Source organism: Taudactylus pleione, unplaced genomic scaffold (assembly GCF_031769625.1).
Source record: "Taudactylus pleione unplaced genomic scaffold, aTauple2 ptg000097l, whole genome shotgun sequence".
NCBI classification, from domain to species: domain Eukaryota; kingdom Metazoa; phylum Chordata; class Amphibia; order Anura; family Myobatrachidae; genus Taudactylus; species Taudactylus pleione.
This window is the reverse complement of record NW_028284499.1, coordinates 247,559-535,916: the sequence shown is the minus strand read 5'-3', so window position 1 is coordinate 535,916 and position 288,358 is coordinate 247,559. Positions and strand designations below refer to the sequence as shown.

The window sequence follows — 288,358 nt, the reverse complement described above, 5'->3', positions numbered from 1 at the left end:
CATACGAATTGACCTATGAACTATACTGTAACAGAAGAACCAGGAAGAAGAACCAATGGAATCATGCCAAACTGTTCTATAGTATTGCCTATCTCTGCTAGAGTATATATGTGGGCTCTCTAAACCTGGATGCCAGTCTTCTTTTTGTTTTGCTGTTGACAGAGGTTTCATCTTTGATGTCGAGATCTGGGTCCAGAGCGCGTGCGTATGTAACGACTGTACCTTGGGTCTGTATAATTTATTTGCGCTAATTGTATTTAGATCACAGCGTGTAATCATCTGTTTTTATATTGCATAATAACTTTTTGTGTTTTGGAACCACACTCAAAGTCTGAAAGCAATTATTTCTTGTGCGACTCATAATGCTAAATAGCGACAGTTTTAGAAGGTATAGACAGGTAGGAATCGATAGTTGGGAGCTCGCAGTGTGAAATCACGCTACTGGTCACTCGGTAAAACTAGGTCAGCGATCTCTCAGCAAAAGGGTGGAAGCGCCATAGCAGGAAAGAACGCATTGCGCCTTTGAAAATCTGCTACCACTTTGTTGCTGAGAGTCCGCTACCCGTTATTGTGGCTTAAGGAGCGCTGATTAGAATCCAGGGACAAGGGAGGAAAAAGTTTGTTTTCCTTCATTGATAGATTTTTATGTTAAAAAGGGGAAGTCGCACAATAGCGTAAGGGTAATAATACATTTTGTGTAGTAGTCGTATTATTGTGTATGCGCAGGGCCGCCATCGGGGGGGACTGTCGGGACTTGAGTCCCAGGCCCGGATCCTGGCAGAACGGGGGGGGCCCGTCGGCTTCTACCACTCAGGCACAGCCAGCAGCAGCCCCGCACTGCCCCTTGAACAAAAGGAGGCCCAGTCGCTGCTACTGACCGCAGACCTGGTCCTCATTAAGTAAATGGTGGAGCGCCCGCTCGGAAGATGGAAGTACTCGGAGCCTTTTTCAAGGAAAAAGGTAAGTAAGTCAGAAAATGATGAGCATTGTAATTGAACCGCACAGTTTTGGCTAAATTGTGATTGTGAACTGAGCAGACGGTGGACGAAATCACTGAAAAGGGTAGGTGTTATTGGAATGCCTACATGCTAGCAGTTGAAAGGTAGTCAAAAAGGGATTAGGTGCGTGGAAGCAGCCTGGTTATTCTTCCATAGGTGTGTGGGCGCATCCTGTTAATATCATCCACAGGTAAGTGAAAGTATCTTGACTTTCTTTCACCAGTCTAAATCTCTATTGAAAAGCTTAGGGTTCTCCCAAGATCAGAGCCAAGCAAACGGTAGAGATGTTAGATGATGTGCTGCTGTTGGAAGCGCCGCTTGGGTCGGCACGGCATATTATGCATACTAGGTACGGTGCTTATGCAACTAAGTTCTGTGATGTATGGTTTAAAATGACGATGAAGAATTTTAGACCTTTCCCCAGAATTGGCAGCTTTGATAAGGAGGTATTGAATAATGTCCGAGATAGCATCTGTAGGGTGCATTCTCGAATGAAAAAGGTAAAATATAACGAGTGTTTAAAGTTGTGGCAGCATGAGGGGATGCGTGGCTTAAAGGTGTGCATGCGACGCAAACTAGTGTCACGAGCACGTTGCAGGAGAGTGCGCATGCAGCGCTAAACTATGGTGCATACGTGCCGCGAAATAGCGTGCACGTGCAGCAAGGTAGCGTTGCAGAAGGTATTGCCAGTGGTTCACGCGCACCACCACCGCCCTATGCGGATGGGGGTGGAGGTACAGTCGATGTAAAAACCCATAAAAATGTAACAAGTAACTTGTACCCTCTCTTGAGTAATCACAAAGAAAATGTTTATGATGCGGATGATGAACCTGTCGTTATGTCTGCCATTTCCCATGCTGTACACATGTTAGATGCTCCATCACAACAAGCACAAGTGGTGGCCCCATCTTCATCAGTGATAGTACAGGAAGAGTTAACATCCACTGCACCCGTAGAGGAAGTTGTTAACCAAATACATAGCAGTAATAGACTAAACCCCCAGCCAGGTAACAAGGTCAAAAGTAGCAGTGCAGCCGGTCTGCATCCCATCCGGACAATAACTGTTCCGAATGGGAATGCGGATGCGAACGGTGTAGTGCCCACAAGGGAGGTAGCAATGCATTGTCCTTGGACAAGAGCGGAGCTAAATTCCATAATGAGTGATTTCCCTGATCCAAAAAAGGAATTAGCCAAATGCTCACGAGCCAACCAATAAAGATTGGCGAGTGGTGTTAAGGGCTTGTCTTCCACACAATACCGACGTGAAAAAGTTTATCACGGATTGTGTATTGGATGGAGATGGTCCCTTAACAGACGAGAGTAACCAAGGTAACATTACCCGCATAATAACTCAATTGGGTGTATATTTTCCAGTAGTAGTTAACTGGAGTAACATTTTCACCATAAAACAAAAAGAGAGTGAATCTGCAGAGGATTATTGTACCCGAGCTCAGCAGGCTATCACCCAGTACACTGGGATAGAGGATATTAAAGATAGCACTCATCACAGGGGAATGATCATCATGGTACTTATGTATGGTCTAAAAGACAATCTAAAGACCCGAGTTCAAACCTCACTACCTGGCTGGAGAGGAGTTACTGTAGACACACTCTTAGAATCCGCTATTGAACATGATAAAAACATCCTCAAAAATAGAGAGACCCAGAGCAAGAAGCTAATGGCTGTTAGTATTCAAGCTCTAGAAGGAATGACTGTAACATCACAGCCACCAGACACACATGCACCTGCACAGCTACATGTCCTCACCAATCCTGCACCACCGCAAACACAACCCTTCCCCACTTATCACACACAGCCACAAAACACATACTATCCACAGCCACCATATTACCCTCAAAATCCTTATCCACGCCCACAATCTTTCCCTACCGCTCAACCCACACAGCAACCCTTTCACCCACCCCACTCACAAAAGTGTTTTAACTTTAACTGCAACCAAGTGGGACATGGAAGTAGGAACTGTAAGGTGAAGAAGGTAGGACCCCCTAACCAGGGAGTACCTGGATATCCACATAAGGGATATACACAGAGTACAGGAAATTTCCAATAGTCACCAGCTCCAATTGTGGCCTTAAATGCTGTATTGGAGAGTGAGAGTCAACGCTAGGGGTCAGGTCATACCTATAGTCAGGTAGGTCAGGTTAATGGGAAGTACTAGGGAAGAACCGGTGATGATGGTTGATGTAGCTAGTACTAAATATCCTTTTCTTGTAGACACAGGGGTGACCAGATCAGTGATAAAATCTCCAGCTAATTTACAGGTGACCAGTGAGACAGTACCAGCAATGGGTGTAACGGGTAAAGTGCAACATTATTCTTTAACCAAATCCACAGAGGTCACTATCGGGCCATTGCATACCAGGCATTCTTTCCTCCTGGCAGCAGCGGCTCCTACTAACCTACTGGGAAGGGATTTGTTATGTAAGATGGGATGTGTCATATATTGTACCCCTGATGGTATATTTCTAGATATCCCAGAGAGAGTTGCGCATGAGGTGAGGGATATGTTGGACACTCCCCATAGGATAATGTATCACTCTACTGGTACAGGTAAAAATCCATCTCAGATAGATCAAATGTTATCCCAAATTCCAGATTCACTTTGGACCAAGGATGGACAGGACACTGGATTAATGGCAAATGTAGCTCCCGTAATGGTAAATCTAAAAAGCGGTAGGCAAGCTCCAAAAATTCCCCAGTACCCATTAAAACAGGAGGTAGAGTTAGGGGTGTATCCCATAATTGAGCGATTATTACAGCAGGGAATTTTAGTCCGTACAGCAAGTGTAGCCAACAGTCCCATCTTTCCTGTGAAGAAGAGTGGTGGGAGGGGTTATAGGCTGGTACAAGACCGTAGAGGGGTTAATAAGGTAGTAGAGAGCCAATTTCCCGTAGTGCCAAATCCAGCTGTCATTCTTATGCAGATCCCACCAAATGCAACCCATTTCACTGTCACTGACCTCTGTTCTGCTTTCTTCTCTGTACCTCTTCATCCTGACTGTCAGTACCTATTCACTTTTACATACAGGGGTGTACAATACACATGGACACGATTGCCCCAGGGTATCATAGACAGTCCCAGTATCTTCTCCCAGGCCTTACACGACTGTTTACATACTTTTCAACCTGCCAATGGATCTGTTCTAATACAATACGTGAACGATTTATTGTTATGTTCTGATTCGTTTATGTCATGTTTAAATGTTACTAAACTTTTATTGCTTCATCTCTCGCAAACAGGACACAAGGTTGCTAAGGACAAACTACAGCCATGCCAGTCCAGGGTTAAATACTTGGGACATTGCCTAACCCAGGGGTTATGACATCTGACAAATTACAGAATCCAAGCCATACAGACCATGACACTGCCGCAGAATCAACAGCAAATTCATACCTTCTTGGGAATGTGTGGATACTGCAGAATGTGGATCCAAGGTTTTTCTATTTTGGCCTTGCCATTACAGGACTTAGGACCTCATTCAGAGTCGGTCGTTGCGGCTGCTCGGTCGTACGCCACCGATGTTCGCTAAACTGTGCATGCATAAAATTCGCAATGCGCGTGCACAAACTAGCTATTACGATCAGAAATTGCTCTCTCCTTGAACACAGCCAGGTCGTTAGTTTGAGTGACAGGATGAGGCGTTTGTGGGTGGTAACAAGGGAAGGTGCTTGTGAACAGGGGAGTGGAGATCCGAATGCAGGCATGCCTGACTATGCAAATGGCGTTTTATGGGAGTGCATAATTAACTAAGTAGTGTCGTGGCACATGTGACATGGGAGGTTTTTACACTGACTTGATCGTAGTGCTTAAGAGAGGGTATGGTCAACCTTAAGCTCTACGAACAGCTCCGATGGTTCCCGATGGTCTCGATTAATGCCCAGAGATGACGTGTAATGCGAATGAAAAGGGGGCATATTTTTAGTCTTACGGCCGCATCCTCCCCTCGCTCTTCCAGCTAACGATCCTATCTTAACGATGCAACTTGCGAGCGCTTCATTTGCATATCCGGCCCCTTTTACCTTACGACCGAGCGGCCGCAACGACCGACTCTGAATGAGGTCCTTAGTCTCTTCCTCAAAGCCCGATCGCATCATACACACAATCAGAGCAGGCTTTCCATAACCTTAAGGATAGTCTGACAAGAGCACCTGCATTGGGAATACCTGATTATGAAAAACCTTTTGAATTATATTGTATGGAGGCTGATGGTTGTGCAGCAGGTGTCCTCACACAAAAACATGGTGATGCCAGTAGGCCAGTAGCATACTACAGTGCACAATTTGACACTGTGGCAAGATCACTCCCAACGTGTTTAAGAAGTGTAGCAGCAACTGCTCTATTGGTCAGTAAGAGTGAGGATGTGGTTTTAGGCCATGATATGATTGTCTATACTCCCCATGTTGTATCTACTTTTGCTAAACTCTGCACAAACCAGACATGTCTCCTCAGCTAGATTCACAAAATGGGAACTAGCCTTAATAGCACCTGCAAACATCACCATCAAAAGGTGCAATAAGTTAAATCCAGCTAAGTATTTACCATATGTGCAATATGATGCACAAAGGGTGGAGAGAGGTGAGTCGCTGGCGAAAGGTGAGTTCTGCAGGTATACTGATGCACATGATTGTATGGAATATCTGAATCAAACTTTTACTGCAAGACCTGACATACGGGACATTTTACACGGATGGGAGTTGTCATAGACAAACTGACACTGGAGAGTTATGTACAGGTTATGCTGTGGTAAATGACAAGGACATTATAGAAGCCGAACCTTTAGGCCCACCACACTCAGCCCAAGTGGTGGAACTGGTGGCACTAAAGAGAGTGTGTGCATTAGCGGAAGGTAAATCTGCTAATATCTACACTGACTCTAGGTACGCCTTCGGGGTAGTACACGATTTTGTCGCTCTATGGCGTCTGAGAAAGTTTATGACAGCAGCAGGCACACCAAGCACATTCCAGACATATAATAGGACTATTGACAGCAATCCAATTGCCTAAGACAGTGGCGGTAATTAAGTGTAAAGCCCATACATGTGAGGATGATCCGGTGTCACTGGGCAACAACAGGGCAGATGAAGCTGCAAAATGGGCAGCAGGGTTAACAATGAATGTACCAATTGAACAAATGATGACTTTCCAAATGATTGACATGCTGAAATTAATTGAGATGCAAAATTTGTGTTCCATTCAGGAAAAGGCAGTCTGGAAGTCCAAGGGATGTGGGCAAGGGTCCTCTGGACTCTGGAGAGATGGACAAGGTAAGCCAGTGGCTCCCAAGGCATACTACCCAAGCCTGGCTGAGGCAGCGCACAGTCTGACTCACTTGGGAAAGCAAGGTATGTGCAAATTGGTGAGAGCATACTGGTGTGCACCGGGTTTTTCTTCTCAAGCGGAAAAGAGAGCAATGTCCTGTCTGACCTGCTTGAGGAAAAACATTGGGAAAACGATACCTACCGAGCCATCCCACATTCCTCCGACTGACGGACCTTTTCAGGTAATACATATTGATTTCATCCAATTACCACCCTGCAGGAATCTCAAGTATGTATTAGTGTGCACTGATGTGTTTTCTAATTGGGTTGAGGCATACCCAGCTGCCACTAATACTGCTGTGTTTACTGCCAAGAAAATTGTTCAGGAGTTTGTATGCAGATACGGTATCCCTAGAATTATTGAGAGTGATAGGGGTACCCATTTCACAGGTGATGTTTTCCAAAGTATGTGTAAGCTGATGGGTATTAATAGTAAACTTCATACCCCCTACCGACCGCAAGCCAGTGCCAAAGTGGAGAGGATGAACAGGACTATTAAAAACAAATTAAGTAAAATCATGTAGGACACTGGACTGGATTGGCCAGAAGCACTACCACTTGTCCTTCATAGTATCAGGACAACTCCTAGACCCCCTCTCAATCTGTCCCCCTTTGAAATACTGTTTGGTAGAAAACCCCATTTGATTATAAGTCCGCAGGAAGATTTGAAAAGTAACAATGAGGTTACTGTAAGGTATGTTATAACAATGAGTAAACAGTTAAAACAGCAACAGCAGAAGCTGAAATTGTTGTCACATGATATGCCTGAAACAAACTGTCATGATGTTGACCCTGGAGAATTTATTATGATCAGAAATTTCTTGCGTTCAGGTTGTTGGACTGATCGGTGGGAAGGTCCGTATCAGGTGTTGCTGATGAGTACAACTTCATTGAAGGTGGCGGAAAGAGATACCTGGGTCCATTCCACTCACTGGTAGAAGGTTAACCAACCAGTGGAGAAACAAGGCGGAATCGAGACAGATAACGCAGACCTGTCAATTTTGAGTCTGTTCCCGGGAAGGTTAAAGATTACAGTGAGATACCTGAGCTAAAGAAATTTGTAGATCAGTGTTTTCAGCACTGGATTAGTCTGCTGTGGTTATCTTTGTGTTTTTTTCCCAGAGTCCTCATTATCTTGGGTTGTTTCAGGATCTCTGGTTTCTGTGATGGAGGACAGAGCACGGAGAGGGGAGCTGATGTTGATATCAATGAAATGGAGACAGGAGAAGGAGTGCTAAACCTACCGGGAGAGTATCTGACCAAACCCAGTACACTAATTGTTAAGAGATCTGCTATTCTGGATACTCGGAGACAGTGTGAAGGTCTATCGTCTGAGGAATATTGTATGTGTGAGTTCTGTGGGTCCATAGTCAACGAGAGATGCATCCAAAAATGCCAACCTATGTATAACCAGTATTGGGGTTGGTATCCTTTAGAGGATTATCACACCATGGTGGGCACAATTTTAAACCAAACTGACTGTTGGGTGTGCTCTCACGTGTCCCAAGGACAGCATAATGTAGGATTAGTGCCATTCCCATTAAATGTCTCTGACATTTTAGAATTACAAAAAGGGAAGACACTGGATGGAAAATTTCTTAACGCCAAACCTCCCCATTTTAAACTCCACCAGTACCAGGTAGATAAAACACTTTTATGTTTAAACATCACCAACTCCAATGAACCAGGAAGTTGGTAGGTGACTGGGAATAACCAGATGATGACCTTCTCACTAAGAGCTGATCGTGAGCCTATGAATTATGAACTTTTATGCACAATTAGGTCAGGTGGAAGACACTTCCGGTATAAATATACACTAAGTAACACCAAAGAAATGGTTGGCAGAATACCAGAAGGGTACTGTGCTAGGGTTATACAACCAGAAAAATGTATTAGCCATATGGGAGGACCTGAGATAGGATCATTTGTGAGGGAAATGTGTTGGATGATCATGATGCATTCTATTCCTTATGTTCTCCCCGATGATGTATATTTTATATGTGGAAGTAAAGCGTATAAGTGGCTCTCTCCAAGTTCCGAAGGTTTGTGTTACTTAGGAAGAGTACTTCCAGAAATTATGACCCTTACACATGATGAAATGCTTGGTATTCATAAAAACACACCATCACCATATCTTCACACTGTCACCATATCTTCACACACAGTATGAACACAGAGACAAAAGAAATATGATACCTGGTGATGTGTATAAAGCTACACAGTTAATTAGTGAGACAATTGACTTTCAAGTTTTGGTAGCATTGGATCCCACCAGGATCGCTCGGGGTACACTAAATTTTAGATATATCCAAGATCTTGCTAAATTAATAGATAATATCACCGAGATGTATGATGACACATTCAGGTATACAGGTAGGGAGTTGCAAGCTTACAAGAAAGAACTCATGCAACATAGATTAGTCTTAAATTATTTAACAGCTGTCACTGGAGGGTATTGCGTAACTTTGGCAACCCAATTTGGAGTAAAGTGTTGCACTTACATTACAAACGATACAAGTGACCCCAAGGAGGTGATAGACCGGAAGATGGATGAAATTCTGTAGCTGAATGGGAATTTCGAAAGAACCATAATGCTTCAGTGGCTGAAGTAGAGGAAAAGGTAAAGGAATGGGTTTCTTGGTTGAACCCAGTGAAATGGTTCTCAGGTCTAGGAGAGTGGGTCCAGGAAATAATTGCGAGTATAGGTAAAGTCCTGATCCTCATACTGGTTGTCATCATAGTAAATGGCTTATGTGTCAGGTGTGTTCCTACTGTGTTAAAATGTGGAAAATGTAAAGATAAGGTAAACCGAAAGAATGAAATTATCATGGTGGTCAGTAGTAACTATATGAATACTGAGGTAAATTTAGGACTGCATTACAACCCTGAACTAGAAGGTACCATCATATGATGTATAAGATTTAGACATGCATAAAATGTGTTATTAAAATGTTATTTTAAAACATCTTAAATAATGTAATTCCCTATTCCCCCTCAAAACTTCCTTTATAGGATTGGTGCATCCCCACATCTTTCCCATGATCTCCCAAGATCCGCGGTGTGCGTATAAGAGTAGTTTTATGTCCCCTCCTAGAGACACATTATTGATGGTTTAAGAACCACCTTGTGCCATCCCATAAATTAACATTAAATGATATGTCATAATGTAAGCCTATAATAATTTTAAAATCAGAATATGATAGCATGTTGTTTGCTATCAAAGGGTGGACTATCGAAGCCGGATAATTTGCTGAGACAGGATCGGTTTAAAATTAAATCTGCACAATGCCATTTTTGCGAATGGCAGTGAGACGCCATTTTGCGACTGGCCGCCCAGCGCCATTTTAGTGAATCTCGTCCATTATAAGTACATACGGCGATGCTACTATTTAGCGTCGTGCGATTCCCACGCAATAGAAAGAAGTTAAAAGTCCTCGTCATAAAAATACAGACAATCACTAAAACATATAAAATTATCAACCCTGCAAAACACGTACCGTGGTGTACTCCACAAACATGTAGTCGCACAACCCCAATACTTACACACTGCACACTTACATAAAAAGGTTCCCTAGCATTAAAGTGTAATATTCAAGGTTTATTCAGTAGTATTAATGTTGTGAAATAAATGTAATTTGATATCTAAGGTTTAGTACATGGTAAGCAGACCGTGTTTAGTGTTGTACTGATCCACTGTGTCTTTGCAGATTTCCGGTACCGTCGGTGAGGAGATCGCAACGTGTGTCTGCAAACTATGGACCATAGAGAGTTAAACATTAAAATGTACTCTGTAATGTAACCAGCTTAGATTTATTATGCAGCGGGAAACAGGACACAAAGAGCTGTTAGAGGCTGGATTGTGTCCATATGTATTGACCTATGAACTATACTGTAACAGAAGAACCAGGAAGAAGAACCAATGGAATCATGCCAAACCGTTCTATAGTATTGCCTATCTCTGCTAGAGTATATATGTGGGCTCTCTAAACCTGGATGCCAGTCTTCTTGCTTTGCTGTTGACAGAGGTTTCATCTTTGATGTCGAGATCTGGGTCCAGAGCGCGTGCGTATGTAACGACTGTACCTTGGGTCTGTATAATTTATTTGCACTAATTGTATTTAGATCACAGCATGTAACCATCTGTTTTTATATTGAATAATAACTTTTTGTGTTTTGGAACCACACTCAAAGTTTGAAAGAATTTATTTCTTGTGCGACTCATAATGCTAAATAGCGACAATTTTAGAAGGTATAGACAGGTAGGAATCGATACACTCTATAGTTAATATACATTTTTAAGAAAGGGCGGGTGTAATATATTGTTTATATGCAGGGCCGGTGCAAGGTTTCTTGGCACCCTAGGCATTTCTTCAACCTTACGCCCCCCCGCCCCTTGGATTGCTACACAAGCCCTAATGCAGTGCCCCCAGTAGTGCCCCTTATACAGTGCCCCTAGTAGTGGTCCCCCTATGCAGTGCCCCCAGTAGTGGTCCCCCTATGCAGTGCCCCTTATATAGTGCCCCAGGTAGTGGTCTCCCTATGCAGTGCTCCTTATATAGTGCCCCAGGTTGTGGTCCCCCTATTCAGTGCCCCTTATATAATACCCTCAGTAGTAGTCCCCCTTATATAGTGCCCCCAGTACTAACCCCCCGGTGCAGTACCCACAGTAGTGGCCCCCCGGATGCAGTGCTCCCAGTAGTAGTCCCCCCAACAGTGCCCCCAGTAGTAGTCCTCCCCCAGGAATGCCCCCAGTAGTAGTCTCCCACCTATGCAGTGCCCCCAGCAGTAATCCCCACCTATGCAGTGCCCTCAGTAGTGGTACCACCAGTGCAGTGCCCCCAGTAGTGGCCCCACCAGTGCAGTGTCTCCAGTAGTAGTCCCCCCAGCAGTGCCTCCAGTAGTAGTCCTCCCCAGCAGTGCCCCCAGTAGTAGTCCACCCAGCAGTGATCCCACGGCCAGACAGACACACGTAAAAAACCCCAAAAAACTCCACTTACCTTAATTCCCGCTCCAGCATCCGCTCTGGCGTCCCCCCAGGCCGGCCCGCTCTGCATGAGTGAGCTCCAGCCCGGCTCCGACAGGGGGCGCAGCAGCCGATGAGAGTCTGTGTGACTCTCTTCAGCTGCTAAAACAAACACACAGCTGCCAGCGACGGCTGCTGTGTGGTTGTTACTAGTAGTGTAGTGCGGACTGCACTTATGTGTGGTCCACACTACACATCAATCCAGCGGTGCCCTGCAGTGGCTGGCGCTCTTAGGCAGCTGCCTAAGTTTGCCTAGTGGCAGCGCCAGCCCTGTTTATATGGTTACTCTTCAATCTCTGTGGTGTCTGAAAAACGAATTAAGGAAAGATATACAGCAGAGCAGCAGCGCTATATACATAAAAATTGGAAAGCTGTTTAAAAGACAACTTATGTATTACAAATCAATAAAATTATAAACATAGTGTTGCAAACACAACTAGAAAAAGAGTGGCATGTCTAAGGGGGGTCGAGCAGGGCCCTGGGTGCCATCGGACCTGTGGCGCGTGGGGGGGGGATAGTGCCGCCAGCTGTGGTCCAGTACACTGGTCAGTCCGCACTACACAGTAACAAACACCGCTGCCAGCTAGTACACTTGTACTACCCAGTGGGAGTGTGTTTGTTTTGGCAGCCAATGAGAGTCAGACAGACTCTCATTGACTGTTGCGCCCACTGCCAGAGCCGGGCTGGAGCTTACTCATGAGCTCCATCTTCTGGCTACCGCAGTGGGTGATGGGAGAGACGTCACGGCATCTCTCCCTTGGTGCAGAGCGAGCCTGCCCGGGAGGACAGAGGAGTGGTAAGTGTTATGTTTTGTTTGTGTGTGTGTCTTTGTCCTTATATATATAAGGGGCACTACTGGGGCACTGCTGGGAGGGGGCACTGCATAGGGGGGATACTACTGGGGGCACTATATAAGGGGCACTACTGGGGGCACTGCATAGGGGGACCACTACTGGGGACACTGCATAGGGGCACTACTACTGGGGAAACTATATAAGGGGCACTACTGGGGGCACTGCATAGGGGGGACTGGGGGCATTATATAAGGGGCACTACTGGGGGCACTGCATAGGAAGGACTATAAAGGGCACTGCATAGGGGAAACCAATACTGGGGACACTGTATAGGGAGGACAACTACTGGGGCACTGTATAAGGGGCACTGCATAGGGGGGACCACTACTGGGGGCACTGTATAAGGGGCACTATATAGCGGGGACCACTATTGGGGCACTGTATAAGGGGCATTACTGGGAGCACTGCATAAGGGAGACCACTACTGGGGCACTGTATAAGGGGCACTACTGGGAGCACTGCATAAGGAGTACCACTACTGGAGACATTGCATAAGGGGCACTACTACAGTGGGCACTGCAAGAGAGACACTACTACTTGGGGCATAAAGGTGTATATGGAATGGAAAGGAATGTTCCCAGAGTGATGAGAAATGGTGGTGTGTCATGTTGCCATGCCTCCATTTTCCAGTGACCACGCCCCTTGAGGCATGTGACCATGCCCACTTTTTTGGCTGCGCACCTACTTGGGGGGGTAGGGGGGGGCTTAGTTTTTTAACTTGCCCTGGGGTCCAAATACCCTAGTTACACCACTGTAGAAAAATATACAGCAACAAACAGAATATAAATGATAAAAACGAGATTCATGCATGGCTGTCTTTAAAAGTCACTTGTAAATAATACCACTCATAGGGTAAATTTATTAAGCAGTGGGTTTGCTGTCTATTGCAATCCACTGGACATCTCTGGTGGATTTTAGCCTAAAAAAACAGTATTTACTAAGCATCTGTTTTCCGAGGGCTTGAATCAGCAAGGAACGCAGTTGCTAATAAGGGGTGTATCTAGGGATCCGAGCACCCCTGGCAAGGTAATGGACTGGCGCCCCCCTCCCCCCATAATTTCAGGAAGTGCCCCCAGTAGTAGTGCCCCCTATGCAGTGCCCCCAGTAGTAGTCCCCTCTATGCAGTGCCCCCAGTAGTAGTCCACCCTATGCAGTGCCCCCAGTAGTAGTCCTCCCTATGCAGTGCCCCCAGTAGTAGTTCACCCTATGCAGTGCCCCCAGTAGTAGTCCCCTATATGCAGTGCCCCCAGTAGTAGTCCTCCCTATGGAGTGCCCCCAGTAGAAGTCCCCCTTATGCATTGCCTCCAGTAGTAGTCCCCCTATACAGTGCCCCCAGTAGTAGTCCTCCTATACAGTGCCCCCAGCAGTAGTCCTCCTATACAATGCCCCCAGTAGTAGTCCCCCTATACAGTGCCCCCAGTAGTAGTCTCCCTTATGCATTACCCCCAGTAGTAGTCCCCCCTATAGAGTGCCCCCAGTAGTAGTCCCCCCTATACAGTGTCCCCAGTAGCGGCCATTTACCCCCCATAACATGCCCCCAGTAGCGGCCCCCACAATACAGTGCCCCAGTAGTGGCCATCCCCCCCAACATTCCCCCAGTAGCAGCCCCCATAATACAGTGTCCCCAGTAGCATCCATCCCCTTATAACGTGCCCCCAGTAGCGGCCACTCCCTATACAGTGCCCCCTAGTAGCCACACCCCCCCCTGAGCTGTGCCAGAAAACAAAAACAAACACACAAAATAAAGAAAAAAAAAGCAACTTACCTGATTCGCGCTCCTGCCGACGACAGCCGCTGTCCACTCCTCCGGGCCCGCTCTCACTCTGCACTATGGGATGAGAGAGATGTCATGACGTCTCTCCCATCACCCGCTGCGGAAGGAGCCGGAAGACGGACGATGCAGCAGCCAATGAGAGTCCATCCATTGGCTGCTGGTGGCACTGCCGGAAGGCGCCCCCCCTGTGGCCGGCACCCCTGGCGAGTGCCATCCTGGCCAATGAGTAGATACGCCCCTGTAATGCTAATACGCACACAATCGGCCGATTGTTGCATACTGTGCATATGTATGCATTGCAATGCGCGTACATGAATTAGCCATTGTGATCAGGACTGCGATCGCAGTGCCTACAAAGATTGAAGAGGAAGTGCCATTTGTGGGTGGTAACGGGGGGTGATCGGCCGAACCCAGGCGTGCCAGTGCATTTGAATGCTGTGCGTAATCGCTATTGCATTCGCAGTTGCGTTCCTTGCTGAATCAGGCCTTGAGTCAACTGAAATCCGACCATCTAAAGTACTAAACCTTGTTGGATTAGGCATTTCTAATGGAAACCACTGTGAAATCCAATGGCAAACCTGGCCAAATAACATGCCTGCCTTTGGCAGGCGCATTGATGTGAAGCACTGCACAGGTCACTATGATTTGTGCAGGCTTTGTTGGTTAAAACATTTTTAAAACTGTAAAAAAATATTTTTTAAAAAATGACTTGGGTTCCACAATGATAACCAGCCCCAGTCCTCTAAACCTAGGCTGGTATTGAAAAATAGGGTGGAAAAAATGTGGGGCAGCTGACACTATAGCAGGAGGGACACACAGCATGGGAGCCCACTGCAATAAAGACAAACAGCCCTCGACTGGTCAGCCCAGGGCTGGAATCCCTTGGCAAGTACCAAGGCTCTTTTCTGCACCCCCAGGGCTTTGAGTGCAGAGGTAATCGTTAAAATAATTTTATTCTTTACAGGTAGACTACTGGTCCCAGCAAGCCTGTCCATGTATGATGGCACTTGTGCCAGCATAATGGAACAGGGCTCAATGGCACCTGTTCTGAACCTGTAAAAAAAAATCTTAAACAATAGACAGGACTCACACACCAACTGCTGTAAAATCAAATTACACCACACAGTAGCACAATCTTGATTCACCCCTGATTCACAGTACACCACAAAGTAGTGTCCCTTATTCATGTGTGACACACAGCAGTGCCCTTTTTACACAATGCCCACATTTGTGTCCCTTATACTTAATGCCTACAGTAGTAGTGCCCTTTATACAATGCCCACAGCAGTAGTGTCCCTTACACATAATGCCCACAGCAGTAGTGCCCCTTATGCAAATGCAATGCCCATTGCAGTGGTACCCCTGATGCAGTGCTCCAGTAGTGGTGCCCCTTATGCAGTGCCCCCAGTAGTGGTAGTGCCCCTTATGCAGTGGCCCCAGTAGTTGTATTGCCCCTTATGCAGTGCCCTCAGTAGCGGTGCCCCTTATGCAGTGTCCCCAGTAGTGGTAGTTTCCCTTATGCAGTGCCCCCAGTAGTGGTGTACCTTATGCAGTGCTCACAGTAGTGGTAGTGCTCCTTATGCAGTTCCCACAGTGGTAGTGCCCCTTTAGCAGTGCCCACAGTGGTTGTGCCCCTTATGCAGTGCCTCCAGTGATAGTGCCCCTTATTCAGTGCCCCCAATAGTGGTGACCTTATACAGCACCCCCAGTAGTGGTGCCCCTTATGCAGTGCCCCTAGTAGTGGTAGTGCACCTTATGAAGTGCCCACAGTGGTATTATCCCTTATTCAGTGACCCCAGTAGTGGTGCCCCTTATGCAGTGCCCCCAGTAGTGGTGGCCCTTATTCAGTGCCCCCACTAGTGGTGCCCTTTATGCAGAGCCTACAGTAGTGGTAGTACCCCTTATGCAGTGCCCCCAGTAGTTGTATTGCCTCTTATGCAGTGCCCTCAGTAGCGGTGCCCCTTATGCAGTGTCCCCAGTAGTGGTAGTTTCCCTTATGCAGTGCCCCCAGTAGTGGTGCACCTTATGCAGTGCTCACAGTAGTGATAGTGCCCCTTATGCAGTGCCCACAGCGGTAGTACCCCTTATTCAGTGCCCCCAATAGTGGTGACCCATATACAGTGCCCCCAGTAGTGGTGCCCCTTATGCAGTGACCCTAGTAGTGGTAGTACACCTTATGAAGTGCCCACAGTGGTAGTGTCCCTTATTCAGTGACCCCAGTAGGGGTGCCCCTTATGCAGTGCCCCCAGTAGTGATGCCCCTTATGCAGTGCCCCTAGTAGTGGTAGTGCACCTTATGAAGTGCCCACAGTGGTAGTGTCCCTTATTCAGTGACCCCAGTAGTGGTGCCCCTTATGCAGTGCCCCCAGTAGTGGTGCCCTTTATACAGAGCCCACAGTAGTGGTAGTGTCCCTTATGCAGTGCCTCCAGTAGTGGTGCCCCTTATTCAGTGCCCCTAGTAGTGGTGCCCCTTATGCAGAGCCCACAGTAGTGATAGTGCCCCTTATGCAGTGCCCCCAGGAGTGGTGCCCCTTGTAGTAATGCCCCCTATAGTAGTGCCCCCAATAGCAATGCCCCCTGTAGTAATGTCCCCAGTAGTAGTGCTCCCTGTGTAATGCCCCCAGTAGTAATGCCCCCAGTAGTTATGCCCCCTATAGTGCCGCTACACAAAAAAAAAATACTTACCTTAAGCCCCGCTCCTGCGTGCCTCCGGTCCGCCTGGCTGCTCCAAGTCCTCTGAACTACATCATGACGTCTCTCCCATAGTGCCCATAGAAACATAGAATTTGACGGCAGATAAAAACCACTTGGCCCAACTAGTCTGCCCCATTGTTACCTCAAACCTTATTGATCCTTACTTCTTCTGAAGGATATATTTATGTCTATCCCATGCATGTTTAAATTGCTCTACTGTCTTAGCCTCTACCACCTCTGATGGGAGGCTATTCCACTTGTCCACTACCCTTTCTGTGAAGTAATTTTTCCTCAAATTTCCCCTGAACCTACCACCCTCCAGTTTCAGAACATGTCCTCTTGTTCTAATACTTCTCTTTCTTTGAAGAATGTCTACTTCCTTTACCTTGTTAAAACCCTTTATATACTGTATTTGAATGTTTTTATCATGTCCCCCCTTTCACTTCTCAGCTCCAAAGTATACATATTAAAATCTTTTAGTCTTTCCTGGTTACGTTTTGTGGTGAAGACCTTGCACCTTTTTAGTTGCCCTTCTTTGTACAGTCTCTAATGTATTAATATCCTTCTGGAGATATGGCCTCCAGAAATGAACACAGTATTCGAGATGAGGACGTACCAATGACCTATACAGTGGTATTATCACTTCTTTCTGTCTGCTACTGATTCCTCTCCCTATGCAACCAAGCATCTGACTTGTCTTCCTCATTGCTTTGTTACAATGTTTGCTTGCCTTTAAGTCACCTGAAATAGTGACTCCTAGATCCCTTTCCTCTTCAGTAGTTTCCAGTATAGTGCCATTAATACTATATTTAGCCTTTGTATTTTTGAGACCCAAGTGCATGATCTTGCATTTTTTGGCATTAAACTGTAGTTGCCATGTTCTTGACCAGTCCTTCCCCCCTCCCCGCGGCTGCCGCTGTGTGTGTAAGGGCGGACTGCAGACAGCCCGTACACACTTGCCGATGGACAGATATGTCTGCAGACATATATGTCCATTGGCTGTGCAGATATGCAATATGTCGGTGAACGCTGACGTTCACTGACATATCGCGGTATGCAATCGGGAAGCCGACTGGACTTAGGGTTAGGCACCCCCCCCGGGAGGGTTAGGGTTAGGCTAGGGGGAGGGAGGGTTGGGGTTAGGTACCTCTGGGGGACTTAGGTTTATGGAAGTGGGGGAGGGGGTGGTTAGGGTTAGGCACTTAGAGGGGGGATTAGGGTTAGGCACTTGGGGGGGAAGTTAGGGTTAGGCACCCCTAAGGAGGGTTAGGGCTAGGGGGGTTAGGTTAGTAGATACTTACCTATCCACGATCGGGATTTCCAGCGCAGTAAGGCTTCTGCTGCTTCGAACTCTGCTCATGTCGGGCTGCCGCTGACGGGAATCGAACCGCTGCCCATGCGGCCGGCGGTATTTCATACCCATTCCCATATCGCAGGTACACACTGGCCGACGGGCAACAGAAATATTGTCTGATCAATTGTATCTGTCAGTGTGCACCCAGCATTAGCCTGCTTCTGTTTTACAAGATACACCTCTTTGTCTTCATTGTTTTGCGTCTGCTTGTATTTCCTAAAGGCCATGTTTTTTGCTTTCACAATACTTGTTACCATAGTTGCCGACTTTCTGGCTGCTCCTTCCGGGAGAGTGCAGCCAGATCGGCAGGGCAGCGGGGGGCATGGCCGAAAAAGGGGACTTGTCCGGATGGGTGCCTGACGTTTGTAGGCGTCACGGGGGCGGGGTCACGCGATCGCGTCATTTTGGCCCCGCCCCCGCTACACAATGCCGATAATACAGGCATTGTGAGGCAGGGGGCGGGGCCAAAATGACGCAAATTGCGTCACTGGCTGCCCTCGCAGCATGGGTTAGGAGTAAATTGCGGGGGATGTCGGGGGGATTGGCGGCCAAATCGGGAGGGTAGGCAACCCTGCTTGCTACCTCTTTCCCAAACCACACTGGCTTCCTTTTCCTTGTGCTTTTCCTAACCCTTTTGAAGTTTTGATACAAAGGTATTTTGAATTTAATATTGCACTTTTTCAATTTTCCCACCTCTCCTGCACTCCTTTCAAGTTTCTCCACTCTGCCAAAGATTCCCTTACACATCTTCTCATCCCTGCAAAATCAGCCTTCCTAAAATCTAACACCTTTGTTTTTGTATGGGGTGAGTCAGTATCTGTCTTTATTCTGAACCATACTGCTTGATGATCACTGGATCCCAGGTTTTCACCCACTTTTACATCAGATGTTCTGTCTCCATTTGTAAGTATCAAGTCTAATATTGCATCTTATCGAGTGGGCTCCCTCACCAATTGCTGGAGGGAGTCTCCCTGCAATGAATTCAGGATGTCCCTACTTCTAGTGGAACTTTCCACAGACACCTCCCAGTTTATATCGGGTAGATTAAAATCTTCCATGATTATAACCTCTCCTTTTAATGCCATTTTAATGATGTCCTGCAATAGTTTATTGTCCAGTTCCTCTTCCTGACCTGGTGGTCTGTAGATCACCCCAATACAAAGAATAACTTGCTCCCCTGTTTTTATAGTCACCCAAAGGGACTTGTTTTTTTTCTTCAATACTATGTATTAACGTAGTATTTATGCTTTCCTTGACATACATTGCTACTCCTCCTCGTATTCTTCACATTCTGTCCTTCCTAAATAAAGTATATCCCGGTATAGCTATGTTACAGTCATGATTTTCATTGCACCATAACTCCGTAATAGCCACAATATCCAGATCATCACTTGTCATTATTGCAATTAGTTCGGGGATTTTATTTCCTAAGCTCCTAGCATTTGCACACATTGCTCTTATAGTTTTATTTGTTTGCTTATTTCTCCTGTTCCTAGGTATGTTCATCTCTCTGCCTATGTTTATTTGGTTTTGTTCTGAATTATCTTCTGTTGCTGTGGATATACTTCCTGTTCCATTTGCCAACAGAAATAATACCTCTTTATTGGGGGAGCAGATTTATTTTTTCTTGTTTGGTTCACTGTCCCCCTCTTCTAGTTTAAATAGTTCTTGGTTAAGCTTTCAAACTGTTCACTCAGTATTCTAGTTCCTTTTGAAGATGGGTGCAGGCCATCATATTTGTATAAGCTTCTATCTTGCCAGATGGCATGGCTATGGACTATCAATCCAAATCCCTCCTCATAACACCACTTCTGTAGCCAAACATTGAAGTTTCTGATGCAGTGATTTCCATCTTCCCCTCTGTGTACTGGCAATACTTCTGAAAAAGTTACAGTGCTTGCCACCTGCTTTAGAGCAGTCCCTAACTTCCTGAATACATCTTTTACTGCCATGACTTCAGCATTGGCCAGGTCATTTGTCCGTAGGTGGACAATGACATCTCCATCTTTTTTTGCTGCCTTCACAATTCTCAGCATGTGCTCTTTATCCCTTGGAGCTGTGGCTCCAGGTAAACACCTTACTTGTCTCTCTACTTCAGCTGTGTTTCCCATATGTAGTCCTCTAATAATGGAATCTCCCAAGAGAAGTGTAGCCCTGTGGGGGGAGTGGATTCGGAAGCTGGAGCTCAAGAGTGAGCTCCAGCCTCCGGCTGCCGCTGGTGCTTTGGCGAGGGTGCTGGGCACCTGCTGGTAATAAAATCTCAGTGGGCTTGTGGAAAACGGAGCCTCCCTGCGGTGCCGGGCTAAGGTGGGTGGGAGGAGGCGGAACTGGTTCTGTCTCCAAACAGAAATGATGGAACGCAGTTCTTCCCTGTTCTGGCCCACTTTAACCACAGCTCACACCTGATCTACTTCTTATTGTTATCTGAACCTCATCACAAAGCCACAACTATATAACTCCAATAACATAAAATAAACAATAACATCTCTCACAAAGACACTGCTTACAGAAAAGCAGCACATCACTGACAGAGATACACATCACTGCCTAACTCAGAGACATACACATTTCTGACAGAAAGATTTCAAGAAATATCAAAATGACAAAATAACTCAAAGAACTTGGGTCCTGATTAAGCAAGGATCGCAACTGCGATTGCACGAACACTCCACTGCGATCGCAGTCCTGATGCAGGTGTGCCAGGGTGTTTGAACGCCATTGCAGGGGCATGCATAAATTATCCACTGCGATACCATAAGCAGTCTAAGCTCTCACTGCATACCGGGAGGTTAGCAATTTCTGAGTAAGGTCTGACATTGTGCAAATGTGTATGAGGCTGCGATGGTACTCAATGTTACCGATGGGTTCGCAGTCTTGCTAAGCATTACGGATATGTGTATGGTAAGGTGGGCGTCCTTATGTTGTGCTGCAACTGCATAGCAATTGCAATAAATTAGCATACAGTGTCTCAAGATTTTTTATGAATAAGAAAAGAATAACACACTGCACTACCATTTGCAGTGTCACAAGATTTTTTATAAATAAGAAAAGAATAACACACTGTGCTGCCACTTACAGTGATGTCATTATGTTTTATATATTATGCATGTTATTTAGCACTTTGTTGTGGTCTTGTAGTCGTCGTGTAGACCAATCATTTATTCACGATTGAGGAAAGAAGTGAAAAGTTGAATATTACACTGCGCTACCCCTTACAGTGCGACAGGATTTTTTATGAGTAACACACTGCGCTACCACTTACAATATTTTTATGAATAAGAATAACACACTGTGCTCTGGCCAGAAGTGTCACCGAACAATAACAGCGCAGCTAAGTTGCTAACACACACACGAGCAAAAAAAAAAGGATCTTTTTATTTTTGAGGAATGATAACTTTATTTCACTTTTATTTTTTTAAAACTCTGGAAAAGCACCCCTGGACGAGGCAGCAGCCCCTTGATGAACAACACAGCACCCCTCTATGGACAACAAAGCACCCCTGTGGAGCACGGATGGACCACCTGTAGAGGCACATATACGTGGATGATAAACTGCGGTCCGGGCGGCAGTGTCACTGAGCAATAATAGCATAGCTACTATCTACATTAGCACACACACACAAAAAAAATTAATGATAATTTTATTTAACTTTTATTTTTTTAACACTGGAGAAGAGCACTCCTGTACAAGGCAGCAGCCCCTTGATGAACAACACAGCACCGCTCTATGGACAACAAAGCATCTCTACGGAGCAGCAGAGTGCGGACGTACCACCTGCAGAGATACAAATACGTGGATGATAAACTGCGGTCTGGCCGGCAGTGTCACCGAACAATAATAGCTTAACTAGTTACTAACTAGTAACTACCTAGAACACACACAAAAAAAAAAAGAAAAAAAAAAGATTTTAATTTTAACGTTTATTTTTTTTACACTGGGGAAGAGCACCCTCTGGATTGACAGAGCACCAACAGTGAGTGACACAGCAGCACCCCCCACTTTATGTACTGAGGCACTACTATGGCATGTGTATAAGGGGCACTACTGTGGCATAATGTAAATAAGGGGCACGATTGTTAAGCATAATGTGAATAAGGGGCACTAGTGTGGCATAATGTGAACTATGGACATTACTGTGGCATAATATGAACTGTGGGGACTACTATGTAGCATAATGTGACAAAATAGTAAAAACTGTGGCATAACGTGAATTAATGGGCACTAATGTGTGGCATAACGTGCATTGTGGCCATTATTGTGTAACATAAAGTAAATAAGGGGCACTTCTGTGGCGTAGCATGAATAAAAGACAATACTGTGTGGCGTAATGTAAATAAGGGACACTAATGTGTGGCATAACGTACATTGTGGCCATTATTGTGTAACATAAAGTGAATAAGGGGCACTTCTGTGGCGTAGCATGAATAAAAGACATTACTGTGTGGCGTAATGTGAATAAGGGACACTAATGTGTGGCTTATTTTTAGTTGGTGGATTTACTTTGGTGGGTTGGAATATATCTAGCCCTCCATGTCTCAGTTTGATACTGCCCCTAAAGTTTATTTTTATTTTCCTTTAATTTGCCTCTAAATGCTGGACACGCCCCCTACCTGGCACACTTGGGGGGCGCCATGGCTACAGCTACACCCCTGCTAGTACATTCTATAAAATTATAGATATAAGCTGTTTGATTGTTATGGGAAACTTCTATACTTCTCTACTGTTTAGAAAGTTTATTCCATCTTTCCAATGTTTCAAGCAGGAAGCCATGCATCTTCCTTCTCCCTGCACTGACTATTATGCATTATCAGAAATAGTGGATACCCTGTCCCCACCCACAAACGTCTTCTCCTGTCACTCACTCTGCTGGGCTGTCTATGTGCAACTAGCGAACACATTCTGATCTTTTGCAGTGGTCCGCGCACGCGCACTGTAATGCGGACGCATGCGCAGAATGCGAAAATTGGCCAGCTACGAACGCAACCTAGCGAGCGGGTCTGAATTGAATCAGGTTCACAGTTCCCAAAACATGCAATGACTGTTAGTATCTTCTGCCAGAGGTGTCACAATTTGTAGTGACACCCCTTGGATGGCGTTACCTAGTGCGGCCTGTTACCCCCCAGTGACGCCATTGTCTTCTGCAATTAGTAAGTGTTCCTTAATGTGTCCATTTGCTAAATTGTAAAATTGTTTGGCTGTATCATTTATTATTAGTGCAGTGTTCATTTTACATCGTGCAGATAATGACTTGTATTTGACGTGTGTCCTGCAGTGTGAAACCCAACACTTTCACATTGCGACCTAAGGCACACTTTTTCACGCTTGTAAAGTCTGATTATCCACAGCTCTGCACATACATGTTCATTGGGATGAATTAATATCAGTGTGCTTTTGGAGAACTCCTAGTACAGAACCGTGCTGACTGATAACATCAAATATTAAAAAATCCTCAATGCCTTTGGCTACATTTCTTGACGTGAAGTTTTCATCATTCGAATGTGACATGTAAAACTGTTCTGTAGACACATTTTTTGTTTAACTTTAAATTAAAGAAAGTATGATTTTATATATATATATATATATATATATATACAATGTACATATATATATATATATATATATATATAGGTCATGAACAGGACGGCTCTCAGTGGTCTTTAAAATGGCTCTTTATTTTTCCTTTTCCAACGTTTCGGGGTTCCCCCTTTTGTTAGGGACTACAGGTTACAATAACACAATGACAATAACAGACATATATAGCCACAAGTATCAAAAAAATTACCATCAACACTCAAGGTGTAGTCGTTGAAAGATGATGTCATCAATCAGCGCCTGCCTAGGTTCGACACTATGTTTGTGTTGCTTAGCAACAAACAATTCTCATAGTCATAAATAACTAAATACCACCTATATAAAGCTTATTAAAATGCAGTATTACCCATATAATCGCATAGTGTCAATTTATATACATACAAAGCAAATGGCAATCAATTTAAAACGAACCACCATAAATATAAATTTGTAAAACGTACAGATCAAATCACTACACTATGGGCCTGATTCAGAGCCGCTCGTAAGCGGCCGCTCGTTCGTTCCTACCAATGTTCGCACATCTGCAAATGCGTACGGATTTTAATACGCATGTGCGAACCAGTCAGTGCGGCCGAAAATCGTGTGCTCGCTAAATAGCGAATGCCTGCTATTTTGAGTGACAGAATGAGGCGTTTGTGGGTGGTAACAGGGGAAGGTGCTTGAAAACGGGGAGTGGAGATCCGAACGCAGGCGTGCTTAAAGGTCAAAACGGGCGTTTTAAGGGTGTGCATAATTAACAAAGCAGCGTCATTGACCACGTCACTTGGTTGTTTTATAGTCAGAACTGCTCGCATGATTGTGGTAGGAAAAACCAACCACAATAGCGAGCAGTTCAGACGCCTTTCGATGTACTCGATTAATCTAATAAATAGCGGACATGACGTATGATGCGAGCGGCCAGGGGGCGTGTTTTTCAAAATTACGTTCGCATGTTTTGTTCGCTCGTTCAGACATAGAGGCGTGAACAGACCGCAAAGGGCGAACGGTTCATTTAAATAGCCAGCCCCTTTTTCTGAACGAGCGAGCGCAAATAGCGTCCGGCTCTGAATCAGGCCCTATATACCATATGCTATAATGACATCTTTCTACAGTGGTTTTATATTAATGTATATCAAGTTATAAAACATATGATACTACAACATCAATGTTTAGAAAATCGATGTAAACAATCGATGTTGAAAAAAATCGATGTCAGACAATAACAAAAAATAACAACTAAATAAAAAGTCATATTATATTAGAGGAAACATTGAAGACCTAAGGTTTCATTTAAACCTTTAGGAGCAATGGTGTAATGAGAGAAAATCCATTTGCTCTCTCTACGCATTAAGATTTTATTCCTATCTCCCCCCTCGATAATGGAGGAATGTGATCAATAATCAGCGGTCTAATAGAGGCTACCCCATGTTTATATTGGGCACAATGACAAGCTAAAGGTTGATCACTAGTCCCTTTCTCTATGGCTTGACGTATGGCTGTGCGGTGAAGGGCCATCCGCTCTTTAAATTGTCGTTGAGTCTTACCTACATACAACAAGCCACAGGGGCAGGTGAACACATATACCACATATGTAGATGAGCAAGTTAATGCAAAGTTTATTCTATATCGTTTTCCAGTATGGAGTGTGACAAAAAGAGTTTCCTGTCAATAATGTTCTACAGGTCGGGAAACTCTTTTTGTCACCCCCATACTGGAAAACGATATAAATTAAACTTTGCATTAACTTGCTAATCTACATATGTTTTCATTCTTGATACTTGTGGGTATATATGTCTGTTATTGTCATTGTGTTATTGTAACCTGTTGTCCCCGACGAAGGGGGGAACCCCGAAACGTTGGAGAAGGAAAAATAAAGAACCATTTTAAAGACTACTGAGTGCCGTCCCGTTCGTGACTTCTCTGGAATGACTATGAAGGTCTGGAAAGGCACCGTAGCAACTAACTGATCCACCCAATATGTGAGTGCCAGGTTCAATTGTTTGGTTATATATATACAGTCAGGTGCATAAATAGTGGGACATTGACAGAATTTTCATATTTTGGCCTCTATTCACCACCACAATGGCTTTGAAATGAAACAAACAAGATGTGCTTTAACTGCAGACTTTCAGATTTAATTTGAGGGTAATTACATCCAAATCAGGTGAACGGTGTAGGAATTACAACGGTTTCTATATGTGCCTCCCACTTTTTAAGGGGCCAAAAGTAATGGGACAAACTTAACAATCCTAAATCTAACTTTCACTTTTTAATACTTTGTTGTAAATCCTTTGCAGGCAATTACAGCCGGAAGTCTGGAACGCATCGGCATCACCAGACGCTGGGTTTGATCCCTGGTGATGCTCTGCCAGGCCTCTACTGCAAATGTCTTCAGTTCCTGCTTGTTCTTGGGGCATTTTCCCTTCAGTTTTGTCTTCATCAAGTGAAATGCATGCTCAATTGGATTCAGGTCAGGGGATTGACTTGGCCATTGCATAACATTCCACCTTTTAGCCTTAAAAAACTTTTTGGTTGCTTTTGCAGTATGCTTCGGGTCATTGTCCATCTGCACTGTGATGCGCCGTCCAATGAGTTCTGAAGCATTTGACTGAATATGAGCATATAATATTGCCCAAAACACTTCAGAATTCATTCTGCTGCTTTTATCAGCAGTCACATCATCAATAAATACAAGGGAACCAGTTCCATTGGCAGCCATACATGCCCACGCCATGACACTACCACCACCATGCTTCACTGATGAGGTGGTATGTTTTGGATCATGAGCAGTTCCTTTCCTTCTCCACAATCTTCTCTTCCCATCACTCTGGTACAAGTTGATCTTTGTCTCATCTGTCCATAGGATGTTGTTCCAGAACTGTAATGGCTTTCTTAGATGTTTTTTGGAAAACTCTAATTTGGTCTTCCTGTTTTTACATCTTGTGGTGAACCCTCTATGGCCCTGATTCAGACCCACTCGCAATTGGGCGTACGTACGTTCGGCGTACGTAAAAAAATATTTAAATTCAAGCACTCGCTCGTATTTTCGTACGCAGCAAAAAATCCGCCCCAAACTCAGGCGACCCCTCCTCTAACTAACAAGCGTGCCAAATAGCGAGCGTACATCCCCGAAATGGCTTGAAGGGAACGCACGCACAAGTACAAACCGGAAGTGGGACTGTCAGATTCCGATGACCTGCTCGTTTTTTCTGCCTACCTCCCTCAATCGTATCATGCCAATCAATGTATCAATTAGCTTAATTGTTTTTTTTTTTCAACAATGCAATAAACTTTAATCTTGTCCGTGTTTGTATTTGCTCGCAGAATACGTACGGCTGAAACCTTCGCTTTTATTGTTCAAAAGACATGTTAGCCCCAATTAAACAATTGTTCTATTTGTTTGTCTCCCCACAAATTTTCTGTGGTTCATTTCTTTATTTAAATTTGCTTACGCATGTCACTGCATCAAGCCTATCATAACTCTCAAGAGATTTGTGGCCCTGTCGAACACATGACTCATACACTAACCAATAGAATTTGTCCTGTTAATTTCCCAAATACATTAGCCAATCAAATTTTTTTGGGGTGCTTTATTAAAAATATTTAGCCAAAAAAACACCATTGCCATCATGAGATCCGCCGCATTCACCAGGCGCGAACTGCTGGTGCTGACGGAGGTGATGGACAGGCGAATCACCAGTCAGCCTCCACCCATCTCAAATGGGCGAAAGCGTTCCGCATATGCGGAGGTACGTCGCCGCCTGCGCTCCTTCGGCTCACGCCGACATATTGGCCAGCTTGAGCGCAGGTGGTCGGACCTGCACCGGCGTACGCCCCGCTTGCTGGCATGTTTTCGCATGCAGATTGCGTTAAGTAAGTTTTCTGGACTGTGGTTTTCAAGTTTATCTTGTGGGCCCTAACTGCGTGTAAATGTTTTCATGTCTGTCCTATTGAGTCATTGTAGTCATATCTGTATGTGCATGTTTTCATGTCTGTCCTATTGAGTCATTGTAGTCATATCTGCATGTGCATGTTTTCATGTCTGTCCTATTGAGTCATTGTAGTCATATCTGCATGTGCATGTTTTCATGTCTGTCCTATTGAGTCATTGTAGTCATATCTGCATGTGCATGTTTTCATGTCTGTCCTATTGAGTCATTGTAGTCATATCTGCATGTGCATGTTTTCATGTCTGTCCTATTTAGTAATTTTTTATTTTTTATTCTTTTTATTTTGGATTCCTGTTGAAACTAACCACAATATTTATTTCATTTTTTAGGGGCACAGCAAAGACTACGGTGGCATCGCCAGACAAGTCGCCGGTCCCGGCCCCTCTCTCCAACCCCCAATTCCTCAATTACCCCCTCCTCCCCAGACCCTGTGGCCGAGATTTCAGGTCTACTTCCCCTCCAGCCCAATTCCCCCTCTCCTCCATCCGTCCCTCCTCCAAATACCCCCTCCCAGGATTCCTCAAACACCCTGCCCCTAGGTTTGGGGAATGTAGCCACCTCCGAGGTGGTCCAGGGAGTGGCTTCTGGCTCTGGCGTTTTGGAGAACGGTATGTTTTTTAATTTTATTTTGGGCACCACAAACTGTATGTAATCATGTGTCGTCCCCATTTTTGTTGGCTTTCTGTCGCCTTAGGGTATTTTTGGGGGTTGTCTTTACCTGTTCCTGCTGATGTCACCATACACATATCACACCTGTGTGCATTTTTTTAGGGCCCTTGTATTTTTGGCCTACGACATTTTGGGGTGCTGGGTTTTATCTGTGTAATGTTTTTTTTGGCCACAAGCTTTTAAGTTTTGGTTTGCTTGTTTTGTGTTTTTTTAGAATGTTGCTTCATTATCGATTTATTAATCCCCAAACTTTTGTCACCAACAGAGGCGTCGGGCACAAATCTTTCATTGTGTGGCCCGTATGCGGGAGCAGGTCACCGGGCTTCTGCAGGGCCTTGACCATCTGTTGGTCCTCCTTAGGAATTAGTTGTTTTTTTTTTCTAATTGTTTCCTAATAAATCAGTTTTAATTCAAGCTCTGTCTCATGCGTTTTGAGTAAATCCAAGATTCTTTACACTGACATAAGTAGACTCTTCAAGCAAGGATTGCCACAGAATCTCACTGCAGATTGTGTGTTGTATTTTGAATGCAAACAGGCACAAGAAACACCTCCCAGTACCAATGTCATTTTCCTTTTTTGTGGTGGTCAACATGATAGTTTACACCATTTTTCAGGTTCCTATTTGGTGGCCAAACTGCTTAGGACAATCTTACGAAGGCAACTGATTGTACAGGATTCCTTGGTGTGTTGGTTAGTACCCTGAAAACATATTACATTTTAGCTCCACTTGCTTCATTACTGGGTTACCCCTTAGGTAAAATTAACGTTTGGGAGTTTGTTTACACTTGCTTCTAACGTGCCCAAAAAGGAAACAAATTACACTCTCCAAATATTTATTCACAACAGAAATCAAAATACAAAGTGGTCACTCATAAACAAAACACACAGTGATAATCAGAAATACACCACATACCAAAAACACGAAACAAACACACAACAAATCAAGAACTGGTTGACGAAGGTCCATGCCCTCATGATTTCAAAAATATGGCATTGCAATATTGGTGTCAGAATATATTCCAGAAGTTTCCACATAAAGGTTTTTGAAGGGTAGCAGGAAGTAGTCATTGTGGGAGTGCCAAAGATTATGCAAACAAACAGAAGATGGTGCAAGAATTAATATAAAAAAAGATGAATGCTAAAAAACCGTAACACATTGGGTATACACACTGTTGTTTGGTCAATAATTACCTAAAATATCGGGCCACCACATCATCACGTATGGCCCCCCCACATACTGACCTCCGACCAACCTCGGGGGGGCCATCCTCAGGTAAGGCATCCTCTGGCTGCATTGGAACACCACTCCTTATGGCGATGTTGTGAAAGATCCCACACAGGACCACAATTTTCGAAACCATATCCGGCAAATACATGAGCTCGCCACCAGAGCGGTGGAGGCATCTGAATCGGCCTTTTAAAAGGCCGATACAGCGCTCCACCACTTGCCTGGTGGCTGTAAGTGCGGTATTAAACTCACTTTGTGGACCTGGTGTGGGAGCCAAATAAGGAGTGAGCAGCCAGGGCATGCAAGGGTATCCACTGTCTCCTGTGAAAAAGAATAGACAACATCAGGATCACTGTGTATCAAGCTTAACATTGTTATGTACTAAAGGTCTACACTTACCCAGAAGCCACGCATCACCAGCTTGGAGGTTGTTTAATTTGTGCCATATCCCTGATTGCTGGATGACGAAGGAGTCATGTGCACTTCCTGGTAATTTTGCATTCAGGGACAGGATCTGGAGGGAGGCATCACATACCACCATTACATTCAGGGAGTGATAGTGTTTACGGTTGTGAAATATTGCCTCCAGCCGTGCTGGAGGCTGAAGTGGTATGTGAGTACCATCCACAACCCCTATGATGTGTTGGAAGCCAGCTATTTGGTAAAAATTGGCCTTGGCCACACTAAGGGCACCCATATCCAAAGGCATTTTAATAAAATGATGGAGGTGCTTGAAAAGTGCCTCCATCACTGCCCTCAGGATCCTGGAAAAGGAGGATTGTGAGATGCCCGCCACTATTCCCACCGTTGTTTGAAACGATCCTGAGGCACAGAAATGTAACATCGCCATAAATTGCGTAAGTGGTGGTATTGCTGTTGGACTGTCAATTTGCCGCTCAAGATCACTCTCTATTAATGAGAGAGTGTCTATGATGATTTTGGGAGGAAGACGGTAGCGTCTTAAAACCTCATTATCGGGCATTCCAAAAAGGGTGACACGTGTTCGAAATATCTGGGGCCTTGCATGCCTACGATGCCTACGCCTGGGACGAGATTGAGGTTGGTCAGCTTCCGGGAGCATGGCCAGAACAATCCGCCCAAGATCAACCTGAAATGGCAAGATTGGAATGTAAGGCTTTGGACCCACCCCAAAAGAAAATTAAGAACAACTTAGCTTGATGATACCATCCATTGCTGCTTACATGCCGGGGTATTGTCATGATACGTCCAAACTGAAATTAATCCCAAAAATTTTGTGCTAGACAAAACTTAAAATATGCGAAACACACATTTGGCTAAAGAGCAAAACGACATTGCACACAGTACATCAAAATGGGTTGAAATGTAAGCCATAAAAGCGAAAGGGCAACCACAAACAATTTTACAGGATTAATAAGCATTTAAAAATGCGCTAATTAGTTCACCAATACAAGTTAATAAACAAGCAGAGAAAAATGCGCTAATTAGTTCGCCAATACAAGTCACTATACAAACAGAGAAAAATGCGCTAATTAGTTCGCAAATACAAGTCACTATACAAACAGAGAAAAATGCGCTAATTAGTTCGCAAATACAAGTCACTATACAAACAGAGAAAAATGCGCTAATTAGTTCGCAAATACAAGTCACTATACAAACAGAGAAAAATGCGCTAATTAGTTCGCAAATACAAGTCACTATACAAACAGAGAAAAATGCGCTAATTAGTTCGCAAATACAAGTTAATAAACAAACAGAGAAAAATGCGCTAATTAGTTCGCAAATACAAGTTAATAAACAAACAGAGAAAAATGCGCTAATTAGTTCGCAAATACAAGTTAATAAACAAACAGAGAAAAATGCGCTAATTACTTCGCAAATACAAGTTAATAAACAAACAGAGAAAAATGCGCTAATTAGTTCGCAAATACAAGTTAATAAACAAACAGAGAAAAATGCGCTAATTACTTCGCAAATACAAGTTAATAAACAAACAGAGAAAAATGCGCTAATTAGTTCGCAAATACAAGTTAATAAACAGAGAAAAATGCGCTAATTAGTTCGCAAATACAAGATAAAAAATGGACTTACCAAGAGCAAATATATAAGATTCCAAATCAAAAGGTCTTTGGGTCCGAAATAAAAAAAAAGCTAAAAGAGATGAATTATGGATCCAAAAATTTTAAACAAGAAGAAACACAATGAGACACCAATTGAACCAAAGTTAGACTTCACAAAACTTACCAAATCAAGAAACGAGGCCAAAAAAAAAAAAAAAAAAAAAGCGAACGGAAAATAAAAACGCAAATCTAGCAAACAAAATAAACTCCAAACGCCAACTCCTTTATCCGCAAACAAGAAACTCCAACCAAGGTAACCTCCAACAATCCAAAAACGCCACCTCGACTCGAGACACACCAAGCCATAAATAGTGTTTCGTTTCCCGCACAAATTAAGGAGGGATCATAGGAACGCACAATCAATGATGCGGCCGCAAAATAAGGACGCATGTATAAATTAAATACGTCACGAAAACACATTTAAATTCTGGTGTATTTCTTGTTTGGACCTCAGACATGGCTACAGACCAGGGAAACAATGGACAAGAGTCAGGCGGTAAGTCTTTCATGCATTTTGTCTCAATGATTAATTTGAAACATAAGATTGGGCAAGTTGTGAATTTGAGAAATCTGAATATTTACACAAATAGGTGAGGAGGATGACATGGAAGAGGCTGCTGGGTCCAGTATTCCGGCCAAAGCTGCCAAAAAAAAAAGGCAGCCACATTTCACAAGAAAGGAGATGGAGGTTTTGATTCAGAAGTGTGTGGACATCCTGCCACAGGCAGACAGGAATATGAGTACAAGCCAGAAGTGGAGAATGTGGGAAGAGGTAGCCGTTGCTGTCAATAGGGTGGGTGATTATGTCCGTCTAGCCCGGGATGTCAAAGGCGGTAAGTAAACACTTGCCCCCCCTAAAAACAAACACCATTTTAAACAAAAGGATAATGGCTTCCATTTTATCCCACAGATGGGGCGACTTCAAATATCGCCTAAAGCAAAAACTCGCGGATAGGGCTAGGCATGCAAGGGGGACAGGTGGGGGTCCCACCCCTGTGTCATTGGAGTTGACGGATTTAGAAGAGCTGGCACAGGGGTGTGTGCAGCCTGTGGAGGTGTTTGGCGTGTCCAACATGGATACGGACATGCCAGACTTTGCGGCTCCTCATGTTGTCCCAGGTAAATCTTGTGATGTCACCAACTCTGAAATGTTAGTGGGCCAATATGTAGATTCTAATGTGAGTCTTTTCTCATTTTTCCTAACAGAGACACAGGCGGATGAGTCTGCTCCAGAGGGGAGCCTTGGCCGCCGAATTTCTGCTGGCTCTGCAGGGGAGGAACCAGTACATCCGGCTGAGGACCCTGCATAAGCCAGTCCAGGGCAATCCCCCTCGCAGGCAGTGGCCCTCCTCACAGAACTCAATTTCAAATCGGATTTCCATACGGAGATTCTGCAGAGGATGGACGCCAGTCTGCTACGGGTGGCTGAGGCCCTGGAGCAAAATGCTGCGGCCAACGTGACCATTGGTCAGGCCCTGGCGGAAAATACCAGGGCCAACATCCACATCGCCAATGCCCTGGAGCAGCTCGTTCGCCAGCACATGGTGGAGCCGACCTCCCTTCCTGCCGGAACATCAGGATCCTCCACCTCTGGCACAACATCAGCCAATCCTCCAAATGTGCCTAGCCCTGTGCCTAGTCCAGAGGCCACAACATCTGCCTCTGGACAGGCAAGCCCGATGACATCCCGGACCCGGTCTGGCGCCCTCCCTCCCCCAGCCAAACGGGTGAAAAAACGGTGAAAGCAATGGCGACTTTTCCCACACTCCTTCTGTGCTTGGCTCATATTCCTTTCTGGTCAAAACTTCCCTCTCCTTTCTTGTGAATTGTTTTTAATTTTGTGTTCTACATTTCATAAATCTTTTATTTTGGCCCAATTATTGTAACTTTGGAAATGAACCCTGCAAAAAAACTTTGGCCAAAAATTTTAGAATTGTGATTTTTTCTTTGAGCAATAAAAAAAAAATAAAAAACTGACATTGTATTCTCACATTATTGTCACAATGGATTACATTTAATCCTGGGCCAAAAGGCACAAACTGGCAAGAACCACATTTTACATGCCCCCCAAAAAAAGGGCTCTTTAAGGAACGTTTCAAATTTAACATAACGAGGCAAATTCAACAGGCCAAAAGAAAAAGGTAAAAACCCCAAAAACATGATGACATTATTGTTACAATAGGCCCTAACCAACAAATTGAGCCCCAAAGAAACTACCACAAATGTACGTAAATTGATTGTGTAATCATCACATTAGCAGCTATGATTTCCACCTGCGTACGCTTTTGTGCTAACACAAAAAACTACTTTCAAAACACATTCCAAGCCGGTTTTCAATCCACCAGTAATTGCTGTTCAGACCACCCGCGATTAATCGCAGCAACATCGAGGAGTGCCGGGATGGAGGTGAAGGCCATCGCCAATGTGGTCGAGTAATCCAGACCCTAAGCTGTGCGAGCATTTTGAAGGGAAAGAGGATCATCCAGTGACGTATGAGTCGGTCCGTACACATTTTACGCTCGCATCTGCTAATGTATGTACGCCCCAAAAACGCCTCGCCACGCCTGCGTTTTTCCATCTCCACCCCCGTCAACACCCAAAAACGCCCTGTTCTGTCAATCACATTTGACAGGTCACTTTTGACGAACGAGACCAAAAAAACTCGCAATCTGCCGTACGCACATGAGCAGTGTTACACCGACGCATGCGCGGTTAGTCAACATCGGAACGCAACGAGCGTACTGCTGTTTGCGAGTGGCTCTGAATGAGGGCCTATATTCACTCTTGTGAAGTCTTCTCTTGATTGTTGACTTTGACACATATACACCTACCTCCTGGAGAGTGTTCTCGATTTGGCCAACTGTTGTGAAGGGGTTTTCCTTCACCAGGGAAATAATTCTTCTGTCATCCACCACAGTTGTTTTCCGTGGTCTTCCGGGTCTTTTAGTGTTGCTGAGCTCTCCGATGCGTTCTATGTTTTTAAGAATGTTCCAAACAGTTGATTTGGCCACACCTAATGTTTTTGCTATCTCTCTGATGGGTTTGTTTTGATATTTCAGCCTGATGATGGCTTGCTTCACTGATAGTGACAGCTCTTTGGATCTCATATTGAGAGTCGACAGCAACTGATTCCAAATGCAAATGTCACACCTAGGATCAACTCCAGACCTTTTACCGGCTTAATTGATAATGAAATAACAAGGGAATAGCCCACACCTGTCCATGAAATAGCTTTTGAGTTGATAGTCCCATTACTTTTGGCCCCTTAAAAAGTGGGAGGCACATATAGAAACCGTTGTAATTCCTACACCGTTCACCTGATTTGGATGTAATTACCCTCAAATTAAGTCTGAAAGTCTGCAGTTAAAGCACATCTTGTTTGTTTCATTTTAAAGCCATTGTGGTGGTGAATAGAGGCCAAAACATGAAAAGTCTGTCAATGTCCCAATATTTATGCACCTGACTGTATATATATAGTATATATATATACATATATATACTGTATATATATACACACACACTATGTAGACAGAAGTGATTGGACACTGACAGTAATAGATTAACGTCAATACTTTGTAGGTCCACCACGTGCAGTGATTATTGCAGACACCCTTCTTGGCACATTGGCCCTGATTCAGAGCCGGATGCTCTGACCAGAGCGCTCGCTCTGAATCAGGGCCCACCTCCATTAATATGGAGCGTCCTCCTGGACGCTCGTATAGCTGTTGGTCACCACCCACAGCATATACGAGCGTGCAGGATGATGGGAACACCTCCGTCTGGCAGGCACGCCCCCGGCACACCCACCAAAGAGGGCGTGCTGTCAGTCAACATCGACAGCATGCCCCCTTTGATGAGACACTCCGAGCGAAGGAAAGTCCTTTGCTTGTCGCATGCGCAGTGCAGACCATCGACCCACTTGCGAGCGGACAGCCACTCGCAAGTGGGTCTGAATGAGGGCCATTGTCCACTAATTCTTGGGCAACAGCAGGCGGTATGTTTTGCCATTCTGCCTTAAGTACAGTGACCAACTGTGACACTGAAGAAGGTGGAGTCGACATAGAACGCAGCTGTCACTCCAATTTGTCCCAGTAGTTCTCAATAGGGTTAAGAAAGGCTCTGAGCTGGCCAGTCCATCCCGGTTACCAAATTCTCTGTTGCCCTGAAAACATGAGGGGTGGCATTGTAGTCCTGATAAAAACATTTGTTGTTTTCGTAGAACTGCAAGTGCATGGGCCTCCCTACGAAGTGTTCTTGTCGAAACCGCCACATTAGTGGCCATTTGGAACTTGGGTGTAATGGTATGCATGGTATGCATTTCGCTTGCGCGGAGATGTCCAATCACTTTTGTCTACATTGTCATGTCCCACGATATATGTGTTTCATATACTGATTAGTTTCTGTTATGTTATTATCGCAAGGCTTTGCATCTTGTTAATTTTGTCCTTCCTGATTTTCTGTAGCTAGGGTCTGATGTAATCAGCCCTCATTTCTTCCTGTTTGTAGCTCAGTGTGTGTTTGTCTGCCATTTTAGCTTGCAGCTGCACTTGTTGAGTTCTGGCAAATGATCATCTTTTCACCTACTATGTTATGCATAATTACAAGAATATCAGCTTAAAATAAACCCTCATCTAGATTCTTCATACGTGTATTACTAGTTGAGTTGACACTGTCTGGCAAAGTCTCTTGGTGTAAGTACTGGTTCAATACAGATATACACAGAGGAATTATCTCAGAGGCCTTACACTTACAGCCTGGTTAAATGAGTCAGAATATACATATTGTGGCATTGGTGAGCAGCAGATTCTGTGTGGGGTTGGAGAGATCCTACCACACAGGGTATTAATACTGAGTTGTGATACACCTGTGGGTGCCTTGTGGAGAGAGGTCAGGTGTGGGCTGATAAGGAGGCAGACCAGTCAAGCTGCTGTTGGAAACAGTCTATGTGGGACTGTGGCAGTCAGAGAGCCCAGTGAAGCTAAGTGAGCCATTGGGGGCCAGGAGGCCTGTGTCTGAACCTTGCTGGAGGTAAGGAGGGACCATAAACCTCTGAGACTGTATGACATTGAAGCAGCTGGGCTGTAGGCTGAGGAAGCCAGGGCCTACTGTATACCTGGAGGATACAGGGAAGGCCACAAAGACTGATGGTGTTTGTATAGCTGTGCAAGCCAAGCCAGGCTGGAGCCGGCAATAGACCTGCAGAGAAGCAGGCAGAGACTTTATTGGTAGACTAGCTGCACCTTGATAGAGAGGGTTCAAGAAGTGAGCTAGTGCCATAAGAGAGGACTAGGTTGTTTGTTAATTTCTATTTTTGTTTCCTGATTACCATACTGAAGTAAAACACCATTTTCTTTTTTTTACTGGAATGCCATGTTTTCATCCCAATTGGTGCAGGGGTGTATCTTCAAGTTATTACATTTTATTATGTGATGTCATCCAAATCCATCCATTGGAAGGCCAAGACAGACAGGTCCGATCGGGACTCCAACCACTCCATTAGGCATCCGAGACCAATTGCCACCCCTTTGTGAAGTTTTCATTCAAATTTATTCAGTGGAAGGCCCAGAAGAGGTTCCCGAGTCAAAGTTCTGCCCAGCATACACCAATGGGAGGGGACCCTAACCCCTGTAAAACCTGTCCAGGATCCAACTGGACCACTTTGCATTGGCTTCATCCCAATCAGTACAGGAGTGTCCGAATGCATAACCGGACAGACAGACAAACAAACAAACAGACCAATGGATTTTATATATAAGATATAAAGATATATGTGTGTGTAATATGCTTATTTAATATATCTATATGTATCTATGTGTGTGTATATGTATGTATATTTGCGTATATGTACTGTACTGTATTTGTTACGAATACAATGTGAGCAGCCATGCTGTGAATGTAATGGAGATCATTTATTGCATGGCATCCCCTTTTACCAACACATAGCTATAGGACTGTAGTTTGCCTATTTTAAGCTGTGTTTCACTGTTCTCATTCAGGTGGGTTTCCTATGGTCCCTATGTTCAGGCACAGGTATGAACAGTGAACCAGCCAACCGGAGGCATCCCAAGAATCTGTGCCACTGTCTTCAGACTTTGCAGGATACTAGTCTTTGGCCATTTGGTACCATAATTACTGTTCGGTCCAGAACAATAGATAAATACAACATAGGGTTACATTGGGCTGGGCAATGTATGCCCAAGGAACTAATGTGATTATGATCTATTTTTCTGCTAAAGCGGGTGCCCAGGATAGGCCCAGCCTTTACTACAATTATGCAGGTGCGTAGGGCACCAGTCAGAAGAGGTCGCCGTGCTCTCTGCATAGAGCCACCCGGCCAGCACCACCCACCATGTTCCCTGTATGGAGCTGCCTAGCCTGCACCACCTACCAAGTTCCCTGCATGGACTGCCCAGCCAGCACCATCGTGCCTCCAATGAGTAATGGGGGGGGCGGCACTTGAGAGATGCTTATCTGGTTCACGGGTCGCGGACACAATTCCCTCTGCTGTCCTGTAGGCTGCAAAGTTTGATCTAGGTTCTGGTGTTTTCTTTCTGCTTTGCAGCACAGTGAAGCTTACAGCTATACATCAACAAATGACATGGGCCATGCGGCTGGAAGTGACACAGGGGCGATGAGGCTGGAAGTGACACAGGAGACATGCAAGTGGATGTGACACAGGTAGCTTGAGGCTGGAAGTGACACAGGGAGGATGAGGCTGGAAGCGACACAAGGAGTATGAGGTTGGAAGTAACGGGGTATGAGGCTGGAAGTGACACAGGGAGGATGAGGCTGGAAGTGACACAGGGAGGATGAGGCTGGAAGCAACACAAGGAGTATGAGGTTGGAAGTAACACAGGGAGCAAGAGGCTGGAAGTGACACAGGGAGGATGAGGCTGGAAGTGACACAGGGAGGATGAGGCTGGAAGCAACACAAGGAGTATGAGGTTGGAAGTAACGGGGTATGAGGCTGTAAGTGACACAGGGAGTATGAGGCTGGAAGTGACACAAGGAGGATGAGGCTGGTAGTGATACAGAGAGCATGCGGCTGGAAGTGACACAGGGAGGATGAGGCTGGAAATGACACAAGGAGTATGAGGCTGGAAAAGAGGATGAGGCTAGTAGTAACACAGGGAGCATGCAGTTAAAAGTTACACAGGGAGCATAAAGCTGGAAGTGACAAGGGAGTATTAGGCTGGAAATTATACAGATAGTATGAGGCTGGAGGAAGTGATACCAGGGGGCATGATGCTGGAAGTAACACAGGGAGCATGTGACTGGAAGTGACAGGGAGGATGAGGTTGATGAGGACTATAAGGCTGGAAGTAACACAGGGAGCAACAGGGCCGGTGCAAGGTTTCTTGGCACCCTAGGCATTTCTTCAGCCTTACGTCCCCGCCCACCCTCGATAGCTACACAAGCCCTTATACAGTGCCCCCAGTAGTGCCGGCAGTAGTGGTCCCCCCCTATGCAGTGCCCCCAATATAGTGCCTTTTATACAGTGCCCCTCTATGCAGTGTCCCCCAGTAGTGGTCCCACCAGTGTGCATTGCCCCAGCAGTGCCCCTAGTAGTACCCCCAGCAGTGCCCTTAGTAGTAATCCCTGTCTATGCAATGTCCTCCTGTATTGGTCCCACCAGTGTGCAGTGCCCCCAGTAGTAGTCCCCCCCCTCCCCTGGCCAGACACACTCACACACACACGAAAAACAAACAAACCTTCACTTACCTTAATCCCCACTCTGGCATGTGCTCCTCCATCTGGCGTCCTCCCAGGCCGGCCCGCTCTGCATGAAGGGAGAGACATCATAATGTCTCTCCCATCACCCAATGCGGGAGCCGGGAAAATGGAGCTCATGAGTGAGCTCCAGCCCGTCTACGGCAGTGGGCGCAGCAGCTGATGAGAGTCTGTATGCCTCTCATCGGCTGCTAAAGCCAACACACAGCTGCCGGCACCGGCGGCTGTGTGTTTGTTATACTAGTAGTGTAGTGTGGACTGCACTTATGTGCGGTCCACACTACCGCCATGCAGTGGCCGTGGCGCTCTTAGGCAGCTGCCTAAGTTTGCCTAGTGGTAGCGCCGGCCCTGGGGAGCATGAGGCTGGAAGTGACACAGTGAGGATGAGGCTGGAAGTGACACAAGGAGTATGAGGTTGGAAGTAACACGGAGCAAGAGGCTGGAAGTGACACGGAGGATGAGGCTGGAAGCAACACAAGGAGTATGAGGTTGGAAGTAACGGTATGAGGCTGGAAGTGACACAGGGAGGATGAGGCTGGAAGTGACACAAGGAGTATGAGGTTGGAAGTAACACAGGGAGCAAGAGGCTGGAAGTGACACAGGGAGGATGAGGCTGGAAGTTACACAGGGAGGATGAGGCTGGAAGTGACACAGGGAGGATGAGGCTGGAAGCAACACAAGGAGTATGAGGTTGGAAGTAACGGTATGAGGCTGGAAGTGACACAGGGAGGATGAGGCTCTAAGTGACACAAGGAGTATGAGGTTGGAAGTAACACAGGGAGCAAGAGGCTTGAAGTGACACAGGGAGGATGAGGCTGGAAGTGACACAGGGAGGATGAGGCTGGAAGTGACACAGGGAGGATGAGGCTGGAAGCGACACAAGGAGTATGAGGTTGGAAGTAACGGGGTATGAGGCTGTAAGTGACACAGGGAGTATGAGGCTGGAAGTGACACAAGGAGGATGAGGCTGGTAGTGATACAGAGAGCATGCGGCTGGAAGTGACACAGGGAGGATGAGGCTGGAAGAGACACAAGGAGTATGAGGCTGGAAATGACACAAGGAGGATGAGGCTAGTAGTAACACAGGGAGCATGCAGTTAAAAGTTACACAGGGAGCATAAGGCTGGAAGTGACAAGGGAGTATTAGGCTGGAAATTATACAGATAGTATGAGGCTGGAGGAAGTGATACCAGGGGGCATGATGCTGGAAGTAACACGGAGCATGCGACTGGAAGTGACAGGGAGGATGAGGTTGATGAGGACTATAAGGCTGGAAGTAACACAGGGAGCAACAGGGCCCGTGCAAGGTTTCTTCGCACCCTAGGCATTTCCTCAGCCTTACGTCCCCGCCCACCCTCGATAGCTACACAAGCCCTTATACAGGGCCCCCAGTAGTGCCGGCAGTAGTGGTCCCCCCTATGCAGTGCCCCCAATATAGTGCCTTTTATACAGTGCCCTCAGTAGTGCCCCTTATACAGTGCCCTCAGTAGTAGTTCCCCACCTATGCAGTGCCCTTTATATAGTGCCCCCAGTAGTAACCCTCCCTATGCAGTGCCCCCAGTAGTAATCCCCCCAGTAGCAGCCCTCCACCAGCAGTGTCCCTAGTAGTAGTCCTCCCAGCAGTGCCCCAGCAGTAATCCTTCCCTATGCAGTGCTCCCAGTAGTGGTCCCACCAGTTCAGTGCCCCCAGTAGTAGTAGTGCCCCCAGTAGCAGTCCCCCTCCCAGCAGTGCCCCTAGTAGTAGCCCCCCCCAGCAGTAATCCCCCCATACGTAGTGCCCCCAGTAGTAGTCCCCCAAGCAGTGAACCTAGTGGTAGCCCCCCCAGCAGTGTCCCCAGCAGTAATTCCCCCCTTTATAGTGCCCCCAGTAGCAGTCCCCCCCAGCAGTGCCCTCAGTAGCAGTTTCCCCCAGCAGTAGTCTTCCCAGCAGTACCCCTAGTAAAAATCCCCCTCTATGCAGTATCCCCCAATAGTGGTCCCACCAGTGTGCAGTGCCCCCAGTAGTACCCCCAGCAGTGCCCTAGTAGTACCCTCGGCAGTGCCCCTAGTAGTAATCCCCCTCTATGCAGTGTCCCCCAGTAGTGGTCCCACCAGTGTGCATTGCCCCCAGCAGTGCCCCTAGTAGTACCCCCAGCAGTGCCCTTAGTAGTAATCCCTGTCTATGCAATGTCCTCCTGTATTGGTCCCACCAGTGTGCAGTGCCCCCAGTAGTAGTCCCCCCCCTCCCCTGGCCAGACACACTCACACACACGAAAAACAAACAAACCTCCACTTACCTTAATCCCCACTCTGGCATGTGCTCCTCCATCTGGCGTCCTCCCAGGCCGGCCCGCTCTGCATGATGGGAGAGACATCATAATGTCTCTCCCATCACCCAATGCGGGAGCTGGGAAAATGGAGCTCATGAGTGAGCTCCAGCCCGTCTACGGCAGTGGGCACAGCAGCTGATGAGAGTCTGTATGCCTCTCATCGGCTGCTAAAGCAAACACACAGCTGCCGGCACCGGCGGCTGTGTGTTTGTTATACTAGTAGTGTAGTGTGGACTGCACTTATGTGCGGTCCACACTACCACCATGCAGTGGCCGTGGCGCTCTTAGGCAGCTGCCTAAGTTTGCCTAGTGGTAGCGCCGGCCCTGGGGAGCATGAGGCTGGAAGTGACAGAGGGAGCATGAGGCTGGAAGTGACACAGGGAGCATGAGGCTGGAAGTGACACAGGGAGGATGAGGCTGGAAGTGACACAAGGAGTATGAGGCTGGAAGTAACACAGGGCGCATGAGGCTGGAAGTGACACAGGGATCATGAGGCTGGAAGTGACACAGGGAGGATAAGGCTGGAAGTCACACAGAGCATGAGGCTGGAAGTCACACAGGGAGGATGAGGCTGGAAGTCACACAAGGAGGATGAGGCTGGAAGTCACACAGGGAGCATGAGGCTGGAGGTCACACAGGGAGCATGAGGCTGGAAGTGACACAGGGAGGATGAGGCTGGAAGTGACACAGGGAGCATGAAGCTGGAAGTAACACAGGGAGCTTGAGGCTGGAAGTAACACGGGGAGGATGAGGCTGGAAGTGACACGGGGAGGATGAGGCTGGAAGTGACATGGGGAGGATGAGGCTGGGAGTCACACAAGGAGGATGAGGCTGGAAGTGACACAGGGAGGATGAGGCTGGAAGTGACACAAGGAGGATGAGGCTGGAAGTGACACAGGGAGGATGAGGCTGGAAGTGACACAAGGAGGATGAGGCTGGAAGTGACACAGGGAGGATGAGGCTGGAAGTGACACAGGGAGGATGAGTCTGGAAGTGACACAGAGAGCATGAGGCTGGAAGTGACACAAGGAGCATGAGGCTGGAAGTGACACAGGGAGGATGAGGCTGGAAGTGACACAGGAAGGATGAGGCTGGAAATGACACAAGGAGCATGAGGCTGGAAGTCACACAGGGAGCTAGAGGCTGGAAGTCACACAGGGAGCTAGAGGCTGGAAGTCACACAGGGGGCATGAGGCTGGAAGTCACACAGGGAGGATGAGGCTGGAAGTGACACAGGGAGGATGAGGATGGAAGCCACACAAGGAGGATGAGGCTGGAAGTGACACAGGGAGGATGAGGCTGGAAGTGACACAAGGAGGATGAGGCTGGAAGTGACACAGGGAGGATGAGGCTGGAAGTTACACAAGGAGGATGAGGCTGGAAGTGACAGGGAGGATGAGGCTGGAAGTGACACAGGAAGGATGAGGCTGTAAATAACACAGGGAGCATGAGGCTGGAAGTCACACAGGGAGCATGAGGCTGGAAGTCACACAGGGAGCATGAGGCTGGAAGTCACACAGGGAGCATGAGGCTGGAAGTCACACAGGGAGTATGAGGCTGGAAGTGACACTCCTCATATGTCCAAATCATTGTTCCTACTCCTCATACTGCTCCAACACTGCTCCCACTTCTCATACTGCCCCAACAGTGCTCTCACTGAATATAGTGTCCCAACACTGCCCTCACTCCTTATAATGCTTTAACACTTCCCACAATATTGCACCCCATCCAATACTACACCCCTGCCCCACCCATACTTCCCTAACACTGCACTCTCCTCCCTGTTGTGTCCATCAAGGGCAGGGGCTTCTGTGTCCATCCAGGGTCTGCTGTGTCCATCCAGGGGTTGCTGTGTCCATCAAGGGCAGGGGCTTATGTGTCCATCCAGGGTCTGCTGTGTCCATCCAGGGGTTGCTGTGTCCATCCAGGGGTTGTTGTGTCCATCTAGGGAAGGGGCTGCTATGTCCATCCAGGAGTTGTTGTGTCCATCTAGGACAGGGGTTGCTGTATCCATCCAGGGGCTCCTGTGTCCATCCAGGGGTTTCTGTGTCCATCAAGGGCAGGGGCTTATGTGTCCATCCAGGGTCTGCTGTGTCCATCCAGGGATTGCTGTGTCCATCCAGGGGCAGTGGCTGCTGTGTCCAACCAGGGGCTGCTGTGTCCATCCTGGGGTTGTTGCGTACATCTAGGGAAGGGGCTGCTGTGTCCATCCAGGGGCTGCTGTGTCCATCCAGGGGTTGTTTTGTCCATCTAGAACAGGGGCTGCTGTATCCATCCAGGGGCTGCTGTGTTTATCCAGGGGTTGTTGTGTCCATCTACGGCAGGGGCTGCTGTATCCATCCAGGGGCTGCTGTGTCCATCCAGGTGTTTCTGTGTCCATCCAGGGGCAGGGGCTGCTGTGTCCAACCAGGGGTGCTCTGGGCCTGATTCAGAGCTGGACGCTCTTTCAGAGCGCTCGCTCTGAATCAGGGCCCTCCCTCTCTTTTTTTAGAGCGGCCTCCTGGCCACTCGCATAGCTGTGGGTGACCACCCACAGCTATAGCGAGCGGCCTTGATGATGGTCGCGATGGTCAAGACCATCGCGACCATCGGGCTTGCGACGAGACCCTTGTGGTACGGTCTCGGTGCCGCAAGCCCTGGAGTGCTTTTGGCTCTATCAGAACCAAAAGCACTCCCACTGACATCACTTGTGATGTCAGTGGGGCCAGCCCCAGACGGTAGGTGTTCCCATGGGAACGCCTCCGTCTGGGCAGCCATGCCCCCGGCACGCCCACCAAAGGGGGTGTGCTGTCACTCAACATCGACAGCACTCCCCCTTTGGTGCGAGACCCATAGCGACGGCTTGCCCGTCGCTATGCGGGTCTCGCACATGCGCACGATGGAGCCGGTTCCCTCGTGCGCATGCGCACTTGGCCAACATCAGCCCGCTTGCGAGCACTCAGCACTTGCGAGCGGGTCTGAATCAGGCCCTCTGGCCATCCAAGGGTGCCCAGTGTATAAAAAAATAAAAGCTAATAATAATATAATTAATAAAAAAATAAGTAAGTGTAAAACGCAGTGTATTCGTAAAAACTATTGTGACACTGTAAGTGGAAAATGCAGTGTATTCGTAAAATTTTTTAACAAACTGTGTGCTCAGAAAAGTCACAGATCCCCGAGGAGAGTTCAAGTGTGTCCGTGGTTGCCATGTGTGAGCCTGATCTTTCTAATACTGTACTTGAAGATGATCCTGCTTCCACCATTTGTGTGCCCTCTGCAAATGTGGGGATGAATAGCACAAGTCAACATGCTGACGTAGAAATCAAGGATGCTTCTGTGGAATTGCATCAGGAGGATGAGGAGGATATTTCTGTAGTTGGTGCTAAGAAGGATAATAAGGATGTTGATGCCAAGAATGTTGTTCAGGCAACGGTTATTGCCCATGGTAGAAAAACCCTGTTGTCATGCCATGGCAAAAGACAAAAAAATCCACTTCTCATGTGTGGAATCATTTCTACCCAAATCCAGACAACAGTTGTCAAACCATCTGTAATAATTGCCAAGCAAGAGTGAGTAGAGGTAAGGACCTTAACCATCTTGGAACCTCCTCCCTGTTATGTCACTTGCAGCACATTCATTAAATTGAAAAGTGTTTTTCAAATTCAGAAACTTTGGCTAAAAAAAAAACGTATCAATCTATCAGATCACTATATTTTGGCGACCATACTTGATCCTAGGTTTAAGTCACACCTTGTGTCTTTTTTCCGACAGACATAAATCTGAAAAGAAGCAAAGAGCTGTTGGTGAAAAAATTGTCAGCTCAAGCTGCACGTAACACGGCAGCATCTCCTCCTTCAGTTTCTGCAGCTGCCAAGAAAAATCTACATTTTCCTAAGAGACCCACTGCTGCTGGTGATGCAGATTAGTCAGCAAAACCTAATGACATCTGGTTGGGTCTGAAAGAACTGCCTACAATTAGTGACATGTCTACCGTGACTTTGTCTGATACGGTCGGAATCGGTATGAATTACCGCTGGACCCCTGGCCGGCGGTTCAAATCCCGACAGCAGCTGGCCGACAGAGGAGGAAATCCCAATCGTCCCAAAGGTAAGTATAACCTAACCTATTCTACCCCCTAACCCTCCTTTAGGGTGCCTAACCCTAAACTACCCCCCCTGTGCCTAACCCTAATCCCCCCTCTAAGTGCCTTAACCTAACCCCCCCTTCCCTGCCGCCTAAACCTAAGTCCCCCAGGGGATGCCTAACCCTAACCTCCACCCGAGGGTGCCTAACCCTACCTCCCCCTAGCCTAACTCTCCCTCCCCCTAGCCTAACCCTAAGTCCCCCCCGAGAGCCCTAAACCTAACCCTCCCCCCTGCGGCTGTCCGCTGCGGCGCCCGGGATCCGCTCGATCGGGATGCCAGGCGCCGATCTCCCGGCGTCGGTAAAATGACAGGCGTCTAGATTTAGACAAAAACAAGAAGACATCCTGCAACAGGACCACAATATAAATATATAGATATTTGATCAAGAAATCAAAAAATCAAATTACAAAACCAACTTATAGCAGTATAATTAGAACTAAAGAGTTTATGTATATTTGTCAGTTGGTGGTGCTCCCCTGGGTTAACAGCAGTACATATATATATATATATATATATATGTATTTATATATATAAATATATATATACATATATATATATCTATATATATATATATATATATACTAAAGAAGTTTCTGTGTAAACAGACAAGAAATCTGTGAACAAAAGAACAAAAAGGAAAAAAATATTTTTGGGGGCACAACTTATAATGAATATAATAATATTAAAAATTAACCTTTAGTAAATCTAGAGATTTTTTTTTACATAAGGAGCAAAAAGGAAAGGTTATACTTTTTATAGATTTTTCTTCATATACAAATAGATGAATAGGGAACATCAATACACTGAAGGTATTCCTTCATGATTGGTGATTCCTAATAGGGTGAAAATATTCACTTAATAAAAATCCTAATGTGAGTAGGCTGGATTATCAAGGTTTGGAGAAAAATGATAATGAAATTAATAGACAATCTGATATACGAACTATAGTCGTTCAGTATCTTATTGATAACAGATATGATGGCAACAAATGTCAGAATAGATAATGATATTAGGAAATATTCATAAATCTAATATTCATGCGTCTCATATTATCTTATCCAGACACAACAAATAAACAAGAAAATATATACTTTTATAGCAGCAATAATTCTGTAATTACCCTATAGAAAAGAGAGAAACACTAATTTCATGTACCGTGTTTCCCCGATAATAAGACCTACCCCGAAAATAAGCCCTACCCTTACTTTTGTAACCCGGTCCAAAATAAGCCCTACCCTGAAAATAAGACCTACCAAAATCCCCATTTTCAGCTGGGAACGCTTCAGAGGCCAGCGTTCCCAGTCATGCAGTGCACGAGTGACGTCATGATGTCACCCGCGCACTGAGGATCCTGGGCCTGATTCAGAGCCGCTCGTAAGCGGACGCTCATTCGCTCTGAGCGATGTTCGCACAACTGCGCATGCACGTATGGGTCGTAATGCACATGCGCAAACCAGTCATTGCAGTCGGAAATCGTGCGCTCGCAAAACAGTGAGGGGCTGCTAATTTGATTGACAGAATGTACCGTTTGTGGGTGGTAACAGGGGAAGGTGCTTGAAAACGGGGGAGTGGAGATCCGAACGCAGGCATGCCTAACGGTAAAAAGGGCGTTTAATGGGAGTGCATAATTAGTAAGGGAGCGTCATCGACCACGTCACTTGGTTGTCTTTTAGCCTGAACTGCTCGCAGTGATTGCAGTCAGAAAAACCTACCACAAGCACTGCGAGCAGTTCTGACGCCTTTCGATGTTCCCGATTAATCAAATAAATACCGGAGATGACGTGTGATGCGAACGGCAAAGGGGCGTCTTTACAAAACAACATTTTTCGTTCGCTCGTTCAGACATAGAGGCGTCAACAAACCGCAAAGAGCGAGCGCTCAATTTAAATAGCCGGCCCCTTTTTTGGAACGACCGTCCGCAAATAGCATCCGGATCTGAATCAGGCCCCCTGTGCGGCCGCGCCTGCTGGATCATGTTAGATCCAGTCAGCGCGCAAGTGAGAGGGACATCCCGGACGGCGGCGAGTCAGGTAAGTACCGTACTGTACTGGTGGGTGGGGGGATCAATTACAGGGGGGCTTGCACTGCAATAAGGGAGGCTGCATAAGGGACACTGCTACAGGAGGGGGCCTGCATAAGCGGCACTGCTACCGTACAAGGGAGGCTGCATAAGGGACACTGCTACAGGGGGGCCTGCATAAGGGGCGCTTCTACAAGGGGGCCTGCATAAGGGGCACTGCTGTCAATGTTAATTAAAATAAGACCTACCCCGAAAATAAGCCCTTTGGTGTTTCTATGACCAAAAAAAAAATAAGACAGTGTCTTATTATCAGGGAAACACGGTAGTACAAAATTCCGCACAACAATTAAACAGTCAAATTAAGTGATCATAAATAAATTTTTCCCTATTAAAAGAGGAAACACTGATCTCATTTGACGTGGTATATATATACACTCTAGCAACCCAGATTATTATAATCAAAAAATGAATAGTTGATAATCATATGACCAATGTATAAAATACAAGTCAAATAGCCTCAAAGTGTAAATGATCACAGAAGGAATTAACCTTCCTTCTTAATTGCATTCCAACATAAATTCTATTTATACAGTGTAATAATCCATGGCACTGAAATAGATAAAGTAGTCTGATGTAGAATGAGACTGATGTCTCTAATCTCACTTTAATGTATCAGTGTCCCATAGAAAAAAGAAACAGAGTTGCAGTGTTCCATCACAAAAATCCTATCAGTAGCCTGTGTGCACAAAATTGCAGTGACCAAGCACCATATACAGTAGGTATGTAATGTACAGGCACCATATAGGTATGTATTGTACAGGCACCATATACAGTAGGTATGTAATGTACAGGCTTGCAAATACGAAGAAAGAAAGTCACTTCTGCTGTTCATTTAGACAGTTAACCGGCACAGTCCCTGTTGTTCAAATAGCATAGCAGGGTACAGTGGTTGGACCGAATGAGAGAGTGACTAAGCAGGGAGGAAAAGAGAAAATACCTGTGTGTGTCTGAAAATGAGCATGGTTCTCCAAACTAAGAGAGGAAGTCCCCATCGGCGCTGACGGGAGCCCCCGTATAATGCTGTTGACGCGTGTTTCACCCGTAAAGCAAGGGCTTGTTCACCAGTCTAGATTTAGACGCCTGTCATTCGTCCCTCATCGGGATTAAATTGTCTGGAATCCGGCGGTCGGCATTCCGTCCGCCGGCTTCCTAAACGTATACCGATACAGTCACCATTCAGAGAATGGTGGATGATTATTTTAGGGATAGCATCCAAATAGGCATGTCAGATAGTCCGTTTCACTACTGGCAGGAAAAAGAGGTAATTTGGAGTCGCTTACACAAACTGGCTTTGCTGTACTTAAGTTGCCCACATCAGAGGAAAGCAGCCTGTAGTTCTCCGGCTGAATTAGAACTCCCAGCATCTGTGATGTTTGCTGGGCCTGAGTGTACTCTGAAAGATTTTTCAGCGCAGCCGGGAACCTTGTCAGTGATCGGCATAAGAGGTTACTTCCCCAAAATTTGGAAAAGATGATGTTCATCAAAATGAATTACAAATTCCACGAGAAAGACTTTTACCAGCAATTAAGTAAAAAAAATACAGAAGCGCCTGTAGGTGGATTCCTGCGGGGACAAATTAATATTGTGTGAAGAAGAGGATGTACACACTGATGGGGATGATGATGATGATGACAACATCTGATCTTACCTATGTTGTAAAGCCAGTTTGTGTATGGGATCATTGCCACCAATGTCCACTGCGCATTAGCAGCTTATTTTGTGTGGGGTCCAAACAAACCAATCATTTCAGCCACAAGTGGCAGTCCCTGTCGCTGAAGTGATTGGTTTGTCAAATTGTGAATGTCCTATTTCCTAATCCTAGTTTCATATATACAACATAAGGGCCCAAGGACAATTCCATCTTGCACCTCTTTGCATTATGTGCTGTTTGGGGCATTTCCATCTGACATTTTTAATTTGATGGTTTATGAATGTCCAGAAATTGTAATGGCCACAGACAGCATCTCCTGTATGTCCCTTTCATTTTTTGGAAGAAAATTCTGATCCACCAAATTGATGGGGTGGGCAAATATGAGCAACAGCAGCACAGAGCATCTTCCTGCCAGGATATGTGCAATAAAGTGCACTGCAAATACGTTTAATACAAAAATTAGTTGTCTATATTGGTCACATACAAATATATTTACATGGTACATACAGTGCGTAAAGCAAGCTGAGGTAACCTGAAGCACGCCACCTGTTGTTGACAAATAACTTCCAGTAGGCCCAGCAAACATCACAGATGCTGGGAGTTCTAGTTCAGCTGGAGAACTACAGGCTGCTTTCCTCTGATGTAAACAGCAATTTACTAAGATGGGAGTTCTATTTAAGAGTGATGTTGCCCATAGCAACCAATCAGATTCCAGGTATTATCTTCTAGAAGGTGCTAGATAAATGAGAAGTAGAATCTGATTGGTTGCTATATGCAACATCACTTCTTAAATAGAACTCCCATCTTAGTAAATTTACCCCCAAGTCTTGGTCCCATTATCCCTAACAACCTCCCTGAGTACAAACTAGTAAACGTCTGTTTACAGTATGTTCTAGTAGCACCTCCACAAGCAAGGCCACCTCATTTTTTTTTATTAGATCATGATGTCGCTTAGCTTAGTCAGCCAGCTAGCTGGATGCAACCTTTTGGCCCTAAACTATATGAAAAAAATCAATATTGTGAGCTGTGAGGTGGTCAAAATTGACTGGAAATGACTGGAAATAAATATTATTGAGGTTAGTAATACTGTAGGAATAAAAACAGGCCCAAATTATGTGATTTTAGCTGTTTTTATGATGTTTTTAGAAAAAATACAGATCCAAAACCAAAAACAAAACACGCAAGGGGCGGTATTGGCAAAACCAATCCAGATCCAAAACACGAGGAGCTACAGATCCAAAACCAAAACACGTGGGTCGGCGCACATCTCTATATTTAACACGGTTTGAAGCTTACAAGGGGAATTTGGTTGTATTTTGATCCCACTTTTTAGAACCCATGCATATCAGCAGTGAGTAAGTGCACAGAACCATCTGGGTATATGGATTGTTTGGAAATTAATCTACTGTACTGTAAGTGATCAGGAAGCACCAAAGTATTTGCAGTGGCACTAATTATCTCCTAGATTCCATTTCATGAATACTGGTCCATTCCACAAAATGGCTGCCTTGATTATAGGTACCACATACTTGCCGACAATCAGCTCCTTCCTTCCTTCCGGGAGCTGATTTATGTCACATTGGGGGCAGAGCCGGGGGTGGGGGCCGTGTGATCACGTCATCATGGCCCCGCCCCCTCTTCACAATGCCGTTATTTTTGGCATTGTGAAGCAGGGGGTGGGGCCACGATGAGGCAACTCAGCGCGAATCGCGTCACCGCCCCCCCCCCGCTGCGGGGGTTTCAAGTTTATTCTTGGGGAGGTCAGGAGGGTTGGTGGCTTCCGGGAGGCTTGCCTGCATTTCCGGGGGGCCGGGAGCAGCACCCAAAAGTCGGGAGGCTCCTAACCAAATCGGGAGGATGGGCAAGTCTGAGGTACCATTCTCATGAGTATTAATTAGCTTATCTTACAAAATGGCTTCATCAGTGCTAGGTCCATTGTCATTAGTTATTTGTATAGTTCCAAAAATATTTCCCACTTCTGTGGCTCTTACAGCCTAAATTCCCTACCACAGGCACATAAACAATAGGGTCCATTTTGTATTGAAAGAAAACCACACAGAACATACAAATCCTTTAGAAATAAGGCAAAATCAAACCCATAACCACAGCACTGTGCACCAGCAACGCTAACCAATAAACCAATATGCCCATTGTGAGTTGTTGGCGCACTTCTGCCTACACAACAGCTACCACAGTGATCATTTCCATTCTCGTGAACATAAGTTCAGCCTACAAAATGTCTGCATGCTTTTTGTGTAGGGAGCAGGTGCTGTTTATATCAAGCAAGATTAATTAAATGAGAAAATCATTGAAGAAAACGTGAACAGAACATTGTGTACTAGGAGAATTATGTGTTGTTACAAGGTACGTAATTATAGATGTTTATGGTGTGGAAACAAACTTACTCTACATGTTACTGCAAAACAAGAAGATTTCATAAGCAAAATGGTTGCTTTATAGCAGCAAAATAAATGATTCCATTGTATTTCTTGGCATAGATTTGCCCATTATATTGTCTATTAATTTTTGTTTTCAAATCATTTTGTCTAGTTTCATAATTTATAGTTGTTTTCACATCTCCTTCTTCAAGTGCAGTATTGTTCTAGCCCTTTAATTGCCAGTGCCATAAATTCCTGTACAATCTATCCCACTCCTAGGATGCTAACACTATAGAATTTACCTTCTACTCCACTTAAATATTCCTGCAACTGTCTGTACTTGCAAATAAAGTTTGTTATATCTTGGGATTTACCTGTTCTGAGCGGATTTGAGCCCTGTCTCGGATCTCCCCGCCAATTTTAGATTTCATAACGAGGCAAAACATCAGCATCCCAGCGTTGGATCTTGCGTGTTTTGGTCCCTCACTGTTTGAGGGCATAGAGGGTTTAAGTCGGGGCATCTGAAGTCAAAACAATATTTTACATTGTTGAAAAAACATCACCTCTAATAAAGGGAAAGGTTCCTGCAGAAAAACATAACATTGCCAACATGCCAACCACATGCAGTGGCAAGTAAAGGCTCATGCCTTGGCCTTGATTTGTGAGTGGTAGTTCTGCAACTGCTATCAGTCAGGCATCTTCTTCTGCCTCACATGACGACAGGGCCGGCTCTAGGGGTGTTTGACCCGAGCGGTCGAACAGGGGCGCCAACCATAGCATCCCGATTTCAGCGGGACAGTACTGTCCCGCTGTTCCACTCGTGGGCTGAAGTGGCCCGCGGTTGGTCAAATCGGGGGGTCGGGGACCTCCACCGCCGCACAGCTGCCCGGAGTCTGAATATATGCTGTGCGCATGTGCGCGGCATCCATTCAGTGCTGTGAGAGGGCTGGGGGAAGCCCAGCTAGTGAGGCTCCCCACAGCCTGACGTTGTTTGGAGGCGTGCCATGCGGGCATGCGCCTCAGATAACGTCACGTAAGGAGGCATGGCCTATGGTAATTAAGCCATGCCCACAATTTCGGTCGGGCATGACAATGCAAAACTTTTTCACTTATGGACCTATGTATCAAGCTGTTTTTTTACATAAAATTATGCAGAACCTGCAGTTTCTGCATCATTGTATGTATTGTTCCTATGTACTAATGGCACAATGCAGGAGATTTCACAGAAATCTCCAGCAAAGTGATAATTAGCGCTGCAGATCGCAGTCCTCCCTATTTATAAAACTCCAAAAAGTGTCGCTTATCGGAGTTTAGTCCTGGTAGTTTACACCATCTTGCTTTGGCCAAAGTGCTAATTAACGCTAAAGACCGCAGTCCCTCCTACATATTAAACTCCAAAAAGCATAGCTTTTCGGGGTTTAGCCCTGGTAGTTTACACCATCTTCAGATGTTGTAAAGTACTGTAAGCCTTTGGAGGCTCCAGGGACAGGAGGGAGATCTTTCAGCTTCCCTCGTGGAAGACTTCTATAATTTTTGGGGGATATAACTTGCAGGGACAGCGGTTACCGTAACCGATGGCCCTGCGAGTTTCCCTCTGTACATAGCCGGGATATTTTCATTACAAATGAAAATATCCCCAGCGATATGGACAGATAATAATCGCGGCTGATGGAGATCATTCGACAAAACCGATCTGTGGGCCTGATTCAGAGCCGCTCGTAAGCGGCCGCTCGTTCGCTCCGAGCTATGTTCGCACAACTGCGCATGCGTATGGGTCGTAATGCACATGCGCCAACCGGTCATGGCGGTCAGAAATCGTGTGACAGGATGAGGCGTTTGTGGGTGGTAACAGGGGAAGGTGCTTGAAAACGGGGAGTGGAGATCCGAACGCAGGCGTGCCAAATGGTCAAAACGGGCGTTTTAAGGGTGTGCATAATTAACAAAGCAGCGTCATCGACCACGTCACTTGGTTGTCTCTTAGCCTGAACTGTTCGCATGATTGCGGTAGGAAAATCCTACCACAAGCACTGCGAGCAGTTCAGACGCCTTTCGATGTACTCGATTAATCTAATAAATAGCAGAGATGACGTAGGATGCGAGCGGCCAGGGGGCGTTTTTACAAAATAGCGAGCGCATGTTTCGTTCGCTTGCTCAGACATAGAGGCGTCAACAGACCGCAAAGAGCGAGCGCTCAATTTAAATAGCCGGCCCCTTTTTCTGAACGAGCGAGCGCTAATAGCGTCTGGCTCTGAATCAGGCCTTAAATTGCCAAAATGGCAGAAAAAAGTGGTGTTTTTTTTAAATGATATTGCAAGAAAGTGAACTTCACGCAAATGTGTGTATTTTTTCTTTCTAATTACCAACAAGAAATACTTTGCGGTTCTTGCTTTGGCACTAAGCCACCATGTATTGTATTGTAAGTCACTGGTCACCTATTTGTTTATGTACTGTGTAAGGCACTGCGGAACACTTGTGGCACCACATAAATAAATGATAATAATAATAATAATAATAATAATAATAATAATAATGCCAAAACACCAAAAAGCCCAATTCTACATTCTCAGGACTTTATAATCAATTCTGAACTTGAAAATTATGATGTATTTTGAAAAATAAGACAACCAACCGCATGAAATGGTTTGTGTTCAGGGCTGTAACCAGGAGTGTGCGAGCAGTGCCCTCACATAGAGCGCAGGACTCTGCGGGCAGCACTGTTGCTTCCCTACGGCCCTTGCTTCTAGCAGGGTCCTTTGGCTGCTCCATACATGTATACTGCAGCCTGTACAGACTCCCAGAGCGTCCTTGGTGCAATTCCAGTGAGTCTGCCCAATGTTTTAAAGTGGCAATCATTTAAAAGGCAAAAGGTTTTGCCTTTTAAATGATTGCCACATTAAAACATTGAGCAGACTTGCTTGAATCTTGCTGATGTAATGCTTTTACCTCCCGAATTGCTTTGAATGAGTCTCATTCACCTCATCTTCGATTGGGTTACTGGCAGAAGCATATTAAGAGAGGAGGGGGCCTGTGTGCATTCCCTGTCCGGGGTCCCCTCTTCTCTCCCCGGCGGCCAGCAGCAGATTGATGCATCTGACCGTCGACCGCAGCATCAGTAGACTCTGGGCACTAGTCTGTGCCCAGAGTCTACTGCGCATGCACAGGTCGCCGGGGAAATGGCACAGCCGCCATTTTCCCTGTGATTTCTTCACTGCTCATGCGCAAAACACCAGAAAAATGGCCGCGGTGGCCATTTTCCGGCATTTTTTGCAGGGCTAAGACACCCAACGTGGGACCTTGGAGAGGTAAGTATTAGATAATATAGGCGCAGGTTATACGGTGCGGGTGCCCGTACGCACTGCACACCTTGCACCCATTATAGATACGCCCCAAGTTATTGGACAACCTTTTCTTCAGTAGTGCTTTTTAATAGTAGAAAAGCCAATCGTCACTAGGATTTAATTATTTATTTTTTTAGACCCTTTAAGCCTTTTCCAAAGGGCTATGTGGTTTTTATTGGAACAGGAAATAACTATTCTCACATAAGTGGAACAGTTGTATCAATTATTATACAGCTGTCCATGCTGTTTAGCAGCTATCACTGGCTCGGGTGGATACCCTGGGCTTTCACAGTCAATGGAAATCACTTTACTGTTATCACAAGCACAGCTGTTTCCTGATCCAGAGGTCCCCTTATATCATATGTAAGTCTATTACTGTGTGTGGGAGTTTGGAGTAAGCGGCACTGTAAAGTGAGAATATAAAAATAAATTTTCAAATAATTTTATTAAAAAAAAGAAAATAAGAAATAAGAAATGTCCTTGCAGCTCTACTGTGTCACGGCCAGGATTTCCTGGCATGGTGGTCACCGGGTATTACCTGTGAGGTCATTGTGGCGAGGGGTCTCTAGCAGCAGTGCTGGTGTTTGGCGAGGGGCATTGGCTCTTTCCAGCCAGTCACAGTGCAGCACATGGTATTTAGGAAGGTCCAGAGCCTTCATTCATTGCCAGTGCAACATGTTTCACAGCTGCAGCTGAGAGAGTGTAGCTGTGCCTTACCTGTCTGCCTAGAAGTGCTACTAGCCTGTTACTTTGCCTGCTCCAAACCTGCAGGACTCACCCTGCACCCTCTATTTACCTTTCCCCTGCCTGAGTACCTGAACCTGCTGTTTTCCTGCACCTTGCCTCACACTCTAACTCCCAGCTGGACTTCATTACCTCTGCCTGCACTTCGTTACAGCTCACCAAACCTGCATACTGGACATTTCCTCCCTGTCACTATCTGGACATTCTCCCATTTGCTTCACCACAGTTATCAAGTGCAAGTTAGTGCTAAATCTGGACTTTTTCTTTTGCCATTCCCATGTCTGCTAAATCACTTATTAAAAACTCCACCTTTTTATTTAAATCTGCTTCTGTGTCTGCTCCTGTCACCACCCCGGGTCCACAACAAACTCAGACCTTTACAGCTTGCACTGGCCCCATGGATCCGGCCACGGAACAGGAGTCTGGAGTGGATTTATTTCGCTGTATTGCTGGTCGTTTAGAAAACCTGGAAACTATGCAGCATCAAATGGCTCAGTTTCTACAAGAGATGTCTAAGCGACAAGATAATCTGCAAACCTTGTTAACCACCCCTGGGGTATCAGCAACTACACCTCCTCCTGTGCCTGGTAATACAGGGACCAGGATATCCCCTCGTTTACACCTACCTATGCCAAGCAAATTTGACGGCAATCCTAAGCTCTGTCATGGTTTCTTAAATCAGTGTGACATACACTTTAACTTACAGCCTGATAACTTTCCCACCGCTAGAACTAAAGTGGCATACATTGTGTCTTTGTTGTCCGGCTCAGCTTTGGATTGGGCCTCCCCACTCTGCGAGCATTCAGACTCGCTGCTGGATAACTATTAAGGAGGATTTTCGACGAACCTGGACGCACTGTGTCAGCATTGTAGAATATCATGAACCTGAGACAAGGAACCCGTCCTGTCAGCCAATATGCCGTACAGTTTCAAATCTTGGCATCAGAGCTTAAGTGGAATGAGGAGACCCTCACCTCAGCCTTTTGGCATGGCCTTTCGGACCGACTAAAAGATGATCTGATCACCCGTGAGCTTCCCACTAATTTAAATGGGTTGATCTCACTCTGCAATAAAATTGACTTACACTTCAGAGAACGTCAGGCTGAAAAGCACAGTACTGACCGGCAAAAGTCATTCACTTGCCTACCCGTCCACCCCATCCTCCTATAGATGAGGAGCCTAGGCAGGTGAACCAAACCTAACTCTCTAAAGAGGAACGTTAGAGAAGGATGCTAAAGAATCTCTGTCTATACTGTGGAGATTCAGGTCACCTGGTGGCCTCCTGCTCCCGTAAATCGGGAAACGCCCATTCCTAACTGACCCTGGGGACATCAAGTTAAGAGTTATGAGCCCATCCCCTAATACTAAAGATTTCAAAATTTTCCTAGCTTTGGATCTTAAGCCTAAGCCTGTTTTTGTTTCTGCTCTATTGGATTCTGGAGCATCCGGAAACTTCATGACTTCTTGTCTAGTTGATAAACTACAGATTCCTTGTTCATCTCTCCATGACGCAATCTCCCTGACCTCTGTAGATGGACGGCCTCTAGCTAAAGGAGTGGTCACCAAGGAGACTCAACCAGTATTAGTCTATGTTGGGGCACTCCACTCCGAGTCTTTGAAGTTCTTAGTGATACCTGAGGCCTCCCAAGAAATAATTTTAGGACTACCCTGGTTACGCCAGCATAATCCCATGATAGACTGGTGTTCTATGCAGATTCTTTCATGGGGAACTGACTGTCAGAAATCCTGTCTTCCAAGATACGACCTGTAAGAAAGACCTTTTCATCAATATCTCCAGCTATTCCCAAGGAGTACCAGATGTTCTCTGATGTTTTTTCTGAACAACAGGCGAATGTCTTACCTCCCCACAGAGAATGAGATTGTCCAATCGAGCTGATGCCTGATAAGATGCCACCTCATGGTCGCACCTATCCTCTATCCTTGCCTGAAACTCAAGCCATGTCTGAATACATCCAGGACAACCTAGCAAAAGGATTTATTCGTCCTTCCACTTCTCCTGATGGAGCTGGCTTCTTTTTCGTCGGCAAAAAAGATGGTGGCCTGAGGCCTTGTATAGACTACAGGGGCCTTAATGATATAACGGTCAAGAATCGATATCCTCTTCCACTGATCACGGAGTTGTTCAACAGAGTTAAGGGGTCCATCATATTCTCAAAATTGGATCTGAGAGGGGCTTATAATCTCATCCATATTCGTGCTGGTGATGAATGGAAGACCGCCTTTAATACTAGAGATGGACATTTTGAATACCTTGTGATGCCCTTTGGGTTTTGCAATGCCCCTGCCATGTTTCAGGGCTTTGTTAATGAAATTTTCCGGGTTGTTGTATGTCTCAGTTGTAGTTTACCTGGACGATATACTGATTTTTCGTCTTCTATAGAGAAACATCTTGAACATGTGAAGGAAGTATTATCCCATCTAAGAAAGAATCACCTTTACTGCAAATTGGATAAATGTTTCTTTGGAGTACCCAGTGTGCCATTCCTTGGTTACGTCATCTCCGGCTCCAGTCTTAAAATGGATCCCAAGAAGGTGCAGGCAATTTTGGATTGGTCCCGACCTCAAACCTTGAAAGCCATCCAGAGATTGCTTGGGTTCACCAACTACTATAGACATTTTATTAAAGGATTCTCCTCATTATTGGCTCCCATCACCGATCTGACCCGTAAAGACGCTAATCCTGCCCTATGATCACCTGAGGCAGAGACTGCCTTCCAGCTTTTAAAACAGGCTTTTATTTCTGCTCCAGTCTTACGTAAACCAGATTCAGACAGGCCTTTTCTATTGGAAGTGGATGCGTCATCAGAGGCTGTGGGTGCAGTTTTCTCCCAGCGTTATGAGGATAATCGAGTTCATCCCAGTGGGTTTTTCTCCAAGAAATTCTCGCCTGCCGAAAGAAATTATGCCATAGGTGAACAAGAACTCCTGGCAGTGAAATTGGCATTAAAGGAATGGAGATACCTGCTGGAAAGGGCTAAGTTCTCCTTCACTGTTTTCACAGATCATAGAAACCTCATATTTCACAAGAATCTCCAGTGCGTGAATCCTCGTCTGGCCCATCGCAATATTTTTTGCTCGGTTCCAGTTCACCCTGATCTTCCGGTCTGGAGCCCTTAATCAAAAGGCAGATGCTCTGTCCAGATCTCTCCTCTGTGATGACAAAGCGGAGAATCAACAAAATACCCCTGTCTTGGAGTCAAGAGTATTTGCCACCCTACAAGTACAGCCTCCCACTGGAAAGTCCTTTGTGGCCCCAGAGTTAAGGAAGCAGCTCCTCACCTGGGCTCATTCTTTTCACTATGCAGGCCACTCAGGTACCCGGAAGACCCTGGAATTTCTGATGAGAAACTATTGGTGGCCATCCATGAAAGCGGACGTGTCGGAGTTTATTTCTTCATGCTCCTTGTGTGCTCAGCATAAGTCTTCACATCAGGCTCTGGCTGGTGAGTCGTTGCCGCTACCTATTCCATCACGTCCATGGATGCATCTCTCCATGGACTTCGTCATGGATCTGCCGAATTCTCAAGGGTTCACTACCATCTGCGTCATAGTAGACCGATTCTCAAAAATGGTCCATTACATACCACTAAAGAAATTGCATTCTGCTCCTGACCTAGCTCATTTGTTTGTACAACATATATTCCGTCTCCATGGTCTTCCTGCCGAGATAGTCTCTGACCATGGTGTTCAGTTTACAGCAAAATTTTGGAGAGCCTTATGTTTAGTATTGCAAGTAAAGCTAAATTTTTCTACGGCTTATCACCCACAAAGCAATGGTTCCACCGAGAGGGTTAATCAAGACCTTGAGACCTTCCTGAGGATTTTCATGACATCTTCTCAAGACAATTGGTATGTATTGCTGCCATGGGCTGAATTTGCGCATAATGCCTACCACTCTTCCATGAACCAAACCCCATTCCAAGCGGTCTACGGTCTTCATCCTCGGGGTCCTCAATTTCAAAGCCTGCACGTCTTTGATGTACCAGCTGTGAAAGACACTGTATAGAGATTTGCATCAATTTGGACTCAAGTCCGTGCTGACCTGGAGAAGGCGTCCTCCCGATACAAATTTCAAGCTGACAAGAAGCTAGGATAGTACCACGTATGCAAGATGGAGACCAAGTCTGGTTGTCCACCCAGAACCTACAGCTCAGAGTACCATCTATGAAATTTGCTCCACGCTTCATCGGGCCCTTCTCCATTATAGAAATGATTAACCCCATGGCTTATCGCCTTCAGTTGTCCCCTTACCTGAAAATTCCCAACTCCTTTTATATCTCCCTGCTTAAACCCCTAGTGTTGAATAAGTTCCACAGTGTCCTGCCTGCTTCTCCCCATGTCCAGACTGAAAGAGGCGTGGAGTTTGAGGTTTCCCAAGTCTTGGACTCTCATATCCGCAGAGGATATCTGCAGTACCTCTTGGATTGGAGGGGTTATGGTCCAGAGGAGCGTTGTTGGACTGATGCCCATCATATCCATGCTCCTGCACTCATCAAAAGGTTCCATGCTGCCCATCCGGAAATACCTGGTGAGTGTCCTGAGGCCACCCATAAGGGTGTGGGGGTACTGTCACGGCCAGGGTTTCTCGGCATGGTGGTCACTGGGTATTACCTGTGAGGTTATTGTGGCGAGGGGTCTCTGGCAGCAGTGCTGGTGTTTGGCAAGGGGAATTGGCTGCGCGTGGTTCTGTGTGGGCACATTGTCACTGAGGCCTGGTGAGGCCTGGTGGTGTTTCCATTCCTTTTGGCATGGGCGCCGCCATCTTGCCTCAGGTCATGTGATTCAAGCTGTCCAATCCTGGTGGGTCATGTGCTCTTTCCAGCCAGTCACAGCACAGCACCTGGTATTTAGAAAGGTCCAGAGCCTTCATTCATTGCCAGTGCAATGTGTTTCTCAGCTGCGGCTGAGAGAGAGTACCTGTACCTTACCTGTCTGCCTGGAAGTGCTACTAGGCTGTTACCTTGCCTGCTCCAAACCTGGAGGACTCACCCTGCACCCTCTATTTACCTTACCCCTGCCTGAGTACCTGGACCTGCTGTTTCCCTGCACCTTGCCTCACACTCTAACTCCCAGCTGGACTTCATTACCTCTGCCTGCACTTCGTTACAGCTCACCAAACCTGCATACTGGACATTTCCTGCCTGTCACTATCTGGACATTCTCCCATTTGCTTCACCACAGTTATCAAGTGCACGTTAGTGCTAAACCTGCACTTTTTCTTTTGCCATTCCCATGTCTGCTAAATCACTTATTAAAAACTCCACCTTTTTATTTAAATCTGCTTCTGTGTCTTCTCCTATCACCACTCCGTGTCCACAACAAACCCAGACCTTCACATACTGTAGGCAGAAGAGGAGAAGGAGTGGTCAGTTCTGAGCAGGGGGCATGGCTACCCAGCACAGTACCATCCTGCCTCCTGCAATGCACCATGGAAGATAGGAGGAATGGAGCTGCCGCTCTCCACTCTCATTAACAACTTCCATTCTGTAATTTGTATTGCCCCAGTCTGTGTAATTTAATATATGTGTCTATGCAAATATATATGTGTGTCTGCATAACTGCGAATATGTATCTGTGCATGCCTCCCAACTGTCCTGGTTTAGGAGGACTTTATTTTCAGGACTGACCCACATGCGCCCCACCATGTCCTTCAGGGGAGAAAAGTTGGGGGAGAGCATAGCAGAGCAGCGAGTGAATATATGCCGTGCACATTCACAGTGCGGGGAGAGCCTTGGGGAAGCTCAGCATCTCTGGGAGTGTTGGGCACACCCCACAGTGTGATGAAAAAGGAGGCGTGCTGCAAGGTCACGGCCCCCCTTCACCATGAGGCCATGACCCCTTTATGCACACGCTTGCCAAAGGTGCGCAGGGTGGCCCGTTCTATAATCAAGAATTGTTGCCAGATCATCCCTTTAATATGAATTACACAAGTTCTGTGGTTGATTGAAAACCTGGTGAAATGGAGACTTGAAGTCAGCCACAGTCACAGAATCTGTGTAATTCATATGTGTATGTACGTAACTCATATACACAGAGACTGCGCTCAGTGGAATTCTGTGATGATAATTATATCAATATACCTGTGTTCAGAAATAATAGTATATATACTCTTGGCTTTTAGATACAAAATCTTATATATATAATTTGCTTAATCCCTTTGTCCAGAACGCTCTTTGAATTTGAATATCTCAAAGATTAATTGAGATATTAATGAGATTCTTTTGTGACGGATTTCAATCAGCAATAAACTACAGAATTTGGAATAAAACTAAAAAATATGAAGAAAAAAAAATCGACAAAAACCATAATAAATGCTATAGTATACCTAACATGAAAATGTCAAGAAAACTACCGGAGCACAAAGCCAGCACAGTGACCCGGGGGAAGCGGGAGAGGAGTGACTGCCACAGGCTGCTGTTCTCCAGTACTACTGGTGGTCTGTGCTCTCACATGGACCCGGCGCCCTAGCCATATGCGGACACTGTTTATGTTCTGCCCAGTTTGACTCCTGATTGGCCACCTGGCTGCATGATGTAGCTATTACATAATGAGGGAGGGCCCGCGGGCAGCACAACACATGAGGCTGCTGCCATAAGGGGCACTCTTCCTTCACCTATTTTCTCCAACAAGACGATTCCAGGCTGGCAACTCCCAGCCAATCTCTGCTTTCCATGAGAGCTGCCGGCAGCCACTGACTGGCGGGAGGCTGGGAGACAGTGAGGCAGAGTAACAGTGCATTATCATTTGCATCTATAGGGGCTCAGCTTGCAATACCTCTGGAAACGGTCCATTTTGCTTCAGAGTCCATTACCAAATATATCAACACGATAGGATATAGAATTGATTAGCGGTCTGCGCTCCTGAGGGAGGGTTCGTGTTTCACCACTAGCTGCTACCCCAAAGGGTTGTCCTTACTTCCCGAACTTAGACCAGTAAATTTATAAAGGAAGGAAGCGCTCTGTGATGAAAAGAAGAAATAAATTCTATGGAAATATTCCAGTAATACTGGTAAGTGATGTGGTGTACCGATAGAGTCAGTATAGTTTGCAAATTTAAACAGAGTCAATATATAATGTATAAAGGGTGTCAGGTGGGCAATAACTTGAGGCTGGAACTTGTTGATATCGTAAATATGAGTCTTTTGGAAAAGTCTAAATCCAAAACTCCTAGGCAATAGCTGTAGGCAGGGAATTCAGTGTAATTATAGGACAATGATGGACTGGGGTTGTCAGTATTATAATCCACAAATTATGTGAATCATTAGGCAAAAACTTTCGGCTGGGTGTTCTGATTGATTATGAGATTCTTCCTCACGATGGTTGTGAATTTCCTTCTCCTCCCTGCTCATATTACCTCAGAGAACAGGAGCGCAGTATCAGAGTGACATGACACTATGTTGCAGTATGATTGTAGGTAACTTACCCAAATATTGTTGCTGCTGGTCCGACACTTGTCTGCGAGTTCTCCTGATGGATGCATGCATGTGAGTGGGAGGGGGATTTAAGAGTGTGACTTGAATAATACTGAGGCTCCAATGCAAATTGGTCAAAATAAAATAGCCTGGTATAATAGTACTTGAAATACAGCAATCTCAGCTACATGTAAAAAAGCAAGGAAAGGGTCTGTAAATGCTTCCCAACACGTTTCTTCCCATAAAGGGACTTTTTCAAGGGCAAATGTCTGTCACCATCTACTCACCCTGCTTTATAGTGAGGTTCCTCATTACTTAGAACTCCGGTGTGCATAGTTAGTGCTGCACTTCCGGGTTCCGCTGTCCGCGCATGCTCAATTGCATTTCAGTGGGTAAGGGACATTCATTGAAGCCATTAAGCTGTGGTTGTCCCTATGTCTCCCTATGTGTTACAGGCTCCACTTGCTTTGTTTCAGTCTCCGTCTATGGTGGTGGCCATTTTGTGTGAGACTTATTATGTGCAAGCAGCGGCCATTTTGGATATAATTTATTCTAGTGTCCACAATAAAATCTTATACAAGATTAACACAATGTTACCTGACAAACCAGATATAGTCTTCCGTAAAGCCCCCGATATAAAGAAAAAACTGGTTCGCAATCACCACAAAATAGACAAAGGTACAACACAGACCACCTTAGAAGGATCAGCAGTTAAAAGGGTGGTTTCTTTCACTGTGGTAGATGCTACAATAGCAAAAAACTAGGTCTCAAAAGCACAAGACCTACATGTAATTTCAAATCCAACCAAACAACCAGGGAATATAAAATCAGGGCGGCCATTTTTTTCCTTAGTCTAACCTACAGAAAACAGTAATATGACCAATGTCAAACGGGGACTTGTATCTAAATGTCCTGTAGACAATATTCTGTATATTTATAATATTTAGTCAGTTGTTCAATTTAGGTCACTGATGCTGTTAATAAGGGATATCCTGTGAACATGGTTAGTATATTTAGGACATATAAGCAATATGATAACCATTAGCTAAAAGCAATTTAATTTAATATAAAGGTACTGAGCTAACCAGAATGGGGGCTTTTGTAGCCCTAATTATTTAAACCTTAATATAATGATTACCAAGATAGTAGAAAAAAATGTATGTACTAGTAGATCATAACATATTTTGTAACATATTTTAAACCAAATATAGGAAGTGTCTGCATGTGACACCACCTGTAGTGATGGATAGATAGTGTCAATCGAGGTATATAGATGGTTATTAAGACATTTGGGATGTCATGTTCGACTTGTTCGGTGAGATTATTATTGCTATTAGATAATATTAGATATTATTAGGGGTCAATATTTAGACCATTTGGGTGTCGTGTCTGCAGTTCATAAATCCACCTAATTTCTGTGCGATCTATTATCTCAATCTTATCTCCACCTTTTCCAGTTGTAGTGTATTTTGTCTATCGCAGTGAATGTTAAACCCTTGGGATTGCAGTCATCTGATTTTAAAATGCTCCGAGACACTGTGATTCTCAAAACCCTACATGATGTTGTATATGTGTTCTCGAATCTGGACTTTAAGGGATCTTGTTGTCCCCCCTACGTACTGCAATCCACAAGTACACTCTAAAAGATAAATTATATTGTCGCTGTCACATGTCAGGGTCTCCCTGATTTTATATTCCCTGGTTGTTTGGTTGGATTTGAAATTACATGTAGGTCTTGTGCTTTTAAGACCTAGTTTTTTGCAACTGTAGCATCTACCACAGTGAAAGAAACCACCCTTAACTGCTGATCCTTCTAAGGTGGTCTGTGTTGTACCTCAAGTTATTGCCCACCTGACACCCTTTATACATTATATATTGACACTGTTTAAATTTGCAAACTATACTGACTCTATCGGTACACCACATCACTTGCCAGTATTACTGGAGTATTTCCATAGAATTTATTTCTTCTTTTCATCACAGAGCACTTCCCTCCTTTATAAATGTACAAATATATCAACACATCGATTCCAGATTCCAGACTCACAAATCCCAGCCAATCAGCACCGGGTTTGCGCCTCGAAAGCAATGCCTCTTTTCTGCTTTTTTTTCCAAAAATGAACCCTAGTGTGTATGTGAACATGTGGTAGGGAATATAGAGTGTAAGCTCCACTGAGGCAGGGACTGATGTAAATGGACAAATATTCTCTGTAAAGCACTGCGGAATATGTGTGCGCTATATAAATAACTGGTAATAAATAATAATAATACTAAATAAATATCTCCATGCTGCAGCAGAGATGTATTCATTACTGACTGACACATGTTTTACCATTTGATCGCAGCTTTCAGATGACAGTCGACATAAAATGGTGTGGAAGGGATGTGCAGGCTCGGTTTTACTCGGATTTACCCGGTTCTTATCGCCACTTTACCGCAAATTCGGATTTATTATATTGGCTATCCAAAACACATGATAGGCGATAGCCAATAAAATGCCGTTTAAAGATCCGAGTAAATCTGAGTAAAACCGAACCCGCTCACCCCATACAGCTGCATAACATAGAGAACATCTGCAGGTCACTATTTTGCAGGCACAAACTTTTTTTGGGCATGCACAAACCATTGCAGTGTTTTTCAAATTCTTTTGATGCAATGGTTAGTTACCATAACACCAAAAGTTTAGATGATGGAAGCCCAGCAAGGTTACGATGACCATCCCATAGTCAGGCATGCCATCAAGTATGCACACTTCAACTCTCTTGGGGGCCTATTCATAACACTAAAATAATGTTTTTAAGGACATTTTCCTTAAATACCGTTATTTTAGTATTCATGAAGAGACTTAACACAGGAGATATCACTGATATCTCCTGGTTAAGTCCCTCTGCGTTAATTTCCACACTCCCCATACATTAGTATGGGGATGTGGAAATTATGGTATTCATCAAATTCTGAAAATTATGTATTTTCGGAATTTGATGGTGTTACTATTCGCCACTGTGAGGTGGTGAATAGCATTTAAAACTTACCTGTGTCAGCGTGGGCAGGTCCCCCGGCGCCTTGCTCCGTCACTCTGGTCCCTCCCCTGGCTCCAGTGGCTGTTCTGAGACATGTTCTCCTAGCAGAACACAATAAAGTTTAGAAAAAATAAAAAACATTGTTTTTTTTTATAAACTGTATAATGTGCTGCTGGGAGACCATGTGTCAGCACAGCCACCGGAGCCGGAGGCGCTGCAGCAGGCAGGTAAGTGCGGGAACGGGGGGAGGTGAGCTTGGGACACAAGATTACCACAGCTGTAGGTAGCGCTGTACAAGCGCTGGTTTTACAGATGTAACAGCGCATGCGCAGCACGGATTCCAGCTGCTGTAAGTTAGTGTAGATAGGGAAAACTGACTATTTCCTGAAAAGCTGTCACTGCAAAAATGACAGATTTTCGAGAATAGATAGTTATGGAGAGGAGGAATGATGAATTCTCCATGCGAGTTCTAAACCTAATTACCTCCATCAAATTTTTAGGTATGATGAATAGGCCCCTTGATCTCTTGGTGGACCTACAGGTGGTACTAATTGTTTTACTTTTTTTTTTTTTCTGTGAGGAGAACTAGAAAACATGCAGTGTACGGGTGCTCTGAGTACTTGTGACACTGTTTTGCACTATGGGGGTCATTCAGACCTGCTCACGAGCGCAGGACGCTCGCAAGCGGGTCGATGGAGCTCCGTCGTGCACATGCGCGAGACCCGGCTAGCGACGGGATAGCCGTCGCTCCGGGTCTCGCACCAAAGGGGGCATGCTGTCGATGTTGGTTGACAGCACGCCCTCTTTGGTGGGCGTGCCGGGGGCGTGGCTGCCAGACGGAGGCGTTCCCATGGGAACGCATACCGTCTGAAGCCGGCCCCACTGACATCAGTAGTGATGTCAGTGGGAGTGATTTTGGCTCTGATAGAGCCAAAATCACTCCAAGGATTGCGGCAGCGAGACCCTACCGCAGGGTCTCCGTCGCAAGCCCGATGGTCGCGATGGTCTTGACCATCGCGACCATCATCATGGATGCTCACTATAGCTGTGGGTGGTCACCCACAGCTATGCGAGTGTCCAAGAGGCCGCTCCATTTTCATGTAGGAGGGCCCTGATTCAGAGCGAGCTCTCTGGTCAGAGCGTCCGGTTCTGAATCAGGCCCTATGACTGTTCAATTCCTCTCTGAAACAAAAGAGGAAAAAAAATATTCATATAATCTTTGTAGTTAGAATATCTTTCTCTTTTAAACTGGAAATCTTTATCTTGGAGTATTGCATCAACTTGTGTTTAATTATGAGTTGTGACACCTGAACGTTTGTGGTTGTGGTTAGTTATTATAGGAGGCCACAGAACTGTTTTTGGAATCAGAGTAATACATAATTGCATTGTTTTCACTGAATCGTCTCACTATATAAAGAACATATTCAGCAGCCAACACCTAAGGAGAACTTTGTACCTGTATATACCAGCTCAGTGGTTTCTTTACACAAAAACTTTAAAAGAAATACAATATTTTGAATGTAAGTGTTGCATGTTTTGGAGGTGTATCTGCTACTCAACTGATTAAGGAGCCTATTTATTAACATTATTTTTACTAAAATAAAGTGAAAAAGGGTGTTTTCACACCCATTTCACATTATTGTAGTTTCACATAGATTTACTAAAGGGCAATTGGAGTAGAATTCGTAAAATTCTACTCCACGCCCTAATTGTCACATATTTCTAGTAAGCAGATCACATTTCCCATAATAGTAATGGGAAATGTGATCTGGCCAAAGTTACTAAAAATAAATTGTGAAAAGATACTGGGGAAAGCCCTGTGATAATAACGCCATCTGGAGATGGCCTTATCCAGGGCTTCCCCCAGTTCCCCGACTAATAGGCAGAGCAGAACTGGGAGCCGGGCCCCAGTGATCAGCTGTGTGGCCTAAATAGGGGTTGGGTATGAAATGCCAACGGGCGAGAATCCGTCTGACAAAATTCCAACGCCGCAAGCCCGAATGCTGAAGATCCTGACTGGGGCTGGTAAATACCCTAACCCTTCCCTCTTCCCCCTAATGCTCCTTTAGTGGTGCCTAACCCTAACCCCCCCTCCTCGCACCCTAAACCTAACCCTCCCGGTGAGGTGCCTAACCCTAACCTCCCCCCAGGGGTGCCTAAACCTAACCCCCCATCTCCGCATCCTAAACCTAACCCTCCCGGGGTGGTGCCTAACCCTGACCTCCCCCCAGGGGTGCCTAAACCTAACACTCCCCCCCGCACCCTACGCCTAACACTCCCGGGGTGGTGCCTAACCCTAAGTCCCCCAGGGGTCCCTAAACCTAAATGCGGCTAAGTGCTAACACTGCCCGGTTTACCTTAGTTCGGGAAGCCGTCTATCTAGATTCTGGCGTCGGGATATAGATGGACATCGGGATTTCGGCACCTGTCTTTAGTCCCGCGTCGGTATTTAAACGCCGGGATTTAGTCAGACGGCTTTCCGGTTGTAGGCATTTTGACAGTATTCCCTAAATAGACCACAAGGTGATTACTCGGGGGGTGAGAGGGGGACGATCGTGGGGGGGGGTTATATGGCTGGCCAGTATGTATATGCATGAGCACTTTTTTGAGAAAAATCCAGTGATAAGGCTGCAGATGGGATTCGCAGGGACAGAGCTTTATCACAAGCTTTGTCCCTGCAGGGGATTTTTGATAAATCCATGTGAAATTGCCTAAATACGCAATGTGAATATCACACTACAATCTGCATTTCAAATGCGGATTGTAGTAAATAGGGTCCTTAATCTTTTTGAATCCAATGTTATTCACTAAAGATGGGTACACACTAGACAATATATTGGATGACTTGTCGTTTTGAGGCGTATCGGAAAGACAAGTCGTCCACGTCGTCCAGTGTGTATGCACTACTGCACGCTCCCATGCATTGTTCATCGTATCTTCAGATCTGCATGCAGTACAGGCCAATTTGATGATCCGGCAGATGACAGCATGCTTCTGGATGCGTCGGGGGAACAATATATCAGGCGGTCATACAACACATCGTGCAGTGTGTACAGACCACACAATATATCGTGCAGTCACATCTGCCATTGTTGGTATGTATAGTATGTATATAGCATTAGGCTTTTGATGATTCATAACAAAAACGAGGCCCAGTAGTTAATTGAGAACTCCAAATCGCAGACATTTGATAACCCTAGGTAACACCTTGAATATTGTCTCATTCAGGCTGTGGGACTGGAGTATCATGGGAGCTGAGTAGCTATTGGTGGATAATCTTTCCAGAAGCAGGTTGTGTGGCCAGAGGATCATGGGAGCCATTTTTCTTGTGGTGGAAAATTAGTGATGGCAGTCAAGGGCTCTACAATTGATGGTCGATGGTTTAAACCCATCTGTAGAAAATCATCAATGGTCATCCCTTCGAGAATTTCCTCAGACTCTGGTGTGTACTGACATGGAACCACTGAGGCTCTACTAATTATAAATAGGGACATCTAGATGGGAAAATATTTTAGCATCTAGTTTTCTGAGGGGAAAAACTGGTAGAGGGCATTCTGATTAGGACTGGAGGCAGTCTAGTGGGACATGCAGGTCTCCTGATTACCAAAGGGGTAGGGATCACCATCGATGGTCATTTGCCAATGACAGATGCTATTACAAACTATGGCGAAGATACAGATTGTTTCCTGACATTAAAGATAGCCATGAACCCGCTGCATGATGGGTTTTTATACGCTTGCACTGCATAGCAGAACTACTAGGCTGTCAGCTAGTAGTAGCCTTGCAAAGCTGTATCGCCGCTGGCTCCGAGTCCAACAGCGCAGCTTATAGTACAGTTCAATTCACCAACACACCATTAATATGGGTGGGCTGGAACGCCACTTCACCTGCCTTCTTCTAGTTGTAGTGCACTGCAGACTTGACAGACAGCTGCCAGTCAGCAGGCTCAGCTGTCAGTCAGCAGCCCCACCCGTCCCACTCTAATTTGATTAGGGATGTGCACCGGACACTTTTCGTGTTTTGTGTTTTGGTTTTGGATCTGGATCTTTCTTTGTGTTTTGGATCTGGATTGGTTTTGCCAAAACCACCCTTCCGTGTTTTGGGTTCTGCGTTTTGTGTTTTGGATCTGTATTTTTTTTTTAAAAAGAATAAAAACAGCTAAAATCACAGAATGTGTTGGTTTTTCTGCTCCTATGCTATTATTAACCTCAATAACCTTAATTTCCACTCATTTCCAGTCTATTCTGAACACCTCACACCTCACAATAGTGTTTTTATGTCCAAAAGGCTATGCTAAGCGACACGAGTGGGTGGCACAAACACGTGGCCCATCTAGGAGTGGCACTGCAGTGGCAGACAGGATGGCAGTTTGAAAAACTAGGCCCCAAACAGTACATAATGCAAAGAAAACAAAGAGGTGCAAGATGGAATTGTCCTTTGGCCTTCCCACCCACCCTTATGTTGTATAAACAGGACATGCACACTTTAACAAACCAATCATTTCAGCGTCAGGGTCTGCCACACGACTGTGGCTGAAATGATTGGTTCGTTTGGGCCCCCACAAAACAAGCTGGCAATTAATCTGTCCCTGCACAAACTGGCTCTACGGAGGCAAGATGTCGTCCTCATCCTCCTCATCCACCGATTCCTCACCCTCTTCAGTGTTGTGTACATCCTCATCCTCACAGACTATTAACTCGTCCCCGCTGGAATCCACCACCACAGGTCCCTCTGTACGTTCTGGAGGCTGGTCTCCCTGGAAGAGTTGGTAATTCATTTTTATGAACATCATCTTCTCCACATTTTGTGGAAGCAATCTCCTACGCCTTTCGCTGACAAGGTTCCCGGCTGCACTAAACACTCTTTCGGAGTACACACTGGAGGGGGGGCAACTCAGGTAAAATAGAGCCAGTTTGTACAGGGGCCTCCAAAATGCCTCTTTTTCCTGCCAGTACAGGTACGGACTGTCTGACATGCCTACTTGGATGCTGTCACCAATGTAATCCTCCACCATTCTGTCAATGGTGACAGTATCATATGCAGTGACAGTAGACATGTCAGAAATTGTTGCCAGGTCCTTCAGTCCGGACCAGATGTCCAAACTTGGTCCTGCCTGCCCTGCATCACCGCCAGTGGGTTGCTTAGGATACCTAAGTTGTTTCCTGGCAGCCCCAGTTGCGGGAGAAAATGAAGAAGGAGCTGTTGACATGTCACGTTCCGCTTCAGCTGACAGTGTTTTCACCAGCAGGTCTTTGCACCTCTGCAGGCTTGTGTCGGCTGGAAAGAGAGACACCACATAGGCTATAAACCTAGGATCGAGCACAGTGGCCAAAATGTAGTGGTCTGATTTCAACAGATTGACCACCCTGGAATCCTGGCAAAGCGAATGAAGGGCTTCATCCACAAGTCCCACATGCCGAGCGGAATCGCTCCGTCTTAGCTCCTCCTTCACTTTCTCCAGCTGCTTCTGCAAAAGCCTGATGAGGGGAATGACCTGACTCAAGCTGGCAGTGTCTGAACTGACTTCACGTGTGGCAAGTTCGAAGGGCTGGAGAACCTTGCACAACACGGAAATCATTCTCCACCGCGCTTGAGTCAGGTGCATACCCCCTCCTTTGCCTATGTCATAGGTGGATGTATAGGCTTGAATGGCCTTTTGCTGCTCCTCCATCCTCTGAAGCATATAGAGGGTTGAGTTCCACTGCGTCACAACCTCTTGCTTCAGGTGATGGCGGGGCAGGTTCAAGAGTGTTTGCTGGCGCTCCAGTGTTCAGCACGCAGTCGCTGAATGGCGAAAGTGGCCAGAAATTTTTCGGGCCACCCAAAGCGTCTCCTGCACGCCCCTGTCGCTTTTCAGAAAATTCTGCACCACCAAGTTTATTGTGTGAGCAAAACATGGGACGTGCTGGAATTTGCCCAGATGTAATGCCCACACAATATTGGTGGCATTGTCAAATATCACAAATCCCCAGGAGAGCCTAAGTGGGGTAAGCCACTGGGCAATGATTTCCCTCAGTTTCTCTAAGAGGTTGTCGGCGGTGTGCCTCTTACTGAAAACGGTGATACACAGCATAGCCTGCCTTGGAATGAGCTGGCGTTTCTGAGATGCTGCTACTGGTGACGCTGCTGTTGTTGCTGCGTAAGGTGATACATCTACCCAGTGGGCTATCACAGTCATATAGTCCTTAGTCTGCCCTGTTCCACTTGTCCACATGTCTGATGTTTCTGTACAGTCTCGGTATCGCCTGCCTAGTGAAGTGGAATCTAGACGGGATTTGGAACCAGGGACACACTACCTCCATCAATTGTCTAAATCCCACTGCACTAATGGCGGATACCAGATGCATGTCTAACACCAACATAGCAGTCAAGGCCTCAGTTATACGTTTTGCTTCAGGATGACTGCTGTCGTACTTCATCCTCCTCGCTAAGGACTGTTGGAGGGTCATTTGTTTAGTAAAAGTAGTGGTGTTCCTACTTCCTCTCTGGGATGATGAACGACTCCCAGCAGCAGCAGTGGCAGCAGGAGGCGTAGCAATGCAGGATCCTCTGGAGGAATCCCGGATAGGAGAGTCAGTCATGCCAGTGACATGGCCTGCAGGACTACTTCCGATCCTGACTAAGGAGGAAATTGATGAGGAGGGAGTTGACGGTGTGGTTTGCAGGCGCTTGGATACAACAGGACAACGGGATGTAGGTGTCCCTGGACCGCTTACGGCCAAAGTTTCTGAACTTGACAGTAACTTTTTATGAACGCGCTGTAGGTAACGTATAAGGGAGGATGTTCCTAGGTGGTTAATGTCCCTACCCCTACTTATTTCACCTTTACATATGGTACATATGGCAAGACAGTTGTTGTCCGGATTTGGATAGAAATATTGCCAGACCAAAGAGGTGGAATGTTTGGTCTTCTGCCCAGGCATGACCGTGATGGGCTTTTTCATCCCATGGACAACAACTGTCTCCCCCGGAGCCTGATTTAAACAAACCACATCACCATCAGAATCCTCCTCGCCAACTTCCTCCTCAGCGCCAGCTACACCAGTATCCTCATCCTGTTGTACTTCAACAGTGACATCTTCAATTTGCATATCAGCAAGTGGACTGTGGGTGCTCATTTCAGCACTTGCAGGGGGCGTGCAAATGGTGGAAAGAGCCACCTCTTCCCGTCCAGTGCTGGGAAGGTCAGGCATCGCAACCGCCACCACACTTGGACTCTCCTTGGGGATTTGTGATATCTTCTTAGAATGCACAGTTCTTCGCTGTGCTTTTGCCAGCTTAACTCGTTTGATTTTTTTAGCGGAGGAGGGCTTCCATCGTCATGTGAAGCTGAACCACTAGTCATGAACATAGGGAAAGACCTTAGCCGTTCCTTGCCACTCCGTGTCGTAAATGGCATATTGGCAAGTTTACGTTTCTCTTCAGATGATTTAAATATTTTTTTGAAGGTAATTTTCCTGAACTTTGTCATTTGGGATTGTATGTGCCCTCTACTATGACATTTGGCATCTGCCTTGACAGACGACGTTGATGGCATGTTATCGTCTATGTCATGACTAGTGGCAGCAGCTTCAGCACTAGGAGGAAGTGGTTCTTGATCTTTCCCTATTTTATTTTTATCGGAGAAAGTTTGGTCCTCCATTTATGTTATATTGATATATACGTGCGGCTAAGGCGCACACAAACACAGAAAATAATTTTTTATTTTTGTTGGAGACTAGTGCACTTTGTGGGTTACACCACCCTTTAAGAAATGAGCCAGCCGGCCCTTTACTTATGGGACACAGGCGCACGCTTGGCGCTGCTCCTTTGTTGATGCACATGCAGCTACAGCCCACACAATTCACAAAGACAGAAAAAAAAGAATTTTTTATTCTTTGTGGAGCGCACTTTGGGGGTTACACCACCCTTTAACAGACAGATCCACGCTTGGCGCTGCTGCTTTGAGGATGCACGTACAGTGCAGACAATTCACAAACACAGAAGAAAATGTTTTATTTTTGTTGGAGTGCACTTTGGGGGTTACACCACCCTTTAACAGACAGACGCACGCTTGGCGCTGCTCCTTTGTTGATGCACGTGCAGCCACAGTGCACATAATTCACAAACACAGAAAATATTTTTTTATTTTGTTTGGAGTGCCCTTTGGGGGTTACAGCACCCTTTAACGGTCAAGCCAGCCGGCCCTTTACCTATGACACAGGCGCTACGCTTGGCACTACTTTGTTGATGCACGTGCGGCTACTGCGCACAAAATTCACAAACACAAAAATATATATTTTTTTATTTTGTTTGGAGTGCCCTTTGGGGGTTACAGCACCCTTTAATGGTCAAGCCAGCCGGCCATTTACCTATGACACATGCGCACACTTGGCACTACTTTGTTGATGCACGTGCGGCTACTGCGCACACAATTCGCAAACACAAAAAAATATATTTTTTTATTTTGTTTGGAGTGCCCTTTGGGGGTTACAGCACCCTTTAACGGACAATCCAGCCGGCCCTTTACTTATGACACAGGCGCACGCTTGGCACTACTTTGTTGATGCACGTGCGGCTACTGCGCACACACTTCACAAACACAGGAAAAAATATTTATTTTTTTGCACTTGGGGGGAGCACCCCTGATGGACAGAGCACCCCCTGGACAACACTACAGCACCCCTTTAGGACTGGGACACTGCACAGGACTTTGGAGTGGACACAGCCCCTATGGACAACTGACTGCACAACATAGTCCAGCCAGCCCCTATGGACTTTGGAGGAGTGGACAAAGCCCCTATGGACAACAGCAGCACAGCACAACACAGCCAGCCCCTATGGACTTTGGAGGAGTGGACACAGCCCCTATGGACAACAGCAGCACAGCGCAGCACAACACTACACTGCACTACACTACACAGCCCAGCCAGCCCTAACTCCCACCCTCCCTCTTCACTGTCCATAGCCAAGTGAGAAAATGGCGCCGACGCGGGTTCCTTATATAGAATCCAAAACCCGCGAGACCCGGAAGGCGGGATGATGACGTTTTGCCTCGATTTCAGATCCGAGTCAGGCGGGAAAAGTCGAGGCTGACTCGGATCAGCCTCGGATCGGGGGGGCTCGGGGGGGTTCGGATTTCAGAAATCCGAACACGCTCACCCCTAATTTTGATAGGTATGCAAGGTGGCTATTTGCATCTTGCCTTGCCTCTGTGGGTGTTTGTTCTCCTCCTGTATCACTGACTCATACCCCTTTCAGACTTGTCGAGAATCCCAGGAATTTGGCCTGCCTCAGCCAAATTCCCGGATAGCCGCATCTGTCTAAAAGGTACCTACCCGGGAACACGTTCCCGGGTAGCCGCCCCTGCAATCGACCAGGGTTTTTACCCTGCTTCTGTCTGAATGGTGCTACCCGGGAATTTACCCCCGGGCTTCACCTGATTGGACGGACGCAGCTGCCTGTTGATGAGAACATCAGCAACAGCCAGACAGTGGAGGGCAGACACCATATAAACGCTAAAAATAATGCTAAGAAGCCAGTGCATTGCTACAAGGTGGATTTAGGTGCCGCAACAGTTGCAGAGAGGCCCGCAACACTACAAGGTGAACTTATTAAAAGAGCTTGTTTCTTATTATATATGGCATCTAATTTAAAATACTGAAAACATTATTACCTTACAAGAGATTTAGGACCTCATTCAGAGTCGGTCGTTGCGGCCGCACGGTCGTAAGGTAAAAGGGGCCGGATATGCAAATGAAGCGCTCGCAAGTTGCGTCGTTAAGATGGGATCGTTAGCTGGACAAGCGAAGGGAGGATGCGGCCGTAAGACTAAAAATACGCCCCCTTCTCGTTCCCATAACACGTCATCTCCGGACATATAAGGATTAATCGAGACCATCGGGAACCATCGGAGCTGGTCGTAGACCTTAAGGTTGACCATACCCTCTCTTAAGCACTACGATCAAGTCAGTGTAAAAACCTCCCATGTCACATGTGCCATGACACTACTTAGTTAATTATGCACTCCCATAAAACGCCGTTTGCTTAGTCAGGCACGCCTGCGTTCGGATCTCCACTCCCCCGTTCACAAGCACCTTCTCCTGTTACCACCCACAAATGCCTCATCCTGTCACTCAAACTAACGACCTGGCCAAGTTGAAGGAGAGAGTAATTTCTGATCGTAACAGCTAGTTTGTGCACGCGCATTGCAAATTTTACGCATGCGCAGTTTAGCGAACATCGGTGGCGTACGACCGTGCGGCCGCAACGACCGACTCTGACTGAGGTCCTTATTTTTTATTCATTTTCTTTTTTGTTTATTATTTTTTATCTAAATTTTCTGGGTTTTCTTTAGTGTGGTAATCTTTATTTTTTCTGCGTACAGGTGGTTGGTGATCATGGCACATTGGAAGGACGAGGAGGTCCGTGAGCTCTTACATGTGAAGGGAGAAGAGGAAATAAAAGCTCAAATCACAGGCACTGTTAAAGATGCCATGATCTATTGCAATATTGCCAAAATCCTGGCCAGCCGAGGTATTGTGAAGACACAGCAGCAAGTCCTTAATACGCTAAAGAGCCTAAAGAAACAATACACAAAGGTCCATGACCACAATCGTAATCGCAGTGGTGTGGGAAGGATGGAGTGGGCCTTATATGATTTATGCACTTCGGCTTTTGGGCATACAGCACATACAGCACACTGTCTGCAACAACGACATGCATGCCTTCAACAACTCCTGAGAGCAGCCAGCAGAGCCCGGCATTATCGCAGGTCCTATTTGATGACGCAGATGAGGACTCATCTAACACCATGATCATTGAACCAAACACTGCCACAGATGTGACCGGTCCATCGCAAAGGCAAGATTCTGAGTCTGAGCCACAGACCCAGGGAGACAAGCCCACCCTACGCAGTAACAGTAAGTTTAAATCAAATAACTTATGTTCTGTTGCATTAATCTATGTAATGTTGTCATTAAATTTCTAGTATATAGTAGAAACCGTATTGTTTCTGCGTTTATCTTGTAGTGGAGGACGGGCACCGCATTCAAAGAGACGTGCTGATTTTTGAATTAGGACCATTTATTGTTTTGTGTTTCAAATATTTTTTACATCTGTTGCTCAATGTTTTCTCTCTTTTACTTTCAGTTTTCACAGTGCCAACACGTAAAAAGAAGAAGAGCAAAATTGAGGTTGCTACCAAAGCCATGACAAATATTCTATGTGAACAACTACGCGTCCTCGATTTGGAATGGCAGACACAAGAGGATGCCAGACTGCAGCGGTTCATGGCCAATGAGAGAGAAATTCAAAGTAATTTGCTAAAGGAAATTATGGCTATGCAGGAAAGGCTTAGTCGCGATAACTGCAAATTTTTTACTCAAATCTTGAGCACAATCCACTACAAACCAAAACATGTTCCACCACCCACCCGTTTTGTCCAACAAGCTAATTATCCAAACTCATTTGGGGAACCATCCCAGTATGTGCAGCAACCTCAGTCTCTCACCTCATTTGAGCATACATCACAGTATGGCCAGCACGCTAATTTCCCCACAGCATTTGGGCAAACTACATACAAGTATGCTCAACAAGCAAAGCGCCCCCCAGCATTTGGCCAACATCCCAGTATGTGCAACAAGTAAAGTCCCCCCCAGCATTTAACCAAACATCCCAGTATGCGCAACAAGTAAAGTCCCCCCCAGCATTTAACCAAACATCCCAGTATGCACAACAAGTAAAGTCCCCCCCAGCATTTAACCAAACATCCCAGTATGCACAACAAGTAAAGTCCCCCCCAGCATTTAACCAAACATCCCAGTATGCACAACAAGTAAAGTCCCCCCCAGCATTTAACCAAACATCCCAGTATGCACAACAAGTAAAGTCCCCCTCAGCATTTAACCAAACATCCAGTATGCACAACAAGTAAAGTCCCCCCCAGCATTTAACCAAACATCCCAGTATGCACAAGTAAAGTCCCCCCCAGCATTTAACCAAACATCCCAGTATGCACAACAAGTAAAGTCCCCCCAGCATTTAACCAAACATCCCAGTATGCACAACAAGTAAAGTCCCCCCCAGCATTTGGCCAAACTACATCCCATATATCCAAGCATCCGCAAACACCTCAGTCATCCTCAACATTTACAGATAGTACATTAGATAATGTACTCGATGGTCAATTTAAAGATACTTTGCCAGCTAATACTCTGTCACAGGAACGTACTCCTGACAAAAACCCAGAGTTTACAGTTTGCAGAAATATGTAACTGTGGTAATCAAATATATCTAGTGATGTTAACTAGACATATCCCATATGATGATATAGATAACCGAGGTTCGGATAGAACAGAGGGCACATAAACCCCTAGGCAGGGATGCGTGGGGTTAATAAAGTTACAGGAGGTAAGGGAGTGTTAGTGTTTTATGGTCAGATTGACATTAGGTTAGGATTGGTGGAGTGTTATGTAAGGGGTGTGGTTAATAGGAGTGTGGGTAGGTCAGGAATGTAATACTGCCTCTTTGAAATCTGATCTGCAAGCTGCACAGTCACAAGGTTGTAATACTCTGATCTTTGTTTTTGGTATTTTTCTCCCTTTTTCTTCTCATACATGTCTTTCCTGCCTTCATCTTTATCTCTTATTCTTCTTATTCTGATCTATTCTTTCCTGCTTTGCTGTTTCTTTATCCTATACATTCCTCTCTACAGTATACCTTGCCCCTGGCACGCCCGTTTTTTCTCCCTGGATGATGCTGCAGATCTGGGTTTCATAGTCCACCCCCCCCTTCCCTCCTCACTGTGTGAGCTATAACTGCCTGATCTATCTTTAGATGAGCTATTACTGCATGGGCTATCTCTGTGTGAGCTATAACTGCCTGATCTATCTTTAGATGAGCTATTACTGCATGGGCTATCTCTGTGTGAGCTATAACTGCCTGATCTATCTTTAGATGAGCTATTACTGCATGGGCTATCTCTGTGTGAGCTATAACTGCCTGATCTATCTTTAGATGAGCTATTACTGCATGGGCTATCTCTGTGTGAGCTATAACTGCCTGATCTATCTTTAGATGAGCTATTACTGCATGGGCTATCTCTGTGTGAGCTATAACTGCCTGATCTATCTTTAGATTAGCTATTACTGCATGGGCTATCTCTGTGTGAGCTATGTTTATGTGAGCTATTACAGCCCTGTACCCCTCACAGCGCAGCAAGGCATGCTTGCTGCCATGGGTTTCCCATTGCCTTCAATTGTAATATAGTTCCAGCTGGTCGCGCTGGTGCTGCCGCACTGGATTCTGGGTCTATTGCCGGACAGTTGGTGGCAGTGGGGGTGCCCTGACACCCCTACGGTCTCTGCAGTCTGGGGGTGTGGGGGTAAGACTTAGCACCTCGGCTGCACCTGCGGCATACGTCACACGGGCTCAGCAGTTAAAAAAAAAAAAATGTGTGTGGCCTCTCCCTCCTTTTCTTTTATACAAAGCAAAAACTATTAGCAGTGCATGCATATTCAGTAATAACAGGCTGAATTATACGCACAGTGTAAGGGAGCTATTAAGTTGGTTGGTCCTTTCAGGCATTAGGTATATAGTTATGAATGTGGTAGGTTATGTATCGATAAGCCAACAGTTTAATATATTAAAAAATGACTGTATGGAGGCAGCTGTATTCATATCTGGTTGCGGGCAAAAAGCAGTTCTCCAGCGCTCATGTCAGCCGCAGCTCCTGGGCTGGGCTGTGGGAATATGTAATGTACAAGGCTGGGAGGTTCCCTCGCTGCTCCGTGTCAGGAGACGGCGGTCTTATGCTCGCTTGTTGTTTGTGTTATTGTGAGGGCTCATTTCATACATAACCCACGACTACAAGGCCGTGGCGTATCTCATTTCTCGGCCATATGCCGTTTCCTCAGAAGCTTACCAGCCCACCTCCGCACATCTTTTTATTTGGTCTATTCACAGCGGCTGGTCATTGTCAACAAACCAGTTTTTATTCATCTAGTCATACAAAACAGTTTTATTAATCAATACTATTGGTAGAGCACTTATTTCATACATAAATGCAGTGCATTTTTCATACATGTTAAATGCGTTACAGCACGTTATCATTATTACCAGTTATTATTATTACCAGTTATTTATATAGCGCACACATATTCCGCAGCGCTTTACAGAGAATATTTGGCCATTCACATCAGTCCCTGCCCCAGTGAAGCTTACAATCTATGATCCCTACCACAGGCTCACACACATACACACTAGGGTTAATTTAGGTTTGGAGCCAATTAACCTACCAGTATGTTTTTAGAGTGTGGGAGGAAACCGGAGTATCCAGAGGAAACCCACGCAAGCACAGGGAGAACATACAAACTCCACACATGTAGGGCCGTAAGCCAGCATGTCAGAAACCACGGTGCCTTTGGCCCTTTGTTCTTCAGTTCTTCTGCATGGTTCCTTATTAGATTATTGCGTTAAGTTTTTGTCATATGACCTACATTTATTACAGCAAACATTCATGTTATAGTCATGCACATGTTTGACATTCGAAAATTATAAATCAGTACGCACAATGAAGTTATATAAAACATTCATGTTAAGTCATGCACATAGATAAGAAAATAAGTGCGGTAGAGAAGTGTGGATAAGGAAAATATGTATCATGGAGTATTCATCAGTTAATCGATCACAAATGTGTTCTTGCACACTATTACTAATATCACGCTATTACATACTTTCTATTTCATAAATGTACTAAATTACATTACATGGGTATCCCTAAGTTTCATAGAGTTTGGGAGTGTCTTGGGACCCTATGACCACGTAGGGACTTGAAGCGTGTGCCGCTCCCCCTCCCACCATGCACTCAAGTTGGAGTCAGCTTGTGAATGGTATCTTGGGCTCATAGTCTAAAATCAAGTATTAGGAGCCTATCATCTCCTATTCTGTTATTCTTCACTTGTTTACTCTCTTTCTCTGTTATAAAATGTTTGGACCACCCTTTTGGTCATAAGTGTGCATGCATAGGAACACCACGTGTCAGTGCGTCATTTTTCTTTTGCCCATATGATTTACCCTTATACTTTCTGTAGTTGAATTGTATTAATCCCTGTACAGTAATTTATGCTCTTTACATGTAGCCGGTGCTCGTGCATGCATAGGACCACTTCGTTCTGGGATCATTTTTCTTTTGTCCGTATAATTTTCCCTTATACTTTCGGTAGTTTATTGCATTTTATTCACGTAGGGTTTTCTGGCCCTTTCCCTATAGCCGGCGTCTGCGGTTGGTTTTTCTTACTCATGAGTGGGTGCTTTTCCATACCATTTTAATTTGAGAGCTTTGTCTAATACATTGTGAAGTCATACATAAGGTACATTTATGCGATAACTGCTGGTGTGATTTCAATTATCCCCTCAGTGGTCCAGTTCCTCCTCAGACTCAGTATCTGGCCTTTGGGAATATTTGTTTTATACTTTACTTTTTGGTGTTGAAAATGTTTTATATGCCAAATATGGTTCATATGATTTAGGCGAGCTACACATTTTTGTATGGTAGTCTCATCCCTATTCCAATTGAGACCTATACATATATATTTATTTTATATACAGATACAGGTTCGAACCGAGTCCACCCCCACATGCAACGCTCTTCAAAATACACCATATCTTATACACGCACACCCCCCCCTTTTTATTTTACAAATACATGTTCATAGGATTTAGGTGAGCTACACAGCTTACATTGCATCTGATCCCCATTCATATATACCTAATCGTATATTTTTATATATAAATCTTACATAGGGAAACAGGTTTGACCCGAGTCCACCACCCCCACATACAACGTTCTTCTAAGCACACCATATCTTATACACAGCCCTATGTAATAACGGGACACGCCCCTGGCTTGGGTTTCCCCGGGCTGTGGGTTGTGGTCTCCTAATGGCTTAGAGAAGCTCGGTCAGTGTTTATGTGGGGTTGTCTATATCGGGGAATACTACATCCCTGGATTCAGGAGCCATCGCTGTGTTGCTTGTGTCAGTCGGGGTGTTTTTGAGGCCCCTGCTGTCATAACAGTCGGGGCTCTGTTTACAACAAGGGTTTGCATTGTTTGCTCCCCCAGCATCCGATATGTCGGCGTGCTGAGTCCACTAATTAAGCAGCAAGGTCTTTACACTGCTGCGTCTGCGCATACGGTTCATTGCCTAATGCAAAGGACCCTGAATTTCGATACTGCCCATGTTTTTCTTTTGTTTCAGACATCGATGTGGCCGGATCCCCTCCTACCACCACCCCAGGGATTGATATTGTCGCTTCTGTGGTTGCCAGGAATGGAGTCATCAGTGCAGATGATACCCTGTTCAATTCTCAAGCCGCCATGGAGAGTTTTTGCATGTCGGTCCTTGGCTCCTCAGTCCTATGATTGCCTATCAGACTTTGTGGCAGCATTGAGAGTCTTTCTGGCAGTCTCAGCTCGGCAGGAGATACAGGCTCTATGATGATGGAAGTCCTATGCCTATATTCATGTGGACTAATGATGTGTAATGTTTGTTGTGGACTTGAGTGCTCCGGCCAACTTGCCACCTTTCTGGTGGGGGTCTCGAGGGATTTTGCCCTATTTTTTGCCCTGCTTAGGACAACGTTTGGCTAATGCTATAGTTTAACTTCGTGTAAACAAATAACAAAAATATGAGAATGACATTACTAAGCAATATAAAAAGATCCAGCAGGTTTTTTGTAGGTTTTTACCTCGGGTCAAGTCCTCCTTCCCCCCCTTTCCCTCCCCCCCATCACCTCCCTCTGCAATATGTCATTATCACCATACTCATGTATGTTTCATGTATTGCAGATGGTTTACAGGATTACAGCTCATTTGTTTATCGGACACTTGTATATATTTTGGCCGGGTCAATCCCGCTTGGCTAGTATGGGTTGGGAGGCATTAGTGCCCTGTATATGGATGTCAGCGGAGGACTTTGGTTCTCCTTTGGTCTTGGCAATTCACCTGGGAGGGAATGATTTGTGCTGGCAGATGTCGCATTACTTGTGGCGCACTATTTGTCATGATTTGGGTGGGTTGCTTGGCTTTGGCCAGATGTTGTGATAATTTTGTCCGATATTGTGCTAGTCTTTGATGTAGGTGCATGGTTGGGGGGGGTAGATTTGTGGAGCATCACCCTTTAATGGGGTACAAGATGCCTAGTAGGGACAAATTTCATTTATAGAGTGTTTTTTGTTCGGTGTGGGGAGGTTTTAGAGGGTAGGTTGTATGGTGGTGGGCATGTTCCATCATTGGGAACGTGCGTGGCGGGAAAGAACGGCGGTATCTATAAAGCGTCCACCTTGCTGCAGTATGAGCGGTGCGCCCCCTTCTATGCACTGGTTAGGCTGATTTTACCCTACTGGGGTCAGAGACACCTCTCGTCGGAGAGGGCTAAAATAGTGCATTGGGATAGGGCTGGATACCGTCTCACTTGCCAGGAGGGATATCGGCCCTTGCAAGTTTTATATCACTATTACACTTGAATTGGGATTTGGCCCGTTCAGTGAGTGTTTTACATCCTTGCATAAATCAAGTGTGGGGCGTCAGATTACTGGCCGTTCTTTCTTATGCCACCAAACTCTGATTGTAAAATAAATAAAGCTGACCATATATTTTTTATCACATATATACTTGGTCTGTCTCTTTATTTTATTTAAGCTTGGTTTAATAACTTTGTGGTTGCACGCATTATCTGCCGATAGGGAGTTTAAGATAACCGAAGTTCGGATAGAACAGAGGGCACATAAACCCCTAGGCAGGGATGCGTGGGGTTAATAAAGTTACAGGAGGTAGGGGAGTGTTAGTGTTTTATGGTCAGATTGACATTAAGTTAGGATTGGTGGAGTGTTGTGTAAGGGGTGTGGTTAATAGGAGTGTGGGTAGGTCAGCAATGTAATACTGCCTCTTTGAAATCTGATCTCCCACCCTCCCTCCCCCTTTTTTCCTCTTGTGTCTTGTGTCGGCTTTATTTCAAGGGCGGGAAAGAACGGCAGTATCTATAAAGCGTCCACCTTGCTGCAGTATGAGCGGTGCGCCCCCTTCTATGCACTGGTTAGGCTGATTTTACCCTACTGGGGTCAGAGACACCTCTCGTCGGAGAGGGCTAAAATAGTGCATTGGGATAGGGCTGGATACCGTCTCACTTGCCAGGAGGGATATCGGCCCTTGCAAGTTTTATATCACTATTACACTTGAATTGGGATTTGGCCCGTTCAGTGAGTGTTTTACATCCTTGCATAAATCAAGTGTGGGGCGTCAGATTACTGGCCGTTCTTTCTTATGCCACCATACTCTGATTGTAAAATAAATAAAGCTGACCATATATTTTTTATCACATATATACTTGGTCTGTCTCTTTATTTTATTTAAGCTTGGTTTAATAACTTTGTGGTTGCACGCATTATCTGCCGATAGGGAGTTTAAGATAACCGAAGTTCGGATAGAACAGAGGGCACATAAACCCCTAGGCAGGGATGCGTGGGGTTAATAAAGTTACAGGAGGTAGGGGAGTGTTAGTGTTTTATGGTCAGATTGACATTAAGTTAGGATTGGTGGAGTGTTGTGTAAGGGGTGTGGTTAATAGGAGTGTGGGTAGGTCAGCAATGTAATACTGCCTCTTTGAAATCTGATCTCCCACCCTCCTTCCCCCTTTTTTCCTCTTGTGTCTTGTGTCGGCTTTATTTCAAGGGCGGGAAAGAACGGCAGTATCTATAAAGCGTCCACCTTGCTGCAGTATGAGCGGTGCGCCCCCTTCTATGCACTGGTTAGGCTGATTTTACCCTACTGGAGTCAGAGACACCTCTCGTCGGAGAGGGCTAAAATAGTGCATTGGGATGGGGCTGGATACCGTCTCACTTGCCAGAGAGGGATATCGGCCCTTGCAAGTTTTATATCACTATTACACTTGAATTGGGATTTGGCCCATTCAGTGAGTGTTTTACATCCTTGCATAAATCAAGTGTGGGGCGTCAGATTACTGGCCGTTCTTTCTTATGCCACCATACTCTGATTGTAAAATAAATAAAGCTGACCATATATTTTTGATCGCATATATACTTGGTCTGTCTCTTTATTTTATTTAAGCTTGGTTTAATAACTTTGTGGTTGCACGCATTATCTGCCGATAGGGAGTTTATGAAAATGTTATGGTTACTGCTTTTGTCATAGGATATTGAGTTGGTGTAAACAAGGATCTACCAAAAAATTCTGGTCCTATTTGTTTTATTTTAAAGGCTTGTTTAATGCCTCACAGCTATATGCGCACTTAACAATGTTCTGAAGTAAATGTGCACTTTACTTTTATTTTTTTTTATACTATTGTTTGGTTTTGAAATGTGTTGTATTTTGTAAGAAATATGGAAGTAAGGCTTTCAAAATTCGTATGCAAAACAAAGGCCTTTATTAAAATAAAAGATTTTTGGAAACTTTCAAATATTAAGTCTTTTTATTCATTACAATTAGGAGTGAGCGGGTTCGGATTTCTGAAATCCGAACCCCCCCGAGCCCCCCGATCCGAGGCCGATCCGAGTCAGGCTCGACTTTTCCCGCCTGACTCGGATCTGAAATCAAGGCAAAACGTCATCATCCCGCCTTCCGGGTCTCGCGGGTTTTGGATCCTATATAAGGTACCCGCGTCGGCGCCATTTTCTCACTCGGCTGTGGACAGTGAAGAGGGAGGGTGGGAGTTAGGGCTGGCTGGGCTGTGTAGTGTAGTGTAGTGCAGAGTAGTGTTGTGCTGTGCTGCGCTGTGCTGCTGTTGTCCATAGGGGCTGTGTCCACTACTTCAAAGTCCATAGGGGCTGGCTGTGTTGTGCTGCTGTTGCTAATAGGGGCTGTGTCCACTACTTCAAAGTCCATAGGGGCTGGCTGGACTGTGTTGTGCAGTCAGTTGTCCATAGGGGCTGTGTCCACTCCAAAGTCCTGTGCAGTGTCCCAGTCCTAAAGGGGTGCTGTAGTGTTGTCCAGGGGGTGCTCTGTCCGTCAGGGGTGCTCCCCCCAAGTGCTAAAATTTTTATTTTTTTTCCTGTGTTTGTGAATTGTGTGCGCAGTAGCCGCACGTGCATCAACAAAGTAGTGCCAAGCGTGCGCCTGTGTCATAAGTAAAGGGCCGGCTGGCTTGACCGTTAAAGGGTGCTGTAACCCCCAAAGTACACTCCAAACCAAATAAAAAAATATTTTCTGTGTTTGTGAATTGTGTGCGCAGTAGCCGCACGTGCATCAACAAAGTAGTGCCAAGCGTGCGCCTGTGTCATAAGTAAAGGGCCGGCTGGCTTGACCGTTAAAGGGTGCTGTAACCCCCAAAGTACACTCCAAACCAAATAAAAAAATATTTTCTGTGTTTGTGAATTGTGTGCGCAGTAGCCGCACGTGCATCAACAAAGTAGTGCCAAGCGTGTGCCTGTGTCATAAGTAAAGGGACGGCTGGCTTGACCGTTAAAGGGTGCTGTAACCCCCAAACTATACTCCAAACCAAATAAAACATTTTTTTCTGTGTTTGTGAATTGTGTGCGCAGTAGCCGCACGTGCATCAACAAAGTAGTGCCAAGCGTGCGCCTGTGTCATAAGTAAAGGGCCGGCTGGCTTGACCGTTAAAGGGTGCTGTAACCCCCAAAGTACACTCCAAACCAAATAAAAAAATATTTTCTGTGTTTGTGAATTGTGTGCACAGTAGCCGCACGTGCATCAACAAAGTAGTGCCAAGCGTGCGCCTGTGTCATAAGTAAAGGGCCGGCTGGCTTGACCGTTAAAGGGTGCTGTAACCCCCAAAGTACACTCCAAACCAAATAAAAAAAAAATTTCTGTGTGAATTGTGTGCGCAGTAGCCGCACGTGCATCAACAAAGGAGCAGCGCCAAGCATGCGCCTGTGTCCCATAAGTAAAGAGCCGGCTGGCTCATTTCTTAAAGGGTGCTGTAACCCACAAAGTGCACTACTCTCCAGCAAAAATAAAAAAAATATTTTCTGTGTTTGTGTGCGCCTTAGCCGCACGTATATATCAAATCGATATAACATAAATGGAGGACCAAACTTTCTCAGATAAAAATAAAATAGAGAAAGATCAAGAACCACTTCCTCTTAGTGCTGAAGCTGCTGCCACTAGTCATGACATAGACGATAACATGCCATCAACGTCGTCTGCCAAGGCCGATGCCCAATGTCATAGTAGAGGGCACATACAATCCCAAATAGCAAAGTTCAGGAAAATGACCTTGAAAAAAACATTTAAATCATCTGAAGAGAAACGTAAACTTGCCAATATGTCATTTACGACACGGAGTGGCAAGGAATGGCTAAGATCTTTCCCTATGTTCATGACTAGTGGTTCAGCTTCACATGACGATGGAAGCCCTCCTCCCACTAAAAAAATCAAAGAGTTAAGCTGGCAAAAGCACAGCGAAGAACTGTGCGTTCTAAGAAGACATCACAAATTCCCAAGGAGAGTCCAAGTGTGGTGGTTGCGATGCCTGACCTTCCCAGCACTGGACGGGAAGAGGTGGCTCTTTCCACCATTTGCACGCCCCCTGCAAGTGCTGAAAGGAGCACCCACAGTCCACTTGCTGATATGCAAATTGAAGATGTCACTGTTGAAGTACAACAGAAAGAGGATACTGGTGTAGCTGGCACTGAGGAGGAAGTTGGCGAGGAGGATTCTGATGGTGATGTGGTTTGTTTAAATCAGGCTCCAGGGGAGACAGTTGTTGTCTGTGGGATGAAAAAGCCCATCACGGTCATGCCTGGGCAGAAGACCAAACATTCCACCTCTTTGGTCTGGCAATATTTCTATCCAAATCCGGACAACAACTGTCTTGCCATATGTACCATATGTAAAGGTGAAATAAGTAGGGGTAGGGACGTTAACCACCTAGGAACATCCTCCCTTATACGGCACCTGCAGCGCGTTCATAAAAAGTTACTGTCAAGTTCAGAAACTTTGGCTAAGACCGTAAGCAGTCCAGGGACACCTAAATCCCGTTGTCCTGTTGTATCCAAGCGCCTGCAAACCACACCGTCAACTCCCTCCTCGTCAATTTCCTCCTTAGTCAGGATCGGAAGTAGTCCTGCAGGCAATGTCACTGGCATGACCGACTCTCCTATCCGGGATTCCTCCGGAGGATCCTGCATTGCTATGCCTCCTGCTGCCGCTGCTGCTGCTGCTGGGAGTCGTTCATCATCCCAGAGAGGAAGTAGGAACACCACTACTTTTACTAAACAATTGACCCTCCAACAGTCCTTAGCGAGGAGGATGAAGTACGACAGCAGTCATCCTGAAGCAAAACGTATAACTGAGGCCTTGACTGCTATGTTTGTGTTAGACGTGCGTTCAGTATCCGCCATTAGTGTAGTGGGATTTAGGCAATTGATGGAGGTAGTGTGTCCCCGGTTCCAAATCCCGTCTAGATTCCACTTTACTAGGCAGGCGATACCGAGACTGTACAGAAACGTCAGAAAAAGTGTCCTCAGTGTCCTGAAAAATGCCGTTGTACCCAATGTCCACTTAACCACGGACATGTGGACAAGTGGAACAGGGCAAACTAAGGACTATATGACTGTGACAGCCCACTGGGTAGATGTATCACCTTACGCAGCAACAGCAGCAGCGTCACCAGTAGCAGCATCTCAGAAACGCCAGTTCGTTCCAAGGCAGGCTACGCTGTGTATCACCGGTTTCAGTAAGAGGCACACTGCCGACAACCTCTTAGAGAAAATGAGGGAAATCATCGCCCAGTGGCTTACCCCACTTATACTCTCCTGGGGATTTGTGATATCTGATAACGCCACCAATATTGTGCGGGTATTACATCTGGGCAAATTCCAGCACGTCCCATGTTTTGCTCACACAATAAACTTGGTGGTGCAGAATTTTCTGAAAAGCGACAGGGGCGTGCAGGAGACGCTTTGGGTGGGCGGAAAAATTTCTGGCCACTTTCGCCATTCAGCGACTGCGTGCCGAAGACTGGAGCGCCAGCAAACACTCTTGAACCTGCCCCGCCATCACCTGAAGCAAGAGGTTGTGACGCGGAGGAAATCAACCCTCTATATGCTTCAGAGGATGGAGGAGCAGCAAAAGGCCATACAAGCCTATACATCCACCTATGACATAGGCAAAGGAGGGGGTATGCACCTGACTCAAGCGCAGTGGAGAATGATTTCCATGTTGTGCAAGGTTCTCCAGCTCTTCGAACTTGCCACACGTGAAGTCAGTTCAGACACTGCCAGCTTGAGTCAGGTCATTCCCCTCATCAGGCTTTTGCAGAAGCAGCTGGAGAAAGTGAAGGAGGAGCTAAGACGGAGCGATTTTCGCTCGGCATGTGGGACTTGTGGATGAAACCCTTCATTCGCTTTGCCAGGATTCCAGGGTGGTCAATCTGTTGAAATCAGACCACTACATTTTGGCCACTGTGCTCGATTCTAGGTTTAAAGCCTATGTGGTGTCTCTCTTTCCGGCCGACACAAGCCTGCAGAGGTGCAAAGACCTGCTGGTGAACACACTGTCAGCTGAAGCAGAACGTGACACGTCAACAGCTCCTTCTTCATTTTCTCCCGCAACTGGGGCTGCCAGGAAAAAACTTAGCTATCCTAAGCAACCCGCTGGCGGTGATGCAGGGCAGGCAGGACCAAGTTTGAACATCTGGTCCGGACTGAAGGACCTGTCAACAATTTCTGACATGTCTACTGTCACTACATATGATACTGTCACCATTGAAAGAATGGTGGAGGATTACATCGGTGACAGGATCCAAGTAGGCATGTCAGACAGTCCATACCTGTACTGGCAGGAAAAAGAGGCAATTTGGAGGCCCTTGTACAAACTGGCTCTTTTTACCTGAGTTGCCCCCCCTCCAGTGTGTACTCCGAAAGAGTGTTTAGTGCAGCCGGGAATCTTGTCAGCGAAAGGCATAGGAGGTTGCTTCCACAAAATGTGGAGAAGATGATGTTCATCAAAATTAATTATCAACTCTTCCAGGGAGACCAGCCTCCAGAACGTACAGAGGGACCTGTGGTGGTGGATTCCAGTGGGGACGAGTTAATAGTCTGTGAGGATGAGGATGTACACAACACTGAAGAGGGTGAGGAATCGGTGGATGAGGAGGATGAGGACGACATCTTGCCTCCGTAGAGCCAGTTTGTGCAGGGACAGATTAATTGCCAGCTTGTTTTGTGGGGGCCCAAACGAACCAATCATTTCAGCCAAAGTCGTGTGACAGACCCTGGCGCTGAAATGATTGCTTTGTTAAAGTGTGCATGTCCTGTTTATACAACATAAGGGTGGGTGGGAGGGCCCAAGGACTATTCCATCTTGCACCTCTTTTTTTTCTTTGCATTATGTACAGTTTGGGGCCTAGTTTTTCAAACTGCCATCCTGTCTGCCACTGCAGTGTCACTCCTAGATGGGTCACGTGTTTGTGCCGCCCACTCGTGTCGCTTAGCATAGTCATCCAGCTACCTCGGTGCAACCTTTTGGACATAAAAACACTATTGTGAGGTGTTCAGAATAGACTGGAAATTAGTGGAAATTAATGTTATTGAGGTTAATAATAGCATAGGAGCAGAAAAACCAACACATTCTGTGATTTTAGCTGTTTTTATGCTTTTTTAAAAAAAAATACAGATCCAAAACACAAAACCCAGAACCCAAAACACGGAAGGGTGGTTTTGGCAAAACCAATCCAGATCCAAAACACGAAGAAAGATCCAGATCCAAAACCAAAACACGAAAAGGGGCCGGTGTACACCCCTAATTACAATAACAATAACTCCCAGTCCCCTTATACCACACCCCAACCTTTGCATGACCTCATTAATGTGTGCCAGCATAACGTCCACTTATAATGACAAAACTCTGTTTTTCTGTGTAAAATTCTGAAAAACCCTGCTCTTGTCTGAAAGGGGTCTACCCGGGAATTTCCCGGGTATAAAGCTGTAGTGTGAAAGGGGGTCTCGACCAAATACCCAGGATTTTGCATTGGAGAAATTCCCAGGTCTGAGCAGAAAATTTCCCGGGTTGTATATCTGAAAGGGGTATCAGCTGACGTGTACTGTAAGCTAGCCTCAGCTGCTACTGTGTGGCTGTGCTGCTGCTGCTGGGCAATGGTAGGAACTATCGATGGTACGACATTGGATAGTTTCATACCATCAATGTTTTTTTCCTTGTTTTCCATCGAAGGCAACCATCAATGGAAAACATGCTGATGGCGGTCCCTAGAAAGGGGTTATGTTAGGGTTGGACATCAGAAGTCCAGCATCAGAGCCAGATTAAGGGGGGTGGGGTGCAGGGGACAAGCTCTCTCAGGGGGCCCCACAATACTTTAATCAGCTGCAGATAGTGCAGCATAGGTCTGCACAGGCAGCTGGAGAGCTGGAGGGAGGTGGAGTCTGAGCTGGGGGCGAGGCTATACGGCACTGTACATTCAGTGCCTGCACTCTGCACTGCAGCATGGGAGAGGAAGGGAGGAGACCTGACTATCTAGCATCCAGAGCCAGTTTACATGGTAAGATAGCTCAGGGAAGGGGCACCCTATTGCGGGGAACATACTAGATGATATGATCTAGTATGTCAGATCGAACTACATATCGGGCACATCGGCCAGTGTGTACTCGCTATGTCACTGATGATGCCATGCTCCATTGCTCCTGACATTGGCAAGTGTGTATGCACCCCACCAGGTCCCGCCGCTGGGTACACATCGGTAAGTGTGTACCCAGCTTATGTATGTGTTTGTGTGTATGTATGTATGTATGTATATCTATGCATGTATGTGTGTGACCAGGTATGTATATGTATGTATGTATGTGTATTGTGTATAGTTGTGACAATGTAACGTGTATATGTTTGTGACTATGGGCTCTATTTACTACAATCTGCATTTTGAATGCAGATTGTAGTGTGATATTACCGACTGAATTCGTATTGCGAATTCAGGCAATATCACAGGGATTTACTAAACATCCCTTGCAGGGACAGAGCTTGTGATAAAGTTCTGTCCCTGCGAATCCCCTCCGCACACTTATCAAGGTATTTTCGCAAAAAATACCGTGACAAGTGCCGACGCATGCGCCGACCTACTGTCACTAAGCCCCACCCCAATGCTAAGCCCTGCCCCCGCGATCACGGACCCCTCCCCCCGCGACCCCCACTCCCTTATTTACACTGACCTGCAGTGATTGGTGCTCCGGTGATGTCCTCCGTGGCTCCGGTCAGCTGACATCCCATTCTGCAATGGGACTCTGGCCCTGATTCAGAGCCGGACGCTTTGATAGAGCGCTCGGTCTGAATCAAGGCATCTTTTTTTTTTTATGGAGCGGCCTCCTGGCCGCTCGCATTGCTGTGGGTTGCCACCCACAGCTAATGCGAGCAGCCAGGATGATGGTCGCAATGGTCAAGACGAGACCCTTGTGGTAGGGTCCTGTGACCAGAGACCCTTGTGGTAGGGTCTCGTGGCCGCAAGCCCCAGAGAGCTTTCGTCTCAAACAGAGCCGAAAGCTCTCCCACTGACATCACTTGTGATGTCAGTGGGGCCGCCCCCAAACGGTAGGCGTTCTCATGGGAACGCCTCCGTCTGGGCAGCCACCCCCCCGGCCCGCCCACCAAAGGGGGCGTGCTGTCACTCAACATCGACAGCACGCCCCCTTTGGTGCGAGACCTGGAGCGACGGATTGCCCATCGCTATCCGGGTCTCACGCATGCGCACGACGGAGCCGGCTCCGCACAGCGCTTGCGACCGGGTCTGAATCAAGCCCTCTGTCAGCTGACGACTGGGCCCCAGTGCAGGCTGGGAGACCAGCTGACCAGAGGGAGGACATCACCGTAGTCCTGATCACCGGTCCCTGGACTCAGGTAAGTTTTTTTTTATATACTAATTTTTATTTTTTTATTTTTCATTGTGTCAGCGTGTGGTCTGTTTAGACCACACAGCTGATCACTGGGGCCGGCTGCGGGCTCTGCTCTGCCTATTAGAGCAGAGCAGAGCAGAGCAGGAGTCCGGTAACCGGGGAAGACTCTGGAAAATGTCACCTCCAGGTGGCGTTATTATCACAGGGCTTTCCCAGGTATTTTTTCACTATTTATTTTTAGTAACTTTGGCCAGATCACATTTCCCATTACAATTATGGGAAATGCGATCTGCTTACTAAAAATAAGTGATAATTAGGGCTTGGAGTAGAATTTTACTAATTCTACTCCAATTGCCCTGTAGTAACTTTAGGTGATACTAATTAATGTGAAAAGGGTGTGAAAACACCTTTTTCACTTTATTTTAGTAAAAATAATGTTAATAAATAGAGCCCTATATGTGTATTAGTGTGTGATTTTATGTATGTGTGACTGTTATGTATGTGTATAATTGTGTGACCATACGTCTGCATGCATGTGACTGTATGTATGTATATATGTGTGACTGTATGTGTATAACTTAGTCATACACTTATACACATACAGTTGGGTGGAATGCATTGGTCAGCTATCGGATGGGCATTGGAAAGCTGCATCTGAATTCCTACTATTCGATGGCAAAAGTACTTCCATCGAATCGGAATTATTGACGGTTGCTAACCATAAGCTACCGATGTTCATCCTTAGGTTATGTTATGCAGGGAATATATTACTTACGCTCCTTCCTGCTTCTGCTCTATGGTGAGAGACCTGGGGATCAGAAGAGCATGTGTTGAATCGTGATTGGAGGAGCTCAGCACTTGCACCTCTGACCCTAGCAGAGGAGTGGGACTAGTCTGGCTTGTACAATCTAAGGGCCTGATTCAGAGCCGGTCGCTATTAGCGCTCGCTCGTTCAGAAAAAGGGGGTGGCTATTCAAATTAACCGTTCGCTCTTTGGTCTGTTGCCGCCTCTATGTCTGAACGAGCGAACAAAACATGCGGTCGTTTTTTTTATAAAAACGCCCCCTGGCCGCTCGCATCATACGTCATGTCCGCTATTTATTAGATTAATCGAGTACATCGACCAGCGTATGAACTGCTCGCTATTCTTGTGGTTGGTTTTTCCTACCACAAATTTGCGAGCAGTTCTGACTATAAAATAACCCAGTGACGTGGTCAGTGACGCTGCTGTATTAATTATGCACACCCATAAAACGCCCGTTTTGACCTTTAAGCACGCCTGCGTTCTGATCTCCACTCCCCGTTTTCAAGCACCTTCCCCTGTTACCACCCACATACGCCTCCTCCTGTCACTCATATTAGCAGGCATTCGCTATTTAGCGAACAAACAATTTTCGGCCGCACTGACTGGTTCGCGCATGCGTATTACGATCTGTACGCATGCGCAGTTGGGCAAACATCACTCCGAACGAACGAGCGGCCGCTTACGAGCGGCTCTGAATCAGGCCCAAGGGTCAGGCACTATGGAGGAGAAGGGAGCTGCTGCTGTCCCCAGAGCAAGGGGAGAGGGAGAGAGGACTGCAGGGGAAGACATTGTTGTGTGACCCTGTGTGTCTGTCTGTGTGATTCCCCTATGTATGTGCGTGTCTCTGTGTGACATTCCCTGTATATGTGTGCACCTGTATATGTGTATGTGTCTTTATGTTTCCCTCCCTGTGTACCAGGCTTGCCCACCCTCCCGATTTGGCCGGGAACCTTACGATTTTCGGGTGCCGCTCCTGGCCCCCCGGAAAGGCAGGCAAGCCTCCCAGATGCCGGCATCCCTCCCTACCCCCCGCAGAGTTAATATCAAAACCCCACAGTGGGGGGTCCGGTGACGTGATTTGCGCTGAATCACGTCATCGTGGCCCCGCCCCCTGCTTCACAATGCCGAAAATAACGGCATTTTGAAGAAGGGGCGTGGCCATGATGACACAATCACGCTGCCCCACCCCTGGCTCTGCCCCAAAATGTGATGTCATGGCCGGGCATGCCCCCCGCTGTTAGCCAACAATCGGCTCCCTCCCGGAAGGAGGGAACTGATTGTCGGCAAGTATGCTGTGTATGTGTGTCTCTATATGTGACCTTCCTTGTATGTGTGTGTCTCTATATCTAACACTCCCTGTGTATGTGTGTGTTTGTATATGTGACCCTCCCTGTATATGTGTATATGTATATGTCTCTATGTGTGATCCTTCCTGTGTGTATGTGTATGGCGATATATATGCGACACGTTCTGTATATGTGTATCTCTATATGTAACTCTCCATTTGTATGTGTGTGTCTCTATGTGTGACCTTCTCTGTGTACTGTATATAAGTGTCTCAATATGTGACCCTTCCTGTGTATGTATCTCTATATGTGGCCCACTGTGTATTTGGGTGTCTCTATGGTAACCCTCCCTGTATGGGTTTTTTCTATATGTAACTCTCCCTGTATATGTGTGAGTCTTTATATGCGACCCTCCCTGTGTAAGTTTGTCTATATATCTGACCATCCCTGTGTTTGCTCCACATATTGAATTTCTACTATACTGTATATAACTTTATTATCAACACTGGTTTCTGCAGTAGATTTTATATTTATTGAATTAGTTTAAATACAGGGCCGTAACTAGCACAGAGCACCACAGGGCAGGGGGCGGGCCTGTCAATTTTCTGTTTATTATCATTCTTACTTGTAGCTTCCTCTTATTTTATTCCCAGCATCTCCTGGCCTCCCCTATCTCTTCCCTGGCCCTTCCCCATGAAGCCATGGCCCTTTTTTGGGTGTGTTATCTCCCTATTTAAAAAATAGGAGGGGCGCCAATGCTTTTTCTGGCACAGGGCACCAAAAAGTCTAGTTACGGCTCTGTTTAAATATAAGGTTCACTTTATAAACGCTTTGCTTTCTACTTTATAAGAGACGCAGAATCTCTTTGGCTAGCAGCATCCTCTGCGTGTGTGCATGTAGGGGCAGAAACATATTGAAGGGGCTGGAGTACAAATGATTTAGGTGGGAATGTGTGCAGAGAAATTAATTTAGGTGAAAGGAAGAAAGTAGTTGCCATCTAGGATAGAATTGAATTGAGGAGAATGAATTGGAGAAAATAATGCTGGGGAGAAATTAATTACATAAGGCGCATTAATTGACTGAACGAAGTGCAGGAATTTACCTTGGGCTTGTGACGTGATCAGGATCTGAAGTGATCAGGGCCAGAGTTACTAATAGGCAGCTCCAGTATAACCTAAGGCACCGGCCACTGGAGGACGCCACTGAGTCCGCCTAAGAAAAAAAAAGAATGATGTCTCTGAAAGATGTGCCGGAGGTGGTCACAGCCTTATCAATCGCAGGTAGCACTATCCAGCCCCACCCTGCTGTGACCTGTCACCCATACATGAGTTCATTGCCAGTGCCAGGTTTCTGCCACAGCACTGAGATGTGAGTGTACAAGCAGAGCCGGCCCTAGCTAAATTAGTGCCCTAGGCAAGATTTTGGGTTGTGCCCCCCCTGTGGGAGTCTGAAAATGGGTGTGACCTCATGGAAGGTGTGGTCTCACTGTGCTGTGCACCCAGCACATCTCACCTAGCACAACATCCCTCACCCCTCTCCCAGCATAGCACCCATCTCCCAGCACAGATCACAGCACAGCACCCCTCACTTAGCAATCCTCTCCCAGCACAACACAGATCACAGCACCCACCACCCAGGCCCTCACCCAGCACAGCAGCCCCCTCTCCCAGCACAGCACAGAGGCACCCCTCACCTAGCACAGCACTCCCGTTCAACCAGCACAGCACCCCTCTCTCCCAGCACAGCACAGTGTCAGCACCCACCCTCACCCCATCCCAGCAGAGCACCCCTCTCCCAGCAGTGAGTACCACAGCACCCCGGCTTTCTCCCAGTTTTAGACTTACTATACATGAGCGCAGCCTGCAGAGCTGCCCAACTTGAGATACAGCCATTTACTTATAGTCATACTTGCCTACTCTCCAGAAAAGGCCGGGATGTGCCCGAAAATCGGGTGGCACTCCCGGCCACCCGGAAAAGTAGTCAAGTCTCCCACACTGCCCAGAACCCCCCGCGGTTCCCCCTCCATCTGAGCATATCCACCTGTGGCCGCCCACTTAAAGAGTACAGGCGGTGTGGGGGGTCCTATTTTCTTGGCACTGTATAGCAGGGGCGGGGCTTCGATGATGCAATCGTGATACCACGGTCCCCCACCCGAACCGCCCACTTTCCTGGCCTCCACCCCCCTCTCTGCTGACCTGGCTGCCCTCTCCCGGAGGAGGGGGCAGCAAAGTCGGTAAGTATGCTTATAGTTATGTAAGATTCTCTGCCCATGTGCAGATCATTCATAGAGTGGTAGCGGCCGTCATCCCAGTGTGCCGCCCCAGCGCTAACCACTAGCCGCTGTCCAGGTGCCCCTCGCTCGGAAACCGCCACCAGCTGTTCCGCCACTGCCCACTCACTGTTTGCTTCTGCCGGGCCCGATTGGAGCTGTCAGCTGAGCTCCGATCGTGGGCACTGGATAATGGCAGTTGAAACTGCCAGAGTCTCTGCCCAGCAGGCAGCAGGTTCCCCAGCTGTGCCTGCTACAAACCTCCAACGGCCCTTGGATGCCCATTTGATTAGTTTGCCTATGCGTAGGGCCGGCTCTGTGTACAAGCAACCAACATGGGCGTCCGCCTCAGCTCTTTCCTCCCATTATCTCCTCCCCTTCCTTTGGAGACAGATGAGGAGCAAGCTGTTGTTCTGAGAATACTAATTGTGCATTTTAAAGCGCAGTGGAATATGCTGGCCCTATATAAGTAGCTGACAATAAATAAATATTTTCCTTTCACTCATATAGGTATTTGTTGAAAGGTCTGGTAGGTCTCACCATGGGCTTGTGGTGACTAACCACCTTTGTGTGATTGAATTCAGCATACGTTTAGTGGCTTGCAGAAAAATTAGGAGAAAGTAGAAATGCATTAGAAGGAGGGAATAGACTCATATTCAATGCACTGCCAAAATACAGCAGGGCAAGCACTTTAGGTTGCATGGTGTTCTAGGCATATTTGCCAACTTTTTGAATCTCCTCTACAATAGAACCCCGCAGAGAAGATGTAGCTGGTCACTTCGGGGGGCGGGACCGGAGCAAACAGCGGCGAATCGCGGGACTGCGAGGAGGGAGCGGGGCTAAAGGACACGTTTTCACATCATTTAGCCCCACCCCCTCCATACAGAGCCGCGATTCCAGGCAATTATCTTCCCATCCTGACAACTTCAATATGAAGTGGGTGGGATGCGGGAGATCCGGACAATCTTCCAGGGGTGCAGGTGGCAACCTGAAAATAGAGTAGTTACAGTAAATATGATTCTAGGTATTCATTTGTTTGGGGTTATTTTTACAATTAAGGAAGGTGTCTGGGCATGTGAGAGATAGATAGATAGATAGATAGATAGATAGATAGATAGATAGATAGATAGATAGATAGATAGATAGAGTCTATTTATTCACAAATATATTTTTTTCTATGATTTAATACAGTCAGACTGGAAAGAGGGTAGTAGAGTGAAGCTTTGCCTAGGGTGCCTAGAAACCTTGCATAGACCCTGGGCAGGGTAAATTGAGGGGGTATGAATAGATACTCTGCAAGGAACTTGTGACTCACTGAGTGATCATAATCAGGGGCCTTGAAGAGGAGGGGGGGGGAGAGGTTAGTAGATACTTAACACCCGGGCTTGTTGGAGTGCCGGCAGAGGCCCAAGTCAGCTACTGATGTTACCAATTTCCCACGTTGCGATAGTTTTTTCCATATTTTTTTCTGGAGGTGCCATGTCTCCTGGATTTGGCCATTTTGGCCATGCCCCCTTCAGTGCCTGTGCCCTGTGGCTGGCTCAATGGCCCTGATCATAGTATCGTTGATTGCAGATGTGGGCTTCTGTCTCTGTAAGGCGTGGTGCTGCCAGGTTGTGTCAACTAACCACCATGTACATTAAATGAAGGATTCCCTGCTACTTACCTGGCTGAGTGTGAGTGTGGCTACTGCTTGGTGAGATCGCAGCATACTTGGGTTTTTCCTGCAGCTACTGATTCCAGCCTCTGTCATCTGACCCAGACTGAGCTTTGGGACTCAGTTCATCAGTCAGGTAATGCAGACAGGTATTTATATATTTTTATATAAAAAAATCATGCAAACTCGGCACTCACCTACTTATATTCCAACTGTAATACATTTAAATTCAGGGAATGTTAGTTCCAAAATATTGCAATAATTTGTCAAGCTGTCCAAACACACAGGGCCGGATAAAGGTCTGTGGGGGCCCCTGGGCAACAAGCATGTGGGGGCCCCTACTAAATATGGACAAAATGGGGGTATGCGCAATGGAGATCGTATCGCTTGTAAGCAAAACATTGACAAACATCGATAAGCTAAGCTCAGCGCTGTTTGTTAAATACTGAGAGGAAGACATAACCCCTTCATTGTGAAATGGGGCCCATGAGCTCCACATGAAAAAAAAAACCAGACACACACACACATGAAAAAAACACAATATACAGCCACAGGAAAAAAACACATATAGGCATACACATTAAATATTACTCACCCCAGTTGCGCAATCTTATCCAAATTACACCGCACATAGGGCCTGATTCAGACCCAGTCGCAAGCGCTGAGCACTCGCAACCGGGTCGATGGTGGCCCAGAGCTCATGCGCACGATGGAGCCAGCTCCGTCATGCACATGCGCGAGACCCGGATAGCGACGGGCAATCCGTCGCTCCGGGTCTCGTACCAAAGGGGGCGTGCTGTCGATGTTGAGTGACAGCACGCCCCCTTTGGTGGGCGGGCCGAGGGAGTGGCTGCCCAAAAGGAGGCGTTCCCATGTGAACGCCTCCGTCTGGGGCCGGCCCCACTGACATCACGAGTGATGTCAGTGGGAGAGATTTTGGCTCTGTAAGAGCTGAAATCTCTCTGGGGCTTGCGGCAATGAGACCCTACCACAAGGGTCTCGTCGCAAGCCCGATGGTCACGATGGTCTTGACCATCGCGACCATCTTCCTGGCCGCTCGCTATAGCTGTGGGTGGTCACCCACAGCTATGCGAGCGGCCAGGAGGCCGCTCTAAAAAACAAGAAGGCCGGCCCTGATTCAGAGCGAGCGCTCTGTCAGAGCGTCCGGCTCTGAATCAGGGCCACATTACACCACATAGTAGTGTCCCTAATTCATGTTATGACACACAGCAGTGCTCCTTTTACACAATGCCCACAGTAAGACCCTTATACACAATGCCCACGGTAGTATTGCCCCTAATACACATAATGCCCACAGTAGTAGTGCCTCTTATACAATGCCTATAGCAGTAGTGGCCATTATGCAATGCCCTCAGTAGTGGTGCCCTTTATGCAGTGCCCCCAGTAGTGGTAGTGCCCCTTATGCAGTGCCCCCAGTAGTTGTGCCCCTTATGCAGTTCCCCCAGTACTGGTGCCCCTTATGCAGTGTCCCTAGTAGTGGCAATGCCCACAGTGGTAGTGCCCCTTATGCAGAGCCCACAGTAGTTGTGCCCTTTATGCAGTGCCCCCAGGAGAGGTGCCCCTTATGAAGTGCCACCTTTGCAATGCCCCCATTAGTAGTGCCCCCAGTAGTCATGCTCCCAGTAGTAATGCCCCCTGTGTTACTGGCTTAAAGAAACAGAAACACACCAAGCATATCAGTTAATGAACCTGGTGAATAAGCTGATAAAAATTTGACTTCCATATGGGAAATCGGGGTGCATAGAAAGTGTGACCACAAACAATGTATATAAACAATTGGCTTCAATCCACGGCACTCTGCAATCTGCAGTGCCTTTGGTGTCTGACCACACGATTTAAAATGTTTTGTTTTATATACTGTATATTATATATATATATATATATATATATATATATATTTATTTATTTATTAGGGATGGGCGCCTACCCCTATGTTTTGGTTTTGGATCTGGATTTGGTTTTGCCAAAACCGCCCCTTGCGTGTTTTGGATTTGCATCTGTATTTTTTTTTTTAATTTATAAAAACTGCTAAAATCACATCATTTGGTTTTTTCTTTGTTCCTACAATATTATTAACCTCAATAACATTAATTTCCACTCGTTCCCAGTCAATTTTGACAACTTCACAGCTCACAATATTGTTTTCATCCGGTTTAGGCCCAAAATCTGCACCAAGCTAGCTGGTTGACTAAGCTAAGCGGCAGCAGTGGGCGACACAAACACATGGCAGTTCAACTTCCAACATGGCACATAAGGAAACATATGTTTTTGATTAATCAAGAGGCCTGAGGGAGTTGGAGTATGTATGTAGTTGAAGGCAGGCACAGCAATAGTTGAATGGTAGTAAATTTAATTTCATTTTTTTATTCCAAAGCAAATTTATGAGGGAGGAGGGGAGAGCATGGGAGAACAATATGTCCCATGTTTTGACCACAAAATCAACTTGGTGGTTCAGAATATTTTTTTCAAATTAAAGGGGCATGCAGGAGATGCTGTGGCCATAAACATTTCTGGACATTTTTGGCATTCAGCAACTGCATGTCAAAGATTGCAGCAGCAGTGGCAGTTCAACTTCCAACGTGGCACATCAGGAAAAAAATGTTTTTATTATTCAAGAGGCCTGAGGGAGTTGGAGTATGCATGTAGTTGAAGGCAGGGAAAGGAAGATTTGATTAGTAGTAAATTTCATTTCATTTTTTGATTCCGAAGCAAATTTATGAGGGAGGAGGGAAGGCATTTACAAAAAATATTGAAATCATTCACATCAGTCCTTGCCCCAGAAGAATTCTTGTATGCTTGTCACAAGCCACTCATGCGAACACCGGGGGACGGTTCGCTGAACTCCTCCTATCAGCTGTCCATCATCCCTGCTCCGTTCTGGATTGGTTCCTGCGTCTATTTCCTTCTGGTGTGAACACTGCTCCGATGCCGGTGATAACGTTTCATGTGTTTCCAGTTCTGGTATTGTCTTCTGTTATCCAGTCAAGTACCCAGTTCTCCTGTTAGCTTTGTTATACATGCCATTGGTATTATCTAGACAGCCTACTTACCTCTGACCCTGTAGACTGGCAGGCTGAGCCAATTAAACAAATGTGTATAATTACTGTAGAAGGTAAACAGGTAGAGTCTCTGTTAGATTCTGGTAGCCTGGATACTCTTGTAAATAGCAGAGTTAGTGAGCCCCTTAAAATACCAGGGGAAGACTGTTGGTGTAACCTGTATACATGGAGATACTCTGCATTATGATACTGCTGAAGTGAACATAGAAACACAGGGCCTGATTCAGATTTGGGAATAGAATAAGAAAGAGCAAGTAACTGTGCATCTTGGTAAAACCATGTTGCACTGCAGGTGGGGCAGATTTAAATTGTGCAGAGAGATTAGATTTGGGAGGGGTGTGTCCAAACTGAAATCTAAATTGCAGTGTAAAAATAAAGCTGTGCAGTATTTGTGGGCTACATGCAAAGCAGCCAGTATTTACCCTGCATGCAAAAAAAAAATGTATTTGCACTCCTTGAGCTGTAACATGGTTTGTCCAGGTTCACAGGTCCAACTGTAGTCACTGTGGGATTAGTTCCTTATTTGACACTATATTGGGGAGAGATTTTTCCTACTTCTGGAAGCTTTGGGAAACTCAAATGGTTACAGAAGTAAATAAAGCAGACCGGTTTGATAATGTTACTGATACAGTGGCAGTGGGAATGTTCCCAGAGTCTAAGGCTTTTACTTTTTCAGGCATGACTGGAGAGTTAGAAAATGATGAGAACAACAGGGGATAGCAGAATGGTGTACCCCCTTCTGAAGTAGAAAATGTAGTTGAACCAGTTGACTGTATGCCTGATATTGAAGTGAGGAACTCAGAACAGTTAAAAAGACCCCACTTTGGGTAAAGGCTACAGAGGGCGTTAAAGTGGCTGATGGAAACCCAGTAAAGCCTGATAGTAGGTTGTCAGATACCAGATACTCGGAAGCGATACTATTTTGCAATATGTCATTAAAGAATATTGCTAGGGAACAAGTACATGTCTTTAGCAGAGTGGAAATACGTAAGGAAATCCTAATTGATCAGAGTACCCCATTTATGTCAAGAATCATGAATGTTGTGCCACCTGTTTAAGGTTACTGAGCTTTGGATCTCCATGTATCACCCTCAGACTGATGGTATAGGCGAGAGATTCAACAAAAATATGCTAAAGAAAGTGGTGGATAAAGATGAGAAAGATTGGAATATTTTGGTACCCAATTTATTGCTGGCTATTAGAGAGGTTCAGTATTCCACGGGGTTCTCACCTTTTGATTTGCTGTAGGGGAGACAGCCAAGGGGATTGATGGATATTGCAAAAGGGACATGGGAGGGGTTATTGAGCATGATACAGGAAAGAATAGCTGCAGTGGTGGCGGTGGTGAGAGAGCATTTGGAACATGCCTAACAAACAGTGTACAATTGTAATGCCCAATAGTGACCCTTTGCTCCTGAGGTCAGAGTGTTTTTTTTGGTTCCCACAGTAGAAAGTGGCAAGTGGGAAAAGAAAGCTACAATAGATCTACTATTTAAGTCTTTTTAAACCATGGAAAGTTAGAGTAGCTGTGTTAGCCACTGCAGTCCCTCCAGTAACCGCAGGACCTTGGTTCCTTAGTGGGATATAATTGGTTTCAATCCCGATGCTGGAATCTCAAGATTTAAGATAGGTGTCGAAATACCGATGCTTATCTTAATCCTGATGCTGGAATCCAGGAGGACGGGTGCTCAAACAAAGGTAAGCTGGGGTGCCCTTAGTGCTAGCCATGGGGTGGGGAGGGTTAGGTTTAGGTAAGTTAGTGGGGTTAGCAGTAGGTTTTGGGGGGGTAGGTTAGAGTTAGGCACCCCTAGGGGGGAGAGTTAGGAACAGGCACCACTGAGGGGGGGTTAGGGTTAGGCACTAAGCCATAGGGTTAGGCTTAGGTATGAAGGGGGGAAACTTTGGTTCAGGCACTAATGGGGAGTGTTAGGGTTAAGGTGTGGGGTGGGAAGGGTTAGGGTTAGGCTACAAGAAGGGAGGGTTAGGGGGAGAAGGTGGGAGGGTAAGTATACTTACCTGACCCCTGTTGGAATACCAACCATCGGGATGCCACTGTCGGTGTTGTGCCAGGAGGCATCCCGACAGCTGGCATTACATACCCATTCCACTGCTGTAACTATAGCCAAATTCCTCTCAACTATTCAACAGCATGATGCTAAAGAATTTCTTGTAATAAATAGAGATTTTTTTTCTGACATACCTGGAAAAACAACAGTCATTAAGCATGACATATTTACTGAACCAGGGGTTAAGGTTAACCTAAAGTCTGATAGAATATCAGAAGCCCAACGGGAATCGGTGTCTGAAGAAATAAAAAAAAAAATTGTAATTAGATATAGTTGAAGAATCACAGTGAGTGGTCAAGTCCCATTGCTTGAAACCTGACGGGAGCTTACGCTTCTGCAATGATATTATGTTAATGCAGCAGGAGTCCATGGATGCAGCATTGGATCATCTGCATGATCCTTGGCTGGCTGAGTGACTATGGGGTCATGCAGGCTGGCCATCGCAGATGTCCAAAAGAGCCCAGGAAATTCTGACCCCTTCCCCGCCCCCCAAACGGCAGCAAACTGTCAATTACTGACAGTCTGCTGCCGCTCTGCATCCGATCACGCAGGATCCGGTCTGCAAATGTGCAAAATGAGTCCTGTGCATGCGCAGATTCCAGACTATCGGGAATCTGCATTCAGCAGCACACGGCTGGATGAGACCCTAAGTTTGATGCCTACCCAATGCCTTGTGTAGATGAACTTATTGTAGGGCTGGGTACAGCATGGTACTTAACCACTCTAGGCTTAACCAAAGGATACTGGCAAGTGCCATTGACAGACAAGGCAAAATTCAATACAGCTTTTTCTCCATCGTCTGTTCCAATATAAGGGTCTGTTCCAATATAAGATGTTGCTATTTGGGTTATATGGGGCATCCGCCATCAGAGGATGATGGACAAAATTATAAGGCCCCATAGATAGTATATTTCTGCTTATCTCGATGATGTAGTCATCTATACTCCTGATTGGCAGTCTCACTTACCCAGGGTACAAGCAGTGATGGTCTCCATCCGAGAGGCAGGATTGAGAGCCAACCCAAAAAAGTGTTGCTTAGGGATTGTAGAGGTGAAGTATCTTGGAGACACCATAGACAGAAGTTTGATAAAGCCCCAACTTAAAATATATTGAGGTAATTCAAAATATAGGCTCATACAAAATAAGCAGGTGAGAGCTTTCTTAGGAATCACAGGGTATTATAGCAGATTTATACCTAACTAACTGTTGCCCGCAATTTAGCCCATGATTAAATCGCTTTTGCCAACATTATTGTTATTTGAGGTGTTATAGTTGTATTGCTTTGCATTAGGGGCCCTGTCGAAAGAGTGGCCCTTGTTATCAGCAGAGCTTTACAGACTAGTGGAGCCTTCATCCACCACTCACACCAATGTCACTGTGTGCCCTGTGCACAGACCGCTGTGCAGAGGTAGCATTATGCATCCAACCAGTTTTGATGACACCCGACTTTAAAAATTAATTTGTCATGCAGACAGATGCATCAGATGTATTTTCTCAAAGCAAAGATACTGAAAAGTATCCAATACTTTTTTAAGTAGGAAACTGAATATACATTAGAGGAATGATGCCATTGTTGAAAAAGAAGCATTGTTGGCAATTAAACAGGAAGGGGGGGGGGGGTATGACTAAGCCCTGGAAACTTTGTAAGGGGGCAATATATATGCTCCAGGTTTTTAGCTTCTGTCTGGTAGACAGATGCTGGTTAGCAGCCTTGTATGCCACACCACCTGTGAGAAGCTGAAAAAGGGTGTAGTCAGTCTCTCACTGCCTGGGGTACAGGTCAGATGCCTGTGATTAATGAATGTAAGTGATGTGCTAAAGGCTTCTGGTTTGTGAGAGGGATGTTAGGTCTCTCCACTCTGAGAGAGTGAATCATTTTGTTTAGTTAGAGCAGGACAGGCCAGGATTTACTTTTACAGTATGTTTTGTTTATTTTTGTGCTTCTAATAAAACAAGCTGTGGATACTTGTACCAAAGCTCTGGACAATGGTACTACCACTTGACTGCTGCATGACAAGTCCAGCTGTTTACGGTACTCTTACCCTGATCTTGGCACTATGTTATGAAAAAAAAAAATTGGCCTATGAGTGACCATTGTCTTCCCTGTTCAACTGATCAACAAACATAATTTTAATGTTATAGAACCACTTTGGTTCCCCTAGTTTTCTTGCTTGTGCTTGCTAACGTGTCTGATGACTGATCTACATACAGTACGTATATGTAACTCCTTTTCCATGCAAAGCATAGCCCCTTTTTTCCTTTTCCCCTTTTCTTCCTTCTGTATCTTTCTTCCCTTTGCTTTAGAAACGTTCAATGAAAAGATTTTTTAAAAATAACAATCATTTGTTCAGAGCTGACACACAAAAGACAGGAAGTGCGGTTGTAAATATCGGTTGTGAAAATTTCTGGAATATCCCAAAATATGTACCAGATGTCTACTTTATGATTGGATTTTGCAATATTTCTGCAATTTTAGGTAACAACAAACTTTATTTTTGCAGCAGGAAATTGAAAACTTACCAAACACAAATATATATATATACAGGGCCGTAGCTAGGGTAGTGCGGCTGGTGCCATCTCACTTATAGCTTCCTCTTATTTCATCCCCAGCATCTCCTGGCCTCCCCTATCTCTTCCCTGGCCCTTCCCCATGAGACCATGGACCTTTTTTGGGTGCATTATGTTCCTTTGAAAAATGAGGGGGCGCCAATGCTCTTTCTGGCACAGGGCACCAAAAAGTCTAGTTACGGCTCTGTATATATATGCCTCAAAGCATCATTATTGTATCAAGCACTTGTTCAAGGTAAATTCTTTCTAAAACTTCTTATTGGTCTATAACACCTTTCTGACCAGTTGCTTACCCCCCTTATTACAAAATAAATCTCCGTATTTAGTTCTGCATGTGATTTTGGCACCAACACCAAGGCATTCTATATCCATAAGCTAGTCAGTGATAACACAAATTGCCTTATTTATTTCTCTGTAATGTTAACAGTTCATCTAAAGCTTTCACTGAACTCCCAATGCATGTCTTCATACCTTAATTACCACAATATCCTCATTTATGCTTTACTGTTCCCCTTTTTTGCATCCACCAACCAAAATTTAGCAGAGAGTAATCTTTTCTACAAAATTTCCACAAGCTTGGGGTATCCAATTAGCGGTGAACGACGGAAACGGGGATTTTTTTACCAATTGTACCAGTTTTTCGCACAATAGGATATTTTGTGTGAAAACACATAGGATCCATGATAAGTTTGTGGACTTATGCGTTTTCACCATTTCGGGGGCAAAAAAAAAAGCACTTTTCATGGATTTTTTTCTCGGGACACATTACGTCCCCAAAAAAAGCCCAGATAAGTTCCGGCGTCGGGCGGACTTTGGGGCTAATTGTAAAGCCCCCTGGGATCCATTAGCTCCCAAAAAATGGAAACACCAATACAGTAACTTATTAGCTTGTTGGGCAACAATGTGGGCCTGTATGTACCATGGTACTGGGCTGACCAGCATTTGATATGTGCAGGAGGAATGCAGCAACCTCTTCCACCATAATGTCACTGAGCTGACACCAACAAGATTAAGCCCGTCTGCGTTAATTTCCACTCTCCCCATACAGTAGTACATTAGTACATTAGTATGGGGATGTAGAAATTAGGCTATTCATCAAATTCCGAAAATTATGTATTTTCGGAATTTTATGGTGTTACTATATGTTATTCTGAGATGGCGTATAGCGGATTATACTTACCAGCTTTCAGCGTGAGCAGGTCCTCTTCGGCTCCCTGCGTCACTCCCTGGTCCCTCCTCCGGGTTCGGCTGCTACTCTGATTGTGTTCTCCTGGCAGAACACAGTAAAGTTTAAAGGTCGGAGTCCGTGGCTGTAGCCTGTGACAGACAGCCAGGTAGGTGGAGGAGGGGGACAGAGGGGGTTGGGGGGCAGACAGACACATAATTACCGCAGCTGAAATGAGTGCTGCGCATGCACCACTTTTGTGAACGTAACGGCGTATGCGCAGCACTGATTACAGCTGCGATAAGGTAGGTATAGGCAGGGAAAAATATCTATCTGTCATCGCAAAAATTACCGCTTTTTGGAATAGATAGTTATGGTGAGGAGGAATGATGAATTCCTCCGGTAATTAGGTAGAACTCCATGCGAGCCTACTTACCTCCATCCATTTTTTTTAGTAATGATGAATAGGCCCCATAGTCATACAAGGGATGATACTGGCTGCTCACACCACAGTTTCAGATTGATTTTCAGTTGCTTGGCTATTTTGCTCTGCAGTTCAAACCAATGATACCACAGTCCACTAGGGTATGTGTTTCCCCACATTGTTGCCCTTTGCTGGTATTTTTATCTCTGAGCTCCATGCTGACATCACCTAAGGTGCAGTTGCTATTCAAATATTAGCATGTTAAGCAGTCTTGGGCCCCAATTTATCACAATTTGCATTATTGCATGTGATTGTGATGAGATACTCGCTGCAAATTGCACTGTGATATTGAAAAATATTGCATGCATTAATCACAATGCATGTGCCGGGACAGAGCTCGCGTAAAAGCTCTGTCTCAGTGAATGCCTAGAAGCAAAGTGATAGCAAAGTGATGTTGATAGAAAAGTTTATATTAAAATGGTCAGAAACGAGGTAAAGTACTAGTATACAATGTATCCAATTAGCCCCGAACTTTGTTCTGGCACCAATGCATCCCCCGGGGCTATCCAATTAGTCCTGAAGTCCGGGCCAACGCCTGCCCTCATCTGGGATTTTTTGGGGAGACCTGATGTGTCCTGAAAAATTATCCCCGAAAAGTGCTGGGTTTTTTTGCCAGCCAATGGCGAAAACACATAGGTCTGTGAACTTGTCAGGGATCCTATGTGTTTTTGGGGGAATTATCCTATTTCTTCTTCAAAAGAAATAGGATAGGATGAAAAAAAATTGTCGAAAAACGGGAATTATAGGCCGAAAAATGCCTGTTTTTCACCCCTGAAAAAATATCGTGGCTAATTGGATACCGCCCATATTAAATATGTAGCATCTATGCATTTGTTAGAACTTAGAACCTCATTCAGAGCCACTCGCAAAAAGCGAGCGCTCGCTCTGAATGAGGGCGGATGCTTTTTTTTTAAAAGCCGGCCTCCTGGCCCCTCGCTAAGCTGTGGGTGACCACCCACAGCTTTTGCGAGTGGCCAGTTGATGGTCGCGATGGTTGCGACCATCGGGCTTGCAACGAGACCCTTGTGGTAGCGTCTCGTCTGCCGCAAGCCCCAGTGAGCTTCCGGGTCTAATAGAGCCGGAAGCTCACAATTGACATCACTGGTGATGTCAGTAGGGCCGCCCACAAACGGCAGGCATTCCTTCAGGAACGACTCCGTTTGTCCAGCCACCCCGCCTACAAAACGGGGCGAGCTGACGATCAACATCAACAGCCGCCACGTTTGTAGTGAGCACCGGAGCAAGTGAAGTTCTCACTCGCTACGGGGCTTTCGCATGCGCATTGCTCACGACGCGCGTGCGCAATGCACAACCATCGACCTGCTTGCGAGCACATAGCAAGAAATGATATACAGTAGAATCAGCTGGTTATTTTAGAGTACCTCATTGCTCCTTTAGGAAATAATTTATTACATACTAACTGATTATATATAGTAGGAACTTACACTTAGGAGTTAATGTTATGCTGTGTCACGTATCTCCAGTGACTTATTCATATTATCTCTGTGGTGTCGTATTTTATGCTCTACTCTTTTCTCTCTAGTATTTGTCTATACTAAATTATGCCTATCACCACATTTTTCTCTCACCCTTACACCAACTTACAAGCACCTTTCTTGGATAACTTTATCCTATTTAGGACATTATCCTGATTTTACTTATGTGTATTTTGTGGACTGTGTTGTTTTGAGTTAAGCCTTATATTTTAATATAAATATATATATATATATATATATATATATATATATATGTATGTATCATAAAAGTTACATTTAAAAAATGCCCTTGGTGTGCCCCTTATTGATCTACTCTATGGTGCATCCACATCTAGACCAATGGGGCCTGATTCAGAGTTGTTCAGTATTACACAGTCGCAGGGAAGCAGCTGCTCAATACCTTACAACTAATATACTAATGCAGGAGGGGGCGTCTGGTATAAATAGACGCCTCCTGACTGCATCGCAGATCCAAGTGCTGTGTCCTAAGGCGCAGCATCGGATCTTATGCAAGACCAACGGCAATATGGGTAACTCAGAGGTTACTCAGATTGTCCCTCGCAGCTCTGTAGCAGAGGACAGGAAGTCTGCGTTGGATGATGCTGACCTTGGCACCCCCAGAAAATGGGAGCGTCACGCCCCCATTTTAAGAAACAGATGCCGGCCCAGCCCATTACCCACCCCCAAACAGCCGCAGCCTGATTGAGGAATTGGGGAACAGCCGTAGCCCGATTGGGGAACTGCGAGAGACCTCGCAGTAGAAGACTGGTGCATGCGTAATACACATCCTGTGCACGCGCCGATCTTCTACCATCGGAGTAGTGCGCAAACCAGCGGATTTAGGTACTACTCCGAATCAGGCTCATTATCCAGATTTTGAAGCCTATTGTGAAAAGCCTAATTGTTACCAAGTAAATAATGTGTGTGTATATATACGAAGTCCTAGTAACGAAATGCATAGGGGCGTGGCCTGGTGACCTGTCTTTCTGTGGTTAGTGCTCTGGTGAAGAGGTCCTGGAGACGATCAGGACGCTAGCCGGGAGCACCTTACCATTACTCTGCTGTCAAACTCCGCGGTGGTTAACCGCTTGTTGTGGTACGCACGCTCTGCTTGTTTTTACTTGCCAATATATTTTATCTTGTTAATGCACGATGTGGCACCCCCGCATTCTACTGTTTTGTTTTTAGATACATCCCGACTGGGTTTGGGTAATTACGGGGAAGACTCCGGGCTGCAATATTAAGGAGCCAGTGTAGTGATACGTGTACGGGACATTCTGTTGCTATATATTGGCTAAACAGACTTTCACCTGTTGTGCAAGTGGAATTCAGACAGGTGTCTTTGGGTTATTTGTCAAAATCTATGCACTGACTTTATATATATATATCTTTTATCATGACCAAGGTATATAAGTAGTGAAGTGTTAATGAGATCAATGCATCCTAGATTGCATGAAATTTGCAGAATTTCACTCCAAAACCAAAATATGAAATATGGACATAATATACCACAATCAAACCTATACTGGTGGGCCCTGACATACTGCTACCTGCAGTGGCACGTGAAACGGTACCCTTATAACCCCTAAAAAAGAAAAGTACTGAAAATAAATTCTGTATGAACTGTGTATTGTTCACTATAAAATTACAAATATTGTCACTTTAGTCCATACTTACTGACTTAAATCATCTCCGGGAGAGCTGCTGCTGCTGGTCGGTTCGGGGGCGGGGCCGAGCTGTAGACTTAATTAGGCCCCATCCCTGTCATGTGAAAGTCTGCATGGAAGGGGCGGAGCTAAATGACGCGAATTGCGTCATTTAGCCCCGCCCCACTCTCTATGGACTCACAAATTCCCCATTAAATTTCCCCATCCTGCCCGCTTCACTAGGAAGTGGGCAGGATGCAGGAGATCTGCCTACACTTCCAGGAGGCGGGGAGCTACCCAAAAATTCGACTTCCGGGAGTGTAAGCAAGTATGCTTTAGTGACTACTACATCATGCTATCAGAATTGCAAAAAAAGAATTTTGCAGCATGAAAATTGTTTATTTTTTAAAGAATAAATGTATCCATGTGAATATTTTAGGGGTAGGGTGGGATATGCAAAATAAACTCAAGGGGACTCATGTACTGTATAGTTGAATACATATTACATCAAAAGTATAGAAATGAATTTATGGCAAAAACATAGGCGTATAACTTCATTGTATTATAGATGGTAACCCCATGTTCTGAAGTCAGGAAGAGGGAAAGTCCACAATCTCTTATTAGTGTTTCGCATCGGGGCTCCATAAGGAGCAAGTTGCTGTTATTATGGGTTGGTCTTTTTATCCACCGATGAATACCTACGTGGACTGAAGTGGTCCCCAGGACTTAGGTGAGCAATCAATTGAAGAACTAGAGTTTGTGTCGGAAGCATTTGTTTTTAATTAAAAAAAGAAAAAGAAATTAATGTGGTGTGGGTTTTATTTTGCTTCATTTTTCTTTTGCGCACTATAGGCCCCAGCGAGCCCAATATGCTATGGGTCTGCTGAACCCTGTAGTACTTCAAGTGGCAGCAAGTCCACCCACTTATAGACAGTCTGGGCATACTGGAACCTTTAATGAGCTATTCAAAAATTAAAATGTTATCAATTTTTTTCATTGGTTAGCCTACAACCACTGTCCAGGGGTATAGCAGGTTTAGGTATAGCTGACTAGGCTTGAGAATAAATAAGAATCCTGTTTTTTTTTGCTAATGGCTCAATTTGACAGCCTTGCTGCTTGCATGACTCAAAAAACGTAGGCGCTAATAATGTCTGAATAAAAAGGTAAACACCATATCAAAGCTCAACAGCAACACCTAAAGAGCATATGTTAACTCTTAATAAAGCTTAAAAAATTATTAAGCCAATAGAACTACAACTACAATGATATTCCAATAAAATTATTCTATTGTAAAAATCTTGAAATGGCAGCAGAAAATACTGGATGCTTTCCTTTTCAAATAATCTTTATATAGCTGAAAAATATTTACATTTCAACAATAGACAGAAGGCATAGCTTCAACATTATTACCACAGTAACATTTAGTTATAAAAGATAAATATGGACATACTAATATAGGCTTGTAGTACATAAAAAAGGTTAAATAAAGACATCAGGCCACCTGCTGGCACTTGTAGTTCCACTGTAAAATACAATAGTTTTCTTCTATTCCTCACTTTATTACCTCCGTACCCACTGCTCTAGGGGTGCGGGGGACAGCTCCGGGCTTCAGACTAAGCCTGGGGTTCGGGGGAGGGGGAACCCCTTTTTTATGCGGCCCCCACCTTCCCTGAGATCCCCGGCTTGGCCTGACCGACTTGGGGTGAGAATGCTTTGTCCCTGGAGACCCAGTAATAGGGTCTCCAGGATGTGGCATTAAACCCCAGTCATTTTGGGTCCGGTGCTGTTTTTAAATATAGGGGAAACCCTACACATTTTTTTGCCCCCTATATTTCAAACCAGGACTGGCAGCCTGGTGCGGGTTCTTAAATTATGGTGGAACCCTACTCATTTTGTTCCCTGTAATTTTGGGAACCAGGACTGGCAGACAAGTCAGGGGCTAGTTATGGCATTTGGGGGGGGGGGGACCCCAAGTAAATTTTTTTTCAAAAATTAGCCCTTAACATACTTTCAATTCATAAACATACACAAATCACACTGATTTGTGAATGTTGGATTGCAACTCGCAGATCTGAAGTGTCGAAGCCGGATGATTAGCAGATAGGATTTGCGCGACGCCATCTTGCGAATGGCGACAAGACTCCATCTTAGAAATAGTGCACACAGCTCCATTTTGTCAAAACCACATAGTACACAAACACAACGTGCACACTTACATAAAAGGTTCCATAGCTCCGAAGTGTAATATTCAAAGTTTACTAATTTATTACTATTGCTGTGCAATAGAGACTATTTAGTATCTAAGGTCTAATACATGATAAGTAAATAGTGTTTGGTATTGTACTGATCTACCCTTTCTCAACAGCTTTCCGGTATCATCGGGGTGAAGATCACAACATGCATTCTCAACTTATGGACCGTAGAGAGTTAAAACACCAAAATGTACCTTGTAAAATGTTAGCAGCTTAGTTATGCATGCAGGGGGGAATAAGGGGACAGCAAGCTTTTGGAGGCTGATCTGTGTCCATTTGAAGTGACCTGTTTAGCATTTGTATCACACTGTTGGGATAGGAGTTTCAAGGTGGGGGTTTGGGAGGCCCTTTTAACAGGTGAGGGGAGGAGTATGGGATTCTGAGAACACACAGGCCAGCAGACACATTTGGAGCAGGGAATTGAAGGAGAGAGGTTCTCTCTCTCACAAGATAACCAAAAGAATGGGCTCTGTACCCCGGGAACATGGCTAAGTATATTGTTGTTAAACTGTACAGTAGTTAGTCTATTTGGATATCTGAAGCGAGTTTTGTGTTAACCTGTTATTAGCTTATCTAGATTGTATGTAATAAGTTTGTAGTTTGGTAAGGGAATTCATAAGTCTGTGTTAGCATACAGTGGATGATATAATGTGATCTAGTCTGTAATATTATCATCTACACTGTAGTGTACAATAGTCTGTTCATATTGGTTGTTTTAGCAGCATGCAGGAAAGGGATTGATTATGGAGTGTTTGTAATGATTGATGCTGGTTGATATAATTGTTTGAGATCCTCTGGTGAGCTGTGTTAGGGCCTTCCCATGTGCTTGAACAATAGCACTGCTTGGGAGAGATAGGCTTAGTATGTGTTGTATACTCATGAATGTAATCATAGGCTGGTATCAGTGTTATATTATGGAAGTTTAATTAATAACAGCTTTGAATGGTACAAGTAATTACCATGTGGAAGATTAATCTGCAGTTTGTTAAAGATGGCTACCTCCATGTGGCGTGAACAAAGGAAATTCCATGTGCTCCACGTTTCCCCATTGAATCATGTGTTTGATTCAATGGAAGTTGTGAATTGCTAGTCTTGTGGTTATAGTTATAATTCTACCCAGTTTTGGTGTTGTATAGGTCAGATAGGTATATTGTAATTATTATAATTGTAATAATTAATGGATATATGATTTACAGAGTTACAACTTAATGTGGGTTTTCTTACTTTCAAAATGGAGTTTGTCTAGAGACCATGTGGTTTGGACAATAGGGCATGTATCATTCCCAAACCCCCCCACACACACACACCATCACCAGCCATCTTGGACATGTGCTCTCAGCAGACATTGATATCTCTCTCATTGTATTTTGATCTGTCTGTCTCTGTGTGTGTCTCTCTCTCTCTCTCTCTCTCTCTCTCTCTCTCTCTCTGTGCTGTGTCTCTCTATTTCTCTGTGTCTCTGTGTCTCTCTCTCTCTGTGTGTCTCTCAAGTTTAATCATGCATATGTATATCAACTGTACCTTGTGACTGTATGATTTATTTGCGCTTATTATATTAGATCATAGCGTGTGACTATCTGTACTTTTACCTTGAATAATAACTTTTGTGTTTTGGACCACAGTTCCTAAGCCTGAGAGCATTTATTATGGTGTGCGATTGATCACAGCGCTAATTAGCACCACCTAGTGGTTTAGAGGTTTTAGGCAGGATTGTCTTAGAGGTTTTAGGCATGATTGTCTTAAAGGTTATATAGAAGGTCGTAATTACGATATCACAGTAGGCTGTGCGTTTAAAACTTCTATTGAGTCCCCGATTTGAGTGTAAAACGGCCGAATTTAGCAAAGCGAATAATGGTAAATTCCTGATTTAGGCAGAACTTAGTGAAAAGTACTTCCGAATTGAGCCAATGGTGATATCATTTCTATTGCAAAAAACGTCCAAATTTGCGGCAGAAAACCACCCGATTTCAACACGAAAAAATAAACAAATCACCTGACTTTAATGATAATAAATTCCCCATTTGCAAAAAAAGTGATATTATCACCCGAGAATGCAAATCGGGACCATCACGAATCTTAGTAAATTTACCCCCATGTGTAAGTAAGCTTAACATAGAAAAATATACAAAATAAATGCTATATAACTGAGCTGGAATAGCCGACATGAAATATGGGCATGATTCAGCAAGGAACGCACAGGAGAGAATGCATGCACATGCATATGCATCGCATTGCACGTGCGCGAACTAGCCAGTGCTAGCGGGTCAGGGTACGCAGACTACACGCAGTGTGTACGCAGACCCCTTCAATATTGATTGACATGAAGTGGTGTTTGTGGGTGGTGACGGGGGTGGTCAGACGAACGCAGGTGTTATAACGCCGTTATAGGGGCGTGCATAATTAAGCACTGTGGCGGCATATGCAGCCATACTGTAAGCTGTACACAGGAAGCGGGCAAAATCCTGCGGAAGGTCAAGTCAACCACTATTGTGCTAATGGGTCCGATGGTTCTCGATGTTACCGATGTTTACACTAACATGCGTGCTGATCAGGCTCTGAGTAAAGGGAGATGGGCATCATAATATGGGGCTTGGCATCTGCATCTTGTACTGCGGTCTCCATGCGTATGCATTGATTAGCATATTCTCGCAGTGGACGGGTGCATGTGTCTGCATTCGTGCTTTCCTTGCTGAATCAGGCCCTGTGTCAATCAGCATATAGTCAATGTGCTATTACTTTCGAGCAGCGAGCTGGATAGTGCTGTATCCTATAATAGACTGTATAGAGACTGGCAATGATTCAGTTCTTTAGAGAGCCTCTCCAGACCCCTTCCCTCTCAATATGGTGATAATACACCTAAAATCGAATGTACAGAAGCAATGAGTGATGTTTGAACAATACACTTCACCGCATATGAGGAAAAGGGTTATATATGATGGGAGCAGCAGAAGAAGGAGTGCTAATAAATCCAGCAGCCTGGCTGAACTGGCTGGATCCCTCTATATGAGTTGGATCCAAAACGGGCGCTGCAGCAAATGAAGTGGAGGACGCAGGGCCCTGATCCATGGTGGCAGGAACGCCGGGCCCTGATCCACAGATGGGCCAGGGGCGCAAAATCAGCCGGGGGCGCTGATCTGTGGGGATGGGGCCTAATGACAGGAACTGAGGGAAAAGGGCAGAATGAGCAGGAAAGTGGTCGAAAGAGAAGAGGAATAAAGAAGGAGAGAAAAGGAAGGAAACAAATACAGGGTAAAAGGAGAACAGCGGAAAGCAAATAGAGAAATGAGGAAAAAGAGGATAGAAACAGAATAGGTTAAATAACAGCAAGAGAGAAACCAAATAAGCAGAATACTTATCCACTGGGCGACCCCAAACTGCAAAAGGCGCTGTCCTTAAAACAAAACCTAACTTATATGCTGCTGAACAAAGACACACCCCTAACGAAAACCTATTGGCCCAAACCACTCCGATGACTCAAAACCATTAAACTAAGCTGCCCAGTAACAAGGCTATTTCCTGCATACTTACCTGTTTACACCTTGATGGTTCTACTTATCTATCACCATATTGGCAACTCGAGCTGGAGTACACAAGCTATTATCCAGGACGTCTGTGGATCTATTGCTCACCCGTAATACAGCCTGAGATCGTCGGCTGATTACCAACATCTTCAAATGGCTCAGCTGGTCTCTGTAGCCGCACGGATCCAGCAGCACTAATAGCCGGGACACCGCTTCGAGGTGAGAGGAGACTGGTATACCAGACGGACATTGCAAGTGCGGATTTATTGCAAGCAGCTGAATAATAAGACACAGGAACTCCCCTGCGCTGGGAGCTTCTATGGGGTTGCAGGCTCCATCTCCTACTCCCTATTTTTCCTTCCTGCCAGCTTCTTTTTTGTCTGGTCCCTTGCCTTACAGGCACCCCCAGTTCTCTGCCTTTCCTCCTGCTTCCTGGCCCCAGGCTTCATGGAGCTCTGGATTTGCGCCCCCTGTTTATCCCTGTCTGTCCCTCCTTCCTCTGTCCCTCGTCCCCCACCCAGGCACCTTTATGGTTTTCCTTATTGGACCCCTTCCTATTCCAGTCCCGCCCCCTTGTACTATATGTACCCCCCACCCCTGATGTTTTGCTGGGCCTCTCTTTTACTCAGGTGCTAGCCCCCTCTCCTTCTTTACCCTTCACTTCTCTTGCCCCCCCTCCCTGCTGACATTGTCTTCTGCCATGGATATTTCTGGGCACCTGCCACTCCCTGTGGGTGCTCCCCCTGCTCCTCCTCCTTCCCATCCCACCTCCCCTGCCTCTGTTTCTCCTGTGCCTGCTGTTTACCCAGATCCTCTAGTTTCAGGTTTGGTATCTCCTCCTGCTGGTGCTCTGAAAGGTATGGTAGTGTGAGGGATAAATCCACAAAGGTAAATTTGTGGATTTTTCTTGCTCACTGATGAGATGAAGAAGGGTTTGACACAGGGTGGAGTTGGGAAGGAGGTGTACTGTAGTTACAACTTAAGGCTTAAGGGTATGCTTATTTTTGCAGCTTGTTATTTAGAAATGCATTCTGAAGAGCATGCCAATGCTATTAAATATATATACTTGGTACATGATATGTTTACCCGGTCTAAGGGTCGTATGATGTAGAGTATAGGCGTAAACAGGATGGCAAATTGGTGATACCATTAAGGGTTAAGGATGTTGAGGTGTGGCTAGAGGTTTGCAGCAACGTCGGCCACCTGTGGATTCAGTACAGCCTCAAAAGGGCCCTCCTTCGACAAAACCAGGTGGGTCGGGAGTGACGAAGGGGAAGTTTTCACTTTCAACAACTCCTGCTGCCCACGCATCTGTGGGGGAGAGCATCCGGCCAAAGATTGCTGCTGTGGCTCCAGGGGTGGGGCAGCTGTTTGGGGAGACAGTGGCAAAGGTACTAGTTAAGATGCAGTCCCCCATTTGTGTTGAACAGTTGGCAAAATGGCTGGAGTGGTATCCCGCACGGGATGCTGCTTTTTTGTTGCAGGGTTTTACTATTGGGTAAGGCCCCCTGGAAATACTGTTTGATTCAGCGATTATCTTGGTAGTTTGGTTAATGATGCCATTCCAGAGGGTATCTATCAATCGTTTGATGACGCTCTGGGGCTAATTCGGGGTTTTGGTTCGGGCGCCTTGTTGGCGAAGTTAGATATTGAGTCGGCATTCAGATTGTTGCCTTGACATCCGGATTCCATGCAATATATGCATCATTTAGTTTTGCGTTGTTTAGAGGTGAATGTTCGTTTCCGGGTGCATCATGTTTCCGGTGTTGTCAATGAGATAGACGATGCTCTGTCCCGTTTTAATGTTTGCTCATTTTTGAATACTGGCTTTGGCGGCCGTAGCAGCTGAGTTACCTAGTCCTTCATTTGTCTGGCAGATTATCAGGCCTTACACTGCTGCTTGGAGTGATTGGGAAGCTTTCCGCGCACAGGGTTCTCCGGAGGGTAAGTCAATTCAGGACATGTTGTTTTAATTTGTTTGGGGGCATTATCAACTGATCAATCTAAGGCTTCCATGAGCGCTGCGCTGGCAGGAATTTCTTTTTTTTTTAAATTGAGGTGCCTTTCTGACCCTACTAAGTCATTTGCTCTTGCCAAGGCCCTTAAGGGATGGACTAAGGAGGTTCCCGTCTGCACTGACTCACACAGGCCTATCGACTTTTGCTGTTACGAGAGTTGATTGGTGTAGTGGATAAGATGGCTTCAGATGTTTCCATTGGCGTTTTCAGTAGCTTAATTTGGGGCATTCCAGGTTAGCTTTCCACTGGTTTGTTGTTGCGGAATATTGTTTTTAGAGATTTGGCCGTACTTTGTAGGTTGAGGACCTCTAAGACGGACCAACTAGCCAGGGGCCGATGGTTACACTTGCAAGTCAAGGGGATGTGTTGGTTTGCCCAGTTCGCTAGGCAGCTTTATACATGAGTCATCGCCCCTCGGGTGGGACCCAGTGGTTAGTTCATGCTAATTTAACCACTTTTACCAAGTTTCATTTCGATGCTGTGTTCAAGCGTTGTTTAGTTGCTTTAGGCTTAGATTGCGCATGTTACGGTACTCATTCTTTTCGTATAAGGGACGCGACTTGTGCAGCTGCTGCAAGGGCATCTCCTGCTTCCATCCAGGACCTTGGAAGGTGGTAGTCCTCAGCCTATAAGTGGTATATGCGCTGCAACAAGTTGTAACTAGCACTCCCTACATCAACCCAAAAACGCTTTTTACCCACCAGTTATTGAATGGTTAGCATTCAATAAGTGGGGTGCAAAGACATTTTTTGATCTGGCTCACATTGTGTTCACGGGAGGTTTTTTTGGTTTCTTCTTCACTTGGGTCACATGTTTTCCTCTTTGTTTCCCTGCTAGTTAGTTGCTGTGTCAATTTTTTCATGTTTTGTTGTGACAGTTGCTTGGTTTGGTGTGGGGTGCTCATGGTCAGGATTTTTCTTTCCTTTACAGCAGAAGAGACGGAAGATGGGCAGGTTTGGCTGGTGGACCATTCTTACAATTATTGTGCTGAGAGGCATGGTCTGGCAGGATGTGCTGGTTTATTGCTAGGAGGACAGCAGGTTTGCTGGATAGGTGTGCGTGGGCTTCAGTGTGAGTTTTTGAAGGAGTTGCTGGTTTCGTCGATGGCTAAATGAGGTGCGCTTGCTTGGTTGGTGTTGCATAGTGGCGACAATGACATTGGTCATTTGAAAGGTTTGTAGCTGATTATTCGCTTGCGAGAGGTTTTGACTGAGGTCAGGGTAATGTGGCAGGGTGTGTGCATTGTCTGGATGGAAGCTGTTCCTTGTTTAGTGTGGTGGGGTGCCCTCGATCATAAGGCTTTGGATAGGGCAAGGAAGAAGGTCAATGTGGCTTTGTCCAGGTTTGTTCGCAGTTTTGGTGGCTTGGTAGTCAGGGCATAGCCTTTTTGGCCCAGACCTTGCTAGATATTTTCATCCTGATGGAGTCCATCTTAATGCTCTGGGCCTGGGTTTGTTTATTAAAGATCTGTTGTCTTTTTTGGAATAGTTTATTGTGTATTGTGGGTGGTGGGACAGTTATCATAGTTACTGGTTTTGGCAGGAAAGTGCTGCATCTCAATGGCTTTATGTTTGCTCAAGAAAGTGTTGTGAGGGCACTTGCCCTCTATTACAGGGCGAGTTTGTCCTACTAAGTGTGGTGGGACCTGGGAGCTTCCTGTGCGGAAGCATTCGGACTGTGCCCGTGAGGGAAGTGAGACCTTTGCACCGCAAGTGCATCCCCTAATATTGTACATCTTGAAAGGCTAGAACTGAGATTGCAGCCAATGAACGGCTCCCTCCATTGAAGTCAATGGTGGGAGCCGCAGGATAAAGTTTAGTTACCCTGCGGCTCCCACCATTGAGTACAATGGAGGGAGCCGTTCATTGGCTGAGAGGCGGTGCCTGACCTCTCTCAGCCAATGAACGCACAGACACGGAGCTTCAAAGGAGGAAGTTGCATCTGTGCGCTTCATTAGGAAGGAATAATCATTCTGGTTAGAATGATTATTCCTTAATGCGATGGTTGGGTTTTTAGTTTTCTTATTTTAACCCATGGATGCCTACTGGACAAGGGGACCACTGGAGGTAATATTGGTGAGTATGTGTGAGTGTGTATGTATGTATGTATTAAAGTTATACTGTGTAAGGTGTGTGTGTGTTTCTTTCAACATTTCTTTACAAGTGAACTACAGGTCCCAGTGGGCCCTTAATGCCCCTCATGCTGGTACTTGTGGTTCTCCAGGTAGCAGCATGCGGGGGAGGCTTGCTGGGACCTGCAGTTCTACTGGAAAGACAATGTTTTATCACTTCTATTTTTACACAACACTCACACAATCAACCCGCCACCCACCACCCAGGGGTGGCGGGGATAGCCTCAGGCCATCAGCCTAGGCTAGGGGTGCCCTGGAGAGGGAGACCCCTTTTTTTGAAGGGTCTCCAACTCCCCAGGGATCCCTGGTCTGGGCTGGCTAACGGTCAGGGCTGATGCTGCGGCTGGGGGGACCGGCGATAGGGCTCCCCTGGCTGTGGCATCAGTCCCCCGTTAGAAAGGGTCCAGGGCAGGTTCTGTGATTTACAGGGAGACCCTACGCAAATTTTTCCCTGTAAATCCAGAACCAGCCCTGCTTCCCATAGCCCAGTGATGGTTGTACTGAGTACAGGGAGACCCTATGTCATTTTTTTCCCTGTACTTAGTCAACCAGACTTGGGTTTGAACAGTCCGGGCTGGTGCTGCTTTGGGGGTGACCTCACTTTTTTTTTTACTTTTAACTCTTTACAACACTTTTTCAAGGCAGATACATGCAGGCATCTCACTGATGTCTGCATGTATCTGTGTGAGAAGGAACTGCTCATGCTTATAGTGAAAGCATGAAGCAGTTCTAACGTGTCGGGGATTTGCAGTTCATTTAGAAGGGTGATTTGCCGTTCGATTTGGACATGAACTTGCCAAATCGAACAGCAAATCACTGTTCAAAACCGACTCAAATCAAATTTGTTTTGCAAATCGCAAAACAAATTGAATAATAGTAAATGCAGTGAAAAAACGGTTTTCACTGCATTTGATTCGAGTCGATTTGAGAAGAGGTAAATCACTCCTCAAATCGACCTGCAAATCGACCTTTAGTAAATATACCCCCAGGGCTCTGTGGGCTATATGATCACTTCCAGGACTCCTTGTCTTCTTTACGCTGAAGATAGTTCTAAATGACATTGGCTGTACGTTTGGGGTCGTTGGCCTGCTGCAGAATAATTTGGAGCCTGACTCCCGACTGGGTCACAATGTTGACAAACGAAATTAAGTATATTACCCTTTCCCTACCTCTAACCTTAACCCTCCCTCCTGCAACCTAAACCTAACCTCCCCCCCACAGCCTAATTCTAACCCTCCCTCCTTAGTGCCTAATCAAAACCCCCCCCTAGTGCATAACTTTCCCCCTAATCTCAATACTTACTGTCAGGATGCTGGCGCAGGAATTCCGACTGGTTTAGGGATTCCAGCACCGGCATACTGAGCGCTGGCACCCCATATCAAATAATTGGTTATTAATACACACGCAAGCAGATCTTATCTAACCAGTATCTGACTCAGTAAGGAAGGTGTGTATGTCTAGTAGGCACAGAATAGTGGAGGGGAAGGGGGTGATAAATGTCTTGGTAGACGCATGCCCAGTAGGGGAAAGGATAGTAGGCACATGCATGGGTGGTGAGTGTAAGTGTGCCCAGCAGAGAGAGCAGTGCATACTCTTTAGGCATATGCACAGTCAAGACCGCCATCAGGGGGGTACTGTCAGGACTAGAGACCCGGACTCGAGTCCCGGACGCCCGCTCCTCCCACCGATGCACATGCAGAGCCCGCAGTTGACTACCCAGTACCCACTCCCCCAAGGCACAGAATCAGATTCCACTCTTCTAGCCACGATCGCAATGGGGCGGAGCCAATGCGACAAGACCCGCCCCCATACACCCGCGAATCGCGTCATTGTAGAGGGGTGGGCCTAATGATGCGAGGTGCCCGGGGCTACCTGCTGTTGCATCAGACAAAGTAAGTATGTCTGTGTTAGTGTGTATGTATTATAATGTATACAGGTGTATGAATGTTAGTGTATATATGTGTATGTATTTGTCAGTGTGGCTATATGTGTACAGTGTACTGTATGTATGTTAGTGTGTATTAGGGGTGTGTACCGGCCACTTTTCGTGTTTTGGCTTTGGATCTGGATCTTTCTTCGTGTTTTGGATCTGGATTGGTTTTGCCACAACCACCCTTCCGTGTTTTGGGTTTTGTGTTTTGGATCTGGATTTTTTCTTAAAAAATAAAAAAAAACGCTAAAATCACATAAAATGGGCCTTTTTTTGTTCCTACGCTATTAATAACCCCAATAACATTAATTTCCAGTCATTTCCACTCTATTCTGAACACCTCACACCTCACAATATTGTTTGTAGGCCAAAAGGTTGCACCGAGGTAGCTGGATGACTATGCTAAGCGACACAAGTGGGCGGCACAAACACGTGGCCCATCTAGGAGTGGCACTGCAGTGGCAGACAGGAAGCCAATCAGCGTTATGGTGCCCATTTGCATGTAGCACGAACCCGGGAGATCCGTGCTACATGCATCTGTGTGATTGGCACAGAGCAATGACAGGTCCGTGAGACCCGTCTGTGCTGCTGTGGTAAAAAAAAAAATCTGTGTAAAAAAAGAAAAAAATGGCGTGCACCCCCCCAAAAAAGAGCAACCAGCCCCGGGCATTAGTAACCCAGTGCTGGGTGTGCTTAAATACAGGGGACAAACGACGTAGGGGTCCCCTGTACTTAAGCACAACCAGCACCGGGCTAGTCAGAACCAGCGCTGGTTGCCAAAATACGGGGGACAAACAACGTAGGGGTCCCCCGTATTCTGCGCAACCAGCTCTGGGCTCTGATCCGGTCCTGGTTCTGGAAATACAGGGGAAAAAAATTAGTAGGGTTCCCCTGTATGTTCCAGAACCAGCACTGGACTTTTTCTAGCGGGGGGCTGATGCCACCGCCAGGGGAGCCCTTTCACCGGGCCCCCCAGCCGCAGCATCAGCCCTGACCGCTAGTCAGCCCAGGCCGGGGATCCCTGGAGAGCTGGGGACCCCCCAATAAAGGGGTCACCCTCTCCAGGGCACCCCAGGCCCAGGCTGATAGCCCGGGGCTATCCCCGCCACCCCTGGTGGCGGTGGGTGGCGGGTTGATTGTGTGGTGTGGTGTAAATAAAGAATATCAAACATTGTCTTTACAAGTAGAACTGCAAGTCCCAGCTAGCCTGCCCCGCATGCTGGTACTTGGAGAACCACAAGTACCAGCATGCAGGGCATTAAGGGCCCACTAGTACCTGTAGTTCACCTGTAAAAAAAATGTTTAAAAAAACACAGGACACACACACCGTGACAGTATAAGTTTATTAAACATACATACACACACACACACACACACTCACCTATGTAACCTGTAGCATCGGTCCACTTGTCCGGTAAAGTATCCATAGGGGACCTGTGAAAAAAAACATACTCACCATCTCCTATGCGAGGTTCTGTCCTCTTCGTTCCAAAGTAGGCATCCCCGGACTTGGCAAAAAAAAAAAACGAAAACGCGATCCACGAACTTAGTACCGTTCTATAGAACGGTACTTCCCGAATGAGAGCTTAGCGGCGGGGTATCACCATGGAAACCCCGCTGCTAAGCGTTCATTGGCTGAGAGAGGTCATCTCCCGTCTCTCAGCCAATGAACGGCTCCCTCCATTGTAGTCAATGGTGGGAGCCGCAGGGTAAACTTTAACTTTTTCTTTCTCTATTTTATTATTATCGGAGAAAGTTTGGTCCTCCATTTATGTTATATCGATTTGATATATACGTGCGGCTAAGGCGCACACAAACACAGAAAATATTTTTTTATTTTTGCTGGAGAGTAGTGCACTTTGTGGGTTACACCACCCTTTAAGAAATGAGCCAGCCGGCTCTTTACTTATGGGACACAGGCGCACGCTTGGCACTGCTCCTTTGTTGATGCACGTGTGGCTACTGCGCACACAATTCACAAACACAGAAAATATTTTTTTATTTGGTTTGGAGTGTACTTTGGGGGTTACAGCACCCTTTAACGGTCAAGCCAGCCGGCCCTTTACTTATGACACAGGCGCACGCTTGGCACTACTTTGTTGATGCACGTGCGGCTACTGCGCACACAATTCACAAACACAGAAAATATTTTTTTATTTGGTTTGGAGTGTACTTTGGGGGTTACAGCACCCTTTAACGGTCAAGCCAGCCGGCCCTTTACTTATGACACAGGCGCACGCTTGGCACTACTTTGTTGATGCACGTGCGGCTACTGCGCACACAATTCACAAACACAGAAAATATTTTTTTATTTGATTTGGAGTGTACTTTGGGGGTTACAGCACCCTTTAACGGTCAAGCCAGCCGGCCCTTTACTTATGACACAGGCGCACGCTTGGCACTACTTTGTTGATGCACGTGCGGCTACTGCGCACACAATTCACAAACACAGAAAATATTTTTTTATTTGGTTTGGGGTGTACTTTGGGGGTTACAGCACCCTTTAACGGTCAAGCCAGCCGGCCCTTTACTTATTACACAGGCGCACGCTTGGCCCTACTTTGTTGATGCACGTTTGGCTACTGCGCACACAATTCACAAACACAGGAAAAAAAATTTTTTTTTAGCACTTGGGGGGAGCACCCCTGACGGACAGAGCACCCCCTGGACAACACTACAGCACCCCTTTAGGACTGGGACACTGCACAGGACTTTGGAGTGGACACAGCCCCTATGGACAACTGACTGCACAACACAGTCCAGCCAGCCCCTATGGACTTTGAAGTAGTGGACACAGCCCCTATTAACAACAGCAGCACAGCACAACACAGCCAGCCCCTATGGACTTTGAAGTAGTGGACACAGCCCCTATGGACAACAGCAGCGCAGCACAGCACAGCACAGCACAACACTACTCTGCACTACACTACACTACACAGCCCAGCCAGCCCTAACTCCCACCCTCCCTCTTCACTGTCCACAGCCGAGTGAGAAAATGGTGCCGACGCGGGTACCTTATATAGGATCCAAAACCCGCGAGACCCGGAAGGCGGGATGATGACGTTTTGCCTCGATTTCAGATCCGAGTCAGGCGGGAAAAATCGAGCCTGACTCGGATCGGCCTTGGATCGGGGGGGCTCGGGGGGGTTCGGATTTCAGAAATCCGAACCCGCTCACCCCTAATATATATATATATATATTAGAACACCCCCAGCCGAAAATCCTGCGTTTTCCCCTGCCGTTGTTTAATACAATTTATTTTTTTCCTTTGACACGCCGCTGGAAGGAGGAGGAGCCGAGGGGCATGCGAGAAGCAGCGCCAGCCAGACCTGGAGGAGAAGAAGCCAGGAAGGAGCATTCTTCAAGAAGATAAGGTAAGTCATGACTCACGAGACTTAGCAGTAGCGTGGGAAGGGGACCCGGGGGCCCTGCCTATTTTATCAGTCCTGGGCCCCACAATTTCTGATGGCAGCCTTGTACACAGTCGGGGTTGATTGTATGCCCAAATAGCATATGCATCGAGGGGAGTAAGTGTGCCTGGTACACACAGGCAAGATGTAGATTGCAGCATGTCATGTCCCCTTTTTCATCACACTATGGGCATGCCCAGCCTCACTCTGTGACCGCAGCAGTCATTCATAGCTACTGCAGGTGAGAGAGCAACCTACAAATCCTCCACACTGCAGCCCGTGGTTGGAATGGCAGGACATTGCCCAAAAAGCGTCAGATTTTTAGGAGGTCTGTAGCTGCCTATTAAGCAGATGCACAGTGTGTGTGTAGCATTAAGTCTGTCCAATAGGTACACACAGGCCTAGTGGGAGAGGGGTTAACCTTGCTGCCTAGTAACAGAAAGAGTAAATGTCCAGTTGGCACATAAATGGGGGGTGGGGGGGGGGTAAGTGTACCTGGTAAACACATGCACAGTGGAGGGTGGGTAGGTATTTGTCTAGAGCTAGATGGTTTTCCTTCATGTGGAGGACCTGACTGCTTAATGGCAAAAAGGTCCTTTCAGGACAGGAAACTAGACAATATATTGGCACATCACAGAGCTACTGGTCCCATACATTCCTCTCGGAACAGTAGCTACTGATACCATACATGTGTATTGGCAAAGGGAAACTAGCCTGCTTATACTGAACTGTCTAGTTCTAATTCATCAAAAGGACCAATTCCTTATAGTGAAGGGGAATTAGTTACAACTAGAGATGTGCGCCGCCCCTCATGTTTTTGTTTTTGTTTTGGATCTGGATCTCCCCTGGTTTTGGATCTGGATTGGTTTTGCCAAAACCTCACCTCCGTATTTTGTTTTCATGTTTTGGTTTTGGATCTGGATTTTTTCTTAAAAATAAAAAAACAGCTAAAATCACATAAAATGGGCCTTTTTTCATTCCTACAGTATTAATAACCTCAATAACATTTATTTCCACTAGTTTCCAGTCAATTTTGACCACCTCACAGCTCACAAGGGGACCAGGAAGTGTGCTTTCCAAAAATAAATGAACAATTGGCTTAAATAATGCTTGCAAATCTTCTATAAAGGCATTTCCCAGTCTGTACAGTAGTTAGTTAGTGGCCTTCAAACTGCCGTTGTTCCCACTGTCCACTTAACCATATGAGATATATTGTGAACAAGCGGAATAGAGCAGCAAATGCAACATTCCAGACCTAAGGTTTAAGTATTACGTTGTGTCTTTCTTGGGAATTCTTTCTTGAGCGCCATGCCTGTTTGCTGGGAGTTGATTTTTTTTATCCCAGAAGGGGACCAGGAAGCATGCTTTCCAAAAATAAATAGACAATTGACTTAAATAATCCTTTGCAAACCTTCTGTTCTGTAACGGAATTTCCCAACCTGTACAGGGACATTAAAAAAAACAGAGTTAGTTAGTGGCCTTCAAATTGCCATTGTTATATTATAGCAATAGTAACTTAGTAACTTAATAGTGATCATAATGACTGCCTGATATAAATCCTGATAACAGGACCCTCTACAGGATAATAATATATTATATACAAACGGCAGAATATAATGGCACATTGATATTAGACTGGTATTAGTAGGAGAATTTTAATTATTTTTATTATATTATGTGGTGTATTTGTCTTATTTCATATTTCGCTACTTTTTTAATTGATCAATAAAAGTTATAGTTTATTTTTATTATAAGATCCCAAATATATGGTATTACAATTATACAAATATCACATTTAGGTCCGAGTGTGCCACAAATAGGAATACTTTTTCTTTTCTTGTTGCTTCTATATATTTTTATTCCTGGGTGCACTCCCTACCATAATTAACATAATTATGTACAATAATGGAATAGCATGGTAGGGAAGGACCATAGTAAATTTTTAATCTGTGCAGGTGTTTTTGGTGTGTGTATAATGTTTAACATTAAAAAAAAAACTTTTTGTAACCCAATAACTTAAAAAAAAAGTTTTATTTGCAATATTCATGCAGCCCCTTGACAGACATCAGCACAGCACCCCTGTGCAGCTATGCCGATGACAGGTGTGGCTGAAACGCACACAAAAAAAAATATTTATTAATTTGGGCAGCAGCCCCTCGAAAGATAGGAGCACAGCACCCCTGCGCAGCTACACCGATGACAGTGACAGCCAGGTGTAAAATTGATAATAAATTAATAAAAAAATAATTCATTGGGTGCAGCCTCTGGCTGTTAAATTGATCATAAATGAATTTAAAAACACTTCATTGGGTGCAGCCCCTGGCTGTTAAATTGATCATAAATTAGTTTAAAAATAAATCATTGGTTCCTAAACCAACCATAACTTTAATTTAAAATGTCAGGCAGCAATGCCCCAGCCAGCTCATAATGGAAAGGAAAAAGGTGCAAGATGGAACAGTCCTTGGGCCCTCCCACCCACCCTTATGTTGTATACGAAACAGGACAGTTTAACAAACTAATCATTTCAGCGACAAGGACTGCCAATTGTGGCTGAAATTATTGTTTTGTTTGGAACCCCCATAAAACAAGCTTATCCCATACACAAACTGGCTTTACATTACAAGTTGTCCTCGTCCTCGTCATCCGCATCAGTGTGTACATCCTCTCCTTCACACAATATTAATTCATCCCCGCTGGAATCCACCATAGGCGCCTCTGTAATTTTTTGATGTAATTGTTGGTAGAAGTCTTCCTCGTGGAATTTGTAATTCATTTTAATGAATATCATCTTTTCCACATTTTGAGGAAGTAACCTCCTACGCCGATCACTGACAAGGTTGCCAATTTCACTGAAAACTCTTTCGGAGTACACACTGGAGGGTGGGCAACTTAAGTAATGCAAAGCCAGTTTGTGTATGGGACTCCAAATTGCCGCTTTTTCCTGCCAGTACTGAAAGGGACTGACTGACATGTCTATTAGGATGTTATCTCTGAAATAGTCCTCCACCATTCTGTGAATGGAAACCGTATCACACAGAGTCACGGTAGAAGACATGTCACTAGTAGGCAGTTCTCTCAGGCCCGACCAGATGTCATTTTTTGGTGAACAATCTGCATGACCAGCAGGCATTCTGTAAGGAAAATTGAGTTTTTTCCTGGCAGCTGTTGAAACTGAAGGAGGAGATGATGGCGTTTCACATACAGCTGCAGCTGGCAATTTTCTGACCAACAGCTCTTTGCATAGTTTTAGATTTTTGTCTGTTGAAAAAACTCACAAGGTAGGACTTAAGCCTAGGATCCAGAATGGTGGCCAAAATATATTTTTCAGATTTCAATAGATTGACAACTCTTGGATCCTGGTGAAGTGAATCAAGGGCTTGATCCACCAGTCCGGCATACTTTGCGCAGTCGCTCCATTTCAGCTCCTTCAGTTTCTCCAGCTGCTTTTGCAAAAGTCTGATGAGGGGAATGACCTGACTCAAGCTGGCAGTGTCTGAACTAACTTCACGTGTGGCAAGTTCAATGGGCTTGAAAACCTTGCACAACACGGAAATTATTCTCCACTGCGCTTGAGTAAGGTGCATTCCCCCTCCACAGCCTGTCACAGTCCGTTGTATAGGCCTGGATGGCCTTTTCCTGTTCCTCCATCCGCTGAAGCATGTAGAGGGTAGAATTCCACCGAGTTACTACCTCTTGCTTCAGCTGATGGAAGGGCAAATTTAACAGTACCTGCTGGTCATGCAATCTTTGACAAGCGGTCGCCGAATGTCTAAAATGTCCGGATATCTTGCGGGTCACCAAGAGCATCTCCTGCACGACCGTGTCACTTTTTAAAAAACGTTGCACCACCAAATGAATTGTGTGAGCAAAACATGGGACGTGTTGGAATTAGCCCACATGTAATGCTCTAACAATATTGGTGGCATTGCCCGAAATCACAAATCCCGAGGAGAGTCCAAGTGGGGTAAGCCATTTAGCAATGATTTCCCTGAGTTTTTCTAAGAGGTTCTCAGCAGTATGCCTCTTAGTGAAACCAGTTATACAAAGAGTAGCCTGCCTCTGTATCAGCTGTCTTTTGGGAGATGTTGCTGCTGCTGTTGCTGTTGTAGGCAATACACCTACCCAGTGGGCTGTCACAGTCATGTAATCCTTAGTTTGCCCTGTCCCACTTGTCCACATATCAGTGATCAAGTGGACAGTGGGTACAACAGCATTTCTGAGGACATTAATAAGGTTTTGTTAATGTCCTTGTACAGACTTGGAATTGCTGTTCTAGCGAAGTGGAATCTATAAGGGATCTGGTATTGAGGACACAGGACCTTAATTAACTGTTGAAAATCCACCGCTTTAATGGCGGATACTGGACGCACATCTAATACCAGCATAGCTGTTATGGCGTCAGTAATCTGCTGTGCAAATGGGTGATTGCTGTCATACTTGTTTGCCCTTGCAAACGATTGTTTGACATTTAATTGTTTTTTGGAGGATACACTACAAGTAGTCTTCTACCTGGTTCCCTTCTGGGATGAAGATCCACTGGCAGCAGCAGCAGCAACAGGCGTAGTCATCAAGGATCCTTCTGAGTAATCACGGATAGGAGAGGAGTCAATCATGCTTCGAATACCAACATTGGATGCAGTAGGACTACTTCCGATGATGAATGAGGATGTTGATGATGCAGGTGTTGGTGTTGGAGATCGAAGGGGCTTGGATCTCACAGAGAGGGAGCTGGTAGGTGACACTGGACTTGTTACGTTTTGAGTTTTGGAACTTTGCGACATACACTTTGATATTTGATGAATGCGCTCCAAGTGACGTAACAAGGAGAAGGTTCCTAGGTGGTTTAGGTCCCTCCCTTTACTCACTCTTTCATGGCAAAGGACACATACGGCTTGACAACTGTTGTCCGGATTGGGATGGAAATAATTCCACACGTGAGAAGTAGATTTTTTTTGTCTTTTGTCCCGGCATGAAATCAAAGGGCTTTGGCTTTTTCAAACCATGGGCAACAGTTGTTGCCTTACTTACACAAAGGACATCCTCGGCATCAACATCCTCATTACCAACATCTTCATCATCAATATCCTCATCATCCTTAGCGCCTTCAACTACCAAAATATCCTCCTCCTCCATGTGCAATTCCACAGAAGCATCCTCAATGACTACATGTGCAAGATATTGACTGCCCTTCCCCACATTTACGCAGGGGACTCAAATGTTGGAACAGTACACTAGTATTTAGGTCGGGCTCACACATGGCAACCGCGGACACACTTGCACTCTCCTCGGGGATTTGTGATTTCGATTTTTCTCAGGGCACACAGTTGGTTTTCTCTGAGCTGTCTTAACAACTTTCACATTTTTAATTGGACCACCACCACTACTACTACAAGCAGAAGGGCTATCAGCAGTCTTCATAAAGAAAGGCCAAGGCCTTATCCTTTCCTTGCCACTTCGTATAGTGAATGGCATATTGCCATTTTTTTGTTTATCTAAAGGCAAATATCCTTTCAATTTTTTTTCTTAACTTTGGTAAAACTTGCTCTACTATATAGATGGCGTGACTTAAGCCCTGGGGCATGGGCCTTCATAGAGGACGAGGAAGTTGATGGCCTTGCACTGCTGGCGGCAGCTACAACATGTGGTTCTTGGCCTTGCTCTCCTGTCATGTGACAGCCCTCCATATTTTCTGCAGTCTTGAAGCAGTGTCACAATCACCAATAGTGTAGCCAAGGTGCGGTTACAAAATTCACACACGTGCAGTCGTGCGCACAAAAATATTACAAAAAAAGACAAATTATGATTTTTATTTTTTGTCAGCTCCAGAAGAACTTGGGCCCAGAGCACCGATTGATCACGACTGGAGTCGGGCAGCACAAGGTTGCAACTTGCGTTGCTGGCTGGATCTTGTGCGCTACTGCGGTTAAGCCTAACACGCACGCACACACCGAAAAATATAAAAGACACTTTGATTGATTGATTTTTTTTGTTTTTAGCACGACTGGAGTTTGGATGGATCTTGTGCACTACTGCGGTTAAGCCTAACACGCACGCACGCACGCACACACACACGCACGCACGCACGCACAGAAAAATATAAAAGACACTTTGATCTGTTTTTTTTTAGTCCAGAACTTGGGCCCAGAGATGGACACAGCACAAGCCCAGGACACAGCAGACAGCTCAGATGGATCAGCAGACAGCACAGTGACAGTGACAGCACCATGACCAGAATGGATCAGCAGTCACCAGCCCAGGACACAGCAGATAGCCCCAGCACCTCTCCCAGCCCTACACTACCCACCCTCCCTGTTCAGTCTCCACAGCCAAAGTGAAATGGCGTCCGTCGCGTGGTCCCTTATATACTACATTGATCATAGAGACGAAAGCTCGTGAACTGCGAGATTTCAGACTCTATCGTTTTGCCTCGGTTTTGAGATCCGACCAGGCGGGAAACTCTGAGCCTGCTTGGATCCGACTTGGTTATGCTAAATTCGGGTGGGTTCGGATCTCTGGAATCCGAACCCGCTCATCTCTAGTTACAACCATGCTGAAAATGATTGTATACCTTCCCTGTCATGCATTGGGCTGTAGGGAGAGGAGGGGCGGGACTAGTTCAGGAAGCAGCAGAACAGACCAATCATGTGCCAAGTGTCACCTTTATGTCATCAAGAGGTACCTGATGACATAGAGGTAAGAAAGTGTGAATAACCAACCCTGTGGGACTCAACCATATGTATGTGGAACAATTTAACTACAAGACATGTCTGTTTTAGGCTTACTGTAGCACTTGCTCTTTACTTTATTCCTAAATCATTCGGAAACCCACCTGTAGAAATCCTGTGTTTGCCCCTGAAAAGTACATGTTAGATACACTCTGCTTTTGATTGTAACTAACATTCATAAGACGTATATTTGCAAAATGGATCATTTAAGTCTATTTTACAAATTTAACTCCTCTCTAAAAATTTTTTTAAAATAAACTACATGGTGGAATTAATTCCAAGCATTTTTGTGCACTCAAAAATGTGCTGCTTGGGACAGCTGCCTCATGTTGTCCCATTATAGGCACACCCCTGAGCAGACAGGTTGGATTGCGTGGTTTTGTATTATTAGAATTTTTAGGGTTAATATGAAACATTCTTCTTTCCTTATTTCGTTTTCCCTTTGTCAGTTTCATAAACAGTTGCTCCCCTCGGGTTAAAAAAAAAGGTTTTATGGGTCATTAAAATGTGATTAGCATCTCCCTGGAGAAGGGCTGAACAGCTTATCAGCTCTACTTTAATAGGGCTGTTAAAAAAAACTAGGATTGACAGATGAGCAGGGCGAGGCCCCTCCCTCTCCCTCAAGTAGCAGCGACAGGAAAGAAGGATATATTTGGTGAAACGAGCAGCCCCGGAGAACAACTGCCAATTTGCAGTTGGGGAGAGACAGAGTGAGAGACACAGGCAGAGAAGACTGGGACAAAGAAAAAAAAATATTCCATCTCTGAAGAATCATTATAAAAGCAACATTTATCAAAGAAATCAGAAAGGAGATTATTTCTTGTGGACTTTTTGTTATTTTATGTGCAAAGTTTTCCTTTCAGTTTTTTTTTTTCATTATTATTATTGCATAGAGCTTTCTTTTATATACTGTACTGTCAGCTGCTCAACCAAGAGAGGAGAATTACTGAGCCAGTGCCAAGAAGGGAAAATAAATACTGTATATTACAGTGTTTTATCTGTGAAAGGACATGTATTTTGTTCTACGAATTAATGCTCTGCAGAAGTGTTGAGCAGCTGCCAATGAGGAGTGGATCGTGAACAATTCATCAAATACTGTATTTTATCCTAAAGGTGAATTAAATTAAAGGCAAGATTTCAACTACAGGTTATGACTGTAGACAGTTACCGTGACAGATGAGGATGACTACTTATCAACAGGGTGGCTATGTCCTATTGTCCACCTGATGGGTCCACACATCAATCATCATTACAGAGGAGGATCTACACTGATGGGGCTCTATGCTGGCAGATGTGGGCTGAAATGTCACCCTAAACCTTTAAACATTGCAGGCTTTATAGTTGAGTGAGCTTTAATTACACTCTGGACTTTGGAAGAAATCTCCCTTGATCTTGTCATGTGTAAAAAGACCTGGTGGAGTTAAGTAGATTTATGCTGTATCTTGATACCTTTTGTCTTGGCAAGTGCTTATCTACAAAGGAGGATCTGCTTTCCACTTGCTATATCCCACTCAGCTTCTTCTCAAGGTACTTGGAGCTTTCCACAGTTCAGCTTTGTAAACTCTGAAGGATCTATTCTCCAGGCCATAATGAGGTGTTGCATATGGCTCCTAGTGGCCACAGTACTGTGCCAGCAACTTGCTATTCTCCGGGTCCTGGCAGCTAAAAAAGATCGTAAAAAGGGGAAAGACCCACACCAGCTCACTGATCCTTTTAATGTTACACTCTCCAACAGTGAGGAGGTACATGAACTTGACAAGGTATGTGAGTCACGCTAAGACACCTCACCACCTCTAACCTTCCACACAAGCCTGCTCACATCAGTGTTCCGAACCGCAGGTGTCAAATGGTTAATGTAATTACTTCACTGCCACAGGCTTCCTTGGTACCAGGGGGACCTCTAGCAGAGTAGAGGTGCAGAAATAAATTTAGAAAAAGTGTTAGGAGAAGATTCTGAGAAGACCACACCAGTGGAACAGTAATGAAGCATTGGGTTGAGATAAAAAAAAAGTATCTTTATCAACCATCTAGATTTATTATCATTATCAGTTTTTCCAGATCTTTACAGGAGGCCAAATACCTTAGCGATAAGTAGCATGTGGATAACATGCTTTGTACAGCCATGAACAAGGTTTTAAGGAGATATGTTTGCATGTACATGCTGAACCTTTGACCGTGTAAGACCCTGAACCGTATAGTTATTATTTGTTGTCTTGTTAATACAATGCAGGTATTCTCTTTTACTAACACAGCTTAAAAAAAGACCAGTATAACACCATTTTGGTATTATAAAAGAAGGACGTATAATGGAATTTAAGCAAGTACTTTTATGCAGAGAATATATGGGGTTGTAAGAGGCTTTTTAAAGGAGTACACTAATTTAGTTATTACATTACTAACTTCACTAGAGATCTGCAAATGATTGCTCTGTAACTGCAATCCTTATGTGAGATAATAGCAACCTCTAACTACAGCCTTGGCTAGCTTGGCATGCTGAGTCTTGTAGTTTCACAATAACTGAATAGCCACAGTTGATTAATATTTCTCTGTCAGGAATATATAGGTATATGGATCTGTTGTACCCCGGTATCTGGAGATCTTAATGAACCTTCTTATACAGTAGCATTTAAAGCATTGTAAAGGATATATGTTCATGTCAGCATAGTATGACAGATAGCTATGCCAAGTTCATAGCTATGCCAAGTTCCCTGCTGGAGTAGGTAGAACTCTGTGACTATGAACACTGAAGCTGTGTTTTGTCAGAATTAATAGAAGACAGTGCAACACAGAAGAGCTGTCCATTAAGAGGTGCCTGGTCTGTGAAGATAGGGAGATGGGCAATTGATGAGATAATGAGAATGAACGTTTGGTATTAAATCGACATATTACAAGACGAGTAAGGTGTTTAACTTGTGGGAAGTGCAGGAATGTAGTGGAAATATTGGACTGGGACATGCCGGTGTGACAGAAATGATTTAAATTGCGTTGGAACCTGACAAATGTCATGCCAGCCTCAAGTGGGCAAAAGTGTACACAAGACATAGGGGTCTATTTACTAAGCAATGTTCGGAGACAAAGTGAAAGTGATAAGGTGCCAGCCAATCAGCTCCCAACTGTCATCTCACAGGCTGTGTTTGAAAAATGACAGTTGGGAGCTGATTGGCTGGCACCTTATCACTTTCTCATCACTTTTCACTCTGTCTCCTAACAGTGCTTAGTAAATAGACCCCACAGATGCTGAGTTTGAGAGGTGATGGACACAGAAGAGAAATGTGTACGAGAGAGAGAGAGAGGGAGAGAGAGAGGGAGGGAGGGAGGGAGGGAGGGAGAGAGAGCGAGAGAGAGAGAGAGAGAGAGAGAGAGAGAGAGAGAGAGAGAGAGAGAGAGAGATTATTTATCGGCTTTTGGATTGGAAGGCACTATAGTAATTTCGTACAAGTATTGGAAAGTGATATAAGAAAATAACTGATAGATGTAGCAAGTAGATAGCTGAGTATAGGTATTACTGGTGTTGTACCTGAATTGGAGAAAGAGAAAGTGATAGACATAGGGATACCAGGTACATATTGTAATAATAAAAATGGGTAGGAATAGGTGGCAGGTACAGTATATGAATGAAATGATAGGAGTCACTGCTAGGTGCAGCAATTATTAGTATTACACGTGTACGCACAGGGACTATTTATGCGGAAACACACAGATGCATTTCCAGCAGTTTTGTACCTATATGTGTTTCATTTTAATAAATCATTTTTATGTTCTTACTTTTATTTACAAACTGAATGTATGAAAGGAGTGATTTGTGTGGAAGGCTGAGGACTGAGAATGTAGCATACTAGTTAGAGGAATAAGAGGGCAGCCTACAAGCTTTTCACTGCAGGCTATCTAGAGCATCCTCTCCTGTCAGTTCTGCTTGTTTATTATCTCTTGGAGTGTAATACAAAAAAAAAAGTTTAAATGTGACAGGAAGTCTTCAAGTTCAAGTACCATCTGCATATTTCTGAATGAATAGATTATATAATTAGAAGCAAAAGACTCACCTGTAGTCTACCCTATATACCGTTATTAATCACAGCAAGGGCAAAATTTTTGCTCTGTGTAAGACCATCCAAATGAATCAATTATTGCTGTTGGACAATTAGTGACCCCATTTCTGATAATCATTGATACATAGAGCCCTTATAAGCTAAAACAGACATATTGTACATACAAGGTATAATTTAGAATTGGGAGCCAGTCGTTATAAATGTCAAATTTGCACCTGGACAAATGGTGTTGCAAGGGGTGCAAAGGCAACTACCTGCTTTTGCATGGTTAAGGCGGGTATCCACCACAAGATCTGAAAACGACAGCACGATTACGACATTGTAATCGTTCAGTCGTTTGTCAGTCATGTGATGTGCCTGCACTGAACGAGCAGTCGTTCGGTGCAGGGTCATCAATCATCTGGAAACATGCTGAACCTGACGATATCGTCAGGTTGACCAGCATGTTGGAAAGATGATAGATGTCTAAACGACCAGCGGGCACGCGCATCGCTGGTCGTTTTAGACACTTTTGCAAACGATTGAACGATTAAATGATCGTTATCATTCAATCGTTCAACTTAATCGTCTAGTGGATACCCCCCTTTAGAGTTGAGCTAACTTTAATCTGCCTTCAAATTTTAATTGTGCCTCCTGCAGCGTGACATGGTTTTGCCAAGGTGCACAACTGCCCATTCAGCTGGATTGATTCTGAACTCTAAATGAGTCGCACTGTTTCTGCAGGTACAGGTAACCCGTTGGTGTTATGTGACATAATTCTTGCATAAACACAACCCCTGGCTTCCTTTTGGGTATAAAATACAGTAAAACAACCAATGACAGGCTTCTAATTCCACTATTCTTGATCATCCAAATGCGTTTGAATTCTGAGTGAATATTCTGTGACAAAACCTACAATCTCCTGGGAAGACCAGAATACAGGTGTTAAGTGCACTATTGCTTTTCTCTCAAGCATTTTGGTAGCTTACAGCCTGCAGGTGTCACTGTTGCAATTGCAATTAGATGTTGCAGTAGAAATTTTCCACAGACAACAATAGCAACAGGGACACCTGCTGCCTGAGTCCAAACTAGGTAAAAACACTACAGAAAATAAAGGACCAGATTTAAAATCAGACAGATCTCTTAGCACGGACGCAAACATCAAGTTTTCGCCTACAGCGCATGGATAGATGTGAATTTACGCATCTTTGCATATGTCAATTCTATTCTGAGTCGGACGGAACTTGGACGGTTCTGTCTTTCCATGAAATTGGGTGTTTCAGGGCGGGACCTGGGCGGTGACTATATGATCACATGTAACAGCAATTCTGAGTTTTGCATGCGGAGAAGGGAAGTCTGTTTCTGTTGGATATCTTGCACCCAGCATGCGGCTGGTGCAAGTGTCAATAATAATGATGATGCTTGCGGCGGCTGGTGTAAAATCAATGAGCCGCTTGCAGATACACAGACCTCCGCATTACCTGTACAGAAACTTGCAATGGCATATGCTAGTAAATCTGGCTTATGTGCAACTCAGTATCAGCCCCAAAATGCATATAGATGTGAACAGTGCTGTAACTTAGAATTACGATGCCCTGTGCCAGCCACACCCCCTAAGGTGCATGACATCATGCCATGGGGGCTGGGCCACCAGCAACTGGAACAACAAGGACTGTGATGGCTGCAGTCTGCTGTTTGGAGCGTCCAGAAGATGCTCCGGGTGGCAGTGCATCTGTGATTCTGGTTGCAGGGTGCTGTTTCAGGCACCCGGCTAGCCAGATAGAGAAACCGTGGGTGGTTGGTGGTGGTGCCCAAAGAGCAATGCGCTCATTGGTTGCCCATAGCTAGTTATGGCCCTGGATGTGAACATAACTTTACTGGTGTCTTTTCCAGCCGTATAATTGCCTGTTTTAAGATTTAACCATAAGAAAAAAATTATTGATGTATAGGATTTTAAAAACTAAACCCCATAATGTTTTATAGATTTTCCAAAAGTGTCTAGTTCCAGTAATGACTTACAGTATATGGTAATAGAGGATATAAGATATACCAGGGAGATGCTACGCAACTTGGATTTTGGGAGAACAAAACTGCTTGCTATATTTTCACACAGAAAATGAACATTGCTTATTCCTGTATATCTTGGCAATAAGCAGGGGCTGGCTGGCAACTATTAGCCTGGGGGGCAAGTACAGAGCACTGACCCATAAACAACTGCTTATCCTTAAAGAGAGATTGCGAGATCTCGCGCACAGACCGACCGCAAGATCGTATCCTAATCAATGACTCAAATAGGGATGTTAGTTTCAATACATACACTTAAGTAAATAAAACATTATAAGAGGAAAATAGAATGGTGGATATTTCTCAGAAAAAGAGCCTCTATAGGGCCCCATTTAACAATGAAACATAATACCTTTAGCAATTACTAAAGAAGTTATGGTCTCCTTTCAATATTTAACAAACAGCGATAAGCTTAGCTTATCGATGTTTATCACAGTACCGCATGTGCCATCTATACATGGCAATAGTGATGCGATCCCCATAGCAGGCATTGAGGACCCAGCAAAAGCCTTTCCAGCTTCAGCGAAGACTTGCAGGCTTTTTTGTGGCCCTGGCAGGTGAAATTGTAATGCGCATGTGCACACTGACCGTCACTGTCAGTCAAGTATGTGTGTGTGGGGGGGCTGGAGAGCAGCAGTCTGCAGTCCAGAGGTGTGCGTGGTGGGGGATGTCTGCAGTTCAAGTGTGTGTGTGTGGGGGGGGGGGCTGGAGGACAGCAGTCTACAGTACAAGTATGTTGGTGGGGCTGTCTACAGTCCAAGTGTGTGTGTAGGAGGGTAACATTCTGCAGTCTAAGTGTGTGTGGGGGGAGGGGGCTGTCTGCAGTCCAAGTGTGTGTGTGTCTATATGTGTGTGTGTCTGTATGTGTGTGTGTATGTGTGTGAGGGGGCTGTCTGCAGTCCAAGTGTGTGTGTGTGTGTATGTCATACTTACCGATATTCTGACAGCCCCCTCCGTGAGAGGGCTGCCAGGTCGGTGCAGCAAGGAGGGTGCGGGCAGTTTTATTAGTTTGAACCGGTGCGTGTCAACACGATTGCGTCATTACGTCCCCGCTTTATAATGCTGATGTTTTAGCGGAAACTGCGTCTTCGCACCCCCGGACCGCCCATTTTTGAAAGTCCTTTTATACCGGTATGGTGGTTTCTCTGCAATGGGGAACCTCTGAAGAATTTGAGCCTCACTGGGCAGCGTCTTCAGCCGGTATTCACTATTCATGTAGGATATCACATTGTCTGGAAGATGCCTGTTTACATAACTAATGTCATCATCATAACCAGATTATAGTAACAGAAGTTTTTGTGCAGGGCAAAATGTGAATTTCCGTGATCAAACTATTTCTGTGTCTCACCAGACCTCCCTATGTCTCCATCCCAAGGCCCCCTGTGGTACTCCATGCTCCCTTGGTCTCTTCATCTCCAGGCCTCCATGTCTCCCCCTTGACTCTCTTCAGGACCCTCTGTGTCTCTCCATCCCCGGATCCCCATGCGCCACTCCATCCCCAACCCCAGTGTGTGTCTCTAAGACTCACTCCCCCCAGCCCATGTGTCTCAGCCTCACTCTCTCAGACCCTGTGTGCGTCTCTCCGCTCCAGTCCTCCAGACCCAGGCCCGCCAAGAGCCGTGGCGGGCCCCGGTAATAGGGGGCGTGGCCTAATAGGGGAGGCGTAGTCACGCCCCCTTGCCGAGAGGGGAAAAAAAAAAAAAGATTTGCAGCGCCGCGCGCTGGGGAGGGGGGGCGCTCTGAGCCCCTTCAGCCCAGCGCAAAGCCAGGGGGGGCACGATCAGTGTGATCGCTCCCCCGCACAGGCATAGGAGACTGCTGTGGCTGCTGCTCAGCAGCCACAAACAGTCTCCAAATGCAGCTCACACACGCTGTGTGCTGGGCTGCTGTGAGGGGGGGGCGGTGCCGGACCCGGGCCCCTCAGGAATCCCAGGCCCGGGTAATCTGTACCCGCTCCCCCCCCCTCTCAGCGCCCCTGCCCAGACCCAGTATGTGTCTCTCAGCCCCACTTCCGCAGACCCAGTGTTTGTCTCTTAGCCTCTCTCCCCCAGACCCAGTGTGCATCTCTCAGCTCTACTCCCCCAAACCCAGTGTGCGTCTCTCAGCTCTACTCCCCCAAACCCAGTGTGCATCTCTCAGCTCTACTCCCCCAAACCCAGTGTGCGTCTCTCAGCTCTACTCCCCCAAACCCAGTGTGCGTCTCTCAGCTCTACTCCCCCAAACCCAGTGTGCGTCTCTCAGCTCCAGTCCCCCAGACCCAGTATGTGTCTCTCAGCCCCACTTCCGCAGACCCAGTGTTTGTCTCTTAGCCTCTCTCCCCCAGACCCAGTGTGCATCTCTCAGCTCTACTCCCCCAAACCCAGTGTGCGTCTCTCAGCTCCAGTCCCCCAGACCCAGTATGCGTCTCTCAGCTCTACTCCCCCAAACCCAGTGTGCGTCTCTCAGCTCTACTCCCCCAAACCCAGTGTGCGTCTCTCAGCTCCAGTCCCCCAGACCCAGTATGTGTCTCTCAGCCCCACTTCCGCAGACCCAGTGTTTGTCTCTTAGCCTCTCTCCCCCAGACCCAGTGTGCATCTCTCAGCTCTACTCCCCCAAACCCAGTGTGCGTCTCTCAGCTCCAGTCCCCCAGACCCAGTATGTGTCTCTCAGCCCCACTTCCGCAGACCCAGTATTTGTCTCTTAGCCTCTCTCCCCCAGACCCAGTGTGCATCTCTCAGCTCCACTCCCCCAGACTCAGTGTGCGTCTCTCAGCTTCAGTCCCCCAGACCCAGTATGTGTCTCTCAGCCCCACTTCCGCAGACCCAGTGTTTGTCTCTTAGCCTCTCTCCCCCAGACCCAGTGTGCATCTCTCAGCTCTACTCCCCCAAACCCAGTGTGCGTCTCTCAGTTCCATTCCCCCAGACTCAGCGTGCATCTCTCAGCAGCGTGCATCTCTCAGCCCCATTCTCCCAGACCCAGTGTGCGTCTCTCAGCCCTGTTCCCCCAGACCCAGTGTGCGATTCTCAGTTCCATTCCCCCAGACCCAGTGTGCATCTCTCAGCCCCATTCCCCCAGACCCAGTGTGCGTCTCTCAGCCCTGTTCCCCCAGACCCAGTGTGCGTCTCTCAGCCCTGTTCCCCCAGACCCAGTGTGCGTCTCTCAGCCCCATACCACCAGACCCAGTGTGCATCTCAGCCCCATACCCCCAGACCCAGTGTGCTTTTCTCAGTCCTAGTGCGTCTCTCAGCCCCAATGCATCTCTCTGCCACATTCCCCAGCCCCAGTGTCTCAGCTTCATTCTCCAGCCCGTGTCACCACAGCCCTGTGTCATCAGCTTTAACCCCCCCCAGCCTGTGTCATCAGCTTCAACCTCATTCCCCCAGCCCTGTGACCTCAGCTCCAACCTCCCTCAAAGCCCTGCATCATCAGCTCCAACCTCCTCCCAAACCCCTGTGTCGTTAGCTCCAACCTCCCCCCCAGCCCTGTGTCGTTAGATCCAACCTCCCACCCCAGCCCTGTGTCGTTAGCTCCAATCTCCCCCCCAGCCCTGTGTCATTCGCTCCAACCTCCCCCCAGCCCTGTGTCATTAGCTCCAACCTCCACCCAGGCCCTGTGTCATTAGCTCCAACCTCCCCCCAGGCCTGTGTCGTTAGCTCCAACCTCCCCCCGAGCCCTGTGTTGTTAGCTCCGACCTCCCCCCCACCAGCCCTGTGACATTAGCTCCAACCTCCCTCCTACCCCTGCAGCTGCCGCCGCCAACACTTACCTGTTTGGCTGCCTGCTGTGACTGTGGCAGGCCCGGCATCACCATGCAGATTGCCTGTTGTTGCAGATTGGCCTGGAGGCGGGGCAGCTGCGGAGGTCTTGGAGGTGGAGCCGTCAGTGGAGACTGACAGGCTCCGCAAAAGGCTTGTGGGAGGAACTGTTGCGGCTCTGCATGCGCAGCAGCTCCCCCGGCAGCCATTTTTTTAAACTAGGTAAGTTTCTGCGCATGAGCACTGCGCAGAAGCTGTAGAGTATAGCTGCCCGATCTGAGCTCCAATTGCGGCAGCGGGCCATTGTAGGGACTGGCCCAGCGGGGAGCAGCCCGGTGGGCAGGGTGCCATGTGTCCCCCAGTCCGGCACTGGCAATAAGGAATAATATTGAGGAGTTTGTATGATGCTTCATTCGCCAGGACACGGCGCAGATAAAAACCTGTCCTCGCATGCAGTTTATGTGATCAGAATTCCATCAGGATTTTGACCCGGCTGCGTATCTTTGCATGTGCCTCCATCTGGCTGGGCATGCACAGTCTAAAAGTTGCAGTGGGCTTTTGCGAACAGCTACTGCCCACCAGAGAGGAATCTTAAGATCTTTCTACAGAAGAGCTGCTCCATTCAGGTTATCAGGCTAATTCCATCTGATGGTGGCGTTAGCTAACTCAAGCAAGCTAAACTTTTCGGAACTTCCCATTGAGAAATCAAGGGCTGGCAAACAGAAATCAGGATTTATCTTCAATATGTTCTTAGTTTTATCTTATTATACGTAAACCCTTTGCTATGGAAAAATGATTGGGACCAGTGGCAGCTCCAGAAGTGGAGCAACAACGCAGTCCAAAATTCAAATAGAGGAGTCATGCCAACTGCCAGTGAGTCCTGTCTGGAGATGTTGTGGCAGCTTTTGAAAGTGTAGTCGGTGTGGTTTCTCTATTTGAATTTTGGACTGTGCTGCAGCCCCACCTCTGGAGCCACCACTGATTGGGACACCAGATAATATTGCCCAGCACTACAGAAAAAAAGTTTCCCTAGATGGGGGGAGAACTCATTGGGCCTGATTCTGAGTTGCATGCAATTCCGATGTTCACGGAGTTGAGTGATTTTTTGCTACTGCACATGAGAGTCCCTAAAAACATGTGGGGTGCATGCATTACACTGTGTGTATGCACAAAAGCGCAGATTGAGATACAAGGTATCAGAAAATAGATAATAGATAATTTTTCCCGCCTGACTCGGAACTCAAAGCGAGGCAAAACGTCATCATCCTGCTGTCGGATTCTCACGGATTTTGGAATGTATAAATGGTTCCGCGCTCGCCACCATTTTCATTCCGGCTGTGTGAAGAGGAAGCAAGGGAGGGTCTGTGCTCTTGTTGTCCATAGTGGCTGTGCTGTGCTGTTGCTGACTTGCTGTGCATAGGGGTGGCTGCTGTTGTCACTTGTCATAGGGGCTGGTTGTTGTTCATAGGGGCTGGCTGTATTCCATAGGGGCTGGCTGTTGTCTAGGGCTGTGCCGTGGTGTTGTCCATAAGGGCTGTGTTGTTGTCTACTCTATACTCTATAGGAGCTTTGCTGCAGACAGAAGAGGGGGGCTTCAGTGGCTCCTGTGTCACTGCAGTCCATAAAGGGGTGCTGCTGTGTTGTCCAGGGGGTGCTCTGTCCATCAGGGGTGCTCTCCCCCCAGTGTAAAAAAAAAATGAATCAAAGTGGTTTTTTTTCCTGTGTGTGTGTGTGCGCGCGCGTTATCCGCACTTATCAACAACATAGCTGCACAGGGGTGCTGCCTTTGTTGTTTATCAAAGGGCTGCTGCCTCATTCAGGTTTGCTCTCCACCCCAGTGTAAAAAAAAACGAAACAAAAAATTAATCTGTTTTTTCTTCTGTGTGTGTGTGCACCAATTATCAAGTGTCAACTATTCTTACTTCAGCCAGTAGCTGCGCCAACTATCAATTCTTACTTCAGCCAGTTTTTGCACCAATTATCAACTAACAATTCCTCCTTCAGTCAGTGACTGTATCAATTATCAACTATCAATTCTTCAATCTTCAAGGGGTACCCCAACCATCATCTTTACACAGTCCTCAACTCTATTTATCACTCAGTTTCGATTCCGCCTAGAAATCGTGACAGCCAGCTAGCTGGATGCAACCTTTTGGCCCTTAACTAGATATAAAAAATCAATATTGTGAGCTGTGAGGTGGTCAAAATTGACTGGAAATTAGTGGAAATAATTGTTATTGAGGTTAATAATACTGTAGGAACAAAAACAGATCCATTTTATGTGATTTTAGGAGTTTTTATGATTTTTTTTTTATAAATCCAGATCCAAAACCAAAAACAAAAAAACGGAATGGTGGTTTTGGCAAAACCAATCCAGATCCAAAACCAGAGGAGATACAGATCCAAAATCAAAACATGGGTGTCGGCGTACATCTCTATCAGAGAAGTGCTGGGCGTGACTGGGTGGTGGCTATGTGGATGCAAAGAGATGATCTGTCCTATGGGCATGTCATGGGTGTGTCACTGAATTGGTAGCATAGGGAGATGCTTAATCGCTCACAATGGAAAATCTGCACCTGCCATAGTGCTGGTGCAAGTATCGATGGTGATACCAATGGTGGTGACTTAAGATGCACAAGCGGTATTGCAGCATCTATAGAAGCTCAAAGTGGGCGTAAAGGTACTGATACACTCACTCGAACCATGTAATTGTAGTTCAGCAGAGTGCAGGGAACCTATCCATGAAGGTTCAGACACACGCCGGCTTTCCAGTTGTTGAACTACAACTTCCAGCATTATATTACAGTATATGTCAATCACAGCTAGAGAATTGTGCACAGGGTGGAGATGTGAATGCTGTCATCAGCTGATAACATCTAGATCACAGTCTCACTTTCTCGCCAGCAGCAAGTTCTGTATTTTTGTCTTCCCATCCCTAACATGCTCAATCGAAACAGGATAAAAATAATGAAAATAAACTCACAACACAAGGAATACAGAAACCTGGAATCATTATCATATTCTCCTAAACAGTCCTCTTACCTAGTTATCACGTTTTACATTACAGAGATTGAATTTGAGGCAACAACTAATTATTCAGGTTTGCTTCAGTTTCTTCACTACATTTTCTTTGGCTTAAAGCCAATCTGATGGAATCAAAGCAATAATCAACAAATTCCATTGCCTCCTTAACTTCTATATTTCTTTCTTACTGTGATGTCCTTAATTAAAATATTCAAAATGTGCCTTATCGCTGTGTACTGGGGAAAACTATTTGTGTTTATTCATGTTCTTAATTGAATAAGTTAAAGAAATAATTGTTAGGGACATATTCATCACAATGTGCATTTTTAAAGCGGATATAATAAATATTTGAAGCCTAAATTTGCATTGTAAAAATTAGGGATGTGCGCCGGACCATTTTTGCCGGATTTGGATTTGGATTTGGTTCTAATTCATCGTCCGGCTTTGGATTTGGATTTGCCAAACTGCGGTGACTGGCTTTGGATTTGGATTTGGATTTGGATTTTTTTACAAAAATTGACAAAAAAAGCTAAAATCACATAAATTGGTCTTTTTTTTCTTCCTAGAGTATTATTAACCTCAATAACATTAATTTCCAGTCAATTTAGACCATATCACAGCTTATAATATTGTTTTCAACATTATTGGCCAAAGGTTGCAGTGAGCTGACTGGTTACTAAGCGACAAAGCAGCGGCACAACGACACAGACACCACAGTATAAAGCACATCTATGACACATTGCCACACAGCAGTGGCAGAAATGAAAAGTAGTGCACCCACCCAGTGGGGTACGGCCAGCAGAGTCACAGTACTTGTTTACAAAGTGGGCTACGGCCCTAGGAGTCACAGTGCACAATCTTATTCGCATTACACCGCACATAGGGCCTGATTCACATTACACCATAAAGTAGTGTCTCTTATTTATGTTACGACACACAGTAGTGCCCCTTTTACACAATGCCCACAGTAGTGACCCTTTTACACAATGCCCACAGTAGCGGTGTCCCTTACACAATGTCCCACAGCAGTGGTGCCCCCTATGCAGTCCCCTTAGTAGTAGGGTCCACTATGCAGTGCCCGCAGTAGAATGCCCCCCAGTAGTATGCCCCCCATTAGCAGGCCCCCCAGTAGTATGCCCCCCATTAGCATGCCACCCAGTAGTATGCCCCCCATTAGCAGGCCCCCCAGTAGTATGCCCCCCATTAGCATGCCACCCAGTAGTATGCCCCCCCAGTAGTATGGCCCCCCCAGTAGTATGGCCCCCCCAGTAGTAGGCTGCCCCAGTAGCAGGACCCCCCAGTAGTAGGCTGCCCCAGTAGTAGCCACCCCTGTAGTATGGGCCCCCCCTGTAGTATGGCCCCCCTGTAGAAGGCTGCCCCAGTAGCAGGCCCCCCCCAGTAGTAGTAAGCCCCCCCAGTAGTATGGCCCCCCCCAGTAGCAGGCCCCTCAGTAGTATGGCCCCCCCAGTAGCAGACCCCCCCCCAGTAGTATAGCCCCCCAGTAGCAGGCCCCTCTGTAGTATGGCCCCCCCAGTAGTATAGCCCCCCCCAGTAGCAGGACCCCCCCCAGTAGTGCAGACCCCCCCAGTAGTATGGCCCCCCCGTACCCCCAGTAGCAGACCCCCCCCCCCAGTAGCGCCCCCGGCCCTTGCACAAATGAAAAAATAAAAACTTGCCTTTATCCCCGCTCCCGCGCCGTCCGCTCTGTCACACGCTGAGGAGGGAGCCGGAAGACGGAGCTCATGTGTGAGCTCCAGCCGGCTCCCTCCGTGCAGCAGCCAATGAGAGTCTGTGTGACTCTCATTGGCTGCTGTAACAAACACACAGCTGCTGCTGGCGGCTGTGTGTCTGTGTCTGTGTAGGGCAGAGCGCTATCACAGCGCTCTGCCCTACACGCGAGGAGACCTGATGTCGGATTCTCTAGTGAGAATCCGACATCAGGCGGCCGCCGTTCGGGGATCAGAGTCAGGCGGTGAACACCCGAACAGGGTTCGGGTGGACTCGGATCCCCAATGTTCGGAGTGGTTCGGATTCCACAGAATCCGAACCGCTCATCTCTAGTAAAAATGTAAATGTTTTTGAAAATTTAGCAACAATTTCTTGCTGGGAGATAAGAGCCCATCCTGGTGAGGAGCTGGAAGCAGAATGATAGTTACCGCTATCACTGCGCTTCCTGGTTCAGCTCCAGATTGTCTACTGCACATGCGTGTCCGTTGGCCGGTGCTTGATTCAATTGCGGACGATGGAGAGGGATCCGAAGGATCCTTCTCTGAAAATATCCCTGATACAGTAGCCCAAAGGCTACTATAGGCTAACGCCATCTCCAGATGTCATTAGCTACTGGGACCAAGTTTCTAAATGCTTTGGATTCCAGAGCTTGGCAAATCCAACAGCCTAATACCCCATTTGAAACCTATGGTGGCTTCTTTGCGGTCAGTGGAGGGACCGAGTCAGATATTGTAGTAAAGGACCGTGTTGATGAACTGCTTATCAGCACAAAATAATAGAACATCCTGCTAGTCTAATTTCTGGCATTTCCGCATGGTTACCGGGCCATTTATCGTATGAATAGGCCCCATAGTCTTAAATCAGAAAGCCAAAATCCCATATCTATACTACATGTATCTTCATGGCATCAATGACCATTGGGCCTGATTCAGAGCCGAACGCTCTGACCAGAGCGCTCGCTCTGAATCAGGGCCCTCCTCCATTAAAATGGAGCGTCCTCCTGGACGCTCGTATAGCTGTGGGTCACCACCCACAGCATATACGAGCGTCCAAAAAGTTGGTCGCGATGGTCTTGACAATCGCGACCATCGGACTTGCGACGGAGACCCTGCGGTAGGGTCTCCCTGCCACAAGCCCTGGAGTGATTTTGGCTCTATCAGAGCCAAAATCACTCCCACTGACATCACTAGTGATGTCAGTGGGGCCGACTACAGATGGTAGGCGTTCTGGCAGGCACGGGGGCGTGTCTGGCAGGCACGCCCCTGGCACGCCCACCTAAGGGGGCATGCTGTCAATCAACATCGACAGCACGCCCCCTTTGGTGCGAGACCTGGAGTGACAGCTTGGCTGTCGAAGTCCGGGTCTCGCGCATGCGCACGATGGAGCTCCCTCCATCGTGCGCATGCGCAGTGGGGAACATCGACCCACTTGCGAGCGTACTGCCGCTTGCGAGTGGGTCTGAATGACCCCCATTGTTTGCTGTTCAGTGCAGTGATGCAAAATGCCATCACTAATTCTCTCACACTCGCTCTTGGCTATGAGTGAGCAATGCTACAGTTCCCAGGTGAATGATGACGAGGAGGGGGAGAAATACTTGAGCTTTTAGGCTGTAGGGAATGCTGGTAATGAAGGAACAATATGTGTACTTGTGTCACTGAGGGTGATAAGATGTCTGTCTAGAAGGTGAGAAAGTGAGGAAGGGTAAATGTGCTGGTGATGAGAGACGTGTGTTGATAGCTGTGTTTTCTGGGGAGAGGGTGGATTGTTGAAAGATCTTTTGTCATTGCCTGACTGCACTAACCTTTCTGTATTGGCCATGTGTTGGGTGCCACCTATTTGTGGAACAACATGAATCCTTCTAGATTAGTATTATTATCCTTTATTTATGAATTGCTATCATAGTATGCAGCGCTGTACATTTAGGAAATCATGATAAAAAATGAAAATCATACAATGACACAAAAGCTGGTCCTTTTCTGCAAACTGTATTGTGGGCATTGCAAGCATCCACCGGGGGTCTGAGGGAACTGACGCATGCACACAGAGAGGGCCAGAGGGATCAGAGCGACTCCCTTGTCGCCACCTAGACCTCCTTCCCATAGGCAGGAGAGGGGCTCCGGGAATAAATGCCATCTGAAAATGGTGTCAGTTTCCACAGTCAAGCGCAGAAAACTTTCAGCTTCAGAGGAATGAGCCAATGACTTAAAACAAACTAGTGATTTTTTAAAGATGCACTTGCTAGTTTAGTTGGTAAGACCCATATGTAAGTAGAAAATTATAACGCATAAACTAGTAAAGTGAATACAGATGTGAATGCAGTTATTTATGTGTGTGATTGCAGATTCATGCTGGAGATGTGCAATAAATTCAGAACCTGTTAGGACACTAACTGAGGCCAATCTAGTCAGGTCCCCCAATTGTAACAGCTTCCATCCCAAGTACAGAATTCTGTCCATAAAGCTCCAGTGTCAGAAGAGATTTACTGGCTCAATTGATTAACAGCAGACTCTGGAAAGAGGGTGTATAGAATTTCTACACAATATTTGAGGTTATAGCACCTTTGTAGGCTTGGTTATTAGTTAATTTTGTATATTGTGTATCTAGCACTTACCTGTTCTTTTGACTTCTCCCTTTTAGAGGTGACAGGTGTACTGAGTACTCAAGGCCAATCTTCCTATGAGGCATCAGACATCACCACCATATTGGTAGCAGGAATGAGTATAACCCACCACAATTTTTTTTAGTAGGGTTTGCACTTTGCACTATTGTCTCTTTGACCTTATACAGTAATAATACAGACCAGCTGGGTCTAAGTATTTTGCTGTGTAAGTGTTCTGAGTAGCTTGTGGAATCCAGCACTGGATTAAGGCTTTGGGACACAGGGATTGAGGCCTTCATTCAGAGGCGGCCGTACGGTCTACGACCGCATGGCCGCCTCAATGTTTGTCAAGTGCGCATGCGCACGAGGGAGCCGGCTCCTTCATGCGCAAGTGTGAGACCCGCTACGACCGACAGTGCCGGCCGTAGCGGGTCTCTTTCCAAAGGGGGCGAGCTGTCGATGTTGATTGACAGCTCGTCCCGTTTGGAAGGCGGGCCGGGGGGGTGGCAGCCCAAACGGAGGCGTTCCCATGGGAACGCCTACCATTTGGGGGAGGCCCCACTGACATCACTAGTGATGTCAGTGGAGAGCTTCCGGCTCTGACAGAGCCAGGTGCTCTCCGGGGCTTACGACAAGTGAGACCCTACCCTAGGGTCTCTGACCATCGCGACCATCACCCTAGCGGTCGTTAGAGCTGTGGGTGTAAACCCACAGCCTAACGACCGAAACAGAGGCGGGCGGTCAGGATGCAAGCAGCCGCCCAGTTTCTGAGCGACCGCTTGCATCCTCCGACCGCCTCTGAATGAGGCCCTGAGTCCTCACACAAAAAGAGGGTGTAGTCACACATCACAATCTAGTTAGTTTCACGGTGTAAGCTTCCGCATCTCTTTCCCAACCTTGCGCATACAGCATGTGAGAGAGTTCCCTCCCTACCTTTTATACAATCTATATCTATATATATATATACAGCAGTCACACGCATATATACAGTCACACACAAATATACATACTAACAGACAATATAGCGCCCCACCCTCCCTCTTACCTTATACTCTGGTATATTGTCTACAGCTGCTCCACCCCTCTCTTAGAGGGAGATTGGGGCTGGTAGTATATACACCCACATGGCACTGACCACACCCGCACAGTACTGCTCACCTCCTCCACTCCTCACAATAGCCCTTGATCATTTTCAACCCCAGGCCCTTGTGGCCCTTAACTCAGCCATGCTTGTACCCCTGCCTTCCTGCTCGTACTCCACCATCCCTGTCCTTTTTTAATTTCTACAGCTGCCAGAGCACTCCTGCACTACAGCCAGGGCTGCCATCATGAATTGTGGGGCCCAGGACTAACAAAATAGGAAGGATCCCCCAGCTCCCACTCAAACCCCCTTTTCCCTGCTGGGGGGCCCCTGTGCCTCTCCCCCTCCTTAATCCAGCTCTATTGGAATCTAAACCTCTGTCTCACATTTCCCCTGTCTGTGCAGCAGGTTCTTTGTGGTGCAAAACTGCACAAACATTTGTTTGCTGTTTCCTTGTTACAAACTGCTCTGACTACCACTGCTGCCAGGCCTTCTATTGTCCTGTATTGCAGCTTGTCCTTTTGGAACAATTTGGAACTGATTTTGAACTTTGTTGTCAGCAGCCAAGACTCCCTGTTGTCCTCTAGTGACAGTCATTAAGACCATTTAACACAACACCTCAAATACAACAATGCCAATTACCTGAAGCACGGAGCGTCCACTCCCTCTCACAGATTCATAGAAATGAGATTCATCTCCTAGCCCCTCAACATGCATCTCCTCTCCTACCCTACTCTCTGGTCTCTCTCTACTCTGTAGTTATTGATTGCAGAAGTATCACAAGGTGATACATCATACAAGTCAGTCTCCCCATGATCACTGACAGCATGCGAGGAGGGAAGGAAAGGAAAAAGTGTAATCTCAAGCAGTGGAAAGTGGTAAAATGTCTCAGGAGTCCTATAAGCATTGCTGGCCCCCAGTAATGAGGAGTCTATGTACTAAGGGGAGAAAAGGAGATTACATTATCTTCCTCTAGCATAGAGAAGAGTTGAAATCTGGACGTCCTCTGTGTAGATTTGTTCTTTTATCAATAAAGTTTTAAAAAGGAAGCCATAAAGCTGCAGCGTGTTTACTCATGAGACTTCACATGAGAGCACAGTGTGGTTAGGTCTAGAACAAGGTGCTGTGAAGGACCTCTGATGTCACAACCACATGACCCACCACAAATAGGGGGAGGGGAAGGTACAGAACAGGGGGCCAAAAGTGTCCTCTCGCCATGCATCGGGCACGGTGGCTCGCTTTACTTGCCACAGTTTTATATTCCCCCTCTATGCCCATGTGGATAGTAACACTAGTAGCTGACCGGCCCTGCCATAGCGGTCACGTGGTTGTGACATCAGAGGTCCTTTCTTCAACTTGGATCTAGTAACAACCGCTTGGTTTGGGCAGTTTCAACTAGAGGATGGGACTGAAGTTATTCAAGGCGTGGAATGTCTCTCTGCTGCTGGCACCACTGAAGGGGTGAGTTTTCATGCACACTCCTCGGCTGGGCTGTTTTTAGTACAAAAGTGTGGTAGCCGTCTCGTGGATTATTATCCCTCCCTCACATGCATAGCGCAACATAGGGTCATATATCGCATCCCCTGATTGAGTGAGTTTTCCGTAAGATCTGGGATGCGATGTACGACCCCACGGGAGCGCGCACGGGACGATATCATGCCCGTACACGGTACTATATAGCAGTTATATCATGCCAGTCCATCAGAGGTGAGGCAGAGTAAAACGTGTATGGGAGATGAGGCACTGCCTCCCCTGTCTACCTTTTCCACACATCCCTGATCAAAACACAATAAATTTCCAGCACTGCAGTATATACAGCTGCACCTTTATACAATGCCCACATGAACCCTCGGGTTCATATACAGTACATGTATTTATCTATAAATCTGGCTCTGATACTAGTCAGTGCCTCCCCAACCATTTACCTCACCAGGCGTTACTGCTCATAAGTGTTAACTGGAGTTTATATTGAAATGTAGATAAAAAATTTTTTTGCAGAACTGTTCCTTTATATGTTTACCTTGTTCCACACTTGGGCATGAAATTCTACAGTTTGGCCTTAAGTGTTCCTCATCCTATCCCTACCATACCACAGTGCATACTTGCCAACTCCCTGATATAGTAGCAATCTCCCTGAAGAGTCCAGCAATCTCCCTGATTGCACCTCACCCCAGCTATAAAGCGGTTATATAAAAAAAACCCAGAGATATATATATTCAAATGGGATCATTAGTATAATTTCCCTGCATGGGTTATAAGGCACAATGATCCATATGGCTACATGTATTTTCTGAAAAGTATTGGTGTGTTTTGATCAACAAGTAGCTCTTAAGGCCCCAACTCACAGAGCGATATAGCGGCCGATCCGACGGATTGGAACGATATAGCGGCTATATCGGTCAGTGTGTGCATGATATTGTCCGCTGCGCGCTCCCGTGGGGTTGTCCGTTGCTTCTCCAGTTCTTTCTACAAGCCCAAGGGATCAGGAGAAGCGATGAATGATCCCATGCTGGTCTATGTGGGGAGGAGGGAAGCGGGGGCCGATGCGTGGATCGCATCGCTGGGTACACATCGTATCGTGTGTACCCAGCTTTACTAACTGCCCTGGGACTCATTTACATTTGGATGTAAATCATATTTATGACACACCTCTCAGAAGTAGCAGTACACGTCCACTTTACCGCCGTACTCATAGGTGTTGCTTTCACAATCTCCCTGAAATACTTTTTCAAAAGTAGGCAAGTATGCCACAGGGCAGTTTGAGTCATTGACCAGCTCTATTCATAAACTGTAAAGTAAAGGTGGGCAAGAGCTGGGAAACAGCTGACAAGATAGTGCAGCCAGGGGGTTGAGTGTGCTTGGTCCGCTAAATGACGGATTTAATATGCTATTCAATATTGCTATTAAAATAGCAGCGTGTCACACATATATATTTAAATATTAAACAATCACAGTAATTTTAGTAAGTAACCAAAGGGTAACTGTGCTGCATTGTATTTGGGCACCAGAAAAAAAAGTGTACCTTAGATTCTCCTAAAAATAGTGATCATTGATCAAATTGTGGAATGGGCCATTTGTACACACAATCTTCATTAGTGAACACAAATTGGACCATAGGGTACTGTGTACCCATGGCTGTAACTAGGGCTTTGTGAGAGGAGTAGAAACCCAGGGCACACATCTGGAGAATGGTGCAGGAAAATTATATTTTAAGATAAGTAAAGTGAAGGGGCATACACACGATATCTTTGAACGTTATGAACGATAATTATATCGTTCATATCGTTCCGTGTGTATGCAATGAATGACCAACGATGCACGCAACCGGGTCAATGTTTGCCCACTGGGCATGCGCACGTCGGAGCCGGCTCCGACGTGCGCATGCGCGAGACCTGGCTAGCAACGGGAGCTCCGTCGCTATGGGTCTCGCACCAAAGGGGCGAGCTGTCGATGGTGATTGACAGCTCGCCCCGTTTGGGAGGCGGGCAGGGGGGGTGGCCGGCCAAACGGAGGCATTCCTGACGGAATACTTGCCGTTTGGGTTCGGCCCCACTGACATCAGCAATGATGTCAGTGGGGAGCTTCCTGCTCTATTAGAGCAGGAAGCTCCCTCGGGCTTGCGCTTGCCGAGACCCAACCTTACTGTCTCGTCGCAAGCCCCAATGGTCGCGATGGTCTTGACCATTGCGACCATCACCCTGGTCGGTCGCTAAGCTGTGGGTGGTAACCCACAGCTTAGCTAGCGACCAGGAGGCCGCACTAAAAAAAAGAAGCGGCCGCCCTCATGCAGAGAGAACGATCGCTTCTTGCGACCACCTCTAAATGAGGGCCATTATCTCATGTGTATGCCCCTTTACAGTTTCAGGCTTGAAGGGCATCAAATTTCTTGTTGCCCCAGGCATTAATATTTGTAGTTACGGCTCTGGGTGAACCATATATTATTTCCTCTTTGTATTCGTTGTAAATTTTCACATGTATAGTAGATCTATTCTTCATCAAGATCAATGATTGAGACTTCCAGAATCATACACACTGTGCTCTCTGTGGTTTGGAATGCTCCGCATGTCAGAGGACCATTGGCACGCATAAAGTGTCTGTGTACAAGAGCCCTGATAGATGAGGCACATCAGACAAAATATTTAAATGAACTGGATAGTGTTTACCCTTATTAGTAAATGATATGCATAGTGAGCATTAGTCTGACATAGAGAATAAATGCCATAACAAATATGAGTGTCGAATGCATTGTATAAATATTATTCCTTAAAAGAATTTTTAGAGAAGAAAAGTTTAAAAGCTAAAGCTGTCTGTGTTTGGATAGACACATTTCTGGGGGTTTGAAACCTTACACAGAAATAGTTTATTTTTCCATGCAGGTGGGTGTCATTGAGGATTATTCTGGTTCATAAATTATGAAAAAGCAGAGTTGATAATAGCAACTCAGTAAGTGTAACAACAAAACAATGTTTTCCTGGGGATTCCCATAGAGAACTCTGGGAAGGGAGTGTGGTCAGTGCAGCAAGTGGGATTAGGAAGTTGCAGAATGAAAGGGTTTAAGAGTGAGAGAAGTGGTTACAGAGGGTGTTAAGAAAATAAGATCTACATCAAATCTAAGTACTCCTTTGAATGATGTGTGAGTCTCAGCAATTACACAAATGAAGACAGCGTCTTGCGAGTTTGACATGTTAAGTGACCACAAGATTGTTAGGGCTTTGATCTGAACCCCAGTGGTGTGGAGTGGCGATGTATGATAGACAACTGGTTCGGATGGAGTGGAGACCATTGGGGTAACCAAGCGAGTATATTTAAGCCTTACAGTGTGGCCAGCCAACAGAGCAGTAATTGGTTACGGTTGAAAAAGCATCTTTTGAAGCCCGGAAAACAGCGTCTGTGATGTGATCTCACTATCTGGAAATAGTACATTACAATAATACACTGATTAAAAAACAAACAAACTAGAAAACATACTTTGTTGAGCTTTCCTATTGCATGCATTGTACATACAAAGTCTAAGACACTCTTTGATGAAAAATGAGTAAACAAGAAGGAGCTGAGACTCTTGGGTAATGCCATTTGCATGGCCTTACTTGCATGAAGTGAGGAAAGCATCCGGCCATTTTCCATTTAGTCACCAGGGACACTGGCCCTGACTCAGAGCCGGACGCTCTGAAAGAGCGCTCGCTCTGAATCAGGGCGTTTTTGAATTTTTTTGTGCGGCCTCCTGGCCGCTCGCTTAGCTGTGGGTGATTGCGAGCGGCCAGGTGATGGTCTCGACCATCGGGGCTTGCGACGAGACCCTTGTGGTAGGGTCTCGTTCCCGCAAGCCCCAGTGAGCTTTCAGCTCTATTAGAGCCGGAAGCTAACCCACTGACATCACTCGTGATGTCAGTGGGGCCGCCCCCATACAGGCGTTCATTCGGGAATGCCTCGTTTTAGCCAGCCACCCCCCCTGCCCGCCTCCAAAACGGGGCAAGCTGTCAATCATAATCGACAGCTGCCCCGCTTTGGTGCGAGACCCGTAGCTACGGAGCGCCCGTCGCTAGCCGGATCTCGTGCATGCGCACGTTGGAGCCGGCTCCGGCGTGCGCATGCGCAGTGGCCAAACATCGACCCACTCACGAGTGCATAGCGCTTGCAAGCGGGTCTGAATCAGGCCCACTGTTTTATATTTATAGCCATCTGCAGGTCATTTTTAATCCATGAAAGCAGGAAAGCATTGACATTCACATTAATAAATGCCAATACTTAGCAGAGTTGACCCTTTGTGGATCTTTGAGGACTGGAGTTGAGAAACACTGATACAAGAAGAGAAATAATCTCTGTTAATGCTGTAAACTAGCAGCCTATACCATGCAGTCATTAACTCAGCTCCGCTGCTTTATTAAGTTACGTTATCAGGCTGATTCTGAGTTGGACACAGGCGCATCCATGTCTGCATCTATTGGTGGTCACTTTATGCAAATGCTGCTACAAAGCCATTCTCTAGTGTACTTCCATGCCTCTTACTGTGCCAGAACTGAGACCCCCACTGTCAGTGTCTGTAGAGGCCAAAATACAGATTGATGGTATTAGACACACCATTGACACTTGCACCAGTCCTATGGTATGTGCAGTTTCTCTGTCCAAGTATGGCCTCTGTCCAAGTCTGTATACTCAACTACTTCCACCGACACTCCCATACACACCCGTAAGATGTACCATTACCATACGTACGCTAAGTCACCTCCCAGTCACCGCCCAGGAAAGTTCACTGCACTTTCAATACACTTCTCCGTGCCATTTATCAATGAGTTTTATCATTCACGATTGATAAAACTCATTGCGTATGATAATGGTGCTACAGCCAATCAGCTCCCAACTGTCATCTGTCTGAAAAGTAACAGTTGGGAGCTGATTGGCTGGAGCACCATTTATCATACGGAACAAGATTTATCAATCGTTGTGAGTGATAAAATCTGTTGATAAATGAGGCCCCAAGTCATATGTATTGCCCAACACACAGAACATATCAATGCTAGACAAAAAGAAAGTATGTCAAAACGGAAAAATTTCTATTTGGGAAGTTTCATATATTAAACAAAAATGCTAAATATTTTTTACGGGTAATATATTTTTTCGGTGATAGGAGGGTCCCTCACCTTCTGCCACAGTCAGAGGAGGCTCTAACGGCACAGTGCATGCTAGTTACATTTTCCACTTATGTTTTAAATCTCAAATTCCATCCAAGAGTGTATGTTCAGTTTTGGCTTGAATTTGCTTTCAATTATAAACACAATGCTACAGGCAAGGTATAAATCAATTTTTGAGTATTCTTATATCGCTCTTTCTCCTAAGCGAAACAGTTGTATTCTTATACCTGAGAGAGGCTTTGTGTACTTTTTCTTTCTTTGTAATGCAACTTACTCCGTTTCATAATTGTTTGAACAGTAGGTGGCACTGTTTTATTTATTGTAACTTTTTACAAAAATGTTACTATGGAGGAACATTTATAACTAGTGGTGGAATTACAGACAGTACAGGGGGTTCTGCTGAGATCTTCATACCCTTACCCCAGGTGTCTGTACCCCCAGTAGCCCCCAGGCCCTGTTCTGTAAATAGCAGAGCGGAGTCCTCTCCTAGGTGGCACATGTAAAGTGCATGCTCAGAAAAGAGCAGATTGGGGCCTGGGAGGCTACAGTGACATCATTGACCTCTACTTATACTTTGCAATAGGGACTTGTGTTAAGCATGTGTATAATTAGAAAGAACACAAATAGGACATTTTTTCACTTTATCTGCTTGTTTGATTTATTTAATACTGTCAAGAACAACAGTATTTCAACACATAAGGGAAATTACCTGCTTTGATTTCTTTCCATGCTTGAGAAGGTTGTATGCTGCAGGGACTAGACTTGAAGTGTGGATTTCAAAGCCATTGGGAGGTTTGATGCTCTCACATGCAGCAATCAAATAGCTAATTTCAGAGGCCGGTCTGCCAATATGAAGTTTCTCTAAGTTACAAATACTCAGTTCTCTGGTGTTAGATGATATTTTCTGCTTGGTTCAGGTACAGAGAAATTCTGGCAGCCACAACATCAGAGAATAAGGTAAGTAAATGTACTTTTTTTTGCCCTGGTACGTACAGTCCACAGGATGAAAATAGTAGTTATCACATTGCTTAATGCTCTACAGCAATATTATACTTTGCTTTATATGTTCCCACTATGTGCCTAGCCATTCTGCTACCCGAGGTGGCATTTCAAATGGAGATTGCCTAATTCTTCACACTAGGGCTACCACATCTATACTGCAGGAATCTTTTCACCTGGACATTTCAGTAGGGACTTATGCCTGGTACACACTAGACAATATGTTGTCCGATCCAACCGGAGTGGACGACATATCGGGCACATCATCTAGTGTGTACCCGTCAAGCCGCTGACGATGCATGCTCTTGCTCTCTGCATGCAGGTTCGACGGGCGACATCGTTAGCGAGGGACATGCTGCCAAATGCACTTGTTGGTCGGTATGCTAACCCTCCCCCTCTCCCAACCCTAACCCTCCCTGTTTGGTGCCTAACCCTAACCTCCCCCCTAGTGCCAGATCCTAACCTTCCCCTCCCATCCCGGCACCCTAAACCTAACCCTCCCCCCTTAGTGCCTAACCTCTCCCCCTACTGTCTAACCCCACCCCCTAACCCTCCCCCAACCCCATTACTTAGCTGCAGCACCCCGACGGTTGGGGTGCCGATGCCAGGATAATGTAAGCGTTGGCATCCTGACAGCCGGAATGCCGAACGCGTAACAATTAGTGTGTACCGGCCTTTGCATGACTGTAGACAAAATGGGAGTTGCTCAATCAATTTATAAGTGACAGCAGCAGGTGCTAGACAGCGAGGGCTTATCTGGGAGCACCTCCCAGCACCTCACAGCACACTGCTATAAGCTGGTAAAAAAGCTGCCATTCTATATGTAAATAAAATGCAGTCATTTTAGTCACATCCATCTACAAATACAGTATATGAATAGCCACTACAAGGCACTTCTGCTGAGAGTAATCCTAACTCTAAAGAGAGTCTCTATATTGGGTCATATATTCAAGTATTTTTAAATTGAGGTAAGTTATCAAGTAAAACCCAGGAGGACCCAAAATGGCACTAGAAGGATCAGTATTTCTTGTCAGCTATTGGATGCATGTGAAGTAATTGCAGTGTGACCAAACAACTTGTGTAATTCATATGTGACTGGATAAATATTAGAGATGAGCGGTTCGGATTCTGTGGAATCCGAACCGCTCCGAACATTGGGGATCCGAGTCCACCCGAACCCTGTTCGGGTGTTCACCGCCTGACTCGGATCCCCGTTCGGGGCCGAACGGCGGCCGCCTGATGTCGGATTCTCACTAGAGAATCCGACATCAGGTCTCCTCGCGTGTAGGGCAGAGCGCAGTGATAGCGCTCTGCCCTACACAGACACAGACACACAGCCGCCAGCGGCAGCTGTGTGTTTGTTACAGCAGCCAATGAGAGTCACACAGACTCTCATTGGCTGCTGCACGGAGGGAGCCGGCTGGAGCTCACACATGAGCTCCGTCTTCCGGCTCCCTCCTCAGCGTGTGACAGAGCGGACGGCGCGGGAGCGGGGATACAGGTAAGTTTTATTTTTTTTATTTTTTTACTTGTCAAAGGTCCGGGGGCGCTACTGGGGGGGGGGGGGTCTGCACTACTGGGGGGGTCTGCTACTGGGGGGGGCTATACTACTGGGGGGGCCATACTACAGAGGGGCCTGCTACTGGGGGGGCTATACTACTGGGGGGGGGTCTGCACTACTGGGGGGGTCTGCTACTGGGGGAGGCAATACTACTGGGGGGGCCATACTACAGAGGGGCCTGCTACTGGGGGGGCTATACTACTGGGGGGGGTCTGCTACTGGGGGGGCCATACTACTGGGGGGGATCTGCACTATTGGGGGGCCATACTACAGAGGGGCCTGCTACTGGGGGGGGGCTATACTACTGGGGGGGTCTGCACTACTGGGGGGGGTCTGCTACTGGGCAGGGCTATACTACTGGGGGGCCATACTACAGAGGGGCCTGCTACTGGGGGGGCTATACTACTGGGGGGGGTCTGCTACTGGGGGGGCCATACTACTGAGGGGCCTGCTACTGGGGGGGGCCATACTACTGGGGGGGCCTACTACAGGGGGGGCCATACTACAGGGGGGGCCCATACTACAGGGGGGGCTACTACTGGAGCAGCCTACTACTGGGGGGGCCTGCTACTGGGGGAGCCATACTACTGGGGGAGCCATACTACTGGGGGGGCATACTACTGGGTGGCATGCTAATGGGGGGCATACTACTGGGGGGGCCTGCTAATGGGGGACATACTACTGGGGGGGCCTGCTAATGGGGGGCATACTACTGGGGAGCATTCAACTGGGGGCACTGCATAGTGGACCGTACTACTAAGGGGACTGCATAGGGGGCACCACTGCTGGGGGACATTGTGTAAGGGACACCGCTACTGTGGGCATTGTGTAAAAGGGTCACTACTGTGGGCATTGTGTAAAAGGGGCACTACTGTGTGTCGTAACATAAATAAGAGACACTACTTTATGGTGTAATGTGAATCAGGCCCTATGTGCGGTGTAATGCTAATAAGATTGTGCACTGTGACTCCTAGGGCCGTAGCCCACTTTGTAAACAAGTACTGTGACTCTGCTGGCCGTACCCCACTGGGTGGGTGCACTACTTTTCATTTCTGCCACTGCTGTGTGGCAATGTGTCATAGATGTGCTTTATACTGTGGTGTCTGTGTCGTTGTGCCGCTGCTTTGTCGCTTAGTACCCAGTCAGCTCACTGCAACCTTTGGCCAATAATGTTGAAAACAATATTATAAGCTGTGATATGGTCTAAATTGACTGGAAATTAATGTTATTGAGGTTAATAATACTCTAGGAAGAAAAAAAAGACCAATTTATGTGATTTTAGCTTTTTTTGTCAATTTTTGTAAAAAAATCCAAATCCAAATCCAAATCCAAAGCCAGTCACCGCAGTTTGGCAAATCCAAATCCAAATCCAAAGCCGGACGACGAATTAGAACCAAATCCAAATCCAAATCCGGCAAAAATGGTCCGGCGCACATCCCTAATAAATATGTACAGTATATGTGACCCTCAATGCACAAATCAGCATGAACAATTTTATTAGGCTGAAAAAGGGGATGTAGTTCAATTACCCGCTGACGGAATCCCGACGCTGGAAGCCCAACCTGGTACTAAGGATAGGCGTCTAAATCCTGACGCCTATCTTTATCCAGACAATGAAATCCCGAAGGCCAGCATCCTGAATGAAGGTAAGCGGGGAATCATAGCATGTAGCCATGGGGGGGGGTTAGGTTAGGCACCCCTTGGGGGACTTAGGGTTAGACACCCCCCTGGGGAGGGTTAGGGTTCGGCTAGGAGGAGGGGGGGTTAGGGTTAGGCAACACCGGGGGGGGAGGTTAGGTTTAGGGACCCCCGGGGGGTCTTAGGGTTAGGTACCACCCCGGGAGTTTTATTGTTAGGCACCACTAAGGGAGCGTTAGGGGGGAGAAGGGAGGGTTGGGGAACTCCATGTGTCAGTATGCCATGTGTCATTGTACCTTTGTACTGCTAATCCATGTGTCAGCGTACCATTGTACAGGATTTCAAGCCTCATTGTAACATTGTTCAGGATCTCAAGTGTCAGTGTACCAATGTTTTAGGAATCCAAGTATCAGTGTACCATTTTTTTGGGAATCCAAGTGTTTGTGTACCAATGTTCTGAGATCACATATGTCAGTGTACCATTGTTCTGGCACTCCAAGTCATACTTGCCTACCCTCCCGATTTGGTCGAGAGCCTGACCTCCCGGGAAGGCAGGCGATCCTCCCGGTTGCCCCCCCCCCCGCTTATCCCCCCTGCAGCGTGGGGCCGGTGACGCGATTTGCGTCATTTTGGCCCGCCCCCTGCTTCATAATGCCTATATTATCAGCAATGTGTAGCGGGGGCCAAACTGACGTGATCGCCCGGCCACTCCCCCTTGTCTCGGCCAGGTCCCCCCCCCTCCCCTCCCGGAAGGAGCAGCCAGAAAGTCGGCAGGTATGTTCCAAGCGTTAGTGTTTATTTATTCTGGCATCCTAAATGCCAGTGTAGAATTGCCTCGGATGCTACAGTTTACCTAATTATAGACATGCCCCTGGATTTTCCTTCTTTATAATATTTCAATTAGTTTTACCATATGTCACCAGCTATTATTACTGACATAAAGAGGTTTAATCTGTGACTGACAGGCATACTTCCTTTAGACTGTAAGCTCCATGAACAAGGCCTTCCTCCCTCCTATTCTCATCACCTACTTCTCTTGTACACCAGATACACATCCTCCTTGGCTCGCTGCCTCTGGACCCCAATCATCTGTTGTTGTTTTTTCAGGCAAATTAGACCGGTCATTTGCGCCCACGCTGACAGCTACAGGTTGCAGTTGACGCTGTACTTTTCAGTTGCACACGTTGCATCAGTGGCTGTGTGGAGATTTGTTGTGCTATTTGTACTGTACTGTTTTACTCTGCATTGTCTTTTTGTTTTGCTCTCTGTAGGTTGCTGCTGTAAACTTGTGGCGTCCTATAAATAAAATGTAATAATAAATTAATTGTACTATTGTAGCACAACCTCCATGACATAATGCCACTATGGGCCATATTCAATCAGGTGCGAAAAGCCGTTTTCGGTGATAAAGTATCTAGTGTGACATCATTTCGCCATGTGAAAAGTTTCCACCGTATTCAATTCTGGAGACTTTTTGCCGGTGCGGAAACTCAATGCAATGGAACCGGCGAAAAAGTTGCACCCTTGGAACAGTCCCCAAAAGGTAAACTGCGTAAAAAAAAAGTTTAAAAAATACTTTAGATCACCCCAGAAAAGAACTTTCATTTTGGGGGTCGAAAAAGTCCAAAGTTGGGGGACAAATTTAAAAACTAGCAAAATAGACTCCAGGGGGGTCCTCAAGCATGCCCCAGATGTTTTTAAGTTTGCAGATGGTTGCGGAAGGTGTTTATTTTACGTTTTTTAAAACTTCACTTTAGCAACTTTAAAATATGCTAGCACCCATTTTCGTGTACCCCAAATTTGATGGGACAACTTATTTTCTGCAAAAAAACCCTGCTAAATGCTATTCTTCACCACTTCTGCAAAGATGCTAAATAGCATCTATTGAGATCATTTAAGTACCCCAAATACCTTCAGCAGGGCTATTCGGGGGTATCTATAGTGATCCCCAATGTCAGTGCATCTTTTGGGGAGTGTCAGGCTGATTTCCCCAAATCTGACAGCACTTTTCGCCAGGTCCGAATTCACTGTGTCCCGTTATCGACAATTTGTAATTGAATACGGGGATAAGTGGGAAAACCTGGAAAACCAGCGATGTTGGCGAAAAGTCTGGCATGCGAAAAGTACAGGACTTTTCGCGTCTATTTGAATATGCTCCTATATGTGGGGCAATAGTGAATTGCAACATCACACCCTCAGTCAACTTCAAGGGAGGGTTGCGCAGCCCGCCAGGAACTAGAAGAACACCCTGAATCGATAAAAAGTATGATTCAAATACCAGATGCGACCGCAGTCAAAAGTGCGTTACCTGACCAGGTCGCATCTCATGCGTTAGTGCTGGTCTGCTGTGTTTTAGAGGAAATCCGTTCTCCACATGTGCAGAATGGGTTTCCTCCTCCTGGTCAGGACTGTGACTGCCAACATCACTCCCGAAATTACGCTCCATAATGCTCTGGGGCGCAAGCGACTAAAGTAAAAGTGCGAGGAGGAGAACTTAGTAAAAATACAAATGTACATATATAGCGACACATGGGAATGGGGGGACTAAACTGACACTGGGGGTGATAATGCTGGGGATCTTTTGCCATTTGGGGGGGCTATTTCTGATGGGGGTGGATAGGGATATCACAATGGGGACAATGGACACGGGGGGGGGTGCAAAATAAGCCTTAGGTATAGTTGTATTTAAATAAAATATTTCAATACATTTTCAAAAATATGTTTTAAACTTTATTAAATTAAAAAACAGAAAAAAAAAAAAACAATTCCTTGTTGAAAAAAAAAAGTGTTAGTTAAGTGGTTAACAATGCTGATGAAACATATATGCTACACGTGTCTCGGTGTTTTGTTTTTAATTATTAGTTTACAGTATACCGTATTATTTTACATATACTGGTGCAGTACTGTAAAATGCTCATCTGTAACAATTACTACAGATGAATAAACATACATTTGAACTCTACTGTGATATTTTGGTCATATAAACTTGGTGGGTGTAGTTTCCTAGCACAAAAGTCTTCTTGGTAATTGTACACAGATGTTGCATATACGGTTTTGATCAAATTTTTATCTGAGTGCTTTTAGTATTGGTGCCATCCTGCTAAACTACACAGGCTTACAGATCTAATTGTGTGGGTCTGTAATTTACTGTTGTTTAGCTCACAGTGCCAACTTCGCCAGCAGATTTATGATACGGCCAAACAAGAGTCTAAGATACTGTAGAACAAGCGTTTTCTAAATCCCAACATGGGCCTCACGATCACCATATAAATGGAGCAGGGTTTGTTGCAGTGAATGGCACACTATGGCACAAACGGGGAGATGGATCAAGTTTTGGAGAGAGATTTAGTGGAGAAGTTGCAAAAAAGTAACCAATCAGCTTCTAGTTGTCATTTCAAAGACTGTGCTAGATAAATGACAGTTAGAAGCTGATTGGTTGCTTTGGGCAACTTCTCCATTTATCTCTCTCCAAGGCTTGATGCATCTCACCCAAAGTGTTTTTTTCAATTAATTGGAATATTGTTCTGCTAATGGTCAGTAACTGAAATGATTCTTCTAATCTAATACCAGCTACATGTGGCTTTTTACTATAGCAGCCCCATATCCCTTAGAGCGCAATATGCTTACAGTTACTTAGTTGCACCCAGGACTTAACACGTTGTAGTAGAGCTTATAGCAGCTCTAATGTTGGCAGAAGTTTTATTAGAAAAAAATGACTCATTAGTGTACGAGCAGGATTCTTTTCGTATCCAGCTTTTCCAGTGAGTGGTAGCGTAACAAAGTAGTGGGACTGGTTGTGCATAACAGACAGACTGTGGTCAGAACAGCCGACTACCAGGCAATGTGAGCATAAGGGAAGAGGTCAGGGCTTCAGCACCAGACAAGAACAGTATCCAGGCAGGATCACACCGGACGTTAATCAGAACGGGAATGCGGGCTGTAGCTGCAACTATCACTGATGTGAGAAACAGGGGCTTATGGTACTATAAGGAGCAGAGAGATAATCAGTGCAGTCTTGTGAAGCGGTTTTTCGCATGTGATTGTGACTAACTTGCATTTTTGGATGAAAAAGAGGCTTGGCGCAAGCCAATTGGCACAGGACCTGGCACGCCTTGAAGGGCTATTGGGCGCGACTGCAGCAATAGCGTATGAGGACAGATCTGGTGGGTTTGTTTTTTTGGTTCCATACATCTTAACAATAATCGAGTGCGGAAATAACCCCCTTCGTTTCTATAAACATCTGTAACAGGAAAGTACTGATGCCACACTTAATACTTAGGGGTCTATGTAGTAAGCCTTGGAGATAGATAAAGTGGACAGAGATAAAGTACCAACCAGTCAGCTCTTACACGTCATTTTTCAAACACAGCCTGTAAAGTAACAGTTAGGAGCTGATTGGTTGGTACTTTATCTCCATCCACTTTATACCTCTACAAGGCTTAGTACATAGACCCCTTAGTTATGAAGCATTCTTCACTTCAATAAACCTATTCCATCCATAATTTAATCTGCATTGGCATAATACAATAAATTAGAATACAGCCAAACATGAGGCCTAGAAACTGTCCTTAAAGCATACTAGAATACTGCATCCTACTGATCACTATTACAGGCATATCACATCCTACTTAGCACTATTACAGGCATATCACATCCTACTGAGCACTATTACAGGCATATCACATCCTACTGATCACTATTACAGGCATATCACATCCTACTGAGCACTATTACAGGCATATCACATTCCACTGAGGACTATTACAGGCATATCACATCCTACTGAGCACTATTACAGGCATATCACATCCTACTGAGCACTATTACAGGCATATCACATTCTATTGAGCATTTTGCAACTTACAGTACTGCAATTTACCACTGGCATATCAATTATGCCAGGCACTAACACTGTATATTGCATCTGGTGATATGTAAAATGACAACAGGTGAGGAAGACGCAATGCAAAATACCTTATCGTCATTGCTTATGCAGAAGAAGAGGATACACTATATGTAACACATGTATTCTGTACAAGGCACAATTGAGTATATCAATCTTTGTAGGCTAAAGTCATTTTGTCCAGCCCCAGTAGATGTCACTGTCGCCAGGGAAGCAATGCTAGCTGGAAAGAATGAGAACCTCTTATCCCTATATACATGAATCAGCTGCATTGGCAAATAATTGTGTGACTGTGTGCACTCACTGTGCCACCTCTGCTAAGCTGCTGGGTATTATTAAGCTACATGTCCAGTAGGAGAGAACCCTGGCAGCACCTGAATTGGCAGCCTCACCTCAGTGCCTCAACTTGAAGCTGCCAAAACAAAGAGCATCTCAGCCAGCTAGAGTTGGGACTGCTTCTGCATGCCATAGTAATTAAATAATCACTGTGCAATGGGGATCTTTCCAACAGTCATTCAGACTTCAAAACAGTATTTGGGTGGAGAGTGAATTACTGTTTTTGTCTTCCATAAAAAAGAGGATATATTCATTATCAGTCTGCCATTCCATATATCTAACAGTTTAATCAGCACTCCAAGACTTGAAATAAGGAAACACAACTGTGCTGAGCGATTTTAACTTAGTAATACACAATATGATGGTGGAGATTTATCAAATCTTGGAGAGAGAGAGATAAAGTGGAGAGAGACAAAAAACCAACCAATCAGCTTCTCTTTTTTTTATAGGATGTGCTAGAAATATGACCGTTATAAGCTGATTGGTTGCTATGAGCAACTTCTCTACTTTATCTCTCTGTCTGCATGATTTGCTAAATCTCTCCCTATGGGGCCTATTCATCATACCTTAAAAAATCGACGGAGGTAAGTAGGTTTAGAACTCGCATGGAGTTCTACCTAATTACCGGAGGAATTCATCATTCCTCCTCTCCATCAGTATCTATTCCGAAAAGCTGTCATTTTTGCGATGACAGCTTTTTGGGAAATAGATACTTTTCACTCTCTACTCTAAGTTACCGCACCTGGAAACAGTGCTGCGCATGCGCTGTTACATACGTAAACCCAGCACATGCGCAGCACTACCTACAGCGGCGGTAAGTTTGTGTGCCAGCCCCCTCCCCCTCCGCTCACTTCCCCCCATCCCACACTTATCTGCCCGCGCAGCAGCCTCCGGCTCCATCCTGCTGGTCTGACACGTGGTCTCCCAGCACACCACAGTACTGTTTAGAAAAAAAAAATAGTTTTTTTTTTCTAAACTTTCTTGTGTTCTGCTGGGAGACCACAGTGTGCGAGCCACCACCGGGGCCAGAGGAGGGACTGGAGCTGCGAGGGACCTGTACAGCTGACCGCAGGTAAGTCTCACCTGCTATTCGCCACCTCACAGTGGTGGATAGTTCCTCCATCAAATTCCAAAAATACATAATTTTCGGAATTTGATGAATACCATAATTTCCATACATTAGTATGGGGACTGTGGAAATTAACACAGGGTGACTTAACCAGGAGATATCAGTGATATCTCCTGTGCTAAGTGTCATCATGAATACTAAAATAACGTTATTTAAGGAAAATGTCCTTAAAAACTTTATTTTAGTGTTGATGAATAGGCCCCTATATAATTTCAACAATGTCGTCATCATAACTGTTGACATGGTGGTGTTGACATTTGAATGTAAACATGACTATGGGGGTCTATTCATTATCACTTAATTTCTACAAAAGAAGGTGAAAATGAAAATTTTCACCTGCTTTTGTAGAAATTAAATGTCTGGGCCATTCATCAAAAAGGTAAAGCAGGAGATATTACAGATACTGTGGGACCTATTCATCAACTCTAAAATAACGGTTTTAAGGACATTTTCCTTAATTACCGTTATTTTAGTATTCATGAAGACACTTAACACAGGAAATATCACTGATATCTCCTGGTTAAGTCTGTCTGCGTTAATTTCCACACTCCTCATACATTAGTACATTAGTATGGGGATATGGGAATTATGCTATTCATCAAATTCCGAAAATGAGGAATTTGATGGTGTTATTATACACCACTCTGAGGTGGCGTACAGCGGGTTATACTTACCTGCATGCAGCAGGGCAGGTCCTCCGCCGGCACCCTCCGTCGCTCTGGTGCCTTCCTAGGCTCCAGCTGCTGCTCTGTTTTCTCACAGGATTGCGGCTGTGAGAACAAAATAAAGTTTTTTTTGAAAAAAATCTTCAGCTTCCTCTGCCTGGCCGTGCTGTCCGCTGCAGACCAGGGCCGGGCGGGAGGTGGGGGCTGGCGTCTGCAGCCGGCCAGGTAAGTGAAGGGGGGGGGGGGTGGACGGGAGGACACAGAATTATCACAGCTGCAATCTGTGCTGCGCATGCACCGCTTTTGTGAATGGAACAACGCATGCACAGCACTAATTACATGTGCGATAAGGTAGGTCAAGGCAGGGAAAAGTATCTATTTCCCGAAAAGCTGTCATCGCAAAAACGATAGCTTTTGGAATAGATACTTAAGGAGAGGAGGAATGATGAATTCCTCCAGTAATTAGGTAGAACTCCATGCGGGTTCTAAACCTAATTACCGCCAGAGAATTTTTAGTTATGATGAATAGGCCCCCCAATCTCCTGCTTGCCTTTCACTTCCGATGTGGTCCGCTGTCCCCAAACACTAGTATGGGGATGGCAGGCATTTGCTTCCGCACTCAGGGCCTGATTCAGAGCCGGCGCTCTGAACGAGCGCTTGTTCTGAATCAGGGCGTTTTTTTTTTTGTGCGGCCTCCTGGCCGCTCGCATAGCTGTGGGTGACCACCCACAGCTATTGCGAGCGGCCAGGTTGAGGGGCGCGATGGTCAAGACCATCGCGACCATCGGGCTTGCGACGAGACCCTTGTGGTAGGGTCTCGTGGCCGCAAGCCCCAGAGAGCTTCTGGCTCTAATAAAGCCGAAAGCTCTCCCACTGACATCACTGGTGATGTCAGTGGGGCCGCCCCCAAACGGCAGGCGTTCCTTCGGGAACGCCTCTGTTTGGCCAGCCACCCCCCCTGCCCGCCTACCAAACGGGGCGAGCTGTCAATCACCATCGACAGCTCGTCCCCTTTGGTGCGAGACCCGGAGCGACGGAGCACCCGTCGCTAGCCGGGTCTCGCGCATGCGCACGACGGAGCCGGTCGTGCGCATGCCCAGTGGGCAAACATCGTCCCGGTTGTGAGCGCTCAGCTCTTGCGACCGGGTCTGAATCAGGCCCTCAGTGCTCATCCCACTCTTTCCCTATAGGAAGGAGTCCCGTGTTGTGAAGAGGGATCCTTTCGGGTCCCGCCAGACGCCAAAGCTTTATGCGCCTATGTGAACTCTAGTTCATGCAGGTGCACTAGCACTGCCAAGTTTCACTGCTCTGAAAGCCGCTTCGGGGAGACAGCTGTTTTCCGGATCAGATGTCTCCGCGCCGCAACAATGATGAATTGCTCCGGCGCTCGTGGCAAGTTAGTATGTTAATGACCCTGACAATTAGCCTAATGAATAGACCCCTATATCTCCACAGATTTGGTGCAGCTGCCAAAAAAATCCTATTGTCGGAAATGGCAGCAGGTAATCAGTGAGGATCAGAGGTGCAGATCTTACGCAGAGCAGAGGGGTTCAGTAGGGTGACCATTTAAGACAAGAATAAAGTTATAATGCCTTTAACAAAATTGCAGGGGTATATCAATGGCTTTATATGCTAGTAGAAGATTACTGTATTTAGGGCCTGATTCAGCAGCTATGTATGCAGATCGAGCGATTGTTAGCCATTGCGCATGCGTATAAGCAATCGTGCTGCGATTACGCACACAGAGAAATCCATTGCAGAGTGACTGAAAGGCTGTGAGCGTTTGGGGGATGGTCGGAAAACGCAGGCGTGTCTGTCCGTTTGAACGCCGTTGCTTGGGCGTGCATAAATTAGCCACTGCGATTGCATACTCAGCTTGACAGCCCACTGCATGCGAACAGACAGGCAGTTTCTACGGCTGGTCAGACCTGGTGTAAATGCTGCATATCTATGCTACATGCGTCGATGGTACTGATGTTTATGCAGAAGAGCGACAGTAGACAGATGTGAGAAAGCAGTAGTGGGCGTCTTTATGGCGCTGAGCTTTGGAATGCATTAGCATATTATCGCCACTGCGTTCCGTGTGAAATAGCAGCTGCGATGGCATTAGTGACCGCTGCTGATCAGGCCCTTAGTTCAGGCACGCAATGCAGAGACTGCGTGGTACAGTAGTAGAAGAACATTTTGCGCTGAAAATTAGTCTTAGCTGCTTTCTAACTGATTGTAGCGGCAAAAACCTGGTAAAAGGAAGACAAGTAATAATAATCAATGTGGGAGATGTTAGGACTCTTGCTGAGAAAATAAAAGCTCTAAAAATATGCATGGAAAAGAGCGTATTGCAGAGACGTTTCAAGTTCCATCCAGCTCTGCACCAGTATGATATGTAGCAGGTCTAATTACACCTAGATACACTTACACCCAAAGAGGTCATAAGCTACAGTTTGCTATTTATTTTGATAACAAAATATGTATTCACTATTAGGCTTGATTTAAATAAATAAAAATAAACATCTATAATAAGGTCGTTATAATCTTGACGGAGCTTTCCTGGCCTCTTCCTCTCATCTGCGGCTACCGGCTTGTGTGACCCCATGGGTCACCTTAGCCGGCTGATGTTCCGCAGAGTATACGATGCTGCGTTGGACAACGCAGCTTGGATAAGTAATGCACAAGGAGCGTGATGCCTCCTGCTACATTACCATATCTGCAAGGATTGCTATTGCAAAGCAGTTTTGCAATTGCGATCCTTGCTGAATCTGGGCCTAAATGTCTGATACGAAGGCCAGTCCTGAATAAAAGTTGATATGTAAGCAGTGGGCTCTAGGGGTTGGTTTTATTTTCGTGTTGTTAACAGAGGTGTCTAGTAGGCAGCCAGTGGCATCACTAAGAGGATGCGGGAGATAAGGACAGAGCCGGCCCATCCAGTTTGGTGCCCTAGGCAAAATTTTGACCCTACACATTATATATATATATATATATATATACATATTATATGTATATATTTATATACATACACACACACACACATATATATATATATATATATATATGCCCACTGTAATGGTGGCCTTTATGCATGGCACCCAGTAGTAGTCATGCCCCCTGTAGTAATGCCCCTGATAACAATGCCCCCTGGTAATAATGACCTTAAAAGTAATGCTCCCTGTAGTAGTGCCCCCAGTTGTAATGCCCTTGTAGTGCCCCCAGTAGTAAGGGCCCCTGTAGTGCCCCCAGTTGTAGTGCTCCCAATAGTGCCCCCAGTAGTAAGGCCCCTGTAGTGCCCCCAATAATAAAGGTCCCTGTAGTGCCCCCATATGATGCCCCCAGTAGTAAGACCGCTGCAGTGCCCCCATCTGATGCCCCCAGCAGTAAGGCCCCTGTAATGCTCCCTTTAGTGCCCCCATATGATGCCCCCAGTAGTAAGGCCCCTGTAATGCCCCCTTTAGTGCCCCCATATGATGCCCCCAGCAGTAAGGCCCCTGTAATGCCCCCTTTAGTGCCCCCATATGATGCCCCCAGTAGTAAGGCCCCTGTAATGCCCCCTTTAGTGCCCCCATATGATGCCCCCAGTAGTAAGCCCCCCCCTCACAAACACAGATACACACCAAATAAAGCAATGCTTACCTTAAACCCCGCTCCAGTGCCTGCTGCCGTCCGTCCCCGGCTCCCGCTCCTCGGAATTATGGGAGTGATGTCATGATGTCACTCCCATAGTGCACTACGGGACCCGGAAGCTGGACCTGGAAGTGATGTGAGTGAGGGCGGAAGTGCAGTTCATGCCCATGAAGGCCAGCTAAACCAATAAGTTGTCCCCACTTAAACAAGAAAGTTGTCCCCTCGCGGGCTTGCTGCGCTCGCCACGCTTTGGGCTCGGTGGCTCGCTACGCTCGCCACATAGTTGTATTCCCCCTCTATGCCCACTTGGATGGTAGGGAATGACGCTGGACACTGGCAGATGACATCAGGGTTCTCTCCGTGAAGGAGATTTAGACACTACCCTGCCGCTGGCGCCGGGGGGAGAGAGGAGAGAAGGAGCTGGGCGCCCACTGGTAACACATTCTCAGCAGACGCCCGGCAAATGGAGGGTGCAGGGGGTGCAAACGCTGGGCACCATAGCAACCGCACCCCCTGCACCCTCCGTAGTTACGCCACTGGGCAGCGGCAGGCGGGGGGCTGCGCCAGGTGGGGGCATTCCAGTCACCCCTAGGCAATGGCTTATAATGCCTAGGGCCGGCTCTGGGTAAGGACTATTGATAAAACAGAATAACTAACACTATTGGAATGTATTGGAAAAAACACAAAGTAATAAGCAGCTGTATCTTGAAATGCCCATACAAACAACAAAGTAGAGTACCGTATATACTCGAGTATAAGTCAACCTGAATATAAGCCGAGGTACCTAATTTTACCACAAAAAACTGGGAAAACGTATTGACTCGAGTATAAACCTAGGGTGGGAAATGCAGCAGCTACTGGTAGTAATCCTTCCCCTGGTACTGCCCCCAGTAGTAATATTCCCCCTCTGGTAGTGCCCCCAGTAGTAATACCCCCCCTGGTAGTGCCCCAGTAGCAATATCCCCCCCTGGTAGTGCCCCCAGTATTAATCCCCCCTGGTAGTGCCCCCAGTAGTAATCCCCCACCCTGGTACTGCCCCAGTAGTAATCCCCCCCCTGGTACTGCCCCCAGTAGTAATATTCCCCCTCTGGTAGTGCCCCCAATAGTAATACCCCCCTTGCAGTGCCCCCAGTAGTAAAATACCTCCCTGGTAGTGCCCCCAGTAGCAATACCCCCCTGGTAGTGCCCCCAGTATTAATCCCCCCCTGGTAGTGCCCCCAGTAGTAATCCCCCCCCATGGTACTGCCCCCAGTAGTAGCCCCCCCAGTAGAGAGAGATGTAATAATAAAAATAAAAAAAACACTTACCTGAAACCCCGCTCCTGGTCCCGATGCCGCTACTGGCTCCTCCGGCCGCTTTGCATTATGGGACAGACGTCGTCATGACGACGTCTCTCCCATTACCCACTGCGGGAGCCGGAAGATGGCTCCCGCAGTGGGAGGAGCGGCAGCCGATGAGAGTCTGACAGTCTCTCATCGGCTGCTGATTACAACAAACACACAGCTGCCGGCTCCGGCGGCTGTGTGTTTGGCACTGTGTAGTGCTGACCGAACTCAGTCCGGTCAGCGCTACACACGCGGTGCAGCTGTGTCACAGAGACACAGTCTGCACCGCGGCCCGCATGGTACGCTACTCAGCTGCGTACCATGTGGGCATGACTCGAGTATAAGCCAAGGGGGTGCTTTTTCAGCACAAAAATTGTGCTGAAAAACTCGGCTTATACTCGAGTATATACGGTAAGTTCCATGATATAGAAAATTTGCTGGGATACCCGTGTTGCCCGGGTTGAAGAATGGACCTTGAAGTACATCTGCACAGTAGCGTATTTACTGTTATGCTACCAAAGCAGCTGCTTAAGGCTGGTGGGTCCCAAGGAACCCGCCGACAGGGCTGTTTAATGGAGTGTCCAAGTTAGCCCCAGAATGGAAAGTTCTGCTGGCAGACTGGGATGTAGTCTGGAAGCCGACGGTCTAAATGCCGACCGCCGGCTTCCAGACTCTCTAATCCCGGCGTGGTACTAATGATAGGCGTAGAAAACTAGACGCCTGCCACTAACCATACGCCGGAAGACCGACGGCCGGCATACCGAACGAAGGTAAGCCGTGCGCTGGGCGCGGACAGCCGCTGGGGGGTAGGGTTAGGTTTAGAGCTCTCGGGGGGATTTAGGGTTAGGCACCACCCCGGGAGGGTTAGGTTTAGGCTAGGGGAAGGGAGGGTTAGGGTTAGGCACCCCCCGGGGGGAGGTTATGTTTAGGCGGCGGGGAAGGGGTGGTTAGGTTTGGGCACTTAGAGGGGGAAGGTTAGGGTTAGGCACCCCTAAGGGAGGGTTAGGGTTAGGGGGTAGAATTAGGTTAGCGATACTTACCTTAGGGATGATCGAGATCTTCACCCTTGCCGGGCTGCTGCTGTCGGGATTTGAACCTCCGGATGTGCGGCCGGCGGTAATACCTACTACACCCGGCAGACTAACTAAGCAGCATTATAATCCCTAGATCTGCTCTCCATGGTGTTGTGCTGCCTACGTGTGACGTGAAAAGTCACACGCACAGCCACAGTGAGAGGTGCCGAGAAGATAGGAGGTGAGGTGTGCCTGCTGCCATTGATTTTAGCATGGATGAAGCTGGTGTGGGTGCGGTGTGGGATGGGGGGCTGTTTGTGGCATCTGCCGGTGGGGAGGAGGGGGTGGGGGGCGCCGTGGGGAGCTTTGGGCCAGCGGTGGGCAGCAGGGGGAGGAAGAGTGTTGAGAATGCCAGTGCTTTTACTGATTCCAGCTGCCACCTACATACACCTGCTACAATGAGGGGGGGGATGGGATTTGGCATGCAATGACTGACTGGGGGGTATTTGGCATACAATTACTAAGTGGGGAGATGGTGGGGATTTGGCATAGACTGACTGGGGGGGGTTGACATGCACTGACTGACTGGGTAATGGAGGTGTGGATTTGGCATACACTGACTGGGGGGTGGGAATTTGACATACAATGACTGTATCACACCTTAGGATTGGTTTGGACAGGAACAGGCATGGGAGGTTAAAGGAAAGATTGGAGGAGTGTGGATGAAGTTGGGTGGCTTTAACCAGGACCTCCTCATATAGGGAAGGCGATGACAGAATAAAGAAAGTCTATTTTATTAATAAGTTGAGTTGAGAGGTTATTAGTTTGATTTGACAGAAGTCTGATGTTGTATAACATAACTCTTGCCTTGATAAGAGTCCGATGATAAAGAACAGTAACTTAATTTGATAAGAGTCTGATGATGAAGAACAATCACTTGATTTAATGAGGATTCGATGTTGAATAATAATAATTTGATTAGTTGAAGATCCGATGTTTGAAGAATAATATTTAATTTGATGAAAATCCGATGTTTGAAGAATAGTATTTGATTGGCTGAGGAGCCGTTGCTTGAAGAACAGTATTTGATTTGCTGAGGATCCAATGTTTGAAGAATATTAATTGATTTGCTCAGGATCTGATGTTGAAGAATACTAATGTTGATCGGTAAGAACTGATGATGGTAATTTAGTGTAGTTTATCGGTACGGACCGATGGTGAAACTTTAATGTAGTTGATCGGTAGGGATCGCTGGTGATACTTTAATGTAGTTGATCAGAAAGGACTGATGGTGATATGAGAGATAATTCTCAATAGCATTTCCAGACTGCAGCAGATAGCATTGGAATCTGGTTCCAGATGAGGGAAATAGAATAAAACGGACTGCACCGTTCAGATAAGGCATATACGGGAGCTCAGTATTTGAGCTGTAACTTCAGCGATAAGCGACGTTGTACTGGCAACAGAGGCCAGTCATGAAATGGGATTTATAGGGCAGGATCCCTGATGATTGGATACAGCGATCAACAGGTAGTGTTATGAATGGAGGCCAAGATGGCCACGCCCATATCCCTGTTCAGGAGGGAACTCCGGCGTGCTGCCTGTGTGTCAACATGCTGGGGAAGCCTGTTAGGAGTAGGAGGCTGCAGAGAACCATCGGCATGCCCAAACATCAGATGGGCGTAGCGTGCAGCCCAGACGGACCCCTGTGCCATCCTGGATAGGCATTGGAGAGGTAAGAAAGCTGTTTTAGTAGTGGGGATTGTGACAGACTGACTGGGGGGGTGGGGGGATTTGGCATACACTAAGTGACTGGGGGGGACTGTTTGGGTAAGGGGGGACCCAAATTGGTGTCTTGCTTACGGCCCCATGAGGTCTAAATCTGCATCTGCAGCCTTTATTTTTACATTGTCCTCTTACAAGTCAGCAGGGAAACCAAATTCTAGGTGTAACAAAAAATAACAAAAAAAAAGTGGTTTACCAACTTTCCGTCACACCAAGTGCCATTAAAATTCAGGCATTCAATTCCTTGTCTCGTCTGGGAAACTCCTCCAATAAATGCCGGTTTAGGAGGGAAGGGGTGTAGAAGGAGGGGATGGGTGCCGCTGCGCTAGCCATATCACACTCACATGACAGGCATGTCAGAAGTGCTGTTGTGGCCAGACCATGTAGATCATACTTACCTACCCTCCCGATTTGGTCGGGAGCCTCCTGAAAATCGGGTGCCGATCCCGACCTCTTTGGAAGGCAGGGAATCCTGCCGGCTGCCGCCCACCCCTCCTATCCCCCCGCAATAACCCCTGCAACCACCGCAGCGGGGGCTGTGACGCGTTTCATGTCATTTTGGCCAGGCCCCCTGCTTCATAGTGCCTATATTATCGGCACTGTGTAGCAGGGGCGGGGCCAAACTGACGCGATCACACGGCCCTGCCCCTGCCACGCCCACAATTGCCTGTCACCCACTGGCTGCTCCCTCCCGGAAGGAGCAGCCAGAAAGTCAGCAGGTATGTAGAACGAGTTAGAGAAATCCTTTATTTTTGTGGCAGGTGGCTTCAGTGGCTCCCTCAGCCTGCCTAGGCAGCTGGCTAAAATTACCTGATGGTTGTGCCGGTCCTGACAGTGTAACATCTTGGTCCAAATGCTTAGTTGGATGCTTATTGGACGTAAATTACTCATAAAAAAGCACAGAGAATTAGTGTATTTACAATTAAATGCTGAGGATGCATCCAGGCCTACACTGGTAGCATATGCACACCAGTTTACATCAGGCATACATCCCATACTGTATACTCACATTCTTGGTTCTAGCAAGTTTTTTCCTTAAGACTTAGAAGCAAAAAAATCTCTAATACACCAGGCGCAGCTCTTCATCTCGTTCATAGAAAAAATATGAATTTCTAAAACATGCACAGAATATAATAAAATTAATTCACAAGCAAAGTAAAACACCTATACGCTTCAGATTAATGAGCAATCAGCCAATGACAAAAGGCGAGCTAGTACTGGCAACCACCATCATCAAGTGTCTGTAAGTGTCAGATTCATGCAAATCTACATACGTGCATATCCATGCACCATCTTTTCTTGGCATGTAATGTACAGAACAATGTTGTGCATTTAGCATGGTAAGTTCACCTCAACACCAGCCCCATTGTATGTATACAATTTATTATAATTATTATAATTATGTGTACTAAATTATCAGTATTTATACTGTGTGTATATATATATATATATGTATACTATGGTGTATCTACAATGGGTGCAGGGTCATAGGAGGCCCACACCTAGGACCAGCTAAAGGGGGGTACAAAGGGTACCCCTGTCCCGGGCCCCAAGGTGCAGAGGGGCCCCCGAGTTTCAGGGGCACAAAATTGGGCCGTCGCACCTACTATTTATAAACTGAGTAGACCAGGGTCGGGTTGGCAGCACATCTGGCGCAAGTATGCAAAAAAAAGAAAGAATTATTAATCCCCCACCAACACCCCCTGGGTATTCACAACACTTAGTAAAGTCCATTATGGTATAGTGCGCATACCAATGACGTCATGACATCCTCCGCCGTGGCCTGGGTAACTTAAGTGGAGCACTGCATTGCAGTCGATCAGTAAGTAATTGCCACCGGCCGGGAACAATGACAGTACAGCACTGTCAACCTCAAGCTGCAGGCCTGCAGCACCACTTCTTCCCGGCAGCGCCTGGCCGACAGATGAGCAGAGCCTGGCAGCAGAAGCCAGACAGCGCTGGAAATCCCGATCGTCCCTAAGGTAAGTATAAACTAACCTAACCTCCAGAGCCGGATTTAGACCTTATGGGGCCCTAGGCAAGATGCTGGTTTGGGGCCCCCTTCCCTCAAACAATCCTGTGCATATATTATAGCAGCTGTTGCTGGAGCAAGATACACGCATCATATTGTACACACGCATCTATATATATATATATATATATATATATATATATATATATATTAGGGGTGTGCACCGGCCACTTTTCATGTTTTGGTTTTGGATCTGGATCTTTCTTCGTGTTTTGGATCTGGATTGGTTTTGCCAAAACCACCCTTCCGTGTTTTGGGTTCTGGGTTTTGTGTTTTGGATCTGTATTTTTTTTTAAAAAATGCATAAAAACAGCTAAAATCACAGAATTTGTGGGTTTTTCTGCTCCTATGCTATTATCAACCTCAATAACCTTCATTTCCACTCATTTCCAGTCTATTCTGAACACCTCACACCTCACAATATTGTTTTTATGGCCAAAAGGTTGCACCGAGGTAGCTGGATGACTATGCTAAGCGACACGAGTGGGCGGCACAAACACGTGGCCCATCTAGGAGTGACACTGCAGAGGCAGACAGGATGGCAGTTTGAAGAACTAGGCCCCAAACAGTACATACTGCAAAGAAAAAAAAGAGGTGCAAGATGGAATTGTCCTTGGGCCCTCGCACCCACCCTTATGTTGTATAAATAGGACATGCACACTTAACAAACCAATCATTTCAGCGCCAGGGTCTGCCACATGACTGTGGCTGAAATGATTGGTTCGTTTGGGCCCCCACAAAACAAGCTGGCAATTAATGTGTCCCTGCACAAACTGGTTCTACGGAGGCAAGATGTCGTCCTCATCCTCCTCATCCACCGATTCCTTGGATAAAACAGGAAAAAGGGATTTAGGTGACCCTGGACTGCTTACGGTCTGAGCCAAAGTTTCTGAACTTGACAGTAACTTTTTATGAACGCGCTGCAGGTGCCGTATAAGGGAGGATGTTCCTAGGTGGTTAACGTCCCTACCCCTACTTATTTCACCTTTACATATGGTACATATGGCAAGACAGTTGTTGTCCGGATTTGGATAGAAATATTGCCAGACCAAAGAGGTGGAATGTTTGGTCTTCTGCCCAGGCATGACCGTGATGGGCTTTTTCATCCCACGGACAACAACTGTCTCCCCCGGAGCCTGATTTAAACAAACCACATCACCATCAGAATCCTCCTCGCCAACTTCCTCCTCAGTGCCAGCTACACCAGTATCCTCATCCTGTTGTACTTCAACAGTGACATCTTCAATTTGCATATCAGCAAGTGGACTGTGGGTGCTCCTTTCAGCACTTGCAGGGGGCGTGCAAATGGTGGAAAGAGCCACCTCTTCCCGTCCAGTGCTGGGAAGGTCAGGCATCGCAACCGCCACCACACTTGGACTCTCCTTGGGAATTTGTGATATCTTCTTAGAACGCACAGTTCTTCGCTGTGCTTTTGCCAGCTTAACTCGTTTGATTTTTTTAGAGGGAGGAGGGCTTCCATCGTCATGTGAAGCTGAACCACTAGTCATGAACATAGGGAAAGACCTTAGCCGTTCCTTGCCACTCCGTGTCGTAAATGGCTTATTGGCAAGTTTACGTTTCTCTTCAGATGATTTAAATGTTTTTTTCAAGGTCATTTTCCTGAACTTTGTCATTTGGGATTGTATGTGCCCTTTACTATGACATTGGGCATCGGCCTTGGCAGACGACGTTGATGGCATGTTATCGTCTATGTCATGACTAGTGGCAGCAGCTTCAGCACTAGGAGGAAGTGGTTCTTGATCTTTCCCTATTTTATTTTTATCGGAGAAAGTTTGGTCCTCCATTTATGTTATATTGATATATACGTGCGGCTAAGGCGCACACAAACACAGAAAATATTTTTTTATTTTTGTTGGAGACTAGTGCACTTTGTGGGTTACACCACCCTTTAAGAAATGAGCCAGCCGGCCCTTTACTTATGGGACACAGGCGCACGCTTGGCACTACTTTGTTGATGCACGTGCGGCTACTGCGCACACAATTCACAAACACAAAAAATATTTTTTTATTTGGTTTGGACTGGAGTGTACTTTGGGGGTTACAGGTCAAGCCAGGCGGCCCTTTACTTATGACACAGGCGCACGCTTGGCACTACTTTGTTGATGCATGTGCGGCTACTGCGCACACAATTCACAAACACAGAAAAAAATTTTTTATTTGGTTTGGAGTGTACTTTGGGGGTTACAGCACCCTTTAACGGTCAAGCCAGCCGGCCCTTTACTTATGACACAGGCGCACGCTTGGCACTACTTTGATAATGCACGTGCGGCTACTGCGCACACAATTCACAAACACAGAAAAAATTTTTTTATTTGGTTTGGAGTGTACTTTGGGGGTTACAGCACCCTTTAACGGTCAAGCCAGCCGGCCCTTTACTTATGACACAGGCGCACGCTTGGCACTACTTTGTTGATGCACGTGCGGCTACTGCGCACACAATTCACAAACACAGAAAATATTTTTTTATTTGGTTTGGACTGGAGTGTACTTTGGGGGTTACAGCACCCTTTAACGGTCAAGCCAGGCGGCCCTTTACTTATGACACAGGCGCACGCTTGGCACTACTTTGTTGATGCACGTGCGGCTACTGCGCACACAATTCACAAACACAGAAAAAATATTTTTATTTTAGCACTTGGGGGGAGCACCCCTGATGGACAGAGCACCCCCTGGACAACACTACAGCACCCCTTTAGGACTGGGACACTGCACAGGACTTTGGAGTGGACACAGCCCCTATGGACAACTGACTGCACAACACAGTCCAGCCAGCCCCTATGGACTTTAAAGTAGTGGACACAGCCCCTATTAACAACAGCAGCACAGCACAACACAGCCAGCCCCTATGGACTTTGAAGTAGTGGACACAGCCCCTATGGACAACAGCAGCACAGCGCAGCACAGCACAGCACAACACTACTCTGCACTACACTACACTACACAGCCCAGCCAGCCCTAACTCCCACCCTCCCTCTTCACTGTCCACAGCCGAGTGAGAAAATGGCGCCGACGCGGGTACCTTATATAGGATCCAAAACCCGCGAGACTCGGAAGGTGGGATGATGATGTTTTGCCTCGATTTCAGAATCCGAGTCAGGTGGGAAAAGTCGAGCCTGACTCGGATTGGACTCGGATCGGGGGGGCTCGGATTTCAGAAATCCGAACCCGCTCACCCCTAATATATATATATATATATACAGTATATTTATATATATATATATATGTGTTTGTGTGTGTATTTTGCTCTAGTGACACCTACTGTAATATATGCAGTCACTAAGTCACATTATATATATGTATTTGTAAATCATCCTGTACAAAAAAAAATAATAAAAAAAAATTATATATATATATATATATATATATATATACACACACATACAGTCAGAAAGGAAGAAAGCACTCACCACTAGTTGTACAAAAGTATATATCAATTGGTTTAATCCATAACACACGGTCTGTCGACGTTTCGGTCCCTAAGGACCTTTGTCAAGACTCACCACCCAAGACAGTACAGCAACCAAGAAGCAATAACACCCATATGTCTGAGCCTGCTTATATAGTCCCCACACCTGGTAATGCACAACACCTGTGTCTCATCAGCAAGAAACAGGAAGTAGCCTTGCAGAATAGCAAAAAATCCCCATAGTGGCAGGAAGATCAATATTAAGCACAAATTACTTTGCACCATGGATCATGTCATCTATATCTTGATCTGCCCATGTGGGCTTTACTACGTTGGGATGACTACTAGAGGATTCCGCGAGAGGATGTCGAACCACAGGTCGTCTATACGGTTGGCATTATCAACGCACGTTACCGACAAACCTGTAGCACAACATTTTTTGGATGCAAAGCACCAGTTGGCATCATTACGGTGCATGCTAATTGACCATATTCCCAAACTGATAAGAGGTGGCAACAGGGAACTGTTGTTGAGAAAACGTGAGGCAAGGTGGATTTTCAATGTCGATACGGTTGCCCCACGTGGGCTGATCGAAAATCATCCATATAATATATTCTTGCGATGATCTGGGGCTATCTTGGGTGGTGAGTCTTGACAAAAGTCCTTAGGGATCGAAACGTCGACAGACCGTGTGTTATGGATTAAACCAATTGATTTATACTGTTGTACAACAAGTGGTGAGTGCTTTCTTCCTTTCTGACTGTATGCAAATGGGCCTTTGAGCCCATGTATATATGTATATATATATTAGGGGTGAGCGGGTTCGGATTTCTGAAATCCGAACCCCCCCGAGCCCCCCCGATCCGAGTCAGGTTCGACTTTTCCCGCCTGACTCGGATCTGAAATCGAGGCAAAACGTCATCATCCCGCCTTCCGAGTCTCGCGGGTTTTGGATCCTATATAAGGTACCCGGGTCGGCGCCATTTTCTCACTCGGCTGTGGACAGTGAAGAGGGAGGGTGGGAGTTAGGGCTGGCTGGGCTGTGTAGTGTAGTGTAGTGCTGCTGTTGTCCACTACTTCAAAGTCCATAGGGGCTGGCTGTGTTGTGCTGTGCTGCTGTTGTTAATAGGGGCTGTGTCCACTACTTCAAAGTCCATAGGGGCTGGCTGGACTGTGTTGTGCAGTCAGTTCTCCATAGGGGCTGTGTCCACTCCAAAGTCCTGTGCAGTGTCCCAGTCCTAAAGGGGTGCTGTAGTGTTGTCCAGGGGGTGTTCTGTCCATCAGGGGTGCTCCCCCCAAGTGCTAAAAAAATAATATATTTTCTGTGTTTGTGAATTGTGTGCGCAGTAGCCGTACGTGCATCAACAAAGTAGTGCCAAGCGTGCGCCTGTGTCATAAGTAAAGGGCCGGCTGGCTTGACCGTTAAAGGGTGCTGTAACCCCCAAAGTACACTCCAGTCCAAACCAAAAAAAAAATTATTTTCTGTGTTTGTGAATTGTGTGCGCAGTAGCCGCACGTGCATCAACAAAGTAGTGCCAAGCGTGCGCCTGTGTCATAAGTAAAGGGCCGGCTGGCTTGACCGTTAAAGGGTGCTGTAACCCCCAAAGTACACTCCAGTCCAAACCAAAAAAATAATTATTTTCTGTGTTTGTGAATTGTGTGCGCAGTAGCCGCACGTGCATCAACAAAGTAGTGCCAAGCGTGCACCTGTGTCATAAGTAAAGGGCCGGCTGGCTTGACCGTTAAAGGGTGCTGTAACCCCCAAAGTACACTCCAGTCCAAACCAAACAAAAAAATTATTTTCTGTGTTTGTGAATTGTGTGCGCAGTAGCTGCATGTGCATCAACAAAGTAGTGCCAAGCGTGCGCCTGTGTCATAAGTAGAAGGCCGGCTGGCTTGACCGTTAAAGGGTGCTGTAACCCCCAAAGTACACTCCAGTCCAAACCAAACAAAAAAATTATTTTCTGTGTTTGTGAATTGTGTGCGCAGTAGCCGCACGTGCATCAACAAAGTAGTGCCAAGCGTGCGCCTGTGTCATAAGTAAAGGGCCGGCTGGCTTGACCGTTAAAGGGTGCTGTAACCCCCAAAGTACACTCCAGTCCAAACCAAACAAAAAAATTATTTTCTGTGTTTGTGAATTGTGTGCGCAGTAGCCGCACGTGCATCAACAAAGTAGTGCCAAGCGTGCGCCTGTGTCATAAGTAAAGGGCCGGCTGGCTTGACCGTTAAAGGGTGCTGTAACCCCCAAAGTACACTCCAGTCCAAACCAAAAAAAAATTAATTTCTGTGTTTGTGAATTGTGTGCGCAGTAGCCGCACGTGCATCAACAAAGGAGCAGCGCCAAGCGTGCGCCTGTGTCCCATAACTAAAGAGCCGGCTGGATCATTTCTTAAAGGCTGGTGTAACCCACAAAGTGCACTACTCTCCAGCAAAAATAAAAAAATATTTTCTGTGTTTAGCCGCACGTATATATCAAATCGATATAACATAAATGGAGGACCAAACTTTCTCCGATAAAAATAAAATAGAGAAAGATCAAGAACCACTTTCTCCTAGTGCTGAAGCTGCTGCCACTAGTCATGACATAGACGATAACATGCCATCAACGTCGTCTGCCAAGGCCGATGCCCAATGTCATAATAGAGAGCACATACAATCCCAAATGACAAAGTTCAGGAAAATGACCTTGAAAAAAACATTTAAATCAGCTGAAGAGAAACGTAAACTTGCCAATATGCCATTTACGACACGGAGTGGCAAGGAACGGCTAAGGTTGATCCCTAGTATGTTCATGACTAGTGGTTCAGCTTCACATGACGATGGAAGCCCTCCTCCCACTAAAAAAATCAAAAGAGTTAAGCTGGCAAAAGCACAGCGAAGAACTGTGCTTTCTAAGAAGATATCACAAATCCCCAAGGAGAGTCCAAGTGTGGTGGTGGTTGCGATGCCTGACCTTCCCAGCACTGGACGGGAAGAGGTGGCTCTTTCCACCATTTGCACACCCCCTGCAAGTGCTGAAAGGAGCACCCACAGTCCACTTGCTGATATGCCAATTGAAGATGTCACTGTTGAAGTACAACAGGATGAGGATATTGGTGTAGCTGGCACTGAGGAGGAAGTTGGCGAGGAGGATTCTGATGGTGATGTGGTTTGTTTAAATCAGGCTCCGGGGGAGACAGTTGTTGTCCGTGGGATGAAAAAGCCCATCACGGTCATGCCTGGGCAGAAGACCAAACATTCCACCTCTTTGGTCTGGCAATATTTCTATCCAAATCCGGACAACAACTGTCTTGCCATATGTACCATATGTAAAGGTGAAATAAGTAGGGGTAGGGACGTCAACCACCTAGGAACATCCTCCCTTATACGGCACCTGCAGCGCGTTCATAAAAAGTTACTGTCAAGTTCAGAAACTTTGGCTAAGACCGTAAGCAGTCCAGGGACACCTAAATCCCGTTGTCCTGTTGTATCCAAGCGCCTGCAAACCACACCGTCAACTCCCTCCTTCGTCAATTTCCTCCTTAGTCAGGATCGGAAGTAGTCCTGCAGGCCATGTCACTGGCATGACTGACTCTCCTATCCGGGATTCCTCCGGAGGATCCTGCATTGCTACGCCTACTGCCGCCGCTGCTGCTGTTGTTGCTGCTGGGAGTCGTTCATCATCCCAGAGAGGAAGTAGGAACACCACTACTTTTACTAAACAATTGACCCTCCAACAGTCCTTAGCGAGGAGGATGAAGTACGACAGCAGTCATCCTGAAGCAAAACGTATAACTGAGGCCTTGACTGCTATGTCGGTGTTAGATGTGCGTCCGGTATCCGCCATTAGTGCAGTGGGATTTAGACAATTGATGGAGGTAGTGTGTCCCCGGTTCCAAATCCCGTCTAGATTCCACTTCACTAGGCAGGCGATACCGAGACTGTACAGAAACGTCAGAAAAAGTGTCCTCAGTGTCCTGAAAAATGCTGTTGTACACAATATCCACTTAACCACGGACATGTGGACAAGTGGAACAGGGCAGACTAAGGACTATATGACTGTGACAGCCCACTGGGTAGATGTATCACCTTACGCAGCAACAGCAGCAGCGTCACCAGTAGCAGCATCTCAGAAACGCCAGCTCGTTCCAAGGCAGGCTACGCTGTGTATCACCGGTTTCAGTAAGAGGCACACCGCCGACAACCTCTTAGAGAAACTGAGGGAAATCATCGCCCAGTGGCTTACCCCACTTAGACTCTCCTGGGGATTTGTGATATCTGACAACGCCACCAATATTGTGCGGGCATTACATCTGGGCAAATTCCAGCACGTCCCATGTTTTGCTCACACAATAAACTTGGTGGTGCAGAATTTTCTGAAAAGCGACAGGGGGTGTGCAGGAGACGCTTTGGGTGGCCCGAAAAATTTCTGGCCACTTTCGCCATTCAGCGACTGCGTGCCGAAGACTGGAGCGCCAGCAAACACTCTTGAACCTGCCCCGCCATCACCTGAAGCAAGAGGTTGTGACGCAGTGGAACTCAACCCTCTATATGCTTCAGAGGATGGAGGAGCAGCAAAAGGCCATACAAGCCTATACATCCACCTATGACATAGGCAAAGGAGGGGGTATGCACCTGACTCAAGCGCAGTGGAGAATGATTTCCGTGTTGTGCAAGGTTCTCCAGCCCTTCGAACTTGCCACACGTGAAGTCAGTTCAGACACTGCCAGCTTGAGTCAGGTCATTCCCCTCATCAGGCTTTTGCAGAAGCAGCTGGAGAAAGTGAAGGAGGAGCTAAGACGGAGCGATTCTGCTCGGCATGTGGGACTTGTGGATGAAGCCCTTCATTCGCTTTGCCAGGATTCCAGGGTGGTCAATCTGTTGAAATCAGACCACTACATTTTGGCCACTGTGCTCGATCCTAGGTTTAAAGCCTATGTGGTGTCTCTCTTTCCGGCCGACACAAGCCTGCAGAGGTGCAAAGACCTGCTGGTGAACACACTGTCAGCTGAAGCGGAACGTGACACGTCAACGGCTCCTTCTTCATTTTCTCCCGCAACTGGGGCTGCCAGGAAAAAACTTAGGTATCCTAAGCAACCCGCTGGCGGTGATGCAGGGCAGGCAGGACCAAGTTTGGACATCTGGTCCGGACTGAAGGACCTGGCAACAATTTCTGACATGTCTACTGTCACTGCATATGATACTGTCACCATTGACAGAATGGTGGAGGATTACATCGGTGACAGCATCCAAGTAGGCATGTCAGACAGTCCATACCTGTACTGGCAGGAAAAAGAGGCAATTTGGAGGCCCCTGTACAAACTGGCTCTATTTTACCTGAGTTGCCCCCCCTCCAGTGTGTACTCCGAAAGAGTGTTTAGTGCAGCCGGGAACCTTGTCAGCGAAAGGCGTAGGAGGTTGCTTCCACAGAATGTGGAGAAGATGATGTTCATCAAAATGAATTATCAGCTCTTCCAGGGAGACCAGCCTCCAGAACGTACAGAGGGACCTGTGGTGGTGGATTCAAGTGGGGACGAGTTAATACTTTGTGAGGATGAGGATGTACACACTGAAGAGGGTGAGGAATCGGTGGATGAGGAGGATGAGGATGACATCTTGCCTCCGTAGAGCCAGTTTGTGCAGGGACAGATTAATTGCCAGCTTGTTTTGTGGGGGCCCAAATGAACCAATCATTTCAGCCACAGTTGTGTGGCAGACCCTGGCACTGAAATGATTGGTTTGTTAAAGTGTGCATGTCCTGTTCATACAACATAAGGGTGGGTGCGAGGGCCCAAGGACAATTCCATCTTGCACCTCTTTTTTGTCTTTGCATTATGTACAGTTTGGGGCCTAGTTTTTCAAACTGCCATCCTGTCTGCCACTGCAGTATCACGCCTAGATGGGTAACGTGTTTGTGCCGCCCACTCGTGTCGCTTTGCATAGTCATCCAGCTACCTCGGTGCAACCTTTTGGACATAAAAACACTATTGTGAGGTGTGAGGTGTTCAGAATAGACTGGAAATGAGTGGAAATTAAGGTTATTGAGGTTAATAATAGCATAGGAGCAGAAAAACCTACAAATTCTGTGATTTTAGCTGTTTTTATGCTTTTTTTTCAAAAAAATACAGATCCAAAACACAAAACCCAGAACCCAAAACACGGGAGGGTGGTTTTGGCAAAACCAATCCAGATCCAAAACACAAAGAAAGATCCAGATCCAAAACCAAAACACAAAACACGAAAAGTGGCCGGTGCACACCCCTAATATATATATATATATATATATATATATATATATATATATATATATAAATATAGCTAGCCAACTGTGTATACGCACATATATGTATGAAAGGAGTGTGTATTTGTATATATTATACATACACACACACAGGGTGATAGGTGATACGGGAGGAATGGGGGACGAACAGGGAGAGATGGGAGGAAAAGGGGAAGAACATGGTGAGACAGAAGAAAAAGGGGAAGAACAGAGGGAGACGGGAGAAGGTGGGGGAACAGTGAATGAAAAAAACACCTGCACAATAGGTAGTGACAGCAATTATATATATATATATCAGGGCCGAAACTAGGGTTTTTGTTACCCGGGGCAAAACAGTGCCCCCATAGTAATGCCCCCTTCAGCAGTGCACCTATAGTAATGCCCGCTGAGGTAATGCCCCTGTACTAATGGTCATATGGTAATGTCCCCATAGTAATGCCCCCTAGTTATGCCCCTGTGGTCCCCATATAGTAATGCCCCTGTAGAGCCCCCTGGTAATATCAAATGTAGTGCCCCCTGATAATGCCCCTGTAGAGCCCCCTGGTAATGCCCCTGTAGGTAATGCCACTGTAGTCCTGGTGAAGAGCCCCCTGATAATGCCCCTGTAGTGCCCCATGGTAATACCCCTGTAGTGTCCCCTTGTAATACCCTGTAGTGCCCCCTGGTAGTCCCCATGTAGAGCCCCCTGTTAATGCCCCAGTAGTGCCGCATACACACACAAACACAGAAAAGAAATACTTACCTTAAACCCCGCTCCTGTGACCGCCGCCGTCGGGTCCGCCTGGCTGCTCTTCGGAACTATGACGTTTCTCCCATAGTGCCTGTGGGGAGAGCTGGAAACTGGAGTTCAGGAAAGAACTCCAGCCTAGCGTGGCACTGCAGGGAAGGAGCCAGGCGCCTGCTGGTAATAACATCTCAGCGGGCGTCCGGCTTGGAGTCTCCCTGCGGCGCCGAGCTGGAGGACACTGGCGCTGGGTGCAGCGGTGCACGTGCATCTCCAGCACCCCCCCTAGTTGCGGCCCTGTGTGTATATATATATATATATATATATATATATACACACACATACACACACACAAACACACAGGTAGGAAAGCAGTGTTTTTCAAGGGTATAAGAAATTTTTTTAAGTTAAACTTACCCACTGGGGAGTGGAAGGCTCCTGTGGTTCCATCTGCACAGGGGAGGTAGAGTTGTCCCGGGGGTGCCATGATGTAGAGGTGAAGGGTGGCTACACTGAGGGAGGGGGGTCTGGCAGCACTCACACTGACTGAGGAGTGGGGGCTGGCTACAGCAGCGCAGGCTGCAGTGGTGGGGGTTGGTTTGAGTAGGCTGCCGCTTGGGCTGACTATAATGCAGGAGGCAGGCAACTTGTACTGTGACTGCAGGGGCTGGTTAGTACAGCAGCGGAGGCTGCGGGGTAAGAGGGGGTTGACTGGGCTGACAACATGAAAAGAAGCTGTGGAGAGGAGCGCTGGATACAATGTGGGAGATGGGGGGGTCAGCAAGGAGAATGGCTGAACTCACAGTGTCCCCGGGCTGGCAGCTGTAGGACTGTAACTCCGCCTCCTCCTCCTCCTCCCTCCACATAGCAGAGGCAGAGACATGTGCTGCTGATGATACTAGACATGCTGCTGCTGATACTAGACTGTGTAAGTTCTCTCCCCGGCTGGTGCCAGGCTTCATACACAGAGCAGCAGGCTATTCCCCAGGGTCAGATTTCGGAGGGGGGTGGCCACGGGCCCCTTAGGACCCGACAAGCACTAGGCGGACGCCTAGGTTGTCCTATGGTAAATCGGGCCCTGCTAACCCCCTAACCCTCCTTAGGGGTGCCTAACCCTAACCTCCCCCCCAAGTGCCTAACCCTAATCCCCCCCTTCCCCGCTGCCTAAACCTAAGTCCCCTGGGGGGGTGCCTAACCCTAACCCTCCCTCCCCCTAGCCTAACCCTAACCCTCCCGGGAGGGTGCCTAACCCTAAGTCCCCCCAGGGTGCCCTAAACCTAACCCACCCCCCTGCGGCTGTCCGCTCGCGGCGCCCGGCATTCCTTCGATCGGGATGCCGGGCGCCGGTCTCCCGGCGTCGGGGAAATGTCATGCGTCTACATCTAGATCCCCGGCATTTCACCCTTGCCGGGATATGACAGTCGGGAAGCCGGCAGCCGGTTTCCCGCTTGTATACCCACCCATGAGCCGCCCAGAGTGACTGACATTGACTCGGCAGTGTAGCAGCCTGAGCCTGTGGTATGCCAAGCGACAGCTTATTTTGTCTTTATTAAATTTTTTGTGTGCATATGTATGTATATGTGTGTATGCATGTTTGTGTATATATATATATATATATATATATATATATATCAACAAAGTCCAAATAGGAACATATCCAGCACATCCAGTAAAAAAAGTTATTTAATGCCAAAATCACCAACAGGGACATAAAGCCATGTAGCACAAAAAGTGTATACTTAGCATATAACAAATAGCCTCCAGTGGGCTCGGGGAGCCATGCTCATGAACCCGATAAGTCCCGACAGCAGCCGTTTCGCATCCTTCGTCAGGGGACTGTCCAGCTATAATGCCACAAACACCAATAAATACCCCCATCAATCACTCACCAATAGAGATCACCTGCACCAAGTCTCAAGCCGCGCCATCCGGCCACCGGGAGCCCCTCGTCTCCAGAGAAGCACGTGATGCGTGTCACCACGTGTCGCGCCGGAAGTAGCGCGACAGCCGGAACCAACAGCCCACGTCACCTCAACTTTTTGTGCTACATGGCTTTATGTCCCTGTTGGTGATTTTGGCATTAAATAACTTTTTTTACTAGATGTGCTTGATATGTTCCTATTTGGACTTTGTTGCTATTTTTCATGTCATCCGAGCACTCATGGAATACTATCAGTGATGTGTGCGTCCTCCAAACCTTTTCTATATATATATATATATATATATATATTGTGACACAGTTAGGTTAGGGGGTCCCTCTCCTGGGTAGAGGACTCCTTCCTTACACACATACACAGCAGCAGGGAAGCAGCACACCAGTCGCGATGCAAGTACAAGCTGGTCGGCGCCAGTCTTTATTGTACAATGTCAGAAATAACACAAAGAAAACATAAACGTAAATCCTAGCCCTGTCGGGGCACTAACTTCACAGGTAGTTCCCTCACTACCAGAACCTGGCAGGGCCTAATGCCCTCGCCAGCAACAAAAGCACAGCACAACACTTACAGTTAGGTATCCAAGTGTCTCTGAGCAAACTCCCTGCCTGCTCTCCCAGGTGAGACAATCAGCCCTAAACAAACTAGGCTTATATTGGCCACTCTCAGGTGGAAAACTAACAAGCCTGTTACCAGGCTGCGAGAACCAAAACCTGGAGTGGCCGTGGGTGGAGCCCTCCCTCTCCTCTCACCCACAACCCCCAGGTCCCAAACCGGCTTTTCAAAAAGCCGAAACTCAAGCCTGCTACACTGCAGACTTTCTCCTGGGGATTTAAAACACATAAGACAGGAATCTGGGATACATGTCCCTGTCACAGACCACTTTACCAGTGATCCTATCACAATATATATATATATATATATATATATATATATATAATTTTATTTATATAGCGCTTTTCTCCTAAATTACTCAAAGTGCTTTACATGCTTGGGTGAATAGGTAAGTCTTGAGTCTATTTTTGAAGGATTCTAGATTGGAGGCCTCTTGAACTGTGCAGGGAATTGAGTTCCATAGGGTTTGAGCCCCAAAACTGAAAGCTCGACCCCCTGACGAATTCCGGGAGATTCTAAGTAATGATAATAAATTAAGTGCTTGATTCTGGCTATGTTCCTTAGATGAAAGAATGAGGATTTGATTATGGCTGATACCTGATGTTTAAGTGTCAAGCCACTATCCAGGACAACACCAAGATTCCGCACATGTTCAGTGTTTTGTAACTCTAGGCCCCCAAGCGTAAGTCCTGTTGGTTGGCAATGCTGTAGCCCTGACTTGTGACCTATCATATCAATCTGTTTTATCAGTATGTGGGTATATATACAGCATGTGTGTTTGCGCATGTGTGTGTGTATATATATATATATATATATATATATATATGCAGAAAACAGGGAGCGCACCATCCTGAACCACATTAAAACATATAATTTATTGAAAGTCACTAAGAACACTCACAATGTATTCAATTTTCACGAGCATATCAAATAAGGCTCTCACAGATCCCCAGAGCTGTACAGCATCGGCTCAGACCAAGCGTCACAGCTGACGGACGGGAACTGTTCCTTCTCCTTCAGACCGGCTGGATAAGCAGACAATCACAGGTATTGCTTCTCCAAATCCCCATATTTGATATGCTCGTGAAAATTGAATACATTGTGAGTGTTCTTAGTGACTTTCAATAAATTATATGTTTTAATGTGGTTCACGATGGTGCGCTCCCTGTTTTCTGTTTCTGTTTAGACATACGGCTCAGGAGGTGAGCCAAAGGAGGTGAGCAGCACTGATCTACACTACCTATTTGGTAAAAATCACTGGCTGGACAGTACTACTGAAAAAGGAAACTACAAGGATTATTTGCGCTACAGACTGTGCCTTATATATATATATATATATATATATATATACATATATATAGTTGTATATGCATGTATGTGTGAGTGTATGTACTATATATCTATATAATTATATACATTTTTATTCATGTAATGATAAATGCGTGGGGTTGGAGGGGGGGGCATTGGTATCACTGTACCAGGCCCCAAGATTTCTGTTGCCGGCCCTGCCCACACCATACACCCTGCACCATATGTAGTTGAACTCACCTTTTAGCAGCGCCCATTTTCCCAGTAAATGTGGTGGTACACAGCGTAGAAATGTAAGAATCAATATCTATACAGATTAATCGGATAGACATATATTTATTAAAGCTCTATATAATAAAAGCACATGTAGAATGTATGAACCACAGAGGAATAGAATAACACAAATATGACAATATGACTAGAACCGCAATGTAAAGACACAATGACCTGAAAATTAATAACCAGCATGGGAAAGAAGCCAGTCCTGATAAAAGCTGGAGACTAGTAGTAATGCCCTACGTGATGGAGGTCTCCTATTGCGCTTGAAAGATGTAGGACGGAATCCCGATTTGATAAGCTTGCTGTAATTAGTGGGAATTGCCACAATGTCTCGTAGGAGCTGTATTAAATAGATGTTGCTCTGATAGAGCTCTCACCATGTGTTGTATGTCCCAAAAAGGTGAGAGAAGCCGGAAGCCTCTAACTTGCGGTGTTGAGCGATCAGCTGTTGTATCAAACCAGCAAGCAGCAGCGTCAGCGGTTAGTTGCAATGAGGATGCTAGCAAGGCTTGACATCAAATAGCTCCGGATGTGGCCCACAGTGTGGAGATCAGTGCAAGTGATCACCAGGCAAAACGATGAAGGCCTGTAGATAGCACCGTGTCCAGCGGCAAACGTACTGGTGTGGTTCCTCCTGTGATGTTCAAACACTGAGCGCTAGTGCCCATTTTCCCAGTGACTTGCACATGCACAGTAGAGATGTCTCCAGGAATAGGGCACAGGCTCCATTTTCCTGGAGACCTGCCCAAGCGATGCAGTCGGGAAGCCGACAGACGGAATCGCGACGCCTGTCATTTTACCTACGCAGGGAGCCCAACACCCGGCTTACCAATCAAAGGACAGCTGCGCAGGGGGGGGGGTTGTTAGGCTTAGGGTCCGGGGGGGGGACTTAGGGTTAGGCACCCCCCCGGGAGGTTAGGTTTAGGCGGCGGGAAAGCGGGGGTTAGGTTTAGGCACTTAGAGGGGGAGGTTAGGGTTAGGCACCCCTAAAGGAGGGTTAGGGGAGGAATTGGGTTAGTTTTACGTGCCTTAGGGACGACCAGGATTTCCTCCTCTGTTGGGATGCTGCTGTCGGGATTAGAACCGCCGGGCATGCGGCCAGCGGTAAATCATATGTATTCCCTATACATATATATATATATATATGATAGAAAAAGTACAGAATTGGATTAATGAAAAAAAAAACCCACATCCAAAGTCTAAAATGTGCAGCAAAGACAAACACTATTTATTACACATATTGCACAAGCTGAATCTTGGCCTCGTTGTTTTTCTTGCCTCATCAGAACAAATCATTGTTCATTTTTTTATTATTAGAAATAAAATCGACTTTTTACAAGTACAGTGGTCTTGCCCAATGGCTATTATTCTCATTGCTGTGTTTTATTACATCCTGTTTGAAGTGTGGCTGGCACATACCACACCCTCATTTCACTAATGGGGAAAGCACACTTCTGCAGGGACTAGCTTCTGCTCGGCCCATTAACCTCTCCCAGCCCAGACACTGAGCTCTAATACTGTGACAGACGATATAGGAATAGAAAAGGAAGATTTGGGGGGGCTTTAGGTTGGAGTAAGGACAAACACATTTCTGGATTTAATACATTAACAGTTATCAACTAAATGGGATACAAAATCTTCTGTATTAAACTCCACTCATCAACAGCTAAGGGATGTGGCTCTGTGGTATGCCAGAAGTCTTGATTTTTACTCTCTATGCCAAATTGTTGAGCGTGAATGGCATTGTTGGGTGTGAATAGTATTGGGAAAGACACTGTAGATTCAAGAAGCTTTGCCATTATAGGGTGGTCTTTTCAGTAAATGTCATTGTTCATAATTAAAAGTAGGGATGTGCAGGCTCGGATAGGTTCGAGTTTGCACGTGGAGTTCGGATTTTTCCCTCCAAAAAAACGGAACTCAGAACGAGGCAAAACGTCATCTTACGAACTTCATCATTCCTGGACTTTTGTCCAGGAATGATGATGTTCGTCCATGTAAGATGACGTTTTGCCTCGTTCTGAGTTCCGTTTTTTTGGAGGGAAAAATCCGAACTCCACGTGCAAACTCGAACCTATCCGAGCCTGCACATCCCTAATTAAAAGAGTTGGTACCTTGGTTTTTAGAGGCATGAAAGGTGTTATTTTACCAGTCGTGCCATTTAGAGAAAAGTTGCCATGCTGGTAAACTCCCTGCCAACTAGGGGGTGTTTAAAGTTGGGCATCCACTATTCAATTTTCTGTCAGATATCTGTCCAATCTGGCTGGTTGGAATGAAAACCTGGTAATGTATGGGAGCAAATGACAGTCGATCATATGGTTTTAAACACTGAAAAAAGGACAAAAAAAAATTGTTCAAATTTGGTTACATTTGTGTGTTTCAATCAATTTGTCTGAACAACCATTTTTGGCTGTTTTCCAGTGTTTGTGAGCAAATGGACAATTGTATTTTGCTCCCATACATTACCAGGTTTTCATTCCAACCAGCCAGATTGGACAGATATCTGACAGAAAATTGTATAGTGGATGCCCAGCTTAACAACCAGGTGAGAAGAATTTTCATGTGCACTTCATGGCCTATTATTTATTTCCTGGGGAATTATGGATAATCTGCTATTTGCTGTTGCATGTGTGATTGGAATCCACAGCAATGGCCATACCAATGCTGAAAATACAAGCTCTGTACAAAGCGGCTGGCAGAGTTGCACTAGTGCATGCAGGGAGGTTTCTGAGTACCTAGAAAATCCGATTACTCATCACAGCTGACTGATACTGTAGTTTTTTTTTTTCTTGAAGACTGTCGGAGGAGCTCAGGCAGCTCTGTCAGTAACACGGCAGCGGCCTCCGTTCTCACAGACACGTGAGTGAGAAAGGCTGGTTGAATCTGGGGGGGATCGCCAGAGCCAGCCCTAGCCAATTCGGTGCCCTAGGCAAAATTTTGGCTGATGCCCCTAGCATGTATTAATATATACAGTATATATATAAATATATATATATATATATATATATACACACGTAATAAAAGGCCGGCACCCCACCTTGCAGTTCCACCAGCCCCACTCCTCCAGACCTAGTGTGTGTCTCAGCCCCATTCCCTTAGACCCAGTGTGTCTCTCGGCACCATTCCCCCACTGTGTCAGCCTCATTCTCCCCCCAGCCCCAGGGTGTGTCAGCATCATTCTTCCCTCCAGCATGTTTTCCAGCTCCAGTGTGTCAGCCTCTTTCCCCCCACCCCCAGCGTGACAGCCTCTTTCTCCCCCCAAGCCCCAGAGTGTGTCTCAGCCTTGCCTTCCCCCTCCAGCCCCAGTGTGTCTCAGCCTTCTCCCCCCCAGCCCCAGTGCATGTCTCAGCCTCCCCCACAGCCCCAGTGCATGTCTCAGCCTCCCCCCCAGACCCAGTGCATGTCTCAGCCTTCCCCCCCAGCCCCAGTGCGTGTCTCAGCCTTCCCCCTCCAGCCCCAGTGTGTCTCAGCCTTCTCCCCCAGCCCCAGTGCAGGTCTCAGCCTTTCCCCTCCAGCCCCAGTGTGTCTCAGCCTTCTCCCCCCAGCCCCAGTGTGTGTCTCAGCCTTCCCCCCAGCCCCAGTGCGTCTCTCAGCCTCCCCCCCAGCCCCAGTGTGTGTCTCAGCCTCCCCCCCAGCCCCAGTGCGTGTCTCAGCCTCCCCCCCAGCCCCAGTGCGCGTCTCAGCCTCCCCCCCAGGCCCGGTGCGCATCTCAGCCTCCCCCCCAGCCCCAGTGCGTGTCTCAGCCTTCCCCCCCCAGCCCCAGTGCGTGTCTCAGCCTTCCCCCCCCAGCCCCAGTGCGTGTCTCAGCCTTCCCCCCCCAGCCCCAGTGCGTGTCTCAGCCTTCCCCCCCCAGCCCCAGTGCGTGTCTCAGCCTTCCCACCCAGCCCCAGTGCGTGTCTCAGCCTCCCCGCCCCAGAGCCGCCACTTACCTTAGCTGCTTCTTCTCCGCGGCTCTTCTCGATCCTCTCCTTCCAGCAGCCCGGCCTCTTGTTATGACATGGCGCGCATGACGTCACACGCGCCATGTCATAACAAGGGGCCGGGCCGCGGCGGGTGGCTGGCTGTTATGTTGGTGGAGCCGGAACGGCCGAAGCGGGCCCGCTCCGACTCCAACCATTGAAATAATGGGGCCCGGGTCGGAATAAGCTTCTGTTCAGAAACTCATTCTGACCGGTCAAAGTCACCTGACCGGCTGACAGGTGCGCTGCCTGGTCGGAACGGAGCTCCGATCGTGGCAGCGGCGTGTGGGAGGCAGCGGCAGAGCCTTGAATGCCCCTAAGCATTCAAGTCGCCCCTAGGCATTAGCTTATTATGCCTAGGGCCGGCTCTGGGGATCGCAGCTCCTCCCAGGTAGTGCCGCAGTTCCCAAGGGGTGTATAGCTGGCCGGGTCACACACGCAAGCGACTTCAGCTATCTCCTGTTGTCCCTTGTATCTAGCAGCAGGTATGTGCACTGTGAATGTGTGGCTTATGTGCAGGGGTCCCAGCGGTGCGGGGAGGGAGGGCAGGGTAGTTTGTGTTTCTGCGTTATTATGTATGCTGTATGTAAGTATATGTGTGTGTGTGTATGCTGTAAGTATGTTTATATGTGTGTATGTATGTGTATGCTGTGCGTATAAATGCTTGTGTGTGTGTATATGTATGTGTGCTGTGTGTATGTATGTATGCTGTGTTTAAGCATGCTATATGTGTGCATGTACTGTATGTATGCTACGTGTGTGCATGTATGCATGCTTGTGTGTATATATTGCAAGGTAGAGTGGACTTTATTTTTCCTACAGCAGTTTACAACAGACAAGTTGTTGATATCTTCATATACACCGCTACTACAGGTCCTGTTGTTAACCCTGTTTGGCAGGGCTCCCTAACGCTAGCTTTCACAAACTATCACCTGGCAACTTGCTGGCATCAGAAGCACTGGTAACAATACCTACTCCAGCTAAGTAGGGAAGTCACTTCCTGGAACAGCTGAGGCAAAGCCCATTCTGGCTCCCAAGAAACCCCAGACTCCGGATTAAACCCAGGTTGTAAGCCTGAAACAAGGAGTTCTCCCAGGTCCAGGGGCACCTTTTAGCTGCTTGAACTGTAGCACCTGAGTCTCTCTGCCACACACCCTCCCCCTAAGCTTCTTACCACCTGGTGAAGCTTCTTGTATCTTAGGAAAATTTACGCATTTACCTTCTTTCCTTTTAACCTTATCGACATAGCTTGGAGAAAAACTAATTTCAGCCTTCCTCCCCGCCCCCTAGCTTCACCATATGTTCTTCTGTTTGTACAACCTTAATATCCCGTCTGGAGAGAGCATCCGCATTTGCATGCATTTTGCTTGGTCGATGTTGAACTGAAAAATGGTAGGGTTGCAAAGCCAGAAACCATCGGGTGACTCTTGCATTCGTTTCTTTATTCCGATCCATCCACTGCAACGGGGCATGGTCCGATAACAAAAGAAATTCTCTTCCCAGAAGGTAATATTGTAGTGTTTCCACTGCCCATTTTATAGCCAGACACTCCCGTTCTACTGTGGCATATTTCTTTTCCCTGGCTAAGAGCTTGCGGCTAAGATATAGGAAGGGTTTTACCTCTCCCTTTACATCTTCAGCCAAAATGGCTCCAAGGCCTGTTTCTGAAGCATCTGTTTGTAACACAAATTTCTTTCTGAAGTCAGGTGCCTGTAGAACTGAGGCTGAACATAAGGCTCCTCTTAAGTCCTTCCAAGCAGTTTCTACCTCTTGTGTCCAGATAACCTTGTCTAGGCTGTTCTTTTTCAGACATTTGGTTAAAGCCGCTGCTCTGGTCGCAGAATAGTGAATAAACCATTGATAGTAGCCTACCAAACCTAAAAAGGTTCGTAGTTGGGTTTTACAAGTGGGTTTAGACCAGGTAAGCACTGCCTCCACTTTATTAGTCTGTGGCTTCACCTGACCACAGCCGACTGTGTACCCTAGATACCGGGCCTCACTCATACCACCAGCGCACTTTTTTTGGTACGGAGTGAATTGAGGACCGCATTTACTTTGGGAAGATTGTCATTTTGAGTGACAATGACAAAGTCGTCAAGATATGCAACTGCGTAACCTCGGTGGGGCTTCAAAACTTTATTCATAGCCCTCTGGAAGGTGGCTAATGCAACATCCGATACTGGAATAACCCATCAGGAGTTGAGATCACTGTCTTGGCTTTCGCCTGCTCCGTATTTGCCAATACTTTTTTGTTAGATATAACGTTGTCAAATAATGACTTCTGGTGAGATGTTCCACTAATTAATCAACTCTGGGCATGGGATAGGAATCATCTTACGAGCTCTTCGGCTTGTTGCCATTGAGTTGGAGTCAGAGTCTCCTCTATAGCGACTGGATAGCCTGGACTTTTTACGGCAACGTATCTGGCCTGTGTCTCCTTTCCAGGATTTTAGCAGGTTAATATGATAGATTTGTTCTGGCTTCCTCCCCTCCTGTCTAACTTTGTAGTTAACAGGCCCGACTGCTTCTATCACTTCAGGTAGGCACCAGTACTAAAACTTTGTCGCCCGGTTTTGAACGACCGACTAACTGCTGTTTTGTCGTAATATTTATTTTGTCGACTTTGAGCAAGATGCAGGTTCTATTGAAGGAGAGGCTCTATTTGGTGGATACGTTGGTACAACTGAGACAAAAATTGTACCACATTGGGATCTGGGGCTGACTGCTTCTCCCATCCCTCTTTCAGCAAATAGAGGATTCTAAACCTTAGCGGATCCTGCTGCTTCACCTAATACGTTGCCGCTGACTGATTCCATTTGATCCCAGACCATAGTGGATCCTGCTGCCCTGCTGACCACTCTGCCGCTGACTGATCCCAATTTGATCTCAGGTGACGGGGTCTACTGCTACACGCAGCTTTGCTGCATCCCATTGTGGAATCAGCTTGTAATCAGAGATTCTGTGAACGGAAAGGCTGTCACCCGTGGCCGGCTGTGCTCCGGCGATACATATCACTGGCTGGGTTGATTGCCCACTTGCATCCCCACTTGCTGATCCCTGACCTGCTCTGGATTCCACGACGGTGGTGAGTGGCAGTCTATAACAGAGGAGATACGAATATCCAAAGTAAGGGGAAATAGCCATTTGCTATCCATTGAATTATCCTTGATTACCAGCTTTTTTATGGAGCTATACCATTGATAAAGGAACTTATATATTTTCATCAGTGACTGTATTGTGTAGGTCATTTGGACTTTATATGCCTCATGCCCTTACTAATGTGCGGTTACATTCTGTTTTATTGTTTTTATTGTATAGGTAAATCATTGTATGTGAACTTCAGTTCTATAGGCACATTGTTGCTATTTTAATAAATATATTATGTGATTCATTTTTTGGTTTGTTTTGATAGAGCAGTGATCCTCGGCGCAGACACATTTTTTCTTGTTTGTATAGGTTGATCTGGGGATTTTCAGGCAGCTATCCCCTTGTGTCAGCTGTCGACAATTCACTGATAATCTCTGTTGCAATAACAGCGCTACACTATTTTTTTAGTGAGCAAATAGAGGATGCCTTGAGGCTGTCTACCAAACAAAAGTTCAAAGGGACTAAGAGCCTGATTCAGAGCCGGACGCTCTTTCAGAGCGCTCGCTCTGAATCAGTGCCCGCCTATTGTATTTTTAGAACGGCCTCCTGGTCGCTCGCATAGCTGTGGGTGACCACCCACAGCTAGTGCGAGCGGCCAGGATGATTGTCGTGATGGTCAAGACCATCACGACCATCGGACTTGCGACGAGACCCTTGTGGTAGGGTCTCGTTACTGGAGCGGCCAGGATGATTGTCGTGATGGTCAAGACCATCACGACCATCGGACTTGCGACGAGACCCTTGTGGTAGGGTCTCGTTACCGCAAGTCCCAGTGGACTTCTTGCTCTTACAGAGCAAGAAGTCCACCCATTGACATCACTTATGATGTCAGTGGGGCCGGCCCTAGACGGTAGGCATTCCCATGGGAACGCCTCCATCTGGGCAGTCACACCCCCGGCACGCCCACCAAAGGGGGCATGCTGTCACTCAACATCGACAGCACGCCCACCAAAGGGGGCATGCTGTCACTCAACATCGACAGCACGCCCCCTTCTAGCGAGACCTGGAGCGACGGCTTGCCCGTCGCTATCTGGGTCTCACGCATGCGCACGACAGAGCCACCTCCATTGTGCGCATGCACACTGGGCCAACATCGACCTGCTTTCGAGCGCTCAGCGCTCGCGAGCGGGTCTGAATCAGACCCTAAATCCTGTAGATGCTTGGGGCACTTCTCTTATGGCAAACATTAAGTATGGGAGCAATAGATCCCAGTCCCGTTTATCCTGGGCCACAGCCCGTCGCATCATTTGTTTTCAGGTGAAGTTAAAGCTTTCCACTAGCCCATCATTTTGTGGATGATAGACTGAAGTTATTAACTTTCTTACATCTAAAAGGTGCATATACACGTAAAGATTTTATGCCCATCCATCCAACCAGTTGATTGGTTGGAATGAAAATCTGGCAAGGTGTGAAAGCAAATGACAATCAGCAATTTGCTCCCAAATGCCGGAAAATTGACAAAAACTGTTGTTTGAACAAATTGTTTAGATCAAACATTTAACAGACTTGTCTGACGACCATTTTCATCTGTTTTCTGGCATTTAGGAGCAAATTGCTGATCATCACTTACTCCCATACATTACCAGATTTTCATTCCAACCAATCAACTAGTTGGATGGTTGGACAGAAAATCTTTACGTGTGTACCCAGCCTAACATTTTACACATATCTTTCATTAGTACCTTGATCCATAAGCATTTTTTTTTGTATACCCAATCGGAAATAGACCATCTACAACTGTCAGGCTATGGTACTAGACTTGATATTCCTTAACAGAATAGCCTCGGGGTACCTCGTGGAATAATCTAGTATCACCAATATATATTGGTGTCCCCTAGCCGATTTGTCAACGGGAGCTACTATGTCCATTCCAACAATTTCAGAGGGCACAGAAATGACAGGTAGCGGTACCAAGGGTGCATGGAAATGTGGACAAGGGCTGGTTCTTTGGTAGATAGGGCACTCTTGGCAGTACTTTTAACTGCTGCCATGATCCCTGGCCAAAAGAACAGTTGTTGTACTCTTTGCAAGGTTTTCTCTTCTCCCAGATGACCCTCCCATAACTGTATATGAGCAGCTTGGAGAACTAGCCTTACATGTGTCCGGGATACCAACAATTGATAGACTTTATTACCCTGCACGTAGGCTACCCGATATAATAAATTTCCTTTAAAGAAAAGTAAGGGGTTCGATCTGGGGGTTAAGAAAACTGTATTTGCCCATTTATCTCCGCTACATTCTTAAAGGCATTTGACAAATTAGGGTCATTTATTTGATCACATCCAAAGTCTGACAGCGACACCCCAGACAGTCCTGCTCCCAGCTCCCCTCATCGCCTCCTTCCTCCGTGATTTCAGAAGTGGGGACCTGTTGCCCAAGGAGTAACTCCACATGTCCAGGTAAGGCTTGTAGTGGAAGTGGGTTTGCTTCTTCGGCTGTCCCAGCAACTGTAGACTTGGTCTCCACCCAGAAAGGTAATCTCCTGTAGCAACTGGAAGTCTTGACCAAAGATTAAGGGGTACAGTGACCAGGGTGCCACTGCTGCTACCAGTGGTATCTCCTTTCCCTGCCAAGTCAGTGGGAACATTACATACATGTACTCCTCCACAGCTCCATGCACGCACACAACCTTTACATGTGGTAGATCTTGGGTGGCCTCCGGGGATACCAAGTCAGCTGAAATTAGGGATAGCTCACTCCCGGTATCCACCAGTCCCCACACTTCCCGGCCTCCAATTTTAACTGCTACCCAAAATAGAGTAACTTCTCCTGGTGAATTTAAGGCCACATACAGGCTGCGGGTGGGTCGACTCACTTTTCTGATCCCACATTGCATAGGCTCGGCCTATTTAGGACAGTCCCACCGGATATGTCCCAACTCCCCACACTCATAACAGAGAATGTCCCCCGTCCTCTGCAGGGGTCTTCATGCATGGGCGGGGCACAGGTTTAGACCCTCTGTCTGAAGGTTTCCCCATTTTACGCAAAGCCAAATATCTTTCAATGGTCTGGCTAAGGGGGTCATTCAGACCCGTTCGCGAGCAAAGGACGCTCGCAAATGGGTCGATGTTGCCCCACTGCGCATGCTCACGACGGAGGGAGCTCCGTCGTGCGCATGAGTGAGACCCGGAGAGCGACGGGCTCTCCGTCGCTCCGGGTCTCGCACCAAAGGGGGCGTGCTGTCGATGTTGATTGACAGCACGCCCCATTTGATGGGCGTGCCGGGGGCGTGGCTGCCAGACGGAGGCGTTCCCATGGGAACGCCTACCGTCTGGGGCAGGCCCCACTGACATCACTAGTGATGTCAGTGGGAGTGATTTTGGCTCTGATAGAGCCAAAATCACTCCAGGGCTTGCGGCAGCGAGACCCTACCGCAGGGTCTCCATCGCAAGCCCGATGGTCGGCTACTTGCTAAGCTGTGGGTGACCACCCACAGCTTTTGCGAGCGGCCAGGTGATGGTCGCGACCATCAGGCTGGCGACGAGACCCTTGTGGTAGGGTCTCATCTGCCACAAGCCCCAGTGAGCTTCCGGCTCTAATAGAACAGGAAGCTCACTACTGACACTGAGGTGCAAGATGGAATTGTCCTTGGACCCTCCCACCCTTATGTTGTATAAACAGGACATGCACACTTTAAAAAACCAATCATTTCAGCGCCAGGGTCTGCCACACGACTGTGGCTGAAATGATTGGTTCATTTGGGCCCCCACAAAACAAGCTGGCAATTAATCTGTCCCTGCACAAACTGGCTCTACGGAGGCAAGATGTCGTCCTCATTCTCCTCATCCACCGATTCCTCACCCTCTTCAGTGTTGTGTACATCCTCATCCTCACAGAGTATTAATTCGTCCCCGCTGGAATCCACCACCACAGGTCCCTCTGTACGTTCTGTAGGCTGGTCTCCCTGGAAGAGTTGATAATTCATTTTTATGAACTTCATCTTCTCCACATTTTGTGGAAGCAACCTCCTACGCCTTTCGCTGACAAGGTTCCCGGCTGCACTAAACACTCTTTCGGAGTACACACTGGAGGGGGGGCAACTCAGGTAAAATAGAGCCAGTTTGTACAGGGGCCTCCAAATTGCCTCTTTTTCCTGCCAGTACAGGTACGGACTGTCTGATATGCCTACTTGGATGCTGTCACCGATGTAATCCTTTAACAGACAGATGCACGCTTGTCGCTGCTGCTTTGAGGATGCAGGTGCGGCTACAGCCCACACAATTCGCAAAGACAGAAAAAAAAAGAATTTTTTATTTTTTGTGGAGCGCACTTTGAGGGTTATACCACCCTTTAACAGACAGACGCACGCTTGTCGCTGCTGCTTTGAGGATGCAGGTGCGGCTACAGCCCACACAATTCACAAAGACAGAAAAAATTTTTATTTTTTATTTTTTGTGTAGTGCACTTTGAGGGTTACACCACCCTTTAACGGACAAGTCAGCCGGCCCTTTACTTATGGGACACAGGCGCACGCTTGGCACTGCTCCTTTGTTGATGCACGTGCAGCCACAGTGCACACAATTCACAAACACAGAAAATATTTTTTAATTTGGTTTGGAGTGCACTTTGGGGGTTACAGCACCCTTTAATGGTCAAGCCAGCCGGCCCTTTACTTATGACACAGGCGCACGCTTGGCGCTACTTTGTTGATGCACGTGCGGCTACTGCCCACACAATTCACAAACACAAAAAAACATATTTTTTTATTTTTTTTGGAGTGCACTTTGGGGGTTAGAGCACCCTTTAACGGACAAGCCAGCCGGCCCTTTAATTATGGGACACAGGCGCACGCTTGGCGCTGCTCCTTTGTTGATGCACATGCAGCCACAGTGCACACAATTCACAAACACAGAAAATATTTTTTTATTTGGTTTGGAGTGCACTTTGGGGGTTACAGCACCCTTTAACGGTCAAGCCAGCCGGCCCTTTACTTATGACACAGGCGCACACTTGGCGCTACTTTGTTGATGCACGTGCGGCTACTGCGCACACAATTCACAAACACAGAAAAAATATTTATTTTTTTTGCACTCTGGGGGAGCACCCCTGATGGACAGAGCACCCCTTTAGGACTGGGACACTGCACAGGACTTTGGAGTGGACACAGCCCCTATGGACAACTGACTGAACAACACAGTACAGCCAGCCCCTATGGACTTTGGAGGAGTGGACACAGCCCCTATGGACAACAGCAGCACACCACAACACAGCCAGCCCCTATGGACTTTGGAGGAGTGGACACAGCCCCTATGGACAACAGCAGCACAGCACAACACAGCCAGCCCCTATGGACTTTGGAGGAGTGGACACAGCCGCTATGGACAACAGCAGCACAGCACAACACAGCCAGCCCCTATGGACTTTGGAGGAGTGGACACAGTCCCTATGGACAACAGCAGCGCAGCGCAGCACAACACTACACTACACTACACTACACAGGCCAGCCAGCCATAACTCCCACCCTCCCTCTTCACTGTCCACAGCCGAGTGAGAAAATGGCACTGACGCGGGTACCTTATATAGAATCCAAAACCCTTGAGACCCGGAAGGCGGGATGATGACGTTTTGCCTCGATTTCAGATCCGAGTCAGGCGGGAAAAGTCGAGCCTGACTTGGATCGGCCTCGGATCGGGGGGGTTCGGATTTCAGAAAACCGAACCCGCTCACCCCTAATATATATATATATATATATTTCATAGAACCTTTGCAGTCTCCTTACTTAGTCATCCCTGGGGTGCTCTCCAATAGATGTACCTGTTCACAGTACAATTTTAGATATATCTAAAAAAGGCAATACTCCATCAGTTCAGCTTTTTCATACAGTGTTATTTTAATCTTCACCACCCAGTAATAAAAAGACCAATGCTATATACTACGACCAACTATCATAGACAAGTGAAAACAGTTCATTGCATATATATATTCAACTAGTGACATCAAAGTGAATAATCCATTTCCCCCATTATTCTGTTGTGTGTGTGTGTGTATATATATATATTATATATATATATATATATATAAAATCATCTAGTGACATTGTAAAAATTGTGACATCTAATGACTTGTAAAAATTGTGCATATATCCAGTAGGTGTCACTAGATGAACAGATCATATCCCCTCTTCACAGCCCCTCACTCCCCCTCATAACAGCTCCTCATATCCCCTCTTCACAGCCCTTCAATATAGCCCCTATCACTCATCACAGTCACCTCCATCACAGCCCCTCCATCACAGCTCCTCATATCCCCTCTTCACAGCCCCTTTCATCACAGTTCCTCATATCCCCTCTTCACAGCCCCTCAACATAGTCCCTCTCACTCCCCCTCATCAGTCACCTTCATCACAGCCCCTCCATCACAGCTCCTCATATCCCCTCTTCACTGCCCCTCAACATAGCCACCTCCATCACAGCCCCTCTCATTCCCCTTCATCACAGCTCTTTATATCCCCTTTTCACAGCCCCTCTCATTCCCTCACATCACAGCTCCTCATATCCCCTCTTCACAGCCCCTCCATCACAACCCCTCTAACTCCCCTCATCACAGTCACCTCCATCACAGCCCCTCTCATTCCCCTTCATCACAGCTCTTCATATCCCCTCTTCACAGCCCCCCTCACTCATCACAGCCCCTCTCACTCCCTCACATCACAGATCCTCATATCCCCTCTTCACAGCACCTCCATCACAGCCGCTCTCACTCCCTCTCATCACAGCTCCTCCATCACAGCTACTCATATCCCCTCTTCACAGCCCCTCCATCACAGCCCCTCTCACTCCCCTTCATCAGTCACCTCCATCACAGCTCCTCATATCCCCTCTTCACAGTTCCTCTCACTCCCCCTCATCATAGCCCCTCCATCACAGTCACCTCCATCACAGCTCCTCATATCCCCTCTTCACAGCCCTCCATCACAGTCACCTCCATCACAGCCCCTACATCACAGTCACCTCCATCACAGTCACCTCCATCACAGCTCCTCATATCCCCTCTTCACAGCCCTCCATCACAGTCACCTCCATCACAGCTCCTCATATCCCCTCTTCACAGCCCTCCATCACAGTCACCTCCATCACAGCCCCTACATCACAGTCACCTCCATCACAGTCACCTCCATCACAGCCCCTCCATCACAGTCACCTCCATCACAGTCACCTCCATCACAGCCCCTCCATCACAGTCACCTCCATCACAGCTCCTCATATCCCCCCTTCACAGTTCCTCTCACTCCCCCTCATCACAGCCCCTCCATCAAAGTCACCTCCATCACAGCTCCTCATATCCTCTCTTCACAGCCCTCCATCACAGTCACCTCCATCACAGCCCCTACATCACAGTCACCTCCATCACAGCCCCTCCATTACAGTCACCTCCATCACAGCTCCTCATATACCCTCTTCACAGCCCTCCATCACAGTCACCTCCATCACAGCCCTCCATCACAGTCACCTCCATCACAGTCACCTCCATCACAGCCCCTTCATCAGTCACCTCCATCACAGTCACCTCCATCACAGCCCTCCATCACAGTCACCTCCATCACAGTCACCTCCATCACAGCCCCTTCATCAGTCACCTCCATCACAGCCCCTCCATCACAGTCACCTCCATCACAGCCCCTACATCACAGTCACCTCCATCACAGCCCCTCCATCACAGTCACCTCCATGACAGCCCCTTCATCAGTCACCTCCATGACAGCCCCTTCATCAGTCGCCTCCATCACAGTCACCTACATCACATATACCCTCTTCAAAGCCCTCCATCACAGCCACTTCATCACAGTCACCTCCATCACAGCTTCCCTCCATCACAGCCTCCCTCCATTACAGCCTCCCTCCATCCATCACGGGCCCCTTGGGTCCCGCCGTGCCCTAGGCGAGCGCCTAGGTTGCCTAGCGGGTAATCTGGCCCTGGTCACCTTTTAGCTGCTTGAACTGTGGTACCTGAGTCTCTCTGCCACAATAAAATATGTATGGATGGAAACCCTCCCTTAAAAATCCTGCGTTTGCCCCTGAGTTGAGTTATGATATCTGATTTGGCTGTAATTTGCTTTCCATTATTACTTTTGCTAGTTCATTTGTTATGGCAAATTACATCTGCATTTATCAGTTTTTTTTATATAAGCTCCTTTGGGGGGAGTTGGGAAAGTAATTTCTGATACAGCTAGATCTTGCCTTTTTCTGATTGGGTGTTTGTGATATATATATATATATATATATATATATAAGGACAAATGAGAGCCGGCAACATCCTATTGTCGAATGCAAAAAAAGGACGTATTTAATCCATTATAAATAGTAAAATCATCCAACAGTATAATGCATATCCATTTAAAGGTCAGGGCATGTGGGGAGATCAGCGATAGTTCAAAAAATCGGCATAATGAACAAGTCATAAAGTCCATGTAATAGCATAAATATACTCATCATGAGTCCATCCCCAAACATGTAGTGCCCGACAGCTGTTTCGGTGTTAGAATGACACCTTCATCATGGGCAGCAATAGTGAATCCCAAAACCCACAATAAATACCTGCAGAGATCGCAATTAAGTGTACACACCTGTGCTGTAAACTCGTGGCAGACGCTGGATCCCCCGAGCCGTAGAGACCGGAAGTCTCAACACACGCTCCAGAGCGCACGCTACACGTGTATAGTATACACAGAGGGACGCTCCAAAGCGGAACTAGTCATCGGTTGCCAGGGCAACAAAAAACGCCAGTCAGGGAGCCAGTAACGGAAGTGACGCTCTGGGAACAGAGCTAGTCACCCGTAGGCATGGCAACCAGACGCGTGTAATCTAGAACTAACGAGCAATATCAAAGTGTCTGGCAGAATCAGAACACTCGTTGCTCTGGCAACAATACATAATAAACAAAGGGAAGAAACGTTATCTCAACAACATCATTGAAGTGTGAACACACAATTGCGACATGCAGGTACAAAACATATAAACATATAAACAAACAATTGCACAGACAGAAGTTATATGACCTTGGAGGAGATAAGCAACATATATATATACATCGTAAACATATATCAAGAGATATAGCAATTTAGTATAGCATCCGAGGATCACATCACAAAAAACAGCCCAAATTTAAAGCCTCATTAAGTCCATTAGGTGTAACAGAATTTAAACGATTAATCCACATAGATTCACCCTGTAAAAGTAGTTTATCACGGTCCCCACCTCTTCTAAGAGGGGGAACATGATCTATAGGGAGAAACCGAAAGTCCCTCATTGTATGTCTCAATAAGACAAAGTGTCTAGCAACTGGAGGCGTGTTGGAATCCACCTGTATCAAAGCCTTCTTAATAGATGAGCGATGGAGAGCGATCCTTTCCTTAAGATGTCTAATGGTCTTGCCCACATAAAGGAGTTGACAAGGGCATACAATCAAATAGATCACATATCGGCTATCACAGTCCAGGTGAAATTTGATATCATACTTGATCTTAGTGAGAGGATTAACAAAGGAAGTGCCAATATTGAGAAACTGGCAATTAATGCAACCCTGACATCTAAAAACACCGTTTTTGAGGGGTAACCATGTCCTTTTATGCTTCACATTAGGACCCAAGTCCGATTTCGCAACAATATCTTTGATGTTGCTACTCCGTTTGTAACTAAAAAGTGGTGCTGTTTGACAAAATTGTCCAATATTTTCATCACACTGTAAAATATGCCAATGTTTAAGAACAGCTTGACGGATATGCTTGGATGCTATTGAGTAAGTCGATGTGAAGACTAAACGGTCTAGTTTTTGGCTGCATTCCTTTTTAACAAGTGCTTGAGTCTGGGTCAAATTAAGACAGTGTGAAATTGCATCTTGTATCTCTTCAGCTGGGTATCCTCTGTTAATAAACCTATCGCCCATCTCTGGAAGTGCTGCAGATAATTCTGTATCATCAGAGGTGATCCGTACAACACGCAATAGCTGCGACAACGGTAGACCTTGCTTGAGGGGTGCAGGATGAAAGCTATTAGCTTGTAATAAGGTGTTTTTATCCGTAGATTTCCTAAAGAGCTTAGTGGATAAACTTCCATCATTCTTGTATACACAAACATCTAAATAGTTGATAGTACTCGCACTATATGCCAAAGTAAACCTAATGGTAGTGTTTAAAGAATTAAGTTCATCAATAAATTGGGTAAGAGCATCAGCTCCTCCTGTCCACACCATAAAAAGGTCATCTATGTAGCATACATAGAAATGAATAAATTGGGCGAAAAAAGTATTCCCCATGATGTGCTGTTTCTCGTACATGTACATAAATAAATTCGCATAGGATGGGGCCATATTGGACCCCATTGCTGTGCCTGTTAGTTGTAAGAAAAAAGAATTCTCAAAAATAAAATAATTTTTACGTAACACTATCTCAGTAAGTAATAGTAAGTATTCCACATTAGGACCCTTATAGGGTGGACTGTGGGGGAGGAGGCTCCGTAAAGCATTCAACCCATCTACATGGCTAATGTTAGTATAGAGACTGGTAATGTCAAGAGTAACGAGTAGGCTGGATTCAGGTACAGATTCAATAGTCTTTAATTTATTGATAAAGTCAGAGGTGTCTTTTAGATAATAACATGTATTTTGTACAACTGGCTGTAACCAAAAATCAATGAACTGGGAAAGTGGTTGACACAGAGACCCACAAGAGGATATTATTGGTCTACTGGGAGGGTTGTGTAAAGTTTTGTGAACTTTAGGTAAAGTGTAGATCACAGGAATTCTGTGATGAGATTGTGTTAGAAATAAGGAGGTAGATTCATCTATATAGTTGTTAGATAGACCTAAGGAGATCACACCATCAATTTCTTTTTTATAGACATAAGTCGGGTCATATGTTAGAAGTTTGTAACAATTGTTGTATGCAAGTTGTCTTTGGATCTCAGACACATAATCAGATCTGTTCAATAGGACAATGCCCCCCCCCTTTATCAGAGGGGCGAATCACAATATCAGAGTTATCCCTTAGTGCTCTAACTGCAAGATTTTCTTCTCTAGACATATTAGAATAGGAAATCCTCTGTTCTTCCATAAGAGGAACAGTATCTCGTTTAACTAACTTAATAAAAGTCTCAATAGATGGAATGAGACCAGGTGGATCAAATGTGCTTTTGGGTTTGAACTTAACATTTTCCACCGCAGTGGAAGAATGTCTGACAAAAAAATCTTATAATTTTAATAAACGATGAAAGCGATATAGCTCAACTTCAAAATCAAATGTACTCTGTCTGAAAGTCCTAACAAAGGACAAGCCCTTCGAAAGAACAGACAACTCATGATCGGTAGGTGTATAGGTGGATAAGTTGAAAATTACAACCTCCTCCTTCCTCTTTGGTTCTGAGCTTTTTTTGTGATATCTTGACCCTCCCCTTCTACAGGGCCTCTTTTTGAACCTTTGTATTTGGACCTCGTCCCGCCCTCCTTTAAAAAAGATGACGATGAGGGCTGGGGATTTGTTTGATCCGAATCACTGGCTGACGTATGGGTGTTAATTTCTGAATAAGACCTCTCAATTCTAGTTTTCCTAAACCTATTATTGTTCCTAAATCCAGATTTAGAATCATTTCCCTGAAGCCAGCCATAAACTCGCATATCTTTATAATCCTCTTTGACACGTTTATATTTGTTCTTTTTAAACACAAGTAAATCTGAGTAAAATTGATCAATACTGGTCTCAATTTTAGATAACCAATCAATAGAGGAATCCATCCTCAAAATATCTAAACCTGTGCTTTCACATGCTACAATATCTTTATCTAGTGATACAATGTCAGCGTTCACCTGTTCAATCACAAGAATCATCAACTGGAAAGAGCAATCATTTAATATCTGACACCATTGTTTGCAAAAGGTAGTGTTAGATCTACCAATAGTGGGCTGATTGCGAATTCTGAAACCCCTTGGTATTAGCTTTTCTTTATAGTATTGGGATAGTGTTAAACCATGTAGGTTAAGTTCCACTTTTCTTTTTCTCAGTTTTAACAAATCTGAGAAAACTTCAGAGGGGCTATCTACATCAAAAGCCAAAGATTCCGTATCTGCAAACAATATGCGTGAAATGTCTTTGTTATCAAATCTCTTAATCCTGGTCAATTCGTCTGACACGGTCACAGTAGTCTCCATTTTATATAACAACAGTCAGTGCAAAACTAAAAATATTCATAAAAAATAGAAAAAATAGAAAAAGGAAAAAAAATTAAACAAGCAGATAATGGTGCTCACCAGCATAAAAAGGTTGCATATTCCATGAGACCAGAAGCACACACTAATAAAGTTACCAAACTGAGTGCTCAGCACATAAAGGGTTGCTTATAAGGACAAATGAGAGCCGGCAACATCCTATTGTCGAATGCAAAAAAAGGACGTATTTAATCCATTATAAATAGTAAAATCATCCAACAGTATAATGCATATCCATTTAAAGGTCAGCGCATGTGGGGAGATCAGCGATAGTTCAAAAAATCGGCATAATGAACAAGTCATAAAGTCCATGTAATGGCATAAATATACTCATCATGAGTCCATCCCCAAACATGTAGTGCCCGACAGCTGTTTCGGTGTTAGAATGACACCTTCATCATGGGCAGCAATAGTGAATCCCAAAACCCACAATAAATACCTGCAGAGATCCCAATTAAGTGTACACACCTGTGCTGTAAACTCGTGCAGAGATCGCAATTAAGTGTACACACCTGTGCTGTAAACTCGTGCAGAGATCGCAATTAAGTGTACACACCTGTGCTGTAAACTCGTGCAGAGATCGCAATTAAGTCTACACACCTGTGCTGTAAACTCGTGCAGAGATCGCAATTAAGTGTACACACCTGTGCTGTAAACTCGTGCAGAGATCGCAATTAAGTCTACACACCTGTGCTGTAAACTCGGTCTCTACGGCTCGGGGGATCCAGCGTCTGCCACGAGTTTACAGCACAGGTGTGTACACTTAATTGGGATCTCTGCAGGTATTTATTGTGGGTTTGGGGATTCACTATTGCTGCCCATGATGAAGGTGTCATTCTAACACCGAAACAGCTGTCGGACACTACATGTTTGGGGATGGACTCATGATGAGTATATTTATGCCATTACATGGACTTTATGACTTGTTCATTATGCCGATTTTTTGAACTATCGCTGATCTCCCCACATGCCCTGACCTTTAAATGGATATGCATTATACTGTTGGATGATTTTACTATTTATAATGGATTAAATACGTCCTTTTTTTGCATTCGACAATAGGATGTTGCCGGCTCTCATTTGTCCTTATAAGCAACCCTTTATGTGCTGAGCACTCCGTTTGGTAACTTTATTAGTGTGTGCTTCTGGTCTCATGGAATATATATATATATATATATATATGTATATATATATATATATATATATATATATATATATATATTATATTTGCCAACTCTCCCTGGTTGTCAGGAGACCCCCTGAAATAGTAGCAATCTCCTTTAATCCCTGAAGAACCTAGCAATCTCCCTGATTGCACCTTACCCCCATTATTTAGCTGTTATATACGAAAAATAAGAAATCAGAGATATATACAGTCAAATGGTATAATCAGTGTCATTTCCCTGCATTGGTTATAAGGCACAATGATCCCTATGGCTACATGCATTTTTTCCGTGGTCATTTATGTGGAATCACTTGTAAAACACAATACTGTACATGAGCAAGCCCTGAAAAGTATCTGTGTGTTTTCAACAACAAGTAGATCTTACTAACTGTTTAGCGGCTTGTTTACATTTGGATGCAAGTGAATATTATGACACTCTTCTAAGACGTTACCGCTGTGATCATAGGTGTTGTTTTCACAATCTCTCTGAAATGCTTTTCAAACGTAGGCAAGCATGATCTGTGTGCAATGTACGTGTGACAGCGCTGATGTAGTACATTCACCTCTTTCTCCAATTAACTTCTTTATCTCTTCCATTAACCAGCCCCCTACATGCTTAATGTTCCTTCCATTTATTCATCATAATCAAATTTGCTGCCGGAATTTCTGAATGACTCCTGAAATATAGGCAGGCAGGCAGATTCCAGAAAGAATCAGGCAATTTCCTTAAAACCAGGCCAGAGAAGATAGGGGACAGAGCCATCACAGGAAATTTTGGCTAGAAAAATAACTGATGGGTACATACTACATTTGTGTCCTGGGGAGCAGTGGCCATTTTCTTGTAGCACACCTTCTCTTGGTGAATAAAGTTTACTGGCTCTCCAGTACACAGGTGTAGTTATTTATGCTTTTCCAAAGTGTGACAGACACAGACAAATGAGAGGCAAAATGATGGAGAAAAAGAGGGGAGAGGCTGGGAAAGAGAGGGATTAAGGAAATGAGAGGGGCACTTAAGAGCAAAGCTGTGAGCAAACATGCATCTAATCTGCACTCATAAGGAAAGCTCCCGATCCACTCGATATTTTCCAATGTCCTTTTTTTTCATCAAAGCAGATCTGCAAATTAATGTGTTAATGCATTTGCTTACAAAGTGAGTGCATTTACACTAGGGGTGTGCACCAGCCACTTTTCATGTTTTGGTTTTGGATCTGGATCTTTCTTCGTGTTTTGGATCTGGATTGGTTTTGCCAAAACCACCCTTCCGTGTTTTGTGTTTTAGATCTGTATTTTTTTGGAAAAAAGCATAAAAACAGCTAAAATCGCAGAATCTGTTTTTCTTTTGTTCCTACGCTATTATTAACCTCAATAACATTCATTTCCACTCATTTCCAGTCTATTCTGAACACCTCACAATGTTGTTTTTAGGCCAAAAGGTTGCACCGAGGTAGCTGGATGACTATGCTAAGCGACACAAGTGGGTGGCACAAACACGTGGCCCATCTAGGAGTGGCACTGCAGTGGCAGACAGGATGGCAGTTTGAAAAACTAAGTCCCAAAGAGTACATACTGGAAAGAAAAACAGAGAGGTGCAAGATGGAATTGTCCTTGGACCCTCCCACCCTTATGTTGTATAAACAGGACATGCACACTTTGACAAACCAATCATTTCAGCGCCAGGGTCTGCCACACGACTGTGGCTGAAATGATTGGTTCGTTTGGGCCCCCACAAAACAAGCTGGCAATTAATCTGTCCTTGCACAAACTGGCTCTACAGAGGCAAGATGTTGTCCTCATCCTCCTCATCCACCGATTCCTCACCCTCTTCAATGTTGTATGCATCCTCATCCTCACCGAGTATTAATATGTCCCCGCTGGAATCCAGCACCACAGGTCCCTCTGTACTTTCTGGAGGCTGGTCTTCCTGGAAGAATTGATAATTAATTTTGATGAACATCATCTTCTCCACATTTTGTGGAAGCAACCTCCTACGCCTTTCGCTGACAAGGTTCCCGGCTGCACTAAACACTCTTTCGGAGTACACACTGGAGGGGGGGCAACTCAGGTAAAATAGAGCCAGTTTGTACAGGGGCCTCTAAATTGCCTCTTTTTCCTGCCAGTACAGGTACGGACTGTCTGACATGCCTGTCACAGCCAGGGTTTCTCGTCATGGTGGTCACCGGGTATTACCTGTGAGGTCATTGTGGTGAGGGGTCTCTGGCAGCGGTGCTGGTGTTTGGCGAGAGGCATTGGTTCTGTGCGGGCACATTGTCACTGAGGCCTGGTGAGCCCTGGTAGTGTTTATGTTCCGTTTGGCATGGGCGCCGCCATCTTGCCTCAGGTCATGTGATTCAAGCTGTCCAATCCTGGTGGGTCATGTGCTCTTTCCAGCCAGTCATAGCGCGGCAGCTGGTATTTAGGAAGGTCCAGAGCCTTCATTCATTGCCAGTGCAACATGTTTCTCAGCTGCGGCTGAGAGAGAGTACCTGTGCCTTACCTATCTGCCTGGAAGCGCTACTAGCCTGTTACCTTGTCTGCTCCAAACCTGCTGGACTCACCCTGCACCCTCCATTTACCTTTCCCCTGCCTGAGTACCAGGACCTGCTGTTTCCCTGCACCTTGCCTCACACTCTAACTCCCAGCTGGACTTCATTACCTCTGCCTGCACTTCGTTACAGCTCACCAAACCTGCATACTGGACATTTCCTGCCTGCCACTATCTGGACATTCTCCCATTTGCTTCACCACAGTTATCAAGTGCACTTTAGTGCTAAACCTGGACTTTTTCTTTTGCTATTCCCATGTCTGCTAAATCACTTATTAAAAACTCCACCTTTTTATTTAAATCTGCTTTTGTGTCTGCTCCTGACCCCACCACCCCGGGTCCACAACAAACCCAGACCTTCACAGTTTACACTGGCCCCATGGATCCGGCCATGGAACAGGAGTCTGGAGTGGATTTATTTCGCTGTATTGCTGGTCGTTTAGAAAACCTGGAAACTATGCAGCATCAAATGGCTCACTTTTTACAAGAGATGTCTAATCGACAAGACAATCTGCAAACCTCGTTAACCACCCCTGGGGTATCAGCAACTACACCTCCTCCTGTGCCTGGTAATACAGGGACCAGGGTATCCCCTCGTTTACACCTACCTATGCCAAGCAAATTTGATGCCAATCTTAAACTTTGTCATGGTTTTTTCAATCAGTGTGACATACACTTTACCTTACAGCCTGATAACTTTCCCACTGCTAGAACTAAAGTGGCATACATTGTGTCTTTGTTGTCCGGCTCAGCTTTGGATTGTGCCTCCCCTCTCTGGGAGCATTCAGACTCGCTGCTGGCTAACTATGCAGACTTTGTGTCATCATTCAGGTGGATTTTTGACGAACCTGGACGCACTGTGTCAGCATCGTCCAGTATCATGAACCTGAGACAAGGAACCCGTCCTGTCAGCCAATATGCCGTACAGTTTCAAATCTTGGCATCAGAGCTTAAGTGGAATGAGGAGGCCCTCACCTCAGCCTTTTGGCATGGCCTTTCGGAACGGCTAAAAGATGATCTGATCACCTGTGAGCTTCCCACTAATTTAAATGAGTTGATCTTACTCTGCAATAAAATTGACTTACGCTTCAGAGAATGTCAGGCTGAATAGCACAGAACTGACCAGCAAAAGTAATTCTCTCCTCCCTTGCCTACCCGTCAACCCCATCCTCCTATAGATGAGGAGCCTATGCAGGTGAACCAAACTCATCTCTCCAAAGAGGAACATCAGAGAAGGATGCTAAAGAACCTCTGTCTATACTGTGGAGATTCGGGTCACCTGGTGGCCTCCTGCTCCCATAAATCGGGAAACGCTCATTCCTAACTGACTCGGGGGACATCAAGTTAGGAGTTATGAGCCCGTCTCCTAATACTAAAGATTTCAAAATTTCCCTAGCTTTGGATCTTAAGCCTGTTTTCGTTTCTGCTCTATTGGATTCTGGTGCAGCCGGAAACTTCATGACTTCTTGTCTAGTTGATAAACTACAGATTCCTTGTTCATCTCTCCATCACGCAATCTCCCTGACCTCTGTAGATGGATGGCCTCTAGCTAAAGGAGTGGTCACCAAGGAGACTCAACCAGTATTAGTCCATGTTGGGGCACTCCACTCCGAGTCTTTGAAGTTCTTAGGCCTCCCAAGAAATCATTCTAGGACTACCCTGGTTACGCCAGCATAATCCCAGGATAGACTGGAGTTCTATGCAGATTCTTTCATGGGGAACTGACTGTCAGAAATCCTGTCTTCCCAAGATACGACCTGTAAGAAAGACAGTTTCATCAATATCTCCAGCTATTCCCAAGGAGTACCAGATGTTCTCTGACGTTTTTTCCGAACAACATGCAAATGTCTTATCTCCCCACAGAGAATGGGATTGTCCAATCGAGCTGATGCCTGACAAGATGCCACCTCGTGGTCGCACCTATCCTCTATCCTTGCCTGAGACTCAAGCCATGTCTGAATACATCCAGGACAACCTAGCAAAAGGATTTATTCGTCCTTCCACCTCTCCTGCTGGAGCTGGCTTCTTTTTCATCGGCAAAAAGGACGGTTGCCTGAGGCCTTGTATAGACTACAGGGGCCTTAATGATATAACGGTCAAGAATCGATATCCTCTTCCACTGATCACAGAATTGTTCGGCAGAGTTAAGGGGTCCATCATATTCTCAAAATTGGATCTCAGAGGGGCTTATAATCTCATCCGTATTTGTGCTGGTGATGAATGGAAGACCGCCTTTAATACTAGAGATGGACATTTTGAATACCTTGTGATGCCCTTTGGGTTGTACAATGCCCCTGCCGTGTTTCAGGGCTTTGTTAATGAAATTTTCCGGGACTTGTTGTATGTCTCGGTTGTAGTTTACCTGGATGATATACTGATTTTTTCGTCTTCTATAGAGAAACATCATGAACATGTGAAGGAAGTATTATCCCATCTAAGAAAGAACCCCCTTTATTGCAAATTGGAGAAAAGTGTCTTTGGAGTACCCAGTGTGCCATTCCTTGGTTAGGTCATCTCCGGCTCCAGTCTTGAAATGGATCCCAAGAAGGTGCAGGCAATTTTGGATTGGTCCCGACCTCAAACCTTGAAAGCCATCCAGAGATTGCTTGGGTTCGCCAACTTCTATAGACGTTTTATTAAAGGATTCTCATTATTGGCTCCCATCACCGCTCTGAACCATAAAGACGCTAATCCTGCCCTATGATCACCTGAGGCAGAGACTGCCTTCCAGCTTTTAAAACAGGCTTTTATTTCTGCTCCAGTCTTACGTCAACCAGATTTGGACAGGCCTTTTCTATTGGAAGTGGATGCGTCTTCAGAGGCCGTGGGTGCAGTTCTTTCTCAGCGTTATGAGGATAATCGAGTTCACCCCTGTGAGTTTTTCTCCAAGAAATTCTCGCCTGCTGAAAGAAATTGTAATAGGTGAACAAGAACTCCTGGCAGTGAAATTGGCATTAAAAGAATGGAGATACCTGCTGGAAGGGGCTAAGTTCCCCTTCACTGTTTTCACAGATCATAGAAACCTCCTATTCCTCAAGAATCTCCAGTGTGTGAGTCCTCGTCTGGCCCGATGGACAATATTTTTTGCTCGGTTCCAGTTCACCCTGACCTTCCGGTCTGGAGCCCTTAATCAAAAGGCGGATGCTCTGTCCAGATCTCTCCTCTGTGATGACAAAGTGGAGAATCAACAAAATACCCCTGTCTTGGAGTCATTTGCCACCCTACAAGTACAGCCTCCCACTGGGAAGTCCTTTGTGGTCCCGGAGTTAAGGAAGCAGCTCCTCACCTGGGCTCATTCCTCTCACTTTGCAGGTCACTCAGGTACCCGGAAGACTCTGGAATTCCTGAAGAGAGGCTATTGGTGGCCATCCATGAAAGCAGACGTGTCGGAGTTTATTTCTTCATGCTCCTTGTGTGCTCAGCATAAGTCTTCACGTCAGGCTCTGGCTGGTGAGTTGTTGCCGCTACCTATTCCATCACGTCCATGGACGCATCTCTCCATGGACTTCGTCACGGATCTGCCGAATTTTGAAGGGTTCACTACCATCTGGATCACTACCATCTGGATCATATTAGACCGATTCTCAAAAATGGTCCATTACATACCACTAAAGAAATTGCCTTCTGCTCCTGACTCAGCTCATTTGTTTGTACAACATATATTCCGTCTCCATTGTCTTCCTGCCGAGATAGTCTCTGACCGTGGTGTTCAGTTTACAGCAGAATTTTGGAGAGCCTTATGTTCACCAAACAGCTCACCAAACCTGCATACTGGACATTTCCTGCCTGTCACTTATTGGACATTCTCCCATTTGCTTCACCACAGTTATCAAGTGCACTTTAGTGCTAAACCTGGACTTTTTCTTTTGCCATTCCCATGTCTGCTAAATCACTTATTAAAAACTCCACCTTTTTATTTAAATCTGCTTTTGTGTCTGCTCCTGTCACCACCCCGGGTCCACAACAAACCCAGACCTTCACAATGCCTACTTGGATACTGTCATCGATGTAATCCTCCACCATTCTGTCAATGGTGACAGCATCATATGCAGTGACAGTAGACATGTCAGAAATCGTTGGCAGATCCTTCAGTCTGGACCAGATGTCCAAACTTGGTCCTGCCTGCCCTGCATCACCGCCAGCGGTTAGGTTAGGATATCTAAGTTGTTCCCTGGCAGCCCCAATTGCAGGAGAAAATGAAGAAGGAGCTGCTGCCGTGTCACGTTCCGCTTCAGCTGACAGTGCTTTCACCAGCAGGTCTTTGCACCTCTGCAGGCTTGTGTCCACAGGAAAGAGAGACACCACGTAGGCTTTAAACCTAGGATCGAGCACGTTGGCCAAAATTGTAGTGGTCTGATTGCAACAGCTTGACCACCCTCGAATCCTGGGAAAGCAAATGAAGGGCTCATCCACATACCGAGTGGAATCGCTCTGTTTTAGCTTCTCCTTCACTTTCTCCAGCTGGTTCTGCAAAAGCCTGATGAGGGGAATGACCTGACTCATGCTGGCAGTGTCTGAACTGACTTCACGTGTGGCAAGTTCAGAGGGCTGGAGAACCTTGCACAACATGGAAATCATTCTCCATTGCGTTTAAGTCAGGTGCATACCCCCTCCTTAGGTGGATGTATAGGCTTGAATGGCCTTTTGCTGCTCCTCCATCCTCTAAAGCATATAGAGGGTTGAGTTCCACTGCGTTATAACCTTTGGCTTTAGATGATGGCAGGGCAGGTTCAGGAGTGTTTGCTGGTGCTCCAGTCTTCGGCACGCAGTCGCTGAATGGCGAAAGTGGCCTGACTTTTTTGGGCCACCCAAAGCGTCTCTTGCATGCCCCTGTTGTTTTTCAGGAAATTCTGCACCACCAAATTTATTGTGTGAGCAAAACATGGGACGTGCTGGAATTTGCCCAGATGTAATGCCCACACAATATTGGCGGCAATGTCCGATATCACAAATCCCCAGGAGAGTCTAAGTGGGGTAAGCCATTGGACGATGATTTCTCTCAGTTTCTCTAAGAGGTTGTCGGCGTGGTGCCTCTTACTAAACCGGTGATACACAGCGTAACCTTGCTTTGAAACGAGCTGGCGTTTCTGAGATGCTGCTACTAGTGACGCTGCTGTTGTTGCTGCGTAAGATGATACATCTACCAAGTGGGCTGTCACAGTCATACAGTCCTTAGTCTGCCCTGTTCCAATTGTCCACATGTCCATGGTTAAGTGGACATTGGGTACAACCTCATTTTTTAGGACACTGAGGACACTTTTTCTGACGTCTCTGTACATTCTCGGTATCACCTGCCTAGTGAAGTGGAATCTAGACGGGATTTGGTACTGGGGACACACTACCTCCATTAATTGTCTAAATCCCACTGCACTAATGGTGGATACCGGACACATGTCTAACTCCAACATAGCTGTCAAGGCCTCAGTTATCCGCTTTGTAAAAGGATGACTGCTGTCGTACTTCATCCTCCTCGCTAAGGACTGTTGGAGGGTCAATTGCTTAGTAAAAGAAGTAGTGGTGTTCCAACTTCCTCTCTGGGATGATGAACGACTCCCAGCAGCAACAGCAGCAGTGGCAGCAGTAGGCGTAGCAATACAGGATCCTCCGGAGGAATCCCGGATAGGAGAGGAGTCAGTCATGCCAGTGACATGGCCTGCAGGACTACTTCCGATCCTGATTGAGGAGGGAGTTGACGGTGTGGTTTGCAGGCACTTGGATATAACAAGACAAAGGGATTTAGGTGTCCCTGGACTGCTGACGGTCTTAGCCACAGTTTATGAACTTGACAGTAACTTTTTATGAATGCGCTGCAGGTGACGTATAAGGGAGGATGTTCCTAGGTGGTTAACGTCCCTACCCCTACTTATTCCACCTTTACATATGGTACATATGGCAAGACAGTTGTTGTCCGGATTTGGATAGAAATATTTCCAGACCAAAGAGGCATGACAACGATGGGCTTTTTCATCCCACGGACAACAACTCTTTCCCTTGGTGCCTGATTTAAGCAAACCACATCACCATCAGAATCCTCCTCGTCAACTTCCTCCTCAGCACCAGCTACACCAATATCCTCATCCTGTTGTACTTCAACAGTGACATCTTCAATTTGAATATCAGCAAGTGGACTGTCGGTGCGCCTTCCAGCACTTGCAGAGGGTGTGCAAATGCTGGAAGGAGCCATCTCTTCCCGTCCAGTGTTGGGAAGGTCAGGCATCGCAACCGCCGGTGCTGACACACTTGGACTCTCCTTGGGGATTTTGTGATATCTTCTTAGAACGCACAGTTCTTTGCTGTGCTTTTGCCAGCTTAACTCTTGTAATGTTTCTGGGAGGAGGAGGGCTTCCATCGTCATGTGAAGCTGAACCACTAGTCATGAACATAGGGAAGGACTTTAGCCATTCCTTGCCACTCCATGTCGTGAATTTCTCCTCAGACGATTGAAATTTATTTTTTAAGGTCATTTTACTGAACATTGGCTTTTTCGATTTTACATGCCCTCTGCTATGACATTGGGCATCGGTCTTGGCAGACGACGTTGATGGCATTTCATCGCCTATATCATGACTAGTGGCAGCAGCTTCAGCACTAGGAGGAAGTGGTTCTTGATCTTTCCCTATTTTATTTTTATCCTCTAAATTTTTGTCCTCCATTATTTTAAGGCGTGAATAGCCCTTGTAAAAATTATATGTATGAGCGTACCACTACAGCAGACAGCGCAGTCCCTGTAAAAATTATTTGTAAGAACGTACCCCTACAGCAGACAGGGCAGCCCCTGTAAAAATTATTTGGATGAGTGTACCCCTACAGCAGACAGGGCACCCCCTGGACAACACAGCACTACAGCCAGCCAGCCCCTATGGACAGGACAACAGCCAGCCAGTATATGGACAAGGACAACAGTAGCCATCCAGCCCCTATGTATACATGGATAACAGTAGCCAGCCAGCCAGCCCAGCTTTTCACACTGGGGGTGTGTGAAGAGAGCACCCCTGAAGGACAGAGCACCCCCTGGACAACACAGCACTACAGCCAGCCAGCCCCTATGGACAGGACAACAGCCAGCCTCTATATGGACAAGGACAACAGTAGCCAGCCAGCCCCTATGTATTGTATATGGACAACAGTAGCCAGCCAGCCCCTATGGTCAGCGTCAGAAACAGCTCCCTCCCTCCCTCTTCACAGTAGCCAGCCAGCAGTACTTTATTATTTTTTATTTTTATAACTAACAGTGTAACACACAACACTGTGCTGCCAGCTCCCTCCTAACTCTGCACACTCTACAGCCAGAACGAAAAATGGCAGCGATCACGGGACCTTTATAGAATCCAAAACCCGCAAGAATCCGACAGCGGGATGATGACGTTTTGCCTTGATTTCAGATCCGAGCCAGGCGGGAAAACTCGAGCCTGACTCGGTTCCTGGCTCGGATCGGAGGGGTTCGGATTTCGAAAATCCTATTAAATACTATTATCCACTCATAAATGCATGTGGCAGCATTTTCTCTTACAAGTCACCCATTTGCTGTACTATTTTACCAATAAATAGAAACCTTTATTGGTAAAATTATACACCCACAATACTGAGAACTCAGATCTGCGCTGCATCCCTACAAATAGCTATTAAAGCCACAATTAAGAGGGATCCACACAGATATTTTTGCCAAGCCACTCAACTATAATACATAATAGACACCAATTAATCTAGTATGAATGCCAGGGAAGGGGAAATGGGGAACAAAGTTTGAGCACAAGATCATGAAAATCATACAAGTGATATAGCACAATTCATAAATTATCCACAATAATATTAATATGAACCTCAGTCAAGGTATCATAATCACACAGGTGGAGGTGGAGAGTATATAAACATTAGTAGAACATCTTAGGAGAAAAAGGGAAACTCTCATTGTTTGAGGGCACTCTTTTGAAATATTTCATATGAAAACATAAAACATAACATTTATTGCATAGATATTAAAAATAATGATAATAATGAATCTGCCAAAATACACAAATCAGGGGCAAATCATTATAAAAATGATTGCAGATGGCAGATCAATCATTATCATTATTTTTAATATATATCCAATAAATGTTATGTTTTATGTTTTCATATGGAATATTTCAAAAGAGTGCCCTGTTTTTCTTCTAAGATGTTCTGCCTATTAATCTAGGTTATATTAATTTAATACTTTTTTTTAAATTATTTTCAATACCTTTAGTGTCTTTTAGGGTCAATATTAAAAGATACATTTTAAATGTATTAAAACTAATTAACACAAGAGTGCCCTCGACAATCCCCGGATCCAGTGATATTTTCAGTGAACCTTTTGAGCACCACCAACCCAATGCCAATAATGATTCCAATTTAGATAGGCCTTCACGTTGGTTTAATCTATTTACCTATTAAATTTTTCCCGTTAGTGCATACTCATCAAGTTTGTATACAATACCCAAAATGAGTAAGTGTATTGGGACAGTTTACTGAATTGCACTAAAGACTAGAGTTTAAATAGGAATTCACTTTTCTGATTTCATAAAATTGGGATATATTATTGCCCGTCATACCATTTGTCAAGTATTTCCTCTCTTTGGATGTTTTCATTACCACATATTAGGAGTCCAGTACTTATTATATAAATAGCTGCCATGGACACCTCATTCCTTTTCAGACATAAGCTTTGCTCCTTGGCGGGCTTGAAGTGTTACAGGATACAGAAAAGGCATCGCAGACAGGTACCTGTTGTTTTCTGTGCTGAGGTCAGGTGGAATCAGAGCCCATTAATTAAATCTTGCATAAGGGAAAAAATCAGAACTAAAATAAATTGTATTTTGAGTTCACTCTAAGGTGTTCACAATTTACAGTTCTTTACATTTTAATTGAAAGCTCTTTTCGCAAACTGTTTAAATTGAATGATTTGCATACATACACTGCACAAATTATATATGAAAAAAACCTGATATATTATACGGGATGTAGTCAGAATGCCAGTGGATGGGATGCCGAACGTCGATATACCGATGCCGGAATCCCGAACATGATCAAGATGCCGAAGAGGATGAAGATACCGACGCCGGCATCCCGACCGCCGGCATCCCGAAAGTAAGTATGTGGAAGGTAAGTATGCGGCTTAGGCTTAGTGTTAGCCCGGGGATGGGGGGGGTTAGGTCTAGGGACCACAGGGGGGAGGTTAGGGTTAGGCACCACCAGGGGTAGGTTAGGGTTAGGCTGCAGGAAGGGGGGTGGCTAGGGTTAGGCACCACAGGGGGAGGTGAGGGTTAGGCACCACCCCGGGAGGGTTAGGTTTAGGGTGCTGGGAGGAGGGGTTAGGGTTAGGCACCGCTGTGGGGAGGTTAGGATTAGGTACCACCAGGGGTAGGTTAGGGATAGGTACCACCAGGGGTGGGTTAGGGTTAGGCTGCAGGAAGGGGGGTGGTTAGGGTTAGGCACCACAGGGGGGAGGTGAGGGTTAGGCACCATCCCGGGAGGGTTAGGCACCACCCCGGGAGGGGGGTTATGGAAAGACACCACTGTGGGGAGGTTAGGATTAGGTACCACAGGGGTAGGTTAGGGTTAGGTACCACTGGGGGGAGGGTTAGGGGGGGGCTGTGGGAAGGTAAGTGTAATTACCAGCCCCTATTGGGATTTTGCAGATCGGGATGCGGCTGTCAGTTTTCTGATCGCCGGCATCCCATCCGCCGGCCATCCATACCCATTCCATATTATACATGCGCAGAAAATAGATAACTAAATTATAATATAATCATTTGTAGCACTACTAATGTTTTCACACACTGGCCTTTCAAAACTTGGGACACCTATTAATTTAAGATGTTTTGTGTCATACTTACAGCAGTAATAATGATGAGATAGCAAATATGACAAAAGTTGTGTGTGAGCGATGCCAATCAGTAGTTCTATTTATATAGTATAAATTTAAATTTTAAATTGTAGAATATTTCCTGATAAATATTATACCATTTAAAAAGAAAGTAAGAAATAGAGATGTGATAGTTGTCGTAATAAATGTATCCTTGTCTTAAATCACCTGTCTATATTTAAATAGCATTTCGTTCTCTAATATTACAGATTGTCCTGTCTGTGACTCATTTACTAACACCAATTGGAATTCAAGACATATGAGGTTCCAATTGGTCTTTTGATCATCACTTAATTTATACAAAAACAGGTGAAAATTATAATTTTCCCTTACATTTGTATAAATTAAATATCTGAGCCATTCATCATAAAGGAAATGCAAGAGATCTCAATGATATCTCCTGTTTACCTTTCAGCCCAGATCTTGCCTGCTGTCCCCATACACTAGTATGGTAGTATGGGGACCTAAATTCATCAAGCTTCGAAAATACAATATTTTTAAAGCTTGACTGTGGGAACATTTGCCATCTTATTCCTGCAGGGTTGTGAAGAACGATCCATTCAGATCCCGCCGCCACTGCCAAGTTCCTTCTGATGGACGCCGGGGCTTTGTGCGCGGTTCACGCAGGCACACTAGCATTGCCTAAACAGACCTTGCAGTGCTAATTTTCACTGCTACAGAGATAGCACTGAAAGCATTCATGGGGACAGCTGATCTGGAAAATTAGCTATCTCTGCACCAGAGCAATGATAAATTGCAGCGGTGCTGCGCTAACCATGAGGCGGAACATTAATTATCAGGGCTGTCCTGGCCCCGGATAATTAACATAATGAATAGGCCCCTAAGTGCTCGCTCGCAATATTCACTTTTAATTTGATTTTCAACTGCAAACTAACAAGTGTAAAAAGCATTGAGGATGCCCCAAGTGGCTGCAAAGACGGCAGAATGCGTCCAAAAGTGCCTTTCCAGGCACCCTGCTAGCCAGCAGCGATGGTGCTGCCCACATGGTCAACGTCGACATTATGACCATGTCGACATTCTCATGAATGTCAACATTATGACTGTCGACATATCATACCCAACTCAGTTTCTCTTGTGTTAATGCATATAACATATATTACAGTACTATATTATAGATTTTACATGTATAATAGATATTAGAAATCATGACCTTTAGTTAGTGTGATCTTGCAGCCAGGAAATGAGAGTGATAAATAAATAGCCAATTTTCAGGTAAAAGAAGTGACAAGAGAAACCTATAATACCCTGGTTTCATACACACCCTTTTATAATGAGGTTGTAGCAATTTAACCAATCACATTCTAAATCATGTTACAAGGGGATTCCCTTGCAATTGTCTTGGTAGAGTCCTACTGGGATAACCAATGTCTGCAAAGAGTTCTTAAAACAAATATGGGATCTCATTGTTGAAATATATGGATCAGGAGATTGGTATAAAATAATTTAACATTGTCATATGTACCATGGAAAACTATCATCAAGTACAGAAAATGAGGCTCTCCAAATTTTCGGACTGGACGCAGCAAATCTCACAAGAGCAACTAGCAAGAGGACTATGGCAACTTTAAAGGCTCTGCAGGAATTTCTGTCCAGAACTCGCCATTCCCAGAAATCTTCAGTTTTCTGCACATATCTGGGCTGGTGTTAGGTAGTAAAACGGAAGCTATTTCTCATGAACAGGAACATGCAAACCCATGTAAATTTAACATTAATTTAGACCAAACCGTATAGGACAATGGACCTCATTTAGAGCTGCTCGCAAAATGCGAGCGCTCGCTCTGAAGGAGGGTGGCCGCTTCACAATTTAAATCCGGCCTCCTGGCCGCTTGCTAAGCTGTTGATGAAAACTCCACCGCACTTTATATGATGTGATATTTCCATTGAAGTGATGGCAAAGTAAAATGTAAATGATAAAATTACTTTCCTGTAATTGTTTTTTTGTGTGTTTTTCTTTTGCAATGCAGATCCATGAGTCTCCAGGCCCTGAAAAACCAGATCCAGCATTAACGTGGGTTAAGTTCAGAGATCGAATTGATGATGGGGCTTATATTAAGAAGAAATGTAAATCTAAATCTAACTCTGTAAGTATCTTGTTGCTGCTAGGGACCCCAGGAGGCAATATAAATTGGTAGATACTGCAATATTATAATCACCAGGAGCATTTATTTGGATGGTATTATCTGTATTAATATTAACTGCATTAATTGTCCACAATAAATTCCATACCAAAATTAGATATTGCTGCACAATTCATGTGATCCATTTGGAAGCACATTTCTCTGCTGACTAACCCCTCAATGCATCTCTAATTTATGCTAATTGTATATCACATATTTTGCGTACTTCTGCGGTATATACCTATTTCATACCATGTTAGTTTGCATGTTCTTTGTGAACTTAAATCATTGTCAACAATTTGATTTTATTATCAATTTATAGGAATACATTTTGCATTTTTATTTCACCTACTATAAGCATGTTTTATAATAGTTTTTTGATGATAGGGTTCCTTTTATTCAGTTTGATATCTGTTTTACAGTATGCCTAAAATGGCAACAATAGTGAATTATTCAGTTTTTCAGTAAATTGTGAAGCCATCATACTGACTCTCTCTAGGCAAAAGTCATATTTGAGTAGTTTCCCTTTAAATATGCTTAAATATGCACTAGTGATAATTATGTTTTATGGGCCTATGTATCAAAGCTTGATGAGAGATAAAATAGTGAGAGAAAGTATTAACCAATCAGCTCCTGTCATTTTTCAAACACAGCCTATAAAATGTAAGTTAGAAGCTGATTGGTTGGTGATTATATCTCACAATTTTCTTTCACATCAAGTTTTGATACATAGTCCCCTATAACTCAGTTTTCCATTCTGGATAAGCCCTGACCCTTAATTTTTACAAAAGTATGGGAAAATGTTAATTTTTATCCACTTTTGTAGAAATTAAGGGATGATGAATAGACCCCTGAATCTGAACAATGGTCTGCATGATTAATTGTGTTCTTTACATTTCTTTCTCTTTCAGAAACTTTCTGGACCACCAGGCCCACCAGGCCCACAGGGCCCTCCAGGACCTCCAGGAATGCCGGGAGCTGAGGTTACATATGAAGTATTGTTGCAGGAGTTCAAACAGATGCTAAAAGGTAAGTCCAGGGATCTGGAATTATTCCCTCAGTCACTTAGGGGGAGATTTATGAAACCTTCAAAAGAGGACAAGCGGAAGTGTTGCTACAAAAGACAATCAGATTCTAGTCATCTTATAGAATGTATAACATAATTTGGAGTTGATTCAATCGTGGCTGATGCCCGCAATGTGCCATAGCAACGGCATTGGATTGCCAGCAACAGCACATCAGATCACTCCGATTATGCCCCCATTTTGCCCCGAATTTGCAGATTTTTTTGTAGTTTGAAGCCCCATAGGGGTGTGCAGGGCCATTTCTAGGGTCCCCACTGCGAAAAGTCAGAATATGCGCCCCCGCCGAGAAGCAGTAGTTACTAATTTTGCGCGCGCACCTCCGGAAAGGGGGAGTGGCCTCATTATAAGGGACGTGGTCCCACAGTAAGGGGATGTGGTCTCAAATAAAAAGACTACAGAATGTCAGCTGCTGTGACTGCTGAGCCCAGGGGTGGCTAACCAGTCATAGGCAAAGAGTCAAAAAATATCTGTAGTCAAGTTAAAGAGTCAACATCATGCATACACCTAATGTATGACATTTGCAGGAGTCACCTTGTGTCACAGCCCCATTTTTAGTCACGCTGGGGGCGAGCCCAGCACATTGCAAATACGAGCCAGATTCACATAAAATATACTGAAACAAGCCAGATCAACATAAAATACACTGAAACAAACCAGATCCACATAGAATACACGGAAACAAGCCAGATCAACATAAAATACACTGAAACAAACCAGATCCACATAAAATACACAGAAACAAGCCAGATCGATATAAAATTCACTGAAACAAGCCAGATCCACATAAAATACACGGAAACAAGCCAGATCAACATAAAATACACGGAAACAAGCCAGATCCACATAAAAGACACTGAAACAAGCCAGATCCACATAAAATACACTGAAAAAGCCACTCCAGCATACAATACTCTGCAACAAGCCACTTCCACATAAAATACATTGAAAAAGCCAGAGCAACAAAAACATTTTTTTTAAAACCACATCCACATAAAATACATTTTGAAATCCAGAACCACATAAAATACATTGAAAAAGCAAGATTCACATAATACACACTTCAGCTCCTCCATGTGTCACTCCAGCCCCCTCTCTTTCCATTCCAGCCCACATTCATGTGTCATTGCAGCCCCTCCCCCATGCCACTGCAGTGGCCCCTAATGTGTCACTCCTGCCACCCCCACCCTCCCTGAGTTATCTCAACAGCCCCACTCTGCCGTCATAAGGTATCATTCCACCAGCTCTCAGGCTGCCCTCCTCCCACTGGCTCTCAGGCAATAGTGCCCATTATGCAGTGCCCCCTGTAGTTTTTCCCCTTATGCATTGCTCCCTGTTTTTGTGCCCCTTATGCAGTGCTCAATGTATTTGTGCCCCTTATGCAGTACCCCCTGTAGTCTGCCCCATATGCATTGCCCCCTAAAGCCTAAAGTAGTGCCCTTTATGCAGTGCCCCCTAAAGTAGTGCCCCATATGCAGGGCCCCCTAAAGTAGTACCCTTTATGCAGTGCCCCCTAAAGTAGTGCCCCATATGCAGGGCCCCCTAAAGTAGTGCCCCTTATGCAGTGCCCCCTGTGGTTTTGCTCCATATGCAGGGCCCCCTAAAGTAGTGCCCCATATGCAGTGCTCCCTGTGGTTTTGCTCCATATGCAGGGCCCCCTTAAGTAGTGCACCCTAAAGTAGTGCCCCATATGCAGTGCCTTCAGCCCAGTACTTACAGTACCTGCTCACCACAGTGACGCTGGCTCCTGCTCCCGCTGCCGCACCACCGCTGCCTTGCTCTGACTGGATCTGACCAGATCCAGCAGGCGCTCAGAGCAGACTTGCTCCTCACATTGCGGGTGATGTCATGACATCACCCACGCAGTGCATCACTGGGAATGTTGGCCTCTGATGCGATCGGAGGCTTTAGCCTCTCATAGAAACGGCCCTGGGGGTGTGTACAAAAATACACATTCTCAGGCTTACTGTAAGAATGTGGCATATGCGCGCAATAGATCGCGGGTATTGCCGGCATCATCCGAATTTTAATTGACTCCTAAAAGTGTCTCCCTATTGTACAGCAGAACAGTCAGTTTCATGTAGTATTGGCAGGTGCACATGATACTGAATTAATATGATGGACACATTCACATGTCCTGTTCTTCCCAAACCCACGGCTTGGTTAGTAATATATATGATGCCAATACTATTGCTTTTCCACTTCAACGTCAATGGTTCCACTAAAACTATCTGTAACCATGGGTGCCCAGAAAGAAATGTACGTACACAGCTCTTCTTCATTATAGACCAAATATTACATTTAGTTACCTTGAAATGAGAATGCTGTGATCAGCAAAAAAAAATCAACTCAAGTCCTATTTATTTTCTTTTTTTCAGTTTGCTCTCATATTCCTCTCATTTTTATCTCCTTGTATCCATAGAGGCCACAGAGCGCCGTTTGGTGCCTGGAGATACCTCTGATTACACCAGCGAGCCCCCACCCTTAGTGCTCCCTATCAAGGACCTCTATCCATACAGACGGATAGATGAAGCCTTTCATTGCCGACTTAAAGGGTCAGTAATTGTGGACAAAAGGACATTGGCGGAGCTTCAGAATTTCCAGCTGGTAAGAAGAGGAAGCAATGACAAGTGAAGGGTGTTATGCTTCCCTATACACACCTTTGAACATTCAAATGCTTATAAATGTATTGTAATAATAACAAGTCATAGGTGTCCTCACCAATCCAATTGCCAAATAACAGGACACTCAACATGTCATTGCTGTTCAATTTGGTGTTCACATGAATCTGCTGCTGTTTGCCTAGATACATTGTTGGCAATGAGGAGCTGATTCAGAGCCGCTCGCTAGATGCGATCGTTCGCACGATGTGTATGCAAATTGCATAGGCAGTGCAATCGCACAGCAGTGCCTTAGCACGCCCTGTATTTCTTAGAGAGCGATCACATAGTGTATGCAGACACCCACCAGCCTGTCTTACGACGCCCACTTGTGTACGTCATGTCCAGGAAGTGTATGCAACCATCGGTACATCGGGGATAACATCGGATACGATCACAGCGCTTGAGGTTGACCATACCCTCCTGCAAGCACTGCGAGCACTTCAGTGTAAAAACAAGCCAGGTGACGTGTACTATGATGCTGTCTTATAATTATGCACACCTCTAAAACGCAGTTGAGATGCTCAAGCTCGCTTAATTTGCACCTCCACTCCCCCGTTTTTAATGGCCAGCCCTGTTACCACCTACAAACGGCTTCCCCTGTCACTCACTCTGCTGGGCTGTCTATGTGCAGCAAGTGAATACATTGTGAACTTTCTCTAAGGTATGCGCACGCACACTGCGATGCGTGCGCACAACACATACACACTGCATACCATCGGCTGCAGCGAGCATTTGCATCTTAGCATGCGGGTCTGAATGAGCTCCTGAGTTCCCAAACATGAAGTGAGTAAGAATATCATTTTTGTGTTATGTTAGAAACAAGCTAATGTAGTTAATTGTCTGTTTTTGCCCTGTCATTTCATCTTAGCTCAGTGAGTGCTAACAGGGCTGGGTCAACGTTTGTGGGGGCAATTCCATTAAAAAGTATAATGTGTAAATATTCCCAGCAGCACAAGTGTGTAAAACGCATTATATTGTCCTCATCACACGTTATGCCACACAGAAACCGCATTTCACATATGCCACAGTGCTCCCCACACTTGTGATGTAGCAGCGTTTGGGCTCCCCATGTATGGGGGCCTCTGGCTGACAAACCCAGTTGTTAAGTGTACACTGAGTGTGAGATGAACAAATATTCAGTCTATTCAGTCAATCAAAGAAGGAGTTATTGTTCTTAGGAATATTGGGTCAGACCACAATATGACTGTGAGTAATGGCCACATATTAATAAAGCACAAAGGTAGGTTTGATGTTGGCTTTCCTTTACATTTCAATCTGAGATGCTATTTATGATTTTGCATTGTACTGTAGGAGCATTCTTGATACAGTCTCCTATATTATTGTATTTTGTATTGTTTGGATTTGTGGTTATTGTAAGGCTAAAAAATACACTTACAAAGGACTTCTTGATAATGTAATTTACATGGCAATCATGTGCTTTATTATTAAACCTACTGAGTTTTTAGTATATCACATAGAATATCCAACGGCAGAGAAATCGCTTTCTGCCTGTAAGGTTCTCATGAGTGCAGGGTAGTTTGTTCTATATGACAGTATACAGAAGTAGCCTCACTAGAAGGATAAGTAGTTAACTGGAGACTGTCAAAATATTCAAATGAGCCTCTAAAAGAGGGGAAGGGACTTCTGTAAAATCACAGATTTCATTTTAAAGGTTAAAACTTTATGCCTGATGCTTTTACTGTCTATACAAATTATAAGTCGTCCATGGTAGATCAATTGGGAGTTCTCAGCACAACTTAAACACATGTAATAAAATAATTTACCATAATGTCTGTAATTATTTTTAATGAATTTGAATAGGGTGTGTAAATACAACTGGCCGCATTGCCAGCCCTCTCTCGTATTCGAATAGAAAAACACTTTCCCTGTTGAGAGCACACGGTCGCTAAAGGTTTTCACCCAAGGAGCAAACTCCTGCTGATATAATGTAACAAAAATGAGGTTTCTCCAGATTTGCTAGACTAAAGTATGTTCTGTTCTGCTTCAATTTCAGCCAACAGCTAAAGGCTCCTTCCTTCGGGGCTCAGGGTTGAATCTGACAACAGGCCGATTTACGGCTACTATTCCTGGGATCTACCAGTTTTCGGCCCATATTCATATAGGTGGGTAAGCTAAGTAGTTTGTACCTTAAATTGAAATTATAAATTGTAAGATTGTTAGCTGTTGTATCTTCTGATGCTCAAATAAAATTTGGGTCACTCACAACCTAAAGATAGCCGCCCACACCCCATGCACTTTACAAGGGTTTCCCAAGATATATTTTTTCTAATGTTGGTGCTTGTTAACAATTAATAAAGTAACTATTAATCATATCTTGATATCAGTATCTAGTTCTATAAAATAATGAAGTCAACAGTGAAGTAACTAAGAAAAATACTTTATTATTGCACAACTGAATATAATGGATAATGCATTTTCCAGCTACATAGTTAAACAGTCAGCAAGGACGAATAAAGACAAAATTCCATCCAGTTCAACCTATTCTTTTATGAACTTGTAGTGTTGATCCAGAGGAAGGTAAAATACCACACCAGCAAGGCAGCTGCCAATTTATCTTTGTTGTGGAAATAAAAATTTCTTCCTGACCCATAAAATGCCAATTGGAACTAATTTCTTGGGTTCCCCTAATAAGATGGGTAACGTGTGCTGGCCTCTAACAATAACATTTTTAATATTATATGCTGGCGATGTTATTAAAAAGTATGTGTAAATATTCTCAGCACCACATGTGTGTTAAACGCACACACGTAAAACGTGTTCTATGTGGAATGCAACATTATGGGACAAAAACAAAATGATAATTTAAACAAGTTTGTAAAGCAGATGCCAGGATTGCTTTGTCATACAGGATACAGAGCCACATACAGCCATGTTCACTTTTGGACGTTTAAATGGTGTTTATTTCAATGACATGTTACAGATTATGATAGTGCATAGTGAATTGTGGGTGTTTCCTGACTCATAATTGCTTTGTGCTATATTGTAAGCATAAATACTTGTTTTTATTACTTATGTTGTTTGTAGATCATAGTGAGATGAAAAGTAAGGGCCAGTTGCGTCCACGTGACAATGTGAGAGTCCTGATATGCATTGAGTCTCTGTGTCACGGATACACGTAAGTATAAATGACTGCTCATAATATGTGTATAACTTACATTCCAACAATTGCCGGACACTGAGATTTTATTTCATTATTTTAATATTTATTTAAAACTCATTTTACGCCATCATTCACTTATATATGTTCCCGAAGAAGAGTGAGAACTAGATATGGATTCTAGAAACGGACTTCTGTACACAGGGTCGTACCTACAGTATATTGATGTCATTTAATGACGGATCTCACTATTTTTATCAACTGTGCATGCAATGGAGCCTGTATCCGCAACTTTGAGCAACCATGGATGAGTTATATGCATCTCAGATGCATCTTCACTTATAGCTTAGTGGATGTTACTGGGTGGTAATGGGGTGTTTGCATGTAGGATAAGTGGGCCATTTGCGTGTTCTTGGCATGTAGACAGAATTGTGGGCTATTCAGAGATCCAGCTCTGAACGGATCTATTGCATCACTTATATGGCTGGTGCAAATGCTTATAGCACTTTCACAAGCGCATGCATGGAGGCGATGCTGCAGCAATAATGTGTGCAACTCTGAATGATATTCACGTGAGACTCTGAAACAAGCCCATTGTCTGAGGCAACATGTTTTAGAGGACAGAAAATTAATGTAATTCCTTTTACCACATCGCTGCTGAGGGTTTTCTTACCCTTGTGCTGAGGTAATTCTTTCACATTTGTGCTAGTCACATTCCAACATCAGTATAAGTTATATTTTTTGTGGAACCCACACAAATTATGCCTTTATTTTTTCAGAAGATTTTGGGCCTGAATTATCAACGAGTTTTATCGCTCACAAGATAATGATAAATGGTGCTAAAGCCAATCAGCTCCCAACTGTCATTTTTCAAACAGATGACAGTTGGGAGCTGATTGGCTGGAGCACCATTATCATATGCAGCAAGTTTATTACTCGTTGTGAGTGATAAAACTTGTTGATAAATGAGGCCATTTGTGTCTTTATAAAATACTGTTAGTATTTTACACATTCTAACACCTCAACATTTTCAAATATTTTCTGGTGATCACCAGACCAGCAGACACCCCTGGAAATAGAGTTAGGAACCTCTGTTGTATATAATTTCACATTATGGGGACTATTTATCTCAATCAGCATTTCCGATGTGATTGTGATGAGATAAATGTGTATACTTTCGCATTGCTATATCACAGGAATGTAACAGAATTCGGTTGCTGGGACAGAGCTGGCGGGAAAGCTCTGTCCCAGTGAAACCCTTCACTTGCAAGATCACACTCTGCCCATGCCTAGTAAGGCAGTGCAGGGAGTAGTGACAAGCATGCAGCTTGTGTCGGATAGGACACTGACTGCATGCAGAAACAAAATAAATGTTTGTAACAGAAAATAAATAAAAAATTGCTTACCTGCACCCAGGGATCGGTGATCTGTAAGCTCCTTTTGTAACCCGGTCAGTTGAGCTGTGTAATCAGCTGATATGTTGGCTGGGAGCAGCTCAGCTGACCGGGTTACAGAAGGAGCACATTAACCACCGATCCCTGGGTGCAGGTAAACAATTTTTTATTTATTTTCTATTAGAAACATTTATTTTCTTTCTGCATGCAGCTTTCTTTCTGGATGCAGCTTGGTGCCCCGATCTGTTGTGTGGAGGATGGGGGAGTTGCTGGATGTATCTCTGTGCAGCTTACAAATCACTTACTGTCATTGGTCCTTCTGTGCCTGTGTTCGCCACACTGCAGAGCAGGAGAACTGGGAAGGGATCTCCCTCTCTGTCAGGCACAGCACACATCTCATATTTGCTGAATGGATGGAAGCCTCTATAACGCCATCTGAAGATGGCGTTAATTTTGTGAGGGTCCCTCCATTATTATTTCACAATTTAACTTTAGTAAATATCTGAAAAGATCGCATTTCCCATTACAGGTATGGAAAATATGATGTGCAGTCGAAAAAAATGTGCAAATTCAGGGCAATTTGATATACTTAGGGGATACAAAAATTTTTATATTAATTTAGTAGAAAAAAATTGGTACATAGGCCCCTAAAGCTGATAAATTTCAAATTTTGAATTTGAAATGATAGAGAAACCTTGGCAGTGGTGATATACATATAATATTCGGAACTTATACTCAGTGGCAAACGCAGGATTTCCAGAGGGGGGTTTCCAAATGCTTAATTTTAGAGCGAGTGTGGCCTGTCAATGAAGAGGACAGAATTAGTACTTAACCAGCTTTAATAAGTGTCATACAAAGTATATTGTGTGTGTCATAATTCCAGCATATACAGGACCAGTGATCACAGTAAGCCATTAGATGCGTCAATAGGCCATCCTGTCTGAGCAGAAAATATTTATTTTAGATGTGGCACCATTTCAGACTATTGGAGCAAGTCCGGGAGCCAGGAGGAGCAGCAGAAGAACCTAGCACTGCCCTGGACATACTGTATATGTACATATTGGGCTCTATAGCAGTGCATCTCTAACAGTGCATGTTTTCCAGATCTTCTAGTTGGTGCACAGGAGGTTATTTATTACTGGCTGATACATGTTAAAAGATCCACAGGTGGTGCTAATTATTTCATTTGTGATACTGAGAAGAACATGCAGCACTAGTAACAATCTATTATATTACTATCTCTATTGTGGTGATGGTGTGGGCTGGGGTGGGGGGTTTCCAGGCAGATGGAAACCCCCCTGCATTTGCCTATGATACTGGCTGCATTTTCTTAAACTGAATAAAACTTAAAACACAAGCATTGTAGACAGTGTAAATCCTTGAAGTAAACCAGATAAATAGAGCCTCAGAATAACCACATTTTGTGCACGTAATGTGGACACACTTGTGGGGGACTTGCGCGTAACTTACATGCCACTTTGAATCATGCCATATTGTTGTCATTTAATGAGAATAACTGTGCTTGTAAATAACTCAACACAATGTCTGACAGCTTATTATTTAAATTAAGTTAGCTGCGGAGGTTTACTATTAACCCCATCACATAAGGTTTCCAATGTTAAACTCTTTTTAAAATAGTTAGAGGCAGATTAATGATGTTGATGACAACTGAAGAGCTAGTGTTTATATTCTTGGCATGGAACTTTCTTATTGACTGTACTAGTTTGACACACTTGTTTCTGGAATATTAAATGACTCGTCTCTAAATTTTACTAAGTGATGGTCTACAATTTGTGTCCTACTGTAAATTGTTATGCGTCCTATGGAGCATGTAGAAGAGATTTGATTGTCTGTTGTTATTTATAAAGTGCTGGACAGTTTAGTCTGCACAAGAAATGTCATCCCACAATGATCCAGGGAGTGTGATTTGGAAATCTTGGAAGTTCTCACTTCAATTGTGTTTTGAGGCAGAATAGTTTTCATAGAATATTGGCACTCTTTCAGGTATTCCTATAAAAATATCCTCAATTGAAGCTCTAGTTCTAGATCATCTAGAATGGACATCTGCTTAAGCCCTCTGTTTTCCCCTCTGGCACAGAATGTGTTAATGTGCATTACAGCAAAATTCTCTTTGAATTCATATAACTGTAACATATAATAAAAGCTCAGAATAATTATAGAAAAGTGAATTTACAGGAAAGTCAAACAAATGAAAAATATGAGCAAGTGCCAAATGTCTTTTCAACATATCACCATATTCACCTTCCCAAAATCACCCCCTCAGGTCCTGCCCCTCCTCCTGTTCCATGGCAGGTATGCCAAGTCAAAATCAGGTTTTGCACTTGTACCACTTTAGCTTTGCTGTCGTCAGTGTGATCTCATGCCCTAGCAATGTTCCATTCACGCCTTCTTCTGCCCACCCGCCTGGCACTCGCTATTTCCCAGCAGAGTTTGTTCCCCTGCATCACTTTCCAGTAAACTGTCTTTTTATTGTTATGAAGGACCTAACTGATATTACGTCTCAAGAGAGACGGAATTGTCAAGGAGCTGGAATAGTGCCGAACACCTTCACAAAACATCCCTCTCTGGTGCCAATAGTTTCTAAAAGTACGCTGCGTAATAAACACTAAAAAGAAATTATGTGCAAAATACATCTAGAAGACCGAGATAACCTCTTGTAACTGTCCCTGAGCATAGATTCCTAAAATTTGCACTGAGGTTTATATATGGTAATTAGAATATCTAATAAAAAATTATGACAATAGTATAAAATCTTGGAGTTAACACATAGCGATAGATGTAGTAAGACAATTGGAAATCATTGCACCTCTTACTCTGTGCAAGAGCTGCAACGGCAGCAGGAGTGTCGTTGTCCACTGGGCTGTTTTATCTTTATAGATCATTGACAACATTCAGATTTGGCTGGAGCTTAAAGGGCAGTGCACAGTCTCTGCGTATAGATCTAAGGGCATTGTGTAGATTTAAACTGGGGTTCACACACAAATAGAAGTGGTTATATGTGGCTTACAACACATAGCCTCAGAAGAGTTTCAGAGTGACCCACAATAATCTGCAGCACATGGACATATGGTCAGTTTTCTGAGATCTCCAATTAATGTTTCACCAATCCCAAATAACATTTCTTAGATCCCTAGTAGATACTGAGCGGTAACGTTGGTTGTTTTTGGCCCATACAATCGAATCTATCCATTAGGCAGGTGGAATGATGGCATCTATGGGTAACTTGGTTTTTGAAGAACGGTACGTTGAGCCTAAAGTGTGGCCGTGTATGTTAGGATACACACCTTCATCCTGTTTGCTACATTTATGGCTCTGTGTCCAATTTGGCCAGACACATGGGTGACCAAATTGGATAGACTTGACTGTTCGATGGTCAGGCCAAATGTCCTGGTCCAAGGTAGATCCATTAATGGGGTGTACACTTCTTCAGACACCTTAAAGCTACATACTGTATGTGCATTTTTTTATTAGCCAATTTTGAAGATCCTGGGAGACGGTCTAGACAATCAAAGTTCAATCTATATGGGAGTAAAATCTTGACTATGACTACAATGGTCCAAATTGAGCAATCTTGAAAGCGTAAAGGAAAAATCAATTGTGCATGGCTGCCAGGAAGAACATTTTCTCACTGCAGCATTTCAGGTTCCCATTAAATTAGAAATTTTTATATTTTGTATTCAAATTTCTCAGTATAAGGAGAGCACTGGTGGTGCCTAAATCAGGCAAAATTCAAAGATCCTCAATTATTACTGAATTATGTTGTAAATCTCATAAGGTGTCAGTTAACTGCCTGATGTTACTGGCAACTTATTGATACCCTAACCCAACCCAACCCAACACTGGTGTTAACATCTGTAACTGCAATTTATAAAATGTCTCCTAATATTTTATTATTCTATACTCCTCCACTAAGATCTTTTGTTTGTGGAATATTAAAATTTACCATCATGTGAAATGGTGAAATACAAAGTATAATTAGCTAGTTAACACTTAATGGCTTAGAGTAGCTGATCATATAAACTGTTTTCCAACCAACAGAAGAAAAATGTATATAAATTATTTGCAAATCATCTAGTCCAATGAGAAATATGAACAAAAAATTGTTATATTCCTACTTAAGTGCCTTAAGAAGGTACTGAGTAAAACAATTCGCTAAAGCAGCTGTTTTCAAATCTACCAATCACAAACAACACAAAACAAAGAAACATCATTATGGTCAATTAACAAAGAAACATAAAAATAATGTGGAAAATAAAATAGTGTGTCTGAATTTATCATTCTAAACCAAGTTATTGAAAATAATACATCAAAAACTTCTAAAAATTAAACAAAGGCTAGAGATGAAAAAAGAGCTCTGTGATTATCAGTTCCAAGGAAGCTCCGAAACATAGACCCAACAATGTGTATATTCGTACCCATGATGCTGAATGTTACTGAAAGATCTTATTGCAAGAATGGCTTGGCATGCAAGCAAATTATAAATGTAGAATGCCGCTGACAGTGACAAATGTTTTTAAAAGTTTTAATAGTAAGATATGCTGTATTTATAGGTTTTTATATTACTTGTTGTAAATAGATTGGTGTAGATGCAAATAAGTGTTTTATGGTCTTCTTGGAAAGAAAACAAATTCCTAAAAGCGGTTACATTTAATAGTTACTGTGTTATAAAAACACCTTTGTTGTTTAAAAAAATAAATAAATAATTGACGTGCAGAGCAACAAAAACGCTAATAAATCCAAAATGCAGTAAAAGGTAAAAGGATCTTATACTTGATGTACTGTACAACGTGTATACTTACATCAACTAAAAATAATAATCATAATAATAGTATTATGATGATTATTATCATTATTATTAATTCAAATAATAGTATTATTAATAATGATTTTTATAATAATAATAATGATGACGATAAAAATAATAATTATACAAATATATACATCTTAGTATAACTATGAGAGTAATAAACAGAAAGTTGAAGAAATAGGTTCTTGGAGTAAAATTTAATTATGTTTGGTTTATTAAAATTAGATTATGACAAACTGGCAGTGTTTGCTAGTGTCTTTAATACAGACTGAATGTATGTTGAACATGTTCTAATCTGTTTGATTTTACAGAATTGAATATATGTGTAATATGCTTCAGTTGTTATGTACAACACAACTGTAATCTAGCAGGTAATGGATGAACTTCTACACTGGAAAATGTAATTATACAGAAAAGTATCTAGTCCAAATTTTAAATGAGAGAGTGTTACCTGTATATAATCAATGGCATATGGTCATGTTTCTGCCAGCAATCAGCATATGATACACAATTCTTTATTTGAAGCCACAAGACAAGAATGTATTAAATCTTAACATAATACAGAGGTTGGAAATGATTATTCTAAAGCTAGGAAACTCACAAACACTTTTGAGTAATACTGAAGGGGGTAGCTATAACGTAACATTGGAAGAGACAAGTGGGAATTAAAGTGGGTTAATTGACTTGGATCCAAAAAAAGGACAATTTAGAGGTATTGTTCTTTACAAAACACAGACCCTTCAATGACCTCTTGTATCCGGTACAAGGTGGTCTGCTTCCAGACTACCAACTTAAATGACTATTGCAGTATCCTTGGCTGACTTAATTGATGAGGTCACTACAATAATAAATGAAGTGGGAAGTTCGCAGAGTATTTTGTATCGGGTGGGAGAGGTTACATTGGATGGTCTGGAATCACATTTAGGGGACAAACTAGGTAAATCCTGGCTCTGAATGTCTGTAAACAAACTCATGGATACTGGACATATTATTTCCGCCTCCTGATGGTATGATGTGTACTGGAAGAATAATATTCTGTAATGCAGTTGGAATGTGAAAGTGTGACTGTAACGCCTACCACACAATGGAACAAGTGAAACTCGGTGACATCCGATATTGGCCCAGTGCAGTCAGTTTGGGTCGCAGTATCTTGGCAAAACTATTGTGTTTTTCCTCTGACACTGGTATGGGGTGATTTATAATTGCACGAGATGTTATCCACACCTACGTAATTGGAATAACAAGTCTGTGTGAGAGATACAGGTATACCAAAGGAAGGTTGGAATGATAAATATTTTAATTTTAGGTATATCACATTTTGTGCTACATTAACTGCTGCATGAAAAAAAAACTAAAATAGTTGTATTTCTTAAGATAAATAGTTATTAAACACTTAATTCATACCTAGAACAGATAAAATACATTTGAGTACCTGTGTTTAAAAGTAGTACTTGTTATTTATATGTGCACCACTTGAAACGTGAAATCCCCCTGTCAATCAGTTATCACGAGTATGAACTGGGCTTGGCATGGCCACCACTTGTCACAGAGGATGAGCTCCTTATCTCTCCTCCGCTGCATCTGTCCAATATTCCTTCCTCTTCTCCTCACTGTCTCTCTTCTCTCATGTATGTATATAGGTAAAACAACAACTGATACATGGCATAAAGAAACAGTAATATATTAATGTAAAAATATAGATAACCAAGCAAGAAGAAGGCAACACATAACTCATTTATTATATATAGTACATACTTGCCTACTTCTGAAAACTAGTTTCAGGCAGACTGCAGATGGCAGTAGAATGCGCTCGGCGCGCCATTGAGGGGGCGTGGTCAGCTCCACCCAAAGGGCATGTCTAGCTCCACCTATGGGCTGATATAGGGCATGTCTAGCTCCACCTATGGGCATGTCTAGCTCCACCTATATTACCACTCAGGTGTATCCTGGTATGTGCCCCCCCCATGTTCACATTAATAGAGGACACCCCACATATACTTTAATAGTGCCCCCATTCACATTAATAGAACCACCCTCAGATTCACATTAATAGAGCCCACCACATTCACATTAATAGAGCTCCCCCCACATTCACATTAATAGATTCCGACACACACACAGCCGAATAGATCTCCCCTCCCATCTCCTCTGCTGCTGCACTGACATCAATCAACTTTGCAGGATCTATAGTGATAGTGAGCTCAGAAAAACTCACAGACTCATGCAGCCCTTTCTTCAGTCCCCCGGCGTCGGCTCCTCCTCCTCTGTCCTCTGTCAGTCTGAACTGACATTCTTCATTTGGGCAGTGCGTGTGCTGGTTGCAGGGGAGGGGCGGGCCCGGGAGGTTTCTCCCGTCCCTTTAGCATCCGCACTCCTTTACTCCCTGCACTCATGACTCATGGCGGCCGTCCCCGCCGCAGATGCCGCCAAGCACACTGACTAGGCCAATATCAGTGTGCATTGTGATCTAGGCCAGCTACAACTACCCACAACCCCGCGTTGGTCGGCCTTTAACTAACATTACGTCCCCGTGCAGGCCCCAGCATTTAAAAAAACGTGAGTTGAAGTATAATTTGCGGGGCAGCAGTAGGCTACATTAGAAATCGTGAGCCTCCGGCTAAAATCGGGAGGGTTGGCAAGCCTGATATAGTATAGACATTCGGCGGTTCAGATCCTGACAGCGGAGGCCCGGCAGGGGTGAAAATCCCAATCGCCAATTAAGGTAAGTGCTGCTAACCCTACTCCCTACCCTAACCCTCCCTTAGGGGTGCCTAACCATAACCTCCCCCCCTAGTGCCTAACCGTAACCCCCCTGTAAGTGCCTAAACCTAACCCCAACTTCCCTGCTGCCTAAACCTAAGTCTCCCGGGGGGGGGTGCCTAACCCTAACCTCCCCCCGGGAGTGCCTAACCCTAACCCCCCCTTCCCCTAGCCTAAACCTAACCCTAACTCCCCCAGGGAGTCCTAAAACCTACCCCCCCCCCCTCGGCTGTCCGCGCCCAGCACCCAGCTTACCTTCGTTCGGAATGCCGGGTGTTGGGCTCCCGGCGTAAGTCTAATGACAGGCTTCAGGTTTTCGACGCCTGTCATTAGTACCTTGCCGGGATTTGACAGTCGGGAAGCCAGCAGTCGGCATTTAGACCATCGGCTTCCTGACTACATCCCTAGATGTTTATATCCTATCCTACTTCCATTAGTTACACAACTGTTAATTAATAGCATAAACTTCATTTAACAAATCACCTTATATAAATGTAAGGGACAAACATTATTATAATGTGGTAATCAGAAAGGCATTCTAAAGCCTTGGATTAAGCAATAAGTTATCAGGGCCGCAACTAGGGGGGCTAAGGGGACACGTGACCCGGGTGCCGGACTTGAGGGGGTGCTGGGGAGAGGCTGCCTGGAGACTAGGTTGCTGCTCTTGTGGGTTTGAAGCTGCGTCCCGGCCTTGAGAGGTACAGAGACACCGCCAGTCTAATGTGGTGCCGGTCACAAGCCAATCAGTGCTCGTGGACCGGCAGCCAATCAGCAGAGGCTGCCCAATCCGTGAGCTCCAATTGGTTCGCGTACGGCGCTACATTACAATGACGGCAGTACTGACAGTTCCCCAGCGTGTGGCAGCCCCGTCCCGCGCCAGCCAGAGCTCTCCCACCGCTCGGCCCTGGCAGGTAAGAGAAGTGAGATGAGGCCATACTGTTCCTAAATGCAAAAGAGGCCTTACTGTGGCATAATGTGTAGGAGCCTTACTGTGGCATAATGTGTAAGGGGCCTTACTGTGGTTTAATGTAAAAGGGGCCTTACTGTGGCATAATGTGTAAGGGGCCTTACTGTGGTATAATGTAAAAGGGGCATTACTGTGGCATAATGTGTAAGGGGCATTACTGTGGTATAATGTACAGTATAAGGGGCATTACTGTGGCTTAATGTATAAGGGGCATTACTTTGGCATAATGTGTTGTAAGGAACATTACTGTGTCACAAAACCACACGCCCTTTTCGTCCTACTCGTCTATGTTGTATTTTTTGGGGGGGCGCCAATTTATGGCCTTGCCCCGGATGACAAAAATCCTAGTTTCGGCCCTGAAGTAATTGTGCATGTATTATTATTTTTGGACATAATACATAACGCTATGAACTGTTAAATAATCATGCAGTTATTCTGATGTCTAATTTTAGCAGCCACATTGAAAATCTTTTCTTAAGCATAGCAAAAAGTTAAAGCAGTAATTCAGCAGTTTATAGCAAAGTTAACCAATGAACACCTGAACAGAACGGGATGAGGTCAATATCCCGACCGCAGAGAATCCAGCGCTCAGAATGCCGGCCCGGAATCCCGACACCTGTCAGAATCCCGGCGCCGGCATCCCGACCGCCGGAATCTCGAAGGTGAGTAGCGGGGTTAGGGGGATCGTTACGGTTAGGCACTAGGGGGAGGGTTAGGGTTAGGCACTAAGGGGGGAGGGTTAGGTTTAGGGTGTGGGGAGGGGGAAGTTAGGTTTAGGCACTGGGGGGGTGAATAGGTTGTTAGGTTCAGGCACTGGGGAGGGAGGACTAGGGTTGGGGTAGGGAGAAAGGGAGGGTTAGGATACCGACCAACAGCTGGGATCCCAGGCACCGGCATTCTGTACCCATCCTGAACAGAACACTATTTGTGCAATTAAAACTTACAATTTATGAATTATTACTTACAGTCATGGCTGGCACTACTACTAGGTGAATCTTGGCCAATGTCACTCATTCAGTGTCCTAATTGTCACTGCAGTGCCCCCATTCTGTGTGCCAGCTGCTGACTTGGAGGGGGTTTCAGCAGCAGGCAGATTCTTACCTCCTTCCTGTTTGCAATGGTGTGGTGTGATGATGTCACAGACCAGCCCCTCATTGCTAAGAGTAAATTATGCTCCACGCTAGGTAAGAAGCAAGTAGGCAAGGCAGAATTGAGGAAGAGGGTAGTGGCCCGATTAACAGTTACTTGCAGGACCAATTTTCAGGCGCCTGAGCCCCATACTACTGTATCCCGCTTCCTGCACTTCTGTCATGACAGGTACTCTACCCTACAAGCTGACTCTTTGTACCCATTTAAAATTAAAACTGCTATTCATATTAAGTGTTTTCAGCTGTTTTCCTATAGCTGTCTCCCTTTTTTATATAAAACTATTAGTATTACCATTTTTATGGATCCTTTTCTTCAATTGTTACAGGAATATTGCTGCCGTTTTTCTCATCTAACTTGTGGGCTACAAATTTGGTGGGAGCAATGTGTGTGTACTGGTGGGCAGTGTTGGTGATATAAAATGGTGGGTACAAATTGTCACTGCTTAATTAAAACATGTGGGAGTCTGAGTCGGACACAGTGCGTCAGTTGCGTCTTTTGCAGCTGTCTTAAAATTAGAGATGTGCACTGGATCATTTTTGCTGGGTTTGTATTTGGCTTGGATTCATAGTCCAGCTTTGGATTTGGATTTGCCAAACCGCTGTGACTGGTTTTGGATTTGGATTTTTTACAAAAATGTACCAAAAAAAGCTAAAATCACATAATTTGGGATTTTTTTTGTTGCTAGAGTATTATTAACCTCAATAACATTAATTTCCAATCACTTATAGTCAATTTACACCACCTCACAGCTCACAATATTGTTTTCACCATTATTGTCCAAAGGCTGCAGTGTGCTGGCTGGTGACAGAGCAGCTGCACAAACACTGCAGTTAAAGCACATCTATGAAACATTGCCACACAGCAGTGGCAGAAATGAAAGGTAGTGCAAGATGGAATTGTTCTTGGGCCCTCCCACCATTGGGCCCTCCCACCCATCCTTATGTTGGATATTAAAAAGGACATGCACACTTTAACAGACCAAGCAATTCAGCGATATGGACTGCCACTTTTGTGGCTGCAGTGCCCCCACAAAGCAAGCTACCAATCGGCTTAAGGAAACAGCTCTACAGTGGCAAGATGTCACCATCATTGCCATCCTCACCCTCATCATTGTGTACATCATTCTCACACAATATTAATTCATCCCCGCTGGAATCCACCATTACAGAAGTCTCTGTACTGTGACATAATTGCCGGGAAAGGTCTTCCAGTTCATTTTGATGAACATCATCTTTTCCACATTTGAGGAAGTAGCCTCCTTTGCCGTTCGCTCACAAGGTTCCCGGCTGTGCTGAAAACTCTCTCCGAGTACACAGTGGAGGGTGGGCAACTTAAGTAATGCAATGCCAATTTGTACAAGGGCCTCCAAATTGCCTTTTTTTCCTTCCAGTACTCGAAGGGACTCTGTAACATGTCTATTTGTACGTTCTCATGAAAATAATCCTCCACCAATCTTGATGGTGATCGTATCAGATGGAGTTACGGTTGAAGTGTCACTAATGTTGGGCAATTCTTTTAGACCCGACAAGATGCCAAAATGTTGGGTTGACTTATCTGCATCACCACTGGGTCTTTTAGGAAAGCTAATTTTTTTTCTGGCTGCTGCTGAAGAAACTGAATGAGGAGACATCGTAGTGACATTTGTCACTCGAGCTTCCAACTTGCTCACCAGGAGCTCTTTGCATCTTATAAGATCTGGGTCAGATGGAAAGAAAGACACAGCATACAACTTAAACCTTGGATCAAGCATTGTTGCTAAAATGTAGTGATCAGATTTCAAGATATTGGCCATCCGTAGATCCTGGCGAAGCAAATAAAGGATTTGATCTACAAGTCTGGCATACTTTATGGATTCGCTTTAATCTCCTCCTTCAATTTCTCCAGCTGATTTTCCAAGCCTAATTAGGGGAAACACCTTACTTAAACTAGCAGTGTCAGCACTCAATTCATATGTGGCTACTTCAAATGGTTTGAGCACCTTGCACAAGTAAGAAAGTACTCTCCACTGTGCTGGGCTAAGGTACATTCCCCTTCCTCTCCCAATGTCATTGCTTGTTGTGTAGCTTTTGATGGCTTTTTGCTGTCCCTCCATCTGCTGAAGCATATAAAGGGTGGAGTTCCACCTTGTTACCACCTCTTGCTTCAATTGATGGCAGGGCAAATTATACTGTTCTTGCAGGTGCTGCAATCTCCTGCATGCTGTTGCTGAATGCCGAAAATGTCCCAAAATTTTTTGGGCCACAGACAGCATCTCCTGCACGCCCCTGTCATTTATTAAAAAACCCTTCACCACTAAGTTGATCATGTGAGCAAAACAGGGGATGTGTTGAAATTCACCCAGCTGTAATGCTTTCACAATATATGTGGCGTTATCAGAATCATAAATCCTGAGGAGAGTCGAAGTGGGGTAAGCCATGTTTCTATGACATCTCTTAGTTTTTCTAAGAGGTTGATAACGGTATGCCTCTTATTGAATCCGGTGATACACAGAGTAGCCTACCTCTGAATAAGCTGGCGTTGTTTGTTAGATACTGCTTCTGCTGCTGCTGAAGGCGATTCACCCACCCAGTGGGCTGTCACAGTCATGTAATGTTTAGTTTGCCCACTACCACTTATCCACATATCTGTGGTTAGGTGGACAGTTGTTACCATGGCATTTTGTATGCCAATAATTAGGTTATTTTAACGTTCCGGTACAGCCGAGGAATGTTTTTTTGGATACAATTAAACCGAGATGGAATTTGGTACAGGGGACACAGGACCTCAATTAACTGTGTAAAACCCACTGCATTAATTGCAGATATTGGATGCAGATCTGATACTAGCATAGCCATCATGACGTCAGTGATCCGCTGTGCGACTTGGTGAGAGCTGTCATACTTGCTTCCCCTTGCAAAGGATTGTTTAACAGTCAATTGTTTTGGTAAACTTGGTCCACTTCTGGGATGAAGATCCACCACCTGCAGCAGCAGCAGGCCTAGCGCTCAACGATTCTTCTGAGGAGTCCTGGAAAGGGAGGAGTCACCTAGCAATAACAAATTGGATGCCGGACTACCTCTGTTCATTACTGAGGATATTGAGGATGAAGGTTTTGGCAGTGGGGATTGCTGATGCTGGGATCTAGTAGAGAAAAGTGAGCTAGCTGATGCTGGACTGCTTGTTGTTATTTTTGTAGCACCAGTTTTTGATGTTATCAAATACTTGTCATGAGCTCGCTGCAGATTACGTAATAGTGTGGAGGTTCCTAGATGCTTAACATCCCTACCTCTACTTACTGTGGTTCCAAAAAGGCTACAGATGGTTTGACAAATGTCAGGATTTGGGTAAAAATAATTCCAAACATAATAGGTGGATTTGTTGGTCCTATGCCCAGGCATGACAATGGCCTTCTTCTTATCTTGACCAAGAGCCACTTCCAGTGGTGCCTGACTTACACAAACAACATCCTCATCCTCAATATCCTCATTAGTGCCAGCGTCAGCTACCTGTACACAAATATCCCCTTCATCCTCTTGCTATTTCACGTTGGCATCCTCAATTTCTATGTCATCAGCTATACTTATGCTGCTCATCCCCACAAATACAGAGGGAGCAGAAACTGTGGAAGGCGGCGTCTCTGTAAGGCCAGGCTCACACTTAGACTCTCCACAGGGATTTGTGGCATTTGTGTTTCTAAAACGCACAGTTTGATCTACTGCCTTAGTAGTTTTCAGTATTTTTACACTTTTTATAAAGTCCTTTCCATGCCACTGTGTGTGGTGAATGGTATGTTGCCAATTTTCTGTTTTTCTGCACTAACCTTTAGTGTTGTTTTTGTCATTACCCCTGTAAAATGTAGATTTTTTTTTAATTTCAGATACTCTAATTTTTTAAAGCCTCTACACCCTTGAGCATCAGATTTAGATGATAGAGAAGGACTAGTATCGTCATCATGACTGGTTGTAGCTGCTGCAGTGCTAGCATTTGCTTGCTGCTTCTGCCCTCCTCTCGGTTGGTTGTCATGATCCATATTGATGAAAACTTGTGTGTTATGGACACACAGAGGGCTACGGCCCAAGGAGTCACATTGCTTGTATACACAGAGGGCTATGGCCCAAGGAGTCACAGTGCTTGTATACACAGAGGGGTACAGCCCAAGGAGGTCACAGTGCTTGTATACACAGAGGGCTATGCCCAAGGAGTCACAGTGCTTGTATACACAGATAGCTATGGCCCAAGGAGTCACAGTGCTTGCATACACAGAGGGCTATGGCCCAAGGAGTCACAGTGCTTGTATACACAGAGGGCTAATGCGCAAGGAGTCACAGTGCTTGTGAACACAAAGGGCTATGGCCCAAGGAATCATGGTGCTTGTATACAGTATACATAAAGGGCTACGGCCCAAGCATTCACAGTACTTGTATACACAGAGGGCTATGGCCCAAGGAGTCACAGTGCTTGTATACAGTATACATAGAAGGCTACGGCCCAAGGAGTCACGGTGCTTGTATACAGTACACAGTGGGATACAGCACAAAAAAAATGTTTATTTTTTTTATTTCTATCCATTTTTTTTACTTTTTTTATACTTTTTGAAAAATATTATTTTGCATTTTTTTTACACTGGAGCAGATGTGCATGAGTATAGCACAGCATACATCAGCGTGCCATGCAGTGTGCCCCCTATACACAGTCACTTAACAGCACAGCCACTTGTGAGTCTGGAGTCTGGACACATGCTACAGCCACTTTAATCAGCAGAGTAGCTCAGCATACATCAGCGTGCAGTGTGCCCCCCTATACATAGTCACTTAACAGCACAGCCACTTGTGAGTCTATGGGAACTGACTGGGTGTGGCTTGCGCGCTGAGCTCCCCCAACAGCCAGCCCAGGCAATATAAGAGGGACTCTTGAAAAAACAAGAAAGAAAGTAATATTGTTCAGCTGATCAGGCCAGCGGCGATGGAGCAATGGGCACGGAGGGTTCTAAGTACTCAAAAAAAAAAACACCCCCCCACCCCCTGCGTGCGCATGTGGTGGACACCACTGTTTAGCAGTCCTAACAGACTGTACACACCAGTGTCTAGTATACCATATTTAGCAGTGCTAACAGGCTGGCAGTAGTGGAATACTGTGTCACCTGGCGGCAGGCACGCTCATCCTCTCACATGCCGGTATTCCACAACTGCCAGCGCTGTCGAGTCCCGGAGCTACACACCGTAGGTGGAGGGGCCGGGGGAGCGAGCAGTGGTGCCAGACTGCTGTATTAATTTTGCTAAGTCTGCATTCGTGTTTTTAGGTAAGTGCTTGTTGCGCTGCGGTGTGTGCATCTGTGTTAGCGTAGGTGTCAGTGTGTTTGTGTGTATGAGTGTGTCTGTCAGTGTGTGTATGTGTCAGTGCGTGTGTCTGTGTGTATATATGTATGGGGGCACTGTATAAGGGGCACTACTGGGGACACTGCATAGAGGGACCACTATTGGAGGCACTGTATAAGGGGCACTGCATAGGATGACCACTACTGGGGGCCATACTTGCCGACATTTCGGAAGGGGAATCCCGGAGGGGGCTGGCAGGTCCATCCAGCAGGGAGGATGGGGGCTGGTCAAAAAGGCGGAGCGGGGGTATGCCGACGCGATCGCGTAATTGTGGCCCCACCCCCCACTTTATAATGCCAATATTACTGGCATTAAAAGGCAGGGGGTGGGGTTAAGATGACGCGATTCAGCGCAAATCACGTCATCACACCCCCGCACCGCCCACTTTTGCGGCTGACACAGGGGTTAGCGTGGTGCCGGCATCCATTCCGGGGGACTTGCCTAGTCTTGCAGGGTGTCAGGAGCGGCACCCGATTTTCGGGAGGCTCCCGACAGTCCCGGGAGAGTAGGCAAGTATGATGGAGGCACTGCTGGAGGCACTGTATATGGGGCACTACTAGGGAGAGGGGAGTCTTTAATAAATCATGCTGCTGTATTTATTTGCCTGCTGCATTCATATGTTTTAGTGAGAGAGGTGTGTGTCTGTGTTAGTCAGTGTGTGTATACCCCATCATAGGCTATATATATATTTATTGTGGCTAGATGTTTTTTCATTGGTTCGGTAACCAATGATTTGGAAACCCCCCTTAGTTTGCGTCTTTCGCAGCTGTCTTAAAACTAAACTAATACTAGTATAAGATCTTGGACATGGACACTGGTGTCTATAATATGTTATCATTGCTAAACATGGTATACTGCACACTGGTGTGTACAATCTGTTAGCACTGCAAAACATGGTACAGTATACTGGATGCTGGTCTGTACAACCTTTTAGTACTACTAAACATGGTATACTGAACACTGGTGTGTACAACCTGTTAGCACTGCTAAACATGGTATACCGAACACTGGTGTGTACAGTCTGTTAGCACTGCTCAGTAGCGCATGGAGGGGGGGTTTCTGAGTACCCAGAAACCCCCCCTGACAGATAAGACAAGCGAGCGCCATAATATTAAGCCCCGCCCCCTCATGGCAAAATGCTGCGATTCGCGGGTCAATCGGGAGGAGGCAGAGCCAATATGATGCAATTCTATTAGATTTGTGTCATTTGGCCCCGCCCGCTCCCGATTGACCCGATAATCGTGCTATTTTGTCACTAGGGAGAGGGGCCTAATGACAGTGCCAGGTCCTGTCCCCATGTCTACAACCCGCAGCTGCTGGCAGGTAAGTGTGTGTGTAATGTACATGTGTGTGTAATTTAAGTGTGACATATGTAAGTGTGTGCATATCTATATGCATGTGTATATATATATATGCTTGTGTGTGTATACTGTGTGTATATGTATATATATATATATATATATATATATGAGAAAATGGGTAGGACAAGCGCCAATAATTAATGTACCCCTCACTTTCAATCAGATCACAACTTCAACAACTGCACTATGGCCTTTCAAGTATAGGCGTCAGCTCTCTGTCAATAAGTAGTTAGTAATGGTAAATTTACTAATAGCATAGATAGTTGTACATAGATATTAACTATAGAGCAACCGGCTAGTTGGTTATAACTACAATAAATTGTGTGACTCAAAAACCACGTGAAAACATATATACATATGTATATAAATAAATAAGTTATAAAGTGACGGTGCTAAATGTGCAAAATAATGCCAAGATGTGAAATAACCTATTTCATATATAGGTATAAGTGCATAACATCAAGTACAAGGAGATTGAGTTCATGTGGCAGGTATGGCAATGAAGTCTTGAACTGACGAAACGCGTTGGCGCCTGTTGTTGCCATACCTCCCACATGAACTAATAAGCTGCTACCTCAGATAAGCTGCTCTACCTATTTATATACCTCATTCATTATTTTTTTGTACCATATCCCGAATTTCTTTGTTGTGTATGTTTATTAATTGCCTTGCTTTTTAAACAAATGATGCTTTTATTCTAACTATTAAAGTGCTGTTTTTAACCTTTACTGGTTGCAATTTTTGAAGTATAATAATTAATATACAATCACACTGAGTTAGTTTTGAATGTAGCAATTTATTCTACATATACTATCTAACTCAATCTCTTTGTACATGATGTTATGCACTTATACCTATATATGAAATAGGTTATTTCACATCTTTGCATTATTTTGCACATTTAGCACCGTCACTTTATAAATTTATATATATGTATATATGTTTTCACGTAGGCTTTGAGTCACACAATTTATTGTAGTTATAACCAACTAGCCGGTCTCTCTATAGTTAATATCTATATACAACTATATATATATATATATATATACATATATATATATATATATATATATATATAACCCCCCCCCCTAAAAATCCTGTGTTTGCCTCTGCTGCTAAACATAGTATACTAGATACTGGTGTGTACAGTCTGTTAGCACTGCTAATCAGTGGTGTCCATGTTTACATCTTTCGCAGCTGTCTTAAAACTAAATCTGCATACACACGTAAAGATTTTCTGTCCAACCATCCAACTAGTTGATTGGTTGGAATGAAAATCTGGTAACGTATGGGAGTAACTGATGATCAGCAATTTGCTCCTAAATGCCAGAAAACAGATGATAATGGTCGGTCAGACAAGTTTGTTACATGTTTGATCTAAACAATTTGTTCAAACAACAGTTTTTGACCATTTTCCGGTGTTTGGGAGTAAATTGCTGATTGTCATTTGCTTTCATACGTTACCAGATTTTCATTCCAACCAATCAACTAGTTGGATTGTTGGACAGAAAATCTTTACGTGTGTATGCAGCTTAATACTAGTATAATCATGCATACACATGGTCAGATCTGTCAGATGAACGATGAAAGATGAACGACTGAATGATTTTTAACAACGATTTGAACGATTTTACAAACGATTTGAACGATTGAATAATTTCAGTCTGTAAAATTAATGAAATCGTTCAAATATCGTTATCTGACATGTCAGATTTTCTTTCAGATATGAACGATTTTTAAAATAGTTATCGTTCTGATCTGACAGAAAATCTGACCGTGTGTATGCACCATTAGACCTTGGACATGGACACTGGTGTCTATCATCTGTTAGCATTGCTAAACATGGTATACTGGACACTGATGTGTACAGCCTGTAAGCACTGCTAAGTATGGTATATTGGACACTGTTGTGTACAATCTGTTAGCACTGCAAAACATGGTATAGTATACTGGACGCTGGTGTGTACAACCTATTAGCACTGCAAATTATTATATACTGGACATTGGTGGATTAAAGAGCTTAACTACTTCAAATTAGAATTATTGTTTAGTATCTCTATATTGCTGCTTAGATTGGAGCCCTCACAACCATCTTTCACTATTTGCTTCACATCAGATCTCTCCTGCTGTAGAAAGCGCTAGGCAAAGCTGAAGGGACAGTCAGAGATTCAGCCTATATATGTGAGTGCTGGGAGCCTGGTATGTACAGTACAACGAATGGTGGGAGGCTTAGCGTGTTACCACCACTGAATAAGTACATTTGTCTTTGAAAATAGAAAAAAAAAAAAAAAGACACAGCTGCTGTTTCCATAGACTTGTTGCCACTTTGTCATTTTGCTGTGAAGGCAAAATGTATATTCCCTGCACTGAATTTCACCAATAGCTGGATTTTTGTTTGGCATGTTTGTATGTTTTACTATTTTACTACTCAATATTCCTTTCAAGGAATGCAATTATTGTAGTGAAAGTGATTCATTGTCCAGACAAAAATGTTGTGGTACGACTGCAAATATTTAGAAATAACATAACAAAAAGGAGAAAAAAAACCTACATTTCTACATAACACCTCAAGGAGTCCAGGTAAAAGTTGTTTTAAACAAGCAAATGTTACTGTCTGAAAAGGCATAATGTTCTAGACTGGAATTTTCTAAGCAAGTTTTGCAGTTAACAGTTTCCCGTCAATTTTTTTTAATGAGTTTATTCACTGCCAGGGAGCTTCCTATCTCCAGCTCCTGCACATTTCACAGTTGATAATTAGTGGGGGTGAGTGGACACAGTGTCATCATGCTGGAAGAATCTCAGGCAGAAGGATGCATGTCAGGGCTGGATTTTGCCTGGCATTAAGCGCAGTACACTGCTAACATGCTGGCTATATCAGTCTTATTTCTGTTCTCTAGTCACTCATTTCTAACAAAGCCTCAGGGAGTGCAAAGGCAGCGATTGCAAATGATTACAATTAACTCTTTCGTTCCTGAAAAGGAACAACTTACATATATATTATACAAGAGTTGTGCATTTAAATTGCTGTTCTTTCCTGATTTACAGTAGCTTCATTCTATAACAAATAGGGCATTAATTAGTCATTGGCAGACTATAAACATTCTCAAAAAGACACAGTAGTATTGGGTAGGGATATGCACATGACCATATTGACTGACAGCCATTGTGAAGCTAGGAATTGTGGGTCTGCATACACGGCTTGGAATATTTTGACTGATCGCATGCATAACTGCGTTTTGTAATGCCGCATGCATGTACAAAAGACAGCTCTTATGATAAGAGCTGTACAATTGTGATTCATTTTACAAAGGATAGCTCTTCAGATAAGAGCTGTCCTTTGCAGTGTAAGGACTTCCGGGTGTATCATGTTTCATATGTATATATGCAGAATATTGTTTAGTGGAACTAATGTCATATCTTTGTCACATGTCAGAAGGGATTCATGGTATATTTTCTTAAGAATCCATTAATGAAACTGTCCATGCACAATATGGATCAGCACACCTTTCAGTGATGTCACAGATGTGGGAGTTTGGGAACGGCAGAAAATGGTTTAAGACAGCAGTGAAATAAATAGCCATAAAGGGATCGGCCTGTTATTGAGAAATTGTCTCAATCTTCTAGCCTGTGTTCAGTAAGCATTGTGAATTTATGTTGCATTAGATCCTTTTTAATAATGTTCTGCCTCTTGAGTTCATACAGAATTAATGTGTTAGACAGGCTTGGGTTATACAATGATACATTTATTAAGGGAATTTTTAGTTTTCAGTGACTCTGATTAAATTAGGGTGTCAGTGCATTTTGTCACAGAGTAGCTGATGACTTTTTCAAAGAGTATCCGGAATCATATTTGTGTTTCATGGCGAATGTGAGAGATTTACTCTTTAATTTGGAAGGGGTTAGACATTTTTAGACAGACCAGGTTGTTTTGTGCCAGTTAAACATTGCACAGCCATTTCATGTGTCACGTATACCTGGATGGATCCTGTCGGGACAGTTGGAAATTATTTTGAGAAAAGGAAGAATGAAAAAGTGATTTTGTTTTTCCCCTGCATAAGTTCTACAAATTAAAAACATAGTAGGTTATTCATCAAACCTTCTAAAGAGGACTAGTGGAGGTGTTGCTATGGCAACCAAGCAGATTATAGCTATCTTTTATATACTGTACCATATAAATGGTAGCTGGATCTGATTGGTAGCCAGGAGCAGCATCTCCACTTGTCCTCTTTGGAAGATTTGATAAAACTCCCCCAAATTTGTTCAACTATAGAAAAGAAGAGCTCAATCTGTATACATATACAATGCACTTGGGTTAGTAAGATATAATAAAAAATATTTCCCCAGAAAAACAATGGAAAGCAAAAATGAGGTGGCCTCTTGAGATGCAAACTTAGAATGAACCCCTGGCAGTGAAAAGCTTACTATTTTTAGGAATATATAACATTTATTTATTTCTGCAAGCATCTAAAATCGGAGCAGATTGATTTTATAGAGGTATCTACAGTATACACCTATGGGCCTGATTCAGAGGTGGACACAAATCCTGTCACAACTACAATTCGTTATGCAGTAGTACTGCGAACATATGCAAATGTTGCAGCCGTTGGGATTTATACAGAGACGCCTAATGGCAGCATCTCTGATCTGCCGCTTGCATAATTAGATGAGGTTCCCCATCCCTGGTGTACGCAGATGCAGTCACTGGCCAAGACACGACCCTGAAACGGTCTTGACACACCTGATTTGGCCCTTCCTATCCCCTCATTATCTCCCACAAATGCTCACTGACTGTCAATCACTTTGCGTCCAAAACCTCACTGTGACTTCCATCGGTACTCAAACTTAAGGGTAAATTTACTAAGATGGGAGTTCTATTAAGAAGTGAAGTTGTCCATAGCAACCAATCAGATTCCAGGCATTATTTTCTAGAAGGTGCTAGATACATGAGAAGTAGAATCTGATTGGTTCCTATGTGCAACATCACTTCTTAAAAAGAACTGCCATCTTAGTAAATTTACCCCTTAGTGCGTGCGCAGTACGACTCTGATGCATGTGCAGTACAAAAACCATCAACCAACTGCGCAAATATCAGCACTGCGACCACCTCTGACTCAGGCCAGGTATGTAGAGGGCGGATAAACAGGCACATTTATCCCACTGTATGGGGGCAATTGTTCCAGTCTATAAATTATTTTTTTTTGTGAAATATCGGAAACATGGAGGTTAATTCAGCACAGGGCCAGCTCAAGGCACGTTCAACCTGTGCAGCCGAAAAGGGGCTCCACCCCCTTAGAGGGCACACCCCTCCCAACCATCCCGATTTCAGTGGGACAGTCCTGTTTTTTGGGCACTGCCCTGCTGTTCCACCTGCGGGCCGAAGTGTCCATTTGGGAGGTTGGGCACCGCCACAGCTGCGCAGCGGTGCCAGACCCCGGAGAAGAGGAATGGATGCCGCGCGTTACCTATGGTAATTAGGTCACGTCCCATTTTCGGCCAGGGTTAACGGGTATCTCAGTCCCCTTCTGTGCAGGGAGCGGCTCCTCCTGGAGCTGGCCCTGATTCAGTAGAATATACAGGTCTATACAGTATATGCACACAAGCGATCACAAACTGAACAATGAGCTATATGTATGAAACAACCCTAATAATAAGCATCTGTAGACTGTAAGCTCTTGTGAGCAGGGAAATCTGTTATAAACTCATTTGTACCTACTGGAAAAGGGCGGCTGTATTTGAATGAAGTGAGTGACATGTAGCACTGCACTGTACATATGACACAGAATTGAGTATTCATCTATTCTTGTACTTGTGTTTTTTAGGTCATTAGAAGTCATTGCTGGATTGGAAAGTAACAGTAAAATATTTACTGTACACATCCAGGGATTGCTACAATTGCAGGTGGGACACATTTGAAAACAGCTTGTACTTTATTTAAAAGTTTTAATTATTTGCATCCCTACCTCCATTTAATGTATAGTCATCTTTTTGTACCTAGCCATGCATTCACTGGTATCATACTGGCCCCAATGATTCCACACATATCCCTTGCTGCTAGGCTAATCCCTAAAGCTATTGTTTTTTTTTATCATAAAGACTCACAGGACAGCTTTGGGAGGAGCTAAATGAATGATAGGAAAAATAATTTAAATTTACTAGCACCTTCTCCGATACTAGTTATGTAACAAGTACAGTATAATTCATCCTTAAGGGGTCTATCCAACATGTTAATTAACGGACCCCCATAATTGATGTTTCTTCTCTACGCGAGTGCCGGAGCAATTCATCATTGCTCCGGTGCAGAGACAGCTGGTCTAAAAATCAGCTGTCTCCCCGAACGCTTTCACTGCCCTATCGGAAGATGGCGAATGCTCCTGCAATCAAGCTCTGAAAATATTGGATTTTCAGAGCTTGATGAATTCTGTCCCCTTACTAATGTATGGGGACAGCGGGCAATTCCGCAAGAGGAAAGTAAGTAGGAGATGTCGTTGATATCTCCTGCATTACCTTCTTGATGATTGGCCCGATAACTTAATTTTTACAATTTCAGGTGATAATTTTCATTTTCACCTGTTTTTGTAAAACTTAAGTGACGATGAATAGTATTTAAAACAATTCAATGGGAACATAAACATGTGGGTTAGATTCCCTTTAGGAGGGAGATGGGCAATAAATAGGTATAGCCAATAACAGTCCAGATTACAAGAAAAGAAATGTAGGAAATACTGTATGATTGTTAGTATAATTCAAGGTATAACCATCCCACTAACCTCATTCCCTGTTGTCTTGACTGCTATAATCTTAATCTAATGAGTTTTTCAGAATATTGCTCTGTTTCTGAGATGATAGACTATACTGGCTTTTCCAGGATCTTTGTAACTTCTTCAAGAGCAAGATATTGTTTCAGTATTGCCCTCTAATTACACCAAGTTACCATATCCCCAGATTCAGAGTTGAAATTTCTGTTGGTTTTCAATAGAAAACTCATAATCCAAACAGTTTTGTTTAGTAAAACTCTTTGTTTATTTTTTGTGCCCTTATTCATTTCAGCACCATTCACAATCCACTAACATAAAAAAGATTTTGTGAACACAAATTTCTGTTCACACAACCTAATAAAAACGTTCCTATAGGTGGAGTAATGCAACGGGTGTTGGACAAAGTGTGATCTATCATTTCAACAATGCAGTTTTAAAACTTCTGTAACATGTCACAACCTATATACAATGGCTGATGTAGTGAAACCTCGGCTATTTCAGTTTTTGTGGCACAATTGCACAGTTTTTCATTAACACTCATTTGGGCCTGATTCAGAGGTGAACGCTAATGCCACAACTGCGACTTTTTACAGCGTCGCAGCCGCAATAATATGCAAATGCTAGTTTCTGCCTTCCCCTTGTATACTAGTGTGTGCCGGACATTGCAAACCCATTTCAATGCCCGTGGATGGTGCAACTCCACCGTTGGTTCTGGGCAATCCACCATTGGCGCACCATTGCATTCACCATCAACACTTGCACAAGCCTATGGCTGGCCCAGAGTCTCCTTCTGAACTCCAGCTCAACATGGCCTTTATGGCTGTAGGTCTGTGTTTGGGAAGGCAGCCGCGTTCACTGACACGACAATGACACTCCCACAACATGCCCATGAGATGGCCTTTTTTGCCTTCACTTCAGGCCACCTCCCAGGCATCACCCAGGAACACCCATGCCAGTGCCTCCGTACACAACAGCGGACTCCAAGTACACTCAGGGGAACGCATGCGCCTTAGGGGTGTTAATGACTTTTCATGCATGTGTAGTCACAAATTATCACTGAACTGCGCAAACATTGGCATTGCGTCCAGCTATGAATCAGGCCCATTGTCTTCAATCTTTTAATTTTTTAAACTTAGGAAGTGATTTACCATGATTTGGGTAATCCCGCTCTAGGATCTTGGTCATACACTAAGACAATCAATGATCCACTGTGTTCAGGTTTTAAAATAGTCTCTTCCAAAAAATTTTCATTTAACGCAATTCATGGAGAATGCTCCAGATATTTCCCAAGCTAGGACCAGACATTTTCAAGAAAGATCTCCACCTGGTGTCCAAGTCTTTCTCTCCTTCCTCTCCAGGGTCAGACTGCTACACATTAAAATGAAATATTGTTAAATCAGCCGTAGCTCCCGTTGACTTTGAGATTGAAGAATAGCAACAACAGACTCTGAAATAGGTCATGAAATTTGATGAATAACCCCTTTATGATCTGTAACTGTCCTGTTATTTATAACTGCTTCGGGCTAGCAAAATATTTCTCTCACCGTTCACAGTGTAGGTTTAATGCACTTTGTAAACTTATATTATTTTTCCCAGGATGCTGTTCAGTATGGTATTTTGTTATTGCAAGCGCCCCGCGAGGCTGATCTAAAAAAGAGGATTCCTTCAGCCTTTGTTTATTTGAAACTTTTCGTTTCATTGAAAATCTTGGAATCATAAAAATCTGCAAAGCCATCCTTTCTTCAGTTACTTTTCTGGAACATTAGCAGTTGTCTCCATGAGACGGCTAGAAATTACTGTTATTGTTTTTGGACGGCCCAGGCACAGTCCAGTGAGCCATTAGATATCCACTGCGGCAACTGTTTTTCTTGTGGATGAGCATCTTTAAAATAGTTTGATTTGCTGTGTTGCCTTAGTTCCAAGAACTTTGGTCTAGATACTGTTTTTATAGCGACAGTTTATAAAAGCAATGAACTGTGTGCATGTGCCGTATGCAAACACCATCTTAGACGTGTTCATTCCATATCAGGAGATGTGTATACACTGAGTGAGTTTACCAAGCAGATTTATATGTATAGGCAAATGTGCCTAAAATGCATTCATCAGGAAAGAGTTTATTTAAAGAGTTGAAATATTGGTCCCCAAACAAGGAAGGAAGCTAGTGAGCATATTGGGCCTGTCTCTGAGTCGCTAGGCAGTGAAAAAACTCCCCGATAACTGGGTGGATAACGGGTGCGCGACTGGGTTACCCATATCTACCACACTGTGCCAGAGTCTATCAAAACATATATCACTGTCAAATGCGCACGCAGGGGCGGTTTCTGAGCGCAGTCCGCACTACACAGTAACAAGCACACCGGCGCCGAGTAGTACACACGTACTACCCGGTGGCGGTGTGTTTGTTTTAGCAGCCAATGAGAGCCTGACAGACTCTCATTGGCTGCTGCGCCCACTGCCGGAGCCGGCCTGGAGCTCACTCATGAGCTTCACCTTCCGGCTCCCGCAGTGGGTGACGGGAGAGACGTCATGATGTCTCTCCCATAATGCAGAGTGGGCCGGAAGGACGGAGGAGTGGACAGCGGCAGGTGTGGGAATTCAGGTAAGTGGGGATTTTTTTGTGTGTCTTTATCCCATATATGTAAGGGGCACTGCATAGGAGTGGGGGTGATACATAGGGGGGACTACTACTGGGGGCACTACATGGAGGGGGCACTACTGGGTACTGCATAGGGAAGACCACTACTGGGGGCACTTCATAGGGGGGACTGCTACTGGGGCACTGTAAAAGGGGCACTGCATAGGGGGGACCACTACTGTGGCCACTGTATAAGGGGCACTGCATAGGGGGACCACTACTGTGTGCACTGTATAAGGGCACTACTGGGGGCACTGCATAGGGGGACCACTACTAGAGGGCACTGTATATGGGGCACTACTGTGGGCACTGTATAAGGGGCACTGCATAGGGGGACCACTACTGGGGGCACTGTATAAGGGCACTACTGGGGGCACTGCATAGGGGGACCACTACTGGAGGGCACTGTATATGGGGCACTACTGGGGGCACTGCATATGGGGACCACTACTGGGGGCACTGTATAAGGAACACCTATGCTGAATGGAATGTACTTATGTTATACTTATGTACACTGAAAGATGAAATGTCAGTAAAAGAATAAAACTGCAATACCTGGCACATGGGTGTTGTACTACCTCTTAAATCCTTGAGTAGTTTATTGATAAGTCAGGTCACAAAACATTGGAAAGTCAGTGCTAAGGGAATCTTGATTTAAAAATGAACATTTATGCAACAATAAGCGTTGTGCTACGGTAAGAAGACGTGCATGTTTGCGCTTCACCAGGTTATCCTAAGTCTCCAGAAAAATTGATCTATACATAGTTACCTGTCCACTAATTGTATATTCCACATCTTTTTCCCTTTTTGTTACAGAGTGGTCAATACACGTCTATATTTGTGGACAACGGTGCAGGGGCACCAATCACTGTCCAAAATGGGTCTGATTTTATGGGCATTTTCTTGGGACTGTAGACAAAACAGGAGCAATATAAATTCAAGATTGGCAAACATCGGACTGAACACATTCACTCACCTGCAATGGAAGAAGCTTTCACCATATTCCTTATCTGGGACTTTCTCCTGCGTTTACTGCTCAGCATTTGCTGTGCGAGGATGAATATGATATGGGCCCCCACTGTGCCTGTTGCTGCTGCTTCTTAGCCCTCCATGGCCATAGAGGCCTGCAATGCCTTTAAATGCCTCTATTACGCAAAGCATTGCAGGTCCCATTGGATGTGAAAGGGTTAATATTTACATGTTGGACAATGTAAAGAAATTAGTCCTACTTAGCAGAACCTGCCCTATTTCTTTCTACTGGCTATTATCTGGCATGTGTTATAAAAAGATGGGAAGGTGAAGCGAGAACTGGGGAAATGTGTATAAGTAGCAACCATACAGCAGATGATCCGCCTCCCATGGACACTCTTGAACTATAAACTACACACAGAACTTTTGGAATGGGCTGATCACTGATTTAAAATGACCGGAAGGAGAAGTCTGTTCATTTGTGATGTCGCAGGACTAATGGCATTCATGATATCACACGTCTAAAGCAAGCATTAGCACGGAGTACTCCATTCAGGATTCGTGTCTCAGATTATAAGCAATGTCCCTTGTACTGATTATTTTTTATCTTATAAAGTATTGTATAAAATGGCTGTAATTTAATAAACAAAACATTCACATTACTCTATAACAGTGCAAACAGGTTTGATTTTCTGAATGGTGTGGCTACATGATTGGTATACATGATTAAATTATTGGTATGCTTTGCTACATGATTGGTATGTTTGGCTACATGATTGGTATTCTTGGCTACATTATTGGTATGCTTCACTGTGTGATTGGTACTATTGGTTAGTGATAGAGATACAGGACATTATAACTTTTTTTTTTCAATTTTACTCCAGTTTCACCTATATCAGGGGTCTTCAAACTTGGCCCTCCAGATGCTGTGGAACTACACATAGTTTTAGCATGCTGTTATATCAAAAAGGTGGCAGTGCATGCTGGGATGTGTTGTTCCACAGCAGCTGGAGGGCCAAGTTTGAAGACCCCTGACCTATATGGTGTGTTGCATGAGGTCATGGTTGGTGGTCTATACAGCTTGCAGTCTGCTGGTGGTCTTATCACATCCTGATTGCTAAGCGTCTGTGATGCTGATATAGCCCTTATGTTTTCAGTATACTCACTTGTTTACTGTCTACAGATGTAAATACAGCACATTCTTTGTAAAATAGGTATAAAATGCCTTAAATAAAATGTACATGAAAATCAGATTTAAATGCACAACAAGATAGACTCAAATATATTAGCTGAACATTTACTCTTTTTACAGAGTAGTAAAATGGTACAATATACTATAGTAAATTATTAAACATGATACAATGGAAATACACTGATTTATATGTAGGGGAGGTGCTTTTCTGTACACGTTAAACCAATTTTCAAATGTGACACAGATGACTGTTCGTGTTTGTTTGTACAGACATTAGGGTGTTGCAGCATTCAGAATTATTCATTATTGATGGAACAACAAAACAAACTGGTGCACTGTAACATATTCCTGTATACCATGGCTCTTATATTTCTGAGATACCCTGGAGATAGTGGAGTATATTTATTAGGCAAAAAAGGAAATAAGACATCCCACTGGAAACACACCCAGGGGAGTAATGAGGGCAGATCTAGAATGCACACAAAAGGTGATGAGTTTAATCATTATCATGCGACATGTCCTACTGCTCTCTCCCCTCCTCCATGGAATTAAAATCCTCCATCACTTCTGAGGAAGCCTTCGAAAGCATGTGGAAGCATTCAACCCCCTTGTGTGATAACCACCTTCATATATAGCACAGGTTCTCAAACTCGGTCCTCAGGACCCCAAACAGTGCATGTTTTCCAGGTCTCCTCAAAGAATCACAAGTGAAATAATTAGCTCCACCTGTGGATCTTTTAAAATGTGTCAGTGAGTAATGAGTACACCTGTGCACCTGCTGGGTGACCTAGAAAACGTGACCTGTGTGGGGACCTGAGGACCAAGTTTGAGAACCACTGATATATAGGGATCTATTTAGCATTGTGCTCCTGAGGGGTGCCCTGCATGAAGCCATGTAATTCCCTTTGCCTATAGCGTAAGGCTCCAGAGAATGGCTCCATGGCAATCATATCATGCGCACTAGCTCAGTTCACAGGCAGGCAAAGATTATTTTTAATATGATTCAAATTATGATTGATATTCATTAAGTGAAATTATTTTTTTTAACAATTTGATGATGTCAATGGAAAGGGTTTCAAGATGCTTGTCAAATATCTGACATGCATGATCATTCTCTGCCAAATATTAATCTAGCAATATACACTTACAGTATATAATAGTCAAAGGATAGCCGAATAGATCAAACATATTGCTGCACTCACTACTGTGGCTGGTCTGGGTGTACTGGGAGAAGCTACACACAAAGCCTGCTGTGGAGAGATCAGACAGTGGAGACTGTTCTCTGATGTTTTTCACCTCCGGTGGCATGCAGCCCTCATAACAACGCCATTGAGATATCATCATGTTCTTATCACAAAATTGAACCTTCTTGTACCACTTCTTGGTCCCCATAACAGGCTGTGGAGACACACTGCCATGTCTCCATTGCTGGCAAAAGATGGCGAGAGCGATGCTTGACAAACACATAAATCTTAGATTACCGCTGTTTATTACATCCAGAAAGGGTGGCATAACCCCTTTAGCGAGCGCTTCGTTGTTAAATAGGGGCCTATGTTCTAGTTCAAATTCTTACTAGCCTTTTTGTCTCTTATACAGACATTAGACTTAAATTGGACAATGGGGCAGAAGTATGAAACTCTGGAAGTGATAAGTGCAGAGTGATAAACGACCAACCACTCAGCTTCTAACTGTCATGTTACAGGCTCTTTGAAAAATGACAGTTAGGAGCTGATTGGTTGGTCGTTTATCACTCTCCACTTTATCACTTCACAGAGCTTCTTACATTATCTGTTACAGAGAAAATGTCTGTTTGACCATTTGTCCAGTATTCTACAGTATCTAAGCAATATGTGTAGTGCCTTACTGTGCAGGAACATATTCTGAACATGTGTGGGTGCCAGCGCAGAGCCTCAAGTTAAAAAATAATAAATGCCTTTCTAATCCAGAACCGTCTAATCTTACTTGTGGATAACTAACCATAGTCAATTAGGCAAATGAGCTGCATGCATTTTGAAACCTGGCAGTGAAAAGATTATATAAGCATTTTGTATTTTCCTAAAATATTATACTATAATTTGAGAAAATTGTGGAATGCTCTGAAGTGAAATATATAGCTTTTCTTGGTTTGTCTCAAGTTCATCAATAAAAAAAGAGTCTGGATATTACAAGACATATTTTTTCTTTTTCTCTTTTACATTCTGGTACTTTTGTAGGGGATGCAGTCAATATCCCGACCACTGGGATTCCGGCAGACAGAATGCCGGCGACGTAATCCCGACACCTGTCAGTATCCTGGCACCGGAATCCCGAAGGTAAGTATCGGGGTTAGGGGGTTGGTTAGGTTAGAGGTTAGGCACTAGGGGGAGGGCTAGGGTTAGGCACTCAGGGAGGAGGGTTAGGTTTAGGGTGCGGGGAGGGAGAGGTTAGATTTAAGCACTAGGGGAAGGTTAAATTCAGGTGCCAGGGAGGGAGGGTTAGGGTAGGGAGAGGGGCAGGTTTTGGATACTGACTGATGGGTGTTGGTATCCTAACCCTGTTGGGATGCCGACATCGGGATTCTGAGCGCCGGGAACCCAAGCGCCGGCATCCCGTACCTATCCCATGTGTGTATATATATATATATATTAGATTTAGGGGTTTCCTTAACCCTTTTGGATCTAGGGGTTCCTTAACCCCTCCTTAAGGGGGGGTACTGGTAGGAGCCAGTGCAGTGGCTCACAGGTCTGGCAGGTCCTGGTCGTTGTTAAGTGATCAGGACACTGCGTCACGCCAGCCACAATGACCAATGGTCCTGATGGTTGCTAGGTAACCTGGGACTCTATGCGGCCGCACTGCCTGTTGGTCCTGGCTGGTTACTACAGCCAGAGTGCTTTCCGTGTATCTGCAACTACTCAGCTGCAGTATAAATAATTGTAAGTGGCCTGTCTGTTGTGCAGATACTCAGTTGCAGTGTAATAAATTGTAAGTGGCCTGTCTTTGTTTATGCAGCTACCCAGCTGCAGTGTAATAAATTGCAAGGGGTCTGTCTCTGTTCGGGTTCTATTTGACTTCCTGAATAGTTAAAGTACAGTCAGGGTCCTGGTGCATTGCCAGTTATAGCTTCTGTCCTGCCAGAAGTCACTTTCCCTTCTGCAGTATTCTAGAAGATTTATGCCAGTTGTCAGTGCCGTAGATACTGCTCCCGGTGCAGGCCACGCCCCCTCCATATGATGTCATGCGGAGGGGGCGTGGTCTGCATCTGGCACGGTGATTACAGCAATAAGGATGCTCTGGGCTGCTGTAAGGGCAGGGTTGTGACCATCTGGAGTATCCTAAGGATGCTCCAGGCGGCACTGCTGCAGAGATTCTGGCAGAAGGGTGCAGTTACAGACACCCGGCTAGCCGGTTGCAGGAGTCGTGAGTGAGCAGCAGTGCCACCCACAGAGCGCTGCGATTTGTGTGGTTGCACCGCTAGTTACAACCCTGCCAGTTGTTACCAGACATTCTTGAATTTCTACTTGTCCCAGCTTAAAGGAATCCATCTCTGCACTCTGTCTTTGCCAGTCCTGCATCTGCTTGGTAATCTACCTTATTCTGGACCTGGATTCTCTTCTGATTTTAGGCACGTGTGGAAAAAATGCTGCAAAGTGAAAATGTTTTCTTTTTTTAATGCTTTTACATGAAGAGACAGAGGATTTGAGCAAGCCTACATCCATAGAAGATCTGTGGTTAGTTCTCCAAGATGGTAGGAACATCCTCCCTGCAGAGCTCCTTCAAAAACTGTGTGCAAGTGTACCTAGAAGAATTGATACTGTTTTGAAGGCAAAGGGTGGTCACACCAAATATTGATTTGATTAAGATTTATCTTCTGTTCATTCACTGTGCATTTTGTTAATTGATAAAGATAAACTATTAACACTTCCATTTTTTAAAGCATTCTTTCTTTGCAGCATTTTTTCCACACCTGCCTAAAACTTTTACATTTTGTTAATTGATAAACATAAACTCTTAACACTTCTATTTTTGAAAGCATTCTTACTTTGCAGCATTTTTTCAACACCTGCCTAAAATTTTTGCACAGTATTATATATTCCCCAGTTTTTTAGCTTTTGTCTGTTAGACAGAATCTGCTTTGCATCCTTCATTGCCAGAAAACCTGTGAGAGGCTAATAAAGAATGTGTCAGCCTCTGTAGTCAGTCTCTCACTGCCTGGGTAATAGGCCAGAAACCTGTGATTACTGAAGCTAAGTGCTGTGCTAAACATGTCTGTTTTGTGAGAGGGATGTTAGGTATCTCCACTCTGAGAAGGGAATCATTTTATTTAGTTAGAGCCAGACAGACCAGGATTTACTTTTATGTTTTGTTTATTTTTGGGCCGTTAATAAAACTAGCTATGGACACATACCCAGGCCCTGGACTGGTGTACTGCTGCTACCAGGGGTGCCGAGAGCGGGGGGTGCGGGTACTATGTTCATGGGCCCGGGCCTCCTGAGGGCCCGGCTGTAGCCCGGGTCCTGTACCGCCCCTCCCTCCATTCTCTCTCCCTCACAGCAGCCCAGCACACAGCATGTGCTGAGCTGCAGTGGGAGATTGCAGCCACAGCCTGCCTGTGGGGGGGAGCGATCACACTGGTCACGCCCCCCTGGCTTTGCGCCTGGCTGAGGGGCTCACAGCGCCCCCCCTTCCCAGCTAGCGGCGCTGCAAAAGTGTGTTGTTGTTTTTTTTCTCAAGGGGGTGTGTCCATGCCTCCCACGATTAGGCCACACCCCCTCTTGACCTGGGCCTGGCAGGGCTCTCTATGCCCCTTACTGCTACTAGGCTGCTGCATGACAAGTGCAAGTGCAACCATTTACCCCAGGAGACGGCACCTTTACCCTGATCTTTTTACAATATACACAGAAGAAGCAGCCAATATTCAATCTATGAATTCACTGGGAACTGTTTTACATCAATGAGGCTTGAGGTACAAAGTGCCTCATTGATGTAAGTAGTTCCTAGGCATACACTAATTCAGTCCAGGAAATATCTACCTATTCTAAGGGTAAGTAGCCAGTAGTGTTCAAATGGTTTCTATAGTTTAGACATATAGGGGGCGATTCAAATATTTTTTTGGTTGTGATAATTATTGAGCGCCCAGTTTGATATTCAATTGTTCTGGGTGCTCATTAATTATCGCCCTCTTCGCCGCCTAAAAGATGAGGTTTAGCCATCTAAAACAGCTAAACTCATCTTCATTTCTGGTTAGGGCGTGCTATCTGCGGTTAGCGCGCCCTAACCAGGGTGTTTCAGACATATTTCTGCTTGCGCACTCCTGAGTGCGTGCAGAAATGCCGGCGCCGGCGGCTATCGCTCCCTGACAGGGCAACAATTGAATTGCTCTGTCAGGCGTCTTAAAACAAAAGCAGCAGGCAGAACATTTGAATCGCCCCCATAGAATATTGTAACAGTTTTGAAGGCACTTCAGTGAAATACTTTGACAGACTAAAGTAGTTTGGCTTTTACCTTTATTTTCAGCTTAAAAGCTTTCCAAATATGTACGACATTGAGAGTAGCGAGTTATAAATCAACACAATTTTTTTTTTATTGTAACATATTCAGACTGTGGTTTAGGCTTTCCAGTATTTCGTTATTGTTACTTTATAAGTGCAGGGGAATTTTAGCCTTTGGGATATATGCCAGAAATTCTGTGCCAAAATGCAGATAAGGTGCTGCTCACTGCATCACCTGCGAGAGCGCCACAAAATGAGGTAGTAATATCCACAGCGCAGACCGTGGCCTGATTTAATTAGATGTGTGACTCAGGGCTCTATTTATTAACATTATTTTTACTAAAATAAAGTGAAAAGGGGTGTTTTCACACCCTTTTCACATTATTTTAGTTTCACCTGTAGTTATTACAGGGCAATTGGAGTAGAATTAGTAAAATTCTACTCCAACCCCTAAGTATCACTTATTTTTAGTAAAGCAGATCACATTTCCCATAACTGTAATGGGAAATGTGATCCGACCAGAGTTACTAAAAATAAATTGTAAAAAAATACCGGGGGAAGCCCTGTGATAATAACGCCACCTGGAGGTGGCGTTATCCAGGGTCTCCCCCGGTTACCGGGCTCCCACTCTGCTGTAACGGGGAGAGCAGAGGCGGGAGCCGGTACCAGTAATCAGCTATGTGGTCTAAACAGACCGCAAGCTGATTGCTGTAAAAAAAAGAAAAAAAAATGTAAATATTTTTTTTTTACTTACCTGAATCCAGGGACCGGTGATCGGGCCTCCGGTGATGGCTCCTCTCCAGTCAGCTGGTCTCCCATAGTGCACTGCGGCCCGGTCATCAGGTGATCGGGCCCCAGTGCAGTATGGGAGATCACCTGATCGGGAAGCCCGGAGAAGATCACTGGAGGCCAGGAGGATGCAGGTAAGTGTAATGAAGGGAGGGGGGGGTCGCGGGGTCCACGATCACGGGGGCCGGGGCTTAGCGTCAGTGGGGGGTAGCAGCGACGGTGGGTCGGCGCATGCGCGGGCTCTTAGTCGCGGTATTTTTTCCGAAAATACCGCGACTAGAGTGCGGATGGGATCCGCAGGGACTGAGCTTTATCACAAGCTCTGTCCCTGCAAGGGATTTATAGTAAATCCCTGTGATATTGCCTGAATTCGCAATGCGAATTCACTCGGTAATATCACACTACAATCCCCATTCAATATGCGGATTGTAGTAAATAGAGCCCTCAGTCACAATTGATAGGTTATCTGGGCAGAACAACCTTCCTTGCTAGTGTCCCATAGCGATGCAAGCAAAAAACAAACAAGAGTTTCTAGTCAAAAAGTTATGACAGTTGCACAGAATGTCACACTTAACTAAACATGTCTTTAATGGGTCTCATACATCTCCTGGCTGATTCACCGATCCCCTGATTAGAACGAAACCACGATCCGCTGGTCGGACATGCCGGCCGGTGGCCATCAATGATCGCCGATCCGTCAGGGAATCAGTGAAATTTTACATACTAAAAATCCCAGATCTGCTGATTACCATCATATTTTGATCGCGATCGGCAAATCAGTAAAATCCAACATGTTGCAATTCACTGTTGCCCCAACCCCGACGTCTGGAGATCGGTGAAATGGCCAAATACATCGCTGATGAGGCTTGGTACACATCAGAACGACGTACAAAAGACGCGTTGGTTGTTCCAATTTCCCTTCATCCCAGAACACACAATATAGAGCATACACACTATGCGATCTTCGCAAATATACATTGCACTTATATTAATGTGAGTACTACTATGCATGTTCTGTCTACCACCATTATTATTAATCCAGGTCTCCTAATAAATAAATAATAAATGACAATAAATAATATCCGTAACTTCCTTAGGTTATAGTGCAAACTAACCAAAAAAATAAAATAAAATAAAAATAAATAAATTACAGGCGGCCGTTATACTATGTAGCGCCCCATGAATTCCGGAACTCTGTATGGCGCCCTCTGTCCATTTCATTCTCCACTGGAACCACCCTCGCTACTCCTTTGGTTTTGTTACACTGTCTCCCATGGCGGTGGCGCCCCTCCCCACTCCCCCACGCCCCTCCTCTTACCCAGCTGCTGCTATTGCCTCCCTCCATACGCGGTCATCTCGGGCCAGCATTTTTGACCCCTTTGCTAGCATCCCAGTCTTCTACGCCTGGGCCATCAATTGATCAGTCAGGCTGACCAGCACTTGCTGCGCTGGCGCGCACGGGTGAGGAGGCCTATTGCTCCTACATTAATTGGCATTGGCAGGCGGGTTTTTTCAATATATTTGCAGCGTGCTACCCTGAAACCCGCCCTCAGGAACATTGGGGCGTCACCCTAAAAAGGCTTGCTTCCGTGCCGAATCTGGTACCGCCCCAGCCAACGACGGCGGATCTCCTTAAGTCGGCATCCCCTATACACCTCGGTCATATGTGGCGCTGGCTACAGCTATATCCCTATAGGGAGGTGGCTGAGTACTCCTGCAGTAACATGATTGTATTTTTGAGCCTACCTCAATGGTTCGTGCTGTGCTTTACCTTGGCCGTTGACGTGGGTTGCGTAGGGGTTCACTGAAAACATGCTGTTGCTTGAGCTGTCCCCCATTGTGGTTGCTGTAGAACTCTTGGGGGACCGCTTGGGTAACTTGAGTGTGGTTTTCTTGCGACACCCTGGGCGCGGCGCTTGACCTCAGAGTTCGTCCTCTCTTCCGGTTGTTCGTTTGCTAGGATGAATTGTTCTGTGTTGCCTGGTGCTTAATGTCCATTTGTTGCAAGGCATGTGCCTGATACATAGGTTGGGATTACGGATGCACTGTCCCCAAGTCTTTGCGCTGTTAGCAGGTGAGTTGGCTGGAATGGGAGCGTTATATCTGGTTTTGGTGGCTCGGGCACTTAAGAGCTTGCAGAGAGTCATGCTGACATTTATTTGGGATCTGTATTCGCCAGGGCGCTCGCTGTGTTACAGCATATTTTAGCAGTTGTGTCTATTTTTCTTTGCGTTGTATAACGGCCCCGGCCCCTGCAGGTCCTTCATAATATCGAGGGCCTGCGGGGGGTTGGTCCAGGTCGACCCTTAAAAGCAATTAACTGCAGGTGTCCCATTGATATGTCCATGTTGCTTTACTTGCTGGCTGCAGTCCCTTCAGTTTGTTTTTATTTTCAGCTTTGAATGCATGCTGTTTCAATTAGGTTTTTGCCATGACACTTCATGTGGCGTTTTTGGGTCTGCGAATTAGTTACCCTCCCTTTAAAAGGGCTGACCCACCACTCACTATTGGGGACGTCATTTGTATGCCTGGAAGCAATTGCTAGGCCTTATACAGCACTCCAGTGCGGACCAGGCTGGTAGAAGGCGCTGGCTTCACTGCAACCATATCCCATTACTGCAGTATGTCCGGTGGTGCTGGTGGGCTCCTTTGAGCAGATGCATGGCGATAGAATGGGGCATGGTTGATGCATGAGGATTTCTCCCGGTTACAAAATACCAGTTTTGTCATGTTTTTGCAGCATTGTTTGGCTTTTTTCAGAGCTCGAGCCGGGCTAGGTCGGTACGCACTCATTTAGAATAGGAGCTGCTTCATCTGCGGCTTCTGCTGGCTTATCCGACGGGGATATCCAATCCCTTGGTCGGTGGCGTTCTGCTGCATTCCGATGTTATATTCGTCCGGGTTTAGCTATTTTGGTCCAAAGTAGCTCGCAGGAGGCCTAACCACTCGCCGACCTACTGCGGGAGTCTATGAGGAATTTTTTATTTTTTATATGATATGGTGTGATGGTTAGTTTACTCCGGGTTTTTTTTTATGATTTTTACCTCAAGTCTGGTTAGCTACGTTGTTCCCCTCCCCCTTCCCCCCTCTTTGTTACGTTTCCATGCCTTGTTGTTGTGTCTGTGGTTCAACTGCTTGGTTTGTGTTTTTTCTTTCCGTATTATAGGTGCTGCATCTGTGTGTGAATGAACATATCTACTTATGTTGTGATATGTGGACCATATATTTACTCCATTTAACGTAGTGCTATAATTAATGTTTGAAATAATGCTGACATTTGGTTTACATAATTTTTATTGCAGTAGGTTAAATAAATAATATATAGATATCTAGGATACTACCATATATGTCAGAAAATATTAAAAACACACCTGTATTGGTAGCGAGAATCTATTTTAATTACACTTTTTCTTACTTATATAACACTTTAATTTATTTCTTTTAATATTTCATGGACTATATCATGATATACATATTTTAAAGAATAATAACAGTTATATTTTAATTCTGTGCATCCATTGCAGACAACTCTTTCCCTCTCTACCCATATTGGGAATGATTTAGGTCAGCGAACTACATTGGATTGGCACTCTATCGTCATTAGATCCATTTGATAGCAGAAGCCCTGCCTTCCTGCCAGTGTTGTGGTCTTTCATTGTCCACAGGAGTGTTTGGTGGTGTGCTGGTTCTGGTGCCCGGTTGGATGTTGCTAGAAGGAAGGTAAATACTGCAGTGGTGAGATACATGTTGGAGAATGGTGGTGGTATAGTGGAGAATGGTGGTGGTGTAGTGGAGCAGGTGTTTATTTAATTCCGCGATGCACATTTGTTTCGTGGAGATGGCGTACATTTTTAGTCCTCCAGGATTGGCTAATTTTCTGCTGGTTTAGGTGTTTCTTGTTACAGGGTTGAGTTATGGTGGCGGCGCATCGATTTAGGCCTCGCTTGGTGGAAAAGAACAACAGTTGGAGTTACTTTATGTTAATAGTTGGGATTAGTGGGTGCGCTCTCATTAAAGTGGAGTAAGGCAACAGCCAGTTGTCCTGGACAGGAAATGGCTATACTACATGGACCGGTGGTTGAAGGTAAAGGAGAGTTGATCACCAATGCTTGGCTTGTGTGTGATTGTTTGTTTGAGCTGTTTGGTTGTTATTGTTCTGTGCGTTCTTTTTGTGCCGTCACCATTATTAGTATTAACTTATAGCCTAAAATATAATGACTTGTCAAAAATAAATTTAACAAACTATTTAAACGCCAACACTGTTGTCTGTGTCTTTATTTTAGAAGTTAAGTTACATTGTATTTAAGAAGCTTGTTATATGGTAACACAATAATACATGTTAGTGAGTTTAAGCTTCGCTTTAACAAGTGATTATTTCTTATTGAATTGAAGGATGCTTATCACTTTCAAGCTGTGGCTTTATACACTGTGAGAATGCTGTTGCTCTGCTTGCCAGAAAGCCCAGAAGAGGAGAACTTTTAGAAGGTCCTGCTGGACCAAGGAGTGGGTGCTGCAGAGAGATTCATTCTCTCACATGCCCTTGCTCCTGGAGATTTGTGAAAACAATCCTAATCCTGCACATGGATGATGCCACCTTCCAGGAGTTGCTTCATCTGATCACTCCACATATCAAGAGGCAAGATACCAAACTTAGGAGAGCCTGGTGGCAACTCTGTGCATCCTGGCTACAGGAAAGTCATTGGCTGATCTGCAATTTGGCTTCCTAATCTCCCGAATATCACTGGGAAGATGGCGCCGCGAACGAGGATGGACCAGCTTCACTTGCGGGGGAAAGGTAAGATGCGGGGATGGGGGGACCGCTGCTCGAAGGAGGGGCACGCTGCACATGGGCCCTCTTGGGTGTTAATACAGCCCTGGGGGGGGCAATCAGTGTGATCATCCCCACCTGTAACACTTCTCCTCTGCCCACTACTGCTGGCCACTGTATAGTAGCGCATCCACAGCGGCACATGGAGCAGTGAGAGAGGAGATTGCTGCTGCTCAGCGGTAGTAGTCTCCCTGGACCCTCTGCACACTTCAAATGATCTGTCCTTACCAGAACTATACCCTGAGAGAGAGGACCACACGGGATGGTATATTATATCGACAGTGACCATGTCAACATTTGTAATGTCAACATGAGAATGTCAGCATGCCTACACTGATGAAATGTGGCCACAATGACCACAACACATTTTAAGGAATGCCTAAATCTACCTACTAACCCTAACCCCTAACTCAAATTGTAATGCTAATGTCAACGATTTCTCTATGTCCACATTGGGTTGGGTATGTCAAAATGCTGACAGTGGCATCTCGATGCTCGGTATCCCAAGTAAGTATACTAACCCTACCCCCTTCTCCCACTAACCCTCCCTTCTTGCGCCCTAACCCTAATCCTCCAAATCCTCGTTATTGCCTAAACCTAACCCTCCCCCCTTGGTGCCTAAACCTAACCGTCCCCCCTTAGTACCTAACCATCCCCCCCAGTGGTGCCTAACACTAAACACCCCCCAGTGGTGCCTAAACCCTAACTCCTCCCCCCAAAGCTTAACTCTGACCCCCCCCCCATGGTGCCTAAACCTAACCCTCCCTAACCCTGTACCTTTGATCAGGATGGCGGCTGTTGAGATTCTGGCGTCAGGATCTAGACTGGTGTAGGGATTTTGACGCCTATCTTTAGTTCTGGGACTGGATTTCAATAGCCGGCATCCCGTCCGCCAGTTTACTAACTACATCCAGTCTATGTCATATGTCAACATTTTGTCCATGTTGACATTTTCCAGATGAAGACATGTTACATGTCAATATTAAACTATGTCAACATCATAACTCTCGACAGAGTGATTGTCGACATACTGACTGCATACCGACCACAATGCAAAACTCGCCTTCTCTCACCCTGGACTCAGGTTACAACAAGCTCAGTAAATGACTGTGCCGTCCATGCAGACAAGCTGTGTGAGTATTTGTATGAGACAACTTGTTGCCTCAGCTATCTCCTGGAACTTAAATAGCTCATTCTGTACTGTACTAAGCTCTAATAAATAGGAAACTCCATAAATCAAGCCTGAATCTGAAGCTTGGGGTCAAAGAAAAACCAAAATTAAAGTGACACAAATGAATTTGGAGATTGTATTCAGATAACAATGTTGAGCGCTGTTGATCTTGTGAAGAACATACACTGAAGTGACAAAAGTCAAGAGATAGCAGTATGTAAAGGTAATGGTAGGTGGCGTCACCATACTGTGACATCTAAACACCGGTTAGGCAGCTTCTGGCAAGGTGATGTGAATTATCAGAGTTCAAACGGAGCATGATAGTGGGTGCCCGATAGATGGGACATTCCACTTCCAAAGTTGTGCGGACATTCAACAATCCTCGATCTACGGTGTCACGTATGTACCGGGAATACCTCATGGAAGGCATTACCACTCACCGCGGACAGCGCAGTGGTTGACTAAGGGCAGGGCCGGCTCGAGGTATGTTTGACCAATGCAGTCGAATAGGGGTCCACCCTATAGAGGGCGCACCCCTCCTAACCATCCTGATTTTCAGCGGGACAGTCCTGTTTTTGGGCACTGCCCTGCTGTTTCACCCGTGAGCCAAAGTGTCCTGCCGGTGGTCGGAAGGTTGGGCACCCCTGAGAAATGGAATGGATTCAGTGCAGGGAGAGTTCAGTTCAGTGCAGGGAGAGGGTTGGGGGCAGCCCAGCTACTGCAGGAGTGCTGGGCTCGCCCCCAGCCTGACGTTAAATGGGAGTCGTGCCATACGGACACACCCCAAATTAGCATCACAGGGGGTGTATTTAGACCACGCCCCCTTTTCTGGCACGCACAAACTGCACAGGGTGAGGGGGCGTCGGAGTCCCTCTCCACACGGGGCATGTCTCCTCCTCAAGCCAGCCCTGACTATGGGTGCTTAATGATCGTGTCCAACGGCGTCTGGACAGAATTTTCCATGGTAATAGACAAGCAAGATAAAAAGAGAAAGAAGCGCTGCTGATTGGAGACCTATGTCGAAGTCAAATAATTGGTTATGATCATTTGTAATTATTATCTGACGATCTAGTCGTCTATGGCCTGATGGGGGGGTAGATTGGACGCTGTCCTGTGTTGGCGCGATCTGATCCGCACGGGTATATATATATATATTTAAAAATGCAACTTTTAGCCAGTGTATAGGAGACAGGTTCTGTGTATGTCTGTGGCAGATAATTGAAAAACACACACATACTGTGAGGTGCAGACGAGTGTTTTAAATGCAAGATTAGAAAGCATTGTTATAAGTCTGACTATCATTGTATGCCTAAAGGAACTAACGTTTACATTCCAAATAGGCAGAGGAGGCCTTTGATTAGCCATCAGACATTGTGACTCCATCAAGTATCTATCTGCTGGTCATCTCTGATCAGAACAACTTCATTGTCTGTCGTTTGTTGAACTTAGGGGGTCATTCAGACCCGCTCACGAGCAAAGGACGCTCGCAAGCGGGTCGATATTGCCCCACTGCGCATGCGCACGACGGAGGGAGCTCCGTCGTGCGCATACGTGAGACCTGGATAGCGACGGGCTCTCCATCGCTCCGGGTCTCGCACCAAAGGGGGCGTGCTGTCGATGTTCATTGACAGCACGCCCCCTTTGGTGAGCGTGCCGGGGGCGTGGCTGCCAGACGGAGGCGTTCCCATGGGAACGCCTACCGTCTGAAGCCGGCCCCACTGACATCACTTGTGATGTCAGTGGGAGTGATTTGATAGAGCCAAAATCACTCCTGGGCTTGCGGCAGCGAGACCCTACCGCAGGGTCTCGTCGCAAGCTCGATGGTCGCGATGGTCAAAGACCATCGCAACCATCTTTTTGGCCACTCGCATATGTTGTGGGTGGTCACCCACAGCTATGCGAGCGGCCAGGAGGCCGCTCCATTTTCAGGTAGGAGGGCACTGATTCAGAGCGAGCGCTCTGGTCAGAGCGTTCAGCTCTGAATCAGGCCCTTAGTTCAGACAGATATAATATCAAAAATACCAGTTACTGGATAAAGCTATATATATATATTAATCCATGACCCATATTCAGACACACATTAACGAATAAAATACATACAGCACATATTTGCATGATACACGACACACATACACGCAGCGCAACGTTTGCGCTGCGTTCAGATGCACAAACACACAGTGCATAATTGCGTTGTGCACAATACATACACACACCGCAACATTTGCGCTGTGCTCAGACGCACAACGCATACTTATGTATTTCTGTAAATATCTCACTATTACTTACACTTACAAGCACATATAGAAAAGGTTTTGTTAGACAATCATTATGGTATAAAGTGTGCATATAAGATATTTAAGGTATACAACATGGTGGACATGGCATGTTTGGTACTATACTGACACCCTGTTTATTTCCAGATATTCGAATCTATCAGCGAAGGAGTCGCATCTTGCTTTCGATGGTTATGGATTATAGGAAATTATTGGTTAGAATGTATACTCTGTATGTAGTGTCTTAAACCAGTTAAAGAAAGACAATGTAATCTCAAGACATTGTTGGAGAATTGGGACATACCCCTAGTGACAACATATGACCAAGAGCAAGAACCAATGGAATTATGTTTGTCTGTCTACATTTTATGTTATCATGATCTGTAGGGCATATAACCTGCTCACCGGTCCCAGTCAGTAGCCTTTCTCTTGGATGACCACAGACCTCTGGATTGACGACTGTATACTGGGACCGGTGCACATGCGTATGTATCAAGCTGTACTTTTGTATTTAATTGTCTTTGCGCTAATTGTGATAGATCAAAGTGTGTAACTTACTTTTTGTTGCAAAAATAACTTTTTGTGCTTTGGAACCACAAACAAAGTCTGGAAAGCAGTTATTTCTCTCTAGCGATTTAGGGGTATTCATTGTTGGGGGCTCATAGTTTGGAGGCCAAGCTACCGAGAAGTCGCACGATAGTGACCGGATCTCGATTTCGCAATAAAGGGTGGAAGGGCGCCATGTGCAGGAAAGAACGCACTGTGGGCCTGATTCAGAGCCGCTCGTAAGCGGCCGCTCATTCGCTCTGAGTGATTTTCGCACAACTGCGCATGCGTATGGGTCGTAATGTGCATGCGCAAACCAGTCATTGCGGTCGGAAATCGTGCACTCGTAAAACAGCGAGGGGCTGCTAATTTGATTGACGGAATGTACCGTTTGTGGGTGGTAACAGGGGAAGGTGCTTGAAAACGGGGGAGTGGAGATCCGAACACAGGCGTGCCTAATGGTCAAAATGGCGTTTAATGGGAGTGCATAATTAGTAAAGGAGCGTCATCGACCACGTCACTTGGTTGTCTTTTAGCCTGAACTGCTCGCAGTGATAGCAGTAAGAAAATCCTACCACAACCACTGCGAGCAGTTCAGATGCCTTTCGATGTTCCCGATTAATCTAATAAATACCGGAGATGACGTGTGATGCGAACGGCAAAGGGGCATCTTTACAAAATAGCGAGCGCATTTTTTGAACGCTCGCTCAGACATAGAGGCGTCAACACACCGCAAAGATCGAGCGCTCAATTTGAATATCCGGCCCCTTTTTTAGAACGACCGTCCGCAAATAGCGTCCGGCTCTGAATCAGGCCCTGTGTTCAAAACCTGCACCATTCAGTGTTGTGAAACCGATATCCGCTAATTTGTGTTTTCAAGGAGCGCTGGCTGGAACCTGGGGCAGGGGAGAAAAGTTTGTTTCTTTCATTGTCTGTCCCGCTGCTAAAGTGCGATTCGCATAATAGCATATATGTGTTTCCTGTATTGCTGCCACGTGTTTCAAACAATCGTTCTGATAGTATTGTCATATTGATAGTGATTACATTATTTAAAACCTCTGTATCATACTGCCATACTAGTGAAAAGTTTATTTTCTGCGCAGAAATCTAAAAGTGTGTGTGAGCAAACGTGTGCTTGTAAATGAAGATAGGGACTGTGTGTCGGGACCTATAGACGAGGTACCATGTATCAGGACTAAAAGACTCATAAGGTGTCTGACGAGGCAGTAAGCTACTGAGTATGTACACATAGCAGGTGTATTGCAGTAAGGACAGGGATTTTGTACCATGAAGAAAACAAGGGGTTTTCAAAAAGCAGCTCCTAATAGGAGTCGCAGGGCCCAGTGATCAGTTAGGTTTCCTGGACACTGCGACTAGACCGCACAGTTGGGCAAACCGTGATTGTAGCTTGGGGGTAGTGGATGAAATCACTGGAAAGGGTAAGTGTTATTGGAACACTTAAATTATAACAGGGGAGAGTAGTCAAAGAGGGTAAGCTACCGGACAAGGGCTGAAAGGTGTCCGGAAAGACAGTCTAATCGTATAAGAAGTTATTCTGTACCCTGATTGTGCAAGCCGTCCGTAACGGTTAGCGGGCCGGCTGTGCACAACGGGATAGGAGTGCGTGAACGTAGCAACGCATATAATGTATACAAGATATGGTGCGTATGCAACTGTGTACTGTGATGTATGGGTTAAGATGACCAAGGAATGTGTGAAACCTTTTCCTAAAATTGGCAGTTTTGATATGGAGGTGTTGAATAATGTTAGGGATGGCATCTGTATGGTGAAATCTCGTGTAAAGTATAATGACTGTTTAAAATTGTGGCAGCATGAGGGGAACACGTGGTTAAGTGGAGTGCTCACGCCGCTAAGTAGCATCGCGAGAACAACGCAAAAGAGCGTGCACGCAATGCAAAACAGCGTTACGCATGCACCAATGCGGGTGCGCGTCTCAAGGGAACGTGCACGCACTGCAAGGTAGCGGTGCACAAGGTATAGGCATTAGCGCATGCACGCCCCCACCGCCCTATGCAGTGGAAGGCAACAGTACAGCTGATACCAAAAATTATAAAAATGTAACAAGTAATTTGTACCCTATCCTGAGTAATTATAAGGAAAATGCGTATATAGATGATGAACCTGTTGAAATTTCAGCCATTGCATATGCAGTAAATCTGTTAGAGACAGCAGTAAACCTAGAAAGGGAACCAACTGTATCAGCAGTAGTGACCCCACCAAATGTAGCAACAGAAATTATTATTATGTATCAGCCGTGGAAACTGATGAAGGTAATATATTGCACCAAAGTTCAGATTGAACCCCCCGAGTACCAAGGTAAAAGTTCCCATAAGTAACCTTAAGAATAGCAAAGCGGAAGGTATGCATCCTGTCCGGACAATAACAGTTCCCAATGGGAATCCGGACGGACATGGTGTAGTACCCACAAGAGATGTAGCAATGCATTGTCCATGGACAAGAGCGGAGCTACATTCAATAATGACAGAGTTTCCCGACCCTAGAAAATAATTAGCTAAGTGCCACAAATTTGTAAAAGATTTAGGTAATGCTCATGAGCCAACCCACAAAGATTGGCGAGTGGTATTATGTGCATGTCTTCCAGCCAATACCAACGTGAAAAAGTTTAACAGGGATTGTGTATTGGATGGAGATTGCCCTTTAATTGATGAGAATAATCAAAGAAATATCACCTGTATAGTTACCCAATTGGCCGTATATTTCCCAGTTGTAGTGAACTGGAGTAAAATTTTTAACATTAGACAGGTATAGAAGATATAAAAGATAACACCCATCATAGGGAAGTAGCTGTCACGGTACTCATGGATGGTCTTAAAGACAATCTAAAGACCAGGGTTCAAACCCCTCAGCCTAACTGGAGGGGGATTACTGTAGATGCCCTCAGGGAATCAGCTATAGAACACGATAGAAACATCTTCAGGAAGAGAGAAATGCAAAGTGAGAAGCTAATGACTGTTAGCATTCAAGCTTTAGAAGGATTGCTATTTGCAAACGGTCGTTCAGAAAAAAGGGGCCGGCTATTTAAATTGAGCGCTCGCTCTTTGCGGTCTGTCGACGCCTCTATGTCTGAGCGAGCGAACAAAACATTCTTAGTGCTTATAGTGTGCACCTGCTCCTCCCCCCCTCTCCTTTTTGCTGTAGAACTACTGGTCTCAGCATGGTAGTTTTAAAATCATGTTTAATATTAGGATGTTCAGCCCAGCCCCTCCCAAAGCAAGGTATGTGCAAGTTGGTCAGGGTGTATTGGTGTGCACCAGGTTTCTCTTCCCAAGCCGAAAAGAAGGCAATGTCCTGCTGGACATGCTTGAGGAAGAACATTGGCAAAACAATACCAACTGAGCCATCCAACATCCCTCCGACAGACGAACCTTTTCAGGTAATACAAATTGACTTCATCCAATTACCACCCTTCAGGAACCTCAAATATGTATTAGTTTGTACAGATGTGTTTTCTAATGGGGTTGAGGCATATCCAGCTGCCACTAATACCGATGTGTTTACTGCTAAAAAGATTGTTCAAGAATTTGTATGCAGGTACGGTATCCCTAGAATCATAGAGAGTGATAGGGGTACTCATTTTTACAGGTGATGTCTTCCAGAACATGTGTAAGTTGATGGGTATTAATAGTAAACTTCACACCCCCTATCGACCACAGGCCAGTGCAAAGGTGGAGAGAGTGAACGGTACTATTAAAAATAAACTGAGTAAGATCATGGCAGAAACTGGATTAGAATGGCCAGAAGCCTTACCGCTAGTCCTTCATAGCATCAGTACAACTCCTAGACCCCCTCTTAATCTGTCCCCCTTTGAGATACTGTTTGGTAGACAACCTCATTTGATTGTAAGTCCACAGGAAGATTTGAAGAGTAACAACGCGGTTACTGTGAAGTATCTTATAACAATGAGTAAACAGTTGAAACAGCAGCAGCAGAAACTGAAATTGTTGTCACCTGATATGCCAGAAACAAACTGTCATGATGTTGAACCTGGAGAATTTGTTATGATCAGAAATTTCTTACATTTAGGTTGTCTGACAGATCGGTGGGAAGGTCCGTATCAAGTGTTGCTGACAAGTACAACATCCTTGAAAGTGGCAGAGAGAGATACCTAGGTCCATTCCACTCACTGCAGAAAGATCAACCAAACGGTGGAGATACAAGGCAGAGTCGTAGCAGATAACGCAGACCTGTCAATTGCGAGCTTGTTCCGGGAGAGTTAAAGACTGCAGTGAGATACCTGAGCTAGAGAAATTTGCTGTCCACTATTCCAGCAATGGAATGGCGGGCTGGGTTTGCGTTCCTATTTTCTTCCAGAATTCTCATCATCCATGTTTGGTTCGGGATGTCCTGTTTCTGTAACGGTGGGCAGATGATGGAGGGAGAGGTCGATGGTGATATCGATGGAGTGGAGTCGGGAGAAGGAGCCATACATTCACAAGGGTGGTATCTGATCAAACTCAGTACAGTAATTGCTAAGAGATCTATTATCCCAGAAACTCGGAGACAGTGTGAGGGGTTATTGTCTGATATCAATGAGAGATGTCTCCAATGGTGCCAGCCCAAGTATAACCAGTATTGGGGTGGGTATCCTTTAGAGGATTATCATGCCTTGGTGGGCAAAGTCTTAAATCAGACTGAATGTTGGATATGCTCTAACGTGCCTCAGGGACGACATAATGTAGGACTAGTACCACTTCCATTAAATGTCTCTGAGGTCCTTGAATTACATAAGGGGAAGACTCTGGATGGAAAATGTATTATGTCCAAGCCTCCAAATTTTAAGCTCCATCAGTACCAGGTGGTTAGATCCCTGTTATGTTTCAACATCACCAATTCCAATAAACCAGGAAATTGGGAGGTGTCCGGGTACAATCAGACAATGACCTTTTCACACAGAGCTGATAATGAACCAGTAGATGGTGGAGTTATATGCAACATTACCAGTGGAAGATACTTCCGGTATAAGTATACACTTAGTTCTACCAAGGTCAAGGAAGAACTGTATTACAACCCTGAATTAGAGTGTACCATCAGATGATGAAATATAAAATTGTGTGGTCAAGCATAGATGTATTATTAATGTTATTTATAAACATCCTAGATAATGTAGTCTCAAGTCCCCAAACTTCCTTTATAGGTTCGATGAGATCCCACATCCCACCAATGATCCCTATAGATCCGCAGATGGCGTATAAGGGTTGTTCTACCCTCTTGAAACTCATTATTAATGGTTCAGTGACCTACTTGTATCGCACCGTTTATAATCTTGAATAATACATTATTATGCATGACTACAAAAGGTTAAGATCAGAGTGTGATAGCGTATTGTTTGCTATCAAAGGGTGGACTGTCAAAGTCAAATAATTGGTTATGATCATTTGTAATTATTATCTGATGATCTAGTCATCTATGGCCTGATGGGGGGTAGATCGGACGCTGTCCTGCGTCGGCGCGATCTGATGCGCACGGGTATATATATATATATTTAAAAATGCAACTTTTAGCCAGTGCATAGGAGACAGGTTCTGTGTATGTATGTGGCAGATAACTGAAAAACACACACATACAGGTGCAGACAAGTGTTTTAAATGCAAAATTAGAAACCATTGAGATTATTTGTATCTGGCTGAGCACACCTATTCCATTTAAATTTCTCAACTAATAAATGGACTTAAACACATAATATTGTGTATTTATACATATCAACAACCAAGTCCCTCCCAACTACTAGGGAACGAAAAGTATTGTTATACTAACTGGCTCTCAACTAAACCAAATGATATGGACTAATATACACTTGGAATCTTGAAGTGTTTTTTTGGGACATAATCCAGAGAGACGCCCAGAGAAGTGTGGAATTTTCTCAATATATATATATATATATATATATATATATATATATATATTCAATTCATTTGGAGGTGTTGGTGGTTCGCTAATAATTTTTTGCTGTTTCATAATTACATGCTCAGATATTAACCTGATATTTTAGAACTACATTTTTATTGTTATCATGTATTTTTTCGTTTGTCACATATTTGTGTGTTTGTATATGGCCATCTATAGGCAATATTAAATTATATTTAATACGATCAAGGTATCTCCAATCACCAGCGCTTCTTTCTGTTTTTATCATAGGTTGGTTAGTAAGATCGATATATCCATATTCTGATCAGGCGCCAAAGGTGTGCATATTTTGGTGTTTATTCTGACTGATCATAATAGACAAGCAACACTGACTTAAATCACATCCACATTCAATGCAAGAAGTACCAGATGCGCATTCGGTATGAAAAGCCGGCTGCCGCATGACGAGCAGTTTGATTCCCGGCTGTGGCAGCCCGACAAAACAGCAGAGCCCGGCAGCGGGAAGCCCGACAGCGCTGGAAATCCCGATCATCCCTAAGGTAAGTATAAAGTCACCTAACCAAACCCCCTAACCCTCCTTAGGGGTGCCTAACCCTAACCTCCCCCCAAGTACCTAACCCTAGCCTCCCCACTCTAAGTGTCTAACCCTAACCGCCCCTTCCCTGCTGCCTAAACCTAAGTCTCCCGTGGGGGTGCCTGACCCTAAGTCCCCCCGGGGGCCTAACCCTACCCCACCCTCCCCCTAGCCTAACCCTAACCCTCCTGAGGGGGTACCTAACCCTAATTCCCCCCGGGTGCCCTAAACCTAACCCTCCCCCCCGTGGCTGTCCGATCGCGGCACCCGGCATCCCTTCGATCGGGATGCCAGGCGCCTGTCTCCCGGCATCGGGAAAATGACAGGAGTCTAGATTTTAGACACCTGTAATTTAACCCTAGGCGGGATAGGGGATTCGGGAAGCAGGCGGTCGGGATTGCGGCCACCGGCTTCCTAAACGTATCCCACCAGATGCATATCCAGCAGATCAGTGTAGCATTCTTTAGCTTCCATGGGATATGGGAGCAGAAGACCCACCAGAGTGCCTCTGACATCAGACACAGCGCCCACATCAGACACAGCACCTTACCTGGGCTTGTGACGTTGCTAATTGGATCCTGGCAACATGTGGCATGGTCCAATGAGTCATGGTTCCAGTTGTTTCGGGCTAATGGTAGGGATCGGGAGTGGTGCAGGCCCTATGAGGCCAGTTGTCAACAAGGCACCGTCCAGGCTAATGGTGGTTCCATAATGGTCTTCACGTGATATAGGTCGGATGGTTCACCTGAACATGTCATTGACCGATAAACGATATGTTGCATTGCTTGATGACCATTTGCAGCCCTTCAGGGACTTCATGTACCCCCATGATGATGGTATATTCCAGCAGGATAATGCAATGTGTCATCAGTCCCAAGTTGTCCAGAATTGGTTAAAGGAGCACTCTGAAGAGTCCCAATACATGGTGTGGCCACCACGTTCGCCCAACATGAACCCAATTGAGCATTTATGGGACGTGGTGGAGAGATCCATTCGCACCCAAGATCCTGCACCTACAAATATCAGGGAACTGTGGAAAGCTATTCAGGAGCATAGGTCAACATCTCTCCAGAGTACTTATGTCCACTTGTGAAATCGATGCCACGTTGAGTTGCTGCACTTTGCCAGGCTAGAGGGGCTCCTACACGATACTAGGTATCTATACTATGACTTTTTGCACTTCAGTGTAAGTTATAAATTTATCAAGAGGACCTATAAAAAAAAAGAGTACAGGGGAGCGTAGTAGTGTACTAAGCAGCATTTATAGCACAGCTAAATCCATTCCCTTTTCATTCCTATCAGCCTCTACCTATCACTTTATAAAATGCAAGCTAGAAGCTGATTGGTTGCTATGAGCAACTTCTCCACTTCTCCACTCTTTAGGAGCTTGATA

The 288,358-nt window shown here is 45.3% G+C and overlaps 1 protein-coding gene across 1 annotated transcript; it reads left to right on the top strand.

The window, feature by feature from the left end:
* Positions 1 to 134,393: 134,393 nt before the first annotated feature.
* On the top strand, positions 134,394 to 264,865 carry C1QTNF12 (C1q and TNF related 12). Its single transcript, XM_088470318.1, has 8 exons — positions 134,394 to 135,485; positions 229,030 to 229,146; positions 230,094 to 230,211; positions 232,687 to 232,871; positions 234,942 to 235,050; positions 235,973 to 236,063; positions 259,678 to 259,756; positions 264,065 to 264,865. The coding sequence occupies exons 1-8, from the start codon at positions 135,315 to 135,317 to the stop codon at positions 264,161 to 264,163; spliced, it is 969 nt and encodes a 322-aa protein (XP_088326444.1). The 5' UTR covers positions 134,394 to 135,314; the 3' UTR covers positions 264,164 to 264,865.
* The last annotated feature ends 23,493 nt before the right edge of the window (positions 264,866 to 288,358 follow it).

Coding starts and splice junctions, on each gene's coding strand:
- C1QTNF12 (XM_088470318.1), top strand. CDS start 135,315: ATGAGGTGTTGCATATGGCTCCTAGTGGCCACAGTACTGTGCCAGCAA. Junction 235,051..235,972: donor TTCGGCCCATATTCATATAG/GTGGGTAAGCTA, acceptor TGTTGTTTGTAG/ATCATAGTGAGATGAAAAGT. Junction 259,757..264,064: donor AGGGATTGCTACAATTGCAG/GTGGGACACATT, acceptor TTTTTGTTACAG/AGTGGTCAATACACGTCTAT.